The 288,358-nt window shown below is 43.7% G+C and overlaps 1 long non-coding RNA gene across 1 annotated transcript; it reads left to right on the forward strand.

Annotated features, from left to right (window-relative positions):
- The first annotated feature begins 70,022 nt into the window (after nucleotides 1–70,022).
- LOC134340550 (uncharacterized) lies at nucleotides 70,023–221,913 on the forward strand. Its single transcript, XR_010016584.1, has 3 exons — nucleotides 70,023–70,086; nucleotides 199,379–199,430; nucleotides 221,796–221,913. It is a non-coding gene; the product is annotated as an uncharacterized LOC134340550 (long non-coding RNA).
- Nucleotides 221,914–288,358: the final 66,445 nt, after the last annotated feature.

The raw sequence follows: 288,358 nt of genomic DNA on the forward strand, positions 1-288,358 counted from the left end.
ACAGGGCTCTTGGACAGGAGGAGCATGTGACGATGCGGAGGACAGGGCAGAAGATGCAGTCGCTCTGGGACAGCTGGAGTGACTGAGTCTGGGCCACAAGACCAGCAACATTGGCAGAAAGTGACTCCACTGCCCTGAACATGAGTCCAGCTGGTTCTGGAGTCTCACCAGCATCACTCCCTGTTGTTCCAGGGCAGCTCTCAGACAATAGGGGTCTGTTGGATCCATTCTGGCCAGATTGTACTGTCAGGACACTGGAGCAGGGATCCAATCGCAGACTCAGTACTGTGCACAATGATATTAATTGAGTAACAAATCCCAAGGTGCAAACAAAGTCAGCGTCAAAGTTCAGGCAGAGATCAAAACATCCAGAGAAATCCAACAACCAGAATTAGGAAACAAGAAGAGTCAACATTCAGACAGTTGGGGTACAGATACAAATGCTGGAAAGGCTCAGGAAAACTCACTGGCACAATCTGGTAACAAACAGGTGAAAACACAGGACTGAAATACACTGACAATAAACAGAGAGGCAGATGATAGGTGGAGCACAATGAGACACAGGTGGCAGCAATACAGGTAATAATGAGAAACAGGTGAGAGACGGAGTACTCAGTAATACAGTGGCCGGAGTAGAGCAGGAGTGGGGACAGGAGCACATGATAATACAAAACCACAGACTGACAGCTAGGGGGAAACACACAAAACGACAGAGTTCAACTGGAGGTACTGACAGACAGATAAACTTAATGGGTACTTTGCATCTGTCTTAACTGTGGAAGACACTAGCAGTGTGCCAGAGGTCTGTGAGTGTCAGGGAGCAGGAGTGAGTGCCATTGCTAACTCAAACTCAAAGGTCTTAAGGTAGATAAGTCACCTGGGCCAGATGTACTACACCCCAGACTCCTGAGAGAGATTGTTGAAGAGATAAAGGATGCATTGGTCCTGATCTTTCAAGAATCACTTGATTCTGGCATTGTCCTGGAGGACTGGAAAATTGCAAATATCATTCCACTCTTTAAGAAAGGAGGAAGGCAAAAGAAAGAAAATTATCGGCCTGTTAACCTAACCTCAGTGGTTGGGAAATTGTTGAAGTCTATTATTAAAGATGAGGTTTTGAGGTACTTGGAGACTAAAGATAAAATAAGTCAAAGTCAGCATGGTTTTTGTAAATGGAAATCTTGCCTGACAAATCTGTTAGAGTTACTCGAGGAAGTAACAAGCAGGGTGGACAAAGGAGAGGCAGTGGATGTCATTGACTTGGATTTTCAGAAGGCATTTGATTAGATGCCACACATGAGGCTGCTTAACAAGATAAAGTTGTCTTGCATTACAGGAAAGATACTGGCATGGGTAGAGGACTAGGTGACAGGAAGGAGGCAGTGAGTGGGAATAAAAGAGGCCTTATCCCGTTGGCTGCTGGTGACTAGTGGTGTTTCTCAAGGGTCAGTATTGGGACCGTCGCTTTTCACATTGCTTGTCAATGATTTGGATGATGGAATTGATGGGTTTGTGCAAAGTTTGTGGATGATACGAAGACAGATGGATGGGTAGATAGTGCTGAGGAGGCAATGTAATTGCAACAGAACTTAGACAAATTGGAAGAATGGGCAAAAAGGTGGCAGATGGAATACAGTGTTGGGAAATGCATGATAATACATTTTGGTAAAAGGAACAATAGAGCAGACTATTATCTAAATGGGGACAAGGTTCAAACATCAGAGGTGCAGAGGGACTTAGGAGTCCTTGTGCAAGACTCCCAGAAGGATAATTTTACAGGCTGAGTCTGTGTTGAAGAAGGCAAATGCAATGTTGGCATTTATTTCGAGGGGAATAGAATATAAAAGCAAGGAGATAAAAGGACTGGAATTTAGAAGAATGCGGGGAGATCTCATTGGAACCTACCGAATGTTGAAAGGGCTTGTTAGGGTGGATGTGGAGAGGATGTTTCTTTAGGTGGGAGTATCCAGAACTAGAGGGCACAGCCTCAAAATTGAGGAGTGACCCCTTAGAACAGAGGTAAGGAAGAATTTTTTTTAGCCAGGGAGTAGTAAGTCTGTGGAATGCTTGGCCACAGACTGCGGTGGAGGCCGAGCCTGTGCATATATTTAAGGCAGAAGTTGATTGTTTCCTGATTAGATTAGATTATGAGGACACGCAGTCCTCTTTTATTGTCATTCAGTAATGCATGCATTAAGAAATGATACAATATTCCTCCAGTGTGATATCACAAAAACACAGGACAGACCAAGACTGAAAAACTAACAAAAACCACATAATTATAACATATACCATAACTTGATGAAGAACAGGCCATGGCACAGTAAAAAAGTTCAAAGTTTCTTGAAAGTCCCACATCTCATGCGGACGGGAGAAGGAAGAAAACTCTCCCTGCCATGCCCAACCACAGTCTGACTCTAATTCGTCCGAAAACTTCGAGCTCTGATCAGCCCTCCGACACCGAGTACTGAGCGCCATCTCTGCTGAATGCTTCGACCTCAGCCTCGGTCATCAGCAGCAGGCAAAGCCAGGGATTTTGGGGCCTACCCTCTGGAGATTCTCGATCACACAGTAACAACAGCAGCGAACCAAGCATTTCAGAAATTTCTCCAGGTGTTCCACTGCTTCTCATGTCTGTCTTTATCAGATCAGAATTGTCCACAGCCCCTATTTAACAGATACGATATCATTTCACCAGAGAGCTGCGCGCACTGCGTTGCACTGCCATCTTCTCCTTCCGCCTCCATGGTCAGGGCATCAAAGAATATGTCGAGAAGGCAGGTATATGGGGTTGAATGGGGTCCAGGATCAGCCATGTTGGAATGGCAGAGCAGACTCAATGAGTTAAGTGGCTTAATTCTGCTCCTATGTCTTATGCTCTTCTGATCTTTTCCCCCATATTCCTTCATGCCCTGACCAATCAAGAATCTATCAACGTAAATATACATAAAGATTTGGCCTCCACAGCTGCCTGTGGCAAAGAATTCCACAGATTCACCATTCCCTGGCTAAAGAAATTCCTCCTTATCTCCATTCTAAAATGACAACCCTCTACTCTGAGGCTGTGTCCTCTGATCTTAAGCTCTCCCACCATAGGAAACATCCACTCCACATCCACTCTACCAAGGCCTTTCAATATTCAATAGGTTTCACCTGTCATTCTTCTGAATTCCATCGAGTACAGGCCCAGAACCATCAGACACTCTTCATATGACAAGCTGTTCATTCCTGGAATCATTTTCGTGAACCTCCTTTGAACCCTCTCCAGTGTCAGCACATCCTTTCTAAGATAAGGGTTCAAAACTGCTCACAATACTCAAATGAGGCCTCACCACTGCTTTATAAAGTCTCAACATTACATCCTTGATTTTATATTCTAGTCCTCTTCAAATGAATGCTAACATTGCACTTGCCTTCCTCAACCTTCAAATTAACCATTAGGGAATCCTGCAAAAGAAAATAGTCAACCCTTTCATTTCTTCTACCAAAGTGCATCACCATACACTTCCCAATAGTGTATTCCATCTACCACCTCTTTGCCCATTCTCCTAATTTGTCTACTGCTGAGGGGGAGTAGATGAGTGAACACCAAGAGAGGTAAAGGGAGAAAGAAGCCAGTGCAGGGTCCCCCTGTGGCCATTCCCTTGACCAACAGGTATACCCCTTTGGATACTGATGAGGGGGATGACCTATCTGGGCAAGGCAGCAGCAGCCAGACCAATAGCACTGTGGTTGGCTCTGAGCCTCAGAAGGGTAGGGTGAAGTCAGGCAAAGCAATAGTCACAGGGGACTTGATAGTTAGGGGGACAGAAAGGAGATTCTGAGGCAGTAAAAGAGATGCCAGGATAGTGTGTTGCCTCCCAGGTGCTAGGGTCCAGGATGTCTCTGAGCAGTTGCAGAACATTCTTGAAGGGGGGGTGAGCAGCCAGAGGTCGTGGTACATGTTGGTACCAGTGACATAGGCAGGAGAGGGGTAGAGGTTCTGTGCAATAAGTTTAGGGAGTTAGGAAGCAGGCTGAAGAGCAGGACTTCCAAGGTGGTAATCTCTGGATTACTCCTAGTGCCACGAGCTAGGGAAGGTCAGAACAGGAAGATAGTGCAGATGAATGAGTGACTGAGGAGATGGGGCAGAGTTTCAAGTTCCTGGATCATTGAAACCATTTCTGGGAAAGGGCTGACCTGTACAAGTGGGATTGAACTGGAGGGGAACCAATATCCTGGGAGGGAGGTTCACTAATGCTATTGGGGAGGGTTTAAACTACAAAGGTAGATTTTAAGGGGGGTAGGAACCGAAGTGAAGAGTCAGAGGATGTAGGCAGTTGGAGCACAAGTAGAGACAGCTTGTAGGGAGTTTGTGAGGAAGGATAGGCCGATGGTTTGAGATGTATCTATTTTAATGGAAAGGGTATCATAAGCAAGGCAGATGAATTTAGAACGTGAATCAGTACGTGGAACAGTGACATTGTGACCATTACAGAGGGTAAGGATAGCTGCTGAGTGTGCTGGGCTTTAGATGTTTCCAAAAGGACAGAGAGGGATGTAAAAGAGGTGGGGGAGTGGCACTGTTCATTGGGTCACGCCTGCAGAGAAGGAGGAAGTCATGGAGGGATGGTCCACTGAGACATTGTGGGTGGAAGTCAGAAACAGGAAAAGAGCAATAACTCCACTGGGTGTTATTTATAGACCCCCTCAGTAATAACACAGACATTGTTCTGAGATAAAGAATCTCAGGGTTGTATGTGGTAACATGTATGTACTCTGATATTAAATTATACTTTGAACTTTGAACTTGGTCTGCAAAGGGTTCATGTGGATTTTGCCACACCATTCATGGGCACAAGTTTCTTGGTAATAGTGGATGCAGGGACAAAGTGGCCAGGAGTGTTCCCAATAGACTCCACTACAGCCTTGCACATGTCGATGTGTTGAGAAGCCTCTTCTCAGGGATTGGTCTTCCAGATCACTTAGGAAGTGACAATGGACCACAGTTTGTGGCAGAACAGATTCAATCATTCCTGAAAAGGAATGGAATAAGACATATTACATCTGCAACATACTGACAAATGGCTTGGCAGAAAGGTTTGTCCAGTGTCTAAAGAATACACTGTGAACAATGTCAGCAGAACACATGACACAGACACTGAATCTGAAGCTCACCGATTTCTTCCTTGCATATCATAATGCAACACACTCCACAACCAACAAATCACCAGATACGCTGTTGCTGGGCCGTCCCCTGCACTCACGCTTGGATCTCCTCAAAGCCAATCTCAGAAGGAGCATGCTGGACAAACAGTTGAGACAAATTGAAGACTTCTCAAACAAGGAAGTTCGATATTTCACTCCTGGACAAGCAGTCCTGGTGAGGAATTACCGAAATGATCTAAAATGAGTACTCGGAAAGATTAAGGACCACTCTCCTACACAGCGGAGATTGCACCTGATATCATCTGGAGTTGACTCATTGATCAGTTGAGTAGAGCAGAGACAATTGTTAGAGTAGAAGGGTGTCTACTGCTGTCAGAACCACTTCCTGCAGAACTGTGTCAACTCCTATAACCACCACAAAGGAGGCTCAGAACCTTAGATTGTTTCATAGCCACACGTTTCACCTGCTAAACAATGATTGCCCTTGTCGTGAAAGATGTTATCCCACAAGCGTAGGGAATCTTCCAACAGCAATAAAATCTTTCGGCCTGAATGGGACAATTTAAAATTTACTATGCTATGCATGTTTGTATATAGTCATTACATTATATAATGTACTATGTATATCGTTGAGATTCGCCTTCTATTGAGTTTGAGTTTATAGCTAAACACGCGAGCATTTCGCACAGGTCGGGGAGAAGAGATTAAAAAAGGAGCATTTTGCGGGGCTCGGCACATTAGCAGTGGACCAATCATTCGAAGAAAGTGAGCTTTGTACAGGGTGGGGAGAAGAGTTTAAAACAGGAGCATTTCACAGGGATTGGCACAGAAGTGGTGGACCAATCGATTTGTGATTCATTAGCAGGAGCAAATAAAAGTAAAGCAATGTCAAAGCAGAACGACCATTGTGTGAGTGGACCAGTGTCGGAGTGGGACATTGAGGCTTTGGCAAGGAGGAACAGGTAAGCAGCAGGTAAGGCTTTTGTGGTGGTTGAATAAATTACAGCTAATTAAATAAAGTAGGGATGACGCAGGATCAGGTGATGTGCTGTAGCTGCATGATGTGGGAGCTGGTGGACCCCATTGTGGTTCCTGGTGACCACATCTGCAGCAAGTGTTGGCTGCTCGAGGAACTCAGGCTCAGAGTTGATGACCTGGAATCTGAGCTTCAAACAGTGCAGCACGTCAGGGAGGGGGAGAGTTCCCTGGATTCTCTGTTTCAGGAGGTAGTCACACCCATTAGATGAGCTGCCTCAAATTCAGTCTGTGGTGAGGGACAAGAGGGTGTGACTGCCACTGAGACGGGTAGTGGGATCCAAGAGACAGTGCTGGAGGAGCCTCAACCCTTGAGCTTGTCCAGCGGGTCTGAGATTCTTACTCCCTCTGTGGATGAGAGTGGGGGCTGTAGGAAGGATGAGTAACCGAACTGTGGCACCGTAGTTCAGGGAGCCATTCGGGGTGGGGGCGGGTGGAAGAGATGAGAAGTATTGGGGTAATTGAGGGTAGTATAGTCAGGGGAATAGACAGAGTTCTCTGTCACAAGGATAGAGCATCCCGAAGGCTGTGTTGCCTGCCTGGTGCCTGGGTTTGGGACATCTTATCTGACCTGCAGAGGAATTTGCAGTGGGAGGGGAAAGATCCAGTTGTCGTGGTCCATGTGGGTACCAACGACATGGGTAGAACAAGGAAAGAGGTTCTGCTGAGGGAATTTGAGCAGCGAGGGACTAAATTAAAAAGCAGAACCAAAAAGGTGGTAATCTCTGGGTTACTACCTGAGCCACATGGCAATTGGCATAGGGTCAAGAAGATTAGAGAGTAAAGTGGCTCTAGAGTTGGTGTTGGAGAAGTGGGTGTGAATTCATGGGAAATCGGCACCAGTATTGGGGAGGGAGGGAGCTGTACCAGTGGGACGAGCTCCACCTGAACCGTGATGGGACCTGGATCCTAGTGATTCACATAACTAAGGCTGTCAATAGGGCTGTTTCAGAAAGGACAGGGAGGGAGGCAAAAGAGGTGGGGGCGTGGCACAGTTGATCAGAAATAGTGTCACGGCTGCAGAAAAGGAGGAGGTCATGGAGGGATTGTCTACGGAGTCTCTGTGGGTGGAAGTTAGGAATAGGAAGGGGTCAATAACTCTACTGGGTGTTTTTTTAATAGACCACCCAATAGTAACAGGGACATCAAGGAGCAGATAAGGAGACAGATTCTGCAAATAATAACAAGGTTGTGGTGGTTGGAGATTTTAATTTCCCAAATATTGATTGGCATCTCCCTAGAGTGAGAGGTTTAGATGAGGTAGAGTTTGTTAGGTGTGTTCAGGAAGGTTTCTTGACACAATATGTAGATAAACCTACAAGAGGAGAGGCTGTACTTGATCTGGTATTGGGAAATGAACCTGGTCAGGTGTCAGGTCTCTCAGCGGGAGAGCATTTTGGAGATAGTGATCACAATTCTATCTCCTTTACCATAGCATTGGAGAGGGATAGGAACAGACAAGTTAGGGAAACATTTAATTGGAGTAAGGGGAAATATGAGGCTATCAGACAGGAACTTCAAAGCATAAATTGGAAACAGATATTCTCAGGGAAACGTACGGAAGAAATGTGGCAAATGTTCAAGGGATATTTGCGTGGAGTTCTGCATAGGCACATTCCAATGAGACAGGAAAAGGATGGTAGGGTACAGGAACCGTGGTGTACAAAGGCTGTTGAAAATCTAGTCAAGAAGAAAAGAAAAGCTTATGAAAGGTTCAAAAAACTAGGTAATGACAGAGATATAGTAGATTATAAGGTTAACAGGAAGGAGCTTAAGAATGAAATTAGGAAAGCCAGAAGGGGCCATGAGAAGGCTTTGGTGAGCAGGATTAAGGAAAACCCCAAGGCATTCGACAAGAATATGAAGAGCAAGAGGATAAGACGTGAGAGAGTAGGACCAATCAAGTGTGACAGTGGAAAAGTGTGAATGAAACCAGAGGAGATGGCAGAGGTACTTAATCAATATCTTGCTTCAGTATTCACTATGGAAAAGGATCTTGGTGATAGTAGTGATGACTTGCAGCAGACTGAAAAGCTTGAGCATGTAGATATTAAGGAAGAGGATGTGCTGGAGTTTTTGGAAAGCACGAAGTTGGATAAGTCACTAAGATCGGACGGGATGTACCCCAGGCTACTGTAGGAAGTGAGGGAGAAGATTGCTGAGCCTCTGGCAATGTTGTTTGCATGTAAGGATGGGAGAGGTTCCGGAGGATTGGAGGGTTGCGGATGTTGTTCCCTTATTCAAGAAAGGGAGTAGAGATAGCCCAGGAAATTATAGACCAGTGAGTCTTACTTCAGTGGTTGGTAAGTTGATGGAGAAGATCCTGAGAGGCAGGATTTATGAATATTTGGAGAGGCATAATATGATCAGGAATAGTTAGCATGGCTTTGTGAAAGACAGGTTGTGCCTTACAAGCCTGGTAGAATTTTTTGAGGATGTGACTAAACATATTGATGAAGGTAGAGCTGTAGATGTAGTGTATATGGATTTTAGCAAGGTATCCCTTGCAAGGCTTATTGAGAAAGTAAGAAGGCATGGGATCCAAGGGGACATTGCTTTGTGCATCCAGAACTGGCTTGCCCACAGAAGGCAAAGAATGGTTGTAGATGGGTCATATTCTGCATGGAGGTCAGTGACCAGTGGTGTGCCTCAGGGATCTGTTCTTGGACCCCTACTCTCTGTGATTTTTATAAATAACCTGGATGAAGAAGTGGAGGGATGGGTTAGTAAATTTGCTGATGACATGAAGGTTGGAGGTATTGTGGATAGTGTGGAGGGCTGTCAGAGGTTACAGCGGAACATTGATAGGATGCAAAACTGGGTTGAGAAGTGGCAGATGGAGTACAACCCAGATAAGTGTGAGCTGGCTCATTTTGGTAGGTCAAATGTGATGGTAGAATATAGTATTAATGGCAAGACTCTTGACAGTGTGGAGGATCAGAGGGATCTTGGGATCTGAGTCTATAGGACACTCAAAGCTGTGCGCAGGTTGACTCTGTGGTTACGAAGGCATACGGTGTATTGGCTTTCATCAATCGTGGGATTGAGTTTAAGAGCCGAGAGATAATGTTACAGCTATATAGGACCCTGGTCAGACCCCACTTGGAGTACTGTGCTCAGTTCTGGTTGCCTCACAACAGGAAGGATGTGGAAACCATAGAAAGGGTGCAGAGGAGATTTACAAGGATGTTGCCTGGATTGGGGAGCATGCCTTATGAAAACAGGCTGAGTGAACTCAACCTTTTCTCCTTGGAATGACGAAGGATGAGAGGTGACCTGATAGAGGTGTATAAGATAATGAGAGGCATTGATCGTGTGGATAGTCAGAGGCTTTTTCCCAGGACTGAAATGGCTAGCATGAGAGGGCAGAGTTTTAAGGTGCTTGGAAGTAGGTACAGAGGAGCTGTCAGAGGTAAGTATTTTACACAGAGAGTGGTGAGTGCATGGAATCGGCTGCCAACGGTGGTGGTGGAAGTGGAAATGATGGGGTTTTTTTAAGAGAACACTGGATGGATACATGGAGCTTAGAAAAATAAAGAGGAATGGATAAACCAAGGCAGTTCTGAGGTCAGGACGTGTTTGGCACAGCTTTGTGGGCTGAAGGGCCTGTATTGTGCTGTAGGTTTTCTATGTTTCTGTGTTTCTTTGTTTCTAAATTGGAGAAGTATGGATAAAGTAAAAAGGAAAAGTGTTGATAAAGATAAAGAAAAAGCAAAAGATAAAAAAGAGAAGAGTAAGAGTCGAGTGCAGAAAAGTCAGGTGCATAAGAGACAAAGATTGCAAGGTCTTTAAAGCACAATCAGGGTAAAGGCACTTTATCTGCATACCCATGGTATTCGAAATAAAGTCAATGAACATGTGGCACAAATCAGTACAAAGGAGTTTGATTTAGTGACCATTACAGAGATGTGGTTGCAGGGTGGATAGGACTGCAAATTAAATATCCAAGGATATCAGGTAATATGGAAGGATAGGCAGGAGGGTAGGGAAGTTGGGGTAGTGCTCTTAATTAAGGATGAGATCAGGGTGATAGTGAGAGACGATATAAGATCTAAGGAGCAGAATGTAAATCCATCTGGGTAGAGATCAGGAATAGTAAAGGGGAAAAAAATCACTGTTGTGAGTTGTCTATCGGTCACGGAATAATAACATTGTAGTGGCACAGGCAATAAACAGAGAAATATCTGAGGCATGTAAGTATGGAACAGTAGTTATCATGGGGGACTTTAACTTGTACATAGATTGGGTGAATCAAGTTGGTTGAGGCAGTCTTGAGGAGGACTTCATAGAATGCATCCATGATGGCTTTCCTGAACAACATGTTACTGAACCTACAAGGGAACATATTATCTTAGGTCTGGTCCTGTGCAATGAGACAGGTAAAATTAGTGATCTTGTAGTTAGGGATCCTCCTGGAAAGATTGCTCACAGTATGATTGAGGTTCTCATAAAAATGGAGGGGGCAACAGTTCAATCGAAAACCAGTGTATTATGCCTAAACAATTGAGACTACAATGGGATGAGGGTGGATTGGACTCCCTCAAAAGCAAATTGTGTAGAGGATATGGAGAGACTGCAGAGAGATATAGATAGGTTAAATGAGTGGGCAATGGTCTGGCAGATGGAGTACAATGTTGGCAAATGCAAGGTCATCCATCTTGGATGGAGAAATGAAAGAGCAGATTATTATTTAAATGGTAAAAGATTGCAGCATGTTGCTGTGCAGAAGGACTTGGGAGTGCTTGTACATGAATCGCAAAAGGTTAGCTTGTAGGTGCAACAGTCTATCAAGAATGGAATATTGGCCTTCATTGCTAGAGGGATGGAATACAAGAGCAGGGAGGTTATGCTGTAACTGTACAGGGGACTGGTGAGACCGCACCTGGAGTACTGCGTGCAGTTCTGGTCTCCTTACTTGATGAAGGATATACTGGCTTTGGAGATGATGGACTGTAGAGGATGTTCACCAGGTTGATTCCAGAGTTAAAGGGGTTAGACTATGGGGGGAGATTAACACAGAAAACATAGAAAATAGGTGCAGGAGTAGGCCATTCGGCCCTTCGAGCCTGCACCGCCATTCAGTATGATCATGGTTGATCATCCAACTCAGAACCCTGCACCAGCCTTCCCTCCATACCCCCCGATCCCTTTAGCCACAAGGGCCATATCTAACTCCCTCTTAAATATAGCCAATGAACTGGCCTCAACTGTTTCCTGTGGCAGAGAATTCCACAGATTCACCACTCTCTGTGTGAAGAAGTTTTTCCTCATCTCGGTCCTAAAAGGCTTCCCCTTTATCCTCAAACTGTGACCCCTCGTTCTGGACTTCCCCAACATCGGGAACAATCTTCCAGCATCTAGCCTGTCCAATCCCTTTAGGATTTTATACGATTCAATAAGATCCCCCCTCAATCTTCTAAATTCCAACGAGTATAAGCCTAGTTCATCCAATCTTTCATCATATGAAAGTCCTGCCATCCCAGGAATCAATCTGGTGAACCTTCTTTGTACTCCCTCTATGGCAAGGATGTCTTTCCTCAGATTAGGGGACCAAAACTGCACACAATACTCCAGGTGTGGTCTCACCAAAGGCCTTGTACAACTGCAGTAGTACCTCCCTGCTCCTGTACTCGAATCCTCTTGCTATAAATGCCAGCATACCATTCGCCTTTTTCACTGCCTGCTGTACCTGCATGCCCACTTTCATTGACTGGTGTATAATGACACCCGGGTCTCGTTGCACCTCCCCTTTTCCTAATCGGCCACCATTCAGATAATAATCTGTTTTCCTATTTTTGCCACCAAAGTGGATAACTTCACATTTATCCACATTAAGTTGCATCTGCCATGAATTTGCCCACTCACCTAACCTATCCAAGTCACCCTGCATCCTCTTAGCATCCTCCTCACAGCTAACACTGCCACCCAGCTTCGTGTCATCCGCAAACTTGGAGATGCTGCATTTAATTCCCTCATCCAAGTCATTAATATATATTGTAAACAACTGGGGTCCCAGCACTGAGCCTTGCGGTACCCCATTAGTCACCGCCTGCCATTCTGAAAAGGTCCCGTTTATTCCCACTCTTTGCTTCCTGTCTGCCAACCAATTCTCTATCCACATCAATACCTTACCCCCAATACCGTGTGCTTTAAGTTTGCACACTAATCTCCTGTGTGGGACCTTGTCAAAAGCCTTTTGAAAATCCAAATATACCACATCCACTGGTTCTCCCCTATCCACTCTACTAGTTACATCCTCAAAAAATTCTATGAGATTCGTCAGACATGATTTTCCTTTCACAAATCCATGCTGACTTTGTCCGATCATTTCACCGCTTTCCAAATGTGCTGTTATCACATCTTTGATAACTGACTCCAGCAGTTTCCCCACCACCGACGTTAGGCTAACCGGTCTATAATTCCCCGGTTTCTCTCTCCCTCCTTTTTTATAAAGTGGGGTTACATTAGCCACCCTCCAATCCTCAGGAACTAGTCCAGAATCTAACGAGTTTTGAAAAATTATCACTAATGCATCCACTATTTCTTGGGCTACTTCCTTAAGCACTCTGGAATGCAGACCATCTGGCCCTGGGGATTTATCTGCCTTTAATCCCTTCAATTACCTAACACCACTTCTCTACTAACATGTATTTCCCTCAGTTCCTCCATCTCACTGGACCCTCTGTCCCCTACTATTTCCGGAAGATTATTTATGTCCTCCTTAGTGAAGACCGAACCAAAGTAGTTATTCAATTGGTCTGCTATGTCCTTGCTCCCCATAATCAATTCACCTGTTTCTGTCTGTAGGGGACCTACATTTGTCTTAACCAATCTTTTTCTTTTCACATATCTATAAAAGCTTTAACAGTCAGTTTTTATGTTCCCTGCCAGTTTTCTCTCATAATCTTTTTTCCCCTTCCTAATTAAGCCCTTTGTCCTCCTCTGCTGGACTCTGAATTTCTCCCAGTCCTCAGGTGAGCCACTTTTTCTGGCTAATTTGTATGCTTCTTCTTTGGAATTGATACTATCCCTAATTTCTCTTGTCAATCGCGGGTGCACTACCTTCCTTGATTTATTCTTTTGCCAAACTGGGATGAACAATTGTTGTAGTTCATCCATGCAATCTTTAAATGCTTGCCGTTGCATATCCACCATCAACCCTTTCAGTGTCATTTGCCAGTCTATCTTAGCTAATTCACGATTGAGTTACCTGGGATTGTACTTGCTGGAATTTAGAAGAATGAGAGGAGATCTTATAGAAACATATACAATTATGAAAGTGGTAGATAAGATAGAGGCAGGAAAGTTGTTTCCACTGGTAGGTGAGACTAGAACTAGGGGACATAGCCTCAACATTTGGGGGAGTAGATTTAGAATGGAGATGAGGAGGAACTGTTTGTCCTAGAGGGTGGTGAATCTGTGGAATTCTCTGCCCAATGAAGCAGTGGAGGCTACCTCAGTAAATATATTTAAGACAAGGTTGGATAGATTTTTGCATAGTAGGGGAATTAAGGTTTATGGGGAAAAGGCAGTAAGTGGAGATGAGTCCATGGCCAGATCAGCCATGATCTTATTGAATGGTGGAGCAGGATTGACAGCCCAGATGGCCGACTCCTGCTCCTATTTCTTATGTTCTTATGTTCTTAAGCATTCTTGTTTGTTTAAATATTCATTACAAGTTATATGTATAAATACATCATTATGCTACCATGTGCTACGTGGGCACCTCGCTTAAAGTAACCACAATGTTAGACTTACACTTCAGACTTATGTGTCTTCCTTTGAATTTGTTTAATGCTTGAATTTTCCAAAACATAACAAGACTCCTTTGTAGAAGAGTTATGTTCAGTCTGCAAGGATGACCCTGGGCTCCCAGTTCCTTTAATTTTCCACTCTGTTCCCTCAGATTTCCCAGTTCTTACCCCCCTCCCCATACTGTTCCAATGAAGCATAAAACATGGAACATTGAGCAATTTGGCCCATAATGTTAACCTACTCCGAGATGAATATAACCATTCCCTTGCACAGAGTCTCCATTTTCCTTTCATCCATACACCGATTCAAGAATCTCTTAAAAGTCCCTGATGTACCTGCCTTGACCATTATCCTTGGCAGAGAGTTCCATGCGCCCACCAGTCTCTGTGTAAAAAGAAAACTACCTCTGAACTATCCCCTCTAAACTTTCCTTCAGTTACCTGAAAATTATGCCCTTTCATATTAGCCATTTCCATCCTGGGAAACAGTGTCCTGCTGTCCACTCGATCTTATTGTCCTATACACCTCTATCCAGTCACTTCCCATCCTTCCCATCCTAAAGCCCTAGCTCACTCAACCTCGAAGTCTCTTTAATTCTTTAATATGTAAGCTCTTTAATTCAGGCAGCATACTGGTAAATCTCTTTTGTACCCTCTCTGTGTTGTACCGTTTTATGTTCTAACAGGGAAAAGTTACAGAAAAAACAAGTTTTAAGAAGCAGAAAAAGGGAGGGGGAAGAGAGAAAGGATGGAACTGAACTTGGAACTCCAAACTCCAGCACCCCAAGCTGGAATAGAATCACGCTAACCACTCTGTTACTGTGGTGTTCCAACAAATCATTGTATATCATATACAAATGAAGATGCATTGTTGGGCGAGAGAACTTAAGTCTCTGAAAAAGAGAAGTCAGCCAATATTTATTTGACAAGGCTTTATACAGAATGCATGTAGCTTCTGAAAGCTAGATTTCCAGTAGGACTTGACAAGATCACAAATTATAAGCAATGGAGTATGGCAAACTGAGAATAAATCAGCATTAGGTAAAATGGAGCAATGTTTGAGAAGATAAAGTACAGAAATTAAAAAAAAAACATTTATAGATTAAACAAAAGACACTAAGATTGGAGGTGTTGTGGACAGCGAGGAAGGCTTTCAAAGCTTGCAGAAGGATTGGGACCAACTGGAAAAATGGGTCAGAAAATGGCAGATGGAATTTAATGCAGACAAGTGTGAGATGTTGCATTTTGGAAGGACAAATCAAGGTAGGACATACAGAGTAAATGGTAGGGCACTGAGGAGTGCAGAGGAACAAAGAGATCTGGGAGTTCAGACAGATAATTCCCTGAAAGTGGCATCACAGGTAGACAGGGTGGTAAAGAAGGCTTTTGGCATCCTGGCATTCATAAATCAAAGTGTTGGGTATAGGAGTTGGGATAATATGGGGAGGTTGCATAAGACATTGGTGAGGCCAAATTTGGAGTATTGTGTACGGTTCTGGTCACCTAACTATAGGAAGGATATCAGTAAGATTGAAAGAGTGCAGAGAAGATTTACTAGGATGTTGCCGGGTCTTCAGGAGTTGAGTTACAGGGAAAGATTGAACAGGTTAGGACTTTATTCCTTGGAGCGTAGAAGAATGAGGGGAAATTTGATAGAGGTTTACAAAATTATGAGGGGGATAGACAGAGTAAATATGAATAGGCTCTTTCCACTTAGATTAGGAGAGATAAATACGAGAGGACATGGCTTTAGGGTGAAAGGGGAAAGGTTTAGGGGGAAGATTAGGGGGAACAACTTCACTTAGCGAGTAGTGGGAGTGTTGAGTATAGGAGTTGGGATGTAATGTTAAAATTGTACAAGGCATTGGTAAGGCCAAATTTGGAGTATTGTGTACAGTTCTGGTCACTGAATTATAGGAAAGATGTCAACAAAATAGAGAGAGTACAGAGAAGATTTACAAGAATGTTACCTGGGTTTCAGCACCTGAGTTACAGACAAATGTTGAATAAGTTAGGTCTTTATTCTTTGGAGCGTAGAAGGTTGAGGGGGCACTTGATAGAGGTATTTAAAATTATGAGGGGGATAGATAGAGTTGACGTGGATAGGCTTTTTCCATTGAGAGTAGGGGAGATTCAAACAGGAGGACATGAGTTGAGAGTTAGGGGACAAAAGTTTAGGGGTAACATGAGGGGGAACTTCTTTACTCAGAGAGTGGTAGCTGTGTGGAACGAGCTTCTAGTAGAAGTGGCAGAGGCAGGTTCGATATTGTCATTTAAAGAAAAATTGGATAGCTTTATGGACAGGAAGGGAATGGAGGGTTATGGGCTGAGTGCAGGTTGGTGGGACTAGGTGAGAGTAAGCATTCGGCATGGACTAGAAGGGCTGAGATGCCCACTTTCTGTGCTGTAATTGTTATATGGTTATATGGAGTGTGGAATGAGCTGCCATCTGACGTGGTAAATGTGGGCTCACTCTTAAGTTTTAAGAATAAATTGGATAGGTACATGGATGGGAGAGGTCTGAAGGGTTATGGACTGGGTGCGGGTCAATGGGACTAGTGGAATAATGTTTCAGCACAGACTAGAAGGGCCGAATGGCCTGTTTTCTGTGCTGTAGTTTTCTATGGTTCTATCTTTCATCAAAGCTTGTTCTATGAGACATTAGTGTTTATGTATGCAAAAGCTTCTTGGATTAGTATTGCCAGTGTTTTTTAATAAATACTGTTGTGCTGATATTACTAAGTAAAGGTATTATGCAGCAGGAAATTATTGGCTGATTGACAGTCCCCAGCTTTACCTGTCTCCAGTTAATACTGAATACCAGAGATCTGAAATTGAAACAGAAAATACTCGTGACATACAGCAGCTCACTCAATACCTTTTTAAAGTTCTGATGCCAGAATAAAACATCATGCTAATCAACTTAAATGAGGAAAGTTGATGCACTAGTGCCAGTCTCTACTGATCTGAGCTAGAGAGATAGTGTTTATCATTACTTTTGAGAGATTTCATACAAACCTGCTGTGTGATCCAGGTATATTCTGTTTCTACTCCTGAATGTTGCTGTGTTTTGATACTGTAAGTCTCTTGCGTTAAGCATCAGGATAGTTTCTGAGTGGGTACGGGAGGCCTCCCATAGGGAGTGAGTTAAGTCCTTGGGTCAGTAAAGTTTCCTCTGTCCTGTGCCTGTTGCTAACACAGGGTAGGCCAAGGTCTGATCCCCAAGGAATAAAAGAAGGCTATTAGACCACAATGCTAACATTCTTTTCTTTCTGCTGTGTTTGAAACTCACAGGATGACTGAAGACCCATCAGGCTCATGGAAATCATTGTGTTTGCAGAGTTACAATCACAATAAACTAAAATAGCACTCACTGATGAACAAATCAATGGCTTTCAGCCTTGACTGTCTGTTCAGTGAAGTAAACCAGCCACTGGTAACCTTTTCATTTGCAGTCTCTCAAAATCTTGGTCTCGCTGGGAGCAGCTCTTCAGGGGTTCAGCCCTAACGTCCTTGGCAAAGCTTGGAATTGGAATGAATAGGAGCTGTGTGAATGTCTGCACACAGAAAAAGTTCTATAAATGATGGTATGCTAACAGGGCCGTGTGCAGGAATATAAATTTGTTGGCTTTTTTGCATCCTTAACATTATGGTGTGAACATGCTTATTAGCACAGTCTATTTTTTAAACAATTATTATGGTTGAAGGACTGTTCCACTCTGTAAGCCCATCTTCATACTAAATGTCATCTTCATTGTAAACAGTAATTGTTACTTTAGGACGACTTTCTCTGTGAAGATTACCTTCAAAGGCAATCTGTGGTATCGCATGAATAAACTATCTGAGCTTCTCATGTGTTTGGATACAAATCTGTACATTCTGAAATGGATTCCATTAGAGAAGGGGTTCCCATCCTTTTTTATGCCATGGACCCTTACCATTAATCGAGGGGTCCATGGAGCCTAGGTTGGGAACCCCTGCAGCAGGGGTTCTGTAAGTACCCACTGTACCTGTATAATTTACACCCTTCCACCTATAGCAAGTAAAGGGAAGTGGTTGTGATGGGAAAAGCATGAGCACAGGACTGTTCCTGCAGTAGCTTAAGGCTACACTTGTGCATCTGAGCTGCATTTGATTCCTGAGTAAGGGTAAGGAATAAGGGTCTGTACTGCTATCCATAGACTGCAGTGATGCTAATTATGGCCTCTTCAGGTAGTTGAGAAGGAAAGGAATTTATCCTATCTACCAGGCAGAAGCAAACTAGTTGGCACTTAGATTTTCCCAGACTACATCCCTGCTGGAACGTCACTAAAATTCTGCAGTTTCTTCTGGACAATTAGGACCATCCCCCGGGCTACTAATGAAGATTGAGGCCTTAAGGCCTTAACCCTTCCACCACACCCCCCACTACCTCCATCATTGCAGGTGGAAAGTTGACTCTTGGCCCTCAAAGTGAAATATTCAACTTCCACTGGAAACCCCTTTGGTGGTCAAAATTCCCCCATGCACTACTTATCCAGAAACAAAGACCATAGAGGGTTGAACCAACACTTCTACTGGGAGTGCATTGCATGTTGCTTGTGCTTGTGGTGAGGTGGTGAATAGAGGGTGGATTGTGCTAGAGGAAGCAAAATGTCCAGCAAAACTCAAACATGGCAATTAGTTAAGTGATTGGCAAGTCTAAGATTGTAAACAACCAGTGGAAAGCTGAGAACATCGCTTTAACTCGTGTGTGTCCCTCATTAAATGTTCTTCAACCTTTTCCTTAGGTCTGCAATAATAGCAAGCTAATGACAGAGAATGGGATAAATATCTCAGCATTCCCATATTAGGCTGCATTTGCCCACTGGAAACCATGGCAGGAAATTGGGGCTAAGTGAGTGGGATGTTCATAGCAAATCCCCTGCTGCTATTGATTCTATGTTCCTTCTAACTGGGTAGGAAGGAATATGTGGAATATATTTTCAAATCCTTTCAAGTTAAAGCTGCAGTACCTGGAAGCTTTGGAAGTTAGAAATAAAATAGCTGTCCACTGTAAGAAATGACATTGTGCAACCTTTAGATGTTTTGATAGTTAGACTGAGCTGAACTTACGCATGCCCTACTCGAAGCAGGAAGTGTGCTGCCTTCAAGCTGAACTGAGAACTGAATACTGCTGCAGCCAACGTTCAGCAGAGACTCTGATGGATTAGGCCCCATCTTGCGCACTTGCCAAACATTCCTGGGCTGGCTCATACTGAACTTCCACAATGCTTTCCCAAAGAGCAAACAAAAAGTAGCTGATATTGCATTCAGATTATTGTTATTCTTTTCTTTCCTCTTTTCAAATCAAAGGTTGAAGGTAATGGGTCATGGATAATAGTGAGAAGAATACACTATGGTTAGAAGCTATATATGAGTTTACTTGCAGAACTGAGATTTCAGCAAGGAACTTAATAGTATTGAAGTGAATGACTGGAGGTGCAGAGAATAGTAAGTACAAAATAAGAGGCAAGCCCAGAAAAACAGAAACTCCTTTCAATTATTTTGTGCACTGGCTTGAGAGAGAAGATTAAAAGGAAAATGAGTTCAAATGTTATAATATAGAAATTCCAGCAAACACAAAACGGTTGGTGTGTGAGACATCAATGGATTTTTTGGCTGTCTGCCATTGCATGCGTTAGTTCCATGTTTTAGGTTAACATGATTAGGTTGTGAGGAAAGAAGAGGGATTAGAGTTTGTGCTGTGATTGATGGATGGTAGGAATGTTACATTGAGGAAGGAGAAAGATTCACAGCCCTCTTAATAAATGAAACCCTGTCGTTCTCACTGAAAAAAAAAGACCAATGACCAATGCATTGTCTGGAGCATTTAACTCTAGTTCTAAATGTGAAGAAGTAGATCTTTGCATTGGGTTTGTCTCAATAATATTATCTCATTTTTCGAAACTGGACCAGTCTTATTCAAAACCTTCTAATAGAACAAGCCATGGCAGGAATAACATTTTCCAGGCACAAATTTATAAACCATATTCTAAACAATGTCTCAGCAGAGGCCCATCCACCTCAGCAACTCAGTAAACATTTTTTCTTTCCAAAAATGCTGTCAGAACGTAGGGGTGGAACTTAGGAGGACAATGGCGCCTAACGGCGACTGCTTTGCTTGCATCTTCAGAAACAGCTCTATTTCTATCTTTAATATCTCTATTTTTCCCTTTCAGGGTTCTTTTGAAGACCCTGATCTGGAGTTACACGCTGACTGTGGTTCTTTGTAGGAATGTGACCCTCTCTCAGGGTCTCACAACTGGCACCTATTCAGTATGCCAAGGATGGCATCTAGAAGACTAGCACCCCTTCAGGGTGCCGGGATTTCATGGCACAGGAGGCAGGCGGACTTGAGGTCGATGCCTCCATAGGAAATCGGTGTGTCGTGGGAGATGGGAGATCATAAGCAGCAAGCTGGCTGCTGGCTGTGTGCCAGAGACCCGAGTTCTTTGGGCACAGAGCTTGGAAAAAGTGAAGCAACAGACTTTTAATATTGTAAATCAGTGAGCTGTTTGTTATGTTTCTCCTCTTGCTGTGAAATGGAGACATCTCTTTTTTCCCTTATTAGGGAGAGAGAGAGAGAGCCTGTGGTATGCAGAATTACCGGGTGAGCATGTAGTCTTTGGGGTACTGCAGGTCTGTGTTTTTGTTGATGCTGTGCCCACATTTGAGTGCTCAGTGGTGGGGGGCTGATTGCCGATGCTTTTTTTGTTGGTGGTGGGGGGGGGGTCGTTGCTTTGCTGGTGGTGGGGGGGGGCTTTGGGGTTCTAACATTTAACTGTCATTCATTCGTTGGGGCACTCCTCTGTTTTCATGGATGGTTGTGAAGAAAAAGCATTTCAGGATGTATATTGTATACATTTCTCTGACATTAAATTGTACCTTTGAAACCTTTGGGACCTTTGAAACTGCTGAGATTTTCCAGCATTTTCTGAGCAATACTGTCTTACGTCTTACACCAAACCCTTTTCTACGAGTCCAGTGAATCAGTTTCCTTGTTTTACATGTCTTACTTTCTGTGACTTATAAACCAGCACAAAAATCCTGAAATCTCTTCTTTCCTCTCCCTGCTTCATTGCATCCTTTGGAAAAGGATCTTGGCGATTGCCATGATGACTTGCAGCGGACTGAAAAGCTTGAGCATGTAGATATTAAGGAAGAGGATGTGCTGGAGCTTTTGGAAAGCATCAAGTTGGTTAAGTCGCCGGACATGATGAGATGTACCCCAGGCTACTGTGGGAGGCGAGGGAGGAGATTGCTGAGCCTCTGGTGATGATCTTTGCATCATCAATGGGGACGGGAGAGGTTCCGGAGGATTGGAGGGTTGCGGATGTTGTTCCTTTATTCAAGAAAGGGAGTAGAGATAGCCCAGGAAATTACAGACCAGTGAGTCTTACTTCAGTGGTTGGTAAATTGATGAAAAAGATCCTGAGAGGCAGGATTTATGAACATTTGTAGACGTATAATATGATTAGGAATAGTCAGCATGGCTTTGCCAAGTGCAGGTCATGCCTTACAAGCCTGATTGAATTTTTTGAGGATGTGACTAAACACATTGATGAAGGAAGAGCAGTAGATGTAGTGTATATGGATTTCTGCAAGGCATTTGATAAGGTACCCCATGCAAGGCTTATTGAGAAAGTAAGGAGACATGAGATCCATGGTGACATTGCTTTGTGGATCCAGAACTGGCTTGCCCACAGAAGGCAAAGAGTGGTTGTAGACGGGTCATATTCTGCATGGAGGTCGGTAACCAGTGGTGTGCCTCAGGGATCTGTTCTGGGACCCCTACTCTTTGTGATTTTCATAAGTGACCTGGATGAGGAACTGGAGGGATAGGTTAGTAAGTTTTCTGATGACACAAAGGTTGGGGGTGTTGTGGATAGTGTAGAGGGCTGTCAGAGGTTACAGCAGGACATTGATAGGATGCAAAACTGGGCTGAGAAGTGGAAGATAGTTCAACCCAGATAAGTGTGAGGTGGTTCATTTTGGTAGGTCAAATATGATGGCAGAATATAGCATTAATGGTGAGACTCTTGGCAGTGTGAAGGATCAGCGGGGTCTTGGGGTCTAAGTCCATAGGACGCTCAAAGCAGCTGCACAGGTTGACTCTGTGGTTAAGAAGGCATACGGTGTATTGGCCTCCATCAATCGTGGAATTGAATTTAGGAGCCAAGAGGTAATGTTACAGTTTTATAGGACCCTGGAGAGACCCCATTTGGAGCACTGTGCTCAGTTCTGGTCGCCTCACTACAGGAAGGATGTGGAAGCCATAGAAAGGGTGCAGAGGAGATTTATGAGGATGTTGCCTGGATTGGGGAGCATGCCTTATGAGAATAGGTTGAGTGAACTTGGCCTTTTCTCCTTGGAGCGACGGAGGATGAGAGGTGACCTGACAGAGTTGTATAAGATGATGAGAGGCATTGATCATGTGGATAGTCAGAGGCTTTTTCCCAGGGCTGAAATGGTTGCCACAAGAGGACACAGGTTTAAGGTGCTGGGGAGTAGGTACAGAGGAGATGTCAGGTGTAAGTATTTTTACGCAGAGAGTGCTGAGTGCATGGAATAGGCTGCTGGTAATGGTGGTGGAGGTGGATACAATAGGGTCTTTAAGAGACTTTTGGATAGGTGCATGGAGCTTAGATAAATAGAGGGCTATGGGTAAGCTTAGTAATTTCCAAGGTACGGACATGTTCGGCACAACTTTGTGGGCCAAAGGGCCTGTATTGTGCTGTAGGTTTTCTATGTTTCTATGTTTCTAATTTCTGAACTAAGTACATGTTTGGCACAGCATTGTGGGCCGAAGGGCCTGTATTGTGTTGTTGTTTTTCTATGTTTCTTATGCCCTCTCTTTTGCTTTTAAGTTGGCTCTGACTTCACTTGTCAGCCACGGTAGTGTCCTTCCATTCGAAAATTTCTTCTTCTTTGGAATATATCTGTCTTGCAGCTCCCTCATTTTTCCCTCAGAAACTGCAGCCATTGTTACTCTGCTGTCTTCTTGCTAGTGTCTCTTTCCAGTCAACTTTGGCCTGTTCCCCTCTCATGCCATTATAATTTCCTTTATTCCACTGAAATACCGACACATTAGAATTTAGTTTCTCCTTCTCAAATTTCAAAGTGAAGTCGATCATATTGTGATCACTGTTCACAAAGGGTTCCTTAACCTTAAGTTCGCTTTTCACGTTCGGATCATTGTATAACACCCAATCCAGCACAGCCGATCCCCTAGTGGGCTCAACAACAAGCTGTTCTAAAAAGCCATCCCTTGGACATTTTACAAATTTTCTCTCTTGAGGTCCAGTACTGGCCTGGTTTTCCCAATCCACTTTCATGTTAAAATCCCCAACGATTATCATGACATTGCCCTTCTGACACGCCTTTTCTATCCTGCTGTAATTTGTAATCCACATCCCGGCTGCTGTTTGGAGGCCTGTATACAACTGCCATTAGGGTCCTTTTACCCTTAACACAAAATAATCTGCAGATGCTGGGGTCAAAGCAACACTCACAACACGCTGGAGGAACTCAGCAGTTTGGGCAGCATCCGTAGAAAAGATTGGTCGACGTTTTGGGCCGGAACCCTTCGTCAGGACTGTGACGAAGGGTTCCAGCCCGAAATGTTGACCGATCTTTTCCACGGATGCTGCCTGACCTGCTGAGTTCCTGCAGCGTGTTGTGAGTGTTGCTTTTACCCTTGCCATTTCTTAAATCAACCCATAGAGACTCTACACCTTCCAATCCTATGTCATCCCTTTCTAATGATTTAATATTATTTCTTATACACAGGGCCACACCACCCCCTCTGCCTACTAACCTATCTTTCTGAAACACTGGACATTCAGTTCCCAATGGCAGCCATCCTTTAGCCAATTTTCAGAGATGGCCACAACATCACACTTGCCAATCTGTAGCTGAATTTAAAGATCGTTCATTTTATTTCTTATGCCTCGTGCATTCAAATACAACACTCTCAGTCCAGTATGTGTTGCTTTCTGTTTTAACTGCACCACACCTCTATTGCATTGTAAATCATCCCACTGGCTGTGATTATGCCTTATCTCCTGCCTGTCCTTTCTATCATCTCTTTTAAACATAGAAACATAGAAACATAGAAACATTTGTACTCTATCTTTGATTTAGTTCCATTTTTCTCTTTCTCAGCCCTATCACTCCAGTTCCCATCCCCCTGCCAAATAAGTTTAAACCCTCCCTTACAGGTCCATTAAACCTGCCTGCTGGGATATTGGACCAGTTTGAGTTCAGGTGTAACCTGTCCTTTTTGTACAGGTCGTACCTCCCCCAGAAGAGGCCCCAAAGATCCAGGAACCTGAAGTCCTCTCCCCCACACCAGTTCCTCAGCCATGCATTAATATGTCTGATCATGGTATTCTTGCACTCGTTAGCACGTGGCACAGGCAGAAATCCTGAGATTACTACTCTGGAGGTCCTGCCTTTCAGCTTCCTACCCAACTCCCTGAATTCTCTCTTCAGGACCTCCTCCCTTTTTCAAGCTATGTCATTGGTATTAACGTGTACCAAGACTTCTGGCTCTTCACCCTCTCCCTTCAGAATATGCTGCACCCGATTCGAGACATCCTGTACCCTGGCACCTGGGAGGCAACACACCATGCGGGTATCTCTACCAGGCTGACAGAACCTCCTGGCTGTTCCCCTGACTATGGAATCCCCTATAACTACCACATTCCTCATCTTCTTCTCTCTCTTCTGCACCACGGAACCAGGCTCAGTGCCAGAGACCTGATCGCCATGGTTATCCTCTGTCAGGTCACCCCCCTCAACAGCATCCAAAACGAGATAACGATTACTGAGGGGGATGGCTACAGGGTTGCTCTCTACTATCTGAGCTTTTCCCTTCCCTTCCCTGACAGTCACCCACTTATCTAACTCCTGCAGCCTCGGGGTGACTAACTCCCTGTAGCTCCTGTCTATCTCCTGCTCACTTTCCCTAATAAGCAGTAGGTCATCGAGCTGCAGCTCCAGATCCCTAACACACTCTCTCAGGAGCTCCATCTCGGTGCACCTGGCGCAGATGTGGCCATCTGGGAGACTGGAAGATTCCCAGGATTTTCACATCTGATACTGCAGACATGCTCTCTATTCCTCAAAAAAAAAAATGCACAGAAAAACAATATCCACTTATCCAGTTACCTCGCCGAAGCCCGAATGAGCCAAAACCCTACCACTCTGACTCAGACCACTCCGATGATGACCATTCTGCTAGTCAGTGTCTCCCTTTTATGCCTGAACCTTCCCTGCTTTCTAACACACAATTGGTGCGCCGGTTATATCCGAGTTCCCACGAAAGCTTTCCCCTTTTAAACTTCACTCCTGGACCTGTGGGTCGGAAGGTGTTGAATCATTGTGGATAGAGCTAAAGAACTGCAAAGGTAAAAAAGACCCTGATGGGAGTTATATGCTGACCCCAAAACAGCCGTAAGGATGTGGTCTGCAAATTACAATGGAAGATGGAAACTACATGCCAAACGAGCAATGTTACAATAGTCATGGGGGATATGCAGGTAGATTGGGGAAAATCAGGTTGGTGCTGGATCCCAAGAGAGAATTTCTGGAGTGCCTACAAGATGGCTTTTTAGAGCTGCTCATGATTGAGCCCACTGGGGGATCAGCTATTCTGGACTGGGTGCTGTGCAATGAATCAGAATTGATTAGAGAGCTTAAGGTAAAAGAACCCTTGGGAGCAAGTGATCATAATGAATTCAACCTGAAATTTGCGAAGGAGAAGCTGAAGTCAGATATATCAGTTATATCAATGGATTAAAGGGAATTACATGGGCATGAAAGAATACTTAGCCAGAATTGATTGGAAAAGAACACTGGCAGGGATGATGGCAGTGCAGCAATGGTTGTATTTTCTGCAAGCAATTCGGAAGGCACAAGATATATACATCCCAAAGAGGAAGAAGAATTCTAAAAGCAAGATGACACAACTGTGTATTGGAAAACTTTTAAAAATACAGCAGAATCCAACTAAAAAAAGTAAAAATGGCATATAAAAGCCAATAATATTAAAGAGGACACCAACAGTTTCTTCATATACATAAAGTATAAATGGGAGGTGAGAATGGATATTGGACAGCTGGAAAACAATGCTGGAGAGGTAGTAATGGGGGACAAGGAAATGGTGGATGAACTGAATAAGTATTTTGCATCAGTCTTCATTGTGGAAGACACTAACAGTATGGTGGATGTTCCAGGTGACGGGGTCAAGTAGTGTGTAAAGTTACCATAACTAGTGAGAAGGTTCTTGGGAAAGTGAAAGGTCTGAAGGTAGATACGTCACCTGGACCAGATGGTGTACAGGATTCTGAAAGAGGTGGCTGAAGAGATTGTGGAGCCATTAGTAATGATCTTTCAAGAATCACCAGATTCAGGAATGGTTCAGGAAGACTGGAAAATTGCAAATGTCACTCCTCTCTTCAAGAAGGGAAAAGGCAGAAGAAAGGAAATTATAGGCCAGTTAGTCTGACCTCAGTGGTTGGGAAGATGTTGGAGTCGATTATTAATGATGAGGTCTCAGGGTACTTGGAGGCACATGATAAAATAAACTGTAGTCAGCATGTTTCCTCAAGGGAAAATTTTGCCTGACTCATCTTTTAGAATTATTTGAAGGAATAACAAGCAGGATCGACAAAAGAGAATTGGCTAATGTTGTGTACTTGGATTTACAGAAGGCCTTTGACAAGGTATCACACATGAAGCTGCTTAACAAGCTATGAGCCCATGGAGTTACAGGGAAGATTCTAGTATGGTTGAAGTAGTGGCTGACTGGCAGGAAGCAAGGAGTGTGAATAAAGGGAGCCTTTTCTGGTTGGCTGCTAGTGACTAGTGGTGTTCCACAGGGGTCTGTGTTGGGACTGATTCTTTTTATGTTACATATCAAGTGAGCCACAATGTCTAATCCTGTGTGTCACAACCACGGATTCGGCAGCGCAGCAGATTTGGCAATTGCGCTCATGAAAATGCACGTGTCAGCTAATCATTTCATTGTGATAGTACTTAACTCCATTCATTCCATCATAGTATTTGTTGAGACTTGGACACAGCAATGCTTCGCTGCCTGCTTGCATTTGTCCTTGCCTGAAAAATTGGACAGTCGAGTCAACTGACTCTGAAGACGAGTGGTATTCCTTTTATTCTTAGTTGTTCTTTTCAGCTGCAGTGTAGGCTTGGTTTTCCATTTGAATGTTTTAGTCAATGGCCCTGTTTGGCCTAGTGTTTATTGTTTTATTTTTCCCTTTAACACTGTTCGCATTAAGGTCTATGAACTATCGACCTGCTTTAGTGTCTCTCACTCCGCACTTGGGCCAGATCCGAACCAAGTGACATAGAGGGCTTACATTTAAGCTGTGAAGAGAAAAGTTTAAAGGAGATGTGCGAGGCAATTTTTTTTTTACATAGAGTGTGGTGGTGCCTGGACTGAGCTGCCAGGGAAGGTGCTGGAGGCAGATACAATCGAGGCTCTGGTTCATTAGCTTAATCACTTTATCAAACCTGTCAAGTTTACCGATGACGTGATAGTGGTGGGGCTCATCATCAACAAAGAGGAGGTGGAAGAGTTTGAGGCCTGTTGCCATACAAATAATTTCTTTCTCAATGTTAACAAAACAAAGGAGGTAGTTATGGACCTCAGGAGAACTTGTACAATTCACAACCTGCTTTACATCGACAACACAACAATGAAAACTGAGCCGTTTCAAACTCCAGGGACTGCATATCACACACAACCTCTCATTAGACCAGAAGACACAGGAGCAGAATTAGGCCATTTGGCCCATTGAGTCTGCTCTGCCATTCAATCATGGCTGATCCTTTATTTTCTCCTCCTCAACCCCAGTTCCCATCCTTCTCCCTGTAGCCTTTGGTGCCATGTCCAATCAAGAACCTATCAACAATCTCCGCCTTAAATACACCCCACCACTTGGCCTCCACAGCTACATGTAGCAACAAGTCCCGCTGCCTAAAGAAATTTCTCCACATCTCTGTTTTGAAAGGGTGCCCCTCTATCCTGAGGCTGTACCCTCTTGTCCTAGACTCTCCCACCATGGGAAACATCCTTTCCACATCTACTCTGTCTAGGCCTTTCAACATTTGAAAGGTTTCAATGAGATCCCTCCTCATCCTTCTGAATTCCAGTGAGTACAGACCCAGAGCCTCAAATGTTTCTTGTATGATAAACCTTTCATTCCTGGAATCATCCTTGTGAACCTCCTCTGGACCCTCTCCAATGCCAGCACAACTTTTCTAAGATGAGAGGCCCAAAACTGTTCACAATACTCAAAGTGAGGCAACACACATAAAAGTTGCTGGTGAACGCAGCAGGCCAGGCAGCATCTCTAGGAAGAGGTGCAGTTGACGTTTCAGGCTGAGACCCTTCGTCAGGACTAACTGAAGGAAGAGACTCAAGGTGAGGTCTCACCAGTGCCTTATAAAGCCTCAGCATCACATCCCTGCTTTTGAAATGAATGCTAACATTACATTTGCCTTCCTCACCACTGATTCAACCTGCAAGTTAACCTTCAGAGTGTTCTGCACCAGGACTCGAAGTCCCTTTGCATCTCAGATTCCTGGATTTTCTCCCCACTTAGAAAATAGACCACACATTTATTTCTACTACCAAAGTGCATGACCATGCATTTTCCAGCATTGTATTTCACTTTCCACTTGCCCATTCTCCTAATCTGTCTAAATCCTTCTGCATCCTACCTGTTTCCTCAACACTACCTGCCCTTCCACGAATCTTCGTATCATTTACAAACTTGGCAACAAAGCCATCTACTTCATCATCTAAATCATCGATATACATTGTAAAAAGAAGTGGTCCCAACACCGACCCCTGCGAAACACCACCAGTCACCGGCAGGCAACCAGAAAAGGATCCTTCAGCCAATGCTCCAACCATGTCAGTAACTTTCCTGTAATACCATGGGCTCTTAATTTGGTAAGCAGCCTCATGTGTGGCACCTTGTCAAAGGCCTTCTGAAGGTCCAAATATACAACATCCACTGCATCCCCTTTATCTATCCTACTTGTAATATCCTCAAAGAATTCGAACAGGTTTGTGAGGCAAGATGTTCCCTTAAGAAAACCATGTTGACTTTGTCCTATATATAACCATATAACAATTACAGCACGGAAACAGGCCATCTCAGCCCTTCTAGTCCGTGCCGAACTCTTACTCTCGCCTAGTCCCATCGACCTGCACTCAGCCCATAACCCTCCATTCCTTTCCTGTCCATATAGCTGTCCAATTTAACTTTAAACGACAACATCGAACCTGCCTCAACCACTTCTGCTGGAAGTCCGTTCCACACAGCTACCCCTCTCTGAGTAAAGAAGTTCCCCCTCATGTTACTCCTAAACTTTTGCCCTTTAACTCTCAACTCATGTCCTCTTGTTTAAATCTCCCCCACTCTCAATGGAAAAAGCCTATCCACGTCAACTCTATCTAACCCTCTCATAATTTTAAATACCTCTATCAAGTCCCCCCTCAACCTTCTACACTCCAAAGAATAAAGACCCGACTTGTTCAACCTTTCTCTGTAACTTAGGTGCTGAAATCCAGGTAACATTCTAGTAAATCTTCTTTGTACTCTCTCTATTTTGTTGACATCTTTCTTATAATTCAGTGACCAGAACTGTACACAATACTCCAAATTTGGCCTTACCAATGCCTTGTATAATTTCAACATTACATCCCAACTCCTATACTCAATGCTCTGATTTATAAAGGCCAGCATATCAAAAGCTTTCTTCACCACCCTATCCACATGAGATTCCACCTTCAGGGAACTATGTACCATTATTCCTAGATCCCTCTGTTCTACTGCATTCTGCAATGCCCTAACATGTACCCTGTATGCCCTATTTTGATTAGACCTACCAAAATGTAGCACCTCACATTTATCAGCACTAATCTCCATCTGCCATCTTTCAGCCCACTCTTCTAACTGGTCTAAATCTCTCTGCAAACTTTGAAAACCTACTTCATTATCCACAACGCCACCTATTTTAGTATCATCTGCATACTTACTAATCCAATTTACCACCCCATCATCCAGATCATTAATGTATATGACCAACAACACTGGACCCAGTACAGATCCCTGAGGCACACCACTAGTCACCGGCCACCAATCTGACAGACAGTTTTCCACCACCACTCTCTGGTGTCTCCCATCCAGCCACTGCTGAATCCATTTTACTACTTCAATATTAATACCTAACGATTGAACGTTCCTAACCAACCTTCTGTGTGGAACCTTGTCAAAGGCCTTACTAAAGTCCATATAGACAACATCCACTGCTATACCCTCGTCAACTTTTCTAGTAACCTCTTCAAAAAATTCAATAAGATTTGTCAAACATGACCTTCCACGCACAAATCCATGTTTACTGTTCCTAATCAGACCCTGTCTATCTAGATAATTATATATACTATCTCTAAGAGTACTTTCTATCAATTTACCCACCGCTGACGTCAAACTCACAGGCCGATAATTGCTAGGTTTACTCTTAGAACCCTTTTTAAACAATGGAACCACATGAGCAATACGCCAATCCTCTGGCACCATCCCCGTTTCTAATGACATTTGAAATATTTCTGTCAGAGCCCCTGCTATTTCCACACTAACTTTCCTCAATGTCCTAGGGAATATCCTGTCAGGACCCGGAGACTTATCCACTTTTATATTCCTTAAAAGCTCCAGTACTACTTCTTCTTCAATCATCATAGTTTCCACAACTTCCCTATCTGATTCCCTTATTTTACACAATTCAATATCTTTCTCCTTAGTGAATACTGAAGAAAAGAGATTGTTAAGAATCTCCCCCATCTCTTTTGGCTCCACACATAGCCGTCCACTCTTGTCCTGTGTCACCATGTACTGCATCACCTCATCCTTAACAATTGACTCTAGCATCCTCACAACCACTGAAAGGAGGCTAACTGGTCTATAATTTCCTTTCTGCTGTCTTCCTCTTTTCTTAAAGAGTGGAGTGACATTTGCAATTATCCAGTCCTCTGGAACCATGCAAGAGTACAATGATTTTTGAAAGATCATTTCTAATGCCACCACAATCTCTAAAGCTACCTCTTTCAGAACCCTGGGGAGCAGTTTCTCTGGTCTGGGTGACTTATGTACCTTTAGGTCTTTCAGATTTTTGAGCACCTTCTCCCTCGTAATAGTAACTGCACCCACTTCTCTTCCCTCACACCCTTCACAATCTGGCACACTGCTAGCATCTTCCACAGAGAAGACTGTTGCAAAATACTTATTTAGTTCATCTGCCGTCTCCTTGTCACCCGTTATTATTTTTCCTGCCTCATTTTCTAGCGGTCCTATATCCACCCTTATCTCCCTTTATTTTTTACATACTGTAAAAAGCTTTTATTATCCACTGTGATATTATTTGCTAGCTTGCTTTCATATTTCATCTTTTCCCTTCTAATGATTGGCAGACAGCAAGGCTTTATAACAGATAATCAAAATTGCTCAATACGTCACCATCACCAGCCTAACCGCCCACCCACTAACCCACCCCTCTACACTCCCACACCAAGACTTTATTATTTCCTGTCAGTCACCTTATGTAGAGACACTCCTGTGCCTAGTGTCACTTTATGGACATAAAATCAATCTATATACATAAGCTATCATATTTATTTATACTTTTTGTATTTTTTAAATTGTTGTGTTATTTATCATATTGTGGGTAATATTTGCGCTGCATCGGATCCAGAGTAGCAATCAATTTGTTCTCCTTTACACTTGTGTACTTGAAATTATGTTAAACAATCTTAAAATGTTAAATCATGAATTAGTTCAGCCCAACATCATCAGCCAAAGGGCCTGTTCTTGCATTACTGTTCTGTGCTTTTCTACAGTAATCCATTTCAGCATTGGTTCCAATTACAGTCTTGTTCTTGGGAATGCAGGTACAGACTAAACAAGATACCAGTGTATTCCAGGTGTGCATCTGTTAAGCTGTGAATAATCGCAGCAAGACTTGCTGGCACTCTAAGCCTTGTAAAAAGGCCAAAAGCCATTGTTTCTTTTCTGAATGGTTATTGCACATAACGTATATGTTCACTTTCTGTACATCAGATACCTTAAAACCAAGAAATCTGTATACAAGCATTCAAAGAAAGTTTTATCAATGTATTTTTGGAAATTGGAGAATAGAGTTGTGGAGGAAGCATGCTGTTATTGTGGGGATAAGATCACACAGGGTGATGGGGGAAGTAAAAAGAATGTGCGATGCTCACGCTGGGGGGAGATAACTTAAGGAGGAGATTGGGAATTAGGGAGAAGATTGAGCTGGGGAGAAGTGAAGAAGTTCTGGGGGGTGATTGGTGTGAGGACAATGTTTGGGGAGAATACAATGCACACATGGAGAAGTTCAGGGTGATCAGAACAGAAGTTTGGAAAAGAGGGGATATGCAGAGATCAGAAAGAAGCATGGAAAAATTTGGGAGGGGGATCTAAGTAGACATCAAGAAATCAGAAAGAAAGTACCTGGTTAAAGTAATTGGGCTTGAAATTGTATGAGGCTAATATTAAATTAGTCTGTTGTTGTTCAATCGTTAGGTCAAGTCTGACTCTTCGTGACCTCATGGACCATAGGGTCCATAGGGTTTTGATGGCCAGATACGGAAGTAGATTGCCAGGCAGGCCTTTCTTCCGCACAGATACTGCTGCTGCCCAGGTGGGGACCCGGCTGGGTTTGAACTCACGACCAGCTGCCTTGAAGTCCAGTGCTGATGCCACTACACCACCAGCCGGCCCGTGCTACCAAGTCTGTGATACCAAATGTTTTTGCATAGTCCTCTGTTACTACTCATCCAGCTCTTCTTATGAAGTGTAGTGCATTGGTGGGATATTACTGAAGAATGCTGATGCTACTGTCTCATATTTAGTGTCCTTCATGTTTCAAAGTCAGGAAGAGCCAGCAGAGGAACGGGCTGCCGGCGACGGTGGTGGAGGCGGATGTGATAGGGTCTTTAAAGAGACTGCTGGATAGGTACATGGAGCTCAGAAAAATAGAGGGTTATGGGTAACCCTAGGCAATTTCTAAAGTAAGGACATGTTCGGCACAGCATTGTGGGCCAAAGGGCCTGTATTGTGCTGCAGGTTTTCTATGTTTCTATATATTGAGTTGGCACAACGACTGTTCCAGATTTCATTCCTTTCTGTGATGATAAGATAGAGGTATGTACTGACACAGGTCCTGCACCCTAGACGTTGCCTTGGGCAGGGTCTCGTTTACCTTCTCTAGGATCACTGAAGTGAAGCTCATGGCATGTTATCTGGAGCTCCTTGAATTTGACTGCTCAGGCATGGGAACATGGGGGTGTGTGCATGCACCCAACAATGGTTGAGACCCAATTTCCAGGCCAAACATCTGTCTATGTATAAACCACATCTGTTGTCCTCTTGAGGATTGTTTCAAGAAATGTAAAGTAATTAGGGTACTTCTCTAAAGCAGTGTAGTTTTGTTTCTCATTTATGCTAAATGTTAAGAGGCCCAAATATAATTAAACAGTCCATGCACATGGCTTAATGCAGCTTGAAATATGCCTTTGGTTCATTAATTCTTACTTTGGCAACATGTGGTTACTAAAGGTCTTAGAATAGCACAGACAATGCCAAGACACCTCTTACAAGAATATATAAATAACAATAGCACTCAGGGGATAAAAGACTTGCACACGTAACAGGAAATTTCAGAATCTACAAAAGTTGCTATAACACAGTTTAACAAGCATAGGGCTGGCACCTTTCAATCTGTGCAGGTTGCTGGCTTGTTTCAGAAGTTAGGCTCTCTGCTTCACAATGCATAATGAGGCTAGAGCATGTGAAAGAGACAGCATTGTCCTGTGCAATAAGGGCATAGTTATTGACCACTGCTCTACACAAAATTATTAAACTCTGCCTCCTGTACCATGAGGCAAATCTTGAATAACTGCTAACATATAAGATAGCAAGCACAGTAAGGTATCAATAAAATACAGTCACACAAAATAAAATATAGTTCAAGACCCTGAGCCCGTGAATGCTGCAGGAGTCTGTAATTGAACACAATACAGCTTGCCTTCTGTTGTGCAAGCACTGGGGGGCAGCACTGACACAAGTTTGGCACCACACCACACCACCTCTGGTGGAATGCACCAACTTCGACACCTCTCTCCTGGGTGGCTCTGAACAGGTGACACAGTGGCTTAAGGCCTCGTCCCTGCTGTGACTGAGGTCATGCAGCTCCCCCTGCTGGTTGCCCCTGCCATCCATCAATAAATCAGCAAATTGGACTTGAAGCACTCGACATTAACAATGTCCAACGGGGTGTTGTGACCACAATAAAAGCGACTAAGACAATCACTCACTGTTAGACTGCTCACTGACTCCTCCGACACCTCTCTGACACAGACAGCAGCATGATCTGAACCAAGTCCAGCCCCTTCAGTTTCTCCACCAACGAGCAACTCGCTGATGGGCTAGACCTGCAGTACTTTAAGGTTTTAATGTCCAGAAGGGTCTTGTGATCGTAAACAATATGTTTAAAAAGGACAATAACATCTAATAGCAGCCATTGTGATTGAACGCATCACTATCTTACTGGAATGTGACAATCACTTAAATAACCACACATTACAGCAGTGATGTGCAGAAGAGCATCTCTGAATGCACAACACGTCGTAGCTTGAAGTGGATGGGTTATGGCAGCAGAAGACCACAAACATACACTCAGTGGCCACTTTATTAGGTACAGGATGTGCCTTAGAAAGTGTCCACCGTATATAATGTGAAATTTGTTTTACAGCTAGTCTGTGAGCCAGGACCCCAAATTTGGGCCACTGGTACCATCTGGGGGGAATAATTCTTATAGCAATTTTTGGCAAGGTATACACCCCTAGTGCTAGAAAATATGTGATAACATTGCTGCAGTGGTAGCTTTCTGTGCCCCCCAAGGACATTGCCTCTGACCTGACGAAGGCATATGAGATTGGTGAGCAATGCTATGCAACCTTCAAGGATGAGAGACGAGAGGAAGACCCACCAGCAAAGAAATTCCATGGCCCAATGAAAACCAACAAGCTGAAAACATTCAGTGATATGTGCAGGAAGAGAGAAGTGAAATCAAATGGGAGGGCGATCATCTTGAAAGCAGACAGGTCTTTGTTTGGATGCATCATAGTGATGGCACAAGGGTGCAGCCTACGTATGGAGGATATCCTTTCTCATCCTGTGACTAGTGGTGTGCCACAGGGATCAGTGCTGGGTCCATTGTTATTTGTCATCTATATCAATGATCTGGATGCTAATGTGGTAAATTGGATCAGCAAATTTGCTGATGATACAAAGGTTGGAGGTGTAGTAGACAGTGAGGAAGGTTTTCAGAGCCTGCAGAGGGACTTGGACCAGCTGGAAAAATGGGCTGAAAAATGACAGATGGAGTTTAATACAGACAAGTGTGAGGTATTGCACGTTGGAAGGACAAACCAAGGTAGAACATACAGGGTTAATGGTAAGGCACTGAGGAGTGCAGTAGAACAGAGGGATCTGGGAATACAGATACAAACTTCCCTAAAAGTGGCGTTACAGGTAGATAGGGTCATAAAGAGAGCTTTTGGTACATTGGCCTTTATTAATCAAAGTATTGAGTATAAGAGCTGGAATGTTATGATGAGGTTGTATAAGGCATTGGTGAGGCCAGATCTGGAGTATTGTGTTCAGTTTTGGTCACCAAATTACAGGAAGGATATAAATAAGGTTGAAAGAGTGCAGAGAAGGTTTACAAGGATGTTGCCGGGACTTGAGAAACTCAGTTACAGAGAAAGGTTGAATAGGTTAGGACTTTATTCCCTGGAGCGTAGAAGAATGAGGGGAGATTTGATAGAGGTATATAAAATTATGATGGGTATAGTTAGAATGAATGCAAGCAGGCTTTTTCCACTGAGGCAAGGGGAGAAAAAAACCAGAGGACATGGGTTAAGGGTGAGGGGGGAAAAGTTTAAAGGGAACATTAGCGGGGGCTTCTTCACACAGAGAGTGGTGGGAGTATGGAATGAGCTGCCAGACGAGGTGGTAAATGTGGGTTCTTTTTTAACATTTAAGAATAAATTGGACAGATACATGGATGGGAGGTGTATGCAGGGATATGGTCTGTGTGCAGGTCAGTGGGACTAGGCAGAAAATGGTTCGGCACAGCCAAGAAGGGCCAAAAGGCCTGTTTCTGTGCTGTAGTTTTCTATGGTTTCTATCCCCTTGGACCATTGCCCTGGGCCCTGTCCACACCAGAAGGATTGCTGAGAAAGACAAATAAAGCTACTTTAGCCAGAATCTTGCAGAAAAATGTAGCAGTAGAAGAGCAACTCCCAGGAAACTCTGCTACAGTGGTTGATGGAATGAACTTGGTCCAAAGAGTGAAAGGTGATCAAGTTAATTTCAGAGATGTTGCCACAACAATTCTGGGTATGGCTCTGAAGGAAGGCAGTCAGAGTAGCAGAATAGATGTTGTGTTCAACACATACAAGGAGAACTCTATCAAGAATAGTGAAAGACCTCTATGGGGTGAAGAGACTGGTCATGAGTTACAAGGTATCACAGGCACATAGATGGTGAGGCAGTGGAGGAGCTTCCTGACCAAAGTCAGTAACAAAAATAGTCTCATTAGCATCATAGTCCATGAATGGAGGAAGGCGGAGTACAGAGCAAAGCTACAGGAGAAGATTCTGTATGCAACTGTGAATGACAAATGTTACAGAATCACATCTCAAGACAGTGAGGTGGTGTCAGCTCTTCAGTATCAACAAGAAGAAGCAGATGGCCGCCTACTTCTCCATGCTGCCCATGCCACAAGAGAGGGATACCAATCTGTAGTGATCTGCTCAGAAGACACAGATGTCTTTATCAAGTCTTTAGTATTTTGTGACAAGATTGAGGCCCCATTGTTCCAGAAGTGTGGCACTAGAACCCGTACAAGGCTTGTAGACATCAGTAAGGTTGCTGCCACTGTTGGCATAGAGGTTTGTAGGGCTCTCATCGGGTTGCACACATATACAGGATGTGACACTGTAAACGTTTCTGCAGGCAAAGGAAGACAAGTGCCCTGGAACTTCTGACCAGCAACAGGGAAACTCAGGACACATTCTTAGAGTTGGGTCAGGAATGGGACCTCTCCCCAGAACGGATGGACAAACTGGAGGCATTTACATGTCTCCTGTATGCCCCAAAAGCATCGACCACCAAGGTCAATGAGCTCAGGTATCACCTTTTCTGTGCCAAAAAAGGTGAAATCGAAAGTCATCAACTCCCACCATGCAAGGACTGCTTAACAAATCATGCACAGTGAGCCAACTACCAGGCTGGTATATGGAGAAGATGTTTGGAGAAGGACCCACAAATACCAAGCCCTGTTGGCAGAGGATGGAAGATGGAGGGAGAAGAGGAAGCTGAACAGTTGGTGGTGCACTGGATGGAAGGCCAGCCAGCACCCGATGCCATCCTGGATCTACTGGCCTGTAACTGTCCAAAAAAATGTTCACTCCCAAGATGTATGTGTGTTGCAAATGGCCTCAGGTGTACTGACATGTGTAGACTGGCAGACTGTGAAAACCAGGCATCCACCTCAGAGAGTGTGGAAAGTTCAGATGAAGATGTGGAAGACGTGGCAGACTTGGAAAATTATTATGATTACTAATAGGTCCACAAACTTACTCACCCATCCTTCCACCTCTTCATCCAGGTCATTTATAAAAATCAGAAAGAGCAGGGATCCCAGGACAGATCCTTGCGGCACTCCACTAGTCACCGACCTCCAGGCAGAATACTTTCCTTCCACTACTACCCTCTGCTTTCTTCCTGTAAGCCAATTTTTTATCTAAACAGCCAAGGTTCCACTGATCCCATGCCTCATGACTTTCTGGATGAGTCTCTCGTGGGGGATCTTGTCAAATGCCTTGCTAAAATCCATGTAGACCACATCTACCACCCTACCCTCATCAATTTCTTTTGTTACCTCTTCAAAAAACTCAATTAGGCTCGTGAGGCATGACCTTCCCTTCACAAAGCCACGTTGACTATCCTTGAGTAGACTGTACTTCTCCAAATGCTCGTAGATCCTATCCTTAAGAATCCTTTCCAATAGTTTGCAGACCACCGACGTAAGACTCACCGGTCTATAGTTCCCAGGATTCTCCCTATTACCTTTCTTAAACAAGGGAACTACATTTGCCATTCTCTAATCCTCCGGCATCTCCCCTGCAGCCAAAGAGGATTCAAAGATCATAGCTACTGCGCCAGTGATCTCTCACTTCCCACAGCAACTTGGGGTATATCACGTCCGGCCCTGGGAACTTATCAATCTTGATGTTTTTAAGAAGATCCAACACTTCTTCCTTACTCTCCACATTGTCCAGCACACAGGCCTGTTCTATTTCAACCTCACCCTAATCAAGGTCGTTTTCACTTGTGAATACTGAAGCAAAGTATTCATTTAGGACCTCCCCAATCTCCTCCACCTCCAGGCATATGTTGCCTTCTTTATCCTTTAATGGCCCCACCTTCATTCTCGTCATCCTTCTGTTCACATACGCATAGAACGCCTTGGGGTTCTCCTTAATCCTACATGCCAAGGCCTTCTCATGCCCCCTTTGAGCTCTCCTAAGTCCTTTCTTAAGCTCCTTCCTGGCTACCCTACATTTCTCATGAGCCCCTCCTGCTTCCTGCTTCTTATATCTAACATATGCTTCCTTCTTTCTCTTGAAGAGTTGCCTCATGTGTTTTGTCAGCCACGGTTCCCTTTTCCTACCATTTTTTCCTTGTCTCAGTGGGACAAACCTATCCTGAACCCAGCACAAGTGGTCCCTAAACTTCCTCCACATTACTTCTGTGCTTTCACCCTTGAACATCTGTTTCCGATTTACTCACACTAGTTCCTGCCTCATTCCTTCATCGTTAGCCCTTCCCCAGTGAAGCACTTTCCCATTTTATCTGTTTTATCCTTTTCCATAGCTATGCTGAAGCTAAGGGAGTTGTGGTCACTGTCACCAAAATGCTCCCCCACCAAGAGGTCTGCCACCTGACCAGGTTCATTACCCAGAACTAGATCCATTATGGCCTCTCCTCTCGTCGGCCGGTCCACATACTGTATCAGGAATCCTTCTTGAACACACCAGACAAATTCAGCCCCATCTATCCCCCTTGCAGTCAGGAGGTACCAGTCAATATGAGGGAAGTTGAAATCACCTATAACTACAACCCAGTATTTCCTGCACCATTCTAAAATCTGCCTGCTTATCTGCTCCTTGGTGTCCCGAGGGCTATCTGGGGGCCTACAGACTACTCCCAGCACAGTGATTGATCCATTTCCACCCACACCAACTCAGTGGACACTCCCTCTGCAGTGTCCTCCCTTTCTATAGCCATGATACTATCCCTGACCAGTAATGCTACTCCCTCCCTTTTCTACCTCCCATCCTATTCCTTTTAAAACATCTAAACCCCAGTACCTGCATCAATCGATCCTGCCCTTCCTCCAGCCAAGTTTTAGTAACGGCCATAACATCGTAGTTCCACGTACTGATCCACGCTCTAAGTTCATCCCCTTTATTCCTAATACTCCGAGCGTTGAAATAGACACATTTCAACCCCTCAAACTGGCTACATTTATGTTTTGTCCCCTGCCTGTCCTTCCTCACCAACTCAGAACACATAGCATCATGCCCTTGTCCTTCTACCCTAATCTCTGCACTCACATTCTGATTCCCACCCCGCTGCCAAACTAGTTTAAACCCTCCCCAACAGCTCTAGCAAACCTGCCCGCCAGGATATTGGTCCCTTTCCAGTTCAGGTGCAGCCTGTCCTTTTTGTACAGGTCAGACCTTCCCCAGAAGAGATCCCAATGATTCAGAAATCTGAACCCCTGCCCCCTGCACCAACTCTTCGGCCACACATTCATCTGCCATGACTTCCTGTTCCTACCCTCTCTGTCTTGTGGCACAGGCAACAATCCTGAGATTACCACCCTTGAGGTCCTGCTTTTTAACTTCTTTCCTAACTCCCTATATTCCTTCTTCAGGACCTCATCCCCATGTGGACCACGACATCTGGCTGCTCACCCTCTCTCCTGAGAACACCGAGAACTCAATCTGAGATATCACGGACCCTGGCACCAGGGAGACAACAGAGCATCCGGGATTCTCAATCTCTCCCACAGAACCTCTTATCTGTCCCCCTAACTATCAAATCCCCTATCACTACTGCCCTCCTCTTTTCCCTCCTTCCCTTCTGAGCTGAGGGTCTGGTCTCGGTGCCAGAGACGCGACCACTACAACTTGTCCCGGGTAGGTCATCTCCATCAGTAGTATCCAAAATGATATACTTATTATTGGTGGGAACAGCCACAGGGGTACTCTGCTCATTCTGTCTATTCCCCTTCCCTCTCCTGACAGTCGCCCAGCTACCTGTCTCCTGACTTTTAGGGGTGACTATTTCCCTGTAACTCCTGTTTATTTCTGCCTCTGCCTCCCGAATGATCCGAAATTCATCCAGCTCCAGTTCCCTAACTCGTTTTAACAGGAGCTGCAGATGGATGCACCTTTTGCACGTGTAGTCAGAGACAATTGTGCTGTCCCCAACTTCCCACGTTTTACAATCGGAGCACTGGACTGCCCTATCTACTGCCTCCATTACCAACTCCTAAGTTAATTAATTTAATTAAAGAAACTTTCTCATATGGTAACCCTTTCATTCCTGGGATCATTCTAGTGAATCTTCTCTGAACCCTCTCCAATGTCAGAATATTCTTTATAAAATAAGGAGCCCAAAACTGTACACAAATCTCCAGGTGTGGTCTCACGAATGCCTTATAGAGCCTCAAAATCACATCCCTGCTCTTATATTCTATACCTCTAGAAATGAATTGTCAACATTGCATTCACCTTCTTCACAACCGATTCAACCTGGAGGTTAACGAAGACTCCCAAGTCCCTTTGCATCTCTGCATTTTGAATTCTCTTCCCATCCAAATAATTGTCTGCTCATTTATTTCTTCCACCAAAGTGCATGACCATACACTTTCCAACATTGTATGTCATTTGCCACTTCTTTGCCCATTCCCCTAAACTACCTAAGTCTCTCTGCAGGCTCTCTGTTTCCTCAACACTACCCGCTCCTCCACTTGTCTTGGTATCATCAGTAAATTTAGCCACAAATCCATTAATCCCAGAGTCCAAATCATTGACATACGTTGTAAAAAGCAGCGGTCCCAACACCAACCCCTGTGGAACTCCACTGGTAACCAGCAGCCAGACAGAATAGGATCCCCTTATTCGCACTCTGTTTTCTGCTGATCAACCATTGCTTTACCCATGCTAGTGACTTCCCTGTAATTCCATGGGCTCTTATCTTGCTAAGCAGCCTCCTGTGTGGCACCTTGTCAAAGGCTTTCTGAAAATCCAGGTACACCACATCTACTACATCTCCTTTGTCTACCCTGTTTGTAATTTCCTCAAAAAATTGTAGTAGGTTAGTGAGGCAGGATTGTCCTTGCAGGAAACCATGCTGGCTTTGGCCTACCTTGTCATGTGCTTCCAGGTACTCTGTAATCTCATCCCTAGTGACCGATTCCAACAACTTCCCAACCACTGAGGTCAGGCTAACTGGTCTATAATTTCCTTTCTGCTGCCTTCCTCTTTTTTTGTTTTAAAGAGAGTGGAGTGACATTTGCAATTTTCTAGTACTCTGGAACCATGCCAGAGTCCAATGTTTTCTGAAAGATCATTTCTAATGTCTCCACAATCTCTAAAGCTACCTCTTTCAGAACCCTAGGGAGCAGTTCATCTGGTCCGGGTGACTGATGTGCTTTAAGGTCTTTCAGCTTTTTGAGCACCTTCTCTCTTGTCTGAGATGGGTGGGGTCTTTGATTATGCTGGCTACTTTACTGAGGCAGTGAGAAGTGTAGACAGAGTCCACAGAGGGGATGCTGGTTCCTGTGATGTGCTGAGCAGAGTCCAGAGCTCTCTGCAGTTTCTTGTCACCTCATGTAGAGCAGTTGCCACACCAAGCCATTATACATCCAGATAGAATCCTTTCTATGGTACATCGATAACAATTGGTAAGAGTCGATGGAGACATGCCAAATTTATTTCAGCCCCTGAGGAAGAAAAGGCATTGTTGAGCTTGGCTGTGACAAGAATAATCCTGGTGGAGGTGTTGTTGCCTATCCTTACCGATTGTGCTCTGTTGGTCAGCAAGTGGAGGACTTTGCTGCGGAGGGAGTCATTAACCTCAAGGGCCTAGAGTTTGGTGATAAGTTTGCTTGGAATAATAACATTGAAGGCAGAACTGTAGTCAGTCAACAATAGTTTGTCATAGGTGTCCTTTACTGATTTTTAAACTCATGTTACAAGCCATCCTCATAAGTGAAATTAACATTAATCTAAATTCCATCTTGGAGACAAGCATAGTTCCTGTGGTATACCTGAAACAGCAATAAAAGGAGGAACTTTTATTGAAGTTGTACTGCATAACAAGTAGTGAACTGCCTCTTTAGAATGAGCAGCACACTCATATCGAAACACAGAAATGCAAGACTGTAAATGTTGCAATAGATAAGATGCTGGAGGAACTCAGCAGACCAGAGGATACCTATAGAGGAAAGTAGGTAGTCGATAGTTTGTGTTAAGACAGTCCAAATGAAAGATCATGGCCTGAAATGTGTACTGTCCATTTTCTTCCATAGGTACTGCCCAACCTGCTGAGTTCCTCCAGCATATTGGGTGTTGCTGGCACGGCACTGAAACACATCTATATTAAAATTGAAAGAAGGCAAATAAGAAGTAGCTGCCTAATGAAGTGACATTATTTCAATTCTTCCAGTCCTTCCAATACCAAACCTACTTTCTCTTTAATAATACAATTAATATTAATATTAATTTTACTTGAATATTATTAATATCGCTCATTGGCATCCTTTTTGGAAGTGCTTAGGTTGGAAATCAATTTCACACCTCACCTGACTTCATGGTCAACTGGAATTATTCTTACAATAATATTATTATAACTTAAAGGATATTAGTAGGAAACTTAATTTTCATTTTTCAGCAACTACATTGACTTTTAAAAATTTTCTTTCTAATCTTCTGTGAGTTCCAAAGGATTGTTCATGCAAGCACATGTCCGAATTAGACTGTCTGATTATATTTCCAACAGCCATTAATGCAAGTATTTCCATCTGATGCATGGAGCTGACTTGGTTCACCCAAGCTTGGCCAAACATCAGGATTTTAGTCTATCCTTTGAACTGTTCTCTGCAAGGGTCACTGGTTCAGAATGTGTGGTAATTTTGGCTAAAATAACTTGCACATGGCTACAAATCGTGACATTTTGAGAGTCTGGTTAATAAACTCATTCCTTTAACTCTGTGTGACTGCCAATATCCACATTGGGAGTCAAAGAATGTTGGAATAGCCAGCCTTATACAAATTCACAAACAAGTAAGCTTGTATATTTATAGGATGTTCAACTAATATTGACTTTGTATTTTAATATTAGCCTGTGTTAATGCAAGCATTTCAATATTATCCTGCTATAGCACTTTAATTTAATCTTTTCAGATTTCTTTTTCAGCAATTTACAGGTTAACTAATCCTCTCTCTTATTACCACTCCTGGTGGTTTTTGGAGGAAACTATGCTGCAACTCTACTCCCCATGGCGACAGAATGTGCTGAATTTTCTCTACTGTGGTAGACGGGTGTTGGAGAGCACATCATAATTCTCATGCGCATTGTGCTAATCTGATGCCAAGAGAAACAAATGATTCAGACAGACAATCAGGGCTGGAACAAAACTCCAAAGCCTAAAAAATGTGGGAGGATATGAAGTCAGTTTGTCTGAGAATCGTTTCTCTCTCTTTCTCTCATTAAGATCATAAAACGTATACTGTAATATTTTAGGATCCATGTCAATCTTAATTCAAAATGCTGGAGACGATAAGCTAAAGGCAGACAAAGCTGTAAGTACTTACCAGATCAAGTGGCAGCTCTGAAGATAACTGCTGGAGTAGCATTTCACGTTGATAACCCATATCTTCTGGGTTCCCTTATTTTTATCTAAACTGATCATTTTAGAAGGACATACATGTATTATCAAGGGGAGTGGCTCAATTTTACAAGTTAAATTACACTCAGTGCAAAGGTACACTTTAATAACTGGCTTAATATACTTTCAGGACTTTATTGATAGTCTTAGTGGCCGTGTCACAGCTCAAAGATACCAGAATTAAAAATTCATCCCTAGACGTAAACACACAACAGAAATTCAGTGATGCAGGAGCAACAGAACACCACCAAGCCAGCTTCTGGCTTGACCTTCTGTGTGTAATTTGTACATTCCCTTGTCATAGTCATACTTTATTGATCCCGAGGGAAATTGGTTTTCGTTACATTTGCATCATAAATAATTAAATAGTAATAAAACCATAAATAATTAAATAGTAATATGTAAATTATTCCAGGAAATAAGTCCAGGACCAGCCTATTGGCTCAGGGTGTCTGACCCTCCAAGGGAGGAGTTGTAAAGTTTGATGGCCACAGGCAGGAATGACTTCCTACGACGCTCTGTGTTGCATCTCGGTGGAATGAGTCTCTGGCTGAATGTACTCCTGTGCCCACCCAGTACATTATGTAGTGGATGGGAGACATTGTCCAAGATGGCATGCAACTTGGACAGCATCCTCTTTTCAGACACTACCGTGAGAGAGTCCAGTTCTATCCCCACAACATCACTGGCCTTACGAATGAGTTTGTTGATTCTGTTGGTGTCTGCTACCCTCAGCCTGCTGCCCCAGCACACAACAGCAAACATGATAGCACTGGCCACCACAGACTCGTAGAACATCCTCAGCTTCGTCCAACAGATGTTAAAGGACTTCAGTCTCCTCAGGAAATAGAGACGGCTCTGACCCTTCTTGTAGACAGCCTCAGTGTTCTTTGACCAGTCCAGTTTATTGTTAATTCGTATCCCCAGGTATTTGTAATCCTCCACCGTGTCCACACTGACCCCCTGGATGGAAACAGGGGTCACCGGTACCTTAGCCCTCCTCAGGTCTACCACCAGCTCCTTAGTCTTTTTCACATTAAGCTGCAGATAATTCTGCTCACACCATGTGACAAAGTTTCCTACCGTAGCCCTGTACTCAGCCTCATCTCCCTTGCTGATGCATCCAACTATGGCAAAGTTATCTGAAAACTTCTGAAGGTGACAAGACTCTGTGCAGTAGTTGAAGTCCGAGGTGTAAATGGTGAAGAGAAAGGGAGACAAGACAGTCCCCTGTGGAGCCCCAGTGCTGCTGATCACTCTGTCAGACACACAGTATTGCAAGCACACGTGCAGGTGAGTTGGATATTCTGGGCAGAATTGATGTAAGTAAAGGGACAAATAACGGGACGGGTGTAAATTGGTGCTTGATGGTCCGCATGTTTGTGATGTGTTGAAGAGCCTTATTTCCATTGACTTAATAACCTTAAAGTGATCCAGGTTTTAAAATAATGCTGCAATGTTTGCTGCTTGATGCAGAAAAATCCAATTTTCAACATCAATAAAAAAAATCAGGTGTTTTCTTTTCAGGTGGCTAATTTGCAATGCCAAATTGTCTTTTCTCAGTATTGACTGTCCTGTGTTGGTAAGTGGGCATTCTGATGATAATTTCATGTTAATGCCTAAAACTGAGGTTAAATGCTGGCTGCACTGCATAGTGTTAAGCAGTAAAACGCATCACTAGGCCAAAGTAGAAGCTGTCCTTTGGGTGGCCTTCCAATTTTGCAAATATTAGCCCTGCAACTCTACGAACAGAACTGTGCTGATCATAATACAATTAATTTAATCGTGTTCCCTCTTACCCCTGCAGAGATTAACTTACCTTTGCCTATGATTTAGCAAGACCTCACTTTCAAACTTCTCATCAATGTGGTCAGATCTCTGAGGTCTTCCTCCTCATTATCACTGTAGCATTTCCAGCCCTGATAACATTCTCTGCAATTCTCTAATTATCACTGTCTCTACACCTCTGATTTGAAGTTCTCAGTTGGCTAGAGCATCAGCTCCTTAACCCCTAAACTTTAGAAGTCCCTTCCAAATGTTCCCATCTCATGATCATGCATTATCCAATATTGTATTTCATTTGCTACTTTCTTGCCATTTTCCTAATCTGTCTGAATCCTTCGCAGCCTTCCTGTTTCCTCAACACTAACTGCCCCTCCACCAATCTTCGTATCATCTGCAAATTTGACAACAAAGCCATCTATTTCATCACCCAAATCATTTATATACAGCATAAAAAGAAATGGTCCCAACACCGACCCCTGCGGAACACTACTAGTCACTGGCAGTCAAACAGAAAAGGATCCTTTTATTCCCACTCACTGCCTCCTACAGATCAGCCAATGCTCTAACCATGTTCGTAACTTCTTTGTTATACCATGGGCTCTTAACTTGTTGAGCAGCCTAACGTGTGGCACCTTGTCAAAGGCCTTCTGAAAATCTAAATTTACAACATCCACTGCATTCCATTTATCTATCCTACTTGTAATCTCCTTAAAGAATTCCAAAAGGTTCGCTAGGCGGGATCATCCATGAAGGAAACCATGCTGACTTTGTACTATCTGATCCTGTGTGACCAAGTACTCCATCACCTCATCCTTAACGTTGGCTCTAACATCTTCCCAACCACTGAGGTCAGGCTAACTGGTCTATAACTTCCTTTCTGTTGCCTTCCTCCTTTCTTAAAGAGTGGAGTGACATTTGCAATTTTCCTATCCACCAGCACCATGCAAGAGTCCAATAATTTTCAAAAGATCATTTCCAATGCCACCACAATCTCTATCACTACCCCTTCCAGAGCTCTAGGGTGAGTTCATCTGGTCTGGGTGACTTATGTACCTTTAGGTCTTTCAGCTTTTTGAATACCATCTCTCTTGTAACAGTAACTGTACTCGCTTCTCTTCCCTCACAACCTTCAACACCTGGAATACTATTAGTGTCTTCCACAGTGAAGACTGATGCAAAATACTCATTTAGTTCATCTGCCGCCTCCTTGTCCCCCGTTATTATTTCTCTTGCCTCATTTTCTAGCGGTCCTATATCCACTCTCATCTCCCTTTATTTTTTACATACTTGAAAAGGCTTTGACTATCCAATTTGATATTGTTTGCTAGCTTGCTTTCATATCTAATCTTTTCCCTCCTAATAATTCTTTCAATTCCATTCTGTAGGGTAAAAGGTTTCCCAATTCTCGATCTTCCCGCTAATTTTGTTTTGTTGTATGCCCTTTCTTTTGCTTTTACATTAGCTTTGACTTTCCTTGTCAGCCACTTGAGTATTTCTTCATTTTTAGAATACATCTATCCTGCACCTTCCTCATTTTTCCCAGAAACTCACACCATTTCTGCTCTGCTGTCATTCCTGCCAGAATCTCCTTCCAATTTATTTTGACCAGCTCCTCTCTCATAGAACATAGAATAGTACAGCGCAGTGCAGGCCCTTCGGCCCACAATGTTGTGCCAACCCTCAAACCCTGCCTCCCATATAACCCCCCACATTAGATTCCTCCATATACCTGTCTAGTAGTCTCTTAAACTTCACTAGTGTATCTGCCTCCACCACTGACTCAGGCAGTGCATTCCACGCACCAACCACTCTCTGAGTAAAAAACCTTCCTCTAATATCCCCCTTGAACTTCTCACCCCTTACCTTAAAGCCATGTCCTCTTGTATTGAGTAGTGGTGCGCTGGGGAAGAGGCGCTGGCTATCCACTCTATCTATTCCTCTTGTTATCTTGTACACCTCTATCATGTCTCCTCTCATCCTCCTTCTCTCCAAAGAGTAAAGCCCTAGCTCCCTTAATCTCTGATCATAATCCATATTTTCTAAACCAGGCAACATCCTGGTAAATCTCCTCTGTACCCTTTCCAATGCTTCCACATCCTTCCTATAGTGAGGTGACCAGAAATGGACACAGTACTCCAACTGTGGCCTAACCAGAGTTTTATAGAGCATTACCTCGCGACTCTTAATCTCTATCCCTCGACTTATGAAAGCTAACACCCCATAAGCTTTCTTAACTACCCTATCTACCTGTGAGCCAACTTTCAGGGATCTGTGGATATGTACCCCCAGATCCCTCTGCTCCTCCACACTACCAAGTATCCTGCCATTTACTTTGTACTCTGTCTTGCAGTTTGTTCTTCCATAGAAACCATAGAACCCATAGAAAAACTACAGCACAGAAACAGGCCTTTTGGCCCTTCTTGGCTGTGCCGAACCATTTTCTGCCTAGTCCCACTGACCTGCACACGGACCATATCCCTCCATACACCTCCCATCCATGTAGCTGTCCAATTTATTCTTAACTGTTAAAAAAGAACCCGCATTTACCACCTCATCTGGCAGCTCATTCCATACTCCCACCACTCTCTGTGTGAAGAAGCCCCCCCCTAATGTTCCCTTTAAACTTTTCCCCCTCACCCTTAACCCATGTCCTTTGGTTTTTTTCTCCCCTTGCCTCAGTGGAAAAAGCCTGCTTGCATTCACTCTATCTATACCCATCATAATTTTATATACCTCTATCAAATCTCCCCTCATTCTTCTACGCTCCACGGAATAAAGTCCTAACCTATTCAACCTTTCCCTGTAACTGAGTTTCTCAAATCCCGGCAACATCCTTGTAAACCTTCTCTGCACTCTTTCAACCTTATTTATATCCTTCCTGTAATTTGGTGACCAAAACTGAACACAATACTCCAGATCTGGCCTCACCAATGCCTTATACAACCTCATCATAACATTCCAGCTCTTATACTCAATACTTTGATTAATAAAGGCCAATGTACCAAAAGCTCTCCTTATGACCCTATCTACCTGTGACGCCACTTTTAGGGAATTTTGTATCTGTATTCCCAGATCCCTCTGTTCTACTGCACTCCTCAGTGCCTTACCATTAACCCTGTATGTTCTACCTTGGTTTGTCCTTCCAACGTGCAATACCTCACACGTGTCTGTATTAAACTCCATCTGCCATTTTTCAGCCCATTTTTCCAGCTGGTCCAAGTCCCTCTGCAGGCTCTGAAAACCTTCCTCACTGTCTACTACACCTCCAATCTTTGTATCATCAGCAAACTTGCTGATCCAATTTACCACATTATCATCCAGATCATTGATATAGATGACAAATAACAATGGACCCAGCACTGATCCCTGTGGCACACCACTAGTCACAGGCCTCCACTCAGAGAAGCAATTCTCTACTACCACTCTCTGGCTTCTTCCATTGAGCCAATGTCTAATCCAATTTACCACCTCTCCATGTATACCTAGCGACTGAATTTTCCTAACTAACCTCCCATGCGGGACCTTGTCAAAGGCCTTACTGAAGTCCATGTAGACAACATCCACTGCCTTCCCTTCATCCACTTTCCTGGTAACCTCCTTGAAAAACTCCAACAGATTGGTCAAACATGACCTACCATGCACAAAGCCATGTTGACTCTCCCTAATAAGTCCCTGTCTATCCAAATGCTTGTAGATTCTGTCTCTTAGTACTCCCTCCAATAACTTACCTACTACCGACGTTAAACTCACCGGCCTATAATTTCCCGGATTACTTTTCGATCCTTTTTTAAGCAACGGAACAACATGAGCCACTCTCCAATCCTCCGGCACTTCACCCGTAGACAGCGACATTTTAAATATTTCTGCCAGAGCCCCTGCAATTTCAACACTAGTCTCCTTCAAGGTCCGAGGGAACACTCTGTCAGGTCCCGGGGATTTATCCACTTTAATTTTCCTCAAGACAGCAAGCACCTCCTCCTTTTCAAGCTGTACAGTTTCCATGATCTCAGTACTAGATTCCCTCAATTCCATAGACTTCATGCCAGTTTCCTTAGTAAATACAGACGCAAAAAACCTATTTAAGATCTCTCCCATTTCCTTTGGTTTCGCACATAGCTGACCACTCTGACCTTCAAGCGGACCAGTTTTATCCCTTACAATCCTTTTGCTCTTAATATACCTGTAAAAGCTCTTTGGGTTATCCTTCACTTTGACTGCCAAGGCAACCTCATGTCTTCTTTTAGCCCTCCTGATTACTTTCTTAAGTATTTTCTTGCACTTCTTATACTCCTCAAGCACCTGATTTACTCCCTGTTTCCTATACATTTCATACAACTCCCTCTTCTTCTTTATCAGAGTTGCAATATCCCTTGAGAACCAAGGTTCCTTATTCCTATTCAATTTGCCTTTAATCCTGACAGGAACATACAAACTCTGCACTCTCAAAATTTCCCCTTTGAAGGCTTTCCACCTACTAATCACATCTTGTCCCAACCTGTCCCAATCCACGCTTTTTAGATCCTTTCTCATTTCTTCAAATTTGGCCTTCTTCCAGTTCAGAACCTCAACTCTAGGACCAGATCTATCCTTGTCCATGATCAAATTGAAACTAATGGTGTTATGATCACTGGAACCAAAGTGCTCCCCTACACAGACTTCCGTCACTTGTCCTAACTCGTTTCCTAACAGGAGATCCAATATTGCATCCCCTCTAGTTGGTCCCTCTATATATTGATTTAGAAAACTTTCCTGAACACATTTTACAAACTCTAAACCATCTGGACCCCTAACAGTATGTGAGTCCCAATCAATGTATGGAAAATTAAAATCCCCTACCACCACAACTTTATGTTTCCTGCAGTTGCCTGCTATCTCTCTGCAGTTTTACTCTTCCAAGTCTCGTTGACTATTGGGTGGTCTGTAATACAATCCCACTAATGTGGCCATACCTTTCCTGTTTCTCAGCTCCACCCATAAGGACTCAGTAGACAAGCCCTCTAATCTGTCCTGCCTGAGCACTGCTGTAACATTGTCCCTGACAAGCAATGCTACTCCCCCACCTTTCATTCCTCTGCCTCTATCACACCTGAAACATCGGAACCCTGGAATATTAAGCTGCCAGTCCTGCCCCTCCCGTAGCCAAGTTTCACTAATTGCTACAACATCATAATTCCACGTGTCAATCCACGCCCTCAACTCATCCGCCTTCCCCGCAATACTCCTAGCATTGAAATATATACACCTCAGAAGATTTTTACCACCACTCACAACCTTTCTATCAGCAGGTTTGCTTGAACTTTTAACAGCATTTATTTTCACCCCAGCCACACTGTCAGCTCTGGCACTCTGGTTCCCATCCCCCTGCAAATCTAGTTTAAAGCCTCCCCAATAGCACTAACAAACCTCCCTGAGAGGATATTGGTCCCCCTGTGGTTCAAGTGTAACTCGTCTCTCTTGTACAGGTCCCACCTGCCCCAGAAGAGGTCCCAATGATCCTGAAATCTGAAACCCTGTCCCCTTCATCAGTTCCTCAGCCATTTGTTCATCCTCCAGAGCATCCTATTCCTACCCTCACTGGCACCTAGCGCAGGTAGCAATCCTGAGATTACCACCCTTGAGGTTCTGCTTTTCAACTTCCTACCAAGCTCTCTATACTCACTCTCCAGGACCTCCTCACTCTTCCTTGCTATGTCCAAAGTGTACCACCTCACACTTCTCCGGTTTGAACTCCATCTGCCACTTCTCAGCCCACTTCTGCATCCTATCAATGTCTCTCTGCAATCTTCGACAATCCTCTACACTATCCACAACACCACCAACCTTTGTGTCGTCTGTAAACTTGCCAACCCACCCTTCTATCCCAACATCCAGGTCATTGATAAAAATCACAAAAAGTAGAGGTCCTAGAACCAATCCTTGTGGGACACCATTAGTCACAACCCTCCACCCCGAATGTACTCCCTCCACCACAACCCTCTGCTTTCTGAAAGGGAGCCAATTCTGAATCCACCTGCCCAAACCTCCCTGGATCTCATGCCTTCTGACTTTCTGAATAAGCCTACCGTGTGGAACCTTGTCAAATGCCTTACTAACATCCATGTAGCTCACATCCACTGCACTACCCTCATCTATATGCCTTGTCACCCCTCAAGGAACACTATCAGGCTTGTTAGGCACGATCTGCCCTTCACAAAGCAGAGATGTTGAGGATGTTCTACGAGTCTGTGGTGGCCAGTGCGACCATGTTTGCTGTTGTGTGCTGAGGCAGCAGGCTGAGGGTAGCAGACACCAACAGAATCAACAAACTCATTCGTAAGGCCAGTGATATTGTGGGGATGGAACTGGACTCTCTGACGGTGGTGTCTGAAAAGAGGATGCTGTCTAGGTTGCATGCCACCTTGGACAATGTCTCCCATCCACTACATAATGTATTGGTTGGGCACAGGAGTACATTCAGCCAGAGACTCAATCCACCGAGATGCAACATAGAGCGTCATAGGAAGTCATTCCTGCCTGTGGCCATCAAACTTTACAACCCCTCCCTTGGAGGGTCAGACACCCTGAGCCAATAGGCTGGTCCTAGATTTATTTCCTGGCACATACATATTACTAATTAATTATTTATGGTTTTATATTGCTTTATTTATACTCTATTCTTGGTTGGTGCGACTGTAATGAAAACCAATTTCCCGCGGGGTCAATAAAGTATGACTACGACTATGACTATAAAGTCATGCTGACTGTCCCTGATCAGACCATGATTCTCTAATTGCCTATAGATCCTATCTCTAAGAATCTTTTCCAACAGCTTTCCCACCACAGACGTAAGGCTCACTGGTCTATAATTACCCGGACTATCCCTACTACCTTTTTTGAACAAGGGGACAACATTCACCTCCCTCCAATCTTCCGGTACCATTCCCGTGGACAACGAGGACATAAAGATCCCAGTCAGAGGCTCAGCACTCTCTTCCCTCGCCTTGTGGAGCAGCCTGGGGAATATTCTGTCAGGTCCCGGGGACTTATCCGTCCGAACGTATTTTAACAACTCCAACATTTCTTCTCCCTGAATATCAACATGCTCCGGAACATCACTCATATTGTCCTCACCATCATCAAATTCCCTCTCATTGGTGAATACTGAAGAGAAGTATTCATTGAGGACCTCGTTCACTTCCACAGCCTCCAGGCACATCTTCCTACCTTTATCTCTAATCGGTCCTACCTTCACTCCTATCATCCTTTTGTTCTTCACATAATTGAAGAATGCCTTGGGGTTTTCCTTTACCCTACTCACCAAGGCCTTCTCATGCCCCCTTCTTGCCCTTCTCAGCCCCTTATTAAGCTCCTTTCTTGCTTCCCTATATTCTTCAATAGACCCATCTGATCCTTGCCTACTAAACCTTATGTATGCTGCCTTCTTCCACCTGACTAGATTCTCCACCTCACTTGTCACCCATCGTTCCTTCACCCTATCATTCTTTATCTTCCTCACCAGGACAAATTTATCCCTAACATCCTGCAAGAGATCCCTAAACATCGACCACATGTCCATAGTACATTTCCCTGCAAAAACATCATCCCAATTCACACCCGCAAGTTCGAGCTGTATAGCCTCATAATTTGCCCTTCCCCAATTAAAAATGTTGCTGTCCTCTCTGATTCTATCCTTTTCCATGATAATGCTAAAGGCCAGGGAGCGGTGGTCACTGTCCCCCAGATGCTCACCCACTGAGAGATCTGTGACCTGACCCGGTTCATCAACTAGTACTAGATCTAGTATGGCATTCCCCCTAGTCGGCCTGTCAACGTACTGTGACAGGAATCCATCCTGGACACACTTAACAAACTCTGCCCCATCTAAACCCCTGGAACTAATCAGGTGCCAATCAATATTAGGGAAGCTAAAGTCACCCATGATAACAACCCTGTTATTTTCGCACCTTTCCAAAATCTGCCTCCTAATCTGCTCCTCAGTATCTCTGCTGTTACCACGGGGCCTATTGAATACCCCCAATAGAGTAACTGCTCTCTTCCTGTGTCATAATGTGGTGGCTGGGAACGGGCCCAAGTGCAAGACACAGACACTGAAGTACTAGGGACAGGACTAGAATATAGGCTGAGGACAAGGACATGGACACGAAAACCGGGAACCCGGAACAGGACTGGACAAGAGAGCTAGGAGCCCGGGCTTGGACTCCGAGCCAGAGACTGGACAAGGACCCAGAACCTAGGTCTTGCCTCTGGCTTGGACCTCAGAACTAGACAAGGACGTGACTTGGCTGGCAGGCAGGACAAGGCTGGAGTCTTCAGGCTTGAGGCGAGGCTGGAGACCAGAGACTTGAGGCTAGGCTTGAGACTAGAGACTTGAGAATTGGGGTCTTGAAGTTTGGCTTGGGGCGAGGCTCGAGGCTTGGGGCCTTGAAGCTCCTCCTGGGCAGGGTGCGGTACTCCACCCGACGGAGGCAAGGGACAGGAAGGGACAGAACCAACCCTAGGTAACGGCAAGACGGCCTGGCTTACCCGACGGAGGCAAGGGACAGAAAGGGAGCTAGGTACAGGGTGGCTCCAAGACAAGACTGCAGGCGAAGCAAGGCAAGAGTTACCGGCAAGACAAGGCAGGGCTTCCAGCGAGGAAACAGAAGGTAGGGGAAGGGATACAAGGAGTAAAGACAAGAACAATCCAGCAGCCACGCCCTGGTCTCTGGAGGCATTTATGCAGCCAGCCCCAACGAGAATCAGCCGTCTCAATTAGTGCTCAAACAGGAACAGAAACAGGGTAGACAGGAAAACCTGGAGCAAGGGTCAATGGACCGGACCATGAACCGGATTGCGGACTTCACGGACCAGACCACGACATCCTGTTCCTGACTTCCACCCATACTGACTCAAAAGAGGATCCTGCTATGTTACCCACTCTTTCTGTAGCTGTAATAGTATCCCTGACCAGTAATGCTACCCCTCCTCCCCTTTTCCCCCCATATCTATCCCTTTTAAAGCACTGAAATCCAGGAATATTGAGAATCCATTCCTGCCCTGGTGCCAGCCAAGTCTCTGTAATGGCCACTACATCATAATTCCATGTATGTATCTAAGCTCTCAGTTCATCACCTTTATTCCTGATGCTTCTTGCATTGAGGTACACACATTTTAGCTCTTCTACCTTACTGTCTTTACACTGTTTATTCTGCTTCTCTTTCCTCAAAGCCTCTCTATATGTTAGATCTGGCTTTACTCCATGCACTTCTTCCACTGCTCTATTGCTCCAGGTCCCATCTCCCGTGAAAATTAGTTTAAACCCTCCCGAACCATGCTAGCAAACCTACCTGCAAGGATATTGCTCCCCCTCGAGTTCAGGTGCAACCCATCCAATCTGTACAGGTCCCACCTTCCCCAGAAGAGATCCCAATGATCCAGAAGTCTAAAACCCTGCTCCCTGCACCAACTCCTCAGCCACGCATTCAACTGCCATCTCCTCCAATTCTTACCATTGCTATCACGTAGCACTGGCAGCAATCCTGAGAACGCCACCCTTGAGGTCGTGTTCTTCAGCCTTCTGCCTAGTTCCCGAAACTCACACTTCAGGACCTCATCCCTCTTCCTGCCTATGTCGTTGGTCCCAACATGTATCACGACTTCTGGTTGCTTTCCCTCTTGTACCAGGATGTCATGCACCCGGTCAGAGACATCCTGGACCCTGGCACCCGGGAGGAAACAAACCATGTGGGTGTTCTTCTCACGTCCACAAGATCTCCTGTTTGCTCCCCTGACTATAGAGTCCCCAATGATGACAGCTCTCCTCTTCTCCGTCCCACCCTTCTGCACCACAGGGTCAGACTCAGTGCCAGAGGCCCTGCCACCATGGCTCACACCTGGTCGGTCGTCCCTGCCAGCTGTATCCAGGACGGTAAACTTATTATTCTGGGGAATGGCTACAGGGGTGCTCTGCACCACCTGTCTGCTCAACTTCACTTTCCCCCCTCTGACTGTCACCCAACCACCTGCTTCTGACAGCCTAGGTGTGACTACCTCCCTGTAGCTCTCATCTATGACTGCCTCATTCTCCCTTATGAGTTGAAGGTCATCCAGCTGCTGCTCCAGATTCCTTACACGGTCTTCCAGATCGCCCAGCCGTATGCACTTCTGGCAGATGTGACTCTGCGGGAGAGGGGAGTTCCCCCAAGACTGTCACATCTCAGATGAGAGGCACATCACCATCTCAGGAGGCATTGTAAAGTCTAACTGCGAGCAAGCTTGTCCTCCGCCTCTTTTTGTCGAATCTCTCAAGTCAAAGCCTCAAAGCTCCACTCCTTCACTGGCTCACTCACTCACTGGCTGCTTTCCACAGGCCGCTTCGCTTGAGCTATCCCTCTATTTATCTGATTGAGCTTTTCAAAATGCTTGGTCACCTGACCTCGATCGCCCAATCAGCTGCTTTCTACTGAGTCTGATCTATTCAAATCTTGATTATCTAATCAACTGCTTTCTGCTGATCTATTCAAATCTTGATTGACTTGATTTCACAGTCCAGCTGCAAAACCTGCCAGAATCTCTCGAGTCAAAGCTCCACTCCTTCACTGGCCCACTCACTCACTGGCCGCTTCCCATTTTTTGTTGTTCTTTGCTCCATTCCTAGATCCAGAGCTGAATCTTAATCCAGTTTACATCTGCCTGTTAATCGTAACAGAGTGGGATTGTCAGCATAGATGCCCTTTAAGTCAATTAAGTTAAAACCCACATTGCATCCCAGCTTTTGATCCGTTAATTGGAAATATTCTGGTATAGGTTTTCAATGTTGTGGAAGGAAGTCATTGCTGAATCTCTTTTACCATTTCCTCAACTTCATAGATGATTAATTTTCAATAAAACCCCTTATCTACCTTGATTCTAATTTTAATTTTAAGTCTGCCTTAATCATCTCAGCTGGGTACTTTGACAGCAACAAGGATCCAGCTGTTGTATAGAACAACACCAGAGCCAGATTTTGATCCAAGACACTCATGTTCATTGATAAGTACATAATGTCCCAACTCTTAAAATGCTTCACCCAATGATACCAAAGGCCTTTTCAGATATATAAAGAGTAAAGAGATATAAGTTCAGACATCAGACTGCTGGAAAATGATGCTGGAGAGGTAGGAATGGGATAAACTGAGATAGTAGTAAGGTAATAATGGCAAAAAAGTATTTTGTGCTATTCTTTACTGTGGAAGACACCAGCAACATGCCAGAAATTCAAAAGAATCATGGGGCAGATGTGAATGTACTATACTTGTTAGATTCTGGAATGATTCCCAATGTCTGGAAAATGTCACTCCACTCTTTAACAAGGGAGGAAGGCTGAAGACAGGAAATTGTAGGCCAGTTGGCCTGACTTCAGTGGTTGGGAAGATGTTGGAGTCCATTGTTAAGGATGAGGTTTCAGTGTACTTGGAGCCACATGATAAAATCGGCCATAGCCAGCATGGTTTCCTTAAGGGGAAATCTTGCCTGACAAATCTGTTGGAATGCTTTAAGGAAATAACAGGCAGGATAGACAAAGGAGAGTCAGTGGCTGTTGTGTGCTTGAATTTTCAGAAGGCCTTTGACAAGTTGCCACACATGAAACTGCTGAAACAAGTTAAGAGCTCATGGTATATACAGGAATGTTACCAGCAAAGATAGAAGATTGGCTGATTGGCAGGAGGCAAAGAGTTGGAATAAAGGAGGCCTTTTCTGGTTGGCTGCCGGTGACTAGTGGTGTCTTGCAGGGCTCGGTGTTGTGACTGATTCTTTTCACATTAAAGGCATCCGTTAGTCTTGCGAGACCATGGATCTGCACCTGGAAAGTCTTCACTCTCCAGGGTGCAGGCCTGGACAAGGTTGTATGGAAGACCAGCAGTGTCAATGATTTGGGTGCATTGATAGCTTGGTGGCCAAATTTGCAGATGATAAAAGGGCAGGTAGTGTTGAGGAAGCAGGGAGTCTGCAGAAGGACTTAGACAGATTAGGAGAATGGGTCAGTAAATAGCAGATGGAATACATTGTCAGGAAGCGCATGCGCATGAAATTTGATAGAAGGAATAAAAGCATACACTCTGTTCTAAGTGGGAAGCGAATTCAGAATCAGAAATGCAAGGGGACTTGGGAGTTCTCATGCAGAATTCATTTAAGGTTAACTTGCAGGCTGAATCATTGGTGAGGGAGAAAAATGCAATATTAGCATTCATTTTGAGAGGACTAGAATACAAAAGCAAGGATGTAATGCTGAGGCTTTGTAAGGTATTGGTCAGACCATATTTGGAGTATTGTGAGCTGTTTTGGCCCCCATATCCAAGAAAGGATGAGCTGACATTTGAGATAATCCAGAGGAGGTTTACAAGAATCATCCCAGGAACGAAAGGGTTAATATATGAGGAGTGTCTGACGGCTCTGGGCCTGGACTCAGTGGAGGTTAGAAGAATGAAAGAGGCAGCTCATTGAAACCTATCAAACATTGAAAGGCCTAGACAGAGTGGATGTGAAGAGGATGTTTTCTATAGTAGGTGAATCAAGAGCCAGAGCGCACAGCCTCAGAAAGAGGAACGTCCATTCAGAACGGAGATGAGGAGGAATTTCTTTAGCCAGGGGGTGGTGAATCTGTGGAACTCATTGCCACAGATGGCAGTGGAAGGCAGGTCATTGGGTATATTTAAAATGGAGGTTGATAGCTTCTTGATTAGTAAGGGCATCAAAGGTTACATGAGAAGGCAGTAAATTGGGCCATGATGGAAAGGTGGAGAAGACTTGATGGGTCGTCGAGTCTGCTCTTTGTGTTATGGTCTTATGACCTTATACTGTAAGGTAAGCATACTTTCAGAATCAGAATCAGATTTATTATCACTGGCATTTGGCGTGAAATTTGTTAACTTAGCAACAGCAGTTCAATGCAATACATAATCTAGCAGAGAGAGAAAAATAAAAATGATAATAATAATAAATAAAATAAAACATAAATAAACAAGTAAATCAATTACGTATATTGAATAGATTTTAAAAAGTGTAAAAACAGAAATACTGTATATTAAAAAAAAAGTGAGGTAGTGTCCAGAACTTCAATGTCCATTTAGGAATCGGGTGGCAGAGGGGAAGAAGCTGTTCCTGAATCACTGAGTGTGTGCCTTCAGGCTTCTGTACCTCCTACCTGATGGTAACAGTGAGAAAAGGGCATGCCCTGGGTGGTGGAGGTCGTTAATAATGGACGCTGCCTTTCAGAGACACTACTCCCTAAAGATGTCCTGGGTACTTTGTAGGCTAGTGCCCAAGATGGAGCTGATTAGATTTACAGCCTTCTGCAGCTTCTTTTGGTCCTGTGCAGTAGTCCCTCCATACCAGACAGTGATGCAGCCTGTCAGAATGCCCTCCACGGTACAACTATAGAAGTTTTTGAGCGTATTTGTTGACATGCCAAATTGCTTCAAATTCCTAATAAAGTACAGCCGCTGTCTTGCCTTGTTTATGACTACATCAATATGTTGGGACCAGGTTAGATCCTCAGAGATCTTGACACCCAGGAACTTGAAGCTACTCACTCTCTCCACCTCTGATCCCTCTATGAGGATTCGTATGTGTTTCTTTGTCTTACCGTACCTGAAGTCCACAATCAGCTCTTTTGTCATACTGATGTTGAGTGCCAGGTTGTTGCTGTGACACCACTCCACTAGTTGGCATATCTCACTCCTGTATGCCCTCTTGTCACCATTTGAGTTTCTACTAACAATGGTTGCATCATCAGCAAATTTACAGATGGTATTTGAGCTATGCCTAGTCACACAGTCATGTGTATAGAGAGAGTAGAGCAGTGGGCTAAGCACACACCCCTGAGGTGCACCAGTGTTGATCGTCAGTGAGGAGGAGATGTTATCACCAATCTGCACAGACTGTGGTCTTCTGGTTAGGATGTCGAGGATCCAATTACAGAGTGAGGTACAGAGTCCCAGGTTCTGCAACTTCTCAATCAGGATTGTGGAAGTCATGGTATTAAATGCTGAGCTATAGTTGATGAACAGCATCCTGGACAAAGGTGTTTGTGTTGTCCAGGTGGTCTAAAGCCGTGTGAAAAGCCATTGAGATCGCATCTGCCATTGACTTATTGTGACGATAGACAAATTGCAATGGGTCCAGGTCCTTGCTGAGGCAGGAGTTCAGTCTAGTCATGACCAACCTCTCAAAGCATTTAATTACTGTCGATGTGAGTGCTACCGGGCGATAGTCATTAAGGCAGCCCACATTATTCTTCTTAGGCACTGGTATAATTGTTGCCTTTTTGAAGCAAGTGGGAACTTCCACCCGTAGCAGTGAAAGGTTGCCTGTTTCAGCATTCTGCCTACCTGTGTCACCACATTCAGGGTAAGATATATTTGGAGAAAGGTTAAGTTTTTCAATGACATTCCCCAGGGCTTTACCAGGTACCTTTCTTTCTCAAAATTCTGATGGTCCCAGGAGACCCATTATTTCCTGCTCAGAACAATTCCAATCACAGTTGTTTGGCCAACTGCCCTTCCTTAATTCTCTCTCTTCCTTCCCTCTTTCCCTCTGCCTCAAAGGCATCATACTGAACCACATGAAAGGCAGAAAATGTGGCTAAAACCACCTTTTTGTCTTTTTACTGTGGAATTTGTCTGCTCTGCAGAATGAACTACATAATCAGAATATGAGCCCTTCATTGCAAAGTAGTCTATGATGCTTGTGAGAGATATGATAAGATCAAGTCAATTTTAATGAAGTGAATGATACCATTACATTTAAAAATCAAGGACACAAAACAGTCTGGAGTAATTCATGTTTGTTCACCATTGGTTTTGAAATAAAAGATTGGGATACAGTTGTGAGACAGGGAGGCACAACCGTACCCTTCAACTTTCCTCAGGCGTTTATGACAGTATAAACACTTAAATGAGAAAACACAAAGATCTAAATGTGTTCTTGCACTTCAAAGCAGCAATGAGAAAAGTTGTATTAAGCTGTCACAACAATCCCAGTGGAATGACATGTTTGCTTAGCAACATGACGGAGATTGGCACCATGCTTCTGTTGAACAGCACTTTGATTTATTGGTTTATGAAATTGGTCAGACAAATGGACATAAAAGAGAAGAATTTCAACATCATTAATGCCATTGGACAGAATAACCAACACACACAAAATGCTGGAGGAACTCAGCAGGCCAGGCAGCATCTATGGAAAAAAGTACAGTCAACATTTTAGGCCAAGACCCTTCAGCAGGTTTTAAAAGGTGGGGAGGGAGGAGAGAAACACAGGGTGATGGGTGAAACCTGGAGGGGGAGGGATGAAGTAAAGAGCTGGGAAGTTGATCGGTGAAAGAGATACAGGGCTGAAGAAGGGGAAGTCTGATAGGAGAGGATGGAAGACCGGGGAAGAAAGAAAAGGGGGGAGGAGCAGTAGAGGGGAGGGGTAGGGGACATTACCAGAAGTTCGAGAAATTTGACATCCAGGTGGCTTATCTACCTTAAGACCTTTGAGTTTGCCTAGCACTTTTTCCTCTGTAATAGCAATGGCACTCACCCCTGCTCCCTGACACTCACAGACCTCTGGCACACTGCTAGTGTCTTCCACAGTGACGACTGATACAAAGTACTTATTAAGTTCATTCGCCATTTCTTTGTCCGCCATTACTACCTCAACAGCATCATTTTCCGGTGGTCCAATATCATCTCTCAACTCCTTTTTACTCTTCATATAACTGAAAAACTTTTAGGTTCCTGCTTTATATTATTGGCTAGGTTGCCCTCATATTTAATCTTTACCCATCTCGTAGCTTTTTTAGTTCCCTTTTGTTCTGGTTTTAAAAACTTCCCAATCATCCAACTTCCCACTCACTTTTGCTATCTTATATGCCCTTTTCTTGGCTTTTATGCAGTCCTTAACTTTCCTTGTCAGCCATGGTTGCCTAGCCCTGCTATTTGAGAACTTCTTCTTCTGTAGGAGAAATCTATCCTGTGCCTTGTGAACTATTCCCAGAAACTTCAGCCATCTCTGCTCTGCCATCATCCCCGCCAGTATCCTTCTCCAATCCACCTGGGCAAGCTCCCCTCTCATGCCTCTGTAACTCCCTTTATTCCATTGTGATACTGATACATGTGAGTTTTGCTTCTCTCTCTCAAAGTGCAGTAAAATTCAATCATATTATGATCTCTGCCTCCTAAGGGTTCCTTTATATTAAGCTTCCTATAAAGATCTGGGTTATTACACAACACCCAGTCTAAGATAGCCTTTCCCTGAGTAGGCTCAAGTACAAACTAATATAAAAAGCCATTCAACAAATTCCCTCTCTTGCGATTCAACACCAACCTAATTTTTCTAATCCACTTGCATATTGAAGTTCCGCATTACAGTTGAGTCATCACCCTTATTATGTGCCTTTTCCAGCTCCCATTACCATCTCAACCCTATATTATGGCTGCTATTTGGAGGCCTATATATGATTCCCATAATGGTTTTTAACCCTTGCAGTTTCTTAACTCAACCCACAAAGACTCAACATTCTCTGGCCCTATGTCACCTCTTTCTATATATGTAATTCCATCTCTTACCAACAGAGCCACACCACTGCCTGTGCTTTCCTGCCTGTCCTTGTGATACAAGGTATCTCCTTTGATGTTAAGCTCCCAAATATGGCCTTCTTTCAGCAACACGCTGGAGGAACCAGCAGGTCGGACAGCATCCGTGGAAACGAACAGTCAACGTTTCAGGCCGAGACCCTTCATCAAACTGAAGAGGGAGGGGGCAGGGGCCCTATCCCCACCTTCTTTATAGGGCCTCTGCCCCTTCCCTCTTCAGTCCTGACGAAGGGTCTCGGCCCGAAATGTTGACTGTTCGTTTCCACGGAAGCTGCCTGACCTGCTGAGTTCCTCCAGCAAGTTGTGTATGTTGCTTTGACTTCAGCATCTGCAGAGTATTTTGTGTTTACGATTTGGCCTTCTTTCAGCCATGACTCAGTGATGCCCACAAAGTCATACTGACCAATCTCTAATTGCGCCACGAGTTCGTCCACCTTATTCCGAATGCTACACACGTTTAAATTCAGCACCTTCAGTCCTGCATTCTTTGCCCTTTAAATTTTTGCCTCTGTGATACAATTTTACTCTTTACTGTGTCTGTATTAGTACCCAATCACTGGCTTGTCCTTCCTCACATTCATGTTACACCCGTCATCTGCTTGTAAACCTGCTGGCTCATCCTCAGCTGGTCCCCATTCCCCTGTTATATTAGTTTAAGAGAACACTTAAGAAAGAAATCAGGATGGCTAAAAGAAGGCATGAGTTTGCCCTAGCAGTCAAGTTGAAGGAAAATCCCAAGGGATTTTACAGATACATGAAGAGCAAATGCATGGTCCCGTTGCAGGTCGATAGGAGTATGCAGTTTAAGTGGTTCAGCATGGACAAGATGGGCCAAAGGACCTGTTTTGTTGTACTTTTCTATTGTCACGTGATTGGCAACAATGAATATAGAATTGAGTCAGGTTTTATAAAAATAATCAAACATTTATTAAACTCTGCTTACTATAAAAAACAATAAATGAACAAAAATCTTAACCGGAAGTAAACTGCTATGCAGCCATTTAACAAACTGCCACTCAGTACTAGTTCTTAAAGCGATAAATGCAAAAACAGTTCTCTAAGTGGTAAATTCAAACACAGTTCTTAAAATGGTAAATTCGAAAGTCCAAGAGATTTATACAGTCAATTAGGAGAGACCTTCCTGAAGTAAAGGATTCCTCGAAGACACGACAGCACTGCCCATCCCAGCCAGATCCTGCCTTGTCCGCAGGATTCACGACGATGGAAATAAAACGATTTAAAGGCACTGACCTTTCTCTCTGGATACTAGATACTGCACAACCTTTCTGCTTCTTTTAGCAGAGATTATCTCATGCAGATCACTCTTACTTGAACGAATTCAATAATGGTCGATCCTATCCAAAACCACCAAACAACTCCTTCAGGCTCCCGTCTTCACTCTCCAATATTACTGATAAGATACATCAACAAACCTGGCAGCGATTGGTTAAACTGCCGGCCCAACACTTTTGTACCTTACAATAGAATGTAAAACTACATTTTAAATCAAAACTGCGTCATAAGGCAAATACACAGCGGAACGGAGTATCTGACTAATGTTCTAACTGGAAAACTAACTGCGTCACCCCAGGGGTCTCCTTTTATACCCGTGGGGAACATGTCATCACATGACCTCACATCGGCGGGAAAATTACATCAGGTGACCTCCAAAAGACCATTACATCATGCTCATCAGCTACTCAATTACATCATGGTCATAAGACAGTCACAAGATATCCATGAGGTATGTAACGCTATGACCATGACTCTATGTCTGTCATACATGAGTCAAGTTAGTCCTTGCTGGAGTACTGCATGGGAATTATGCCAAGTTTTCAGCTGCTCTCAGAGCAATACTAATTTCAGTGTGCTTTTCCCTGTACAAAAGTAGTAGTTAAAGAGGCCTCCTGAACTAAAGACTGAAAATCCAGCCCATCCTTGATATTTTTAAACTTTCTTTTTGGATCTTCCATCCTTACTCACACCACCTTTATTTCTTCTGTGCATGATTGGACTCACAGTGGAATATGCAGTAAGTCTGGCACTTGGGCTGGACCAGGCCATGTTCAAGGGTCAGTGGAGCAAAAGCTAGCATTCAAGGAACCAATTGATAACAATGAGCAGGGTTCAGATCCCGGAGTTGATGGAGTGTTGGGTGAGGTTTTTAACTGGGAGGGATGGAAGGTCAGGTTGCTGGAGCAGGGATCCAATCGCAGACCCAGTACTGTGCACACAGTGATATTAATTGAGTTACAAATCCCGAGGTGCAAACAAAGTTGGTGTCAAAGTTCAGGCAGAGATCAAGACATCTAGAAAAATCTAAAAGCCAGAATCGGGAAACAGGAAGAGTCAATATTCAGATAGACAGAGTTCAGATGCAAATACTGGAAAGACTCAGGAAAACTCACTGGCACAATCTGGTAACAAACAGGTGAAAACACAGGACTGAAATACACTGACAATAAACAGAGAGGCAGATGATAGGTGGAGCACAATGAGACACAGGTGGCAGCAATACAGGTAATAATGAGAAACAGGTGAGAGACGGAGTACTCAGTAATACAGGGGCCGGAGTAGAGCAGGAGTGGGGACAGGAGCACATGGGGCATGAAAACAAACAAGAGCACATGGCAATACAAAACCACAGACTGATGGCCTGGGGGAAATCACACAAAAAGACAGAGTTCGACTGAGGTGCTGACATGGAAGGATTATTGAGGCTGGAGATTAGGACCGTGGTTAGAAGGGGCAAAGCCTGGGCTTTGAAATTGTGATTGGAGGATTTTCTGAAAGCATCTTTGTTATGAATATGGAGAACTTTCATAGCACCCTCACTGCAAAGTTCAAATCTGTGATCTTTCCTCTATTATTGTTATAAATCTATATTAATTGTACATCATAAAATTGAGATGTGCAGATTATTCAGTCTTCACCTGTTTGCAAAAGAGCTTTTGTGAAAAACAAGGTGGCTTATGATTTAAAGAAAGATGAAAAGTGAGCAAAATCATGTGAAACATAACTACCATGAGGATACCAAAAAATGTGTTTCTAGAACCCATAGAGGCAGAAAGTGAATAAATTCAGTAAGAAGAGGTTACATCATCAGAGGCTGGATACCCTGAAATGCAAAATATTAAAGCAAATTTGACTGACGCTTTTAGGATTTTCAAAGGTGTTGATAGGATGGAGAGATCATCCATAGAAACCATAGAACCATAGAAACTACAGCACAGAAACAGGCCCTTTGGCCCTTCTTGGCTGTGCCAAACCATTTTCTGCCTAGTCCCACTGACCTGCACACGGACCATATCCCTCCATACACTTCCCATCCATGTATCTGTCCAATTTATTCTTAAATGTTAAAAAAGAACCCGCATTTACCACCGCGTCTGGCAGCTCATTCCATACTCCCACCACTCTCTGTGTGAAGAAGCCCCCCCCCACTAATGTTCCCTTTAAACTTTTCTCCCCTCACCCTTAACCCATGTCCTCTGGTTTTTTTCTCCCCTTGCCTCAGTGGTAAAAGCCTGCTTGCATTCACTCTATCTATACCCATCATAATTTTATATACCTCTATCAAATCTCCCCTCATTCTTCTACGCTCCAGGGAATAAAGTCCTAACCTATTCAACCTTTCTCTGTAACTGAGTTTCTCAAGTCCCGGCAACATCCTTGTAAACCTTCTCTGCACTCTTTCAACCTTATTTATATCCTTCCTGTAATTTGGTGACCAAAACTGAACACAATACTCCAGATTCGGCCTCACCAGTGCCTTATACAACCTCATCATAACATTCCAGCTCTTATACTCAATACTTCGATTAATAAAGGCCAATGTACCAAAAGCTCTCTTTACGACCCTATCTACCTGTGATGACACTTTTAGGGAATTTTGTATCTGTATTCCCAGATCCCTCTGTTCTACTGCACTCCTCAGTGCCTTACCATTAACCCTGTATGTTCTACGTTGGTTTGTCCTTCCAACGTGCAATACCTCACACTTGTCTGTATTAAACTCCATCTGCCATTTTTCAGCCCATTTTTCCAGCTGGCCCAAGTCCCTTTGCAGGCTCTGAAAACCTTCCTCACTGTCTACTACACCTCCAATCTTTGTATCATCAGCAAACTTGCTGATCCAATTTACCACATTAGCATCCAGATCATTGATATAGATGACAAATAACAATGGACCCAGCACTGATCCCTGTGGCACACCACTAGTCACAGGCCTCCACTCAGAGTCAGAGAAGCAATTCTCTACCACCACTCTCTGGCTTCTTCCATCGAGCCAATGTCTAATCCAATTTACCACCTCTCCATGTATACCTAGCGACTGAATTTTCCTAACTAACCTCCCATGCGGGACCTTGTCAAAGGCCTTACTGAAGTCCATGTAGACAATATCCACTGCCTTCCCTTCATCCACTTTCCTGGTAACCTCCTCGAAAAACTCCAACAGATTGGTCAAACATGACCTACCACACACAAAGCCATGTTGACTCTCCCTAATAAGCCCCTGTCTATCCAAATGCTTGTAGATTCCGTCTCTTAGTACTCCCTCCAATAACTTACCTACTACTGACATTAAACTCACCGGCCTATAATTTCCCGGATTACTTTTTGATCCTTTTTTAAACAACGAAACAACATGAGCCACTCTCCAATCCTCCGGCACCTCACCCGTAGACAGCGACATTTTAAATATTTCTGCCAGGGCCCCTGCAATTTCAACACTAGTCTCCTTCAAGGTCCGAGGGAACACCCTGTCAGGTCCCGGGGATTTATCCACTTTAATTTTCCTCAAGACAGCAAGCACCTTCTCCTTTTCAATCTGTACAGTTTCCATGATCTCACTACTTGATTCCCTTAATTCCATAGATTTCATGCCAGTTTCCTTAGTAAATACAGACGCAAAAAACCGATTTAAGATCTCCCCCATTTCCTTTGGTTCCGCACGTAACTGACCACTCTGATCTTCAAGAGGACCAATTTTATCCCTTACAATCCTTTTGCTCTTAATATACCTGTAAAAGCTCTTAGGATTATCCTTCACTTTGACTGCCAAGGCAACCTCATGTCTTCTTTTAGCCCTCCTGATTTCTTTCTTAAGTATTTTCTTGCACTTCTTGTACTCCTCAAGCACCTGATTTACTCCCTATTTACTTCCTATACATGTCATACAACTCCCTCTTCTTCTTTATCAGAGTTGCAATATCCCTTAAGAACCAAGGTTCCTTATTCCTATTCAATTTGCCTTTAATCCTGACAGGAACATACAAACTCTGCACTCTCAAAATTTCCCCTTCTACTGATGACATGTCCTAAGGTAGGAACGAAGACCCAATCAAAATATGGCAACAAGACCAGATACTTGATTACACACAGGTGGAAGACTGGATGTTAACTGGTTCCGCTGCAGTGAAGTAGCTGCAGAAGGTGATGTAGCTAGTGTTAGTTATACATCTCTCCCTTAAAATAAAGCAGTTAATCTAACGCTGCAGCATTATGTAGATCTTTGCTGGGCAGATGGAATTTAATCCTGACAAGTGCAGTAGATGTATTTTTGTAAGGGCAAGCAAGGGCAAGACATCCTCAGTCAATGATATGATCTTTGTAAGGGTTAAATAGAAGGACCTTGGGCTACAAAACTATAAATCCCTAAAAGTAGCAGCACAGGTAAATAGGATGGTGAAGGAAGGATATGTTATGCTTGTCTTCATAAAATATAAGAGTTAGAATGTCATGCAACAGGTACATAAAACATTGGAAGCCCATAGTTGAATATTGTGCCAAAAATATAGGAGGTATTGATAATGCCAGAGGAGGTGCAGAGAAGATTCACAGGATGTTGCTTGATTAGAGCATTTCAGGTATAAAGAGAGATTAGATGAACAGGGTTTACTTTCCACGTAGTGAGAAAGGTGAAGGGGTTATCTGATAGGTGTACACAATTAATGAGAAGGTAGATGTTAATAAACTTTTTTTTGAACTTTGTGGTTATCTAAGCCAAGAGGGGCATAAGTCTAAGGTGTGAGGGAAGAGGTAGAGATTAGATCCAAGAGGGAATTTTTTTCATATGGAGAGTAGTTGAAAACTGAAATGTGCTGCCCAAGGAGGGAGTGGAGGCAGAAACTGCTAGACAAGTGATGTAAAAGACTGTATGTGGAGAAATGGGATTAGTTTAGATGGGAAAAAATGTAATGTGAGTGGGGCTGAAGGATTTTTATATATGTTGTATAACTGTATGGCTCTATGAATCAATGTACAGTGTCTATAAAAAGTATTCACCCTCTTGGAAGTTTTCATATTTTATAGTTTTACAACATTGATCCACAGTGGATTTAATTTGGCTTTTTGACACTGATCAACAGAAAAAGACAAAATAATTGATTGCTTAAATATTCATCCCCCTTTAATATGCCACACCAAATTATCACTGGTGCAGCCTATTGGTTTTAGAAGTCACATAATTGATTAAATAGAGATCTGTGTGCAGTCAAGGTGTTTCAATTGATCACAGTAAAAGTACACCTGTATCTGGAAGGTCCATCTCCTGGTGAGTCAGTATCCTGGAAAAAAACTACACCATGAAGACAAAAGAACACTCCAAGCAACTCCGTGAAAAGGTTATTGAAAAACACCAGTCAAGAGATGGATACAAGAAAATTTCCAAGTCACTGAATATCCCTTAGAGAACAGTGAAGTCAATCATCAAGAAATGGAAATAATGTGGCACAACTGTAAATCTGCCTACAGCAGGCCGTCCTCAAAAACTGAGTGACCATCCAAGAAAGGGACTAGCGAAGGAGGGAACCAAGAGACCTAGGACATGGCCTTAGGTTGAAAGGTTTAGGGGGAACATTAGGGGGAACTTCTTCACTCAGAGAGTGGTGGGAGTGTGGAACGAGCTGCCATCTAACATGGTAAATGCAGGCTCACTCTTAAGTGTTAAGAATAAATTGGATAGGTACATGGATGGGAGAGGTCTGGAGGGTTATGGACTGGGTGCGGGTCAATGGGACTAGTGGAATAATGTTTCAGCACAGACTAGAAGGGCTGAATGGCCTGTTTTCTGTGCTGTAGTGTTCTATGGTTCTATGGTTCTAACTCCAGAGGAGTTAAAAGCTTCAGTGGCTGAGATGGGCGAGACTGCGCATACAACAACTGTTGTCCGTGTGCTTCACCAGTTACAGCTTCATGGGAGAGTGGCAAAGAGAAAGTCACTGTTTGAAAAAAACTCACATGAAATCTCAACTAGAATTTGCCAGAAGGCACGTGGGGGACTCCGAAGTCAGCTGGAAGAAGGTTCTATGGTCTGATGAAACCAAAATTGAGCTTTTTGGCCTTCAGACTCAAAACACAGGAATGGCTTAAAAACAACAAAGTTAATGTCCTGGAGTGGCCAAGTCAGAGTCCAGACCTCAATCCAATTAAGAATTTGTGGCTGGACTTGAAAAGGGCTGTTCACTCATGACCCCCATGCAATCTGACAGAGCTTGAACAGTTTTGTAAAGAAGAATGGGGAAAAATTGCAGTGTCCAGATGTGCAAAGCTGATAGAGACCTATCCACACAGACTCAAGGCTGTAATTGCTGCCAAAGGTACATCTACTAAATACTGACTTTTGCAATCAATTATTTTGTGTTTTATATTTGTAATTAATTTAGATCACTTTGTAGGGATCTGTTTTCACTTTGACAGGAAAGAGTCCTTTCCTGTCGTATCCACCGTGATTCAATGTTGTAAAATAATAAAACTTCCTAGAGGGATGAATACTTTTTATAGGCACTGTATGTAAACATAAATCATATAATGAGTTTATCAGAGCCTTTTTATTCTCTTAAACCACAAATTTCTGATTTGCAGTTCAGCTTTATATCATTGAAAATGTTGGCACAGTGCAGAGGGAAGGGAATTTTTGAAAATGTTAAATCTCAGTGCTCAAGGGGATGACAAACATTAAGCTCCTTTTGCAAATGATCCCAGTTAGAAAAGAATGTATCACTTTTGGAAAATAAAATCTTCTACTGATACACATTGTATATACATTTTCCTTTCAAGTCAATGTGACAGACATGTATGATTATATACAACAGGGTTCTATTAACTTCTAAAGTTTAAGAAATGTAACAGGAGATGTTGCTGGAAGGTGCCCAGTGGAGAATTTTTCCTGAAGTGTGAAGCAGATATTTTGAGAAAGCTGAATACTGAGGAACTATCTGAGCTAAATAAAGGCCAGTGCAGTGTGCATTGGGCTTTCTACCCTTTTTAATTCTTTCCGTCCACCTGTGACTACGGATTTTGAATGCACGTTCATACAATGTGAGTCCTCAGCCACCCTCAGAGCAATGTTTGAAATCCTCAGATGTGTAGGAGAATTGGCTTAAATCTATGCCCTATGTTGCAATGTTCAAGTACAGGCAGTAATCAATCTGTTCAGTGAAAATGGCAACTACTTCCAAAATCCTACCTCAAACCCTCAGGATCTGTTCTGTTAGTCAATATGGTGCCTGATACTGCCAGAAACTTCACAGCTCTAATGACCTGGGTTCGATCTTGACCACAGATAACGTGTGGAGTTTGCATGTTCTCCCAACTTTGGTTTCCTTTCACATTCCAAGGTCAGCTGGTGGGTTTCTTAGCCACACTGTAAATGAACCCTGGAGTAACTGGTCAGTAGAAGAATCACAGATGGTTATATGAGAGAGTGTTAGGGTCTAGAGTTTGATTGCTAAATTTAAGACGGAACTAGTAGAGTGTATGGGGCAAGGTAAGAAGATTTGTGTACAGTTATTCATGCTTGGCTGTACTCATCCTGCAACATCTTCTGTAATGATTTTCATGCATAAAAGTGGCTTTTAATGTAAAGGCTGATGTGGCTGATGAAAACTGCTACAAAGCATTTAGTATTCAGCAACACCATCAAGTAGAAAGGATGCAATACACCTGGTAAAATACAGTGTACCATCTGAGTTGGAATACAGTATTAGAGTCATAGAGTCATAGGAAAGCACAGCACAGAAACAGGCCTTTGGCCCATCTAATAGAGGTTTGACCAGCAGCTAATCCAGACATCGAAAGTTTGGAGAGGAGGGGACTTCAATCAGGTCCACTGCCCAAGGATAAAAGGCAGCAGTGGGACACGGTACATAACAGAACTTTGACCAGCAACCAATCTGGACATTGGAAGTTTGGAGAGGAGGGACTTCAGTGACCGAGGTAAAAGGCAGGAGTGGGTGGCAGCAGCATTATAGAGCTTTGATCAATGACCAGTCAGCATTTGGGATTGATTAGTAACAGCAAATTGAAGGAAGGCGGGGCAAGTGTAGCGGCCATCATCTGCATGGACAGAGTCACAGTGGTGATATTAAGGCTTTAGCTCTTCGAGGCTTCAGTGAAGAGAGGCTTCACTCAGAGAAAGCAAAGGAAAGGAAAGCTCAATTTTTTTTTCCTTTTCTTCTTTATATCTGCTCAGTTAGGACAGTAGAGATGCCAGGCTGGATCGTTGAAAGCTCCTCTTGCAGGATGTGTGAAAACAAGGAGACCTCCAGTGTCCCTGATGAGAACAACTGTGAGTGGTACATCCAGCTGCAGCTTCTGACAACCCGTGTTGAGGAGTTAGAGCTGGAGCTGGATGAACTCTGGATCATTTGGGAGGCTGAGGGGGTGCTAGATAGGACATATAGAGAGGTAGTTACACCCGAGGTGATGGACACAGGAAACAGGGTGACAGTCAGGAAGGGGAAAGGCAGAGTATCCCTGTGGCTATCCCCCTCAACAACAGGTAAGTCACTTGGATACTGTCTGGGGGGTGGAGAGGGTTGACCTAACAGAGGAGAGTCACAGTGGTTGGGTCTCTGGTGCTGAGTCTACCTCTGTGACTCAGAAGGGAAGGGGAGAAGAGGCACACTGTGGTGACAGGAGATTCATTAGTTAGGGGAATGGACAAGAGTTTCTGTGGGCGAGAATGAGATTCCTAGATGGTATGTTGCCTCCTGGATGTTAGGTCCAGGATATCTCAGACTGAGTCCTCAGTACCTTTAGGTGAGAGGGTGAACAGCCAGAAGTTGTGGTCCCTGTAGGTACCAATGACATGGGTAGGATGAGTGTCGTGATTCTGCATTGGGGGTTCAGGAGTTAGGTGTAAAGTTAAAGGGTAGGATCACCAGGGTTGTGTTCTCAGGATTGCTACCCATGTCATGTGCTAGTGAGGCCAGAACTAGGAAGATCATGCAGTTTAACATGTGGCTAAGGAGTTAGTGCAGGAGGGAGGGCATGAGATTTTTGGATTATTGGCCCTCTCCTCCCAGTGAAGGTGGGACCTATACAGAAGGGACAGTTTCCACCTGAACTGAAGGGTGACTAACATCATAGCAGGAAGGTTTGTTAATGCTGCACAGTGGGGTGGGAACCAGAGTCCCAGAACAGTTAGTGGAGAAGTTGTGGAGGCAGATATTGGTAGGACCTCAGACAAAGGTTGAGCATGGTGCGACTAGTGTCCTGAGCTGCCTATATTTCAATGCAAGAAAGATCGTAGGAAAGGCAGATGATAGTGTTGAAGATGGGGTTGCTGGTTTGCAAAGAGAGGCAATGTGTTGTGAGGAGAGGCTGTGGACAGGGCACAATTGCAGTCAACAGGATGAGTTGCAATGTAAAAGTGGACAAAATCAAAAAGGGTGAATACAGAACTGAAGGTATTGTATCTGAATGCGTGCAGTATAAAGGATAAGGTAGATGAACTTGTAGCATGGTTGCAGGTTGGCAGGTATGATGCTGTAGGCATCACTGAATCCTGGCTGGAAGATTATAGCTGGGAGCTTAATGTTCAAGGATTTACATTGTATTGAAAGGACAGGCAGTAAGGCGGGGGGTGGCGGCATTACTCGATCGGTAAAAAATGAAATCAAATCATTACAAAGGGGTGACATATGGTCAGAAGATGTTGAACTATTTTAGATAGAGCTAAGGAACTGCAAGGGTAAAAAGACCTTGATGGCAGTTGTACATAGACCTGCAAACAATAGTAAGGATGTGGCCTAAAAATTACACCAGGAGACAGACCATGCATGCCAAAAGAGCAATGTTAAAATATGCAGGTTGCTGCTGGATTACAGGAGAGGGAATTTCTAGAGTGCCTACGAGATGGCTTTTTTGAGCAGTTTGTAGTCGAGCCTACCAGAGGATCAGCTATTCTGGACTGGGTGACATGCAATGAACCAGAATTAATTAGAGAGCCTAAGGTAAAAGACCCCTTACGGGTGAGTGATCAAGAAATGATCGCATTACCCTAAAATTTTATCCACTCTCAATTGCCTCAGGGTAGTAAACACCTCCTCCTCTGCAATCCGTACAGCGTCCATGAGGTTGGTGCTGCTTTTCTTCTCTTCTATAGACCCTGCATCCATCTCCCAAATAAATATAGAAGCACAAAATGCACAAAATCCATCTGTTTTGGCTCCATACATGGATTACCATTCTGGTCTTCCAGAGGGTCAATTTTGTTCGTTGCAATCCTTTTTACTCTTAACATATCTGTATAATCCCTCAGCATTCCCCTTCACGTTGTCTATTAGAGTAACTTCATGCCTTCTTTTAGCCTTCCTGATTTCTTTCTTAAGTGTTCTCTTGCATTCCTTGTACTCCATAAGCACCTCATTTGTTTCTACTTGCTCTACCTGCTACGGACCTCCTTTTTTTCTCTTAACCAGGACATCAATACCTCTTGAAAATCAAGGTTCCTTACACTTGTTACCTTTACCTTTTATTTTGACAGGCACACACAAGCTTTGTATTCTCAAAATTTCATTCTGGAAGGCCTCCCACTTTCCAAGTACACCTTTGCCAGAAAACAGCCTGTCCCAATCCGGACTTGCCAGATCATTTCTGATGCCATCAAAATTGGCCTTTCTCTAATTTCTGGGGTCTGAGCCCTAGGCAAGACCCAGGTTCTGTGTCCTTGTCCAGTCTTGGGCTCAGAGTCCAAGCCTGATCTTCTAGTCCATGATTCCTAGTCCTTGTCCTGCTTTCCCTTGCCCAAGTCTGCATTCTTGTCCCTGCTCCTGGTCTGAATCCTGTCATGTCCTTACTCTAGTCAAGTCCTGTTCCTTGTACTTCAGTGTTTGTTTCTTGCATTTGGGTCTGTTTCCAGCACCCCATGTGACACATTTGCAATAAGTGTCAAGTATCAGAGACCATTGGACACCCCATTTCCAAACACAAGAGTCCATGATGAACAGTACACCTTTCTCGGGTTCTTGATTGGACACGACATCGAAGGTTACGGACAGCAGGCTGGGGTGTGGGGCTGAGGAGGGGGGAAAAAGGATTAGCCATGATTGAATGGTGGAGCAGACTCGACGGGCTTCATCAGAACAGTGTTTTCAGCATCGTTTCTTTTCACCAGCTGTTGGTAAGTGAACACATTTCCAGCTCACAATCTGCCTGGCACTGGAAAACTGATGGGGAAATGTGCAATGGTTTCCCTGATTACCTCAGTTATGTTTAACTTTATTTTCTACTCAAGTGTTCCGTCACCTGGAAATTAGGTTTAGGGATTTTAGGTGTAAGCCTTCTTTAGTTCTTAGTTAGATATTCTAATGGTGGTTGTTTCACATCAACCTGGAGATTGTGAATGCAAGTTCCACTTCAATTCCAATTATGAAACTGATTTACAAATGTTGTTATTTCAGCAGATACCACAAAGTTAAGACCAAGGAAGCTACAAGTTTTGCTTAGCCAGCCATTGGTTCTTTAAATCCATTGGAACAGGAAGTTTGTTGCCCTAATCTGGACTTCATGTACCTCAATCTCACTTTGCATAGCATAGGTCTGGCCACAATTGAAAAGTCTTCAAATTGTGGATTTGGGAGCTTGATATGAACAATCATTGAACAATTGTATGATATTGTAACTTCCAGGACAGCAAGCCACAAGCCAATTCAGCTTTGTTTAGCCATTTTCTTTCTTCTGCATCCCTGTCAAAATCTCTCAAGTTCTGAAATTGACAGTTATTTTCCTTACACAGAGTGCTTGGCATTATGTACTTTACAACATCATCCATTGTCATTGCAGAATTTCAGAATTATTCTTATCCCCTTTAGTTTCTAATAGATTTCTGTTTTTTGACAGACCAATTAAACCTGGCTTCCAATTTTTTTTTTCCACATTGGTTGTTGAGTGCTGTCTTTCACTGATTCTACTATGTTTCTTGTATTTACTGTGTATGCCCACAAGAAAAGAAATTTCAGGGTTGTATATGGTGATGAATACTGTATGTACTTTCTACTTTAAAATTACCTTATCAATAGGTGACTGTCAGTTTTGGAGGCATTAGAAATTGCATTTCCTATGCCTCTGACAGACAGCCCACATGTTTGTTAATTTTATTCTACATGTGGATTTATCTTTGCTGGTTGGTGACTTGACAATTATGAATTGAAATTAATTGAGGTTATTCACTTTGGGAGCAAGAACAGGAAGGCAGATTATTATCTGAACGGTGTGGAGTTAGGTAAGGGTGAAATACAAAGAGATCTAGGAGTACTTGTTCATCAGTCTCTGAAGGTGAATGAGCAAGTGCAGCAGGCAGTGAAGAAGGCTAATGGGATGTTGGCCTTTATTACAAAGGGAATTGAGTACAAGAGTAAGGAAATCCTTTTGCATTTGTACAGGGCCCTGGTGAGACCACACCTGGAGTATTGTGTGCAGTTTTGGTCTCCAGGGTTAAGGAAGGACATCCTGGCTGTGCAGGAGGTGCAGCATAGGTTCACTAGGTTAATTCCTGGGATGTCCGGACTGTCTTGCGCAGAGAGGTTAGAGAGACTGGACTTGTACACGCTGGAATTAAGGAGATTGAGGGGGGATCTGATTGAGACATATAAGATTATTAAGGGATTGGACAAGATAGAGGCAGGAAACATGTTCCAGATGCTGGGAGAGTCCAGTACCAGAGGGCATGGTTTAAGAATAAGGGGTAGGTCATTTAGGACAGAGTTGAGGAGGAACTTGTTCTCCCAGAGAGTTGTGGAGGTGTGGAATGTGCTGCCTCAGAAGGCAGTGGAGGCCAATTCTCTGGATGCTTTCAAGAAGGAGCTAGATAGGTATCTTATGGATAGGGGAATCAAGGGTTATGGGGACAAGGCAGGAACCGGATATTGATAGTAGATGATCAGCTATGATCTCAGAATGGCAGTGCAGGCTCAAAGGGCAGAATGGTCTACTTCTGCACCTATTGTCTATTGTCATCCCGTTAATGCTGTTTGATAGAAATATCTTCAGTTCTACATTTTCCCTTTACTGATAAGATTTTGAACATCCACACCAGAGCAATACAACTGAGCCCTCATGTTTCTAGAGCTGAGGGCATTTATGGGAGGAAGCCTAGTCTGTATCTCAACTGAATGTTTTATTATGGCATTTGTACTGATAAAGCAAAGCACTTTTTCTAAAATCTTCACAGTCAGACTTAATATTTAATTTGCATTGTTACCTGTGCTGTCTTCTCTGGTAGCCAGGTGCATCAGGAGAAATGACAGGTGAGCCACAATCATCAACCTCTGTCCATCCTTGTCAAAAATGATTGATATAAAATGGTCATCACCCAGCCTTTGCTAATGCCATTGTTTTGCAGTGGCTGTATGATATTCAATCATTTCATTAGGTGGAGCTCTGTTCCATTTTCTGTTGATGAATCTGTCTGCATCTCATCAATGGTTCAGTCCCACAATAGACATACAAGCACACAGTTCCATAAGAAAATTTACCATTTTAAGTCAGATTTATCAGCAGAGTTGTTTTATTTTCCATGATATATTTAGAAAGCTAGTAAGTTGAACGTACTTGATATCTGGATTCAGTTTCTGTTTTAAATTACTTTGCTTTGATCAGGAGCTTTAAATTATGGTAATATTTGGAAAGTAGTTTTCAATAGAAATTAATGGGAAATAGTTTAGCACATTGGAATTCCTTGCTAATCTAAATTCTCCTTTGGCCAGGTAAACTTTTGTCTGGAGTTAATTATGTAACTAGTTCCATTATTGCAGGCCTCTTATTTTAGCAGACATTTCCCCTCTTCCACCTTAGGGATTGTTTATAGCTGAAGGAGCAGTCTAGACTTTGATGGGTTCAGCTTCTGATGTAGGGCAGTGTTTTTTCAGTCTACTTGACGGAATAGGAATTTCAATATACATGTCACGAAGGATCATTTTAGTCATTTATTTTCATCATTTGTAAGACACTTAATTTTTGCCTCATCTATACATTTCATTTTCATTCCCTTGTGTTTACGTTTCATTGGTGAAATCCACCCCACCTCTTCAGTTTTATTTGATCTGTTTACTGTTACCTTTGCAAGCAAAGTTAACATTTTCCATGGAAAGTTTGTGCCTTTTGCCGAAAGAAAATGTGCTGTTTAACAGCACTTTGTCCAGTGTTAATTTTGTTGTGTCCACTTTGGACAATGTCACTTTAGTTTGAAGATAATGTATAAAGAACACCTTTTCCTCATTGTGGTAGAATTGTAATTGTACAGTTAAAACAGATGGTGATTATGTACAATCATCTGATCAAATATAGCAAATGGCATATATCAGCAGCTAGAACAGGCCACAGTAACAAGGCTTCTCGCAGGTTGGTGACGCTTGTTTAAAAGAAGAGCTTCAAGGGTGTTTGGGCTCGTTCCAGCAGCCCGGTCAGTGGCAGGAGCAGGTCACCAATGTTTGTGCACATCTCTACTGTTCTGTTGTAGGTGTTTCATTTGGCAGCTCTGTGGGAGCGGCTTGTTCTGCTTTCAGCCTGTTTGGGTTACTGTTGAAGATGAGGGATGATGTGGAATATGTGCCATCCAATTAGCTGGAGGCTTTCCTTGGTGAGGGGCAATAAGTCTGGTCTTGGGTTTGTGTTTGGGGGTGGGGAGATAGAGTAGATGCTGGAGAGAACCAGTGGTAGAATATGATCCGATGGGAGGACATGTTTGTTCGAGATGGTTTGTAAGCGACGTTTGGAAGGTGCTGTGTGCTTTCTTGCAGACCGAGGGCCCAGCTGAAGATGAGCTCCAACCTGTGCATATTTAACTGTTTAATTAAATGGGCCCTGTTCTTTTTATTATTCTTTATAAACCCTTTAGTTAAGTTAAGATTCTTAAATCGGAATCAGAATCAGGTTTATTATCACAGGCATGTGACATGAAATTTGTTAATTTATCAGCAGCAGTTTAATGCAATACATAACATAGAATAGAAAAAAGAATAATAAATACATAAGTAAATCAAATACAGTATACATATATTGAATAGATTAAAATCATGCAAAAAAAAACAGAAATGGTATATATTAAAAGAGGTGGTGTCCAAGGGTTCACTGTCCATTTAGGAATCGGATGGCAGAGGGGAAGAAGCTGTTCCTGAATCACTGAGTGTGTGCCTTCAGGCTTCTGTATCTCCTCCCTGATGGTAAGAATGAGAAAAGAGCATGCCCTGGGTACTGAAGGTCCTTAATAATGGACGCTGCCTTTCTGAGACACCGCTCCCTGAAGATGTCCTGGGTACTTTGTAGTCTAGTGCCCAAGATGGAGCTGACTAGATTTACAACCCTCTACAGCTTCTTTCGGTCCTGTGCAGTAGCCCCTCCATACCAGATAGTGATGCAGTCTGTCAGAATGCTCTCCATGGTACATTCATAGAAGTGTTTGAGTGTATTTGTTGACATGCCAGATATCTTCAAACTCCTAATAAAGTACAGTCGCTGTCTTGCCTTCTTTATAACCTCATCGATATGTTGGGACCAAGTTAGATCCTCAGATCTTGAGACCTAGGAATTTGAAACTGCTCACTCTCTCCACTTCTGGTCCCTCTGTGAGGATTGGTATGCGTTCCTTCATCTTACCCTTCCTGAAGTCCACAATCAGCTCTTTCGTCTTACTGACGTTGAGTGCCAGGTTGTTGCTGTGACACCACTCCACTAGTTGGCATATCTCACTCCTGTACGCCCTTTCATCACCATTTGAGTTTCTACTAACAATGGTTGCATCATCAGCAAATTTATAGATGATATTTGAGCTCTGCCTAGCCACACAGTCATGGGTATATACAGAGTAGAGCAGTGGGCTAAGCACACACCCCTGAGGTGCACCAGTGTTGATCGTCAGTGAGGAGGAGATGTTATCACCAATCTGCACAGACTGTGGTCTTCTGGTTAGGAAGTCGAGGATCCAATTACAGAGTGAGGTACAGAGGCCCAGGTTCTGCAACTTCTCAATCAGGATTGTGGGAATGATGGTATTAAATGCCATCACTGTCCATCTAGGACAGTCAATGAACAGCATCCTAACATAGGTGTTTGTGTTGTCCAGGTGGTCGAAAGCCGTATGGAGAGCCATTGAGATTGCATCTGCCGTTGATCTATTATGGTGATAGGCAAATTGCAATGGGTCCAGGTCCTTGCTGAGGCAGGAGTTCAGTCTAGTCATGACCAACCTCTCAAAGCATTTTATCACTGTAGATGTGAGTGCTACCGGGTGATAGTCATTAAGGCAGCTCACTTTATTTTTCTTAGACTATAATTGTTGCCTTTTTGAAGCAAGTAGGAACTTCCGCCTGTAGCAGTGAGAGGTTGAAAATACCCTTGAATACTCCCGCGAGTTGGTTAGAACAGGTTTTCAGAGCCTTACCAGGTACTCCATCGGGACTTTTCGCTTTGCGAGGGATCACTCTCTTTAAAGACAGTCTAACATCAGCCTCTGAGACAGAGATCACAGGGTCATCAGGTGCAGCAGGGATCTTCACAGCTGTAGTTGTGTTCACCCTTTCAAAGCAGGCATAGAAGGCGTTGAGTTTATCTGGTAGTGAAGCATCGCTGCCATTCATGCTATTGGGTTTCACTTTGTAGGAAGTACTGTCTTGCAGACCCTGTCAGAGTTGTCGTGCATCTGATGTCGCCTTCAACCTCATTCGAAGTTTTCTCTTCACCATTGAAATAACCATCCACAAATCATACCTAGTTTTCTAGTATAGGTGTGGGTCACCAGACTTGAATGCCACTGATCAGCCTTCAGTAGATGACGTACCTCCTGGTTCATCCACAGCTTTTGGTTTGGGAATGTACAGTAAGTTTTTATAGGCACACACACCCACATGGGTTTTAATGAAGTCAATAACAACCGCAGCATACTCATCCAGGTTCGAAGATGAATCCCTGAATACAGTCCAATCCACTGATTCAAAGCAGTCCTGTAGGTGCTCCTGTGCTTCCCTTGTCCATACCTTCTTGGTCCTCACTACTGGTGCCGCAGTCTTCAGTCTCTGCCTATACTCAGGGAGTAGAAGTACAACCAGGTGATCAGACTTCCCGAAGTGAGGGTGTGGAATAGCATAGTAGGCACTCTTGATGGTGGTGTAGCAATGGTCCAGTGTGTTGTTTCCTCTGGTATTGCAAGTAGTCTGATGGCAGTTGTTCAGTGATTTTTTTTTTGTTTTTTTTTCCAGACTGGCCTCATTAAAATACCCCAAAAATGATGGTGAAGGCACTGTTTCGTGCACGTTGATCCCATTGCTCAGAATATCCAAAGCCTGATTGACATTGGCCTGAGGTGGAATGTAAACTGCTACCAAAATGACCCCAGTGAACTCCCGTGGTAGGTAAAAAGGATGGCACTTAACTGCTAGATATTCCAGGTCTGGTGAGCAGAATTGGGACAGCACTGATATATTTCTGCACCAAGAAGTTGATCATAGAAACATAGAAACATAGAAAATAGGTGCAGGAGTAGGCCATTCGGCCCTTCAAGCCTGCACCGCCATTTATTATGATCATGGCTGATCATCCAACTCAGAACCCCGCCCCAGCCCACCCTCCATACCCCCTGATCCCCGTAGCCACAAGGGCCATATCTAACTCCCTCTTAAATATAGCCAATGAACTGGCCTCAACAGTTTGCTGTGGCAGAGAATTCCACAGATTCACCACTCTCTGTGTGAAGAAGTTTTTCTTAATCTCGGTCCTAAAAGGCTTCCCCTCTATCCTCAAACTGTGACCCCCTCGTTCTGGACTTCCCCAACATCGGGAACAATCTTCCTGCATCTAGCCTGTCCAATCCCTTTAGGATCTTGTACGTTTCAATCAGATCCCCCCTCAATCTTCTAAATTCCAACGAGTACAAGCCCAGTTCATCCAGTCTTTCTTCATATGAAAGTCCTGCCATCCCAGGAATCAATCTGGTGAACCTTCTTTGTACTCCCTCTATGGCAAAGATGTCTTTCCTCAGATTAGGGGACCAAAACTGCACACAATACTCCAGGTGTGGTCTCACCAAGGCCTTGTACAACTGCAGTAGTACCTCCCTGCTCCTGTACTCGAATCCTCTCGCTATAAATGCCAGCATACCATTCGCCTTTTTCACCGCCTGCTGTACCTGCATGCCCACTTTCAATGACTGGTGTATAATGACACCCAGGTCTCGTTGCACCTCCCCTTTTCCTAATCGGCCACCATTCAGATAATAATCTATTTTCCTATTTTTGCCACCAAAGTGGATAACTTCACATTTATCCACATTAAATTGCATCTGCCATGAGTTTGCCCACTCACCCAACCTATCCAAGTCACTCTGCATCCTCTTAGCATCCTCCTCACTGCTAACACTGCCACCCAGCTTCGTGTCATCCGCAAACTTGGAGATGCTGCATTTAATTCCCTCATCCAAGTCATTAATATATATTATAAACAACTGGGGTCCCAGCACTGAGCCTTGCGGTACCCCACTAGTCACTGCCTGCCATTCTGAAAAGGTCCCATTTATTCTCACTCTTTGCTTCCTGTCTGCTAACCAATTCTCCACCCACACCAATACCTTGCCCCCAATACCGTGTGCTTTAAGTTTCCACACTAATCTCCTGTGTGGGACCTTGTCAAAAGCCTTTTGAAAATCCAAATATACCACATCCACTGGTTCTCCCCTATCCACTCTACGAGTTACATCCTCAAAAAATTCTATGAGATTCGTCAGACATGATTTTCCTTTCACAAATCCATGCTGACTTTGTCCAATCATTTCACTGCTTTCCAAATGTGCTGTTATCACATCCTTGATAACTGACTCCAGCAGTTTCCCCACCACCGACGTTAGGCCAATCGGTCTATAATTCCCCGGTTTCTCTCTCCCTCCTTTTTAAAAAAGTGGGGTTACATTAGCCACCCTCCAATCCTCAGGAACTAGTCCAGAATCTAACGAGTTTTGAAAAATTAACACTAATGCATCCACTATTTCTTGGGCTACTTCCTTAAGCACTCTAGGATGCAGACCATCTTGCCCTGGGGATTTATCTGCCTTCAATCCCTTCAATTTACCTAACACCACTTCCCTACTAACATGTATTTCGCTCAGTTCCTCCATCTCACTGGACCCTCTGTCCCTTACTATTTCTGGAAGTTTATTTATGTCCTCCTTAGTGAAGACAGAACCAAAGTAATTATTCAATTGGTCTGCCATGTCCTTGCTCCCCATAATCAATTCACCTGTTTCTGTCTGGAGGGGACCTACATTTGTCTTTACCAGTCTTTTCCTTTTTACATATCTATAAAAGCTTTTACAGTCCGTTTTTATGTTCCCCGCCAGTTTTCTCTCATAATCTTTTTTCCCCTTCCTAATTAAGCCCTTTGTCCTCCTCTGCTGAACTCTGAATTTCTCCCAGTCCTCAGGTGAGCCACTTTCTCTGGCTAATTTGTATGCTACTTCTTTGGAATTGATACTATCCCTAATTTCTCTTGTCAGCCACGGGTGCACTACCTTCCTTGATTTATTCTTTTGCCAAACTGGGATGAACAATTGTTGTAGTTCATCCATGCAACCTTTAAATGCTTGCCATTGCATATCTACCGTCAATCCTTTAAGTGTCATTTGCCAGTCTATCTTAGCTAATTCACGTCTCATACCTTCAAAGTTACCCCTCTTTAAGTTCAGAACCTTTGTTTCTGAATTAACTATGTCACTCTCCATCTTAATGAAGAATTCCACCATATTATGGTCACTCTTACCCAAGGGGCCTCTCACGACAAGATTGCTAATTAACCCTTCCTCATTGCTCAAAACCCAGTCCAGAATAGTCTGCTCTCTAGTTGGTTCCTCGACATGTTGGTTCAAAAAACCATCCCGCATACATTCCAAGAAATCCTCTTCCTCAGCACCTTTACCAATTTGGTTCACCCAGTCTACATGTAGATTGAAGTCACCCATTATAACTGCTGTTCCTTTATTGCACACATTTCTAATTTCCTGTTTATTACCATCTCCAACCTCACTACTACTGTTAGGTGGCCTGTACACAACTCCCACCAGCGTTTTCTGCCCCTTAGTGTTATGCAGCTCTACCCATATCGATTCCACATCTTCCCGGCTTATGTCCTTCCTTTCTATTGTGTTAATCTCATCTTTAACCAGCAACGCCACCCCACCTCCTTTTCTTTCATGTCTATCCCTCCTGAATATTGAATATCCCTGAATGTTGAGCTCCCATCCCTGGTCACCCTGGAGCCATGTCTCTGTGATCCCAACTATATCATATTCATTAATAACAATCTGCACTTTCAATTCATCCACCTTGTTACGAATGCTCCTTGCATTGACACACAAAGCCTTCAGACTTGCTTTTACAACACCCTTAACCCTTATACAATTATGTTGAAAAGTGGCCCTTTTTAATGCTTGCCCTGGATTTGTCGGCCTGCCACTTTTACTTTTCTCCTTAGAACTTTTTGCTACTACCCTCACTTTACACCCCTCTGTCTCTCTGCACTGGTTCCCATCCCCCTGTTGTGAACTAACCTCCTCACGCCTAGCCTCTTTAATTTGATTCCCACCCCCCAACCATTCTAGTTTAAAGTCACCTCAGTAGCCCTCACTAATCTCCTTGCCAGGATATTGGTCCCCCTAGGATTCATGAGGCATACTCCTCCACATCTGCTTTTGAGAGACTCTATAGATCTATCCTGACGGTGTATAGTAAACCTGTCGATCTGGATTGCTGCATTCGGTACGGAAGGGGTTAACCAGGATTCCATGAAGCAAAGGACACATGTGGTCCTAATGTCCCTCTGATTCAGCACCCTAGCTCTGAGATCATCGATTTTACTCACCAGAGACTGCATGTTCGCCAGCAAGTAGTTGGTACAGGGAGTTTAAAACCCTGTTTCATTAAACACACTTGTATCCCTGATTTACACCTGCACTTCCTCTGAGGTATCCTCCATGGGCACTTCCGACCACAATCAGTGTTGTTTCCGTCAGTTTTAAGCAGCGATAGTTCGTTTAAATGCATTAAGACATCTTTATTGACTGTACTGACCTTGGAAGCAGTTGTGCTTTTCAGCTGTATCAGGCTGAAACAGGAATATTTAATCCCATCCATTGAGAGTATTGCTGCTACCCGAATCGCGCCCAGGCGTCCCAGAATATAATTCCTTTAATTGTATGCAGCGTACTGTCTGTTAATTTGTGGCACTAATTTGTAACAGGGTAGCAAATTACACAGCATCCACAGGGTTTGGGTTGTGATGAGCTGTCTCAATCTCACGAGTTTGGTGGGACTTGAGAGTGTCTTCCCTAGACTTGTGCTGTCAAGGAAGCCAGGGTATTTCACTTGTTTAAAAGTACAGAAGAGACAAGCAGAGTGTTCATTGTTGGGGGTAGGCCAGTGGTGAGAGTGAAGTGTCAGGCTTTGGATCAAAGGAAGCATTGGCTCGGAAGAGGCATAGAACATAGAATAGTACATCACAGTACAGGCTCTTTGGCCCACAATGTTGTGCTGACCCTCAAACCCTGCCTCCCATATAAGCCCCCACCTTAGATTCCTCCATATACCTGTCTAGTAGTCTCTTAAACTTCACTAGTGTATCTGCCTCCACCACTGACTCAGGCAGTGCATTCCACGCACCAACCACTCTCTGAATAAAAAACCTTCCTCTAATATCCCCCTTGAACTTCCCACCCCTTACCTTAAAGCCATGTCCCCTTGTATTGAGCAGTGGTGCCCTGGGGAAGAGGTGCTGGTTATCCACTCTATCTATTCCTCTTATTATCTTGTACACCTCTATCATGTCTCCTCTCATCCTCCTTCTCTCCAAAGAGTAAAGCCCTAGCTCCCTTCATCTCTGATCATAATCCATATTTTCTAAACCAGGCAACATCCTGGGAAAGGGTACAGAGGAGATTTACAATGCTCCACATCCTTCCTATAGTGAGGCGACCAGAACTAGACACAGTTCTCCAAGTGTGGCCAAACCAGAGTTTTATAGAGCTGCATCATTACATCACAACTCTTAAACTCTATCCCTCGACTTATGAAAGCTAACACCCCATAAGCTTTCTTAACTACCCTATCTACCTGTGAAGCAACTTTCAAGGATCTGTGGACATGTACCTCCAGATCCCTCTGCTCCTCCACACTACCAAGTATCCTGCCTTTTACTTTGTACTCTGCCTTGGAGTTTGTCCTTCCAAAGTGTACCACCTCACACTTCTCTGGGTTGAACTCCATCTGCCACTTCTCAGCCCACTTCTGCATCCTATCAATGTCTCTGCAATCTTTCACAATCCTCTACACTATCTACAACACCACCAACCTTTGTGTTGTCTACAAACTTGCCAACCCACCCTTCTACCCCCACATCCAGGTCATTAATAAAAATCACAAAAAGTAGAGGTCCCAGAACAGATCCTTGTGGGACACCACTAGTCACAATCCTCCAATCTGAATGTACTCCCTCCACCACCACCCTCTGCCTTCTGCAAGCAAGCCAATTCTGAATCCACCTGGCCAAACCTCCCTGGATCCCATGCCTTCTGACTTTCTGAAGAAGCCTACCGTGTGGAACCTTGTCAAATGCCTTACTAAAATCCATATAGATCACATCCACTGCACTACCCTCATCTATATGCCTGGTCACCTCCTCAAAGAACTCTATCAGGATTCTTAGACACGATCTGCCCTTCACAAAGCCATGCTGACTGTCCCTGATCAGACCATGATTCTCTAAATGCCTATAGATCCTATCTCTAAGAATCTTTTCCAACAGCTTTCCCACCACAGACGTAAGGCTCACTGGTCTATAATTACTCGGACTATCCCTACTACCTTTTTTGAACAAGGGGACAACATTCGCCTCCCTCCAATCCTCCGGTACCATTCCCGTGGACAACGAGGACATAAAGATCCTAGCCAGAGGCTCAGCAATCTCTTCCCTCGCCTCGTGGAGCAGCCCGGGGAATATTCCGTCAGGCCCCTGGGACTTATCTATCCTATATGTATTTTAACAACTCCAATACCACCTCTCCCTTAATATCAGCATGCTCCAGAACATTGGCTCTGGCTAAGCTTCGTTAAGGTTTTCTTGCTGTACCTAGTGTAGTAAATGGTGGTTGTGTGTTCTTCATGCCGGATGTTGGAGTCCTGGGAGACCCAGAGTCTCCTAGGGAACTACATCTGCACGAAGTGCATCTGGCTGCAGCTCCTTGAAGACCATGTTCGGGATCTGGAGCCGTAGCTGGATGACCTTTGGCTTGTACAGGAGAGTGAGGAGATAATCGATCAGAGTAACAGGGGGGTAGTCAGCCCTAAGCTGCAGGAGGCAAGTAGCTGGGTGACTGTCAGGAGAAACGGAAATGTGAATCGTCAGTTAGAGCAGAGCACCCTGTGACCATTCTCCTCAATAATAAATATACTGTTTTGGATACTGTTGTGGGGGATAACCTCCCAGGGGAACGCCACAGAGACTGGGTTACTGGCACGGAGCATGGGTTCGTGGTGTAGAAGGGAAAGAGGGAGAAGAGGGGAGTGGTAGTGATAGGGGACTGAATAGTGAGGGGAACAGACAGGAGATTCTGTGGACATGAAAGGACACCCAGATAGTATGTTGCCTCCCAGGCACCAGGGTCAGGGATGTCGCAGATCATGTCCACAACATTTTGGAGAGGGAGGGAGAGCAGTTAGATCTTTTGGGACATCTTATTACCAATGACATAGGAAGAAAAAACAGAGGTCCTGGAAAGAGAATTTAGAGAGCTAGGTAGAAAGCTGAGAAGCAGGACCTCCAGGTAATAATTTCTGGATTGCTGCCTGTGTCACGCACTAGTGAGGGTAGAAACAAGATGATTTTTCAGATTAATGCGTGGCTGAGAGGCTGGTGCAGGGGGCAGGACTTCAGGTTCTTAGACCATAGACATGGGAGTAAAATTAGGCCATTCAGCCTGAGTCTGCTCCGCCATTCCATCATGCCTGACCTCAGATCACACTCAACCCCGTATACCTGACATCTCGCCATATCCTTTGATGCCCTGACCAGTCAGGAAACGATTAACTTCCATATATTCATGGACTTGGACTCCCCTGCAGTCTGTGGCACAGCATTCCACAGATTCACTACTCTCTGAAGAAAAAATTCCTCCCAACCTCCATTCTAAATGGTCGTCTCTCAATTATGAGGCCGTGCTCCCTTGTTCTGGAGCCCTATCTAGTCCTTTCATCATTCAGTAGGTTTCAATGAGATCCTCATGCATTCTTCTAAATTCCAGTGAGTACCGGCCCAAGGTTGCCAAATGCTCCTCATACAGTATGTTAACCCCATTGTTCCCAGAATCATCTTTGTGAACCTCCTCTGGACTCTCTCCAATGACAACACATCTTTTCTAAGATATGGGGTCCAAAACTGTTGATAATACTCAAGTGTGGCCTGACTAGTGTCTTATAAAGGCTCAGCATTATCTCCTTGTTTTTATATTCTATTTCCCTTGAAATAAATGCCAACATCGCATTTGCCTTCTTTACCTCAGACTCAACCTGGAGATAACAATCCTGGTGTCTTGCACAAGGACTCCTAAATCCTCCTGCACCTCTGATGTTTGAACCTTCTCCCCATTTAGATGATAGTCTGCACTATTGTTCCTTTTACCAAAATGCATTATTATACATTTCTCAACACTGTATTCCATCTGCCACTTTTTTCCCATTCTTCCAATTTGTCTAAGTCCTGCTGCAATCACATTGCTTCCTCAACACTACCTACCCCTCCACCTATCTCTGTATCATCCACAAACTTTGCCATAAAACCATCAATTCCATTATTTAAATCATTGACAAACAATGTGAAAATTAGTGGTCTTAATACTGAGCCCTGAAGAATGCCACTTGTCACCAGCAGCCAACCAGAAAAGGCTTGTTTTATTCCTACTTGCTGCCTTCTGCCTGTCAGCCATTCCTCTATCCATGCCAGTATCTTGCGTGAAATGCCACAGGATTTTATCTCATTAAGCAGCCTCATGTCTGGCACACTGCTTGTCTTCTACAGTGAAGACAGATGCAAAGTATCCATTAAGTACATCTGCCATTTCTTTGTCCCCCATTACTACCTCACCAGCATCATTTTCCAGTGATCCAATATCAACTCTCATCTCCCTTTTACTCTTTATATAACTGAAAAAAACTTTTGGTATTCTGCTTTATATTATTGGTTAGTTTGGCCTCACATTTCTTCATTTCCCTTGTAGCTTTTTAGTTGCCTTTTTAGATTTTAAGCTTCCCAATTATCCAACTTTCCACTCTTTTGCTACATTATATGCCCTTTCCTTAGCTTTTATGCAGTCCTTAACTTTCATTGTCAGCCATGGTTGCCTACCCCTGCTACTGGAGAACTTCTTCCTCTGTGGGACATATCTATTCGCAGAAATTTCAGTCATCTCTGCTCTGCCATCATCTCTGCCAGTATCCTTCTTCAATCCACCTGGGCAAACTCCTCTCTCATGCCTCTGTAATTCCCTTTATTCCATTGCGATACTGATACATGTGAGTTTTGCTTCTCCCCCTCAAACTGCAGTATGAATTCAATCATATTATGATCACTGCCTTCAAAGGGTTCCATTATGTTAAGCTCACTAATAAGATCTGGGTTATTACACAACACCCAATCTAAGATAGCCTTTCCTGGAGTAGGCACAAGCAAATGCTGCTGTTAAAAGCCATCTCATAGGCACTCAACAAATTACCCCTCTCACAATCCAATACCAACCTTATTTTCCCCATCCCCTTGTATGTTGAAGTCCCCCATTACAATTATGTCATTACTTTACTGCAAGCCTTTTACAGATCCCTTTGCAATCTCAACCCCACATCTTGGCTACTATTTGGAGGCCTATACATGATTCCCATAATGGTTTTTCACCCTTGCAATTTCTTAACTCCACCCACAAAGATTCAACATTTCCTGACCCTATGTCACCTCTTTCTAAAGATGTAATTCCATCTCTTACCAACAGAGCCACACCACCGCCTGTGCCTTCCTGCCTGTCCTTTCAATACAAAATATATCCTTCATTGTTCAGCTCCCAACTATGGCCTTCTTTCAGCCACGACTCAGCGATGTCCACAACGTCATACCGACCAATCTCTAATTGCGCCACAAGTTCGTCCACCTTATTCTGAATGCTATGTGCATTTCTTGATCTAGTAAAGCATAAGTAACCACTGTCTATAATTACTCTCCTTAGTCTTCGCTTGTACTGGAATTATGGGAAGTTTACAATCATGATCACCAGCCCCTGTGAGGCCATTGGACGCAGGGCACTACTCACTACTGTGTCTGAATCTTTCACAGCTTGTTTTGATTCATTAGAGTGAATATGAAGTGCCTGGGATGCTTGCCTGATACACCTTGCATGAAAGATGCTTCCTGCAGTCCTTGCTGATGTGTCCTGTACACAAACAGCCAAAGCAGACACCATTTCCCTCTAGGAAGGCAATCTTTGCACTATGAACCCTTTTCTCCAGCTGAGGGCACGAAGTCAATGTGTGTTCACCCTTACAGAACAGACACTTCCCCTTTGGCTGATGAGACCGTTTCTCTTCCATTAGTTCCAGGTTCAGTTTTAGCCTTACTTCTCACAGTGGCCACAGTAATGGCAAAGCTGCTTCCTTTAGCCTTAGAATGAAGTCGTATCCTGTATATTCCCAAATACTGGGTCTGTTACAAACTTTACTTGCCTTTCAATAAAGTCAGCATTGTCAGTGAAAGTAGTCTTATGGTTATACCTTTCTTGCAGTTCACAGACCACCATTCTCCATTTATCTCTAAGCATACAGGGCAATTTCTTTATAACAATTGATATATTGGCAGACATGCCCAGCTAATGCATGTATTGTACTTCTTCCATAGCATTGCAACATCCTCGAAGAAAGTAAACTGCAATCTTAGAGAGCTTTTATATAATCAGATTTGATAGGTACCTCAGAAAGAGCCTTTTGCATGTAGGCGGATGTAAATTCCTGTAGTAAAGCCTTAGCATTAACATATCCTTTCTTAGAATCGACATGTTGGCAACTTCTGACAAGTTATCTAGGGCAACCCCTAGTGTACTGTTCAAGGAAATAGAGGCAGTCACTATGCCTATCAATCGTGCTTTCAATGCTCTTCTCAAAGGCCACATGAATACATGATACTGCAATGGATCACCATCAAAGATTTGAATCTCTCTTTTAGGCAAAGATGAGATATGTTGCTGTGCCAATAAGGTTGTTATTTGATTTTGATTCCTTATTATATCAATAATATTATTGAGTAGTCCACATTTGCCCTTTCCCTTGTCCGTAGAAACAGTTCTGCCCCACCTAGTAGCTCTTCTCTCTTCTTCTTTGCCTGTCCATTGATTTCGATGTTGACTGAGGCCTGGGCAAGGTTGTATGGAAAACCAGCAGTTGTCCATGCTGCAAGTCTTCCCTCTCCATGCCACCGATGTTGTCCAAGGGAAGGGCACTAGGGCCGATACAGCTTGGCACCGGTGTTGTCACAGAGCAATGTGTGGTTAAGTACCTTGCTCAAGGACACAACACGCTGCCTCAGCTGAGGCTCGAACTAGTGACCTTCAGATCACTAGACTGACGCCTTAACCACTTGGCCACGCGCCAACCTAGTAGCTAAGCCACACATGAAGACCAAGAGTTGGGCTTGGTTGTCAGAGGCTGTTAGAATTGCATGCCATTTGGAGCACTTTATAGGTAGTGGGAGTGACTGGCTGTGCCAAACTCAGGAACCACAGTAAAGACAGATGCAAAATACCCATTAAGTTCATCCGCCATTTCTTGGCCCCCATTACTACCTCACTTTATCATTTTACAGTGGTCCAATATCAATTCTCACCTTTTTACTCCTTTATATAAATGAGAAAGCTTTTGGTATCCTGCTTTATATTATTGACTCATTTGCCCTCATATTTCATCTTTTCCCTTTTTATAGCTTTTTTAGTTGCCTTTTGTTGGATTTTAAAAGCTTTTCAATCATTCAACTTCCCACTCACTTTTGCTACCTTACATGCTCTTTCCTTGGCTTTTATGCAGTCCTTAACTTCCTTTGTCAGCCACGGTTGCCTACCCATGCCATTTGAGAACATCTTCTTCCTCTGTGAGACATATCTATCCTGTGTATTGGGAACTATTCCCAGGAACTTCAGCCATCTCTGCTCTGCTGTCATCCCCGCTAGCATCCTCCTCCAATCCACCTGGTCAAGCTCCGCTCTCATGCCTCTGTAGTTCCCTTAATTCCATTGCAATACTGATACATGTGAGTTTTGCTTCTCCCTCTCAAATTGCAGTATGAATTCAATCATACTATGATCACTGCCTCCTAAGGGTCCCTTTATATTAAGCTCCCTAATAAGATCTGGATTATTACACAACACCCAATCTAAGATAGCCTTTCCCTGAGTAAGCTCAAGGGCAAGCTGCTCTAAAAAAACCATCTCATAGGCATTCAACAAATTTTCTCTCTTGTGATCTGACACCAACCTGATTTTCCTAATCTCCTTGCATATTGAAGTCCGCCATTACAGTTGTGTCTTTACCCTCATTACATGCTTTTCCCAGCTCCCTTTGCAATCTCAACCCCACATCTTGACTACTATTTGGAGGCCTATACATGATTCCCATAATGGATTTTTTATCCTTGAAGTTTCTTCACTCCACCCACAAAGATTCAATGTTCTCTGACCCTGTGTCACCTCTTTCTAAAGATGTAATTCTATCTCTTATCAACAGAGCCACACCACCGCCTGTGCCTTCCTGCCTGTCCTTTCAATACAAAGTAGATCCTTCATTGTTCAGCTCCCAACTATGGCCTTCTTTCAGCCACGACTCAGTGATGTCCACAACGTCATACCGACCAATCTCTAATTGTGCCACGAGTTCGTCCACCTTATTCTGAATGCCACACACATTTAAATAGAACACCTTCAGTCCTGCATTCTTTGCCCTTTTGAATTTTGCCCCTGTAGTACAATTTAACTCTTTGCTCTGTCTGCATTTGTACCCAATCATTGGCTTGTCCTTCCTTACGTTCATGATACATCCATCATCTACTTGTAAACCTGCTGGCTCATCTTCGGCTCTATCATACTGGTTCCCATCCTCCTGCCATATTAGTTTAAACCACTTCCGACAGCTCTAGTAAACCTGCCCGCAAGAATATTGTCCCTGCGTGGATTCAAGTGCATCCTGTCCCTTTTGTACAGGTCGTACCTGCCCTGGAAAAGTTCCCAATTATCCAGAAACCTGAATCCCTGCCTGCTGCTCCAGTTCTTCAGCCACACATTTATCCTCCACCTCATTCTATTCCTAACCTCACAGTCGCATGGCACAGGCAGCAATCCCGAGATTACTACCCTAAGTGCAATCGTGAGCAATGGCCAGATCAGAAATGCTGATCAAGTCAACTAGTTCCTAAAGAGAACTCTGATAGGCCAATCAGATGGTTCACTGCTGCTCAGTGATAGAACACAAAAAAATGATCTGTCAAATACATAGAACAGGCACAAGGGTCACCAGCCCCTGTACCCCAGAAACACACCTGAGCAGTGTGGCAGAGGTATGTGCTATGCATCACCTGACCTGAAAGCATCACGTTGACTCATAACAGATCGTGTTCACAGTGGAACAGCTTGGTCAAGGGTGGGGTGATCAGCACAGATGGACAAATTATACCTCCGCTACCCTGTTAGGTCCTTGAGGTCCTGCTTCCCAGCCTCCTTCCCAACTCCTGTTATTCTTCTTTCAAGACCTCCTCCCTTTTTCTACCTATAATTGATGGTACCAATATGCATCATCATCTGGCTGCTCATCTCTTTTCAGGATATTGTGGATGCGTCCAGAAACATCACGGATCCTGGCACCTGGGAGGCAAACTACCATCCATGTTTCCTTTTTGCATCCACAGAATTGCCCATCTGACCCCCTAACTATAGAGTCACCTATTACTGCTGCCTTCCTCTTCCTTTCCCTACCCTTCTGAGCCACAGGGCCAGACTCTGTGCCAGAGGCACGGCCACTGTTGCTTCCCCCAGGTAGATTGTCCCCCCCACCAATAATACTCAAAATGGAGCACTTTTGTTGACAGGGACGGACATAGGGGTACTCTCCACTATCTGACGTTCTCCCTTCCCTCTCCTGACAGTCACCCATTAATCTGTCTTCTGTAACCTTGGGGTGACTACCTCCCTGTAGCTCCTGTCTATCACTGCTTCACTTTCCCTAACAAGCTGAAGGTCATCGAGCTCAAATAAGGAATGAACTTTCTTACTTACTGGTTCTCACTGAGCTTTGATGAGCCAAAGCCTTTCTACTCTGCCTCAGAGTACTCCGACAACGACCGCTCTCCCAATGACCACTCCGCTGGGCAGTACTTTTATAGAAACTGGGGTCTTAAAGCTCTTCACCGGACCTGCGCAGTACTCCAATCAACTTCTTGGATCATTGGGATCTCTTCTGGGGGAGGTATGACCTGTACAAAAGTGGCAAGATGCACCTGAACCTGAGGGGAACCAATATTCTTGGCAGGTTTGTTAGAGCTGTTGGGAGGGTTTAAACTAATTTGGTGGGGGGTTGGGAACTGGAGTGAAGGGACACAGGATAGGATGGATGGTAAAAAAGCAAAGATAGCATGTAGTCAGACTGTCAGGAAGGGGAGGCAGATGATAGGACATAATTGCATCCAGCAGGGTGAATATCAGTGTATTGAGAATGCAGAATCAAAAAGGGGAGCAAATACAGTACTCAGTGTTATATCTCAATGCGTGGAGTACAAGAAATAAGGTGGATGATCTTATTGCAATATTGCAGATTATCAGGTATGATGTAGCCATTACTGAATCATGACTGAAGGGTGGTTGTAGTTGGGAGCTGAATAGCAAAGGTTACACATTGTATCGGGCAGGTGGGCTCGTTAGCCTTGGATGGCAGCTCGCCAAGAAGGAAAACTGATTTTAAACCTCCACTGCCTTGCATCCATACCCACCCATGGGAAAGGCTTCGGGAGTAAACCCTGAGGGGAAAATCTGGAACTGGGGTCCCAAAGGCAGTTTGATGTTGTTTACAACTTCACTCTGGCAACCTCTGCGATGAACCCGCTACATGGGCAACAGCTGATTCTTCAAATCTTCCCGCCCAGGCTTGCGCCCTGGAGAGAACACAGTCCATCAGAGGCGCAAACCCATGATCCCCAGGGATCGATGGATGCCTACTACACATTGAATCAGAGGGATAGGAAGGTGGGCAGAGGGGGTGGTGTGGCTCTGCTGGTAAAGAATGGCATCAAATCAGTAGAAAGATGTGACCTAGGTTCAGAGGATGTTGATTCCTTGTGGGTTGAGTTAAACTGCAAGGGTAAAAGGATGTTGGTGGCAGTTATATACAGGCCTCCCAACAGTGGCTGGGATGTGGACCACAGATTACAACAGGAAATAGAAAAGGTGAGTCAAAAGGACAATGTTATTGTAGTCATGGGAGATTTCAACATGCAGGTCGATTGGGGAAAATCAGGTTGGTAATGGATCTTGAGTGAATTTGTTGAATGCCTAAGAGATAGCTTTTTAGAGCAATTTGTTGTTGAGCTTACTAGGAGATCAGCTATACTGGATTGGGTGTTATGTAATGAACCAGAGGCAAATAGGGAGCTTAAGGTAAAACAACCCTTAGGAGACAGTGATCACAATATGATTGAGTTCAACTTGAAACTTGATAGGGAGAAAGTAGTCTGATGTAGCAGTATTTCAGTGGAGTAAAGGAAATTACAGTGGTATGAGAGAGGAGCTGGCCAAAGTAAATTGGAAGGAGATGCTGGCAGGGATGTCAGCAGAGCAGCAATGGTGTGTGTTTCTGGGAAAAATGAGGAAGGTGCAGTATATATGTATTCAAAAAAACATACTCAAATGGCAAAATAGTACAACCATGGGAAGGGAAGGCAAAGCTAATGTAAAAACAAAGAAGAGGGCAGACGACAAAGCAAAAATTAGCAGGAAGATAAAGGATTGGGAAAGCATTTAAAACCTACAGAGCAACTAAAAGATTCATTAGGAGAGAAAAGATGAAATATAAAAACAAGCAGGCAAACAATGTCAAATTGGATAGTAAAAGATTTTTCAAGTATGTAAACAATAAGAGAAATGAGAGTGGATAAAGGACTGCTAGAAAATGAGGCCAGAGAAATAATAATGGGGGCCAAGGAGATGACAGATGAACTAAATAAGTGTTTTGCATTAGTCTTCACTGTGGAAGAAACTAGCAGTGTGCCAGATGTTGTAGTGTGTGAAGGAAGGAAGGGAGGTAGGTGCAATTACTATTACAAGGTGCTATTACTATTTCAGCTCAAAAAGCTGAAATTCCTAAGGGCACATAAGTCACCCAGACCAGATGAATTGCACCCTAGGTTTCTGAAAGAGGTAACAGTAGGTATTATGGAGGGATCAATGATGATCTTTCAAAAATCATTGGACTCTGGCATAGTGCCAGAGGACTGGAAAATTGCAAATGTCACTCCACTCTTTAAGAAAGGAGGAAGGCAGCAGAAAGGAAATTATAGACCATTAATCTTACCTCAGTGGTTGGGAAGATATTGGAGTCAATTGTTAAGGATGAGATTATGGAGTAGTTGGTAACACAGTGCAAGATGGGACAAAGTCAGCATGGTCTCCTTCAGGGAAAATGTTGCCTGACGAACCTGTTGGAATTCTTTGAGGAGATTACAAGTAGGATAGATAAAGGGGATGCTGTGGATGTTGTATATTTGGACTATCAGAAGGCCTTTGACAAGGTGCCACACATGAGGCTGCTTACTGAGTTAAGAACCCATGGTATTACAGGAAAGTTACTAACATGGTTACAGCATTGACTTATTGGTAGGAGGCAGCAAGTGGGAATAAAAGGGTCATTTTCTGGTTGGCTGCCAGTGACTAGTGGTGTTCTGCAGGGATCAGTGTTGGGACCACTTCTTTTTATGCTGTATATAAATGATTTAGATGATGGAATAGATGACTTTTTTGCCAAATTTGCAGATGATACGAAGATTGGTGGAGGGGCAGGTAGTGTTGAGGAAACAGGTAGGCTGCAGAAGGACTTGGACAGATCAGAGAATGGGCAAAAAGTGACAAATGAAATACAATGTTGGAAAATGCATGGTCATGCACTTTTCTAGTAGAAATAAATGTGCAGATGATTTTCTAAATGGGGAGAAAATCCAAAAATCTGAGATGCAAAGGGACTTGGGAGTCCTTGTGCAGAGCAACCTAAATGTTAAACTGGCAAGTTGAGTTGGTGGTGCAATGCCACGTTAGCATTCATTTCAAGAGGTCTAGAATACAGGAGCAGGGATGTGATGCTGAGGCTTTATAAGGCACGGGTGAGGCTTCACCTTGAGTATTGTGAACAATTTTGGGCTCCTCATCTAAGAAAAGACATGCTGGGATTGGGGAGGGTCCAGAGGAGGTTTACAAAGATGATTCTGGAAATAAAAGGGTTATCATAAGACCATAAGACAAAGGAGCAGAAGTCGGCCATTTGGCCCATCGAGTCTGCTCTGCCATTTTATCATGAGCTGATCCATTCTCCCATTTAGTCCCACTCCCCTGCCTTCTCACCATAACCTTTGATGCCCTGGTTACTCGGATACCTATCAAAAAAAAAAAAAAAATTTCTTCGCATTTCTGTTCTGAATGGGTGCCCTTCAATCCTTAAGTCATGCCCTCTTGTACTAGACTTCCCCCATCATGGGAAACAACTTTGCCCCATCCACTCTGTCCATGCCTTTCAACATTCGAAATGTTTCTGAGTTCTTCCCTTATTCTTCAAAACTCCGAGGAATACAGTCCAAGAGCGGACAAACATTCCTCAAATGTTAACCCTCTCATTCATGGAATCATTCTAGTGAATCTTCTCTGTACCGTCTCCAATGTCAGCATATCCTTTCTTAAATAAGGAGACCAAAATTGCCCACAGTACTCCAAGTGGGGTCTCACCAGCACCTTATAGAGCCTCAACATCACATCCCTGCTCCTATACTCTATTCCTCTAGAAATGAATGCCAACATTGCATTTGCCTTCTTCACCACCAACTCAACCTGGAGGTTAACTTTAAGGGTATCCTGCACGAGGACTCCCAAGTCCCGTTGCATCTCAGAACTTTGAATTCTTTCCCCATTTAAATAATATTCTGCTGGTTTATTTCTTCTGCCAAAGTGCATAACCATACACTTTCCAACATTGTATTTCATTTGCAACTTCTTTGCCCATTCTTCCAATCTATCCAAGTCTCTCTGCAGACTCTGTTTCCTCAGCACTACTGGCCCCTCCACCTATCTTTATATCATCAGCAAACTTAGCCACAAAGCCATTTATTCCATGATCCAAATCATTGATGTACAATGTAAAAAGAAGTGGCCCCAACACGGACCCTTGTGGAACACCACTGGTAACCGGCAGCCAACCAGAATAGGATCCCTTTATTCCCACTCTGTTTCTGCCAATCAGCCAATGCTCTATCTACATATGTAACTTTCCCGTAACTCCATGGGCTTTTATCTTGTTAAGTAGCCTCATGTGGCACCTTGTCAAAGGCCATCTGAAAATCCAAATATACAACATCCACTGCATCTCCCTTGTCTAGCCTACTGGTAATTTCCTCAAAAAAATTGTAATAGGTTTGTCAGGCAGGATTTTCCTTTAAGGAATCCATGCTGAGTTCTGCCTATCTTGTCATATGCCTCCAGGTACTCTGTAACCTCATTCTTGACAATTGACTCCAACAACTTCCCAACCACTAATGTCAAGGTAACAGGTCTATAATTTCCTTTTTGCTTCCTTGCCCCCTTCTTAAATAGCGGAGTGACATTTGCAATCTTCCAGCCCTCTGGAACCATGCCAGAATCTATCGAAAGATCATCGCTAATGCCTCCGCAATCTCCACAGCTACTTCCTTCAGAACACATGGATGCATTCCATCTGGTCCGGGAGATTTATCTACCTTTAGACTATTCAGCTTCCTGAGTACTTTCTCTGTTGTAATTGTGACTGTGCCCACTTCTCTTCCCTGCTACCCTTGAGTGTCCAGTATGCTGCTGATGTCTTCCTCAGTGAAGACTGATACAAAATACTCGTTCAGTTCCTCCACCATCTCCTCATCTCCCATTACAATTTCTCCAGCATCATTTTCTATCAGTCCTATATCTACTCTCACCTGTCTTTTACTCTTTATATACTTGAAAAAGCTTTTAGTATCCTCTTTGATATTATTTGCTAGCTTCCTTTCATAATTTCTTTTCCCTCCTAATGACCTTCTTAGTTTCCTTTTGTAAGGTTTTAAAAACTTCCCAATCCTCTGTCTTCCCACTAATTTTTGCTTCCTTGTATGCCCTCTCCTTTGCTTTAACTTTGGCTTTGACTTCTCTTGTCAACCACGGTTGCATCCTTTTTCCACAAGAAAATTTCTTCTCTTTTGGAATATACCTGTCTTGCACCTTCCTCACTTCTTGCATAAACTCCAGCCACTGCTGCTCTACTGTCTTTCCCACCAGTGTCTCTTTCCAGTCAACTTTGGCCAGTTCCTCTCTCATGCCACTGTAATTTCCTTTACTCCACTGAAATACTGACACATCAGATTTCGGCTTCTCTTTTTCAAATTTCACAGTGAACTCAATCATGTTATGATCACTGCCTCCTAAGGGTTCCTTCACCTCAATCCCTCTAATCACCTCCGGTTCATTACACAATACCCAATCCAGTACAGCCGATCCCCTAGTGGGCTCAACGACAAGCTGTTCTTAAAAAGCCATCTCGCAGACATTCTGCAAATTCTCTCGAGATCCAGTGCCGACCTGATTTTCCCAATCCACTTGCATGTTTAAATCCCCCACAATTATCATAACACTGCCCTTCTGACAAGCCTTTTCTATTTCCTGTTGTAATTTGTAGTCCACATCACTGCAACTGTTTGAGGCCTATAAATAACTGCCATCAGGGTCCTTTTACCCCTGCACAGCCTCAGGATAGTTAAAACAGATGCGGTGAAATTTCTTTAGCCAGAGGGTGGTGAATTTGTGGTATTTGTTACCACAGGCAGCTGTGGAGGCCAGGTGGTTGGGTGTATTTAAGGCAGAGCTTGATAGGTTCTTGATTGGACATGGCATCAAAGATAATGGGGAGAATGCTGGGAAGTGGGACAAGAAGGAGCAGAGATGATGGGCCAACTGGCTTATTTCTGCTCCTATGTCTTATGGTCTTATAATTTTTAGCAATTAAATAGTCCCCTGAATTTCCCTTGTAGTTTGTGAGGGGAATAGTTCTGATTACCTTAGGTGTTGTCCAGAGAGTGGTCAAAATGTTTCACTTTGCCAAGTGCAAGAAGCAGTCAATGTTAGAGTATCCAGATTTTCCTTGTTGAACCCTCTCAGCCCCATCCAGGGAAACAAATGAAACACAGTCCATCTGCTGAACAGCTCATCTTTTCAGGTGTGATGCCAACAGTGAGATTATGAAGGCAAGTTGCTGCAGCAGTTAACAAGACTATCTCACAGCTTCAGGGATCTCAGCTCAGACTGAGTGGTCCTTAACCCTTCTCCCTTGACTTGTGGGTTTTTGCTGGATGCTTTGGCTTCCTCCTTCATTCCAACACTGTGCTGTTAGGTTAACTGGCCAATGTAAATTACCCCTTAGTGTGGCAAATGAATCCAAAGGCTGTTGATAGGTACATATGAGATGATGGTTCAGAGGCACAGGGAAATAAGAAGTGGGAGAAATGGACTGATGGAATTGTTGTGCTGGGAAATTGCATCAACTTGGTGGGCTGAATAGATTTCTTCTGTGCTGCAAGTAACAACATTTCTATCTTGGAGTATGCCTTAGTATGAGATGAATGAGCGCAAAATGCAGAATCAAATATTGCTGTGATGATTGTATGTTCTACTATCAATTGTTTGGCAACAATAAAGTATAAAGAAGTATGAAAGTATGATTAGGTTAAATGTGATTCAGATCACCATTGTTCCTGTTGGAGATGCCATAATCTAAATCTCTGGACCATGCACAGAGGACAATAATATTACCACAATTAAATGCTCATGAATGCTTTTCATTAGTCTTGGATTATGTGACACATGGCACTGATGTACCATTTCAGATGGACAGCAATGTTTTGCAGCCCAAGTTATGCCTTAGTCTCTCTTGAAAATCTAGTAGCTTAGTCTTGTTGCTGCACTTGGTAAAGCAGAATTCTCCTGAGGATGGAATCAGAGGCATTCTCTTTTGTAACCTTTCCATTACTTACATTGTGCCTGATCTGTATCTTGGATTCATAATTCTTTAATAGCAGTGGCTAACAAAAGCATGCAGCAAGACAGTGCGCAAGTGCATGGAGTATTTTTTTTTCTGTTCTCCATTGTCAATATTTTGGGTTGAGCTTAACATTATGTCACTGAAATATCCACGCATTTTGTGTTTTGCAAATGAAGCACTGGTTCTGTCAGCTGCATAAGTCTAGGGAAGACTTTTCGGTAGCCTTGCACCTCAATCTCACATGTTTGGCTCTGGCCCCACCAAACATGAGATTGAGGTGCAAGCCACCCCAAACACCCCTGTTTGTATGGATGCTGTGATTCAATACCCTGTACCAAATCATCACCATGAAATAACAGCAGTACACTGCACACAATTAAACGATTTAGCTTTATAATACTTAATTTGACTAAAAGGTTAGTAAAGTGTCACGTGACATGAATATAGAATTGAGTCAGGTTTAAAAAAACAAACATAAACATTTATTAAACTCTGCTCAACAATAGCGAAAAGAATTCAAATGACTAACTTAACCAGAAGTTAATTGCTATTTGGCAACTCTGGAACAGTTCTTAAAATGGTAAATTTGAAAGTCCAAGTGATTTACACAGTCAATAAGGAGAGACTTCTCTGGAAATGGATTTCTTCGAAGACGTGACATTACTGCTGATTCTGTCCAAAGGATTCACGATGAAGGAAATAAAACGGCTTAAAGGAACTGACCTTTTCCAGGTGAATGAACACTGCAAAACACCCTCCTGTTCTTACAGGGGTTATTTCAGATGCAGGTCACTAGTTCCGAACGAAGATTCAATAAGGTTGATCCTTTATGAAACCGTTGAACGACACCAACTTTACTCGATCCTTCTGGTTCCCTTACTTTAGTAAGGTCTAAACTCTCCAATACTAGACTGTAAAGGTAAATCAAAGATACTAAACAAAACTGGCAGTGATTGGTGAAACTGCTGGCATAATGATTTTACCTTACAATAGAAAATAAAAACTCCACTTTAAAATGAAACTGCCTCATGAGATGAATAAGTAGCATAACGGAGTAACTGACGAATTAAGCAACAAACTAAACTGTGTAACAACAGGGGTTTCCCGTTTATATACCCATTGAGAAAATGTCATCACGTGACCTCACACTGGCGGGAAAATTACATCACCCCGCCATCACAAGACCATTACATCAGGCTCACAAGATACTCAATTACATCATGATCATAAGACAGTCACAAGATTCCCACGAGGTATGTAACAAAAGAAAAAGCAAACAAGAGAAAGTGGCCCATTTTAATGAAACAGTCTAATGTGCACAAGTTGGAGCTCATGGTTTCCCCTTTGCCGATCCTCCTTTGATCTCCCCAGGCTTCATCAAATCATGGCCTTGCTCTGGGTCGAGTACTACAACCTCTTCTCTCCAGTATCTTCTCCCTTCATCTCGAACAAAAGCCCCAGCTCACCCCGGTAACACACTTAGTTGCTGGTGAATGCAGCAGGCCAGGCAGCATCTCTAGGAAGAGGTACCCTTCGTCAGGCTCACCCCGGTGTCAGGCACCAAACACGAAAATACACTCCCTTCATTGGATGGCTCACATTCCAACGCACCCATTACCTCTCACCATAACCCGAACACTGCTTCCACAGAAAGACCATTATGTTGGCAATGAAACCTTTCCCAGGGGGCTACACTAATTTAAGACAACTGAACAATAGAAAATTGCATGATTCTGTGTCTACTGTTGGAGCATTTCCTATTGCTTGAGATTCTGAATTTATTTAAATGTGTCTAGATTTTATGATACCAAATTGTTCAAGGGAATATACTTTCCCTTCTAAAGGTTTAATAAATGCCCTTGATTTTTCTTTCCCATGTAGAAACAATTTTCTTTTCTCAGCCATTTGTTAATGTTTTGACCTGACCAATAGACATCTACCACCATGAAAGTATCTCACCTGCCACAGACTAAGACTGAAGGAGACGATAATCAAGAGGGCAACACTGCATACTGCCCACCTGAACAAACTGATATATTTTACTTTACCTCACACAACAGCAGGGAAATGTTATTCATATTCCCAATTTACCACACTGGCCCCTTCTCAAAATGCACTGCTTAATATCCAGAGTTTAGTGTCAAAAGAAGGTTTAATGGAACTATTCCATCAACAATGTTGGAAATGTTTGCAGAGGCAGTAGTTCATTATTAGACTCAAATATGCAGTCATGCCAGCTCTTGACTAAAGGTTAAACGCTCAATAATACAGCATGATATTTAAGTGTCTTACATTGTCAAAAGAGTGGCGTGTCAGAAACCGTTATTAAAATAAATAAATAAATAAATAAATAAATAAAAGTTTTGTCTGAAACAATGCATTTTGTGCAAGTCTGGCAAAGAGCTTTTAAAAAGTACTAAGTGTTTTGACAGGAGTCATTAATTGGAGTATTGCACAGACACAACAGAAGCTTTTCTGTTCAGGTCTGGCAAAGAACTTTAAAAACGCAGTCTCTATAAAAGAGAGGTACTGCCTAGCAGAGCGGCCATCGTCGGAGCAGTCTGAGGCAGAGTAGTAAGGCTGCGGTGAGAAAAGGCAAGGTAAATAGGTAAGTTCATTCCTTATTTCTTATTTAACTCTAGTGGGAATAGGGGGTATGTCTACAAAGCCACTGTTCCGCTCTGGGTGTCAGATGTGGGATTTCCAGGAGACTTCCAGCCTCCCCGATGGCCACATCTGCACCAAGTGCATCAAGAAGCAGCTCCTTAGAGACCGTGTTAGGAACCTGGAGCTGCAGCTCGATGACCTTTGGCTTGTTAGGGAAAGTAAAGCAGTGATAGACAGGAGCTACAGGGAGGTAGTCACCCCAAGGTTACAGAAGACAGATTAATGGGTGACTGTCAGGAGAGGGAAGGGAAAACGTCAGATAGTAGAGAACACCTGTGACCATACCCCTCAACAATCAGGACTCCATTTTAAGTACTGTTGGAGGAGACAACCTACGTGGAGGAAGCAATAATGGCCATGCCTCCTGCACAGAGTCTGGCCCTGTAGTTCAGAATGGAAGGGAACTGAAGAGTTTGGCAGCAGTGATAGGGGACTCTATAGTCAGGGGGACAGATAGACAATTTTGTGGACATGAGAAGGAAACATGGATGGTAGTTTGCCTCCCAGGTGCCAGGGTCCACGATATCCTGAAAAGGGAGGGTGAGCAGCCAGAAGTCGTGGTACAGATTGGTACCAGTGACAGTACCTGAGAAGCTAGATCTCAAGGGTAGTAATCTCGGGATTGCTGCCTGTGCCATGTGACAGTGAGGATAGGATTAGAATGAGGTGGAGGATAAATGAGTGGCTGAAGAATTGGAGCAGGGGGCAGGGATTCAGATTTCTGGATAATTGGGACCTTTTCTGGGGCAGGTGGGACCTGTACAAAAGGGAGAAGTTACACTTGAATCTGAGGGGGACCAATATTTTGGCGGTCAGGTTTACGAGAGCTGTTGGGAGTGGTTTAAACTAATATGTCAGGGGGATGGGAACCAGTATGATAGAGCTGAGGATGAGCCAGCAGATTTACAAGATGATGATGGATGTATCATGAATGTAAGGAAGGACAAGCCAATAAGTGGGTACAAATACAGACAAAGCAGAGAGTTAGATTGTACCACAGAGGCAAAATTCAAAAGGGCAAAGAATGCAGGACCGAAGGTACTGTAATTAAATGTGTGCAGCATTCAGAATAAGGTGGACGAACTCGTGGTGCAATTAGAGATTGGTCGGTATGACGTTGTGGACATCACTGAGTCGTGGCTGAAAGAAGGCCATAGTTGGGAGCTGAACAATGAAGGATCTACTTTGTATCACAAGGACAGGCAGGAAGGCACAGGCGGTGGTGTGACTCTGTTGGTAAGAGATAGAATTACATCTTTAGAAAGAGGTGACATAGGGTCAGGAAATGTTGAATCTTTGTGGGTGGAGTTAAGAAATTGCAAGGGTGAAAAACCATTATGGAATCATATATAGGCCTCCAACTAGTAGCCAAGATGTGGGGTTGAGATTGCAAAGGGAGCTGGAAAAGGCATGTAACAAGGGTAATGGCACAATTGTAATGGGGGACTTCAGTATGCAAGTGGATTGGGAAAATCAGGTTGGTGTTGGAGCACAAAAGAGGGAATTTGTTGAATGCCTACGAGATGGCTTTAGAGCAGCTGGTGCTTAAGCCTACTCAAGGAAAGGCTATCTTAGATTGGGTGTTGTGTAATAACCTAGATCTTTTTAAGGAGCTTAATGTAAAGGAACGCTTAGGAGGCAGTGATCATAATATGATTGAATTCATACTGCAGTTGGAGAGGGATCAACAAAAGTCACATGTATCAGTATCGCAATGGAATAAAGGAAATTACAGAAGCATGAGAGAGGAGCTTGCCCATGTGGATTGCAGAAGGATACTGGTGGGGATGACGACAGAACAGAGATGGCTGAAGTTTCTGCGAATAGTTCACAAGGCACAGGATAGATAAGTCCCACAGAAGTAGTTGTTCTTAAATGCCAGGGCTAGGCAACCGTGGCTGACAAGGGAAGTTAAGGACTGCATAAAAGCCAAGAAAGGGGCATATAAGGTAGTAAAAGTGAGTGGGAAGTTGGATGATTGGGACATTTTTAAAATCCAATAAAAGCCATCAAAAAAGCTATAAGAAGCTTAAGGTCTTAACGTGGATAAGTCACTTGGACCAGATGAACTACATCCCAGAGCCCTGACAGAAGTTGCTGATGGATGCATTGGCCATCATCTTTCAAGAATCCCTTGATTTTGGCATCATATCTGAGACTGGAAGATTGCAAATATCATACCACTTTTTGAGGAAGGAGGAAGGCAAAAGAAAGGAAATTATAGGCTAGTTAGCCTTACCTCAGCATTTGGGAAAGTGTTGTAGTCTATTATTAAGGATGAGGATTTGAGGTATATAACCATATAACAATTACAGCACGAAAACAGGCCATCTTGGCCCTTCTAGTCCATGCCAAATTCTTACTCTCACCTAGTCCCACCGACCTGCACTCAGCCCATAACCGTCCATTCCTTTCCTGTCCATATAGCTGTCCAGTTTAACTTTAAATGACAATATCGAACCTGCCTCAACCACTTCTGCTGGAAGCTCATTCCACACAGCCACCACTCTCTGAGTAAAGAAGTTTCCCCTCATGTTACCCCTAAACTTTTGCCCTTTAACTCTCAACTCATATCCTCTTGTTTGAATCTCCCCCACTCTCAATGGAAAAAGCCTATCCACGTCAACTCTATCTAACCCTCTCATAATTTTAAATAACTCTATCAAGTCCCCCTTCAACCTTCTATGTTCCAAAGAATAAAGACCCAACTTGTTCAACCTTTCTCTGTAACTTAGGTGATGAGACCCAGGTAACATTCTTGTAAATCTTCTCTGTACTCTCTCTGTTTTGTTGACATCTTTCCTATAATTTGGTGACCAAAACTGTACACAATCTTCCAAATTTGGCCTCACCAATGCCTTGTACAATTTCAACATTACATCCCAACTCCTATACTCAATGCTCTGATTTATAAAGGCCAGCATACGAAAAGCTTTCTTCACCACCCTATCCACATGAGATTCCACCTTCAGGGAACTATGCACCATTATTCCTAGATCCCTCTGTTCTACTGCATTCTTCAATGCCCTACTATTTACCATGCATGTCCTATTTTGATTAATCCTACCAAGGTGTAGCACCTCACATTTATCAGCATTAAACTCCATCTGCCATCTTTCAGCCCACTCTTCTAACTGGCCTAAATCTCTCCGCAAGCTTTGAAAATCTCCATTTTCCACAACTCCACCTATCTAAGTATTATCTGCATACTTACTCAACCAATTTACCACCCCATAATCCAGATCATTAATGTATATGACAAATAACATTGGACCCAGTTCAGATCCCTGAGGCACACCACTAGTCACCAGCCACCAATCTGACAAACAGTTTTCCACCACCACTCTCTGGTGTCTCCCATCCAGCCACTGCTGAATCCATTTCACTACCTCAATATTAATACCTAATGATTGAACCTTCCTAACTAACCTTCCATGTGGGACCTTGTCAAAGGCCTTACTGAAGTCCCTATAGACAACATCCACCGCTTTACCCTTGTCAGCATTCCTAGTTACCTCTTCAAAATATTCAATAAGATTTGTCAAACATGACCTTCCACGCACAAATCCATGTTGACTGTTCCTAATCAGACCCTCTCTATCCAGATAATTATATATACCATCTCTAAGAATACTTTCCATCAATTTACCCACCACTGACGTTAAACTCACAGGCCGATAATTGCTAGGTATACTCTTAGAACCCTTTTTTTAAACAATGGAACAACATGAGCAATATGCCAATCCTCTGGCACCATCCCTGTTTCTAATGACATTTGAAATATTTCTGTCAGAGCCCCTGCTATTTCCACACTAACTTCCCTCAGGGTCCTAGGGAATATCCTGTCAGGACCCGGAGACTTATCCACTTTTATATTCCTTAAAAGCTCCAGTACTACTACTACTTTAATCATCATAGTTTCCATAACTTCCCTACCAGTTTCCATAACTTCCCTACCTGTTTCCCTTATCTTACACAATTCAATATCCTTCTCCTTAGTGAATACCGAAGAAAAGAAATTGTTAAGAATCTCCCCCCTCTCTTTTGGCTCCATGCATAGCCGTCCACTCTGATTCTCTAAGGGACCAATTTTATCCCTCACTATCCCTTTGCTGTTTATATAATGGTAGAAACCCTTTGGGATTTATTTTCACCTTACTTGCCAAAGCACCCTCATATCTTCTTTTAGCTTTTCTAATTTCTTTCTTAAGATTCTTTTTACATTCTTTATATTCCTGGAGCACCTCATTTACTCCATGCTGCCTATATTTATTGTAGCGCTCTCTTTTTCCCGAACCAAGTTTCCAATATCCCTTGAAAACCATGGATCTCTCAAACTTTTAACCTTTCCTTTCAACCTAATAGGAACATAAAGATTCTGTACTCTCAAAATTTCACCTTTAAATGACCTCCATTTCTCTAGTACATCCTTCCCATAAAACAAATTGTCCCAATCCACTCCTTTTAAATCCTTTCGCATCTCCTCAAAGTTAACCTTTCTCCAATCAAAAATCTCAATCCTGGGTCCAGTCCTATCCTTCTCCGTAATTATATTGAAACTAATGGTATTGTGATCACTGGACCCAAAGTGCTCCCCAATACATACCTCCATCACCTGCCCTATCTCACTCCCCAACAGGAGATCCAACACTGCCCCTTCTCCAGTTGGTACCTCTATGTATTGCTGCAAAAAACCATCTTGCACACATTTTACAAACGTCAAACCATCCAGCCCTTTTACAGTATGGGCTTCCCAGTCTATGTGTGGAAAATTAAAATCTCCCACAATCACAACCTTGTGCCTACTACTAATATCGGCTATCTCCTTATAAATTTGCTCCTCCAATTCTCGCTCCCCAGTTGGTGGTCTATAATACACCCCCATAAGTGTTACTACACCTTTCCCATTCCTCAATTCCACCCAAATAGCCTCCCTAGACGAGCTGTCTAATCTAGCCTATCAGAGCACCGCTGTAATATTTTCTCTGACAAGCAATGCAACCCCTCCCCCTCTTGTCCCTCTGATTCTATCACACCTGAAGCAATTAAATCCAGGAATATTTAATTGCCGAGCAATGCAACCCCTCCCCCTCTTGTCCCTCCGATTCTATCACACCTGAAGCAATTAAATCCAGGAATATTTAATTGCCAATCACACCCCTCCTGTAACTATGTTTCACTAATAGCTACCACATCATACTTCCAGGTATCAATCCATGCTTTAAGCTCATCCACCTTACTTACAATGCTCCTAGCATTAAAATAAATGCATTTTAGAAATTTTCCACCTCCTGCTCTCTGTTTATCACTAACTATGCAAACAATTTTACTATTTTCTTTTTCTTCCTTCTTCCTTACATCTGTTCCTACACTCTGGTTCCCCTCCCCCCTTGTATCTAGTTTAAATCCACCGGAGCCTCTCTAGCAAACCTACCCACAAGAATATTTGTCCCCCCCCAGTTCAGATGTAGACCATCCTGCCGGAACCAGTCCCACCTTCCCTGGAAAACTGCCCAATTATCTATAAATCTGAAGCCCTCCCTCCTGCACCATGTCTTCAGCCATGTGTTGATCTGCGCTATCTCACTATTTCTAAACCCGCCTGTACGTGGCACTGGTAGCAATCCTGAGATTGCTATCCTGGAGATCCTGTCCTTCAACTTGGCGCCTAACTCCCTAAACTCACCTTTCAGGACTTCCTCACTCTTCCTACCCACGTCATTGGTCCCTACATGGACCACGACATCCAGCTGCTCACCGTCCCTCTTGAGAATACTGAGAACTCGATCCGAGATATCGCGGACCTTGGCACCAGGGAGGCAACAGACCATCCGGGATTCTCGATCTCTTCCACAGAACCTCTTATCTGTCCCCCTAACTATCAAATCCCCTATCACTACTGCTCTTCTCTTTTCCCTCCTTCCCTCCTGAGTTGAGGGTCCCATCTCGGAGCCAGAGACGTGACCACTGCAACTTGTCCCTGGTAGGTGTCCCCATCAACAGTATCCAAAACGATGTACTTATTATTGGTGGGAACAGCCACAGGGATGCTCTGCTCATTCTGTATCTTCCCCTTCCCTCTCCTGTCAGTCACCCAGTTACCTGCCTCCTGACTTTTAGGGGTGACTGTCTCCCTGTAACTCCTGTTTATTTCTGCCTCTGCCTCACAAAGGATCCAAAGTTCATCCAGCTCCAGTTCCAGAGGTACTTGGAGACTAACGTTAAAATAAGTCAAAGTTAGGATGGTTTCTGTGAAGGGAAATCTTGCTTGACAAATCTTTTGGAGTTCTTCGAGGAAGTAACAAGCAGAGTGGACAAAGAAGAGGCAATGGATGTTATTGACTTAGATTGTGATAAGGTGCCACACATGAGGCTGCTTAACAAAATAACAGATACTGGCATGGATAGAGGAATAGCTGACAGGCAGGAAGCAGTGAGTGGGAATAAAAGTGTTTTTTTCTGGTTGGCTGCCCGTGACTAGTGGTGTTCCTCAGGGGTCAGAATTTGGACCGCTGCTTTTCACATTGTTTGTCAATGATTTAGAAACATAGAAAACCTACAGCACAATACAGGCCCTTTGGCCCACAATGCTGTGATGAACATGGGCTTACTTTAGAAATTACCTAGGGTTACCCATAGCCCTCTATTTTTCTAAGCTCCATGTACCTGTCCAGAAGGTTCTTAAAAGATCCTTTTATACCTGCCTCCACCACAGTCACCGGCAGCCCCATTCCATGCACACACCACTCTGTGTAAAAAAACTTACCCCTGACAGTTCCTCTGTACCTACTTCCAAGCACCTGAAAACTATGCCCTCTCGTGTTAGCCATTTCAGCCCTGAGAAAAAGCTTCTGACTACCACACGATCAATGCCTCTCATCACCTTATACACCTCTATCAGGTCACCTCTCATCCTCCGTCACTCCAAGGAGAAAAGGCCAAGTTCACTCCCTATTCTCATAAGGCATGCTCCCCAATCCAGGCAACATCCTTGTAAATCTCCTCTGCACCCTTTCTATATTTTCCACATCCTGTAGTGAAGTGACGAAAAATGAGCACAGTACTCCAAGTGGGGTCTGACCAGGGTCTTATAAAGCTGTAACATTACCTCTCAGCTCTTAATCCCACGATTGATGAAGGCCAATGCACCGTATGCCTTCTTAACCACAGAGTCAACCTGCGCAGCAGTTTTGAGTGTCCTATGGACGCAGACCCCAAGATCCCTCTGATCCTCCACACTGCCAAGAGTCTTACCATTAATACTATATTCTGCCATGATATTTGACCTACCAAAATGAACCATCTCACACTTATCTCTCCATCTGCCACTTCTTAGCCCAGTTTTGCATCCTATCAATGTGCCACTGTAACCTCTGACAGCCCTCCACACTATCCACAATACCCTCACCTTTGTGTCATCAGCAAATTTACTAACCCATCCCTTCACTTCATCATCCAGGTCATTTATAAAAATCACAAAGAGAAGGGGTCCCAGAACAGATCCCTGAGGCACACCACTGGTCACCGACCTCCATGCAGAATATGACTCCTCTACAACCATCTTTTGCCTTCTGTGGGCAAGCCAGTTCTGGATCCACAAAACAATGTCCCTTTGGATCCCATGCCTCCTTACTTTCTCAATAAGCCTTGCATTGGGTACTTTATCAAATGCCTTGCTGAAATCCATATACACTACATCTACTGCTCTTCCTTTATCAATGTGTTTAGTCACATCCTCAAAAAATTCAGTCAGGCTTGTAAGGCACGACCTGCCTTTGACAAAGCCATGCTGACTATTCCTAATCATATTATCTCTCTCCAAATGTTTATAAATCCTGCCTCTCAGGATCTTTTCCATCAACTTACCAACCACTGAAGTAAGGCTCATTGGTCTATAATTTCCTGGGCTATCTCTACTCCCTTTCTTGAATAATGGAACAACATCTGCAACCTACAATCGGCAAGATCCTTTTCCGTAGTGAATACAGAAGAAAAGTATTCATTAAATACCTCTGCTAACTCTTCTGGTTCCATACACACTTTTCCACTGTCACACTTGATTGGTCCTATTCTCTCACGTCTTATCCTCTTGTTCTTCAAATACTTGCAGAATGCCTTGGGGTTTTCCTTAATCCTGCTTGCCAAGGCCTTCTCATGGCCCCTTCTGGCTCTCCTAATTTCCTTCTTAAGTTCCTTCCTGCTAGCCTTATAATCTTCTAGATCTCTATCATTACCTAGTTTTTTGAACCTTTTGTAAGCTTTTGTTTTTTTCTTGACTAGATTTACAACAGCCTTTGTACACAATGGTACCTGTACCCTACCATCCTTTCCCTGTCCCATTGGAACATACCTATGCATAACGCCACGGAAATATCCCCTGAACATTTGCCACATTTCTGCCATACATTTCCCTGAGAACATCTGTCTCCAATGTATGCTTCCAAGTTCCTGCCTGATAGCTTGATATTTCCCCTTACTCCAATTAAATGGAGTAACTTTCCTAACTTGTCTGTTCCTATCCCTCTCTAACGCTATGGTAAAGGAGACAGAATTGTGATCAGAATTTAGATAATGGAATCGATGGCTTTGTAGCCAATTTTGTGGATGATACAAAGATAGGTGGAGGGGTACGTAATGCTGAGGAAGCAATGCAATTGCAGCAGGACTTTGACTAATTGGAAGAATAGGTAAAAAAGTGGCAGATGGAATACAGTGTTGGTAATGTATGATAATGCATTTTGGTAAAAGGAACAATAGTGCAGACTGTTATCTAAATGGGGAGAAGGTTCAAACATCAGAGGTACAGAGGGACTTTGGAATCCTCATGCAAAACTCCCAGAAGTTTAAGTTACAGGTTGAGTCTGCGGTACAGAAGGTAAATGCAAAGTTGGTATTTATTTCAACGGGAATAGAATATAAAAGCAAGGAGGTAATGCAGAAGCTTTATAAGACACTAGTCTGGCCACACTTGGAGTATTGTCAACCATTTTGGGCCCATGTCTCAGAAAGGATGTGCTGTCATTGGAGAGAGTCCAGAGGAGGTTCACGAGGATGATTCTGGGAATGAAGGGGTTAACATATAAGGAGCATTTGGCAGTTTTGGGCCTGTACTCACTGGAATTTAGAAGAATGCAGGGGGGATCTCATTGAAACCTACCGAACGTTGAATGGTCTGGCTGAGGTGGATGTGGAGAGGATGTTTCCTATTGAGGGGGTATCCAGAACTAGAGGGCACAGCCTGAAAATTGAGGGGTGACCTTTTCGAACAGAGGTAAGAAGGAACTTTTTTTAAGCCATAGAACAGTGAGTCTGTGGAATGCTCTTCTCCAGACTGCAGGGGGGCCAAGTCCCTGCGTATATTTAAGGTGGAAGTTGATAGTTTCCTGATCGGTCAGGGCATCATAGGGTATGATGATAAGGCAGGTGTCTGGGGTTGAGTGGGATCTGGGATCAACGATGATGTAATGACGGAGAGGACTCAATGGGCTGAATGGCCTAATTCTGTTATCCTGTCTTATGGTTTTATCATCTTATGGACTTGATCATACTTTTGGAATGTCAGGTTTCATTGTAATTAAAATGAAGGAACTGATATATGTGATGAATACAGCACTTTTCCAGATATGTGAAGCTGAAAGATAAATTTTAACAAGAGAACAAAAGAAAATGTGGGAAGAATTAGCAGCCATCAAATATTTTGCTGTTTGTCTCTTCACAGAGTGGAAATGTTGGTGTAATACCTGCATTTATTGCTCACCCTTTCTTACTCTATAATGGAGTAGCTGTTTCATAAGGCAGCTAACATTCTTCCAGAGATTTATGGACCAGTTGCACAAGTTGCACCCGATAAGATTTCTTTCGTTCCCCAGGTGATCAGGGTGTTTGGAGTTTTCTACCTGGACATCTATAGATGGTTGGTTATTGAGTATATTCAAGATTGATAGCACAATAAGGGAATCTGAGGACAGCATTGAAGATGGAGATGTCATGGAAGATTAGCCTAGTTATTATTGGATAGGGGAGAGTGCTTGATGGGATATGCACTCCTATTTTGTACATTTATGTCTTTAAATTCAGTCTAAGCAGAAAATTCCCTAAACATGCAGTGGTTTCCTTAGTTCTACATGGAGAGATCACAGAAACAAACATGCTGCTCCCTTTATTCCTCCCTTTCCCCTTCAGAAACTGGGCTCAGGCTACATATTGAATGTCAAACATAAACTTTAGTTATTGCGGCATCTCCTACTTATTGTTTAGACTGTATATTTTAGCTACTTCCTTGCCTACAAAGGAAGTAAGAAAATCTTTTGAAAAAACAACAGAAGGTATTTGAGTGTAGCTATAAATGCTTGTGACAACTTGGTCCTCAAGAATTTTCTGTGTAAGCATTTTTGATTTCCTTTTGCAGTTAAAGACCATAAGATATAGGAGCAGAATTCGGCCATTTGGCCCATTGAGTCTGCTCCACCATTTCATCATGGCTGATCCATTTCCCTGTCAGTCCCAATCTCCTGCTTTCTCCCCGTATCCCTTCATGCCCTGACCAATCAATAATCTATCAACTTCTGCCTTAAATATAGATGAAGACTTTGCTTTCACAACCACCTGTGGCAACAAATTCCACAGATTCACCACTCTCTGACTAAAAACAAAATTCCTCCTCATCCCCATTCTAAAATGACGCCCTTCTATTCTGAGGCTGTGACCTCTGATCTTAGACTCTCCCACCATAGGAAACACCATCTCTGCATCCACTCTGTCTAGACCTTTCACCATTTGATAGGTTTCAATGAGATCCTCCCTCATTCTTCTGAATTCCAGTGAGTACAGGCCCAGAGCCATCAAATGCTTCTAATATGACAAGCCTTTCACTCCTGGAATCATTCTTGTGAACCTCCTCTGAACCCTCTCCAATGTCAGCACATCCTTTCTTAGATAAGGACCCCAAAACTGCTCACAATACTCCAAATGAGGCCACTGCAGTGCCTTATAAAGCCTCTATATTACATCCTTGCTTTTACATTCTAGTCCTCTCTAAATGAATGCTAACATCACATTTGCATTCCTCACCAGTGGCTCAACGCACAAATTAAACTTTAGGGAATACTGCACGAGGATTCCCACGTCCCCTAACTAAGGAGCAGTTAACTAAGGAGCAGGACAATGTAAAGGTTAAAATAAAGATTAACCTTATTGGTCACATGTACATTGAATCATTGAAACATACAGTGAAATGCATCATTTGTGTCAAAACCCGGCATTGTCCGAGGATGTGATGCGGGTAGCCCACAGGTCTAACCATGGTTCTGGTGCCAACATAGCATACCCACAACTTACCAACCCTAACCCATACACCTCTGGAATGAGGAAGCCAGAGCGCCCAGAGGAGAATGTACAAACTCTTTACAGGCAAAGTTGGGAATTGAACCGCAATTGCTAATTGTTACACTGTAATAGTGTTACGCTAACTTTTGCACTACCATGCCTGCCTTAGAATAAAATAGAATATTTACTTCTTACGTCCAAAGGAGTAAAAATCTTTCTGTTGCGTCTCTGTCCCTATGTACAAGCAATAAGGAAGGGAAATGTGCCCAGACACTCAGATTGTATACACAGTTGTTTTGTATATGTGTATGTACAGTCAGGTACACAATCAGATCAATGCGTATTGATCAATCTGATGGTCTGGTGAAGGAAGCTGTCCTGGAACCTGTTGGTCCAGGCCTTAATGCTGTGGTACAGTTTGCCAGATGGTAGCAGCTGAAACAGTTTGTGGTTGGGGTGGCTGGAGTCCCTGTTGATCCTCCAGGCCCCTTTTATGCACCTGCTGCTGTAAATGTCCGAAATAGAGGGAGGTTCACAACTACAGATGCACTGGGCTGTCCGCATTACTCTCTGCAGTGCCCTGTGATTGAGGGAAGTACAGTTCCCATACCAGGGAATGACACAGCCAGTCAGGATGCTCTCGATGGTGCCCCTGTAGAAAGTCCTGAGGATTTGGGGACTCTTGCCAAACTTCTTCAGCCATCTGAGGTGAAAGAGGTGCTCTTGTGCTTTTTTTTTACCACATAGTCAGTACATACAGTCCAGGTGAGATCCTCAGTGATGTGTATACCAAGGAAATTGAAACTACTTACCCTTTCCACTACAATCTCATTGATGTCAATAGGGGTTAGTCCGTCTCTAATCCTCCTGTAATCCACAATCAACTCCTTCATTCTTTCAACATTGAGGGAGAAGTTGTTTTCTTGCCACTACTGTGTCAGGATGATGACGTCTTCTCTGTAGGCTGTTTCATCTTTGTTGGAAATAAGGCCTATCAATGTCGTGTTATCTGTTAATTTGATCAGCAGATTGAATCTGTGCATGGCCATACAGTTGTAGATGTACAGGGAGTAGAGGAGGGGGCTCAGACACAGCCCTGTGTTGAGTGTCAGAAGGGCAGAGGTGAGGGAGCCCATCCTTTACCACCTGCCGGTGATCAGTCAGGAAATCCAGGAAGCCGAGGTCTCTGGGCTTCTTGATGAGCCTGGGGGGTATTATGGCATTGAATGCAGAACTGTTTCCAAGAACAACATTCTCACATAAGCATTCTCCACGTGTGTAAGGACGGCGTGTAGTGCTGTGGCTATTGCATCATCTGTCGATCGGTTATGTTGGTAGGCAGATTGCAGGGGTTCCAGTGTTCTGGAAGGTTCCAATGAAGTATAGTTACTGACAAGGTTAATTAAGGAACAGAACAATGTCAATATCAAAAGCATTGCCTCCATTCTGAGTTGTGTCCAGTTGGACTGTCTGTACAGAGGGCTAAGTATAGGGGACAAGGAGGATGTATGTATACAGATTAATAGAAGTAACAGTGGAAAAATCTTTACAAGATTAAAATTCTAATTGTCTCAGTTCATAGTGGCAGCATTCTTAAGACTGAACTGCTTTCTTTAAATTCCCAGCAGAAATACGAGGGGTGGTTGATAAGTTCATGGCCGAAGGTAGAAGGAGTCAATTTTAGAAAACCCAGTACATTTATTTCTCAACATAGTCCCCTCCTACATTTACACACTTAGTCCAGCGGTCGTGGAGCATACGGATCTTGGACCTCCAGAAAGTTCCCACAGCAGGGGTGATTGATAGGTTCGTGGCCCAAGGTAGAAGGAGATGAGTTATACAGCTCTCATTACATGCACATGCAGTTCAACTCTTTGAGTGATTTTGCAGAAAGACCATAAGAACATAAGACAAAGGAGCAGAAGTAGGCCATTCGGCCCATCGAGTCTGCTCTGCCATTTTATCATGAGCTGATCCATTTTCTCCTATTTAGTCCCACTCCCCTGCCTTCTCACCATAACCTTTGATGCCCTGGCTACTCAGATACCTATCAATCTCTGCCTTAAATACACCCAATGACTTGGCCTCCACTGCCACCCGTGGCAACAAATTCCATAGATTCAGCACCCTCTGGCTAAAAAAATTTCTTCGCATTTCTGTTCTGAATGGGCACCTTTCAACCCTCAAGTCATGCCCTCTCGTACTAGACTCCCCCATCATGGGAAACAACTTTGCCACATCCACTCTGTCCATGCCTTTCAACATTCGAAATGTTTCTATGAGGTCCCCCCTCATTCTTCTAAACTCCAAGGAATACAGTCCAAGAGCAGACAAATGTTCCTCATATGTTAACCCTCTCATTCCAGGAATCATTCTAGTGAATCTTCTCTGTACCCTCTCCAACGTCAGCACATTCTTTCTTAAATAAGGAGACCAAAACTGCCCACAGTACTCTAAGTGAGGTCTCACCAGCGCCTTATAGAGCCTCAACATCACATCCCTGCTCCTATACTCTATTCCTCTAGAAATGAATGTCAACATTGCAGTCAAAAGTTTGAAGTTAATAACTCATCAGTTAACAACTCATCAGGGGTGATTGATAAGTTCGTGGCCTAAGGTAGAAGGAGATGAGTTATTAACTTCAAGCTTTCTGCATAGTCACTGAAAGAGTTGAACTGCATGTGCATTTAACGAGAGCTGTACAGCTCATCTCCTTCTACCTTAGGCCACGAACTTATCAATCACCCCTGCTGTGGACACTTTCTGGAGGTCCAAGATCCGTATGCTCCACGACCGCTGGACTAAGTGTGTAAATGTAGGAGGGGACCATGTTGAAAAATAAGTGTGCTAGGTTTTCTAAAATTGACTCCTTCTACCTTAGGCCAATGAACTTATCAATCACCCCTCGTACTTCAGATGCTGGAAACTTAATATAGAAATAAAATGCTGGAGGTACACAACAGGTCAGGAAGCGTCAGTGGAGAGAGAAGCAGACATAACATTTCATATTCTGACACATCTGTGTGGCTCCTCTTTCCAAGATGTTGTTTCAAATGTTCTCTCTCCAAAGGTACAGCTTCACCTGCTTGAAATCTCCTGCATATTTTAATTCCCTCTTTATCAGAGAAATTGTTTTGCTCTTTGATGTGATGAGTGATATTGCAATGGTGAACAGCATCAGAGGGCCCTGGATGGAATGACAAGATTTCTTATCCATAACTATTAAGTTACATAGTAGATCTAAGTTTCTGCAACTTGTGATATAACTTCAAGATGATTAGTGGATAGAAATTGTTATAGTTATAGAGTTATACAGCATGAAAATAGATTTTTCAGTCCATATGCTGTCCATACTGACTAATATGTTTATTGAAGTTAGTCCTGACGAAGGGTCTCGGCCTGAAACATCGACTGTACCTCTTCCAATAGATGCTGCCTGGCCTGCTGCATTCACCAGCATTTTGGGTGTGTTGCCTATATGCCTGCATTTGGCCTATATTACTTTATCTGCTACCTACTCGTGTACTCATTGCCCCTACTGATGAAGGCAAGCCTGACATATATCTGCTTCATCACCCTGTCTGAATGTGTCACCACGTTCAGAGAATGACATTGTTGCACTCGTAGGCCTCTCTCTTCCACACCACTCCTCATTGTATATATGGCATCTGCCACCCCTTTGCCCACTTTCCCTAATGATCTGTTGTTACCTCAGATAACCTTCTTCACTGCCCACCATGCCACCAATTTTCTTATCACTTGAAAATCATGCTACCTACGTCCTCATCCAAATTGTTAATATACAATATATGACCAATAACAGGGTCCCCAACCCCGATCCCTGCAGTGCACCACTGGTCAGAAGCCTTGTTCTAAAAAACAACCCTCCAGCCACCAAGTCAGCTTTGTGTCAAGTTGGCTAGCTCACCCTGAATCCATTCAGATCAGTCTGCCATGTGCAATCCTGTGAAAAGGTCTTGCTAAAATCCATGCAAGCAAAATCTACCAATCTGCCATTATCACTCCTGTTGGTTATCTCTTTAAAAAATTTGTGAGACTTGATTTTCCACACATAAAATCATGCCGCTTATCCCCAACCAGTCGTTGCCTTTTCAATTACATATAGATGCTGCCTTTTCAGAATCTCTTTCAGTAGCTTTTTCACCATTGATGTCTAGCTCACTAGTTTGAACCTGCAGCCTTTAGTGTTACAGCCTGTCATACCAGCCCAAGGCAGTTACTGATTACACACATCAAACTCTCATAGTGCAAGCTGAATAACTGATCAAGCAACCTGCACTTTATCAATAGTACTATGATTGCTTTTCCCTATTACCACAGCATGGCTTATCAAGACAGCCATGCGATTTAGTCATATTGTCATTAATCTGTAATTTCATCCACTTTTCTGCCTGATCTCCAGATCGCTCGTTTCTTAAAAATCTCATTGACCATGGTCAGTGAATGATCATCTGAGATTTCTGAGGCTGAAAATTCCAAAGTTGTATAATTCACTGAGTAAATAAATTTCTCCTCATTTCAATCCTATATGCCTGACTATTGATCCTAAAATGACCTCCTTTTATTCTAGAATATCCAGTTCATGGAAACAGCCAGTCAATATCTACCCCATCAATTCTTCCATCTCCTTTAGATCTCTCTGCACAACAGTGCACAACTCCTCCATAAATCTCTTCCAATTTGGGGCTACTCATCTGACTATCACTTGGCCCCCGATTTCAACCAAGTATCTGTTTCTTCAACACTCTTTGCTGCTCCCAAATTCCAACTTCCCCCAGTGTCAGTTGCTGTACTAGAGACAAACGCCTGTTCCATTAGTAGGCTGAAAAAGTCCGTCCATGTGGACACACAAGTGACTGCAGATGCTGGAATCTGGAGCAAAAAACAATCTGCTGGAGGAACTCAGTGGGTCAACCAGCATGAACCGGATTTGATCAGGGACCTCGAGGTAAAGGAGCCATTAGGAGATAGTGACCATAATATGGTAAGTTTTAATCTACAATTTGAGAGGGAGAAGGGAAACTCGGAAGTGTCAGTATTACAGTTGAACTATGGTGCTATGAGGGAGGAGCTGGCCAAAGTTCAATGGAACAATACTCTAGCAGGGATGACAGTGGAACAGCAATGGCAAGTGTTTCTGGGAATAATGTGGAAGGTGCAGGATCAGTTTGTTCCAAAGAGGAAGAAAGATCCTAAGGGGAGTAAGGGGAGGCCGTGGCTGACAAGGGAAGTAATGGACAGTATAAAAATAAAAGAGAGGAGGTATAACATAGCAAAGACGAGTGGGAAGCCGAAGGATTGGGAAACTTTTAAAGAGCAACAGAAGGTAACTAAAAAGACAATACGCGGAGAAAAAATGAGGTACGAAGGTAAACTAGCCAAGAATGTAAAGAAGGATAGTAAAAGCTTCTTTAGGTATGTGAAAAGGAAAAAAATAGTTAAGACCAAAATTGGGCCCTTGAAGACAGAAACGGGTGTATTTATTATGGGGAACAAAGAAATGGCAGACGAGTTGAACAGGTACTTTGGATCTGTCTTCACTAGGGGAGACACAATCTCCCAGATATAATAGTGGCCAAAGGACCTAGGGTAATGGATGAACTGAAGGAAATTTATATTATGCAGGAAATGGTGTTGGATAGGCTATTGGGTCTGAAGGCTGATAAGTCCCCGGGACCTGATGGTCTGCATCCCAGGGTACTTAAGGAGGTGGCTTTAGAAATCATGGACACATTGATAATAATTTTCCAATGTTCTATAGATTCAGGATCAGTTCCTGTGGATTGGAGGGTGGCTAATGTTGTCCCATTTTTCAAGAAAGGAGGGAGAGAGAAAACAGGGAATTATAGTCATAGCCATAGTCTTACTTTATTGATCCCGAGGGAAATTGGTTTTCGTTACAGTTGCACCATAAATAATAAACAGTAATAGAAATAGTAATATTACTATTAGTAAATAGTGAATAGTAATAGTCATAGAAATAATAAATAGTAATAGAATAGTAATAGAAAATAGTAATAAATAGTTAAATAGTAATATGTAAATTATGCCAGTAAATTATGAAATAAGTCCAGGACCAGCCTATTGGCTCAGGGTGTCTGACCCTCCAAGGGAGGAGTTGTAAAGTTTGATGGCCACAGGCAGGAATGACTTCCTATGACGCTCTGTGTTATATCTCAGTAGAATGAGTCTCTGGCTGAATGTACTCCTGTGCCCAACCAGTACATTATCTAGTGGATGGGAGACATTGTCCAAGATGGCATGCAACTTGGACAGCATCCTCTTTTCAGACACCACCATCAGAGAGTCCAGTTCCATCCCCACAACATCACTGGCCTTACGAATGAGTTTGTTGATTCTGTTGGTGTCTGCTACACTCAGCCTGCTGCCCCAGCACACAACAGCAAACATGATCGCACTGGCCACCACAGACTCGTAGAACATCCTCAGCATCGTCCAGCAGATGTTAAAGGACCTCATTCTCCTCAGGAAATAGAAACAGCTCTGACCCTTCTTGCAGACAGCCTCAGTGTTCTTTGACCAGTCCAGTTTATTGTCAATTCGTATCCCCAGGTATTTGTAATCCTCCACCATGTCCACACTGACCCCCTGGATGGAAACAGGGGTCACCGGTACCTTAGCCCTCCTCAGTCTACCACCAGCTCCTTAGTCTTTTTCACATTAAGCTGCAGATAATTCTGCTCACACCATGTGACAAAGTTTCCTACAGTAGCCCTGTACTCAACCTCATCTCCCTTGCTGATGCATCCAACTATGGCAGAGTCATCAGAAAACTTCTGAAGATGGCAAGACTCTGTGCAGTAGTTGAAGTCCGAGGTGTAAATGGTGAAGAGAAAGGGAGACAAGACAGTCCCCTGTGGAGCCCCAGTGCTGCTGATCACTCTGTCGGACACACAGTGTTGCAAGCACACGTACTGTGGTCTGCCAATCAGGTAATCAATAATCCATGATACCGGGAAAGCATCCACCTGCATCGCTGTCAGCTTCTCCCCCAGCCGAGCAGGGCGGATGGTGTTGAACACACTGGAGAAGTCAAAAAACATGACCCTCACAGTGCTCGCTGGCTTGTCCAGGTGGGCATAGACACGGTTCAGCAGGTAGACGATGGCATCCTCAACTGAGACCGGTTAGACCTATAGACCGATTAGCCTGACGTCAGTGGTGGGGAAGATGCTGGAGTTAATTATAAAAGATGAAATTACGACACATTTGGATAGCAGTAACAGGATAGGTCCGAATCAGCATAGATTTACGAAGGGGAAATTGTGCTTGACTAATCTTCTGGAATTTTTTGAGGATGTAACTATGAAAATGGACAAGGGAGAGCCATTGGACGTAATGTACTTGGACTTTCAGAAAGCCTTTGATAAAGTCCCACGTAGGACATTAGTGGGCAAAATTAGAGCAAATGGTATTGGGGGCAGAGTACTGACACGGATTGAAAATTGGCTGACTGACTGGAAACAATGAGTAGCGATTAACGGGTCCCTTTCGGAATGGCAGGTGGTGACCAGTGGGGTACCGTAGGGTTCAGTGCTGGGACTGCAGCTGTTTACAATATATATTAATGATTTAGATGAAGGGATTAAAAGTAACATTAGCAAATTTGCAGATGACACAAAGCTAGGTGGCAGTGTGAAATGTGAGGAGGATGTTATAAGAATGCAGGCTGACTTGGACAGGTTGGGTGAGTGGGCAGATGCATGGCAGATGCAGTTTAATGTGGATAAATGTGAGGTTATCCACTTTGGTGGTAAGAACAGAAAGGCAGATTATTATCTAAATGGAGTCAAGTTAGGAAAAGGGGAAGTAAAAGGAGATCTAGGTGTTCTTGTACATCAGTCACTGAAAGCAAGCATGCAGGTACAGCAGGCAGTGAAGAAAGCTAATGGCATGCTGGCCTTCATAACAAGGAGAATTGAGTATAGGAGCAAAGAGGTCCTTCTGCAGCTGTACAGGGCCCTGGTGAGACCACATCTGGAGTACTGTGTGCAGTTTTGGTCTCCAAATTTGAGGAAGGACATTCTTGCTATTGAGGGAGTGCAGCGTAGGTTCACAAGGTTAATTCCCGGGATGGCGGGACTGTCATATGTCGAAAGATTGGAGCGACTGGGCTTGAATACACTGGAATTTAGAAGGATGAGAGGGGATCTGATTGAAATATATAAGATTATTAAGGGATTGGACACGCTGGAGGCAGGAAGCATGTTCCCGCTGATGGGTGAGTCCAGAACCAGAGGCCGCAGTTTAAGAATTAGGGGTAGGCCATTTAGAACGGAGTTGAGGAAAAACTTTTTCACCCAGAGAGTGGTGGATATTTGGAATGCTCTGCTCCAGAAGGCAGTGGAGGCCAAGTCTCTGGATGCTTTCAAGAAAGAGATGGATAGAGCTCTTAAAGATAGCGGAACCAAAGGTTATGGGGATAAGGCAGGAACTGGATACTGATTGTGGATGATCAGCCATGATCACAGTGAATGGCGGTGCTGGCTCGAAGGGCTGAATAGCCTACTCCTGCAACTATTGTCTATTGTCATTTGTGTGAGGAAAAGAAATTCCTGGTCCTGATGCAGGGTCTCAAGCTGGATTTCAACCCGGAATGTCATTAATTCCTTTACTACCAGCAATGTGCTCGACCCATTAAGTTCCTCCAGCAGATTGTTTGTAGATTCATCCACAAGTCATGTGTTGGATCTGGCAGCTGAATTTTGTGTTTACACTTAGGTTTAAAATAAACTTCTGTGTGACACCGTGTTTCCTACTTGTCTGAGGGAGGAGCCCATAGTATCTGAGAAGGAATGTATCCAGGTTCCAGGATGGTTATGGCAAACACTTTCTTCCCATGACTGCCTACTTAATATTGCTTTCTTTCAGACTTTTGAAGCCTCTATTTATGACCCATTAATCAGATTTGACCATATGCTGCAATTTATAGTCATATTTAAATTCACATTTAATTCTTATTACAGTGGATCCTTCTGTAGGAACAAAACAACTGAATTACTAATCCAAGTTTGAGATATAAATGGAACCAGACTGGGTTCTTTTTGACCTCTCACCTCACAATCTTTCTCAAACTTTCCCCTCATAAGCACATCAGTGGTGTTGACAATATCAGAACTCTCGATGTTTTTTTTCCACTGCCCATATAACTTCACGTCCATTAGAAAATTAGTTGGACATAGCTTCAGGGAGACCTTCCTTAATGCAGTTTTGTTTTTTATTAATGACAGGCAGCCTTTTTTCTTAGCTCCCGTTATCAGCAGTTCCTGAGAGGCAGCCTGTCATATTTTCATTTGTCAAGGCATTTAACACTTTGAGTGTGAGGACTGAGGGGTCCCAGCCAGATTAGGGTTGACTGTTTGAACAAATGATATATTGCAGGAAGAGATTATACTTGTACTGTAAAGTGAATTTACAACCAAATATATTCTGTGCATTCAGCAGAGCATCATGCTTAAAAAGTAATCATCTCCCAATGGGAACATTATTGAGCAAAGGGCTGAGCCACTGTACAAACATTATTTATGGGGCAATCATTTTTAATTAATGTTCTGAGATCATAACTGCAAAGAATAAATCACTGAGTGGATGTGACAATAACAATAATACTGAATTAGTATTAGTCCTAGAATTGTATTCTTGTGAAATGCATTAGCGAACTGGAATATTTTTCCCTCTAGGTTTATTTCAATGGCTTCCTTCACCAGGCGGTCCTAAAGGCCACTGGTGCGGCACAATAGTTTTGTGCTGAGGTCAATCCTATGTCCGCTATGAATGCAATGTTCTGCTACCGCTGATTTCTCTGAGTAACCCAAATGGATACACTTCCTGTGCTCCTTGATGTGGGTTTTCACCGCACGTTCTGTTTGAGCGATATACACTGCTCTGCATTCACAAGGAATCCTGTAAACGCCAACCGTCCCGAGTCCCAGGTCATCCTTGACCCTCATAAGCTGTGATTTAAGCTCCTTCATGGGTTTGTGGATGGTATTAATCTAGAATTTCTTCAGGATCTTGGCGGTCCTTCCAGTGACTGTGGAAATTCAGGGAAGACAGGCCGTAGCGATGGGTTCCTCCTTGTTGTTAGGTTTCCTGGTTTTTCTGTTGGCCCTTTTAAGGGCCTGATTGATTTCCCCCTTGACGTGGTATAAATACCACTGGACCAGACAGGCATCCCTGATGAAGATGGCAGAGTTTGTCATTGAAACATTGGTTAAAATCAATACTCATAGCCGGCTGGAAGCCCAAGAAGTGTTTATTCAGAATAAGGGCTATTATGAGGCTGGGTTGGCTGCAAAGACACAGTGGGAAGTAGAGATAATGAAGTGTTGGGGTGGGAATGAGTAGTTAAGGATGCTGGTGATTGTTTGGTGGAGTTGTTGTAAGGATGAGAGCTTGAAAAAGAACCATGTACACAACAGGTTAAAGAAGACCTACCTGAGTGAGGTTCCTAGTGTGTAAGTTATTCTCAAAAGGTACATTTAATGTCAGAGAAATGTACACAATATACATCCTGAAATGCTTTTTCTTCACAAACATCCACAAAAACAGAGGAGTGCTCCAAGGAATGAACGACAGTTAAATGTTAGAACCCCAAAGTGCCCCCAAGTCCCCCCTCCCATGCATAAGCGGTAGAAAACCAACAATGACCCTCCACCGAGCACTCAAGCGTGCAGCAAAGCATAATAAAAACACAGACTTGCAGTACCCCAAAGACTACTCGTTCACCCAGTAATTTGACATACCACAGGCTCTCTCTCTCCCTAATAAGGGAAGAAGAGATGTCCCCATTTCACAGTGAGAGGGGAGACATAACAAACAATTCGCTGATTTATGGTGTTAAAAGTCTGTTGTATCACTTTTACCGTACCCTGTGTCTAAAGAACTCAGGTCTCTGGGCACACAGCCAGCAGCCAGCCTGCTGCTTTTGATCTTCTGTGTTCCCCCGCGGTGCAATAGTCAATGGCACTAGCCTTCAATCAGCCCGTCTCCAGAGCCACGAAAACCACTGAAGGCACGCTAATCTTCCAGGCTGCATCCTTGGATGTTGAAAAGTGGCCAGTCGTGAGGCCCTGAGAGCGGGTCCCATTCCTACAAAGAACTGAAGCTGGAGTGTAACTCCAGGTCAGGGTCTTCAAAAGAACCCGGAAAAGGAAAAAAAGAGATATCAAAGGTAGAAATAGAGTTGTTTCTGAAGATGCAAGCAAAGGAGTCGCCGTTAGGCGCCATCATAACAATGCTCTGCCCTCCTGAAGCAAGTTTGACAGGTGTGAAAAGTTTGTTTTGTTTGTGAGCTAACACACCTGCTACGGAAAATCCCAGTGATGGTGTTTCTCTTAAATTTGTGATAGTACCTGTTTCTATCACCATCTCAGACAGCAGATTTACTACATTGGTCCTCAGGACTCATGAGGGCACTCTATTCATTGTGTATTTCCTACCCTTATTAAAGTGCATCACATCACACTGACAGTGTCCATACAAAGTACTCACTCCCTTTGGAAGTTTTCACGCTTTATTGATTTACAACATTGATTCACAATGGATTTAGAACATAGAACATAGAACAGTACAGCACAGTACAGGCCCTTCGGCCCACAATGTTGTGCCAACCCTCAAACCCTGCCTCCCATATAAGCCCCCACCTTAAATTCCTCCATATACCTGTCTAGTAGTCTCTTAAACTTCACTAGTGTATCTGCCTCCACCACTGACTCAGGCAGTGCATTCCACGCACCAACCACTCTCTGAGTAAAAAACCTTCCTCTAATATCCCCCTTAAACTTCCCACCCCTTACCTTAAAGCCATGTCCTCTTGTATTGAGCAGTGGTGCCCTGGGGAAGAGGCACTGGCTATCGATTCTATCTATTCCTCTTATTATCTTGTACACCTCTATCATGTCCCCTCTCATCCTCCTTCTCTCCAAAGAGTAAAGCCCTAGCTCCCTTAATCTCTGATGCATACTTTCTAAACCAGGCAGCATCCTGGTAAATCTCCTCTGTACCCTTTCCAATGCTTCCACATCCTTCCTATAGTGAGGTGACCAGAACTGGACACAGTACTCCAAGTTGTGGCCTAACCAGAGTTTTATAGAGCTGCATCATTACATCGCGACTCTTAAACTCTATCCCTCGACTTATGAAAGCTAACACTCCATAAGCTTTCTTAACTACCTTATCCACCTGTAAGGCAACTCTCAGGGATCTGTGGACGTGTACCCCGAGAACCCTCTGCTCCTCCACACTACCAAGTATCCTGCCATTTACTTTGTACTCTGCCTTGGAGTTTGTCCTTCCAAAGTGTACCACCTCACACTTCTCTGGGTTGAACTCCATCTGCCACTTCTCAGCCCACTTCTGCATTCTATCAATGTCTCTCTGCAATCTTTGACAATCCTCTACACTATCTACAACATCACCTACCTTTGTTTCATCTGCAAACTTGCCAACCCACCCTTCTACCCCTACATCCAGGTCGTTAATAAAAATCACGAAAAGTAGAGGTCCCAGAACAGATCCTTGTGGGACACCACTAGTCACAATCCTCCAATCTGAATGTACTCCCTCCACCACCATCATCTGCCTTCTGCAGGCAAGCCAATTCTGAATCCACCTGGCCAAACTTCCCTGGATCCCATGCCTTCTAACTTTCTGAATAAGCCTACCGTGTGGAACCTTGTCAAATGCCTTACTAAAATCCATATAGATCACATCCACTGCATTACCCTCATCTATATGCCTGGTCACCTCCTCAAAAAACTCTATCAGGCTTGTTAGACACGATCTGCCCTTCACAAAGCCATGATGACTGTCCCTGATCAGACCATGATTCTCTAAATGCCTATAGATCCTATCTCTAAGAATCTTCTCTAACAGCTTTCCCACCACAGACGTAAGGCTCACTGGTCTATAATTACCCGGACTATTCCTACTACCTTTTTTGAACAAGGGGACAACATTCGCCTCCCTCCAATCCTCCGGTACCATTCCCGTGGACAACGAGGACATAAAGATCCTAGCCAGAGGCTCAGCAATCTCTTCTCTCGCCTCGTGGAGCACCCTGGGGAATATTACGTCAGGCCCCGGGGGCTTAACTGTCCTAATGTATTTTAACAACTCCAACACCACCTCTCCCTTAATATCAACATGCTCCAGAACATCAACCTCACTCATATTGTCCTCATCATCATCAAGTTCTCTCTCATTGGTGAATACTGAAGAGAAGTATTCATTGAGGACCTCGCTCACTTCCACAGCCTCCAGGCACATCTTCCCACCTTTATCTCTAATCGGTCCTACCCTCACACCTGTCATCCTTTTTTTCTTCACATAATTGAAGAATGTCTTGGGGTTTTCCTTTACCCTACTTGCCAAGGCCTTCTCATGTCCCCTCCTTGCTCTTCTCAGCCCCTTCTTAAGCTCCTTTCTTGCTTCCCTATATTCCTCAATAGACCCATCTGATCCTTGCTTCCTAAACCTCATGTATGCTGCCTTCTTCCACCTGACTAGATTTTCCACCTCCTTGTCACCCATGGTCCCTTCACCCTACCATTCTTTATCTTCCTCACCGGGACAATTTTATCCCTAACATCCCGCAAGAGATCTCTAAACATCGACCACATGTCCATAGTACATTTTCCTGCAAAAACATCATCCCAATTCACACCTGCAAGTTCTAGCCTTATGGCCTCATAATTTGCCTTTCCCCAATTAAAAATTTTCCTGTCCTCTTTGATTCTATCCTTTTCCATGATAATGCTAAAGGCCAGGGAGTGGTGGTCACTGTCCCCCAGATGCTCACCCACTGAGAGATCTGTGACCTGACCCAGTTCATTACCTAGTACTAGATCTGGTATGGCATTCCCCCTGGTCGGCCTGTCCACATACTGTGACAGTAATCCATCCTGGACACACTTAACAAACTCTGCCCCATCTAAACCCTTGGAACTAATCAGGTGCCAATCAATACTAGGGAAGTTAAAGTCACCCATGATAACAACCCTGTTATTTTTGTACCTTTCCAAAATCTGCTTCCCAATCTGCTCCTCTGTATCTCTGCTGCTACCAGGGGGCCTATAGAATACCCCCAATAGCGTAACTGCTCCCTTCCTGTTCCTGACTTCCACCCATATTGACTCAAAAGAGGATCCTGCTACATTACCCACACTTTCTGTAGCTGTAATAGTATCCCTGGCCAGTAATGCCACCCCTCCTCCTCTTTTTCTGCCCTCTCTATCCCTTTTATAGCACTGAAATCCAGGAATATTGAGAATCCATTCCTGCACTGGTTCCAGCCAAGTCTCTGTAATAGCTACTACATCATAATTCCGGGTATGTATCCAAGCTCTCAGTTCATCACCTTTGTTCCTGATGCTTCTTGCATTGAGGTACACACATTTCAGCCCTTCTACCTTACTGTCTTTAAACCGTTTATTCTGCTTCTCTTTCCTCAAAGCTTCTCTGTATGTTATATCTGGCTTTACTCCATGCACTTCTTTCACTGCTCTATTGCTTTGGGTCCCATCCCCCTTGCAAATTAGTTTAAACCCTCCCGAACCATGCTAGCAAACCTACCTGCAAGGATATTGCTCCCCCTCGAGTTCAGGTGCAACCCATCCAATCTGTACAGGTCCCACTTTCCCCAGAAGAAATCCCAATGATCTAGAAGTCTAAAGTCCTGCTCCCTGCACCAACTCCTCAGCCACGCATTCAACTGCCATCTCCTCCAATTCTTACCATCACTGTCACGTAGCACTGGCAGCAATCCTGAGATCGCCACCCTTGAGGTCCTGTTCTTCAGCCTTCTGCCTAGTTCCCGAAACTCACACTTCAGGACCTTATCCCTCTTCCTGACTATGTCATTGGTACCAACATGTATCAAGGCTTCTGGCTGCTTTCCCTCTTGTACCAGGATGTCGTGCACCCAGTCAGAGACATCCCGGACCCTGGCACCCGGGAGGCAACAAACCATGCGGCTTTTGGCTTTTTTGACACTGATCAATAGAAAAAGACTCTTTCTTGTCAAAGTGAAATACAGATCTCTACAAACTGATCTAAATTAATTATAAATATAAAACACAAAATAATTGATTGCATAAGTATTCACCCCCCTTTAATATGACACACCAAATCATCACTGGTGCAGCCAATTGGTTTTAAAAGTCACATAATTAGTTAAATGGAGATCTGTTTTGGAGACCTGTGTGCAGTCAAGGTGTTCCAATTGATTGCATAAGTATTCACTCCCTTCAAGTCAGTATTTAGTAGATGTACCTTTGGCAGCAATTACAGCCTTGAGTCTGTGTGGATAGGTCTCTATTAGCTTTGCACATCTGGACACTGCAATTTTTCCCCATTCTTCTTTACAAAACTGTTCAAGCTCTGTCAGATTGCATGGGGGTCATGAGTGAACAGCCCTTTTCAAGTCCAGCCACAAATTCTTAATTGGATTGAGGTCTGGACTCTGACTTGGCCACTCCAGGACATTAACTTTGTTGTTTTTAAGCCATTCTGGTGTATCTTTTGGCTTTATGCTTGGGGTCATTGTCTTGCTGGAAAACAAATAGTCTCCCAAATAGCAGTTCTCTTGCAGACTGCATCAGGTTTTCCTCCAGGATTTCCCAGTATCTTACTGCATTCATTTTTCTACCTTCATAAACCTTCCATGGCCTGCTGCAGTGAAGCATCCCCACAGCATGATGCAGCCACCACCATGCGTCACAGTAGGGATGGTGTGTTTTTGATGATATGTGGTGTTTGAGTTATGCCAAACATAGCATTTAGTCTGATGGCCAAAAATCTCAATTGTGGTTTCATCAGACCATAGAACCTTCTTCCAGTTGACTTCAGAGTCTCCCACATGCCTTATGGCAAACTCTAACCAAGATTTCATGTTGTTTTTTTCAACAGTGACATTCTCTTTGCCGCTCTCCCATAAAGCTGTAACTGGTGAAGCACACGGGCAACAGTTGTTGTATGCACAGACTCTCCCATCTCAGCCACTGAAGCTTGTAACTCCTCCGGACTTGTCATAGGCCTCTTGATGGCGTCCCTCACTATTCCCCTTCTTGCACGGTCATTCAGTTTTTGAGGACTGCCTGCTCTAGGAGGATTTACAACTGTGCCACATTCTTTCCATTTCTTGATGATTGACTGAACTATATTCCAAGGGATATTCATTGGCTTGGAAATTTTCTTGTATCCATCTCCTGACGTGCTTTTCAATAACCTTTTTGCAGAGTTGCTTGGAGTGTTCTTTTGTCTTCATGGTGTAGTTTTTGTCAGGATACTGACTCACCAGCAGTTGCACCTTCCAGACACAGGTGTATTTTTACCACAGTCAATTGAAAAATGTAATCAATGTTGTTAAAAATAAAACGTGAAAACTACCAAGGGGTGAATACTTTTTATAGATTTGCAATCAAAATTAGAATCAGGTTTACTATCACTGGCATGTGTCATGAAATTTGTTAACTTAAAAGGCAGCAATTCAATGCAATATATACTGCAATATAGAAGAAATAAATAAGTAAATAATTATGTATAGAAATAATATATATTAAAAAAGTGAGGTAGTGTTCGTAGGTTTAATGTCCATTTAGGAATCGGATGGCAGGGGGGAAGAAGCTGTTCCTGAATCACTGAGTGTGTGCCTTCGGGCTTCTGTACCTCCTACCTGATGGTAACAGTGAGAAAAGGGCATGCCCTGGGTGCTGGAGGTCCTTAATAATGGACGCTACTTTTTTGAGACACCACTCCCTGAAGATGTTCTGGGTACTTTGTAAGCTAGTACCCACGATGGAGCTGACTAGATTTACAACCTTCTGCAGCTTCTTTCGGTCCTGTGCAGTAGCCCCTCCATATCAGACAGTGATGCAGCCTGTCAGAATGCTCTCCATGGTACAACTATAGAAGTGTTTGAGTGTATTTGTTGACATGCCAAATCTCTTCAAACTCCCATTGAAGTAAAGCCGCTGTCTTGCCTTCTTTATAACTACATCGATATGTTGGGACCAGGTTAGATCCTCAGAGATCTTGACACCCAGGAACTTGAAACTGCTCACTCTCTCCCCTTCTGATCCCTCTTTGAGGATTGGTATGTGTTCCGTGGTCTTACCGTTCCCGAAATCCACAATCAGCTCATTCATCTTACTGACGTCGAGTGCCAGGTTGTTGTTGCGACACCATTTCACTAGTTGGCATATCTCACTCCTGTACACCCTCTCGTCACCATCTGAGATTCTACCAACAATGGTTGTATCAGAGTCTCCCACTCTGAAATGAATCTGGCTGCTGCTCCTCGAGCACTGTGTTAGGGATCTGGAGCAACACCTGGATGACCTTAGGCTTGTACATGAGAGTGAGGAGATCATAGATCAGATACAGGGAAGAAGTCACCCCTAAGCTGCAGGAGGTGAGTAGTTGGGTGACTGTCAGGAGAAATGGAAATGCGGATAGGCAGTTAGAGCAGAGCACCCTGTGACCATTCCCCTCAATAATAAATATGCTGTTTTGGATACTGTTGTGGGGGATGACATCCCAGGGGAACGCCACAGAGACTGGGTTACTGGCACTGAGCATGGGTCCGTGGTGTAGAAGGGGAAGAGGGAGAAGAGGGGAGCAGTAGTAATAGGGGATTGAATAGTGAGGGGAACAGACAGGAGATTCTGTGGACGTGAACGGGACACCCGGATAGTATGTTGACTCCCAGGTACCAGGGTCAAGGGCGTCTCGGATTGCGTCCACAACATTTTAGAGAGCCGTCTTGGTACATATTGGTACCAATGACATAGGAAGGAAAAGCAAAGAGGTCCTGAAGAGAGAATTTAGAGAGCTAGGTAGAAAGCTGAGAAGCAGGACCTCCCGGGTAGTAATTTCTGGATTGCTGTCTGTGCCACGCACCAGTGAGGGTAGAAACAGGCTGATATGGCAGATAAATGTGTGGCTGAGAAGCTGGTGTAGGGGGCAGGGCTTCAAGTTCTTGAATCATTGGGATCTCTTCTGGGGGAGGTATGACCTGTTCAGAAGTGATGTGTTGCACCTGAACCCAAGGGCAAGAAATATTCTCATGGACAGTTTTTTACATAGCTGTTGGGAAGGGTGTAAACTAATTTGGATGGGGGTTGGGCACCAGGGACTCAAGATAGGACAGATGTTAAAAAACCAAAGATAGCATGCAGTCAGATTGTCAGGAAAAGCAATCAGATGATAGGACATAACTGCAGCCAGCAGGATTGCAGAATCAAAAAGGGTAACAAATACAGTACTCAAAGTGCTAGATCTCAATGCATGGAGTATAAGAAATAAGGTAGATGATCTTGTTACACGATTTCAGATTGTCAGGTACGATGTTGTGGCCATCACTGAATCGTGGCTGAAGGATGGTTGTGGAAGGTAAACGTCCAAGGTTGCACATTGTATCGGAGAGATAGGAAGACAGGCAGAGGGGGTGACGAGGCTCTGCTGGTAAAGAATGGCATCAAATCAGCAGAACAATGTGGCATAGGATCGGAAGGTGTTGAATCCCTATGGGTTGAGTTAAGAAACTGCAAGGGTAAAAAGGTTTGCTTTTGGATGCAGTGGATGTTGTATATTTGGACTTTCAGAAGGCCTTTCACAAGGTGCCACACATGAGGCTGCTTACCAAGGTAAGAGCCCCTGGTATTACAGGAAAGTTACTGACATGGTTAGAGCATTGGCTGATTGGTAGGAGGCAGCCAGTGGGAATAAAAGGATCCTTTTCTGGTTAGTAGCCAGTGATTAGTGGTGTTCTGCAGGGGTTGGTGTTGGGACCACTTCTTTTTATGCTTTATATAAATGATTTAGATGATGAAAGAGATGGCTTTGTTGCCAAGTTTGCAGATGATACGAGGGGCAAGTAGTGTTGAGGAAACAGGTAGGCCGTAGAATGACGTAGACAGATTAGGAGAATGGGCAAAAAGTGGCAAATGAAATACACTGTTGGAAAATGCATGGTCAGAAATATCCATGTGTAGAAATAAATATGCAGACCATTTTCTAAATGGAGAGAAAGTCCAAACATCTGTAATGCAAAGGAAGTTGGGAGTCCTTATGCAGAACACCCTAATCATTAACTTTCAGGTGGAGTTGGTGGTGAGGAAAGCAAATGCAATGTTCGTAATGTTAGCATTCATTTCAAGAGGTCTTGAATAAAAGAGCAGGGATGTGATGCTGAGGCTTTATGAGGCACTGTTTGATGAGGTTGCTGAGCCTCTGGCAATAATCTTTGCATTATCAATAGGGACAGGAGAAGCACCAGAGGATTGGAACTTTGCAAATGTTGTTCCCTTGTTCAAGAAAGCAATTAGAGATAACCCAGGAAACTATTGATCAGTGAATCTTACTTCAGCGGTGGGCAAGTTGCTGGAGAAGATCCTGAGAGGCAGGATTTATGAGCATTTGGAGAGACATAATCTGATTTGGAATAGTCAACATTGCTTTGTCAAGGGCAGGTCATGTCTTATGAACTTGATTGAATTATTTGAGGATGTAAACAGAACATATCTGATGAAGGTAGAGCGGTGGGTGTAGTGTATATGGATTTCAGCAAGGCATTTGATAAGGTAACCCATGCAAGGCTTATTGAGAAAGTAAGGAGGCATGGGATCCCAGGGGACCTTGCTTTGTAGATCCAGAACTGGCTTGCCCACAGAAGGCAAAGAGTGGTTGTAGATGGGTCATAATCTGCATGGAGGTCGATGACCAGTGGTGTGCCTCAGGGATCTGTTCTGGGACCCCTCCTCTTCGTTATTTTCATAAATGACCTGGATGAGGAAGTGGAGGGATGGATTAGTAAATTTCCTGATGACACAAAAGTTATGGGTGTTGTGGATAGTGCGGAGGGTTGTCAGAGGTTACAGCGGGACATTGATAGGATGCAGAACAGGGCTGAGAAGTGGCAGATGGAGTTCAACCCAGATAAGTGTGAAGTGATTCATTTCGGTAGGTCCAATTTGAAGGCAGAATATAATATAAATGGTAAGACTTTTGGCAGTGTGGAGGATCAATAAGATCTTGGAGTCCATGTTCATAGGACCCTCGAAGCTGCTGTGCAGGTTGACAGTGTTGTTAAGAAGGTGTATGGTGTGTTGGCCTTCATCAACTGTGGGTTTGAAATCAAGAGCCATGAGGTAATGTTACAGCAATATTAGACATTATAATATTTCAGGTGTATGATGTGTAATGTGCTGTAATGTTTCATTGCTAATGTAATGGTTTCTCTGCAGCAGTAATATTTGGGTTATGACTAGAGATAACGGGGCTTTGGAATGTGCGGTGTCCAATGAGAAGTTGTTGTTCTTTCCTATGGGGCTGCAAAAAGGGATTTCACGGTCTTTTATCAGTGAAGATGAAGAGAGAAGACGCGTGGAAAGGATTGGTAGGCCTGCGGACGGAGTGGACTCAAAGTGAGAGACCGATGGTCAGTGACGCTCGGAGGAGGTCAATGGGGGACGAATGGACAGTTCCGTGAGCTCCAATATTTCACTTTAGACTGTTTCATTACAATAGCCCCTTTTCTTTTTTTGTTTCTTTTCTAACCATATAGTCAAATTAAGAATTATAAAGCTCAATCGTTTAATCACATATTGTGTACTGTTTGTTATTTTGTGGTACTATAAGACCACAAGATGTAGGAGCAGAAGTTGGCTATTCAGCCCGCCGAGTCTTCTCTGCCATTCAATCATGGGCTGATCCAATTCTTCCAGTCATCCCCACTCCCCTGACTCCTCCCCAAACCCTTTGATGCCCTGACTAATCAAGAACCTATCTATGTCTGCCTTAAATGCACCCAATGACTTGGCCTCCACAGCCGCTCGTGGCAACAAATTCCATAGATTTACCACCCTCTGACTAAAGTCCCCTGTACTGATTTGTAACAGGGGAACACATCACGCAGCATCCACCCAAACAAGATTTCTTAAGTTTGGCTGGGCTGGGGGCTGTCTTCCTCCTAGATTAAGCCACTAGCTGAACTGAGGGTTGCAGATGTTTCATCAGAGATGGTCAGCTTGGACATAAACTGGAAAGCTTGACTGTCTGCAGTTATTAGATTCAGTGTTGAATCCCAAGGCCATTAATATGTCTACCACCCAACGCTTATTCTTATGACAACGCCAGTAGCATTATACTGTTGTATATTTAACTATGTGTCATGTAAGCACTTTATGTCAACTTGTACATCTACAGAATACTTCTTTATCCATTAATATTACTAACATTAATGGCAATAAATTTGAACTTGAACTTAATTGGCAGTTAGGATGCTATTCTTGGAGCTTAATAGTGGATTTCATTGGAAGAGTGATAGTGTGCAGGGAGAGAAGGATTAGATTTGGAGTGGGATAGAACATAGAACAACGGAGCACAGGAACAGAATGTTCAGCCCACGATGTTTGTGCCAAGTACAACGTCAAATTAAATCCTGCCTCAGTCTGTACTTGAACATATCCCTCCATTCTCTGCATGTTCACGTGCCTGTCTAAAGGGTTCTTGAACACCCCTATCATATTACTATCGTCCCACAGCCCGTACCAGGTCCCCACCACTCTCCATGCTTAAAAATAAACTTGCTTTGCATATCCCCTTTAACCTTCCCCTTTCTCATATTGAAACTATATTCTCTAGTATTTGACAAAGATTCTGACTGTTTAACCTATCTGTGCCGCTCATAATTTTATAAACTTCTATCAATCTCCAATGCTACAGGGAAATTAAATGGGGACATGTGGAATTCAAATAACAGTTACTGGACTTGTAATGGATGTTGGATGGTTTGATTGAAATGCACATAATTCTTATGCAGTATGACCTGGCAGATGTTGAATTGACATTTCCCCTGTAATCCTGTCCAGAAGCAGTACTAATAGTCCTGAATTAACAGATCAGCCAATTCACATATAGAGGGGAAGGGACATCTGTACCCAATGATCAAGTATAACTTTATAATTCACTCCCCAAAAAGGCCATGGGGCACTTAGACTCTGAGTTGCGTAAAGACTGAGGCTCTTCAACACAGAGTTAGATACATTTTCAGGTATTAAGGAAATGAAGTGACATGGGGTGAGAGCAGGAAAATGGCACTCAGGTAAAAGTTCACCCATAATTTTAATGAATGATGGAGCGGTGAACGTCCGACTGGTGAGGTGACATGTGTTATGGCCACAGATTTCACCCATCCAGTTGATGATAGAAAGTGACATGAATGTGATGGGGGAGAAGTTCTGAGAAAGGCTATGTGAAAATGAGATCAAGGTGGAAATTATAAAAGCAAAGATAATAAAATATCCACATTTTTACAACAAAGGAAGTGTTCTGAGTGGACTGAAGCAGTAACTGCTCAATCCTCTGCTGTAGTTTACCTACATGTTTAATTTGGAGCTGGCTAGTGGAGTTAAAGAAGTGGTTCTTTCATACGAGATCCAGGTCAGGCAGGTGAAGTTTGAAAGAGGCTTGATGAGCATCTGTTGAGGGAAGAAGCAAAAGGCTTCAAGGATCCCGCTATGGGATGAAGCTGGAGAGGGAGTGCATATCTGTCATGAAAATGAGGTGACAAACAGGAGAGAATCTGCAGATGCTGGAAATCCAAGAAACACACAGAAAATGCTGGAGGAACTCAGCAAGCCAGACAGCATCTATGGAAAAGAGTGCAGTCGACGTTTCAGGCTGAGACCCTTTGGCAAGACTCACGCTGCTGCTGAGGGGTTTCAGCCCAAACGTCAACTATACGCTTATCCTAAATGCTGCCTGGCCTGCTGAGTACCTCCAGCATTCTGTGTGTGTTGTGTGAAGATGAGGTTATTTAGGCCAGGGAAATGGAAACTATCAAAATAATGGAGGGAGCAGAACTCCTTTAACAAATCCCATGGAAAGTATGGATACCAGAATGAGATATTTGAAATGTTGAAGAGTATAGACTATATCCTTATAAAGACCATAGATTTTTAGAATTTGAATTTAATAATTTCAAATAATAATTAGCTCATTGCGCTCTCTTGTGTGGCAAAGGGACGGGTTGCACTTGTATCCGAAGGGACCAATATTCTTGCAGGCCGGTTTACTAGAGCTATTGGGGTGGTTTAAACTAATATGGTTTAGTTGGGATGGGAACCAGTATGATAGAGCCGAAGATGAGCCAGCAGGTTTACAAGGAGATGATGGATGTATCATGAATGTAAGGAAGGACAAGCCAATGACTGGGTACAAATGCAGACAGAGTAAAGAGTTAAATTGTACCACAGAGGCAAAATTCAAAAGGGCGAAGAATGCGGGACTGAAGAGTAGCATTCAGAATAAGGTGGAGGAACTAATGGCGCAATTAGAGATTGATTGGTATGACATTGTGGGCATCACCGTGTTGTGGATGAAAGGAGGTCATAGTTAGAAGCTTAACATCAAAGGATATACCTTGTATTGAAGGGACAGGCAGGAAGGCACAGGCGGTGGTGTGGCTCTGTTGGTAAGAGATGGAATTACATCTTTAGAAAGAGGTGACATAAGGTCGGAGAATGTTGAATCTTTGTGGGTGGAGTGAAGAAACTGCAAGAGTAAAAAATCCATTATGGGAACCATATATAGGCCTCCAAATAGTAACCTGTGGCCACGCTGATGTGCCACGAGTGAAAGCAACACACCAAGTCGAGCAGGGTCTGGTGGAACTGTTTACTGTTTCAATCCGCGTGCACTTAAGTGCCCGCTCCCAGCATCCCCCGCTCTTTGCAGAGCAGAAGTGACGTCGGCTTCCGGGCCGAGGTCTGCCCTGCACTCAGAGTTCTCTTGGTTGCTGCTGGCTGTGGACTCGCAGGCGACTGCTAGAGCCGGTTCGCTTGCCACGTGGGCGAGCCACCAGATGACCTCCCCCCCAAACTGGCGCTAGGAGGTGCAGAATCCGCAGTCTGCACACTCTCAGTTCTTTTAGGTGGCCGGTCTCGACGTCGTGGGGGTGGCACCACAACCGGGCGTTCAAGGTCCAGATGTGCCGGTTTGAGACGGTCAGTGGTAAAAGTCTCTTCACGATCGCCGATGTCGAGAACGCAGGTCGTCCCATTATGGCGCACCACCTTGTAGGGTCCCTCGTATGGTCGCTGCAGGGGTGGTCTGTGCGCGCCTCGGCGAACGAAAACATACTTGCTCTGTTGTAGTTCCCTGGGCATGAAAGAGGGTGTTGTTCCGTGGTGGGACATCGGGACTGGAGCCAGTGTTCCAAGCCACTCCCGGAGTTTAGATAGGACCCCAGCAGGCGTGTCCTCTGGGCCACAGGGTGCTGACACAAACTCACCGGGAACTGTGAGCGGGGCACCGTAAACAAGTTCGGCCGATGATGCGGCCAGGTCCTCTTTGGGTGCCGTGCGGTTACCAAGCAACACCCAGGGGAGTTCGTCAACCCAGTCTGGCCCTCGGAGGTGTGTCATCAGGGCTGACTTCAAGTGCCTGTGGAAACGTTCCACCAGGCCGTTGGACTGCGAGTGGTAAGCAGTCGTTTGGTGGAGCTGGGTTCCGAGGAGTTGTGTCAGCGCAGACCACAAAGCCGATGTGAACTGCGCACCCCTGTCTGACGTGGGCTGGGCGTCCGAACCGTGCCACCCAGCTGGTAATCAGGGCTCTGGCGCATGTCTCCTTGGCCGTGTCAGCGAGTGGGACAGCTTCCGGCCACCTCGTGAACCTGTCCACCATGGTGAACAGGTATCTCGCTCCTCTCGAAACTGGCACTGGGCCGACGATGTCCATGTGGACATGTTCGAACCTCCTATGTGTCGGCTGGAAGGGTTGCAGTGGGGCCCTCACGTACCTCTGGATTTTGGAGGTTTGACAGTGCGTGCATGTCCTGGCCCAGTGCCCGACCTGCTTGCATAGGCCGTGCCACACAAACCTGTCTGCGATCAGCCGGATGGTCGCCCGGATGGATGGGTGGGTTAAACCGTGCAAGGTGTCAAAAACACGGCCCCTCAAAGCAGTCGGGACAATGGGCCGAGGTTGCCAGGTGGACACATCGCAAAGGAGCTTTGTACCTTCGGGCCCAATGGGTATGTCTTCGAGGCGGAGTCCTGAGACTGCGGTTCGGTACGCCGGCATCTCGCTGTCCCGTTGTTGCACCTTGGCTCACACCACATAATCCACCCCCCGGAGACAGAGAGCACACTAATTGGACGGAGGTTCGTGATAGCGCATCTGGCACTGCGTTGTTCTTCCCGGAGATGTGCTTGATCGTGGTGGTAAACTCCGAGATGTATGACAGATGGCGTTGCTGGCGGCCCAACAACGGGTCCGACACTTTGGCAAACGTGAAAATGAGGGGCTTGTGGTCTGTGAAGACCGTGAACTCCCTCCCTTCCAGGAAATACCTGAAGTGCTGGATGGCAAGGTACAGGGCCAGCAGCTCCCTGTCGAAAGCGCTGTACTTAAGTTCCGGGGGTCGTAGGTGCCGGCTGAAAAAAGCGAGCGGCTTCCACTGGCCTTCAATGAACTGCTCGAGCACGCCGCCAACTGCCGCGTTGGAGGCACCCACAGTGAGGGCAGTGGGGACGTCGACCCGGGGGTGGACCAGGAGTGTGGAGTTTGCGAGTAGGTTCTTGGCTTGTTCGAAAGCCGCCTTCGCCTCCTCTGTCCAGGTGACCTCTTTGACCTTGCCGGACATCAAGCCAAAAAGGGGCCGCATGATCCGGGCCGCTGAGAGCAGGAAACTGTGATAAAAGTTAACCATGCCAATAAATTCCTGCAGGCCTTTAACAGTGCTGGGTCTGGCGAATTGGCGGATGGCTTCAACTTTTGCCGGCAGGGGCACAGCTCCATGGCGGTCGATTCGGTTTCCAAAGAAGTCAATGACAGATAGGCCGAACTGACTGGCACATGACGGGGATGATAACCAGGCCGTAGTCACTTAGTCGGCGGCAGAGCAGGTGTAGATGTGCTAGATGTTCCTGGCGGGAGCGGCTGGCGATAATTATGTCATCCAGGTAGATGAACAGAAAGTCCAGATCTCACCCTACTGCGTCCATCAAGCGCTGGAACGTCTGCGCTGCATTTTTGAACCCGAACGGCATCCTGAGGAACTCGAACAGGCCAAAGGGGGTAATGAGGGCCATCCTGGGTACATCATCCGGGTGGACGGGGATCTGATGATACCCTCGGACCAGGTCAATCTTCAAAAAGATCCGCACCCCGTGCAGGTTGGCCGTAAAGTCCTGGATGTGTGGTACTGGATAGCGATTGGACGTGGTGGCATCGTTCAGCCTCCTATAGTCACCGCATGGTCTCCACCCTCCTGCGGATTTGGGCACCATATGGAGTGGGGAGGCCCACGGGCTGTCGGAACGCCGCACAATCCCCATCTTCTCCATCTTCTTGAATTCCTCTTTCGCGAGGTGGAGCTTGTCGGGCAGTAGCCTGCGGGCCCGGGCGTGAAGGGGAGGTCCCTGTGTGGGGATGTGGTGCATCACGCCGTGCTTGGGGGCTGTTGAGGAACGTCTTCACATCGACCAATTGCTGTCCCTTCAAATCCACGAGCAGGCAGTGTGCGCGGAGGAAGTCCGCACCTAGCAATGGCTGTGACACTGCAGCCAGTGTAAATGTCCATGTAAAGCGGCTGGAACCGAACTGCAAGGGGATGGTTCTTGTACCGTAGGTGCGGATGGTGCTGCTGTTGGTTGCCGTAAGTTCCGATCCTGTTCTTCTAGTTTGGGTATCGTGGCTCGAGGGGGGTAGGACACTGATTTCCGCCCCCGTGTCCACCAGGAATCTTCGCCCGGAGCGCTTGTCCCAAACGTAGAGGAGGCTATCACAGTGACCAGCCGCCGTAGCCATCAGCGACGTCTGGTCCTGGTGTTTCCCTGGAACGAGCATGGTGGTCGGCAGCGGTGGGCCCTGGAACCCCACCTTTGATGATAAAAACACCAAGACTCAGAAGTGGTGCCGTCCCTTGGTGTGTGTGTTACGTGCTCCACTGCTGGGATGTGGGAGGGCTGGGCTTTCGGCCGTGTCGCAGCACTAATTTCGATGGTAGTTCCGCCATTTTGTTTGGTGCACCAAAGCACGTCTGCACGGGCAGCCACCCTGCGCGGGTCTCTGAAGTCTTCATCTGCTAGCAAGAGGTGGATGTCTTCTGGCATTTGCTCCAAGAAGATCTGTTCAAAAAGCAGGCAAGGCTTATGGCCGCCTGCCAGTGCTAACGTGTCGTTCATCAGGGCTGATGGCGCGCGGTCGCCCAGGCCGTCCATATGCAGTAACCACACAGCCTGTTCCCGGTGGGAGAGGCCAAATGTGCGGATTAACAGGGCCTTGAGTGCCTCGTACCTGTCTGTTGCCGGGGGCTGATGCATAAAGTCGATAACGCAGCCCGCTGCCTCCTGGTTGAGGGCGCCCACCACGTAGTAATACCCAGTGGCATCTGAGACAATTTGCCTGACCTGGAACTGGGTCTCTACTTGCTCAAACCAGACCAGAGGTTGGGTGGTCCAGAAGGTTGGCAGTTTAAGGGAAACTGCATTCTGCAGAGCCGAGTCATTCATGTTGGGTCCAAATGCTGCTGGACCGTCGGGGTCACCAATGTAGTCGCGCTGATACGTGACGAGTGAAAGCAACGCACTGAGTCGAGCAGGGTCTGGTTGAAATGTTTCAATCCGCGCGCGCTTAAATGCCTGCTCCCAGCATGCCCTGCTCTTTGCAGGGCGGAAGTGACGTCGGCTGCCGAGGTCTGCCCCGCACTCAGAGCCCCTTCAGTTGCTGCTGGCTGCGGACTCGCCCGCGACTGCTGAGGCCGGTTCGCTTGCCGCGTGGGCGAGCTGCCACAAGCCATAATACAGGGTTGAGATTGCAAAGGGAACTGGAAAAGACATGTAATAAGGGTAATGACACAATTATAAAGGGGGACTGCAATATGCAAAGGGTTTGGGAAAATCAGGTTGGTGTCGGATCACAAGAGAGGGAATTTGTTGAGTGCCTATGAGGTGGCTTTTTAGAGCAGCTTGTGCTCGAGTCTACTAGTGGAAAGACTATCTTAGATTAGGTGTTGTGTAATAACCCAGTTCTTATTTGGGAGCTTAACATAATGGAACCCTTTGAAGGCAGTGATCATAATATGATTGAATCATACTGCAATTTGAGAGGGAGAAGCATAAGTCAGATGTATCAGTATCACAATGGAATAAAGGGAATTACAGAGGCATGAGAGAGGAGCTTGCCCAGGTGGATTGGAGAAGGATACTGGCAGGGATGACGGCAGTGCAGAGATGAGTGAAATTTCTGTGAATATATTTGTCCCACCGAGGAAGAACTTCTTAAATGGCAGGGGTAGGCAACTGTGGCTGACAAAGGAGTTAAGGACGGCGTAAAAGCCAAGGAAAGGGCATATAATGTAGCAAAAGAGAGTGGGTAGTTGGATGATTGGGAAGCTTTTAAAATCCAATAAAAGGCAACTAAAAATCTATAAGAAGTGAAAAGATGAAATATTAGGGTAAACTAGCAGGATGCTAGAAGTTATTTCAGTTGTATTGGACCACTGAAAATGATGCTGGTGAGGTAGTAATGAGGGACAAAGAAATGGCAGATGTACTTAATGGGAACTTTGTATCAGTCGTCACTGTGGAAGACACTAGCAGTGTGCCAGAGGTCCGTGAGTGTCAGGGAGCAGGAGTGAGTGCCATTGCTATTACAAAGGAAAAAGTGCTAGGTAAACTCAAAGGTCTTAAGGTAGATAAGTCACCTGGACCAGATGGACTACATCCCAGACTCCTGAGAGAGATTGCTGAAGAGATAACGGATGCTTTGGTCATGATCTTTCAAGAATCACTTGATTCTGGCATGGTCCTGGAGGACTGGAAAATTGCAAATGTCATTCTACTCTTTAAGAAGGGAGGAAGGCAAAAGAAAGGAATTATAGGCCAGTTAGCCTAACCTCAGTGGTTGGGAAAATGTTGGAGTTTATTATTAATGATGAAGTTTTGGTGTACTTGGAGACTAATGATAAAATAAGTCAAAGTCAGCATGGTTTCTGTAAAGGGAAATCTTACCTGACAAATTTGTTATAAATTTGTGGAAACGATAGGTACAGAGGAGATGTCAAGAGTAAGTTCTTTACTCAGAGAGTGGTGAGTGCATGGAATGGGCTGCTGGTAATGGTGGTTGAGGCAGATATGATAGGGTCTTTTAAGAGACTCCTGGGTAGGTACCTGGAGCTTAAAAAAATAGAGGGCTATGGGTAAGCCTAGGTAGTTCTAAGGTAAGGACATGTTTGGCACAGCTTTGTGGGCCGAAGGGCCTGTATTGTGCTGTAGGTTTTCTATGTTTCCATGTTAGAGTTCTTCAAGGAAGTAACAAGCAGGGTGGACAAAGGAGAGGCAGTGGATGTCATTTACTTGGATTTTCAGAAGGCATTTGATAAGTTGCCACACATGAGTCTGCTTAACATGATTGTTTGTCAATGATTTAGATAACGGAATTGATAGGTTTGTAGCAAAGTTTACGGATGATATGAAGATAGGTGGAGGGGTAGGTAGTGCTGAGGAAGCAATGTGATTGCAGCAGGACTTAGACAAATTGGAAGAATGGGAAAAAACGTGACAGATGGAATACAGTGTTGGGAAATGCATTTTGATAAAAGGAACAATAGTGCGAACTGTTATCTAAGTGGGGAGAAAATTCAAACATCAGAGTATTATCAGCAGTTTTGGGCCCCATATATCAGAAAGAATATGTTGTCATTGGAGAGAGTCCAGAGGAGGTTCATGAGGATGATTCTGGGAATGAAAGGGTTAACATATGAGGAGTATTTGGCAGCTTTGGGCCTGTACTCACTAGAATTTAGAAGAATGCAGGGAGATCTCTTTGAAACCTACTGAATGTTGAAAGGATTCACCAAAGTGGATGTGGAGAGGATGTTTCCTCTGGTGGGGGTATCAAGAACTAAAGGGCACAGCCTCAAAGCTAAGGGGCGACCTGTTAGAACAGGGGTAAGGTGGATTTTTTTCAGTCAGAGAGTAGTGAATCTATAGAAATCTCTTCCACAGACTGAGGTGGAGGCCAAGTCCTTGGGTATATTTAAAGCGGTAGTTGATAGCTTCCTAATTGGTCAGGGTATCAAGTAACTAGTAGAGTGGATAGGGGAGAACCAGTGGATGTGGTATATTTGGATTTTCAAAAGGCTTTTGACAAGGTCCCACACAGGAGATTAGTGTGCAAACTTAAAGCACACGGTATTGGGGGTAAGGTATTGGTGTGGGTGGAGAATTGGTTAGCAGACAGGAAGCAAAGAGTGGGAATAAACGGGACCTTTTCAGAATGGCAGGCGGTGACTAGTGGGGTACCGCAAGGCTCAGTGCTGGGACCCCAGTTGTTTACAATATATATTAATGACTTGGATGAGGGAATTAAATGCAGCATCTCCAAGTTTGCGGATGACACGAAGCTGGGTGGCAGTGTTAGCAGTGAGGAGGATGCTAAGAGGATGCAGGGTGACTTGGATAGGTTGGGTGAGTGGGCAAACTCATGGCAGATGCAATTTAATGTGGATAAATGTGAAGTTATCCACTTTGGTGGCAAAAATAGGAAAACAGATTATTATCTGAATGGTGGCCGATTAGGAAAAGGGGAGGTGCAACGAGACCTGGGTGTCATTATACACCAGTCATTGAAAGTGGGCATGCAGGTACAGCAGGCGGTGAAAAAGGCGAACGGTATGCTGGCATTTATAGCGAGAGGATTCGAGTACAGGAGCAGGGAGGTACTACTGCAGTTGTACAAGGCCTTGGTGAGACCACACCTGGAGTATTGTGTGCAGTTTTGGTCCCCTAATCTGAGGAAAGACATCCTTGCCATAGAGGGAGTACAAAGAAGGTTCACCAGATTGATTCCTGGGATGGCAGGTCTTTCATATGAAGAAAGACTGGATGAACTGGGCTTGTACTCGTTGGAATTTAGAAGATTGAGGGGGGATCTGATTGAAACGTATAAGATCCTAAAGGGATTGGACAGGCTAGATGCGGGAAGATTGTTCCCGATGTTGGGGAGGTCTAGAACGAGGGGTCACAGTTTGAGGATAGAGGGGAAGCCTTTTAGGACCGAGGTTAGGAAAAACTTCTTCACACAGAGAGTGGTGAATCTGTGGAATTCTCTGCCACAGCAAACTGTTGAGGCCAGTTCATTAGCTATGTTTAAAAGGAAGTTAGATATGGCCCTTGTGGCTACAGGGGTCACGGGGTATGGAGGGAAGGCTGGGTTCTGAGTTGGATGATCAGCCATGATCATAATAAATGGCGGTGCAGGCTCGAAGGGCCGAATGGCCTACTCCTGCACCTATTTTCTATGTTTCTATGTTTCTATGATATGGTGAGAAGGTAGATGTGTGGGGTTGAGTGGGATCCGTGATCGGCAATGATGAAATGACAGAGCAGGCTTGATGGGCTGAACACTGTAATTCTGCTCCTATGTCTTATGCTCTTAAGTTAGGGACAATGAAGGCAGCATATGTACAAGGTCCATGAACACAGAACTAAGTTAGACATCAGGAGGTTTACTCTTTCCCAGAGGGTTATTGACATGTGGAATGCTGGTTTGTTTAGTGGTTATGCCCTTGTTGCAGATATTCAGTCGAGAACTGCAGGCTGGGTGGTAAGCTCAATGCATGATCTGAAAATTCCTACTCAGTTTACTGAAGTATGTGTGCTCTAGAGCAACTGGAATAGAACAAGTAGTTTGTGTTGAAAATAGCAGCTGGGTCTCCTTTCATGCTTTATGCTTAGACTAACTATTGCCGCAGGTCTAATTTGAGGTCTTACAGGATGTTTTTGACGAAAGAAGGTATATGTTTGCAAAGGAGGAATCAGGGTGTCAGGCATTCGAAAATCACCAAATTTAAAGACCATAAAGATTCTGTGGTTCTTGATGCAGATCATTTAGCTGAGATTATTGTCATTTTCTCATGTCTCAGAGAAAAGGTGTAAATTCACCATGGTATTTTAACACAATATGGGTTACAATAAGCAAACTATGTGCCTGTTGATGTAATTAATCAATATTAATTGCAACAAATATCTCTGGGTTAGTTAGATCTCGGAATATTTTCCAAAGGCCTCCACAGAGCTGATTCAATCAGCAGAGCAAATGTTCAGGGACTCAAGAATCTATTCAAAAAATATTCATTAAAAGTGAAAGATTGTGTAATAAAAGAAAATGCCTGTAAGGTTGGAAGTAAATCAGTACAATGGATTTTAATTCATGCCATCTTGCTGCTCTGCATTAGTTACCAAATTATAAAAAGTGTTGACTTATAGACCACACAATAGTAACAGGGATATCGAGGAGCAGATAGGAAGAAAGATTCTGGAAAGGTGTAATAATAACTGGGTTGTCGTGATGGGAGATTTTAATTTCCCAAATATTGATTGTCATGTCCCTAGAGACAAGAGTTTAGGTGGGGTGGAGTTTGTTAGGTGTGTTCAGGAAGGTTTCTTCACACAATAGGTAGATAAGCCTACAAGAGGAGAGGCTGTACTTGATCTGGTATTGGGAAATGAACCTGGTCAGGTGTCAGGTCTCTAAGTGGGAGAGCATTTTGGAGATACTGATTACAATTCTATGTTCTTTACCACAGCATTGGAGAGGGATAGGAACAGACAAGTTAAGAAAGCATTTAATTGGAGTAAGAGGAAATATGAGGCTATCAGGCAGGAACTTGGAAGCATAAATTGGAAACAGATGTTCTCAGGAAAACGTACGGAAGAAATGTGACAAATGTTCAGGAGATATTTGCGTGGAGTTCTGCATAGGTACATTCCAATGAGATGGAAAGGATGGTAGGGTACAGGAACTGTGGTGTACAAAGGCTGTTGTACATCTAGTCAAGAAGAAAAGAAGACCTTATGAACAGTTCAAAAAACTAGGTAATGATAGAGATATAGAAGATCATAAGGCTAGCAGAGAGGAGTTTAAGAATGAAATTAGGAGAGCCAGAAGGCCTTGACGGACAGGATTAAGGAAAACCCCAAGGCATTCTACAAGTATGTGAAGAGCAAGAGGATAAGATGTGAGAGAATAGGACCAATCAAGTGTGACAGTGGGAAAGTGTGTATGGAACCGGAGGAGATAGCAGGGGTACTGAATGAATACTTTGCTTTCGTATTCACTACGGAAAAGGATCTTGGTGATTGTAGGGATGATTTACAGGGGACTGAAAAGCTTGAGCATGTAGATATTAAGAAAGAGGATGTGCTGGAGCTTTTGGAAAGCATCAAGTTGGATAAGTCACCGGGACTAGACAAGACTGGACTGGAAAGGGTACAGAGGAAATTTACCAGGATGCTGCCTGGTTTAGAGAGTATGCACTATGATCAGAGATTAAGGGAGCTAGGGCTTTACTCTTTGGAGAGAAGGAGGATGAGAGGAGACATGATAGAGGTGTACAAGATAATAAGAGGAATAGATAGAGTGGATAGCCAGCGCCTCTTCCCCAGGGCACCACTACTCAATACAAGAGGACGTGGCTTGAAGGTAAGGGGTGGGAAGTTCAAGGGGGATATTAGAGGAAGGTTTTTTACTCAGAGAGTGGTTGGTGCGTGGAATGCACTGCCTGAGTCAGCGGTGGAGGCAGATACACGAGTGAAGTTTAAGAGACTACTAGACAGATATATGGAGGAATTTAAGGCGGGGGCTTATATGGGAGGCAGGGTTTGAGGGTCGGCACAACATTGTGGGCCAAAGGGCCTGTACTGTGCTGTACTATTCTATGTTCTATGTTCTAAGATGTAACCCAGGCTACTGTGGGAAGTGAGGGCAGAGATTACTGAGCCTCTGGTGACGATCTTTGCATCATCAATGGGGACGGGAGAGGTTCGGGAGGATTGGAGGGTTGCAGATGTTGTTCCTTTATTCAAGAAAGGGAGTAGAGATAGCTCAGGAAATTATAGACCAGTGAGACTTACTTCAGTGGTTGGTAAGTTGATGGAGAAGATTCTGAGAAGCAGGATTTATGAACATTTGGAGAGGCATAATATGATTAGGAACAGTGTAGGGAAATGATGCTGAGGTAAGACATCAGCTATGATCTTAACAAATGGTGGTGCAAACAATGTGGTCCACCTTACTATTTCTAAAGTGTCTGTTAAGGTACTAAGAAAGGGTCCAGACATTGAAATAGAAACATAGAAAACGTACTGCACAATACAGGCCCTTCGGCCCACAAAGCTGTGCTGAACAAGTCTTTACCTTAGAAATTACTTAGGGTTACCCATAGCCCTCTATTTTTCTAAGCTCCATGTACCTATCCAGGAGTCTCTTAAAAGAGACTACCACCATTGCCGGCAGCCCATTCCACGCACTCATCACTCTGCGTAAAAAAACTCACCACTGACATCTCCTCTGCACCTACTTCCAAGCACCTTAAAACTGTGCCCTCTCATGCTAGCAATTTCAGCCCTGGGAAAAAGCCTCTGACTATCCACACGATCAATGCCTCTCTTCATCTTATACATCTCTATCAGGTCACCTCTCATCCTTCGTCGCTCCAAGGAGAGAAGGCCGAGTTCACTCAACCTATTCTCGTAAGACGTGCACCCTAATCCATGCAATATCCTTGTAAATCTCCTCTGCACCCTTTCTATGGTTTCCACATCCTTCCTGTAGTGAGGCGACCAGAACTGAGCACAGTACTCCAAGTGGGGTCTGACCAGGGTCCTACATAGCTGCAACATTACCTCTCGGCTCCTAAGCTTTGTGTCATCAGCAAATTTACTAACCCATCCCTCCACTTCCTCATCCATGTCATTTATAAAAATCACAAAGAGTAAGGGTCCCAGAACAGATCCCTGAGGCACACTACTGGTCACCGACCCCAATGCAGAACATGACCCGTCTACAACCACTCTTTGCCTTCTGTGGGCAAGCCAGTTCTGGGTCCACAAAGCAATGTCCCCTTGGATCCCATGCCTCCTTACTTTCTCAATAAGCCTTGCATGGGATACCTTGTCAAATGCCTTGCTGAAATCCACATACACTACATATACTGTTCTACCTTCATCAATGTGTTTAGCTACATTCTCAACAAGTTCAATCAGGCTCATAAGGCACGACCTGCTTTTGACAAAGCCATACTGACTATTCCTAATTATATTATGCATCTCCAAATGTTCATAAATCCTGCCTCTCAGGATCTTCTCCATCAACTTGCCAACCACTGAAGTAAGACTCACTGGTCTGTAATTTCCTAGGCTATCTCTACTCCCTTTCTTGAATAAGGGAACAACATCCACAACCCTCCAATCCTCTGGAATCTCTCCCATCCCCATTGATGATGCAAAGATCATTGCCAGAGGCTCAGCAATCTCCTCCCTCGCTTCCCACAGTATCCTGGGGTACATCTTGTCCGGTCCCGGTGACTTACCCAACTTGATGCTTTCCAAAAGCTCCAGCACATCCTCTTTCTTAATATCTACATGCTCAAGTTTCTCAGTCCGCTGCTGTCATCACTACAATTGCCAAGGTCCTTTTCCATAGTGAATACTGAAGCAAAGTATTCATTCAGTACCCCTGCCATCTCTTCCGGTTCCATACACACGTTTCCACTGTCACACTTGATTGGTCCTATTCTCTCACGTCTTATCCTCTTGCTCTTCACATACTTGTAGAATGCCTTGGGTTTTCCTTAATCCTGTCCGCCAAGGCCTTCTCATGGCCTCTTCTAGCTCTCCTAATTTCATTCTTAAACTCCTTCCTGCTAGCCTTATAATCTTCTCGATCTATGTCATTACCTGGTTTTTGAACCTTTCGTAAGCTCTTCTTTTCTTCTTGACTAGATTTACAACAGCCTTTGTACACCATGGTTCCTATACCCTACCATCCTTTCCATGTCTCATTGGAATGTACCTATGCAGAACTCCACGCAAAAATCCCCTGAACATTTGCCACATCTCTTCCGTACTTTCCCTGAGAACATCTGTTCCCAATTTATGCTTCCAAGTTCCTGCCTGATAGCCTCATATTTCCCCTTGCTCCAATTAAATGTTTCCCTAACTTGTCTGTTCCTATCCCTCTCCAATGTTGTGGTAAAGGAGATAGAATTGTGATCACTATCTCCAAAATGCTCTCTTACTGAGAGACCTGACACCTGACCAGGTTCATTTCCCAATACCAAATCAAGTACAAGCCTCTCCTCTTGTAGGCTTATCTGCATATTGTGTCCAGAAACCTTCCTGAACACACCTAACAAACTCCAGCCCATCTAAACTCCTTGCTCTAGGGAGATGCCAATCAATATTGGGGAAATTAAAATCTCCCACCACAACAACCCTGTTATTATTGCATCTTTCCAGAATCTGTCTCCCTATCTGCTCCTCGATGTCCCTGTTACTACTGGGTGGTCTATAAAAAACAACCAGTAGATTTATTGACCCCTTCCTATTCCCAACTTCCGCCCACAGAGACTCAGTAGACAACCCCTCCATGACTTCCTCCTTTTCTGCAGCTGTGACACTATCTCTGATCATCAGTGCCATGCCCCCACCTCTTTTGCCTCCCTCTCTGTCCTTTCTGAAACATCTGAAGCCTGGCACTCGAAGTAACCATTCCTGCCCCTGAGCCATCTAAGTCTCTGTAATGGCCTCAACATCATAGCTCCAAGTATTTATCCACTCTCTAAGCTCATCCGTTTTATTCATAATACTCCTCGCATTAAAATAGACACATCTCAAACCATCAGTCTGAGCGCATCCCTTCTCTATCACCTTCCCATCCTCCCTCTCACACTGTCTCCAAGCTTTCTCTATTTGTGAGACAACCTCCCTTTCCTTCGTCACTTCAGTTCAGTTCCCATCCCCCAGCAATTCTAGTTTAAACTCTCCCCATTAGCCTTTGCAAAGCTCCCCGCCAGGATATTGGTCCTCCTCAGATTCAAGTCCAACCCCTCCTTTTTGTACAGGTCATGTCTGCACCAGAAGAGGTCCCAATGATCCAGAAATCTGAATCCCTGCCCCCTGCTCCAATCCCTCAGCCACGCATTTACCCTCCACCTCATTCTATTCCTATATGCATTGTCTTATGGCACAGACAGTAATCCTGAGATTACTACCTTTGAGGTCCTGGCTTCTTAACTTCCTTCCTAACTCCCTGTAGTCTGCTTTCAGGACCTCCTCCCTTTTCCTGCCTATGTCGTTGGTACCAATATGTACCACGACCTCTGGCTGTTCTCCTTCCCACTTCAAGACGTGATCTGAAACATCCCGGACCCTGGCACCTGGGAGGCAAACTACCAGCCGTGTTTCTTTCCTGCATCCACAGAATCGCCAGTCTGACCCCCCTAACTATAGAGTCCCCTATCACTGCTGCCATCCTCTTCCTTTCCCTCCCCTTCTGAGCCACAGGGCCAGACTCTGTGCCAGAGGCACGGCCACTGTTGCTTCCCCCAGGTAGGTTGTCTCCCCCAACACAACTCAAACAGGAGTACTTATTGTTAAGGGGGACAGCCACTGGGGTACTCTCTACCATCTGACTCTTGCCCTTCCCTCTCCTGACTGTTACCCACTTATGTCTCCCCAGGCCCTGGTGTGACTACTATCTGTTCCAAATTAGGTCTTCAAGTTGCAAAGATCTTTCTAAGACAGTCAGAATTGCAATAAAGATCAGAATAGTATTTAATTTCCTCATGGGAAGTTCTTACCAATTACAAGTTAAATAACTGATTCAACTTTAACATTGATAATGATGGGCAGAGGACTAGGTTATCTCAGCTTTCTCTGTCTGAGAGAACTTTTTCTCAGGTAGTGTGGTGCATCCTTTTTTACCTAGCAAGTGTCAGCATCTTGTTTTTACATCCCATCCAAAGATGGAAACTTTCCCTTTCGTACTACACGCCAAGGGTGTGAAGTAAAAAGTCATTCTAATGGCTTGGTTGAGGGGAAATTCGTACCAATAAATTAAGCTGACATCGAAAGCTCTGGCTGCTTTGTCATATGGCTAGGTAGAAATAGAACTCAGAGAGGGCTAGCCTTCACGAATGCAAGTCGGGGTCTTGTCTTTCTGTAATAGTACAATTTGGCCTACTGAGCATATTCCCAACTCTTTGCTCTTGGGAATACATAACACAGAAAGAAACAGAATGTTTTTCCAACAGACAAGCTGGTTCATTTGGTTTCCCTCTATTGTTCTACCCATTTCCTCCTCTACCTTCTCTGCTCCTGAAAACTAACTTCTCTATTTTGAATTCTGATGGAAGGCACCTGAACTTCCTTTTCCCCAGATGCCTCCTGACCCACTGAGTGTTCCAACCTTTTCTGTTTTTATTATGGATAGTTCATAAGGATCCATGGCTTTGACCTGAATGGCTTTATTCATTACTTGGGACCAAACACTTCAGTGATTTAAGAACAATCTTATTGAAGCCTCTTTCTAACAACATTTTTGGAATATCTGTGTCCAGGCAATCAGTCAGAATAATTAATTGCCCAAATATTGGCATTTTCTAGAAGTGAATCTGGATTTTTAATCCAATATTTACCTTAACCAGCAGTCAACAGCCTACTCCCTCAGAGTCGAAAATACTTCATTTTTGTCCCCCATTAGAGTTAAACATGACAGTGCAAACTGTACCACAATTTAATAGTGATTTACATAAGGTCAGCTCAGTTTCAATAGATATTGTACTACCAATGCTCAAGAATCTGATAAATATACTCATATTGAAAATTTAATCCATGAGTTACAGTACTGAATTTAATCATTTTCCTTTTGCAATATTCACAATGTCATTTTAAACCACAAACCAAACTTTGAAGGATATTTCAAATGTGTGTGGCCTACTTGGAAGAGCATGTGAAAATTTGTGAGGCCAGCCACAACTTATTTGCTTATTTTCACTGAGGGAGACATTTATCTGCCCACTGATGGAACAAAAATATCCATATTGTGTGGTCCTAGAACTTGGAAAAATAGATGGGAGTTCTTAATAATCATGGTGTCATCCCCTGAGTTAATCTCCATTGCCTAAGTTTTAATCAGTGCAAAAATGTTTTATTGAAAGAAACACAACATATATTCTGAATCTCAAGAACAACTGAGGCACTCCAAGTTTTTACTCAGGTGGTAATGATGTTGAAGATGAGGATTCCTCCTCATGCTGCAGGTACAGGATTACCTGGAGAGTTGAAATATGGGTATAACCCATGATAATATAATGCAATGTTTCAATAACCATTTCCTGGTTCCATATTTGCATCAAATAAGAATATCAAGATGTACAGGCTAAGGCTAGTAAATGGATTGAGTAACACACACAAAATGCTGGAGGAACTCAACAGGCCAGGCAGCATCTACGGAAAAAAGTACAGTCGACATTTCGGGCCGAGACCCTTCAGCAGGACTGGAGAAAAAAAAGATGAGGAGTAGAGTTAAAAGGTGGGAGGAGTGGACGGAGAAACACAAGATGAAAGGTGAAACTGGGAAGGGGAGGGATGAAGGAAAAAGCTGGGAAGCTGATCAGTGAAAGAGATACAGGGCTGGAGTACGGAGAATATAATAGGAGAGGATAGAAGACCGTGGAAGAAAGACAAGGGGGAGGAGCACCAGAGGAAGGCGATGGGCAGGCAAGGAGATAAGGTGAGAGGAAGAAGGGGTTGGGGAATGGTGAAGGTGGGGGAGGGCATTACCTGAAGTTCAAGAAATTGATGTTCATGCTATCAAGTTGGAGGCTACACAGAAGGAATATAAGGTGTTGCCCTTACAACCTGAATGTGGCTTCATCGCGGCAGTAGAGGAGGCCATGGATTGGAATGGGAATGGGAGGTAGAATCAAAATGGGTGGCCACCAGAAGATTCTACTTTTTCTGGTGGACGGAGTGTAGGTGCTCGATGAAACGATCTCCTAATTTCCGTTAGGACTCACCGATATACGGGAGGCTACACCAGGAGTACCAGACACAGTATATGACCCCAACAGACTCACAAGTGAAGTGTCGCCTCACCTGGAAGGACTGTTTGGGGCCTGAATGGTGGTGAGGGAGGAGGTGTAGAGACAGGTGCAGCACTTGTTCTGCTTGCAAGGATAAATGGATTGAGGTGGAGATTAGCCTTGATTTAAATGAATGGAAAGGCAGGCTCAAGGGGTTATGAACAGCCATCTTCTCTATCTATGTCCGAACATGTTCTTAGGCATGAGTGCTGAGGTGGGACATCTGCTTGCCTGATGTCCAAGCTCTAACCCTAATAGCAATTACCAGGGTCACAGTAATTTCGGATGAATTCCCTAGGTTGGAAATGCCAATCACGAGAGTTTGATTGCTGTGTGACATAGGGTTGAAACAGCTTTAAAATAACTACAACACAAACCTTTGCTCAGCGTGCTGGTTAAAAATGCCTCATGAAACACTGCTGGGAGCAGAATACAGAGCTGCTTCCTGCCTTCATGCTATGGATGCCACTATTAAATTGTTGATTTAGGATCCTGGTCTTATTCTTTGCAATGTGTGAAAGGCAGGACTAAAGATTTGTAGCAGAAAGTTGAAAGAGGATGTTCGGATTCGTGAGTAATTAATAACATGGATTTAAAATTTTAATAGTGAAATTAATTAAGTTGTAAGTAACACCATGAAGATGGAAGAAGATGTTGGAGACTTTTAATGTAATAAGTTCTTGGAGCATGGGATGTTTTTCAGGGGAACTAATTAAAGCAATGACCATTGCATCTCTGGATGTTAGAGCCAGCATCAAATTAGAAGAATATAAATGCCGCTGGTAAAGATTAGGGCAGCGGGTTAGGAAAGAGTTGTTATATATTTGGCCACATGGTCATATTCCACATGTAAGCTGCTAATAGCCTTTGCTCGCTGTTCTGTTTTCCTCTGTCTACTAATGGGCTAAAGAAAGACATGATCTTGTTTCTCCTGTGATCATTGACATGTAGGTTCTTTTTCCCACAATCCATTTTAATCTTTTTCTATTTCTGTCTAAGGTGTAAAGGCTGATGCATCAGGCGTGGTAGATCTAGTTCGATCAATATTACAGAGTACATTCCATCAATCAATCTTTACACTTTCTAAGTCTTTGTATAGTGGAATTATGAAGTGATTTACACAGGAGACATTGCATAGTGTACAGAACCTGATCCATTTATCTCTTGCCTCTAGAGCTTGATATCTGTATCGCTTTTAAAAAGGGCTTTTACAAGCTTTCATGAATTTACATGTATCAGACACCCACAGTCCAGATACTTCAATTGCGGATCAATTGAGAAAGTAGATCCTTATGCATGATTTTCTCATATTATAAAGTTCATAACAGCACACGACAACTAGTCACATCACTTCACAGTTGGCACTCAGGTAGCACTTGAAGAGGCACTGGATTAAAGTTAATTTTTACACTTTCTTCATAGCTACCAAGAAGAGGCAGAGATGGAAGGAAACACCAGGCACAAACACACAAATCCAGGGTTAGCATTAAAAATCATGCTTGCACCAGTATTGTTTACCTAGCAAGTGTTGTTCTTGGCAAGACTTGGTGGAGGTTTTCATCAGATCGTATGCACAGGAATCATGTGATGATATGTTGGAGGGGGTGGTATATTTGTGGAAGGAAAGGAGAAGAGATGGACAAGGCTCTCAGTGTACTAGCTGGATTTGGAAAGCAAGAAAAGGCTCTTGGGTATGAATATCTCTTTCAGCTGGTTCACCACATCTGCTTCAGCATCTTTATTTGATGCTGTTGTTTTTTTTTGGTTAGGTTGGGATTATGGGGAATGGGTCCCTCCCTTCTTTAAAAAGACCTTTTTCAACAGGCAGTGTTTAACCACGATGGAAGGGACTATCACACAACATCCCTAGACAGATCTAGGCATGTGAACAGCTTTCAATATTCTGACTAGATTTTCAGTGATTGCAAAGATTTCATTATACTGATACTTGGCTGCAGTCCAACAGAATAATAAAAGCCTTATCTCTTTGATTTGAATCTTGCACAAACAACACTGCATATTGCAGTCAGACTTTAAATTGAGTTAATCCATTTCAGACAAAAGCAGCAGTCAGTTCATGCACTGTATACCACACCCAACATTTTCATTCATTGAAGTATCGAGGAAGTTGGCGTAATCCTCCTTTTTTGCTAATTTGATACCTTTGATTTGACTTCACTTTCTGAATTAACTGCCTGATAGTCCCTTCTTTCAAGTGTCATTCTTTAAATGAACTATTATCACAACAAAGTTGATAAGTATGGTGGTTCAGATGGTGCATATTAATAACACACAATATTTCTCTGTGCTTCTACTTTGCTCGTTCTTTCACTATTGTCTATATAATTACCAGAATCATATTTGTTGCTTATTGACTTTTGACTTGCCCTTTCATTTGCAATGAAACTGTTGTCAGAGATTTTAACACGATGTCAGGCTGTATCACTAATAAAAAGGGGGGGAAAAGTGTTAACCATTTGAAAGAAGAGGTAGAAATACATCTGAGATAGAAATAAAAATGAAAAGACTTCAACGAAATTCTGCAAATAGATTAACAGCAATAAAAAACTTCAATACTCTGTTATATATTCAAACATAAAGGGCTTTTCAAATTCTGGTGAGATGGCAACAGCCTCTTGGGTGCCAACCAAAGGAGTTCTTTTCTTTATTAAATGTGTTTTTTATGATCATAAGACTATACTGGACTCTAAGCACTATGAATACAGCAGTGAGCTGCCCGTTGTTCAGAGTAGCCAGCCAGGGTGTTGTAGGAGCTGGCTGGCAGGTTGGTGGAGCTGACCTGGGTGCAGACCATGTAACGGGCTGCTAATTGAAGGCATGGAAATTGCTGGCTGAAGGCAGCGTGCAGTTTAACCATGACTGATTGTCTTGGATGTTTCTCTTGTGATCGCAAGACCCTGTTGGACATTGATAATGTAAGACACCGAAGCATGTTTCCTTTGTTTGGTAGTGAGATGGACGATATGGTAGCTGTGTAACCTCAGTTGTAGCGAGGACTAGGCCTCAAGCTGTGGGCTTTCCTGCTGTTGCAGTCCAGGTGAGGAGATGCTGGAGGCAGTGTAGCATGGTGTCTCTGCTCGGTTAGAGGCCGTTCCTTCTGTCAGTGTTGCCCTCCAGTGTTTGATTGGTGGAATGATAGTTTTGATTGCTGGGAACTGTACCACCAATTTGTGGGATGTGGAATATATATGTAATTCTTGTGCGACTTTTTTTTTTGCTATTTTGAATGTGCTGTGTATGTTTTGCACCTTGGCCCCAGAGGAAGGCTGTCTCGTTTGGCTGAATTCTTGTATGGTTGAATGATAATTAAACTTGATTTGATTTGATATTAACATACCATAAAATGATAAGACATAGGAGCAGAATTAGGCAATTCAGCCCATCGAGTCTGCTGCGCCATTCCATAATGGCTGATTTATTATCTCTCTCAACCCCATTCTCCTGCCTTTTCCCAAAGCCCTGATTAAACAAGAATCTATCAACTTTTGCTTTAAATATACCCAATAACTTCCACAGATTCGCCACCCTCTGGCTAAAGAGATTTCTCTTCATCTCTGCTCTAAATGGATATCCCTCTATTCTAAGGCTGTGCCAAGAATTGAGTATTTAAGGAGTATCTGAACTGAAATTTGGGGAATCGGTCGTAAGCCTACTCATGATTTCGTCTAGTGTTTGTTTGGTGCTCAGATCCTTGATCCAGTTTGAAACCATGTCTCAATCCTCACCTCCAGATACTCCAGCATTTGGGTCCAAGCTATCCTCATCAAGAACTCTTGTCATGGTATGATTGAGCCAACATAGACCCAGCGGGGTATCAGTCTTTTGTCTGCTGTGACCAGCCACAGCGAAGATATTTCCCAACAGAGCTTGGAGATACACGATCTCCAGGTAGCCATTGGCCAACTTCTGCAAGAAGGAGGCCAGAATCACTTGGGAGAATCAGTCTTCTTTATCAATCTTTTTAATAATTAAAAAAAAAAGTACATATATACAAACAAGTGGAGGATTAGCTCAGATATTTATATCGATGATACATATAAAAGGTAAAATAAACAGTATCAAGATCATACATAGTATTAATCTAATAGTATATAATAAAAAATAAGATAATCAAGCAACACACATCAAAGTTGCTGGTGAACGCAGCAGGCCAAGCAGCATCTATAGGAAGAGGCGCAGTCGATGTTTCAGGCCGAGACCCTTCGTAAGATAATCAATTCTCTTATCATTTCATAAAAAGAAAAAAATAAACTTTTATAATTTTTTTATATATATATATATATAAACCCACAATTCTCTATAAACAAAAACAAAAAATAATTTTAAAAAAGAAAAAGAAAAAAAAGGGACTGGGCAGTCCATATTGAGAGTAAAAGCAAGAAAAAAAAAGAACTTTCTGATCAAATCCAAAGTTTCAAGAAAGTAACTGGAAGAGCAATAAATCGAACCATATGAAAATATTGAATAAAAAGTCGCCAGGTTTCTTCAAATTTAAAGGATGTATCAAATGTCTGACTTCTTATTTTCTCTAAACTTAGGCAGGACATAATGGAGGAAAGCCAATAAAAAACAGTAGATGGATTAGAGTCCTTCCATTTAAGCAAAATGGCTCTCCTAGCCAATAAATTTGTAAAAGCTTCATCTGTTGAACGGAAACAGGAACATATCCTGCTTCCGGTGGAACGATCCCAAAAATTGCTGTAAATAAATTCGGTTGTAGGTCCAAATTCAAAACTTTTGATTAAGTTTTAAAGACATCTTTCCAAAAATTATCTATCTTGATACAAGACCAAAACATATGAGTTAAAGTAGTCACCTCAATATTCCATCTGTCACAAATAGGATTAACATTGGGAAAAATACGGGCTAATTTATCATTTGACACATGTGCCCGATGTACTACCTTGAATTGTATCAAGGAATGATGGGCACAAATAGATGAGGTAATTACCAAATGAAAAATTTTATCCCTTTGATTATCTGAAAGTGACTCTCGAAATTCCAATTCCCACGCACCTTTAATTTTATCGTTAGATACCTTTTGCAAATTCAATAACCATTTATAAATTACAGCTATCAGTCCTTTTTGAAATGGTTTAACCTGAAAAAGAGTATCTATCATATTGGGTGGATAAACAGAGGGAAAATTTGGAAGTAAACTATGTAAAAAATTCCTAATTTGTAAATATCTAAAAATGTGTGCATTAGATAAGTCATATTTGTCCACTAACTGAGTGAAAGACATTAAACAATCCCCCAGAAACAAATCTAAAAAAGTTATTATTCCTTTGGTTTTCCAAGTTTAAAAGGTCTGATCGGAAATTGATGGTTTAAAAAAAATAATTAAGATGGATTTTACTAGAAAGAACAAAGTTATTAAACTCAAAAAAATCTATGAAACTGAAACCAAATTCTTAATGTATGTTTAATAATGGGATTGAGGTCTCGACTGCCAATCTTAGGAAGCAAAAAAGGAAGAGGAGCTCCCAGTAAAGAGGCCAAAGAATACCCCTTCACCGAGTTTTTCTCCAAATCCATCCATAAAGGACAGTCATGTATGTCTGAATAATGAATCCAAAATAAAATATATCGAATATTAATTGCCCAGTAATACATTCTAAAATTTGGCAAAGCCATACCAACAAGCTTTTTTAATTTCTGCAATAGAGGTTTACTCAATATAGGATTTTTATTATTCCAAATATAAGATAAAATTTTAGAGTCTATTCTATCAAAAAACCGTTTTGGAACAAAGGAAGGGATTGCGTGAGATGCATATAAGAACTTCGGTAGCACTATCATTTTAATAGCATTAATTCAACCAATTAAAGATAACGTCATAGGAGACCATTTAGAAAGTATTTGCTGCGTGTATTCAATAAATGGAAAAAAGTTATATTTATACAGGTCCTTAAAATTTTTGGTAATTTTAATACCAAGATAAGTAAAGTTATTTTTAGCAATGCTGAAAGGAGTTTGATTGTATTGATCCAAGTAGTTATTAATAGGAAATAACTCACTCTTGTGCAAATTTAATTTATATCCAGAAAAACTACTAAATTCAGAAAATATAGATAACATAGAAGGAATAGATTTCTTAGGATCTGAAATATAAACTGACAAGTCATCTGCATACAACGAAACGTTATGCACTTTATCTCCTCTCGTAATACCTTGAACATTGTTGGAGTCCCAAAGGGCAATAGCAAGGTTCTAAAGCCAGATTGAATAACAGCAGACTAAGAGGACAACACTGCCGGCTACCTCTGCATTGCCTAAAATAAGGAGATTTTTGATTGTTAGTTATAACTGCCGCCATAGGAGCTTGATAGATCAGCTTAATCCAGGAAATAAAACCTGGACCAAAACTAAATCTTTCTAAAACCTCAAATAAATAAGACCACTCAAAGGCTTTCTCTGCATCAAGGGAAACAAAACATTCGGCTTCTTTAGATGGAGAGGAATGAATAATGTTCAATAATCTCTGAATATTAAAATATGAGTATCTATTCTTAATAAATCCAGTTTGATCCTTAGAAATAACCTTCGGTAAAATATTCTCGAGCCTGTTAGCCAAAATCTTAGAAAGAATTTTAGAATCCACATTTAATATGAAATTGGTCTGTAAGAGGCACATTCAGATAAATCTTTTTTCTTTCTTGGGAATTGACGAAATTGATGCCTCATAGAAAGTTTTCGGAAGGGTCCCAGAGGATATAGAATCAGTAAAAATTTGGCATAAATGAGGTGTAAGTATTTCAGTAAAAGTCTTAAAAAAATTCTACTGTAAATCCATCTAGTCCCTGAGCTTTACCTGATTGAAAAGAGGATAGCCCATACTATTTCCTCTCGTTGAATAGGCACATCTAGTGTATTCATATCTTGAATAGAAATTTTGGGTATATTCAATCTTTGCAAGAATCTATTCATAAAAGTAGTATTGTCTGGAAAATCAGATTTATAAAGGTTAGTGTAAGAATCCAGAAATACCTTATTAATTTCCTGACAATCTGACGTTTCAGTTCTATCAGTTCTTCGTATTTTCAAAATCTGCCTTCTAGCCATAGATGCTTTAAGTTGACCGGCCAACAGTTTACCTGACTTATCCCCATGTATATAAAATTGACTTTTAGATTTCAAAAGTTGCTGCTCAATGGGAAAAGTCAGAAGCAGATCAAACTGTGTTTAAAGTTCCACCCTTTCCTTATATAGATCTTCACTAGGTGTTACTGAATAAACTTCATCTATTTCTTTAATCCTGTTAGTAATCACTAAAAGTTCCACTTTAGTTTTCCTTCTCAAAGCTACTGAATATGAGATTATCTGTCCCCTAAGATTTCATCGCATCCCAAATAGCCAAATTTGACATACCCTCAGTTGTATTTAATTCAAAAAAAGAAAAATTTGCTCTCTAATAAAACTTACAAATGCTGAATCATGCAGCAGTGTAGCATTAAATCTCCACTGAGATGCATTCCGTATATTATTAGGGAACTTCAGTATTAGTTTCGTGGGCGCATGATCCGACAACGCAATAGCGTCATACGCACAGTCAGCAACAAAAAGCACCAGTCGCGTATCCAAAAAAAAATAATCAATTCTTGAATATTTATGATGTACCTGTGAAAAAAAAGAAAAATCCTTATCTTTAGGATAGAGAAATCTTCAAATACCGACCAGGCCATATTCTAGTAAAAAAGAATTAATAAAGGTCGCAGCCTTATTAGGAAGCCACGGATTGGTTGATGATCTATCAATCGAAGGATTGAGACAACAGTTAAAGTCATCGCCCATGATCAACTTATATTCATTTAAATTCGGCAATGCAGAAAATAACTTTTTAAAAAATTCAGGGCTATCTATATGATGTGCATACACACACACCAAAGCCATCTTTCGACCACATAACAAACCAATAACAATTAAGTTTCTTCCAAATGAGTCAGTGACAGTATTAAGATGTACAAAAGGGATCTTAAAATTAATAAAAATAGATACCCTTCTAATTTTAGTTACTGTTGAAGAGTGAAACTGAGAGCCCCTCCAAAATTAAAAAAAAATGTTTTTCATCCTCCCTATGGATATGGGTCTCTTGCGCAAAACAACATAGAAACATAGAAAATAGGTGCAGGAGTAGGCCTCTCGGCCCTTCGAGCCTGCACCGCCATTCAGTATGATCATGGCTGATCATCCAACTCAGAATCCTGTACCAGCCTTCCCTCCATACCCCCTGATCCCTTTAGCCACAAGGGCCATATCTAACTCCCTCTTAAATATAGCCAATGAACTGGCCTGAACTGTTTCCTGTGGCAGAGAATTCCACAGAGTCACCACTCTCTGTGTGAAGAAGTTTTTCCTAATCTCAGTCCTAAAAGGCTTCCCCTTTATCCTCAAACTGTGACCCCTCATTCTGGACTTCCCCAACATCGGGAACAATCTTCCAGCATCTAACCTGTCCAATCCCTTTAGGATTTGATACGTTTCAATAAGATCCCCCCTCAATCATCTAAATTCCAACGAGTATAAGCCTAGTCGATCCAATCTTTCATCATATGAAAGTCTTGTCATCCCAGGAATCAATCTGGTGAACCTTCTTTGTACTCCCTCTATGGCAAGGATGTCTTTCCTCAGATTAGGGGACCAAAACTGCACTCAATACTCCAGGCGTGGTCTCACCAAGGCCTTGTACAACTGCAGCAGTACCTCCCTGCTCCTGTACTCGAATCCTCTCGCTATAAATGCCAGCATACCATTTGCCTTTTTCACCGCCTGCTGTACCTGCATGCCCACTTTCAATGACTGGTGTATAATGACATTCAGGTCTCGTTGCACCTCCCCTTTTCCTAATCGGCCACCATTCAGATAATAATCTGTTCTCCTGTTTTTGCCACCAAAGTGGATAACTTCACATTTATCCACATTAAATTGCATCTGCCATGAATTTGCCCACTCACCTAACCTATCCAAGTCACCCTGCATCCTCTTAGCATCCTCCTCACAGCTAACACTGCCGCCCAGCTTCGTGTCATCCGCAAACTTGGAGACGCTGTATTTAATTCCCTCATCCAAGTCATTAATATATATTGTAAACAACTGGGGTCCCAGCACTGAGCCTTGCAGTACCCCACTAGTCACTGCCTGCCATTCTGAAAAGGTCCCGTTTATTCCCACTCTTCGCTTCCTGTCTGCCAACCAATTCTCTATCCACATCAATACCTTACCCCCAATACCGTGTGCTTTAAGTTTGCACACTAATCTCCTGTGTGGGACCTTGTCAAAAGCCTTTTGAAAATCCAAATATACCACATCCACTGGTTCTCCCCTATCCACTCTACTAGTCACATCCTCAAAAAATTCTATGAGATTCGTCAGACATGATTTTCCTTTCGCAAATCCATGCTGACTTTGTCTGATGATTTCACCGCTTTCCAAATGTGCTGTTATCACATCTTTGATAACTGACTCCAGCAGTTTCCCCACCACCGATGTCAGGCTAACCGGTCTATAATTCCCTGGTTTCTCTCTCCCTCCTTTTTTAAAAAGTGGGGTTACATTAGCCACCCTCCAATCCTCAGGAACTAGTCCAGAATCTAAAGAGTTTTGAAAAATTATCACTAATGCATCCACTATTTCTTGGGCTACTTCCTTAAGCACTCTGGGATGCAGACCATCTGGCCCTGGGGATTTATCTGCCTTTAATCCCTTCAATTACCTAACACCACTTCCCTGCTAACATGTATTTCCCTCAGTTCCTCCATCTCACTGGACCCTCTGTCCCCTACTATTTCCGGAAGATTATTTATGTCCTCCTTAGTGAAGACAGAACTAAAGTAGTTATTCAATTGGTCTGCCATGTCCTTGCTCCCCATAATCAATTCACCTGTTTCTGTTTGTAGGGGACCTACATTTGCCTTAGCCAATCTTTTTCTTTTCACATATCTATAAAAGCTTTTACAGTCAGTTTTTATGTTCCCTGCCAGTTTTCTCTCAAATTATTTTTTTCCCCTTCCTAATTAAGCCCTTTGTCCTCCTCGGCTGAACTCTGAATTTCTCCCAGTCCTCAGGTGAGCCACTTTCTCTGGCAAATTTGTATGCTTCTTCTTTGGAATTGATACTATCCCTAATTTCTCTTGTCAGCCACGGGTGCACTACCTTCCTTGATTTATTCTTTTGCCAAACTGGGATGAACAATTGTTGTAGTTCATCCATGCAATCTTTAAATGCTTGCCATTGCATATCCACCGTCAATCCTTTAAGTGTCATTTGCCAGTCTATCTTAGCTAATTCACGTCTCATACCTTCAAAGTTACCCCTCTTTAAGTTCAGAACCTTTGTTTCTGAATTAACTATCTCACTCTCCATCTTAATGAAGAATTCCACCATATTATGGTCACTCTTACCCAAGGGGCCTCTCACGACAAGATATCAGCTTGAAGTGTTTTTAATTTCTTAAAAGATCTCTCTACGCTTAATAGGTTGGTTCAAGCCATGCAGGTTCCAAGAGATTATATTAATTTTATTAACGTCCATAATAAGGCTTTAATTTAAGATTTTATAAAATAAGTTAGTGCGCCGGCACAGACCACACCCGCAGGGAAAACAAATTATAGATTCGAGCAGAGAGAGAAAAAAACAACATGATTGACAGGAAAACCTCTCAGGACTGCCCAGTCAAAAAAACCTAAACTAATAGCTCCACCCCTCCCACCAAAGTCCGAAAATCATCCAATAGGCGGATAGCATGCTAAACTATAATCCCTTAACTCGTCTCCAATAGGCAGACTCTTTTTAAAAAGTTATACACTAACACCACTGACTAAAGACACAACAACACATACATGAAGAAATAAACAAATTCCAAATATTTTGATATTATGTCTAACAGAGGTTAAAATGTAGTTAACAGCGGCCATCTTAAATACATTTAATAAAAAATTGATCATATATTTAAAAAAGATAGATCCAACCAATTAATATGTTATGACTAGTGCTAAACTCTTACAAATCCTAAAAGAAAAAATAAAACAGCCAAAACGATGTCTGGGCAGTCATAAAATGCAAATTGAACTTTCAATGATCCAGCTACAACCGACTCCCAGCCGACGATTAAGTGTTTTAGTTGCTTGCAAGACAGGCCTAAACTCCTTTATAAATTTCCGAGCCTCTTGTGGGGAGTCAGATTGTTTTGGATGAGCATTAGGCGGGGGAATTCTCAAATGAGCTGGATAACGCGAAGAGGGACGACAGTTCTTCTTATAAAGTTCAGCCATCACTTCCCGAAATTTAATTCTTTTTGCATAAACCTCTGGGGCAAAATCTTCAACTATATGAATCTCTACTCCGTTATAAATTAGCTTCCCCCGGTTCCTAACATCTCGAAGGATTGCTTCTTTTGTAGTAAAGTAATGCAAACATAGAATCACCGGGTGAGGTTTCAACTTAACGGAAGGCTTTGGGCGGAGGACTCAGTGAGCTCTATCTATCATCAGAGGAGCTTCAAGTATCTCACTAAAAAGTGAGCATAGCATATTCATGAAAAACTTCAGTGGCTCACCCGTTTCCATGTTTTCAGGCAAACCCAGTATGCGTAAATTCATCCTACGATTTCTGCTTTCCAGATCTGTCGTTTTCTTCTTAATTCTTAATAATTCTGAAGCTCAACAATTTTCTTTTCCATAGTAGATATCTTTAATTCTTATTCATTAATCACTTGATTCACTGTCTCCTGTTCTCTTCCGATTCTATTAGTGTCCTTTTTAAGTGTCTGATATTGAAATTCCAGATTCCTCAAAGATTCCTGGACAGCAGAAATAGATTTTTTTCAAGCTTTTCATTAGCATTTGTCAGTTTATCAATCTTGGTATCCACCATTCCGATCTTGGTGTTAATATCTTGCATCAAAGAAAACATTCTTTCTGAAGTCGAGACTTCCTCTGACTCTTTTGTTTGTTCAGCTTCGGAAACAATTTTGCCACCTCTTAATTTGATTCCAGTTCGGGTTCCAGCCATCGTAATTAATTCGTGAATTATGATTATGATTATGAGGACACGCAGTCCTCTTTTGTTGTCATTTAGTAATGCATGCATTAAGAAATGATACACTAAAAGTAATCCTTCACTAAAAGTAATAAATCTTCAAAGTTTAAACAAAATTAGCAGTGGAAAGGAAGTTGTAAAGGAAGGAGTAGTGCCAACATGCGTCATACTCCATGGGCTGCCGAAAGAAGACTCTGGGAGAATCAGTCAGTACTGCTCCAGAGCCAGTACATCTTCCAACCCTAGAGAGAATCGATGGTGACCTGGGTTCTTGCCATGGCTTGCTCATCCAGTGTTTGTTGGTGTTTGAACTCCAGCTATCCTGGTTCCCTTTGGAGCACGGAAAGGTCACCTTCATTACCTGTCTTCTGACTGGAAGGCTCCTGGCCTGGGCCATCCGTGCATTGGGAATGAAGGTCAGAGTTCTGCACAGAGTCGGAGGAATTGAGAGCAACTGAACCTTGAACAGTCTGATGAAATTTCGACAAGGGGAATGGTCAGAGACCAACTATGCGATTGAATTTTGGACCTTGGCCCAGGAGAGTGATTAGACCGGGGAAGTCTTGGCCATGTTATACAGCCACAGACTCTGAGTTAAACTGAAGGATGCCCTTGCCTTGGGAGAGCCAGTAGAGAACTTGGAGGTTCTCATCAACCAGTCCATCTGTCTTGATAGTCGTCTAGCAGAGCGAGAATGGGACTACATCATGAAGTCGAAGAGAATTAGCCCGAGCCTGGACTCAATGCACTGTTGTTCCACTCCTAAACCTCAGACCATGACAAACCCATCGCCTGCTCAAGATGCAATTGAACCCGTGCACTAGACTCTCCGCCGATGAGAGGTCCCGGCGCCGGAGTCAAGGTTGCTGCTTTGACTGAGGGGAAGCGGGTCACCTGCAGGCAGAATGTCTGAAGCTGCAGCCACCTGGGGAACTGCTCAGACTGTCCATCATCAGGAGGACTGTGATGGTTGCAGATATTACTCCCAATCCCACAGATTCTGGTTTTGTGCTCAAGGCTGAACTCACCTGGGTTAAGAACCTGAGGCAGGTGAAAGCTTTTGTGGACTCTGAGGCAGCGGGTAATTTTCTGGATAGGGGAACTGCCCATCAGTTCGATATACCACTGCGAGACTTGAGTCAGTCCTTGCCTGCAACTGTCTTGGACGGCCGACCACTAGGCTTCGGGCAGATCCAACACAGATGTGTTGCAGATGGGATTAGGGGGCCATGTAGAAGACATTAGTTCCTACAGTATTGACTTACCACTCATACGCCTGATCCTCGGGTACCCTTGGCTGCCCAGCATAACTGATCCATGGGCCGGAGGGAGGGGAGAATCATCGCTTGGTCCAGTCAGTGTAAGAGGATTTTGTTTGTGGCATGGTGTTCCGACAACCAGACTCTCCTGAGACCAGCAGCCAACAAGGGGACAGACTTCTCTCAGGGTAACCTGGAGCCTTCAGGAAACCCAGTACTACTTCCCATAAGACCATAAGACATAGGAGCAGAATTAGGCCATTCAGCCCATTGAGTCTGCTTCACTGTTCCATCATGGCTAATTCCAGATCCCACTCAATCCCATACACCTGCCTTCTCGACATATCCTTTGATGCCCTGACTGATCAGGAAATGTTCAACTTCTGCCTTAAATAGACCCATGGACTTGGCCTCCACTGCAGTCTGTGGCAGAGCATTCCACAGATTCACTAGTCTCTAGCTAAAAAAATTCCTCTTTACCTCTGTTCTAAAAGGTCGCCTGTCAAATTTGAGGCTGTGCCCTCTAGTTCTGGATACTCCCACCATAAGAAACATCCTCTCCACATCCACTTTATCTAGTCCTTTCAACATTTGGTAGACTTCAATGAGACTCCCCTCCCCCACCCCCCACCACCACATTCTACTAAATTCCAGTGAGTACAGGCCCAAAGCTGCCAAATGTTCCTCACATGTTAACCCCTCATTCCCAAAATCATCCTTGTGAACCTCCTCTGGACTCTCCCCAATGACAACACATCCTTTCTGAGATTATGGGGCCCAAAACTGTTGACAATACTCCAAATGCAGCCTGACTAGTGTCTTATAAAGGCTCAGCATTATCTCCTTGTTTTTATATTCTATTCTCCTTGAAATAAATGCCAACATTGTATTTGCCTTCTTTGCCACAGACTCAACCTATAAAATTATCCTTCTGGGAGTCCTGCATGAGGATTCCTAAGTGCCTCTCACCTCTGATGTTTGAGCCTTCTCCCCATTTAGATAATAGTTCACGCTATGTTCCTTTTATCCAAATATATTATCATACATTTCCCAACACCATATTCCATCTGCTATTTTTGCCTATTCTTCCAATTTGTCTAAATCCTGCTGCAATTGCATTATTTCCTCAGCACTACCTACCCCTCCACCTATCTTTGTATCATCTTTTCCTTACTTATAGCTATTTTTAGTTGCCTTTTGTTGGATTTTGAAAGCTTCCCAATCAGTCAACTTTCCACTCACTTTTGCTACCTTATATGCCTTTTCCTTGGCTTTTATGCAGTTGTTAACTTCCCTTGTCAGTCACCGTTGCCTACCCCTGCCATTTGAGAAACATAGAAACATAGAAAACCTGCAGCACAATACAGGCCCTTTGGCCCACAAAGTTGTGCCGAACATGACCCTACGTTAGAAATTACTAGGCTTACCCATAGCCCTCTATTTTTCTAAGCTCCATGTACCTCTCCAAAAGTCTCTTAAAAGAGCCTGTCGTATCCGCCTCCACCACCATTGCCGGCAGCCCATTCCATGCACTCACTACTCTCTGAGTAAAAAACTTACCCTTGACACCTCCTCTGTACCTACTCCCCAGCACGTTAAACCTGTGTCCTCTTGTGGCAACCATTTCAGCCCTGGGAAAAAGCCTCTGACTATCCACAAGATCAATGCCTCTCATCATCTTATACATCTCTATCAGGTCACCTCTCATCCTCCGTCACTCCAAGGAGAAAAGGCCGAGTTCACTCAACCTATTCTCATAAGGCATGCTCCGCAGTCCAGGCAACATCCTCATAAATCTCGTCTGCACCCTTTCTATGGTTTCCACATCCTTCCTGTAGTGAGGCGATCAGAACTGAGCACAGTGCTCCAAGTGGGGTCTGACTAGGGTCCTATATAGCTGTAACATTACCTCTCGGCTCCTGAATTCAATTCCACGATTGATGAAGGCCAATGCACCATACGCCTTCTTAACCACAGAGTCAACCTGCGTAGCAGTTTTGAGTGTCCTATAGACTCGAACCCCAAGATCCCTCTGATCCTCCACACTGCCAAGAGTCTTACCATTAATACTATAATACTATAAACTTCTTCTCTGGGACATATCTATCCTACACATTGTGAACCATTCCCAGAATCTTCAGCCATCTCTGCTTTGACGCCATCCTTGCCAGTATCCCCCACCAATCCACCTGGGTAAGCTCCTCTCTCATGCCTCTATAATTCAGTTTATTCCATTGTGATACTGATGCATTTGACTGCTCTAAAAAGCCATCTTGTAGGCATTCAATAAATTCCTTCTCTTGCGATCCAACACCAACCTGATTTTCCTAATCCCCTTGCATATTGAAGTCTCCCATTACAATTGCATCATAACCCTTATTACATGCCTTTTCCAGCTCCCTTTGCAATCTCAACCCCACATCTTGTCTTCAAAGGCAGACAGGCCGGCTCCAGCCAATAGGCCTGTACGAGCCCTGACCCAGTCCAATCAGGGATGCGCTGGAACGAGATATCAGGAGCAATCCAAGGAGGTGTCCAAACAGTATGGGACTCTAGTAGCAAGGCTAAGAGGATTTAGATATCAGATCCCGTCTAAGGGGAGGGCCCCAAGACAGAGGTCCTTGGAACCTCGTCCCACGAGCACAAAGATCATTTGTCGCACCTCACTGCCAATGTCTGAGGAGATGGACAAGGAGTTGGACTGTGATTTGGCTTCTGTTTTCACTAAAGACTCTTGTGGACTGTGGGGAGACTCTGGGTCTGCCGAAATAGCCCTGCTAGTGATGGAGTCTCAGAAATCATCCTTGGAGGAAGATTCAGGGTAATTTCTACCAAGCCTGTAGAAGTCCCTTCCATTTATAAGGATTTGGAAGAGATCTTCATTTAGGGAAAGGCCTTGACTCCTCCACTGCACTGGCCCTACAACTGTGCAATGGATCTACTACCAGGTTCCTGTCCTCCGCAAGGTCAATTATACATACCCTCAGGTCCAGAGAGAAGCACTATGGAGGAATATGTTAAGGAGGCTCTTGCACTGGGATTCATTTGGCACTCCACTTCTTCAGCCAGCACTAACTTCTCCTTCATACAGAAGAAGGACGGGAGTCTGTGGCCTTGCATTAATCATAGAGGGCTGAATCACATAATGGTCTCGAATCGTTACACTCTTCCACTCGTGAACACTGCCTTCGAGATTCTCCAAGTAGCAAGAGTATTCTTGAAGCTAGACTTGAGGAGTTCATACAGTCTGGTCCGCATGAAGTAGGGTGATGAGTGGAAGACGGTATTCAACACACTGACAGGACACTGAGCATCTGGTCATGCCCCTTCAGCCTTGTGAATGCGCCAGCAGCTTTATAAACGACATGTTCTGGGATGCTCTCTGTAAGAGCGTCTTCATCAACTCGGACAACATCCTAATTTTCTCAAAGTCCATGAAGGAGCACATCACTCACATCAGAGATATTCTGAAGAGGCTTCTAGATCATGGAGTTTATGTCAACCTGGAGAAGTCTAAATTTCACATAACCATTTTTGCGTTTCATCATCTCTAATGGCAATCTCAAGATGGACCCTAGCAAGACGGAGATTGGCCACCACCATCCAATGTTAAACAAGTCCAATAATTCCTGGAATTTGCCAATTTTTACCAAAAATTCATCAGAGACTTCACCGCAGTGGCGGCTGTGCTGACAGCACTAACCAAGATACCTACAGGTCCTTTTGTTTGCACCTAAACCGGACCTTCTCTTCATGGAAGTGGACGCCTTGGACATCGTGGTGTGTGCAGTGTTGTCTCAACAGGCACCTTCCGACAATAAACTGCATCTATGTGCTTCTTTTCCAGGTGACTATCCTCAGCGAGCTGAATTACAACATTGGGAATAGAGAACTGCTTGTGGGGATCAAGAACCCTTTTATTGTATGGACAGACCACAAGAACCTGGCTTATACTCAGGAGGCCAAAAGACTGAATTCCAGCCAGGCCAGGTCGTCTCTTTTCCTTAACCACTTTAATTTCGTCCTGACCTGCGTCAAAGAACCAGAAGCCAGGTGCCTTGTCCTGTCAGTTCGATGAACCCGAATGAGAAAAGCAGCGTTTTGCCACAAGCCAAGATGATAGCGCCAATTCCTCAGAACAGCCCTCCAGGTCAGCTGTTCATTCCCAGTCCCATCCAGCTCAGGTTCTTTAGTGGGGACATACATCGAGATGCTATCTTACACAGGGATTCCCTGGACCCTCGAGTTCATTAAGATACTGGTGGCCTGGAATGGCAAGGGAGGTCTGTCAATATGTTGTGGCATGTGAGGTGTGCGCCTGGAATAAGGAGCCCCACACACAACCTCAAGGGCTCCTTCACCCTCTGGCTGTTGTGGAAAGGCTCACATCTCCATGGATTTTGTCATGAGTCTTCCTCTTTCCAAGGGGAAGACTATTACAGTAATTGTGGATGATTTTTCGAAGGCCTGCGAATGAATTCATTGCCTTGGAAAGACTTCCATCTGTGATGGAGACGACCGAGTTCGTCCTGCAGCAGGTCTTCAGGATCCATGGTTTTTGGTGGACCTTGTGTTGGATCGCGGTCTGCAATTTACATCACGTTTCTGGAGGACATTGTGCAAACTGATTGGGGAAACAGTGAGTCTTTCCTCTGGGTTTCACCTGCAGTCCAATGGCCAGACTGAGCAGGGAGGGAGGGAAAATCGACTCAGATCAAGAGAGGCCTGCATCGGGCATTTTCATGCCTTACAAGGCGCAGATTTGAAGTCTGTGTGGGGCGCCACTCCTCGCACAGACACTAGAGCAATGTGTGGTTAAGTGCCTTGCTCAAGGACCTAAACACGCTGCCACAGCTGAGGCTCGAACTAGCGACCTTCAGGTCACTGGACGAATGCCTTAACCACTTGACCACGTGCCTAACACAAGACTGAGCAGGTGAACCAAAATATGGAATGTACCCTAAGATGCCTGGCCTCTGGAACTCCGAATGAGTGGAGCAACCAGTTGCTGTGGACAGAGATCACCCACACCACTTTACAGCATTCAAAATCTCCTTTCAAGTGCCAATTTGGGTATTCTCCGCTACTCTCCCTGAACATGGGGCAGAGGTTGGGGTTCCTGTGGCTGAATATCTTGTCTGATGCTGCAAGGAGAGATGGACTAGGGCAAGGGAGATTCTGTTAGCTTCTACCAGGAAAGCTGAAGTAAAGGCTAACTGCAAGAGAAGACAGGGATCAGTTTCGTAGCCTGGGCAACAGGTCTGGCTGTCAACTTAGGATTTGCCTCTCCAAGTGGCGCTCAGTCTCACTGGACCCTTCAGAATTCTCAGGAAAATAAACCCGGTGGCCTACACCTTGCAGCTCCCCAAGACGCTCCACTTCCCACGTTTCTAAGTTAAAGCCTATGAACACCAGCCCATCAGCCCCGCTGCCACCCAGTTTTGTTGATGGGAGCAGGTTTTCACCATGAGAAGAATTTTGGACTGCAGACTGCTCAAGATGTTCGGCAATATCTTGTGGACTGGGAAGGACTTGGACTGGAGGAGAGGTGCTGGGTGCCTGAAAGAGACATCTTGGATCCTGCTCTCATCCATGACCATAATTATCGTCTCTCCGGGCAGCCAGGGCCATCAAAAGTTGGCCATAGGGGAGGGAGTCCTGTTTCAATATGCTCCCATCTGCACACCTTCTGATGTTCAGACATTCTAACTCCCTGGAATATGGATAACTGGCGCGGCCTCCTTAAAGATTCAGGATAGACCCGCTAATTGGCAATCATATTTTGGGTGCCAAGAATTGAGCCTTTAAGGAGCACCTGAAATGAGGTTTGGGGCTCAATCGTAAGTTTGATCATGGTTTGGTCTAGTGTTTGTTTTTTGTGCTCAGATTCTCGATCCAGTTTGAAACCACATCTTGATTCTAGCCGCTGGATACTCCAGCATTTGGGTCCAAGGCATTCTTGTTGAGGACTCTTATCACAGATGTTAACATGTGCACATCTAGTGCTTGCTGAAATTGCTTCCTCAGGCAAGTCACTGTGCTGCTCTCTGTAAGCACTGCACGACACCTTCTGTCCTTTAACACTCAGCCAGAAAGCTTTTAGAGGTGTTCACAAGCCTGTCAGACAATGGTCATTGAAGTCTGCCACCCAAAGTTTAGGTAGTGCTCATTACCCTCAGTGTTTCCTCCAAGTGGTAATCAAGAAGGAAGAGTCCTGATTCATCAGCTGAATGAATGGTGGAGAGTAATCAACATGTTTGTTTGCACATGTTTGACTTAATGCCATGAGACTTGATGTCTTGGAGTTAAGGGCTCTCAACACCATGCCTTCAGGCACAGCCTCTAGTGGATCTATCCTATTCTTAAAATAGGATATGCTCAGGGATGGTAATGTAGACATGGACTAGTCTTTGGAATATCCTTCCCAATTAACGCATGTCTCTGGAAGCAGGTGAAGAATCCATTTCTGGGTTCCTGTATGGGGATTACTCTGATGCTGGCTGGTTCATCAACTTTTATTTTTATTGTGCTTCTGTGCAATGGTTTAAGACTTGTTGGTTCAGACTTTATGGGAGTCTCTGTGTTTTAGCAATTCTCTGTAGAACCAATCTAAGAATTCTGATCTGTGGAACTCATGGTCTGTGAGTGTGCCTTGTTCTTTACCCACAAGGCTATACAAATGATACAGAAACTGTACTGGATGATGAAGATGGAATGAGATTGAGTGATTCCTGCAATTTGCTAGATCACAGAAATCCTAGATAAAACTTGGCAAATCCAAAGAGTGAAGTTTAATCCAGGAAAGTGGAAATTCCAATGAAAACAGTGCTCTAAGAAAGATGGCCAACAGTATCAGTCCTGATATATTGAGGACTGGGTAAATACAATTAAACACAGGAAGCACTTAATAAAGACGTGCAGGAAATGGAGATGTTTGTGATAATAAAATAGTGGTGGTAATAGAAGGTGATACAGTTGCACAAAAAATAAGATGCTATAATTTTTATGAGGGGTGTGGAGTGCTTGAAGTGAGTGATCACAGGCTGGTAGCATTACATCATAAGTATTGAAGTTATGCTATGTGAAGAGACCTGAGAAGTGCTAAGTGCTTCAGTGAAACACTCAATGGAACCACATAGCTATTGATTCATACCTTCAGGAGAGGAGGACAGGAATACTGCAAAATTAAAGTTGTTTATTTTACTCCAGACTTTGTGTGGAACAAAGAGTTAAAAAGTGTTTGCTTAACATAAAGGCTGGATTGTTTCTGGTTTACGTTCATCAATTGGTATTGAAGGGAGAATGGATTAAAGCTTCACAAATGCTCATCATTCCGTTTTAAATTGTAAGATTAAGAAAGAACACTAAATATACTTAGTTACATTGAATCTCTTTCTCAATGATATTTCTCTTTGCTGAATGACATTTTTTACTTTTAAGAGCACAGCCATTAACGCTGCCTGTAACTCTATCTGGCTGCTGTTTGTCCCCTTGAGGTCTTTATGAAGGATCAATTCTGACCATAGGGCAGTTCCAATAGCACTCTTGTCTATGATTACTTACTAACCCTTGACTAACTTCCTGCTTCCATATTTACTAAAGATCAAATTTTCTGCATCATCCGTTTTTCTTCTGTTGCCTGGAGCGTGACATCTAGTCAGGCATGTCTGTCAAGTGATCCCTTGTTCATTCAAGCCTTGTGATATAGATCTGGAAGTTGACTGAGCCTGGGAGTTGAGACAGACATCCTGCAAGGGTGATACAATAATATGTTGTGCTTACACTTTGGTTACAGCACTTTTTAAAGCATCTTCAGTTTCTTGATGTCTGAAAGCTAATAGCAAACATTAATATAAGCAGGCCATCACATAACAATTGGACTTATCCCACTCCACAATGAGCATGTTAATCCCATTTAAGTTTAATATCTCAGTCTAATATTGTGCCATACATGGCAGAAGTTCATGAAAGCTCAGGCAAGCCACCAGAATCAAAATAACTATCTTCCATGTTCATTTTTATGCTGCTTCTATGGGGCTTAGAGCAGTAGTTCATTAGGAAGTATTGGAGAGCTCTGCCTTCACCAAGCCCCAGTTCTTCTGAAGAACAAATAAAAAAATATTGATTTGGAAACTAATGTAAATTTGTTCTTCTTTTAAAGTCAGTCACAGGATGTGGCATCACCAACTTGGTTAGTTTTGTTTTTCTCTGAAGTAAATAGCTGTGCCTTTCAGAGGAGAGCTGAGAATTCTGAGTCTGGAGGAGGAAACAGGACAGAACAGGTGAGGATGGCAGGCTAACCACTCTAAAGGAATTGAATGAACCAGAGGGCATTTTACAGGAGTATGATAGTTTTGTAGTCTTCATTACTGCTTCTACAGTAGAACCAAGTGTGTTTACAGAATGGCAGGAACTGGCAGGTGTGCTTACAGACATCTTTAATCTCTCCCTCTCCCAGTGTAGCGTGCTCTCCTGCTTCAAAACATCCACCTGTACCTAAAAAGACTAATGTAACATGTCTGAACAACTGGCGTCCTGTCACACTCACCTCAATAATAAGCAAATGCTTTGAGAGACTGGTCAAGGACTACACCTGCAGCTTGTTGCCACCCACACTGGACCCCTGCAATCCGCCTACTGACATAACCGATCGACAGATGACACAATAGCCACAGCAATACATGCCGTCCTTACACATCTGGAGAAGAGGGATGCTTATGTGAGAATGCTGTTCATGGACTACAGTTCAGCATTCAACACCATAGATCCCATCAGGCTCGACAAGACCTCAGCCTTCACCCTGCCTTGTGCAGCTGGATCCTGGACTTCCTGTCAGATTGCCGACAAGTGGTAAGAGTAGGCTCCCTCAACTCTGCCCCTCTGACCCTCAACACAGGTGACCTCAGGGCTGTATCCTAAGCCCCCTCCTTTACTTTCTGTATACCCATGACTGTGTCGCCACCCACAGCTCTAATCTGCTAATTAAATTTGCCAACGATACTACATTGATTGACCTAATCTTAAATAATAATGAGGCAGCCTTCAGAGAAGTCATCACCCTGACACAGGGGTGTGAAGAAAACAACCTCTCCCTCAATGTCGCAAAAACAAAGGAGCTGGTTGTGGACTACAGGAGGAATGGAGATGGGCTAACCCCTATTGACATCAATGGATCTGGGGTTGAGAGGGTGAACATCTTTAAGTTCCTTAGCATAAACATCAACGAGGATCTCATGTGGCCTGTTCATACTGGCTGTGTGGTGAAAAAGCCACAACAGCGCCTCTTTCACCTCAGATGGTTGAAGAAGTTTGGTATGGGCCTCCAGATCCTAAGACCTTTCTACAGGGGCACAACTGAGAGCATCCTGACTGGCTGCATCACTGCCTGATATGGGAACTGTACTTCCCTCAATCGCAGGACTCTGCAGAGAGTGGTGTGGACAGCCCAGCGCATCTGTAGATGTGAACTTCCCATAATTCAGGACATTTACAAAGACAGGTGTGTAAAAAGGGCCCATAGGATCATTGGGGACCCAAGTCACCCCAACCACAATCCATTCCAGCTGCTTCCATCTGGGAAACGGTACCGCAGCATAAAAGCCAGGACCAACAGGCTCCGGGACAGCTTCTTCCACCAGGCCATCAGACTGATTAATTCACCCTGACACAACTGTATTTTTATGCCATATTAACTGCCCTGCTGTACATACTATTACAAATTACTGTAAATTGAACATTGCTCATTTAAATGGAGACATAGTGTAAAGATTTTTACTTCTCATGTATGTGTAGGATGTAAGTAATAAAGTCAACTCAATTTGGAAGGAATAATAGAAGAGCAGATTATTATTTAAATGGTGAAAGATTGCAGCATGCTGTTGTGCAGAGGGACTTGGGAGTGCTTGTTCATGAATCACAAAAAGTTGGCTTGCAGGTACAACAGGTTATTAAGAAGACAAATGGAATGTTGGCCTTCATTGCTAGAGGGATTGAATTCAAGAGCAGGGAGGTCAGGCTGCAACTATACAGGATACTGGTGAGGCCGCACCTGGAGTACTGTGTGCAGTTCTGGTCTCTATACTTGAGGAAGGATATACTGGCTTTGGAGGCAGTGCAGAGGAGGTTCAACAGGTTGATTCCAGAGATGAAGGGGTTAACCTATGAGGAGAGATTGAGTCGCCTGGGACTATACTCTCTGGTGTTCAGAGGAATGAGAGGGGATCTTACAGAAACATAAAAAATTTTGAAAGGGATAGATAAGATAGAAGTAGGAAAGTTGTTTCCATTGGTAGGTGAGACTAGAACTAGGGGACATTGCCTCAAGAATCAGGAGAGAAGATTTAGGATGGACATGATAATTGTTTTATGTCTTTTGATCAACTCTCTAATAAATATAACTTACCCAGATCTCACTTTTTTAGATATCTACAGATTAGAAACTTTTTAATTACTGTCTCCCCTAATTTTCCACATCCTTATCCAATGGACACTTTGGGAAAAATCTTAGATTTAAATCTCTCTCAGAAAAGTGTAGTAGCAATTATATATAATATAATTATGAATCTATGTCCTGATGCTTCTAATAAAATTAAAGCTGACTGGGAAAGAGAACTTGAGATTAATATACCAGCTGAAAAATGGGAAAAAATTCTTCAGTTGGTGAATTCATCCTCTGTATGTGCTAAACATGTGTTGATACAGTTTAAAGTAGTGCACAGAGCTCATATGTCCAAAGATAAACTATCTCGTTATTATTGTTATATTAATCCAATATGTGACAGATGTCATTGCGAGATAGCTTCTTTAACCCACATGTTTTGGTCATGTCCCTTGTTGGAGAAATATTGGAAAGATATTTTTGATATTATTTCAACCGTCCTAAATATAGACTTACAACCTCATCCAATTACGCTATCTTTGGACTACCAATGATAGACTTAAATAATTTAACCTCTTCGTCACGAAGGATGATTGCATTTCTTACTTTAATAGCTAGGAGGTCCATTTTGTTGAATTGGAAAGAGATTAATCCTCCTACTGTATTTCATTGGTTTTCACAAACTATGTTGTGTTTCAATTTGGAAAAAATTAGAAGTGCAGTTTATGACCCTTCCATTAAGTTTGAAAAAACTTGGAGGCTATTTATTCAGCATTTTCATTTGATGTAATTTGATCATTTCCAAACTTGTTTTATCTCTCTGTACTGTTGTTGGAGGGGAATGGAGTCGTTGACACTAAGGTTTTCTTCTTTTCCATTTTTAAGTTGTTAGTTTTGCCCAAGTCTTTTAGTTTAGTTGATTAATTTTGTTTTTCTTTGGGGATGGGGTTTGCTTTTTTTTGTTTTGTTTTTTTTTTCTTTTTCACGATTTTTTTTCCAGTTTTTTTTGTATTATCCGTGGTTAGTTCTACATGTTTGGGAGCTTTGTTAATTTACACTACTTGGTTTTGCAATTACTTTTTTTAAGTGTAACAATATATCTCCTACTATTTGTATTATTGCTATGTTTTGTTTCTATATTTTGAAATTAATAAAAAGATTGAAAAAGAAAAGGATGGAGATGAGGAGAAACTGTTTTTCCCAGAGAGTGGTGAACCTGTGGAATTCTCTGCCCAGGGAAGTAGTTGAGGCTTCTTCACTAAATATATTTAAGAAATAGTTGGATAGGTTTTTACATAGTAGGGGAATTAAGGGTTATGGGGAAAAGGCAGGTAGATGGAGCTAAGTTTATGGACAGATCAGCCATGATCTTATTGAATGGTGGGGCAGGCTCGATGGGCCGGATGGCCTACTCCTGCTCCTTTTTCTTATGTTCTTATGTAGTAGAACACATTGATGAAGGTAGAGCAGTGGGTGTAGTGTATATGGATTTCACCAAGGAATTTGATAAGGTACCCCATGCATGGCTTATTGAGAAAGTAAGGAGGCATGGGATCCAAGGGGATATTGCTTTGTAAATCCAGAACTGGCTTGCCCACAGAAGGCAAAGAGTAGTTGTAGACGGGTCATATTCTGCATGGAGGTTGGTGACCAGTGGTGTGCCTCAGGGATCTGTTCTGGGACCCCTTCTGTTTGTGATTTTTATAAATGACTTGGATGAGGAAGTGGAGGGATGGGTTAGTAAATTTGCTGAAGACACAAAGGTTGGGGGTGTTGTGGATAATCTGGTGGGTTGTCAGAGGTTACACCGGGACATCAATAGGATGCAGAACTGGACTGAGAAGTGGCAGATGGACTTCAACCCAGATAAGTGTGAAGTGGCTTGTTTTGGTAGGTCCAATTCAAAGACAGAATATAATATAAGTGGTAAGACTCTTGGCAGTGTTGAGGATCTGAGAGATCTTGGGAACCATGTCAACAGGACACTCAAAGCTGCTGCGCACGTTGACAGTGATGTTAAGAAGGCATATGCTGTGTTTGATCTTCATCAACCATGGGATTGAGTTCAAGAGCTGTGATTTAATGTTGCAGCTATACAAGACTTTGGTCAGACTCCACTTGGAGTACTGTGCTCAGTTCTGGTCACCTCACTACAGGAAGGATGTGGAAACTATAGAAAGGGTGCAGAGGAGATTTACAAGGATGTTGCCTGGATTGGAGGGTGTACCTTATGAGAATAGGTTAGGTGTACTTGGCTTTTTTCCCTTGGAGCGACAGAGGATGAGAGGTGACCTGACAGAGGTGTGTAAGATGATGAGGGGCATTGATCGTGTGGATTGCCAGAGGCTTTTTCTCAGGGCTGAAATGGCTAACAGGAGGTGGCACAGTTTTAAGGTGCTTGGAAATAGGTACCGAGCAGATGTCAGGGGTAACTTTTCCCACACAGAGAGTGGTTGGTGCATGGAATGCACTGCTGGCAGCGGTGGTGGAAGGGGATACAATAGGGTCTTTTAAGAGCCTCTTAGGAAGGTGCATGGAGCTTAGAAAAATAGAGGGCTATGAGGTAAGGATATTCCAGGCAGTTTCTAAAGTAGGTTACATGGTCGGCACAACATTGTGGGCCGAAGGGCCTGTAATGTGCTGTAGATTTCTATGTTCTATGTTCTACGTAATTCAATTCAGTAGTTTGTTTATTTCCTGAATTTATTTCATTAAGTACACTTAAGTTCCCGAGCTGCCAGGTTGGTATTTGTACTTGTATCTCTGGATCATCAGTCTTGTCTTCAAGACTTATTTCTGACAGAGAGTAAGGTTGCATAAGGAAAAGTGTAGCCACATTATTTGCGATGGATCATGTTTGAATATAATGGCCAAGACGAATCTCTCTTGTATCTGGTCTGTGCTCCACCTCACTCTACCTACCTGCTTTGCACACCCCAGCCTTGGAAGCCTGTCGGTGTGTACATTCCCCCCAGCGCTAATGCTAAGGAGGCGCTCTGTGAACTGTATGGGGCTATTAGCGAACAGCAGAACACGCACCCTGATGGACTGTTTATTGTCGCCAGAGATTTTAACCACACGAACCTTAAGTCAGTACTCCCCAGATTCCATCAGAACGTGGACTTCGCAATGAGGGAGGAGAACGCATTGGACCTTGTTTACACAAACATTCCCGACACGTACCGGGCGGGGCCCTGTTCCCACCTCGGTTACTCAGACCACATGTCTGTTATACTAATCCCAGCATACAGACCGCTCGTCAGACGCTCCAGACCAGTTCAGAAGCAGGTGAAAACCTGGCCAGCAGGAGTCATCTCTGCTCTTCAAGACTGCTTTGAGCACACTGACTGGCACATGTTCAGGGAGGTTGCAACCGATGGCAACTCTGCCAGATTCGAGAAGTACACGGCAGTGACGAGCTACATCAGCAAGTGCATTGATGACGTCACTGGGCCAAGACCATCACTACACACGCTAATCAGAAGCCATGGATGACCGTGGAGGTGCGTGTGCTGCTGAGAACCCGTGACTCCGCCTTCAGAGCAGGCGACAAGGCAGCCCTAACAACAGCGAGGGCCAAACTGTCCCGGGCCATCAGAGAGGCAAAGCGTGCACACGCCCAGCGAATCCACAGCCACTTCCAGGACAGCGGCAACACGCAGTGCATGTGGAAGGGCATTCAGGACATCACCAACTACAAGACAACACCACCCGCCTGTGCTGGTGATACCTCCACTTGGCCCTAACCCACCTGGACAAAAAAGACACGTACGTTCCAATGCTGTTTATAGACTTCAGTTCAGCATTCAACACAATCATTCCTCAGAAACTGATTGGAAAGCTGAGCCTACTGGGCCTGAACACCTCCCTCTGCAACTGGATCCTAGACTTCCTGACTGGGAGACCTCAGTCAGTCCGGATCGGGAGCAGCATCTCCAACACCATCACACTGAGCACGGGGGTCCCCCAGGGCTGTGTGCTCAGTCCACTGCTGCTCCCTCTGCTGACCCACGACTGTGCTGCAACACACAGCTCAAACCACATCATCAAGTTCACCGATGACACGACTATGGTGGGTCTCATCAGCAAGAACGATGAGTCAGCATACAGAGAGGAGGTGCAGCGGATAACGGACTGGTGCAGAGACAACAACCTGTCTCTGAATGTGAACAAAACAAAAGAGATGGTTGTTGACTTCAGGAGGACACGGAGCGACCACTCTCCACTGAACATCGACGACTCCTCCGTAGAGATAGTTAAGAGCACCAAATTTCTTGGTGTTCACCTGGCGGAGAATCTCACCTGGTCCCTCAACACCAGCTCCAAAGCAAAGAAAGCCCAGCAGCGTCTCTACTTTCTGCGAAGGCTGAGAAAAGTCCATCTCCCACCCCCCATCCTCACCACACTCTACAGAGGTTGTATTGAGAGCATCCTGAGCAGCTGCATCACTGCCTGGTTCGGAAATTACACCATCTCGGATCGCAAGACCCTGCAGCGGATAGTGAGGTCAGCTGAGAAGATCATCGGGATCTCTCTTCCTGCCATTACAGACATTTACCCCACACACTGCACCCGTAAAGCCAACAGCATTGTGAAGGACCCCACGCATCCTCATACAAACTCTTCTCCCTCCTGCCAGCTGGCAAAAGGTACCGAATCATTCGGGCTCTCACGACCAGACTGTGTAACAGTTTCTTCCCCCAAGCCATCAGACTCCTCAATACCCAGAGCCGGGACTGACACCAACCTACTGCTCTCTACTGTGCCTATTGTCTTGTTTATTATTTATTGTAATGTCTGCACTGTTTTGTGCACTTTATGCAGTCCTGTGCAGGTGTGCAGTCCAGTGCAGTTTTTATGTTGTTTTACGTAGTCTAGGGTAGTTTTGTGTTGCCTCACGTAGTCTAGTGTAGTTTTGTGTTGTTTCATGTAGCACCATGGTCCTGGAGGAACGTTGTTTCGTTTTTGCTGTGTACTGTGCCAGCAGCTTATGGTCAAAATGACGATAAAAAGCGACTTGACTTGAAGTGACTGCTTCGCGTGTCCTTGCTCATGCAGAGTTCCACAAGTTCCTTTAATGCCTCCTATCACCATTTCAGAACATCATAAACTCTCTCAGAGCCCAGTCAAACATTCCTTATTGAAGTGTTGACAGTTTATTAGATATTAAGGTAATCGAGGGAAATGGTATCAGTGATGGGAAATGGTGCTGAGGTAAAAAGTCAGACATGAATATCAACCACTTAAAGGGTATCTGAAGGAAAAGTTTTCTTTTACAGTGATTTGCTAGAGAAAGTGGTGAAATTAGGTACAATCACTATGTTTGAGAGAAACATTTAGGCAGGCACTTGAATAGGCAGGGCATTTAAGAATATGGACCAAATGCAGGCAAACGGAATTAGTGTAGATGGACATGTTGAGTTGACAGGCCTGGTTCCATGTTGAGTGATTTTACAACTGCTTGCCTCTGTGATGGTATTGACTGATCGAGAGATTCCGGGGGCTGAATGGTTTGCTGCATTTTTTCTTAGACTCTTACACTTCTAGTCCAATGATCTGACCAGTATGTGGCCATGCAGCATTGTTAGTAAGGAAATAAAGCTAACAGTTTGCAGTACTGTGTGATTTCTAAAACAACCCAAGTTACTGCATTGCTCCATTGTTGGCCTTGAATTTCAGTAATTTATTGTTGACTTCCTTTTAAGTTTAATTTACGGTAATTTTTCTCAACATAAAAAAAATAGAATGGGCTGATTTTTGGTTCTGTTGTTCTTAAAACTTAAAGGATATCCAAGGTGAGTGGAGGAAAGTTTAGGAGAGACTTCAGAGGTAGTTTTATTTTAGGCAGAGTAGTAGGTGTCTGCGTGGACTGCTCGGAAGTCTAGTTGAGAGGGATACAATAAAAGACTTGTAGTTAAGCACATGGATGTATTGAAAATTGAAAATGATGGCTTGAGTTTAATTATGGAGTTGATTTATGCAGGTTGCCTAAAGGGTCCATACAGAGATGTGTGGTTGTGTTCTAGGGATAAAATTACTCCATCGTAATTGTTCTTTTAAATAATTTCAAGGATAATATTACTTAATATTCATTTTTTTTTATTCTTGTGTCTTTTTCTCTCTGCCCTTTCTTAATTTTCTCACTTTCTTTTTTTAATTTGACTTTAACTTATTCTGATTCTTTTCCCCTCACTTCAGCCTGCTTCTTCACACTCCCAGTTCAATGGTTAAGTGGGTAAACTGTTCATTGTAGCCATGGATGTAGAGTTGAACTCGTCACAATTTTATCAATTACATGACCAGAAAGAAGTTCATGATGTTGAGATAATTGAGATCAGGAAAGCAATAAAGATATTGGTGTCTCACTGCATGTGGCTGTCAATTAATGCTGATCCTTCGAAGGAAAAAGACTGAATGCTGGAAATAAAAATTCAAAGTTCAAAATACATTTATTATCAATGTGTTTATACTAAATACAACCTTGAACAAACCGTGCCAATAAAAGTAAGCAAATAATATTCAGAACCCAAAGTTCATGAAAGTGAATCCACAGCCACAAAGCCAGTCATCACTGCAGCCAGTCCAGGAGCCCTAGTTGCAGGCCACAGCCTCAGTTCAGTGCAGAGATGTGTAAACCTTGCTGAGCAGTGAGCTGAATGCAAGCTCAATGCTCTCCTCAGGCTCCGACACACTAACCTTTTCGATATGGCCCAGCGCTTAATTTGGCTAAACTCTTTGCTCTTGGGCCCAGGCCCCCTGCCTTGATTCAGCACGTACTTGACTTCCCAATTTGTCCCTTAAATTGGTCAAATATTGACTCATTCCTCACTCTCAAGCCTGGGCCCTACCACCTCAATTCTGCCTCACCTCAGAAATGAAGAGGATGACAGCAGTGATAGGAGACTCTCTAGTTAGGGGGACAGAGGCAAATCTGTGGATGCAAAAGGAAACACAGATGGTAGTTTGCCTCCCTGGTGCCAGGGTCCGAGATGTTTCTGGCTGTGTCCATAATATCCTGAAAAGAGGGTGAGCTGCCAGGAATTGTAGTAAATATTGGTACCAACGATATAGGTAGAAAAAGAGAGGAGGTCCTGAAAACAGAATACTGGGAGTTAGGAAGGAAGCTGAGAAGCAGGACCTCAAGGGTAGTAATCTCGGGATTGCTGCCTGTGCCACGTGGCAGTGAGGATAGGAAAAAGTGAAGTGGCAGATAAAGGTGTGGCTGAAGAATTGGAGGAGAGGGCAGGGATTCGGATCTCTGGATAATTGGAACTCTACTGGGGCAGGTGGGACCTGTACAAAAGGAAGAGGTTACACTTGAATCTGAGGGGGACCAATATTCCGGTGGGCAGGTTTACTAGAGCTATTGGAAGTGGTTTAAACTAATATGTCAGGGGGATGGGAACCAGTATGACAGAGCTGAGGATGAACCAGCAGGTTTACCAGTAGACGACGGGTGTATCATGAATGTAAGGATGGACAAGCCAATGACCGGGGACAAATGCAGACAGTGCAAAGAGTTAAATTGTGCCACAGAGGCAAAATTCAAAAGGGCTAAGAATACAGGACTGAAGGTACTGTATTTAAAGGTGCGTGGCACTTGGAATAAGGTGGATGAACTCGTGGCACAATTAGAGATTGGTCGGTATGACGTTGTGGGCATCATTGAGTCGTGGCTGAAAGAAGGCCATAGTTGGGAGCTGAACAATGAAGGATATATTTTGTATTGAAAGGACAGGCAGGAAGGCACAGGCAGTGGTGTGGCTCTGTTGGTAAGAGATGGAATTACATCTTTAGGAAGAGGTGACATAGGGTCAGGAAATGTTGAATCTTTGTGGGTGGAGTTAAGGAACTACAAGGGTAAAAAAAATCCATTATGGGAATCATGTATAGGCCTCCAAATAGTAGCCAAGACTTGGGGTTGGGATTGGAAAGGGAACTGGAAAAGGCATGCAATAAGGGTAAGGTCGCAATTGTAATGAGGGATTTCAATATGCAAAGGGATTGGGAGAATCAGGTTGGTGTCAGATTGTGAGAGAGGGAAATTGTTGAATGCCTATGAGATAGCTTTTTAGAGCAGTTTGTGCTTGAACCTATTTGGGGAAATGCCATCTTAGTTTGGGTGTTATATGGTCCCTTTTGGGATCATATCAGAAAGTTTCATGTACATGAACCCGTATGAGGCAGTGATCATAATATGATTGAATTCATACTGCAATTTGAGAGGGAGAAGCAAAACTCACATGTATCAGTATCGCAATGGAATAAAGGGAATTAGAGGTATGAAAGAGGAGCTTGACCAAGTGGATTGGAGAAGGATACTGGTGGGGATGACGACAGAACAGAGATGGCTGAAGTTTCTGGTAATAATTCACAGGGCACAAGATAGATATGTCCCATAGAGGAAGAAGTTCTCAAATGGCAGGAATAGGCAACCATGGCTGACAAGGAAAATTAAGGACTGCATAAAAGCCAAGGAAAGGACATATAATGTAGCAAAAGTGACTGGGAAGTTGAATGATTGGAAAGCTATTAACCTCCAACAAAGGGCAACAAAAAAAGCTATAAGAAGGGAAAAAGATGAAATATGAGGGCAGATGAGGTGATCTGATAGAGGTGTATAAGATGATGAGAGGCATTGATCATTTGGATAGTCAGAGGCTTTTTCCCAGGGCTGGAATGGATAGCATGAGAGGACACACTTTTAAGGTGCTTGGAAGTAGGTACAGAGGAGATGTCAGGGGTAAGTTTTTTACTCAGAGAGTGGTGAGTGTGTGGAATGGGCTGCTGGCGATGGTGGTGGAGGCGGATACGATAGGCTCTTTTAAGAGACTCCTGGATAGATACATGGAGCTTAGAAAAATAGAGGGCTATGTGTAACCCAAGGTAATTTCTAAGGTAAGGACATGTACAGCACAGCATTGTGGGCTGAAGGGCCTGTATTGTGCTGTAGGTTTTCTCTGTTTCTATGTTTCTATGAGTCAATAATATAAAGCAGGATACTGAAAGTTTTTTTTCCAGTTATATGAAGAATAAAAGGGAAGTGAGATTTGATATTGGACCACAGGTAAATGGTGCTGGTGAGGTAGTAACGGGGGGACAAAGAAATGGCAATTGAACTTACTGAGTACTTTGCATCTGTCGTCACTGTGGAAGTCACCGGCAGTGTGCCAAATGTCTGTACATATCAGGGAGCAGGAGTGAGTGCCTTTGTTATTACAAAGGAAAAGGTGCTTGGCAAACTCAAAGATCTTAAGGTGGATAAGTCACCTGGACCAGATGGACTACATCCCAGAGTCCTGAGAGAGGTTGCTGAAGAGATACTGAATACATTGGTCATGAGCCGGGGATGTGACGGGGCCGGGGTCCCGACTCTGAGCCGGGGACGTGACGAGGACCGAGAATCTGGGTCTTGACTCGGGCTCAGACCCCAGAACTAGGTGAAGACATGATGTGGTCTTGGGAGACAGGAACCTCAGAACACAAAGCCAGAAACCTTGACTTGGTCAAGGGAGAGACAGGAACACAGGGACATGGAACACAGAGCCAGGACCCCTCCTTGGGAACAGGACTTAGAGCCAGGAATCATACACAGAATGCTGAACATGACGAGACAGTTCCCAACACTAGGTCGTGGCAAACAGCCAGACCTATCTAGTGAAGGCATGGACACAGAGACAGTTCAAAACAACAATAGACAGTTCCTTATCTTGCTCCAGCAGTTGAACTTGACAGCAGTGCAGGCAAGGGTCAGAGGCAAGGCTTCAAGCAGGGCTCCAGGAGGAAGGTGAAGGGAAGAGAACAGTCCAGCAAATGCAGTTCTGTCTGTCTGTATCTTGTTTTACGGCGGTTGGCATCCAGCTTAATGGTGCATTACCGCCACCCTCTGCTCCAGAATGTGCACTAGACATACAATCTAAATCCCTTCACCCAATCGCACGCGCGCACACACACACACACATATATATACAAACCTACACTTCACCCTCCCATCTTTGACCATCCTAATATCCTATTCCTGTTTATTCGTCATATTCTATAAAAAACCCCTGTACCCCTTAAAAATGCTAAAAATACCCGGACTTGTGCTCTCTCACCCATGCCCAGCAACCCTTTTAATGTGAATTCCTGCATCCCCAACTCCCTTAATTTATTTCTCATCATCTCTCTCTGTATCCCATACTTCCTGCAACACAGAACTACATGTTCTACTGACTCCTCTTTCTGACATTCCTCACACAATCCTGTCTGGTGTTTCCCTAGCATTTTCAATGTTCTGTTTAATGCACAGTGCCCCAGCCTTAACCTAGTCCACACAATTTCCTCTCTTCTGTTTCTATTACCTACCCTAGTAACTGCAACACTCTTTTGTATTTGATATAAATGCCTCCCTTTCCCCTCCCTGTCCCATCTTTCTTGCCACATTCGGTTGACTTTTTCCCAGATTACACACTTAACCTCTGCTTTAATGATACTAATGTGCATTTCCACATTTTCTTTCTTTAACGCCCTCTTTGCCAACTCATCCACCCTCTCATTCCCCTTCACCCCTACATGTGCTGGAACCCATAGAAATTTTACCTGACCTCCCTGATTTGCAATTCTTGTAACTAACTGAAGGACTTCATAAAGTACATCTTGCTGACTGTTTGTGTGAAAAGACCTTAAACTTGCTAGAACTGAGGAAGAATCTGAACATATCAATGCTTTGGCTTGTCTGGCTTTCTGCACCCATTGCAACGCAACCAACACTGCCAGCATCTCCACTGTAAACACCCCTAACTTATTAGATGTTCTTCTGCTGATTCCAATTTCTTTTGCTGGTATTACCACCCCAAACCCTGTCACTCCTGTTTCAGGTTCCTTCGCACCATCCGTATAACTGTGAGTATAATCACTATACTTTTCCATCACATGACAGTTAAATGCATTTACCAAATCTGTTTTATATCTTTCTTTCCTTTTTACCTCTAACAAATGCCCGTCTATGTCAGGCCATACAAGCTTCCATGGAGCTACAACCGGATAAACTACTGAAGGACTTATCCTCAGATCAAACACTCCACATTCTTTTGCAATATCATTCCCTACCCGACTAAAGGTATCCCTTTGAAACCTCCCATTTTCCCAGCACTCCTGCAACACTCCTCTAGTAGGGTGAGAATCATTGTGCCCCTGCAAGTTAGCCCAGTAGTTTGCCATCAGTTGCATCCTTCTTAGTTCCAAAGGCATTATTCCCATTTCTACCTATAGGGCTGCCACTGGTGACGTTTTAAAAGCCCCACTGCACACTCTCAAGGCCTGAGCCTGAATCACATCCAGTTTCCTTATCAGAGACCTAGCTGCTGATCCATATACTATATTTCCATAATCCAATACAGATCTTACTAAAGCCACATACATTCTCTTCAAAGCTGAACAACTTGCTCCCCATTCCCTACCAGTCAAACATCTCATCACATTTATTACTCTTTTACATTTCTCCTCAACTTTCCTGATATGGTCTGCCCATGTTAATCATGAATCAAATATAACTCCCAGAAATTTAAATGATGCAACCCTTTCTAATTCAACCCCATACATTCTTAACTTCTTCCCTACCTCAACCCTTTTCCTGGTAAAAAAAAATACAGTTTGAGTTTTATCTACTGAAAATCTACATCCCCAATCATAACCCCACTCCACCACTTCATCAATTGCTTCTTGTAGTTTCCTGATTATATAGTCCATGTTCCTGCCTCTTTTCCACAAGGCCCCATCATCCGCAAACAGTGACCTACCTATATCCACTGGTACCTTTGTGAAGACATCATTGATCATAATCATGAAAAGTAATGGGCTAATCACACTACCTTGAGGTGTGCCATTTTCCACTATGTACTGTTTTGATAATTCTGATCCAATCCGAACTTGAATTTTTCTACCAAACAAAAAATCTTTAATCCAATTAAAAACTCTCCCACCAACCCCCATCTTGTGCAGTTTAATTAATAATCCTTCCTTCCACATCATATCATAGGCTTTTTCAATGTCAAAGAACATTGCCACTACTGACTCTTTATTTGCCTGGGCCTTCCTTATTTCAGTCTCTAACATAATCACTGAGTCCATGGAATTCCTTCCCTTTCTAAAACCACTCCGATAACTTGCCAGCATTCCCCTTTTCTCAAGCTCATATGATAACCTTTCTGTTACCATCCTTTCCATTATCTTACATATACTTGATGTTAATGCAATTGGTCTGTAGCTAATGGGTTTTGACAGATCCTTGCCAGGCTTCCTTATTGGAATTACTACTGCTTCTTTCCATGCACTTGGTAATCTTCCCTCCTCCCACACTCTGTTATAAAAATGCAGCAACTTCAAGAGCGCTCCTTCTCCTAGATTTTTTAGCATCACAGAGCATATCAGATCTTTCCCTGGGGAAGAAAATGCAGTTGAACTCAGGAGCTATTTATGTAGCAGCCCAAAATCAGAATCATGTGCTTCGATTAAGGCACACAACTGGACAAGGGAAAACCGGAAAACCTGGAATACAGATTGATGGACCAGACCGTGAACCGGAATACGGACTTCACGGACTGGACCATGATACTTAGAGGGTTAATTCACCGGTTGAGTCTGTGATAAAGAAAGCAACTGCAATATTGGCACTTATTTCAAGGGGAATAGAATTTAACAACAAGTAGATGATGCTGAAGCTTAATAATCACTAGTCAGGCCACAGTTGGAGTGTTGTCATTAGTTTTGGACCCCGTTATCTCAGAAAGGATTTGTTGTCATTGGAGAGAGTACAGAGGAAGTTCACAAGGATGATTCCAGGAATGAAGGGGTTAATATATGAAGAGCGTTTGGCAGCTTTGGGCCTGTACTCACTGGAGTTTAGAAGAATGCATGGGGATCTCATTGAAACTTACCAAATGTTGAAAGGACTAGATAGGGTGGATGTGGAGAGGAGGTTTCCTATGGTAGAGGTATCCAGAACTAGAGAGTAGAGCCTCAGAATTGAGGGGCAACCTTTTAGAACAGAGGTAAGGAGGAATTTTCTTAGCCAGGGAGTAGTGAATCTGTGGAATGGTCTGCCACAGACTGCGGTGGAGGTCAAGTCCATGGGTATATTCAAAGCAGAAGTTGATAGTTTCCTGATCGGTTGGGGCATCCAGGGATATAGTGAGAGAGCTAGTGTATGAGGTTGAAAGAGATCTGGGATTAGCCATGATGGAATGGCAGAGAAGACTTGATGGGCCAAATGGCCTAATTCTGCTCCTATGTCTTATGGTCTTAATGTCTTATGATCTACTACTTTGAATCGGTTCCAAGTCTGCTCCAACAATGGCCATTCATTGGCTCATTCCTCACTCTTGGGCCTGTCCGGGCCCCACTACTCAGTTTGGCCTGTACATGCTGTGCCACTACCATTCTACACCTTCGAGACTTCAGTTCACACCGTAAAAATACTGGTCATACAGGCAGTTCCAAAGCTGATCCCTGAAGGAAAAGTTACAGGCTGTTAATTGCATAGATCGTTTTCCAGAAAATGTGTGACTAATAATGTAGTTAGTTCTTTTGTTTGTTACCAGTAAGTCATCAATGTGTTTCAACAGTGCCATCTTAAACTTAAATCTTAGATATAAACAGTAAATGCACAAAATCCTCGACAGATTGGGCATTATCCATGGGATTCAAAGTTATCAGTTGGAATTGGGACTGGTGTTGTCACATGTAGCAGGATACAGTGAAACACTTGTATTGCTAACTGTTCATACAGATCAAATCATTACACAGTGCACTGAAGTAGAACAAGGAAAACAATAATAATCCAGAATAAAGAGCATTTTAGATTGATGATTTTTCATAAAAATATACATTGACTTGGAATGCCAACCTTATTTTTTGTTGCACTGATCCCCTGGGTATTGTCTATTGTATTTGCAAAGAATTCCCATGCAGTCTTGTCCAGGGGGTTGAAATGTGTGCATTTGGCTGTCCCAGATTCCAATTTCCTTTTTCCCTCCTGCACATTGTTTCCTTGCCCATGCCCTGAAGCACTCTGATACATATTTGTCCTGAATGACAGTCAAAGAAGTTCTTGTATAAGTGGTGCTTTAGAAAATGTGAAGTAGGAACTGCTGTGATTTTCCCCAAAGCAATTTGGTTTGAGTGACAAGTAACCCTTGGAATCTTGAACTAAGACATGTTACTTTCTGTTTGACAGTCAAGAGCCTCAATGCCTCTTAGTACTGAGTCACCTTGTAAACGTTTCTTATTCAAGGGGCTTTTGGAATATGAGCTATACTCTTGATTGTAATAGACATTGTACTTTGTACTTTGAACCTCAGAACATCTAAATCATTATATTAACAAAGAGGAACAGGCAAACAATTGAACTAATTTATTTATGATGATCTGAATCTGACCTAATTTCCTTTCTAAAACGTCTCCCCTCAGCCACTGACAAATTTCTTTTCTATTAAAACATGATGCAAATACAATTTTCCAGCATATTATGATGACACAGAAATAATATCCTGTCTACAACTTGTGCCTGGAAGCAAGTTCCACATGAAAGTTGGATTTTCATTATGTTAATTTGGTCTTTTGATTCATCGTAAGCACTTCGCAGCTAATGATTTTCTATGGCTATCCAAACTTTGTTGTATAGCCGTCAGTGAAAGGAGACCAAAGGAATCCAGTTATTTTCAGTGCTAAACAAGACTGCACATTTTGTTTTCACTTGATCATTTGATGTAAGTCATACAGTAACTTAAAATGTAAAGCTTTTCTCAAGTTGACTTGAGGACATTAAGATTCAACTACGTAAGTCACATGACTGGCATGTTGAATGGGTTTCAAGTACAAGTTATTTGGTTTTAATTGTTATGTCATGGCAAGTATGATTTCATGCTTGTCATGATACAACGTAGAACAGCACTGGGCAGTCCAATTGCCCCACAATGTTGTGCCAGTCTTTATGCCAATTGATACTAAATGTTCTCCTGTGTATCATTCATATCCCACCATTCCCTTCACATTCACGTGTTTATCTATAAACCTCGACAACTCTGCCAAACTCCTGACTCCACTACTACATCTGCTAACCCATTTCAGCCACTGACCACGTTATGCATAACATCCTTTCTAAGATAAGAGTTGCTATTGAGTTGATATTGGACCACTGGAAAATGATGCTGTTGAGGTAGTAATGGGGGACAAAGAAATGGAAGATGAACTTAATAAGTATTTTGCTTCAGTCTTCACTGTGGAAAACACTAGTGGTGTGCCAGAGGCCCATGAGTGTCAGGGAGCAGCAGTGAGTGCCATTGCTCGCTAGGAAAAAGTGCTCAGCAAACTGAGAGGTCTTAAGGTGGATAAGTCACCTGGGCCAGATGGACTACATCCCAGAGTCCTGTGAGAGGTTGCTGAAGAGGTAACGGGTGCATTGGTCATGATCTTTCAAGAATCACTTCATTCTGGCATGGTGCCAGAGGACTGGATAATTGCAAATGTCACCTCATTCTTTAAGAAAGGAGGAAAGCAGCAGAAAGGAAATTATAGACCAATTAGTCTAACCGCAGTGATTGGGAAATTGTTGCGGTCCATTATAGATTACAAGGTTTCGGGGTACTTGGAGACTAATGTTAAAGTAAGTCAAAGTCAGTATGGTTTCTGTGAAGGGAAATCTTGCTTGACAAATCTGTTAGAGTTCTTCAGAGAAGTAACAAGCAGGGTGGACAAAGGAGAGGCAGTGGGTGTCATTTACTTGGATTTTCAGAAGGTATTTGATAAGGTGCCACACATGATGCTGCAAAGGGGGCCATTTCTGATTGGTGGTGTTCCTCAGGGGTCAGTATTGGGACTGCTACTTTTCATGTTTTTTGTCAATGATGTAGATAATGAAATTGATGGCTTTGTGGCAAAGTTTAGAAACATAGAAAACATAGAAAATAGGTGCAGGAGTAGGCCATTCGGCCCTTCGAGCCTGCACCGCCATTTATTATGATCATGGCTGATCATCCAACTCAGAACCCCGCCCCAGCCTTCCCTCCATACCCCCTGACCCCCGTAGCCACAAGGGCCATATCTAACTCCCTCTTAAATATAGCCAATGAACTGGCCTCAACAGTTTCCTGTGGCAGAGAATTCCACAGATTCACCACTCTCTGCGTGAAGAAGTTTTTCCTAATCTCGGTCCTAAAAGGCTTCCCCTCTATCCTCAAACTGTGGCCCCTCGTTCTGGACTTCCCCAACATCGGGAACAATCTTCCTGCATCTAGCCTGTCCAATCCCTTTAGGATCTTATACGTTTCAATCAGATCCCCCCTCAATCTTCTAAATTCCAACAAGTACAAGCCCAGTTCATCCAGTCTTTCTTCATATGAAAGTCCTGCCATCCCAGGAATCAATCTGGTGAACCTTCTTTGTACTCCCTCTATGGCAAAGATGTCTTTCCTCAGATTAGGGGACCAAAACTGCACACAATACTCCAGGTGTGGTCTCACCAAGGCCTTGTACAACTGCAGTAGTACCTCCCTGCTCCTGTACTCGAATCCCCTCACTATAAATGCCAGCATACCATTCGCCTTTTTCACCGCCTGCTGTACCTGCATGCCCACTTTCAATGACTGGTGTATAATGACACCCAGGTCTCGTTGCACCTCCCCTTTTCCTAATCGGCCACCATTCAGATAATAATCTGTTTTCCTATTTTTGCCACCAAAGTGGATAACTTCACATTTATCCACATTAAATTGCATCTGCCATGAATTTGCCCACTCACCCAACCTATCCAAGTCACCCTGCATCCTCTTAGCACCCTCCTCACTGCTAACACTGCCACCCAGCTTCGTGTCATCCGCAAACTTGGAGATGCTGCATTTAATTCCCTCATCCAAGTCATTAATATATATTGTAAACAACTGGGGTCCCAGCACTGAGCCTTGCGGTACCCCACTAGTCACCGCCTGCCACTCTGAAAAGGTCCCGTTTATTCCCACTCTTTGCTTCCTGTCTGCTAACCAATTCTCCACCCACACCAATACCTTACCCCCAATACCGTGTGCTTTAAGTTTGCACAGTAATCTCCTGTGTGGGACCTTGTCAAAAGCCTTTTGAAAATCCAAATATACCACATCCACTGGTTCTCCCCTATCCATTCTACTAGTTACATCCTCAAAAAATTCTATGAGATTCGTCAGACATGATTTTCCTTTCACAAATCCATGCTGACTTTGTCCAATCATTTCACCGCTTTCCAAATGTGCTGTTATCACATCCTTGATAACTGACTCCAGCAGTTTCCCCACCACCGACGTTAGGCTAACCGGTCTATAATTCCCCAGTTTTTCTCTCCCTCCTTTTTTAAAAAGTGGGGTTACATTAGCCACCCTCCAATCCTCAGGAACTGGTCCAGAATCTAACGAGTTTTGAAAAATTATCACTAATGCATCCACTATTTCTTGGGCTACTTCCTTAAGCACTCTAGGATGCAGACCATCTGGCTCTGGGGATTTATCTGCCTTCAATCCCTTCAATTTATCTAACACCACTTCCCTACTAACATGTATTTCGCTCAGTTCCTCCATCCCACTGGACCCTCTGTCTCCTACTATTTCTGGAAGATTATTTATGTCCTCCTTAGTGAAGACAGAACCAAAGTAATTATTCAATTGGTCTGCCATGTCCTTGCTCCCCATAATCAATTCACCTGTTTCTGTCTGTAGGGGACCTACATTTGTCTTTACCAGTCTTTTCCTTTTTACATATCTATAAAAGCTTTTACAGTCCGTTTTTATGTTCCCTGCCAGTTTTCTCTCATAATCTTTTTTCCCCTTCCTAATTAAGCCCTTTGTCCTCCTCTGCTGAACTCTGAATTTCTCCCAGTCCTCAGGTGAGCCACTTTCTCTGGCTAATTTGTATGCTTCTTCTTTGGAATTGATACTATCCCTAATTTCTCTTGTCAGCCACGGGTGCACTACCTTCCTTGATTTATTCTTTTGCCAAACTGGTTTGTGGATGATACAAAGATAGGTGGAGGGGTAGGTCATGCTGAGGTAGCAATGTGATGCAGCAGGACTTAGACAAATTGGAAGAACGGGCAAAAAAGTGGCAGATGGAATACAGTGTTGGGAAATGTATTATATACTGCATTTTGGTAAAAGGAACAATAGTGTGGACTATTATCTAAATGAGGAGAAGTTTCAAACATGAGAGGTACAGAGGGACTTAGAAGTCCTTGTGCAAGACTCCCAGAAGGTTAATTTATGGGCTGAGTCTGTGGTAAAGAAGGACAATGCAATGTTGGCTTTTATTTCAAGAGAATATAAAAACAAGGAAATAACGTTGAAGCTTTATAAAATAAGAGTCAGGCCACATTTGGAGTATTGTCAACTGTTTTGGGCCCTTTATCTCAGAAAGGAAGTATTGTCATTGGAGAGAGTCCAGAGGAGATTCATGAGGATGATTCTGGGAATGAAGGGATTAACATATGAGGAGCGTTTGGCAGCTTTGGGCCTGTGCTCACTGAATTTAGAAGAATGCATGGGGATCTCATTGAAACCTACCGAATGTTGAAAGGACTAGATAAGGTAGATGTGGAGAGGATGTTTCCTCTGGAGGGGGTATCCAGAACTAAAGGGCACAGACTCAAAATTGAGAGGCGACCTTTTAGAACAGAAGTAAGGAGGAACCTTTTTAACCAAAGAGTGGTGAATCTGTGGAATGCTCTGTCACAGACTGCAGTGGCCAAGTCCATGGGCATAATTAAGGTGGAAGTTGATAGATTCCTGATTGATTGGGCCATCAAGGAATATGGTGAGAGGACAGGCGTATGGGGTTGAATCCGAGATCCAGGATCAGCCATGATGAAATGGAGGAGCGGACTTGATGGGCTGAATGGCCTAATTCTGCTCCTATGTCTTATGGTCTTATGGATAAGGGGCCCAAAACAGCACAACATACTCTAAGAGAGGCCTCACCAGTGCTTTACAAAGTCTCAATATTACATCCTTGCTTTTATATTCTAGTCCTCTTGAAATAAATGTTAACATTGCATTTGCCTTCCTCACCACAGACTCAACCTGCAAATTAATCTTTAGGCAGTCCTGCACAGTCCTGAATCCTGTGTTGAGAGAGGAAGCAACAGAAACACATCAAATGAACTGAAGAAAATAAAGTGACAGGAGGCACTTGTGGAGTGTAAACACTGGAACCTAGAAAGTGCATCCATTATCATCTATTTTTTCATATCCAAACAGTGCATACAAGTGACTAAACCTGAATTAAATCATGCTGACCATCACTTCCAGATGATATTGTGACTTTAAAGAAAATATCTTGGTAATGACTGTGCACAAATTACCTTCACATGTTTGACGGTTTTCTGACATTTCATTCCTTATTGCTCATATATTGGGTTATTTTGATACAACCACCATTTCTCTTGGAAAGTCACAAAAAGGTACTATTTGAATATTGTGCTGAGTTTGGCAATCAGACCTTAATTAAAGGATCTCACCTGAGTTGGAGATCTTGTATCCAATATCCATCAATGCTGAGGATATTTAAAATCACACAAGTTGTTGCTTCAGCACTGATTGGAATCTTTGTATACTGTGCACAAAGCTTCTTCCTGTGGGCTCTGTCTCACTGACCAACAAGGCTGTGCTCTCTCTCCCTATACATTCCCTATATATGTACATTGTTCCCTATGCATTCATTACTGTGGTCAGATTTTACTATAACTCTGCAGGATTGAAGATGACACCACTGTAGTAGCACACATCAAAGTTGCTGGTGAACACAGCAGACCAGGCAGCATCTCTAGGAAGATGTACAGTCGACGTTTCAGGTCGAGACCCTTTGTCAGGACTAGTCCAGACTCTAGTCCTGACGAAGGGTCTCGGCCTGAAACGTCGACTGTACCTCTTCCTAGAGATGCTGCCTGGCCTGCTGTGTTCACCAGCAACTTTGATGTGTGTTGCTTGAATTTCCAGCATCTGCAGAATTCCTCGTGACCACTGTAGTGGGCAGGATTTCTTATAATAATGAGACTGAGTTCAGAAAAGAGATAGGGAGCCTAATGACATGGTATCAGGATCACCAATAGCTTGCCCTAGTCCAACTACGTAGACACTATGGCCAAGAAAGCACGCCAGTATCTCTATTTCCACAGAAAGCTAAAAAAATTTGGCATGTCCCCATTGATTCTCACCATTTTTTTAACAGATGCACCTTAGATTAATTGGAGGAGACTGGATTCCATGACATATTGGGAAGTAGTCCTGGAAGAGCATATGTAGATAATTTTATGTAGAGATTTCATTCAAAATCTGGTCTCTGCTGGAACCCACTTGTTAAGCAGCTGTAATTCTTATTCAGCTCTTGATCATACAGGTCCGGCTGCTTCACAATTCTAGTTTTAAATCACTTTAACCTTGTTTTGAATACTCTTTTGTTCAAATTCACAACTTTTTGAGGCTTTAATGCTGTATGGAGCATAAGCTCAGTCAGCCTGCCACAAAAGCTTAAAGTTACTTTGCTAGGCAAAGATGAATTCTAATGGAAGGTCATTGACCTAAAATGTTGATTTTGTCTTTCTTTCCAAAGATCCTGACTGGCCTGATGAAGATTGTCAGTGTTTCTTCTTTTCTAACACTGAGTAAGTGTCCTGTAAACATGTAGCATGCAATTCTACGTTTGTACATCAAGAACTGAGAGCTTGGATAAAGGTTTAACAAAAATTTGAAATCTATAAAGTAAATAAGAAGAAAATGTCAAATGAAACTCCATACTGATTAAAATTTAAAAAAAACATATTAGCATGGGATGAATGACACAACACAATGGTAGAGGAAAGTTGGGTCCAAGGCCAATCATTGCAGTTTGGCCCAGACAGAAGCACGGAGCTTTTGCACCAAGCTTTACTTGGTTCTTTGAACTGGCCTGTTTATGACAGAATTTTGTCCTGCCAGCTTAAAAAAATGCACAGAGGTCTCTCAGTAAAAGCTAGAAATGAAATATTTAGAGAGTGGAGACAGGAGATTCCCTACTCTATAAACATCTTAGCCGATGTCAGGCAATTTATTAAATATCCAGGTGTCCAATGATGTATTGCCAGATGTGAACTCTACAAATGAGACATTAAACTTGAGTTCTGTTGGTCCATTTCACTTGAGCAGTTCCCTCAGTGCCTATCGGAAGTAGAGGACAGCATTTTTTCTGGAATCTTAGCCAATTTTTGTCCCTCAGACGTCACCTAAAGAAAATATAATTGATCATTCATCTGGTTGTAATTTGTGAGATCCTACTGTGCACAGCAAGGGAACCCTCTTTTTTGCATAATAACAGTCATTGCAAGTCCCAATAATTTATCTCATGTTGAAGAATGCAATGCCACACATATATAAGCTATTCCTTTTTTATATTGTCTTTACATGCAGCATTTTAGCACACCAAAAACACTCCCATCTCTCAGCAGTTTTGATTTCCAGATGCTTCTGATCTTGTAAAAGAGCACAGAAAGTTCCAGGCTATGAGCTATCAAAAGAAAGCAAATGGATCCTCCCTACCGCACCTCAAAAAAGATTCGAAAAGCAATCAGCAAATTGCTTGTGGTATACAGAGGGGAAGAATCAGCAAATTGGACGTATAAACTAGATGTTTAGTAACTCCTTTATGTAAAAGCTGAGTAAATAGTGCTGCTGGAACTTTGAATGAGGCACTTGGCTGACTCGCATGTGTCTGTCCTCTATTCCAGCCTTCTTTGTTCCTGATCACCAAAACAAAAACATTGCTCAAACCTCTTTTTTGATATTCAAGAAAGCAGCCCAATAGAACCTTTTTTATAAATTACAATAGCAACAGATGTTTATTGCTTCCTTGTGCAAGTGATGATAGAATACTGGACATACAATGGCCCTACAGTACTGGCTAGTCAGAACCAGCTACCAGTACCAATAGGAGCTTTATATGAACTACTCCAGAACACAGGACATACTTCTACGCGAACAACTACACCCATTCACATTTGAACAGTGGCACAAATGCACAACGGCTCAGATGCTGTCTTCACACTTGTCTGATTGAGTTTAGGCTTTAGAGTTTCCAAATACTCAGATCTGGTGGCTGCAAGTGTTTTGATTCTTGTCTGCACTGCACCCTTGGGAACAAACAGGACAGAGCTCTCATGTGATTGTATGGCTAGTGTACCTCCTGTCAAAGGGAATACAGACAGGCATTTGTCAGTGATCCATGCAAAAACCTCCTAGGAGGGCTGCCAACCAGTTTGGGGGCTGCTTTACTGATAGACAAGTTTATTAGAACTGAAGAGCTAAATTCCTCATGACATTGGATAAACATTTACATTCACAACATAAGCTATTCAATCACTCTGAAATGAGCCACTCATTCTGCCAGCAAATTCCGTGTTTCTTCACTGATGTTTTGAAAATATATTTTTCATTATCAAGTGACAGTATGTTTTTGTCTGATGCTGGTGTCTGTCCAACTCCCTCCAGGAGCGACTACATGGAATATTAAAAAAAGTCTCAAGGAGATTGCATCTTTGATTTTCTCCTATATACTGCAGGTTAAGATAAGAAAATGTGGTTCCATCTGGAAAAATTAAAATAAGCTTATTAGAAAATTTATGACTAGCTCAGAATGAAATGGAGAAAACAAGAAAGGTTGGAACAGTTAAGGTCTGGTGATTAAATTGATCTATTTTGGGAAATGTATTTGTTGAATTGAATCTCAGTTCAGGTAGATTTACACTATCAAAATCCACAGAATGGGGCTTTGATACTTGTACAGTGATTCAAGAACTAGAACCTAGATTCCAACACTCCACAGATGTGTGCCTGGGCCAGAATGTGAATGCGAGATATGAATACCTGATGGCCCAAGTTTATCTCTAAGACATAAACTGATAGTTCATTTCATTGCACTATCTGCCCGCTGAAGGTGGCTATAAAAAATCCCAGTAATCAGCAAACTTCATGGTCAACGTGAATCTATCACTCAGTGTTGCCAAGACATATTCTGTTATTACTTCTGTGAACCCCCGGTTGTATGCTTTTCCTTGATTCTAATAATGAATAGTCTTCAGGCACCTCTGCAGGGGTTAATAGAACTTAGGCCAATATATTTTTGGATTATTTTTGCCAAGAGGAAGAGTGCAGATGAAAAATAGGAAGAGACTAAGACTGGATCTTTGAGGAATTTAGGAGTCTACAGCAAGAGATTAGGCCTATTGCAGGTGGTTCCCTGGCTTAAAAGAAAGAAATAGAATCAGACAATGGTACTTCCAGCCCAATACATGAGAAGGATAATGTCACTGGATGGAGGAAGATGAGAAGAGGAAGTTTACCACGCTCAGTTATATAGAATAACACCTGTAACATTGATAATGGCTGTTTGGATGCTGTGGTGAGCTGGAATCAAAATTAGAGTAATTGAAGTATGGAAAGAGACAGATTTGAGAGATAATAGCACATTCAAGGAATTCCATCACTCAATGAGATTGTAAGTCACCATTCACAGTGCCACCAAGTGGAACGGGACTACCAGTATATTTGATTAACATTCAGGCCTCAATATCAATCAGTAGTAAATCAAGCCAACTGGATTTGCTGTGTTGTCTAGAAGATGTTTCGCCACTTGTCCGAGAGGCTTCTTCAGTTCGGGTTCATGGTGGGTAGTTTTCTGGCTTATAAACTCTGAGTTACTTAAAAGGTCTAGCAATCACATGAAGGTTGTTGAGTTGCAGAGGTATTAAGAGGGTCACTAGTCCTATCTTTTCCTGAATGGAGGTGTGAACTATTGTGGAGACGCTGGGGTAGAGATGTTAGGACTGCATTGTAAGTAGCTGATAGGTGGTGTTGTACCCCACCCCCTCTGTTCAGGGATGGGTTTTCCAGTTTGACAAAGATGCCTTCTTTCAAACCACCTGTCCTCCCTGTCCAAAATGTGCACATTGTTATCAACAAAGGAGTGTCCCTTGTCATTTAGGTGTAGATATGCAGCCGAGTCTTGACCTGAGATGTTAGCCCTCCTATGTTGGACCATCGGTTTGTGAAGTGGTTGTTTTGTCTTGGCGTGCCTGAGGGATTGGAGGAGGGGGCAGGGATTCAGGTTTCTGGATCATTTGGACCTCTTTTGGGGCAGGTGTGACCTGTACAAAAAGGATGGGTTGCACTTGAATCCCAGGGGGACCAATATCCTGGCAGGGAGGTTTGCTAAGGCTACTGGAGAGAGTTTAAACTAGAATTGTTGGGGGGTAGAAACCGAACTGAAGAGACTGGGGAAGAGGTGGTTGGCTCACAAATAGACAAAGCTTGGAGACAGTATGTGAGGGAGGATAGGCAGGTGATAGAGAAGGGACACATTCAGACCAAAGGCTTGAGATGTGTCTATTTTAACGCAAGAAGTGTTGTGAACAGAACGGATGAGCTTAGAGCGTGGATCAGTACTTGGAGATAAGATGTGGTGGCCATTACAGAGACTTGGATGGCTCAGGGGCAGGAATGGTTACTTCAAGTGCTGGGTTTTAGATGTTTCAGAAAGGATAGGGAGGGAGGCAAAAGAGGTGGGGGCGTGGCACTGTTGATCAGAGATAGTGTCACGGCTGCAGAAAAGGTGGATGCCATGGAGGGATTGTCTACGGAGTCTCTGTCGGTGGAGGTCGGGTACAAGAAGGGGTTAATAACTTTACTGGGTGTTTTTTATAGGCTGCCAAATAGTAACAGGGATATCGAGGAGCAGGTAGGGAAACAGAACCTGGAAGGGTGTAATAATGACAGAGTTGTCATGATGGGAGATTTTAATTTACCAAATATCGATTGGCATCTCCCTAGAGCAAGGGGTTTAGATGGGGTGGAGTTTGTTAGGTGTGTTTAGGAAGGTTTCCTGACACAATATGTAGATAAGCTTACAAGAGGAGAGGCTGTACTTGATCTGGTATTGGGAAATGAACCTGGTCAGGTGTCAGATCTCTCAATGGGAGAGCATTTTGGAGATAGTAATCATAATTCTATCTTATTTACAATAGCATTGGAGAAAGATAAGAACAGACAAGTTAGAAAAGCATTTAATTGGAGTAAGAGGAATTATGAGGCTATCAGGCAGGAAATTGGAAGCTTAAATTGGAAACAGATGTTTTCAGGAAAAAGTACGGAAGAAATGTGGCAAAAGTTCAGGGGATACTTGTGTGGAGTTCTGCATAGGTACGTTCCAATGAGACAGGGAAGTTATGGTAGGGTATAGGAACCATGGTGTACAAAGGCTGTAATAAATCTAGTCAAGAAGAAAAGAAAAGATTACAAAAGGTTCAGAGAGCTAGGTAATGTTACAGATCTAGAAGATTATACTGTAAGGCTAATAGGAAGGAGCTTAAGAATGAAATTAGGAGAGCCAGAAGGGGCCATGAGAAGGCCTTGACAGGCAGGATTAAGGAAAACCCCAAGGCATTCTACAAGTATGTGAAGAGCAAGAGGATAAGACGTGAAAGAATAGGACCTATCAAGTGTGACAGTGGGAAAGTGTGTATGGAACCGGAGGAAACTGCAGAGGTACTTAATGAATACATTACGCAAACACGAGGAAATCTGCAGATGCTGGAAATTCAAGCAACACACTCGGCCCGAAACGTCGACTGTACCTCTTCCTAGAGATGCTGCCTGGCCTGCTGTGTTCACCAGCAACTTTGATGTGTGCTGTAATGAATACATTACTTCAGTATTCACTGTGGAAAATGACCTTGGCGATTGTAGTGACGACTTGCAGCAGACTGAAAAGCTTGAGCATATGGACATTAAGAAAGAGGATGTGCTGGAGCTTTTGGAAAGCATCAAGTTGGATAAATCACTAGGACTGCATGAGATGTACCCCAGGCTACTGTGGGAGGTGAGGGAGGAGATTGCTGAGCCTCTGGCAATGATCTTTGCAGCATCAATGGGGACAGGAGAGGTTCTGGAGGATTGGAGGGTTGCAGATGTTGTTTCTTTATTCAAGAAAGGGAGTAGAGATAGCCCAGGAAATTATAGACCAGTGAGTCTTACCTCAGTGGTTGGTACGTTGATGGAGAAGATCCTGAGATGCAAGATTAATGAATATTTGGAGAGGCATAATATGATTAGGAGTAGTCAGCATGGCTTTGTCAAAGACAGGTCATGCCTTACGAGCATGATTGAATTTTTTGAGGATGTGACTAAATACATTGATGAAGGAAGAGCAGTAGATGTAGTGTATATGGATTTCAGCAAGGCATTTGATTAGGTACCCCATGCAAGGCTTATTGAGAAAGTAAGGAGGCATGGGATCCAAGGAGACATTGCTTTGTGGATCCAGAACTGGCTTGCCCACAGAAGGCAAAGAGTGGTTGTAGACGGGTCATATTCTGCATGGAGGTCAGTGACCAGTGGTGTGCCTCAGGGATCTGTTCTGGGACACTTACTCGCCGTGATTTTTATAAATGACCTGGATGAGGAAGTGGAGGGATGGGTTAGTAAGTTTGCTGATGAGACAAAGGTTGGCACTGTTGTGGCTAGCGTGGAGGGCTGTCAGAAGTTACAGCGGGACATTGATAGGATGCAAAACTGGGCTGAGAAGTGGCAGATGGAGTTCAACCCAGATAAGTGTGAGGTGGTTCATTTTAGTAGGTCAAATATGATTGCAGAATATATTATTAATGGTAAGACTTTTGGCAGTGTGGAGGATCAGAGGGATCCTGGGGTCTGAGTCCATAGGACGCTCAAAGCAGCTGCGCAGGTTGACTCTGCGGTTAAGGCAGCGTACGGTGTATTGGCCTTCATCAATCGTGGAATTGAATTTAGGAGCCGAGAGGTAATGTTGCAGCTATATAGGACCCTGGTCAGACCCCACTTGGAGTACTGTACTCATTTCTGGTCACCTCACTATAGGAAAGATGCGGAAACCATAGAAAGGGTGCAGAGGAGACTTACAAGAATGTTGCCTGGATTGGGGAGCATGTCTTATGAGAACAAGTTGAGTGAACTCAGCCTTTTCTCCTTGGAGCGATGGAGGATGAGAGGTGACCTGATAGAGTTGTATAAGATGATGAGAGGTATTGATCGTGTGGATAGTCAGAGGCTTTTTCCCAGGGCTGATATGGTTGCCACAAGAGGACACAGTTTTAAGTTGCTGGGGAGTAGGTAAAGAGGAGATTTCAGGGGTAAATTTTTTACACAGAGAGTGGTGAGTGTGTGGACTGGGCTGCTGACAACAGTGATGGAGGCGGATACGATAGGGTCTTTTAAGAGAATTTTTGGATAGGTACATGGAGCTTAGAAAAATAGAGGGCTATAAGTAAGCCTAGCGATTTCTAAGGTAGGGACATGTTCAGCACAACTTTGTGGGCCGAAGGGCCTGTATTGTGCTGTGGGTTTTCTGTGTGTCTATGATATACAGATCAGTGCAGTTCTCATTGCATTGGCTAGCATATACAATATTATGTTTGCGTGTAGGATCCTTGGGGCGGACGGGTTTCTGTCTGAGTGTATTTGTAGCTTTGAAAAACACAGGGATTTGGTGTTGGTTGCAAATCCTCTGAGTTTCTCTGAAACTCCAGCTACACCTGGGATGACTATCGTTTTCTGTTAGCCTTGATCCTTCCCCCTGTCTGTTGGGCTGATGGCCTGCTGTTTTTTGTTGCTGTCTTGATGAAGGCCCAGTCAGGGTAGTCATACGCTTTCAAGACTTCTCTCAAATACTTGCGCTCCTTGTCTTTAATGTTGGTGGCACATTCTCGGCGCGGTGATAACCCCCAACATGTTCTAATGGGTGACGGTCAAACTGTAGATACTGATCTGTGTGGATTAATAAATAAAGGCATCCGTTAGTCTTGTGAGACCATGGATCTGCGCCTGGAAAGTCTTCACTCTCCAGGGCGCAGGCCTGGGCAAGGTTGTATGGAAGACCAGCGATTGCCCATGCTGCAGGTCTCCCCTCTCCACAACACCAATGTTGTCCAAGGGAAGGGCATTAGGGCCCATACAGCTTGGCACCAGTGTCGTCGCAGAGCAATGTGTGACTAAGTACCTTGCTCAAGGACACAACACGTTCCCTCGGCTGGGGCTCGAACTCACGACCTTCAGGTAGCTAATCCAATGGCTTAACCGCATGGCCACGTGCCCACGTGTGTGGATTGGTTTCCTATATACTTCAACATCTAGATGTCCATTTTCTTTGATAAGCACTGCCCAGTCTAAAAAGGCCACTCTATTCTTCTCAATGTCTTCTCATGTAAATTTGATGTTATTACCCACTGGGTTCATGTATTCTGCGAAGGTTGAACGTCATGGATTTTGATCTGGACCCAGGTGTCATCCACATACCCGAACCAATAACCAGGTGATGTTCCATGGAAGGTGTTCAGGACATCACAGCAGGTCCAGTTGCCTTGATTTACTGCTGCTTGATATACAATGACCTGGATGACTGAGAACCTTCTTAGACAGTTTCAGGCCTCAAGTTTTTCATTGCACCTGTGCATACATGTATTATGCATATAACAATAAACTTGACTTAGACTTTGTTGTGAAATTTTACTACTCACAAGGCTCAAGGCGTGACGTGCTACTGACCAACACAGTAGGGAGGTCTAGGGCAATGCCAAGGTGGGGTCTTGGTGGTCACAGAGGAAGGCATCAGATTTGATTGGAGGGCAGTAGACTGGAAAGGATTCAAGCCTGCTTGATAGGTGTTGGGAAAGTATCAGTGGGAGGTACTGAGGTGTGACATGCAGTTGATGATGTGATGGATGGCCTCTGGCGTGGTCAGTAGTAAGGGCTGATGGATGGGCTGGAGTTGAATTGGTGATCACAAGCTTAAAGGGAGGGTTTTGGCACATTGGCCTTCAAAAATCAATGTACCCTATACAGGAGCTGGGATGTTATGTTGAAGATGTATAAGACTTTGGTGAGGACAAATTTGGAGGATTGTGTGCAATTTTGGTCACCTACCTGCAGGAAAGATATCAATAAGATTGAAAGAGTGTAGAGAAAATTTACAAGGATGTTGCCAGGAGTTGAGGACCTGAGTTACAGGGAAAGGTTGAAAGGGTTAAGATTTTATTCCTTGAAAAATTAAGGGGTAGAGATAGGATAATAGAATAAGTATAAGCAAGCCTTTTCTACTGAGGTTGGGTGGGACTACAACTAGATGTTATGGGTTAAAAGTGAAATGTGAAAAGTTCAAGGGGAACATAAGGGGAAACATCTTCACTCAGTGAAGAGTGCGGAACAAGCTGCCAGCAGAAATGTTGGATCTGGATTCGATTTCAACAGTTTAGATACATTTGGATAGGTATGTGGATGGGAGCGATATGGAGGGCTATGGTCCTGCTGCAGGTCGCTGAGACTAGGCAGATTAACATTTTGGCATGGACTAGATGGGTCAGTTTCTGTGCAGTAGTGTTCTATGATTCTAAGCTTGAGAGTACTGGGTGAGATTTGCTTGAGGAGCATGAGGTTGATATGCTGGAACGGTGCTCAGCTTGAAGGAGATCTACCTCAGTCTGTCTTGTAGCAGAGGCTGACCACCTTTCTGTAGCATTGAAACTGGTAAGACCATGAGACCTTCAAATATAGGAGCAGAATTTGGGCATTCTGCCCATTATGTCTGCTCTGCCATTCATAGAAAAACATAGAAACATAGAAAACCGAGAGCACAATACAGGCCCTTTGGCCCACGAAGTTGTGCCGAACATGTCCCTACCTTAGAAATTACTAGGCTTACCTATAGCCCTCTATTTTTCGAAGCTCCATGTACCTATCCAAAAGTCTCTTAAAAAACCCTATCGTATCCGCCTCCACCACCATTACCGGCAGCTCATTCCATGCACTCACCACTCTCTGGGTAAAGCAATTACTCTTGACATCTTCTCTGTACCTACTCCCCAGCACCTTAAACCTGTGTCCTCTTGTGGCAACCATCTCAGTCCAGGGTAAAAGCCTCTGACTATCCACACGATCAATGCCTCTCATCAACTTATACACCTCTATCAAGTCACCTCTCATCCTCCATCGCTCCAAGCAGAAAAGGCTGAGTTCACTCAACCTGTTTTCATAAGGCATGCTCCCCAATACAGGAAACATCCTGTAAATCTCCTCTGCACCCTTTCTGTGGCTTCCACATTCTTTCTGTAGTGAGGCGACCAGAAATGAGCACAGTACTCCAAGTGGGGCCTGACCAGGGTCCTATATAGCTGCAACATTACCTCTTGGCTCCTAGATTCAGTTCCACAATTGATAAAGGCCAATACACCGTATGCCTTCTTAACCACAGATTTAACCAGCGCAGCTGTTTTGAGTGTCCTATGGACTGGGACCCCAAGATCCCTCTGATCCTCCACACTGCCAAGAGTCTTACCATTAATGCTATATTCTGCCGTCATATTTGACCGACCAAAATGAACCACTTCACAGTTATCTGGGTTGAACTCCATCTGCCCCTTCTCAGCCCAGTTTTGCATCCTATCAATGTTCTGCTGTAACCTCTGACAGCCCTCCACACTATCCACAACACCTCCAAACTTTGTGTCATAAGTAAATTTGCTAACCCATCCCTCCACTTCCTCAACCAGGTCATTTATAAAAATCATGAAGAGTAGGGGTCCCAGAACAGATCCCTGAGGCACTCTACAGGTGACCGACCTCCATGCAGAATATGACCCATCTACAACCACTCTTTGCCTTCCGTGGGTAAGCCAGTTCTGGATCCACAAAGCAATGTCCCCTTGGATCCCATGCCTCCTTACTTTCTCAATAAGCCTTGCATGGGGTACCTAATCAAATGCCTTGCTGAAATCCATATACACTATATCTACTGCTCTTCCTTCATCAATGTGTTTAGTCACATCCTCAAAAAATTCAATCAGACTCATAAGGCATGAAATGCCCTTGACAAAGCTATGCTGACTATTCCTAATTATATTATGCCTCTCTAAATGTTCATAAATCCTGCCTCTCAGGATCTTCTCCATCAACTTACCAACCACTGAAGTAAGACTCACTGGTCTGTAATTTCCTGGGCTATCTCTACTCCTTTTCCTGAGTAAACATCCACAACCCTCCAATCCTCCAGAACCTCTCCCGTCCCCATTGATGATGCAAAGATCATCACCAGAGACTCAGCAATTTCCTCCCTCGCCTCCCACAGTAGCCTGGGGTACATCTCATGCGGTCCTGGTGACTTATCCAACTTGATGCTTTCCAAGAGATCCAGCACATCCTCTTTCTTAATAGCTACATGCTCAAGCTTTTCAGTCTGCTGCAAGTCAGCACTACAGTCACCAAGATCCTTTTCCATAGTGAATACTGAAGTAAAGTATTCATTAAGTACCTCTGCTATTTCCTTCGGTTCCATATATACCTTCCCACTGTCACACTTGATAGGTCCTATTCTTTCACGTCTTATCCTCTTGCTCTTCACATACTTGTAGAATGCCTTGGGGTTTTCATTAATCCTGCTCGCCAAGGCCTTCTCATGGCCACTTCTGGCTCTCCTAATTTCCTTCTTAAGCTCCTTCCTATTAGCCATATAATCTTCTGGATCTTGAACATTACCTAGCTCTCTGAACCTTTTGTAAGCTTTTCTTTTCTTCTTGACTAAATTTATTACAGCCTTTGTACACCACGCTTCCTGTACCCTACTATGACTTCCCTGTCTCTTTGGAACGTACCTATGCAGAACACCACACAAGTATCCCTCGAACATTTGCCACATTTCTTCCGTACGTTTCCCTGAGAACATCTGTTTCCAATTTATGCTTCCAATTTCCTGCCTGATAGCCTCATAATTCCTCTTACTCCAATTAAATGCTTTTCTAACTTGTCTGTTCCTATCTGTCTCCAATGCTATTTTAAAGGAGATAGAATTATGATTACTATCTCCAAAATGCTCTCCCACTGAGAGATCTGACACCTGACCAGGTTCAGTTCCCAATACCAAATCAAGTACAGCCTCTCCTCTTGTAGGTTTATCTACATATTGTGTCAAGAAACCTTCCTAAACACACCTAACAAACTCCACCCCATCTAAACCCCTTGCTCTAGGGAGATGCCAATCGATATCCAATGCTATTGTAAAGGTGATAGAATTATGATCACTATCTCCAAAATGCTCTCCCACTGAGAGATCTGACCATTACTGATTTTTTCTCAATCCCATTCATCTGCCTAACTTCTGTAACCCTTAAACCCCTTACCATTCAAGAACCTATTAATCTCTGCCTTAAATACACTTAATGACTTGATCAACACAACCCTCCTTGGCAGCGAATTCTAAAAATTCATCACTCTTTAGCTGAAGAAATTCATCCTCATCTCAGTTCTAAAAAGTCAGCCTTTTATCTGAGGCTGTGCCCCCAGACCCTAGACCCTGTCTTTCTAATGGAAGTATCCTCCCCATGTCACTCCATCCAGGTCTTTCTGTATTCAGTAAGATCCCCCATTATTCTTTTGAAGTATATCGAATACAGTCTCAGAGCCATTAAATGCTCCTCATATGTTAAGTTATTCATACCAGGATCATTCGTGTGAACCTCCTCTGGATCCTCTCCAGGATCAGCACTCCTTTCCTTAGAAATAATATCCAATATTTCAAATATGTAGATATTAAGAAAGAGGATGTGCTGGAGCTTTTGGAAAGCCTCAAGTTGGGTAAGTCACCAGGACCGGATGAGATGAACCCCAGGCTACTGTGGGAGGCGAGGGAGATTGCTGAGCCTCTGGTGATGATCTTTGAATCATCAGTGGGGACAGGAGAGGTTGCTGAGGATCGGAGGGTTATGAATGTTGTTCCTTTATTCAAGAAAGGGAGTAGGGATAGCCCAAGAAATTATAGACCAGTGAGTATTACATCAGTGGTTGGTAAGCTGATGGAGAAGATCCTGAGAGGCAGGATTTATGAATATTTGGAGAGGCATAATATGATTAGGAATAGTCAGCATGGCTTTGTCAAAGGCAGGTCGTGCCTTACGAGCATGATTGAATTTTTTGAGGATGTGACTAAACACATTGATGAAGGTAGAGCAGTAGATGTAGTGTATGTGGATTTCAGCAAGGCATTTGACAAGGTATCCCATGCATGGCTTATTGAGAAAGTAATGAGGCATGGGATCCAAGGGGACATTGCTTTGTGGATCCAGAACTGGCTCACCCACAGAAGGCAAAGAGTGGTTGTAGATGGGTCATATTCTGCATGGAGGTCAGTGACCAGTGGTGTTCCTCAGGGATCTGTTCTGGGACCCCTTCTGTTCGTGATTTTTATAAATGATCTGGATGAGGAAGTGGAGGGATGGGTGAGTAAATTTGCTGATGACACAAAGGTTGGGGGTGTTGTGGATAGTGTGGAGGGCTGTCAGAGGTTACAGTGGGACATCGATAGGATGCAAAACTGGGCTGAGAAGTGGCAGATGGAGTTCAAGCCATATGTGTGAGGTGGTTCATTTTGGTAGGTCAAATATGATGGCAGAATATAGTATTAATGCTAAGACTCTTGGCAGTGTGGAGGATCAGAGGGATCTTCGGGTCCTAGTCCAGAGGACACCCAAAGCTGCTACGCAGGTTGACTCTGTGGTTAAGAAGGCATACGGTGTATTGGCCTTCATCAACCGTAGCACTGAGTTCAGGAGCCAAGAGGTAATGTTACAGCTATATAGGACCCTGGTCAGGCCCCACTTGGAGTACTGTGCTCAGTTCTGGTCGCCTCACTACAGGAAAGTTGTGGAAACCATAGAAAGGGTGCAGAGGAGATCTACAAGGATGTTGCCTGGATTGGGGAGCATGCCTTATGAGAATAGGTTGAGTGAACTCGGCCTTTTTTCCTTGGAGCAACAGAGGATGAGAGGTGACCTGAGAGAGGTGTAATGGCTAACATGGGAGGGCACAGTTTTAAGGTGCTTGGAAGCAGGTACAGAGGAGGTGTCGGAGGTAAGTTTTTTTATGCAGAGATTGGTGAGTGCGTGGAATGGGCTGCTGGCAACTGTGGTGGAGGCAGATACAATAGGGTCTTTTAAGAGACTCCTGGACATGGAGCTCAGAAAAATAGAGGGCTAAGGGTAACCCTTGGTAATTTCTAAAGTAGGTACATGTTCAGCACAACTTTGTGGGCCGAAGGGCCTGTATTGCGCTGTAGGTTTTCTATATTTCTATGTTTCTAAATGTAGGCTTCTGCCTGCTAATAATGGGTCATCTGCAATAACACAGTCCATACATTCAAAGGTGGAAATTATTGAGGTAGAGTTCAGCTGGATATTAGTTATTGCCACACGTAGCAATTTGGAAGGCAAGGATATATATATATTCCAGAGAGAAAGAAGTGTTTTAGAGGCAAGATGACACTATCATGGCTAACAAGGGAAGTCAAAGCCAACAGAAAAGTTAAAGAGAAGGCATATAATAGATCAAAAATTAATAGAAAGTTAGAGGAAGTTTTAAATTCCACCAGAAGATAACTGGAGAAGTCATTAAACATTAAATGCATCCGTTAGTCTTGCGAGACCATGGATCTGCGCCTGGAAAGTCTTCACTCTCCAGGGCTCAGGCCTGGGCAAGGTTGTATGGAAGACCAGCAGTTGCCCATGCTGCAAGTCTCCCCTCTCCGTGACACCGATGTTGTCCAAGGGAAGGGCATTAGGACCCATACAGCTTGGCACCAGTGTCATCGCAGAGCAATGTGCGATTAAGTGCCTTGCTCAAGGACACAACACATTCCCTCAGCTGGGGCTCAAACTCACGACCTTCAGGTCGCTAGTCCAATGCCTTAACCACTTGGCCATGCGCCCACAGTCATGAAACAACACACATAAAATCTGCTGGTGAACACAGCAGGCCAGGCAGCATCTATAGGAAGAGGTACAGTTACTATCTCTTCTTTCAGTTAGTCCTGACGAAGGGTCTCGGCCCGATACGTCGACTGTACCTCTTCCTATAGATGCTGCCTGGCCTGCTGCGTTCATCAGCGTTTTTTGTGTGTGTTGCTTGAATTTCCAGCATCTGCAAATTTCGTCGTGTTTGCATTTTTAAAGAAGTCATTAAGAAGGAAAACATGGAATACGAAAGAGAGCTAGCCAATAATATTAAAGGGGAATCCAAAAGCTTCTTCCAATATGCAGTCGTGATGGGGGACAAGGACATTGCGGAGGAACTGAATAAGTATTTTGCATCAGTCTATACCGTGGAAGACACCGGCAGCCTGGTGAAAATTCCAGGTGTCAGGAGTCAGAAAGTGTGTGAAGTTACCATGACTAGAGAGCAGGTTCTTGGGAAACTGAAAGGTCTGAAGGTAGATAAATCACCAGGAACAGATGGTGTACACCCCAGGGTTCTGAAAGTGGTGGCTGAAGAGATTGTGGGGGCATTAGTAATGTCTTTCAAGAATCACTAGATTCTGAAATGGCTCTGGAAGACTAGAAAATTGGAAATGTCACTTAACTCTTTTAAGAAGGGAGAGAGGCAGAGAAAGGAAATTATAGGTCAGTTAGTCTGACCTCAGTGGTTGGGAAGATGTTGGAATTGATTGTTAAGGATGTGGTCTCAGCATACTTGGAGGCACACAATAAAACAGGCCATAGTCGGCATGGTTTCCTCAAGGAAAAGTCTTATCTGAAAATCTGTTGGAATTCTTTGAAGAAGTAACAAGCAGTACAGGTAAAAGGGAATTAGATGATGTCGTGTACTTGTAATTTGAGAAGTCCTTTGACAGGGTGCCACATATGAGGCTGCTTAACAAGCTATGAGCCCGTGGTATACTACAGGAAAGATTCTCGAATGGATAGAGCAGTAGCTGGTTGGCAGGAGGCAAAGAGTGGGAATAAAGGGAGCCTTTTCTTGTTGGCTGCTGGTGACTAGTGGTGTTCCACAGGGGTTGATGCTGGGACCGCTGTTTTTAAGTTATATGTCAATAACTTGGCTGATGGAATTGGTGGCATTATTGAAGATAGGTGGAGGGGCATATATTTTGAGGAAGTAGAGGGGCTCCAGAAGGACTTAGTTTAGGAGAATGGGCAAAGAAGTTGCAGATGGAATACAGTGTTAGGAAATGTATGGTCATGCACTTTGATAGAAGAAATGAAAAGGTTGAATGTTTCCTAAATGGAGAGAAAATACAAAAATCTGAGGCACAAAAGGACTTGGGAATCTTTATGCAGAATTCCCTTAAGGTTAATTTGCAGGCTGAGTCTGTGGCAAGGAAGGCCAATGTGATGTTAGCATTCATTTCAAGAGGACTAGAATATAAAAGCAAGGATGTGCTGTTGAGATTTTATAAAGCACTGGTGAGACCTCACTTGGAGTATTGTGAGCAGTTTTGGGCCCCTTATCATAGAAATGATGTGCTGAAACTGGAGAGGTACAAAGGAGGTTCACAAAAATGATTCCAGGATTGAATAGCTTGTTGTATGAAGAGTGTTTGATGGCTCTGGCTGTCTATTCACTGGAATTCAGAAGAATGAGGGGTGACCTCATTGAAATCTATCAAATGGTGAAAAATCTTGATAGAGTGGATGTGGAGAGGATGATTCCGATGGTGGGAGAGTCTGCCAGTAAACACAGCCTCAGAATAAAGGGGCATCCTTTTAGAATGGAGATAAGGAGGAATTTCTTTAGCAGAGAATGATGAATCTGTGGAATTATTTGCCAGAGGCAGCTGTGAAGGCCAAGTCTTTATGTATATTTAAGGTAGAGGTTGATAGATTCTTGATTGATCAGGGCATGAAGGGATATGGGGAGAATGCAGGAGACTGGGACTGAGAGGAAAATTGGATCAGCCATGATGAAGTGGAGGAGCAGACTTGATGGGCCAAGTAGCTGAATTCTGCTCCTATATCCTGTGGTCATAGCTTATGTCTGGTGTCGTATATGGTATCTGGAGAATCTGAAATGAAAATCATGCATTCTGAGCAACTTGCATGAATTGCTCGATTTCAGATTACATTTGATTTTTGATTGAATTTACAAACATATGCCCACATAATTGACCGTTCCCAATTAATCTAAAGTTCCAACAATTCAGTATGTCTCCAAACATATATGTTTTTCTTGCAGCCATTTACCTTAATTAAAACTGATACGGAATATCATTTGATTTAATTTATTTGTCATGCTATTAAATATCCAAATTAAAATATTGATTAATATTTTCAAATTGTATAACCCACCCTCCACACCCTCACCACCACTACATGTAGAGACACTCCTGTGCCTATTGTCACTTTATGGACATTCAATCAATCTATGTATATAAGCTATCTTATGTACCCTCATATTTATTGCATTTTTTTACTGTTGTGTTTTTTTATCTTATTGTGTTGTTTGCACTGCTTTGGATGCAGAGTAACAATTATTTCATTCTCCTTTACACTTATGTACTGGAAATGACATTAAACTATCTTGAATCTGAAATATTCAGAGTAGACAATAAAATTATTCTTTGGATGTTTTCAGATATTAATACCGCATGGTTACACTTAGAACGTGCTGTCTCAGGTAATTTTCTTCTGGGGTTAACCTCTCAATGTTGAACAGATCAAGTGGTGTCTTAACAGCTGGTGGAAGCAGAACCTGATTCTCTTGTTTTTGCCCAGCAGCTCTATAGGAGGGTTCAATGCTCTCCTTGTTCCTGTAACTTCCGTTGACACAGAATACCATAACAGCTGTACAAAGTAGTCCTGCGATCCTATCTATCTATCTGTTGGCTACCAACACCTGATACTTTTCTTATCCAGCCAATGAATAAATGGAAAGAGAGCGACTTCAATAGTATTGCTCCATGGATAAGAGGTGCACAGTGGCATGTAATATTCAAGACGAAGTCTCCCTATTTTATCATAAAGTTCAATTCATAGCCTTTAGTTTGTGTAGCAAGGTTAGAATAATATCTGATAAGGTATGCTCAGTCTCTGCAGCATTTAATGAAGTTTTGATTTATGTTTCTATCTTTTTTGAATAAAATTCCTTTATAATCTGTGCATTTCACACCCGACAGAACCTGGCATGTTCACACACACACACACACACACACACCTGGTATAATTATACTCAGACGAATGAAAGAACATAGAAGCATATGTATTTATTTGGAAAAGAAAACTGATGTAGTTCATCTACCATTGTGTGTTTGTGTGTGTGTGTCTCTACATATGTGAAAGAGATAGAAACTGTATGTGTCAGTGTCAGTGTGTTGAGATGTTGGTACAGGTGAAAGGATTTAGGGGTAGGTGTGGGTATGTAGATATAGATGTAGCTTTAAGATTATATATTGTAGGTGTGTCTGTAAGTACGAGGGGTGATTGATAAGTTCATGACCTAATGTAGGAGGAGTCAATTTTACAAAACGTAGCACATTTATTTCTCAACATAGTCCCCTCCTACATTTACACATTTAGTCCAGCGGTCGTGGAGCCTACGGATCTTGGACCTCCAGAAAGTGTCCACAGCAGGGGTGATTGATAAGTTCATGGCCTAAGGTAGAACTTTCTGCACTATCACTGAAAGAGTTGAATGCACATGCATGTAACGAGAGCGTCTTGGACCTCCAGGTGGTCTACAGCAGGGGTTGATTGATAAGTTTGTGACCTAAGGTAGAAGGAGATGAGTTATACAGCTCTTGTTACATGCACGTGCAGTTCAACTCTTTGAGTGAAAATGCAGAATGTTTGAAGTTAATAACTCATCTCCTTCTACCTTAGGCCGCGAATTTATCAATCACCCCTCGTATAGTGGTATAACAGTGGCATGGGTGTGGAGAGTGGTAAGTGCAGGATTGCGTAGGCCTTGGCCTGTTTTACAGGACACTGATCCATAGATCATTCACTTATTGAAGGATATTAGTAGTAGGCAGCCGTCAATCCCTAGGGATCATGGGTTTGCGCCTCTGATGGACTGTGTTCTTTCCAGGGCGCAAGCCTGGGCGGGAAGATTTGAAGAACCAGCTGTTACCCATGCAGTGGATTCCCCGTCTCCACATCACCGATGTAGTCCAAGGGAAGGGCAAGTGCCGATACAGCTTGGCATCAGTGTCGTCACAGAGGCTGCCAGTGTGAAGCTGTGAACAATGTCAAACTGCCTCAGAGACCCCGGCTCCAGATTTCTTCCTTGGGGTTTACTCCTGAAGCCTTTCCCATGGGTGGTTATGACTGCAGGGCAGCACAGGTTTAAAATCAGAGTTTCCCTCCTCTTAGGCGGGCTGCCGTCCGAGGCTGACGAGCCGCACCTGCCTGAAGCAACTGGTTTTAAGGCGCCAGTGGTCTGCCTTTGCCATTTCTCTTGTCAGTATAAACGGTTCTGCCGGGCCTAGTAGTTAAGCCACATGTGAAGGCCGAGTTGGACTTGGTTGTTAGAGGCTGTTAGAGATCCACACCATTTGGGGTACTTTATAGGTAGTGGGAGCTTATCCCCATCCCCATCCCCACTACCACCTTGGCTATGACAACCTTAGGACCCTGAAAGATAACGGGATCTTACAAACAAATCTTAGAAAGGTGCTGGAGGGTGGAGCTTAAGATGATGGTGCTTAATGGCGACTCCTTTGCTTGCATCTTCAGAAAAAGCTCAATTTCTATCTTTAGTATCACTTTTTTTTCCTTTTCAGGGTTCTTTTGAAGAACCTGACCTGGAGTTACACTCTGACTTTGGTTCTTTGCGGGAATGGGACTGGATCTCAGGGCCTCACGACCGGCCGCTTTTTGATATGCCAAGGATGCGACCTGTAAAACTAGCGCGCCTTCAGGGTGCCGGATTTTTGTGGCTCTGGAGGCAGGTGGATTCGAGGTCAACTCCACTGCCTGATGTGTCATGAGAAGGTCGAAAGCAGTGAGCTGGCTGCTGGCTGTGTTCCCCGAGACTCGAGTTCTTTGGGCACAGAGCTCAGAAAAACTGACATAACAGACTTTTAACACCGTAAATCAGCAAATTGTTTTGTTATGTCTCCCCTCTCTCTGTGAAATGGGGACACCTCTTTTCCTCTTATTAGGGAGAGAGAGAGAGAGAGCCTGTGTATGTAGAATTACCGAGTGAACGAGTAGTCTTTGGGGTACTGCAAGTCTATGTCTTTATTGATGCTTTGCTGCACGCTTGAGTGCTCGGTGGGGGGTCGTTGCTTTGCTGCTGCCTGTGCATGGGAGGGGGAGCTGGGGGTGTCTTTGGGGTTCAAACACTTAACTGCCATTCATTCTTTGGGGCACTCCTCTGTTTTTATGGATGTTTGTGAAGAAAAAGAATTTCAAGATGTGTATTGTATACATTTCTCTGACATTAAATGTACCTATAGACCTATTGAAATAATCAAGACTGAAATATGACATTAAGTATAACTAATCAAATTATCAGATTGACTGATGCAAAATGTTCCATGTGTTTTCCTTCAGCAATGTTTATGGTCCACACATAAAAACTCAACAATCTCTTTTTCTTGTAACTGATATCAGTTTTCGCTGTGACTCAGTCTTCTTTTGTAGATCTTGATGTTTGTGAAAAACATATTAAACTGCCACCAGAAACACGCTGTTAATTAGCCAAATATCAAATCAGATGTGTGACTTTGCAATCACCTCATTAAGAATTATAAACCACCTTTCTTTTGTAATCCCCACCTGGTGCGTCTTTGGAGTTCTCTATCTCAGATAATCCACAGAAAAATCTCAGCTACATCCCTGATACCTATTGTCACCTGTACATCACACACAATATTCCAAATGCTCAAAGAAGTGGAGGATTACATAGAAACCCTACAGCACAATACAGGCCCTTCGGCCCACAAAATTGTGCCAAACATGTCCCTACCTTAGAAATTACTGGGCTTACCCATAGCCCTCTAATCAGGAAAAACAGGTTGGGGAAGAGTTAAAAGGGTTCACTGAAATTAGTTGTTCAAACTGAGAGATCTTGACCAGGTGGATGTGGAGGGGATGTTGAAAAGGTTTGGACTGTATTCTTTGGAACGTAGGAGATTGAGAGGAGATTTGATAGAGGTATACAAAATTATGAGGGGTATACAAACATTTGTAGATAGGGTAGATGCAAGCAGGCTTTTTCCATTGAGGTTGGGTAAGACCAGAAATAGAGGTCGTGGATTAAGGGTGAAAGGTGAAATGTTTAAGGGATATCTGAGGGGGAACTTATTCACTTAGAGGGTGGTGTGAAATGAGCTGCTAGCGGAAATGATAGACGTGAGTTCAATTGTAACACTTATAAGAAGTTTGGATAGGTACATGGATGGGAGGGGTTTGGAAAGATATGGGCTGGGTGTAGATCAGTGGGACCAGATGAGCATGGACTAAGTGAAGCAAAGGTCCTTACACTAGTAGATCTGCTGCAGAGACATGACAAAAAACTGCCTTATGTACTCTTGTACAATAACATATGGCTCTCCAGTATCTTTGAAATAGTAATTATACTTCCAAATACCCTAGTGGTCAAGCACAGTTGGAATTCTTGAGGTCAATTTGGGTGCAAATTTGTCTTTCCTTGTCAGGCCTCTATGTAACTCTTTTCCCAGACCACATTCTTATCTGGCTTCTGGTCCAGCCTGTTGTGTCAGAACACTGCAAGTGTGACATGAATGTGGGAGGAAAAAAAAATTGTGTGCCATGGTAACATCATGGTTAGCACGGCAATATTACAGCACAGGGTGTTGGAGTTTAGGGTTCAATTCTGCTGCACTTCTGTAAGGAGTGTCTGTATGTTCTCCCTGTGACTGCATGGGTCTTTCCTGATTGTCCAGTTTCCTCCCACTGTCCAATGACATACCGGGTAGGTTATCCGGTCATTGTAAGTTGTCCCATGATTAGATCAGAGTTAAACTGGGGTTGTGGGGTTGCCTGGTTTCTGTGGCTCGAATGGCCACTGTATCACTAACTAACTAAATAAATGAATAAAAACAAAAAAGGCTGTGACCAGTTAGAATTCTCTTCCTTAAAGAACAATGGAACAAATTCTTTAAAGATTTTTAAGGCAGAGATAGAAAGGATTTTGAGGTGAAAGGTCAGCAGAAATGTGATCCTGAGGTTACAATCAGTTAAGCTGGTTCTTATTGAGTGACAGAGCAGACTCATAAGGCTTACTGGTGTTCCTACTGGGAGTCATAGTCAGAAAGAAGTACAGCACAGAAACAGGCCCTGCAGACCACCTAGTCCGTGCTGAACCATTTAAACTGCCTACTCCCATCGACTTGCACCAGCCCTATATCCCTCCATGTCCCGATCCAAAATTCTTTTAAATGCTGAAATTGAGCTTGCATGCACAACTTATGCTGGCAGCTCACCCCACACTCTCACGAACCTCTGAGTGAAGAAGTTTCCCCTCATGTCCTCCTTAAACTTCTCACCTTTCACCCTTAAGCCATGACCTCTGGTTGTAGTCCCAACTACCCTCAGTGGAAAAAGCCTGCTTGCATGTACCCCGTTTTACCCGACAGGAATGATGGAAACAAGGTTGAATGGGTGCAGAAAAAAATTACAAGCATGTTGCCAGGTCTGGAAGACCTGGGTTATAAGCAAAGATTGAACAAGTTAGGACTGTATCCTTTGGAATGTAGAAGGTTGAGAGGAGATTTGGTAGAGGTATACAAAATTATAGATAGGTAGATGGATATTTTATTGATCCCAAAGGAACTTATATTGCAAGTGCACAGATACACAAATATATAAATATTACAAGAGAAGTAAGAAAGAATAAAAAAATAAGCTACCTCAAATAGTTGAACAGAAGGGGGTCAACTAGAGGCCATGGTAGAACAAAGGACCCTATGGGAAATCCTGGCAATTCTGGACAATGTTTCTCACCCTCTGCATACCACAAAGGAGCATTTTTATTAATAACCTCATATGGTGCCCCAAAGATCACTTTATGAGGTCATTCTTACCTTCCGCCATTAGGCTCTATAATGAGTCAACCTATAGCTGGGAAATTCCCACATGTCTGCATTATGTCGGCGGGTGGAGAAGATGGCAGCGTGACGCAGCTCGCAGCAGCCACTCTGTTGGTGATGTCTATTATTTGTCAAGTAGGGTGCCGTGCACAATCCTGATTTGATGGACACGGACGTGAGAGTACGGAGGAACATCTGGTGAAACTTCTGAAATGCCTGCTTTGCTGCTGCTGCTACTGTGTGGTCCTGAATCTCCGGAGAAGGCCCCAAGTCCTCGGCTTTGCTTGTTGCTCGGTGGCCGGGGCGGGGTCGAAGCGCTCGGCAGAGGATGGTGCTCGGAGAGGCTGTGTCAGAGGGGCTGGTCGGAGGCTCGGAGTTTTCGGATGGACTCAGAGTCCACTGTGGTCGAGTGCTTCCAATGGTGCTGCATCGGCAAGTTTGCAGTGCTTGGAGGTTCATGACAGGGAGGGTTTCTCCCTTCTGCCGCCTGCATGAGATGTTGAGGCTATCGGGACTTTGAAACTTTTTTTTACCGTGCCCATGGTCTGTTCTTTATCAAATTATGGTATTGCTTTGCACTGTTGTAACTATACATTATAATTATGTGGTTTTGCCAGTTTTAGTCTTGGTTTGTCCTGTGTTTTCTTGTGATATCGTTCTGAAAGAATGTTGTATCATATTTTAATGCATGCATTTCTAAATGACAATAAACGAGGACTGAGTGTCCTCATAATCTAATATAATCTAAGTTCCATCTGCCATTTTTCAGCCCATTTTTCCAGCTGATGCAGATCCCTCTGCAAGCCATGATGGCCTTCCTCGCTGTCCACTACACCCCCAATCTTGGTGTCATCTGCAAATTTGCTGATCCATTTAAACACATTATCATCCAGATCACTGATGGATGACAAACAACAAAGGACCCAGCACTGATCCCTGTAGCACACCACTAGTCACAGGCCTCCAGACAGAGAGGCAACTGTCTACTACCACTCTCTGGCTTCCCCCACAAAGCCAATGTCTAATCCAATTTACTGCCTCATCCTGAATGCCGAGTGGCTGAACCCTCTTGACCAGCCTCCCATGCGTGACCTTGTCAAATGCCTTACTAAAATCCATGTAAACAACATACACTGTGCTTCCTTCATCCACTTTCCTGGTAACCTCTTTGAAAAACACCAAAAGATTAGTTAGACATGACCTACCATGCACGAAGCCATGCTGATTCTTCTTAATCAGTCCATGACTACCCAAATACTTATATATCGGGTCCCTTAGAAATACTTTCCAATAACTTTCCCACAAATGATGTCAGATTCACTGGCCTATACTTTCCTGGTTTATGTTTAGAGCCTTTTTTTAAACAGTGGAACAATATTTGTTATCCTCCAATCCTCTGGTACCTCTCCTGTCGCTAAGGATGATTTGCGTATCTCTGCTTGGGCACTGGCAATTTTTTCACTTGCCTACTGTAGGGTTAGAGGGAAGACCTTGTCAAGCTCTGGAGATTTATCCACCTTGATTTGCCCCAAGTCAGCAAACACCTCCTCCTCTATAATCTGTATAGGGTCCTTGAAGTTGATGCTGCTTTGCCTCACTTCTATAGACTCCTGTATCTGTCTCTCGAGTAAATACAGGTGTAAAGAATGCATTTAAGATCTCCCCCATCTGTTTTGGCTCCACACATGGATTACCATTCTGGTCATCTAAAGGACCAATTTTGTCCCTTGCAATCCTTTTGCATACTTGTAGAATCCCTAAGGATTCTCCTTCACATTGTGTGATAGAGCACCTTCATGCCTTCTTTTAGCCTTCCTGATTTCTTTCTTAAGTGTTCTCTCGCAGTTCTTACAAGCACCTTATTTGTTCCTACATGCCATACACTTCAATTTTTATCTTAACCAGGGCCTCAATATCTCTTAAAAACCAAGTGTTCTATACTTGTTCTCTTTACCTTTTATTCTAACAGGCACACACAAGCTTTGTACTCTCAAGATTTCATCTTTGAAGGTCCCCTACCACTTTCCAAATACACCTTTGCCAGAAAACAGCCTTTCCCAATCCGGACTTGCCAGATCATTTCCGGTACCATCAAAATCGACCTTTCTCCAATTTAGAATCTCAACCCATAGACCAGACATATCTTTTTTTGCATATTTACTTTGAAACTAAGGGCATTGTGGTCACTAGATGCAAAATGTTCCCCTACACAAACTTCTGTCACCTGCCGTCTCATACCCTAATAGCAGATCCAGTATCACACACTCTTTCTTTGGGACTTCTATGTACTGATGAAGGAAACTTTCCTGACACATTTGACAAACTCTTTCCTATCTAGTCCTTTTACAGTACGGATTCCCAGTCAATATGTGGAAAGTTAAAATCACCTACCATAACAACCTTATGTTTCTTGCAGCAGTCTGTGATCTCTCTACAAATTTGTTCCTCTAAATCTCTGGGACCATTGGGTGGTCAGTAATATAGCCCCACTGACATGTTCATACCTTTCTTATTTCTCATTTCCAACCATAACATCTCACTAGTCGAGTTCTCCAGTCTGTCCTATGAGAGCACTGCCATAACATTTTCCCTGACTGGGAATGTCACCTTCCTTCTTTAATCTCTCCTGCTCTGTCGTGTCTGAAACAACAGAATCCCAGAATACTGAGCTACCAGTCCTACCCCTCCTGCAACCAGGTCTCACTCATGGCTACAACGTCATAATGCCAGGTGTTGATCCCTGCCCTGAGCTCATCCGCCTTTCCTACGATACCTCTTGCACTGAAATATATGCAGCTCAGGACAATAGTTGCACCATGGTCCCATCTGATTCCGAACTTTGTCTGAGATCTTACCAACATCTGCCTCCACAGAACTACTGTGTTGCAGCAGCAGTACCCACATCAAGACACAAACTTCATTGTCTTCCATTTAAAAAGTCATATTTTCACTGCGTATGAAACTTTGTAAAAATTGAAGTGTAAAATTGAGGTTTCCCTCCTCCATGGACAATAAAGATGAAAGAAGTGTGACAAAAGGCTGATCATGTGCCATGACAGAGAGAAAAGTAATATGCCTATGTACATTGCTCACAAAGACCGACTAATTTATTCTGATCTAACCATGATACCAAAAGGAAAAGAATAGGTTTCAAACATATCCTTATGAGGTTAAGATGGGTTACTGCCTCTGAGAAATAGAACCATTGTTTAAATTCTTTTCAGCACTGGACATTATTTGTCTACAGTTTCTCCTCCTTCTGTCATTATGATTTATGTACCAGTGATTGCTGCAGTGTATACAATTTAGAACCAATTGCTAAAACCAAAGTCTGTTTATAGCTTGATAAACAACTACATTGGGCAGTTATGTAGAATTGAAAGTTCAATGTGCAGAATCCACTGCAGTTTACACCCAGCTGGATAACAAAAGAGACTAAGTAACAAATATTACTGTTGGCTAAGCAGCTAATATTGGAAAACTGTGACTGTCTGTGGAGTATGGATCCAAGCAGATCGATGTGTGTGGCCAAGTTGTTTCTGACCTTGACACTTCTGCAGAAAGTGGAAGAGCCAAAAGAGAAGTTATTGAGTGTGAGAACCAGTTCGGCTAACCGGAGGAGGGTAGTGGTGGTGGGGAACTGGTGAGGTCTATTATCCAGAAAGTAGCAGAGGGCTTTGAGGCCTTCTTGATGGGGAATGAAAGTGTATAGGGATTGGACATCCATAGTGAAAATAAAGCAGTTGGGATCGGGGAACTAGAAGTTATTGAAGAGGTGGAGGGCATGGGATGTATCCCGGATGTAGGTGGGGAGGGACTGAACTATGGGTGACAAAATGGAGTCCAGGTAGGCAGATACAAGTTTGGTGGGACAGGAGCAGGCAGAAACTATGGGTCTACTGGGACAGTCAGGCTTGTGTACCTTGGGAAGGAGGTAAAGCGTCTGTGCTTCAAACCTATTCTGGTACTGCTCCCCAACTTTTTCTTCAGTACACTGACGACTACATTGGTGCTGCTTCCTGTACCCATGCTGAGCTCATTAACTTCATCGACTTTAACCTTCCACCCAGCCCTCAAATTCACTTGGTCTATCTCGGACACTTCTCTCCCCTTTCTCGATCTCTCAGTCTCCTTCTCTGGAGACAGACTGTCTACTGACATCTTCTACAAGCCCACTGACTCTCATAAATACCTCAACTATACCTCTTCCCACACCGCCACATGCAAAAATGCCATTCCCTATTCCCAGTTCTTCCGTCTCCGCCGCATCTGCTCCCAAGATGAGGCTTTCCATTCCAGGACATCTCAAATGTCCTCTTTCTTTAAGGCTCGTGGTTTCCCTTCTACCGTCATCAATGATGCTCTCACCCACATCTCCTCCATTTCCCACACTTTGGCCCTCACCCCATCCTCCCGCCACCACAACAGGGACAGAGTTCCCCTTGTCCTCACCTATCACCCCACCAGCCTCCAGATCCAGCACATTATCCTCTGCAACTTCCGCCAACTTCAACAGGACCCCACCACTAAGCACATCTTTCCCTCTCCACCCCTCTCCGCTTTCTGCAGGGATCGGTCCCTCCGCGACTCCCTGGTCCACACGTCCATCCCCACTGATCTCCCACCCGGCACTTATCCCTGTAAGCATAAGTGCTGCACCTGTCCCTATACCTCCTCTCTTGCCACCATTCAGGGCCCCAAACAGTCCTTCCAGGTGAGGCAACACTTCACTTGTGAGTCTGCTGGGGTCATCTATTGCATCCGGTGCTCCCGGTGCGGCCTTCTCTACATCGGTGAAACCCGATACAGATTGGGGGACCGCTTCGTCGAGCACCTCCGCTCCGTCCGCCACAACAGACAGGATCTCCCAGTGGTCTCCCACTTCAACTCTGCTTCCCACTCCCATTCAGATATGTCCATACATGGCCTCCTCTACTGCCATGACGAGGCTAAACTCAGGTTGGAGGAGCAACACCTCATATACCGTCTAGGTAGTCTCCTTGGTATGAACATAGAATTCTCCAACTTTCGGTAATTTCCTCCCCCTCCCTTCCTCTATCCCTATGTCACTCTGCCCCCTCCCCCAGCTGCCTACTACCTCCCTCATGGTTCCCCCTCCTTCTACTACCCATTGTGTTTTCCCCTATTCTTTCTTCACCTTTCCTGCCTATCACCTCCCTGCTTCCTCTCCCCCACCCCTTTATCTTTCCCCTTACTGGTTTTTCACCTGGAACCTACCAGCCTTCTCCTTCCCACCCTCCCCTCACCTTCTTTATAGGGCCTCTGCCCCTTCCCCCTACAGTCCTGATGAAGGGTTCCGGCCCGAAACGTCGACTCATCGTTTTCACTGATGCTGCTCGACCTGCTGAGTTCCTCCAGCGTGTTGTGAGTTTTGCTTTGATCCCAGCATTTGCAGATTATTTTGTGTTTAGATAGGTTAAGTCAGTGGGCCAAGGTCTGGCAGATGGAATACAACGTTGGTAAATGCGAGATCATCCATTTTGGAAGAATAATAGAAGAGCAGATTATCACTTAAATGGTGAAAGATTTCAGCACACTGTTGTGCAGAGGGAGTTGGGAGTGCTTGTTCATGAATCGCAAAAAGTTGGCTTGCAGGTGCAACAGGTTATTAAGAAGGCAAAGGGAATGTTGGCCTTCATTGCTAGAGGGACTGAATTCAAGAGCAGGGAGGTCATGCTGCAACTATACAGGATACTGGTGAGGCCGCACCTGGACTACTGTGTGCAGTTCTGGTCTCCATACTTGAGGAAGGATATACCGGCTTTGGAGACTGTGCAGAGGAGGTTCACCAGGTTGATTCCAGAGGTGAAGGGGTTAATTTAGGATGAGAGATTGAGTCGCCTGGGACTAAACTCTCTGGAGTTCAGAAGAATGAGAGGGGATCTTAGAGAAACATACAAAATTTTGAAAGGGATAGAGAAGATAGAAGTAGGAAAGTAGGAAAACACACACTGCTCCAGTCCACCCAGCTGAAAATGGGTGCCGGCAAATGCTGGGGATTAACCTTGCGATAGACTGGCGTCCTATCCAGTGGGGAGTCTCGTACTCTCAGTCGCTTCATGCCATGGAAACCGGCATAAGCACCAGCCTGATGGGCTACAAGGCTCGGAACAGATTTTAACTTTAGCTTTTTTTGATAGGTTTTTACATAGTAAGAGAATTAAGGGTTATGGGGAAAAGGCAGGTAAATCGAGTTGAGTTTACGGACAGATCAGCCATGATCTTATTGAATGGCGGGGCAAGCTCGATGGGCTGGATGGTCGACTCCTGCTCCTATTTCTTATGTTCTTATGTAAAGATTACAAGTGTAAGGACCCTTGGTTTTCAAGAGATATTGAGGCCACAGTTAAGAGAAATAAAGAGGTGACTTTTAGACAGAGTCTATAGAAGTGAGGTAAAGCGGGATCAACTTCATGGACCCTGTGGAGATTACAGAGGAAGAGGTGTTTGCTACCATGAGACAAATCAGGGTGGATAAATTCCCGGGGCTTGATAGGGTGTCTGATTGGAACCTACGAGAGGCAAGTGCAGAAATTGTCAGGGCAAGAGCAAAGATATTTAAATCTTTTTGTGGTGAGGGCCAAAGTGTGGGAAATGGAGGAGATGTGGGAGAGGTAGCAGAGGATTGGAGGATAACCAATGTTGTTTTTCTGTTTAAAAAAGGCTCTAAACATAAACCAGGATATTATAGGCCGTTGAGTATGACATCAGTTGTGACACCAGTGATTGGAAGGTACTTTAAGAGACTGGATATATAAGTATTTGGATAGACGTGGACTGATTAAGGATAGTCAGCATGGCTATGAGTGTGGTAGGTCATGTCTAACCAATCTTATAGAGTTTTTCAAGGAAGTTACCACTGAAGTGGATGAAGGCAGGGTGGTTGATGTTGGCTCCATGGACTTTAGCAAGGCATTTGAGAAGATCACGCATGGGAGGCTGGTCAGGAAGATTCAGTCGCTCGGCATGCAGGATGAGGTAGTAAATTGGATTAGACATTGGCTTTGTAGAAGAAGCCAGAGATTGGTAGTAGATAATTACCTCTCTGACTGGAGGCCTGTGACTAGTGGAGTGCTGCAGGGATCGGTGCTAGGTCCTTTGCTGTTTGTCGTCTATATCAATGATCTGGATGGTAATGTGGTTAACTGGATCAGCAAATTTGCAGTTGACACTAAGATTGGGGTGTAGTGGACAATAAGGAAGACTATCATGGCTTGCAGAAGGATCTGCATCAGCTGGGAAAATGGGCTGAAAAATGGCGGATGGAATTTAATGCAGACAAGTGTAAGTTGCTGCACTTTGGTAGGACCAACCAGGGTAGGTCTTACACAGTGAATGGTAGGGCACTGAGGAGTGTGGTGGAACAGAGGGATCTGGGAATACAGGTCCAGAATTCATTGAAAGTGATGTCACACGTGGATAGGGTCGTAAAGAAAGTTTTTGGTACATTGATCTTCATAAATCAAAGTATTGAGTACAGGAGATGGAATGTTATGTTGAGGTTGTATGAGACATTGGTGAGGCCTAATTTGGAGTATTGTGTACAGTTTTGATCATGTACAAGGTTGAAAGAGTGCAGAGAAAATTTACAAGGATGTTTCCGGGTCTGGAGGACCTGAGTTATAAGGAAAGATTGAATAGGTTTGGACTGTTATTCTTTAGAACGTAGAAGATTGAGAGGAGATTTGATAGAGGTATACAATATTATGAGGAGTATAGATAGGGTAAATGCACTGAGGTTGGGTGGGACTACAACGAGAGGTCATGGCTTAAGGGTGAAAGGTGAGAAGTTTAAGGGGAAAATGAGGGGAACTATCTTCACTCAGAGGATGATGAGAGTGTGGAATGAGCTGCCAGCACAAGTGGTCTGTGCAAGCTTGATTTCAATGTTTATGAGAAGTTTAGATAGGTACATGGACAGTCAGGATATGGAAGACTATAGTCCCAGTGCAGGTCGATGGGAGTAGGCAGTTTAAATGGTTTCAGCATGGACTAGATAGGTCAAAGGGCCTGTTTCTGTGCTGTACTTCTCTATGACTCAGTGGCGCAGCCAGGAGAACCATGCCTTTCAACTCCAGAGACGCAGGTTCTATCTTGTTCTCCTTTAAACCACATGGGTTTCTTCACAGATTCCAAAGATATGCATGTTGCTAGGTTACTGAAAATTGCCCCTTGTGTGTGGTTGAGTGGGAGAGTAGGGGGGGATTGAAAGGAATGTGGGAAGAATAAAATAGTGTAAATGAATGCTCGATGGTTGTCTGAAGGACCTGCTACTGTGCTGTATCTCTTTATAGTTCGATGAAAGAGAAAACGAGAATTTGGAAGATGATTCAATATTAACTTTCAAAGAGCTGTCAAGACATTTCCAGGATTTGTTGTCTTTACTCTGAGGTTTACATAAATGGGATTAGGTAATAAATCTAGTGGAAAAAATGTGTGGAGGAAAACTGGCAAGGCCTATAGACTCCGTCAGCACTTTGTGAATAGCATTGACTGGTATGGCTGGCCAATGGATGTCTTACTGCTAGGAAATTAAATTAAGATCAAAACCCCAAATTCTCACACTATTAAATGGGTCTTACATGAAGATTTGTTCCTTTAGGCCTTAAGAAAATCCATGATTCCTGAGACGGCTCCAAATGTCACCAGTGGAGTGAGGGAAAGGTGATGTCAAATTACCTTTAGTAGCTGATGAGGTTAAAGAATGGAGAGTGGCTATAGGAGTGGCTTAAAGATCCATACTGTGTTAGTGATATTCAAAATATACATTGCAGCAATCTGGGAGTCAGTGATTCACGATGATCACTTTACATTTTATCCCTTGGCTAAAAATGCTTGATGGAAAATCAGATTTAAAAAATAATTCTATTAGCTGCAGTAAGCTCATGCTGCTGATTCCAGTGTGGTCACCTGATGATAATGTTTATAATACCCCTACTTCTTGTGGGATGGATGAGAACAATTAAATCAGTACCAAGCCATTTGTCAGCAGTCCTGAGGAATGGCTTATTCCTCTTAATTTAAATGAAGTGATTAATAAATTTTTCTTGTGATAAATTTCAACTTGGGTCGAATTATTGTAAATTTTAATCTCAGTTAAGTTTTCATTTGACAGAATTGTCAGCAAATAATAAAGGATCCCTCTAGTGGCAGTTATAATGTGTGATAGTAAAACACCAACAAAGCAACTGTTCCCCATCCCTGAAAGAAATGAATTTTCCTGCTAAATCTCCTGTGAAGAACATTGGATGCTTAAGGACACAGTATGAATGTTCCATTGTTGCTCCTGTTCTAATACGAACACCCCAACACCCTAATTCTTCAAAATTTCTGAATTATTCATTCCTTTTGCATTCCCAGTAACTCACTAAATCTTTGCTGAGCCATGTTTACTCTTCCCACAGTATGTGGCAACCACAATTCCATGCAATATTCCATCAACTACAGAACTAAGCGTCTCTCTGACCAGTTGTATCCTGAAAAGAGACACCTCTATCAACTTCCAGATACTCTACGAAACAACCTTTAATTCTTCCTTTCTGTCTCCCAGTCAACCACATTGAACTATGACATATTACAACTATGTCACTTGTTAATAGCCATTTGAAACTTCATTATTCGTTATCTAATGTATTTGCTGTTCACTAACTTTATAAACACCTCAAAAACACTAAAAGGGTTTGTCAAGCAGAACACAGGCTTCAATATTGATTTCTCTAACTTCCTTTGCATTCCCTTTTACCTCTGATGAAAATGTGTTTGGTGATGCTCCAAATGCAGAGGAATAGACACAGAGATGGAATGAGCAGTTTACTGAATTTTAATAAGGGTAGCAGAAAATAATAAATGCTAGGCCAACAGGGTTGCGAACTAAAAGCTCTCAAACTAAAAATCCAACAGCGTCACTGTGGCTCAAAAGCAGTAACTTAATACCACCCCTTCCTAGCGTCAACCTGAACTGTAATCTTCTTTCCCGGAATGTGGGCTAAGGTAAGCAGGGAGCATTACTGTCACTGTGCTTCGATCAAGACTCAACAAGACTGAAACGAAAGAAAAGAATTTATATACAATTACGAAGAAAAACTAATTTGCTGGAATGTGCATATTCACCAGCATGATTGCTAACCCCTTTCAGCTTCCCACCTGCGAGGGTGCCCAGATTTTGCTACAGAGTCTGTGGTTATAGTATCTGGCCAGTATACTCCTTCTCTTTGCTCTCCCCCACCCTCATGACACCTGCTCATTTCCCTCACCTTCCTTTGGTTCCCCATCTCCTTCCCTTTATTCCATAGTCTACAGTCTATTGGATTCTTTCTTCTTTAGTCCTCTGTCTCTTCCACCTATCACCTGTCAGATTCTTACATTCCCCTCCGCTCCCCCCTTTCTTCCTTCTCCCTATCACCTGCCAGTTCATGCTTTTCTGCTTACCTCCTCTAATTTTGGCTTCTGCCCTTTTTCTTTCCAGTCCTGAGGAGGGGTCTTGGCCTGAAACATTGGTTATTTGTTTCCCTCCATAGATGCTGCCTGAACCAAAATGTTGTTTGTCATCTATGTCAACAATCTAGATGATAATGTTCTTAACTAGATCAGCAAATTTGTGGATAACACTTGTGGAGGGTTAGGGTGTAGTGGACAGTGAGGAAGACTATCATAAATTGCAGTGGGATCTGGACCGGATGGAAAAATGGGTTGAAAAGTGGCAGATGGAATTTAATGCAGACAAGTGTAGGTGTGACACTTTAGGAGGACTAAACAGGGTAGGTCTTACACAGTGAATAGTAGGGCACTAAGGGATCTGGGAATACAGGTCCATAATTCATTGAAAGTGGTGTCACTGGTAGATAGGGTCATAAAGAAAGCTTTTGGCACATTGGTCTTCATAAATCAATGTATTGAGTACAGGGGATGGGATGTTATGGTGAAGTTGATTACAAACAAATAGTGGGATTAGTTGATTACCAGCAAATCGTGGGAGATGGCCCCAAACAGTCTTTCTAGGTGAGGCGACATCTGTGAGCTTGTTGGGGTCATCTACTGTATCTGGTGCTCCTGGTGTGTCCTCCTGGATATTGGTGAGACCCGACATAAATTGGGAGACTGCTTCACTGAACACCTATGCTACATCTGCCAGAAAAAAGCAGGATCTCCCGGTGGCCACCCATTTCAATTCTCTTCCCATTCCCATTCCAACATGTCAGTCCATGGCCTCCTCTACTGTTGCAATGAGGCCACACTCAGGTTGGAGAAGCAACACCTTATATTCCATCTGGGTAGCCTCCAATCTGATGGCATGAACAATTATTTCTCAAACTCTTGGTAATGCCCCCCACCTTTCTCCTTCATCATTCACCATTCCCGTTTTACTCTCTCACCTTATCTCCTTACCTGCCCATCATCTCCCTCTGGTGCTCCTCCCCCTTCCCCTTCTTCTGGGGTCTTCCATCCTCTCCAATTAGATCCTCCCTTCTCCAAACCTTTATCTCTTTCACCAGTCAGCTTCCCAGCTTTTTACTTCACCCCTCTCCCCTCTTGGTTTCACCTTTCACCTACCTCCTTGTACTTCTTCCTGCCCTCACTACACCTTCTTGCTCTGACCTCACCTTCTTTTCCAGTCCTGAAGGGTCTCAGCCCGAAATGTTGACTGTACTTTTTTCCGTAGATGCTGCCTGACCTGCTGAGTTCCTTCAGCATTTTGTGTGTGTTGCTTGGATTTCCAGCATCTGCAAATTTTCTTGTGTTGAGGACTGAGAGTGACTTGCTTCCACATTGGTCCTATGTGATTCTGATTTGGCTGATGAACCCAGTATGGGAACCACAGGCTTTTCCACAGATGAGACAGGAGGGGCTGATGAAGAGGGCAGGTTCCATCACTGTGTGCTCCTGAGGCTCAGCCGCAACGTCCTCAACACTAATGTCAATGCTCTTCCTGGAATCCAGACTCAAACTACCCCAGCCACAAACATAAATGGCTATTCTTCTAACGTGCCATAATGATCCAATGCATCAAGCAGAATTTTGGAATGTATAAGGTTGATAAGTAGTGTGCGGTGCCTTGGATCTCTTACACTAATCAATTATTTTGTAGTAGGAACTCAAACACAATATGCCTGGCTTATCAAGATTCATCCAAGTTAGCAGCACCTCTAATTCTTTTAAGCTTTGGTTTTTGATCTTTTAGTTGTGAGGAGACTTGCCAAGGATTCGAGGTGCAGCAACAGTGACAAAAATTGAACCTGCATTATAAACCACTCTTCTATTCTAAACTTATTTAAATTCAAGATTTTATTTATGTGAACACCAAGTAGATATGATGGTGCTTTTAAAGATGATGAGGCAATTGGACCATATCCAACTGATATGGTTATCTGTGAAAGACAGAGACATCAGGATTGGCATTTCAAAAATTAAATTCATTGGCATTAAATTGGGCAAGAAGGTTTTTATCTGCTGAAAGGAATCAAACCTGGGACAGGAGTAGTTTTGGATTTGTTGCTGTCACTAAAATAGGAACATAAAAATGCCCTGTACATAAAGAGAGCTTTGTGGACATTCCAGCAGCCCAGTCAGCGGCAGGAGCAGCACAGAGAAGAGTAAAGAAAAGTGGAGAGGGAACAAGCAGAGCAGCTATTGTTGGAAGTGGGCCAGTGGTGAGAGTGAGAGTGAGAGGGTCAGGCTTTGACTCAAAGGTGGCTTTGGCTTGGAAGAGGCATTCACTCTGGGTAAGTTATTTGGGTAAGTTTCTGTTAAATTTCTGTTTTTTCTTACTGTGTCGGGGATATATATGTAGTTTAAATGACCATTGTGTGTACTTGATGCCGCATGGCATAGTATATGGAATAAGCCAGATGAATGTGTATGACAGTTACAGTTTGGCATGTAGGCTGATAATCAGTGGTTGATTGACAGGAGGAACAGAGTGGGAATAAAAGGGGCCTTTTCTGACTGGCTGCCGGTGACTAGTGGTTTTCCACAGGGGTCAGTGTTGGGGCAAGCTCTTTTTACATTATATGTTAATGATCTGAATGATGGAATTGATGGTTTTGTTGCAAAGTTTGCAGATGATTTGAAGATACGTGGAGGGGAAGGTAGTTTTGAAGAAGTATTGAGGCTACAGAAAGACTTCGACAGATTTGGAGAATGAACAAATAAATGGCAGATGGAATACAGTGTCTGGAATTGTATGGTCATGTACAAGAAATGAAAGGGTTAACTATTTTCTAAATGGAGAGAATAAAAAACCTGAGGCACAAAGGGACTTGGGAATCCTTGTGCAAGATTCCCTAAAGGTTAATTCGCAGGTTGAATCTGTGGTGAGGAAAGAAAATGTGATAATAGCATTCATTTCAAGACAACGAGACTATAAAATGTAATGTTGAGACTTTATAAAGCATTGGTAAGGCCTCATTTGGAATAATGTGAGCAGTTTTGCGCCCCTTATCTAGAAAAGGATGTGCTGAAACCGGAGAGTGTTCAAAGGAGGTTCACAAAAATAATTCCAAGATTCAATGGCTTGTCATATGAAGAGCATCTAATGGCTCTGGGCCTGTATTCACTGGAATTCAGAAGAATGAGGGGTGACCTCATTGAAACCTATCGGATAGTGAAAGGCCTTGATAGAGTGGATGTGGAGAGGATGTTTCCTGTGGTGGGAGAGTCTAGGATCAGAGGACTAAGCCTTAGAATAGAGGGGAGTCCTTTTAGAATGGAGAAGAGGAGGAATTTCTTTAGCCAGAGAGTGGTGAATCTGTGGAATTCGTTGCCACAGGCAGCTATGGAGGCCAAGTCTTAATGTATATTTAAGGCAGAGGTTGATAGATTCTTGATTGATCGGGGAATGAAGGCATATGGGAAGAAGGCAGAAGACTGGACCTGAGAGGAAGATTGGATCAGAAATGATGAAATAGCAGAGCAATGGTCAAATGGCCTAATTCTTCTCCTATATCTTATGGTTTTAATGTCTTTAGCCATTACATGAGTTGTTTCAAGCAGAGGTCAGAGGCCAGATTTACAGTGTGAAGAGGCATTTCAGCAATGCAAACACTGAAGAGCAAATGGCCAGCACACTATGGTTCAGAGAAGCAGATATGACTTGTCTATGACTTGGGCACCATGGTAGTGTACCAGTTAGCACAATTCTATTACAGCTTGGGGTGATTCGGAGTTTGGACTTCAGTTCCAATGCTGTTCTGTAAGGAGTCTCTGAACAACCTCCCTGTGGAATGCCTGGGTTTTCCTCGGGTGCTCTGGTTTCCTCCCACAGTCTAAAGACATACTGCGTAGGTAAATTGGTCATTATCGATTGTCCTGTGATTAGGTTAAGGTCAACCGGGTTGGTCAGGGATTGCTGGGGTGGCGTGGCTCAAGGGGCCAGAAGGGCCTACTGTGTGCTGTATCGCTAGATAAATAATAGATCACACACAAACTGCTGGAAAAGAGTACAGTCGATGTTTTGGGATGAAACCCTTTATCTTCCATGGATCACCTTCAGATATTGAACATCCCATCATTCTAGACCTTACCAGTCCACAAAATTGTTCTAATATCAAACATATAACACTAAATGTAATCTTTGTGGTCTGGAAATTTCACACATATTTGTAAGATTAAAAATTCCCTTTCCTGACAGATCACAACCAAGCTTCAAGAATACTGGACTGGGCCTTGACCTTCTCAGCTGATGTGCTGAAAATCAAATACAGACATTCTCAGGATCATGCAAAAGTCAAGGCACAATCTCAGCTGACGTGTCACCCCCTCAATTAGAGTAGCTGTACAGCATTCATGGCTTACTACCACCCTGATATCTGCCATAACTGGCACCTGCAAGGCAATTGTTGGGTCCACTGAGAGCCATCAAGCCTGGTTTGATGAAAATGACCAAACATCAAGGAACTATAATCAAGCACACAAGATATTCCTGGACTGGAAGCTCTAACCTTTTAAGAAAGGAAATTAAACATTCCAGCAAACACTGAAGAAGGAAGCCAGGCAATAAGAAGGGCTTAATAGACAATAATTGGCCAAATAGTAAAGTCCCCACCTCACTGTGAGTGAATAGGAAGGGGATGGCAGGGTATGGAGTGAAATTGTCAGGGACAGAGAGATACAACACCTTCTGAAAAGAACACTTTGACAACCTCCTCAGCTGTGACCCTGTTCTTGAAGTGGACAGTCTTGATTCCACCTGCAACAACCTTGCTAGTTCAGCCTAGCCTCAAAATGTTGAAAAGGCTGAATCCCAACATAAAAAATAGCAAGGCCTCAATAGAAAATGGTGTCCCAGCTGAAGTACTAAAACTTGGCAGTAAATATCTTCCATCAACTAATCCGCAATCTGCCTATCCACATCTGGGAAGAGGGTGATATACCAGGGTCTTTAGGTCAGTAAGGGGAACAGACAGGAGGTTCTGTGGGCTAGAACGAGATTCCCAGATGGTATGTTGCCTCCTGGGTACCAGGATCTGGGATATCTTGCATTGAGTCCTCAGCACTCTTAGGCAGGAAATCGTGGTCCATGTAGGTACCCATGACATGGATAGGCTGAGTGACGAGGTTCTGCATAGGGAGTTCATGGAGTTAGGTGTTAAGTTAAAGGGCAGGACTCCAGGGTTGTGATCTCAGGATTGCTACCCATGCCACGTGTGAGAGAGGCTAGAACTAGGAAGATTATACAGATTAATACATGACTAAGGAGTTGGTGTAGGAGGGAGGGCATAAGATTTTTGGACATTGAGCTCTCTTCCAGGGAATACGGGACCTGTACAGAAGGGATAGTTTGCACCTGAACTGGAGGGGAACTAACATCAGAGTGGGAAGATTTGCTAGAGCTGTACGGTGGGGTTTAAACTACGGTTGCAGGGGGGTGGGAACCAGAGTGGCAGAACAGTTAGTGGAGAGGTTGGGGAGGCAGATGTTGGTAACACCTCAGGCAAATTGCACCATCTCGGATTACAAGACCCTGCAGCAGATAGTGAGGTCAGCTGAGAAGATCATCGGGGTCTCTCTTCCCGCCATTACAGACATTTACACCACACGCTGCATCTGCAAAGCCAACAGCATTGTGAAGGACCCCATGCACCCCTCATACAAACTCTTCTCCCTCCTGCCATCTGGCAAAAGGCACTGAAGTATTTGGGCTCTCATGGCCAGACTATGTAACAGTTTCTTCCCCCAAGCCATCAGAGTCCTCAATACTCAGAGTCTAATCTGACACCAACCTACACACACACACACACACACTCAACTGAACACCACTCCACTCCCTTTGCAATTTTTGCTCATTTCTTTCTCAATTCCTGCTAAAACATTGTTTACCTTGTTTACATTTACATTTACATCATTTATTATTGTATTGTAACTTGTCCTTTACTGTGCCTGTTGTTTATTAATTATTGTACTGTCTTGCACTGTTTTGTGCACTTTATGTAGTCCCGTGTAGGTCTGAAGTCTAATGTAGTTTTGTGTTGTTTCACGTAGTCTAGGGTAGTTTTGTGTTGTTTCATGTCGCACCATGGTCCTGGAGGAACGTTGTTTCGTTTTTACCATGTACTGTACCAACAGCTTATAGTCGAAATGACAATAAAAGGCGACCTGACTTGACTTGACTTGACAAAGTTAAGAATCAGATGGTTAAGCATGATGCGACAAAATCAAAAAGGGTGACAAAGGACTGAAGGTGTTGTATCGGAATGAGCGCAGTATAGGGAATAAAGTATTCATTTCTTATTGTCATTCATTTCTAGAGGTATAGAATATAAGAGCAGGGATGTGATATTGAGGCTGTATAAGGCACTCATGAGACCACACTTGGAGTATTGTGTGCAGATTTGGGCTCCTTATTTTAGAAAGGATATACTGACATTGGAGAGGATTCAGAGAAGATTCACGAGAATGATTCCAGGAATGAAAGGGTTACCGTGTGAGGAACACCTGGCAGCTCTTGGGCTGTATTCCCTGGAGTTCAGGAGAACGAGGGGGAACCTCATAGAAACATTTTGAATATTGAAAGGCCTGAACAGGTTAGATATGGCAAAATTACTTCCCATGGTAGGGGAGTCTAGGACACGAGGGTACAACTTCAGGATTGAAGGACGTCCTTTTAGAACTGAGATGCGGAGAAATTACTTTAGTCAGAGGGTGGTAAATCTGTGGAATTGTTGCCATGAGCAGTTGTGGAGGCAGAGTCATTGGGTACATTCAAAGGCAGAGATAGATAGGCTATTCATTAGCCAGGGTATCAAAGGGTATGGGGTGAAGGCAGGGGAGTGGGGATGACTAGAAGAATTGGATCAGTCCATGATTGAATGGTGAAGACTCGATGGGCCGAATGGCCTACTTCTGCTCCTATATCTTATGGTCTTCTGGTCTTAAGGTCGATGAATTTGCAGCACAGTTGCTGATTGGCAGGTATGAGGTTGTAGACATCACTGAATCAGAGCAAGCAAGTGCATGGTCACATTCAATTACCTTGGTGGAACTTTAAAACACTGAGTGCACTATTTTGAACGAGCAATAAGAAGTCAAAAAAACTTCCAACACAGAGATCAGAAGTCATATACACTTTTCCTTGCTGAGGTGAGCCACTCTGGTAGATCTCATCATGTTTTTCCTGTCCTGGCGTGAAAATTTTTATACCAAAATAACCTATTGACAAGAAAAAACCGTGCAATGCCTTTTTAGTCTTACATTCATAGACAATGTGCTCAGTACTGTTCTATTGCATTTCTTAAAACCAGTCTGACTGTTTCCACTCATGTGGCCGCCTGGGGTGATACACAATTACAGTAATTGAGAAGCTTCCTCACCCAGCCCAGCCCCTCGCTCTCCAGCAGAAGAAGACCCCTATTCTGTGGTCCTTCCCCACTGGGTCCTTGCGGTGGCTGCACCAAGCTTCAGTGCGTCCCTCAGCATGTACTCCTGCAGCCGGGAACGTGCCAATGGGCAGCATTCCTCTACGGACACCTCGATGTGCCGGCAGACCAGCAGATTTCAGGCAGACCGAAGGACATCTGTCACACAACCACTCGGGATGAGCCATGATCATCGATAACTAGGAAGAACCTGGTCATCAAGTCCGGGGTGCACTTAGCACTGCTGTACTTGACACATCCCCTGCCTCTCCAGCCTGAAATCACCCAAGTTGTCTTCAGATTTATCTGGGGATCCAAGATGGAGCAAGTCTGATGGGTCACAATGAACAAGTCCGTGGACAATGGAGGCCCAGTGTCGCCCTTACCCTGATGACCACCTTCGTGTGTGGCTGCATCAGGCTGTGTGTTGAATATACTTACGTGGGCACCAAGTACCATTATGTGTCAAAGCTCTAGCTGTCCCTGGTGTTACAAAGGATGAGTCTGGCTCCGTGGCCATGCAACATCCCAGTCAGCTGGATGGTGCACACTACCCATCTTCTATCAAACAGATCTTCCTGACCAACACCCTTTGGTCTCAAGTGCATCAGGCAGTGGTCAGCATGGAATGTCCTGCAGACACTGCAGGAGAAGGACTTGATATATACAGTGGGATCATTGGCCAAAATGCCTTATCACCAGATCTCACCAGCACCCACCAAGACCTTGTCTGGTTAGTAGTGAAGGGTGCCCTCCTGCATGCTCACACCATCACTCCAAAACACACAAAATGCTGGAGGAACTCAGCAGGCCAGGCAGCACCTAGGAAAAAGTACAGTTGACATTTTGGCCCGAAAAGTCAACTGTACACTTTTCCTAGGTGCTGCCTGGCCTGCTGAGTTCCTCCAGCATTTTGTGTGTGTTTCTCTGATTTCCAGTATCTCTCTTGTTCATCAGTCCAAAAGCCCACTACCCATGGGATGACTAATGGGAACAATACAGCTACTCACCTCTTTGCGGACAGTGAAACCTATTCCTGATAAGAATGATGAATAATTGCCATTAAAACAGAACAGCATGTTCCACATCACTCATTTGGAATATAAACTGGAAACCAATGTCATCAGAACTGTGACAAACTGTGCTGGGATGTGGGCAATGTGAATACTCAGGATGATGCTACCATTCAGAAATAGAGTTCATCCCATCAGAAATGTGTCCACTATTTTGCTAATTAACATTTCATTGTACTCAGGAAAGAGTGTGGTGTAGTAATATGATAATGATTATCTGTTGATTTTGGTGGTTGTGTTCCCAGTTTGAGCTAGACAGTTTTGGTATTATATTTGTTACAGGACCAAAGAGCACTTAGTCCAGAAAGTTAAGTGTGAACAGTCCATAGCTTGATGCTGCCAATCTGGCAATTAGCAAAACTGCCAGAATACAACATTTTCACTTGAAATACAAGATCTAATAAATGCTACCTTATCAGATTGGCAAAGTCTTTAATTGAGGTCAGATAAACATGTAATCTTTCACTTTTGAAGATACAAAAATCGTAGAAAATGTAACCAAAGTCAGGTATGTAAAACATAAGATAGCCTGATAATCAGAGAGCCTGGGAGAGTTGAAACTAAATCCCCAATGCATTCAAGAAAATGTTTAGATTCTTGTCAGGATAAAGCCAGTAAGGAAGGCAAAAAGGAAAGGTGCCAGGCTGGCTGAAGTTACATGCAGCTCTGACTGATAAAAAAGAAGGCCGGCGTTCAAAGCAAGGTAACATGCAGTACAAGTAACATTTTCCTGATTTGATGACAAACAAGCTGTCAAGGATACTGGCTTCTGGCATGAAGCCCCACCTGAAAACTGCACTTGCATCCAAGTCTCAATAGGGTCAAATTTATTGGTTATATACTTAAAGAATGCTCCAAAGGTGATAAATGAAGTGGGCAACTTGTGAAAATGCCATAGATCTCTGCTTTGCCTGGTTATGTTTGTGATCCAGTTCAGTCCTGTGTGGAGCGTTTCAGGTTGGACAGGAGCTTAATTTGTAATATTCAGACAGGATCCAAGTACATTTATGGATCCCTCTGCAAGTTCAAAGTGAAGCATGCAAGTTCAGCCTAAATTTATCAAGCAATAAACATCTTCACCACCACTTAATGAACGTTCAGCTTATTTTCAGTGTTCCTCCAGGTATACCACACCCTGCTTCTAATCCTGCTGACAATGTGGCAGTGTTGCCTCCTGGCTCTCTCTGCTTTCCCAGGACTCTGACTGCATGCCTCTCATGAATTCCCAAAGCATTCTTCAGTCAATTAAGTACATTTTAACGTGTGGTCACTCTTGTAATTTGGGAGGCACCTTGTAACCAGCAACATCCCACAAACAGAACTGTGAGAATGACTAAATCACCATTTTATTGATTTCGCTTGAGGGATAAACAATGTTTTGGTACCAACAGCAGCTCTCTCTATACGTCTATAAATACTTTTACAGGATCTTTTACATTTTCTTGAGAGTTTAACCAAAAAAAAGAATAGGTGGCAATGATGTCGTACACTCTCAATACTGGTTTGGAGATTGAGACTTGAACCCATAACTTTCAGACTTGGAAACCAGAACTCTACTAATAAGTCACTGTTGCATATATAGACAATATCTATTAAACCATGTTGAAATAAAATAATAAAACATATTTATGTTCGATTTGGGCAATTCCCACTTCCATGACATGACACAGTTTGTGTGGATGTGCAGAGGAAGATACATTCACTGACGCAAGTAGTCGAGGATATTGAGTCTCGGTGACTGCTCCAAAGGGGTTAATAAGAGCAACCAGGGCCGAGAATTGGCCGCCAGCCCAGCAGCGCACAGGCAGAGTAATCTGCCATGAATTATGGCTCCTGGCCGCATGTAGATGCAGACAAAACTCAGCAGTGTGTCGAGTTTTAAATCAGCCTTTGACAAGATAATGACTAGTGAAACAGCAGTAATTGTGCTGTTATTCCAGAGCCAGGCACTTTTAGAAAGGCTCCTATAGCCCTTTCTTTCAGATCATAAGGATGAATTATAAACTTGGTAACTTTTTTTGTCTTTAATTGAGTTTATCAAGTGAGAGGATCATCTCTTGAGCTAATAGTTTTGCATCACCATGTTTGTGTTGTAGCATTGTTCATCCTTGCTTGGCACTTTGAGAGATGCTTTTGATTCCAGTCATGTGATTTCAGAAGATTTCATTCAGGCAAATTATATTAACCAGCGTCATCATGCTATCTGATACAACTGATGCTATCTTATGCAAGCAACACACATCAAAGTTGCTGGTGAACGCAGCAGGCCAGGCAGCATCTCTAGGAAGAGATACAGTCGACATTTTGGGCCGAGACTGGGGTCCTGACGAAGGGTCTCGGCCCGAAACGTTGACTGTACCTCTTCCTAGAGATGCTGCCTGGCCTGCTGTGTTCACCAGCAATTTTGATGTGTGTTGCTTGAATTTCCAGCATTCGCAGAATTCCTGTTGTTTGCTATCTTATAGAATTTCAGTTTTTAGCCAAACAGCAACAGACAATTGTATGCACAATTTTTAAAACAGCAAATTAACAATGTGTTAATTGTACTCCAACATACACGATAATGCCATCAATTTCTCTGCATGATAAATATATTTTGAGTTCAAAAAATGGTTTGTCTCCTAACAAAAGTTGGAGCATTGAAACATCAGTTTGATTGGAATATTAAAAGAAGAGAATGGGCAAAGAAATGGCAGATGGAATACACTTTTGGGAGGTTGTATGGTCATGCACTTTGCTAGAAGAAATAAAAGGGTACTTCCCATTCCCATTACAACATATCTATCCACAGCCTCCTCTACTGTCATGTTGAGGCCACACTCAGGTTGAAGGAACAATACCTTATATTCCATCTGGGTAGCCTCCAACCTGATGGTATAAATATCAATTTCTTGAACTTCCGCTAATGCCTTTCCCCCTTCACCACTCCCCATCCTCTTTTCCCTCTCTCACCTTATCTCCTTGCCTGCCCATTGCCTCGCTCTGGTGCTCCTCCCCCTTGTCTTTCTTCCAAGGCCTTCTGTCCTCTCCTATCAGACTTCCCCTTCTGCAGCCCTGTATCTCTTTCACCGATCAGCTTCCCAGCTTTTTCCTTCATGACTCCCCCTCCCAGTTTCACCTTTCATCTTGTGTTTCTCTCCCCCCTCCCCAACTTTTAACTCTACTCCTCATCTTTTTTTTTCTCCAGTCCTGCTGAAGGGCCTCTGCCTGAAACGTCAACTGCACTCTTTTCCATAGATGCTGCCTGGCCTGCTGAGTTCCTCCAGCATTTTGTGTGTGTTACTTGGATTATGAAAGGGATAGATAAGATGGAGGCAGAAAAGTTGTTTCCACTGGTAGGTGAGACTAGAACTAGGGGACATAGCCTCAACATTTGGGGGAGTAGATTTAGGGTGGAGATGAGGAGGAACTGCTTCTCCCAGAGAGTGGTGAATCTGTGGAATTCTCTGCCCAGTGAAGCAGTGGAGGCTACCTCAGTAAATATATTTAAAACAAGGTTGGATAGGTTTTTGCATAGTAAGGGAATTAAGGGTTATGGGGGAAAGGCAGTAAGTGGAGATGAGTCCATGGCCAAATCAGCCATGATCTTATTGATTGGTGGGGCAGGCTCGACAGGCCAGATGGCCGACTCCTGCTCCTATTTCTTATGTTCATATGATTTGTAGCATCTGCAGATTTTCTCTTATTTGTGAAATGAAAGGGTATACTCTTTTCTGAATGGAGAGAAAATTGAAAACTCTGAGGTGCAAAAGGACTTTTGAGTCCTTGTGCAGGATTTCCTAAAAGTTAATTTACAGGTTGAGTCTGTGGTGCGGAAGGCAAATGCAATGTTAGTACTCATTTCAGGAGGAATAGAATATAAAAGCAAGGATGTAATGTTGAGGCTTTATAAAGCACTGGTGAGGCCTCACATGGAGTACTGTGTGCAGGTTTGGGCCCCTTATCTAAGAAGGGATGTGCTGACATTGGAGAGGATTCAAAGGAGGTTCACGAAAATGATTCCGGGATTGAATGGTTTGTCATCTGAGGAACATTTGATGCCTTTGGGTCTCTACACACTGGAATTCAGAAGAATAAGAGGTGACCTCATTGAAACCTATTGAAAGTTGAAATGCGTATTTCCAATGGTGGAGGTGTATAAGACTGGGAGGACAGAGCCTCAGAATAGAGGGGCATCCTTTTAGAACAGAGATAAGGAGGAATTTCTTGAGTGAGAGAGTGGTGAATCTGTGGAATTCTTTGCCACAGGCAGCTGTGGAAGCCAAATCTTTATGAACATTTAAGGCTGAGATTGATAGATTGAAGGAATTAGTTGTTGACTTCAGAAGGAGTAGCGGACTGCACGACCCCATTTACATCGGTGGTGCGCAAGTGGAACAGGTCAAAAGCTTTAAGTTCCTCGGGGTTAGTATCACAAGTGACCTGACTTGGTCCAACCAAGCAGAGTTAACTGCCAAGAAGGCCCACCAGCGCCTTTACTTCCTGAGAAAGCTAAAGAAATTTGGCCTGTCCCCTAAAGCCCTAACTAATTTTTATAGATGCACCGTAGGAAGCATTCTTCTAGGGTGCATCACAACCTGGTATGGAAGTTGTCCTGTCCAAGACCGGAAGAAGCTGCAGAAGATCGTGGACACGGCGCAGCACATCACACAAACCAATCTTCCGTCCTTGGACTCACTTTACACCGCACGCTGTCGGAGCAGTGCTGCCAGGATAATCAAGGACACGATCCACCCAGCCAACGCACTTTTCATCTCTCTTCCCTCCGGGAGAAGGCTCAGGAGCTTGAAGACTCGTACGGCCAGATTTGGGAACAGCTTCTTTCCAACTGTGATAAGACTACTGAACGGATCCTGACCCGGATCTGGGCCGTACCATCCAAATATCAAGACCTGCCTCTCGGTTTTATTGCACTACCGTACTTTCCATTTGTCTATTTTCTATTTAAGATTTATAATTTAAATTTTTAATATTTACTATCGATTTGTAATCCAGGGAGCGGGAAGTGCAGAATCAAATATCGCTGTGTTGATTGTACGTTCTAGTATCAATTGTTTGGCGACAATAAAGTATAAAGTAACAAAGTAATAAAGTATAAAGTAAGGTTCCTGATCAGTCAGGACATAGAAACATAGAAGATAGGTGCAGGAGTAGGCCATTCGGCCCTTCGAGCCTGCACCGCCATTTATGATGATCATGGCTGATCATCCAACTCAGAACCCCGCCCCAGCCTTCCCTCCATACCCCCTGACCCCCGTAGCCACAAGGGCCATATCTAACTCCCTCTTAAATATAGCCAATGAACTGGCCTCAACAGTTTCCTGTGGCAGAGAATTCCACAGATTCACCACTCTCTGTGTGAAGAAGTTTTTCCTAATCTCGGTCCTAAAAGGCTTCCCCTCTATCCTCAAACTGTGACCCCTCATTCTGTACTTCCCCAACATCGGGAACAATCTTCCTGCATCTAGCCTGTCCAATCCCTTTAGGATCTTATACGTTTCAATCAGATCCCCCCTCAATCTTCTAAATTCCAACGAGTACAAGCCCAGTTCATCCAGTCTTTCTTCATATGAAAGTCCTGCCATCCCAGGAATCAATCTGGTGAACCTTCTTTGTACTCCCTCTATGGCAAAGATGTCTTTCCTCAGATTAGGGGACCAAAACTGCACACAATACTCCAGGTGTGGTCTCACCAAGGCCTTGTACAACTGCAGTAGTACCTCCCTGCTCCTGTACTCGAATCCTCTCGCTATAAATGCCAGCATACCATTCGCCTTTTTCACCGCCTGCTGTACCTGCATGCCCACTTTCAATGACTGGTGTATAATGACACCCAGGTCTCGTTGCACCTCCCCTTTTCCTAATCGGCCACCATTCAGATAATAATCTGTTTTCCTATTTTTGCCACCAAAGTGGATAACTTCACATTTATCCACATTAAATTGCATCTGCCATGAATTTGCCCACTCACCCAACCTATCCAAGTCACCCTGCATCCTCTTAGCATCCTCCTCACTGCTAACACTGCCACCCAGCTTCGTGTCATCCGCAAACTTGGAGATGCTACATTTAATTCCCTCATCCAAGTCATTAATATATATTGTAAACAACTGGGGTCCCAGCACTGAGCCTTGCGGTACCCCACTAGTCACCGCCTGCCATTCTGAAAAGGTCCCGTTTATTCCCACTCTTTGCTTCCTGTCTGCTAACGAATTCTCCAGCCACACCAATACCTTACCCCCAATACCGTGTGCTTTAAGTTTGCACACTAATCTCCTGTGTGGGACCTTGTCAAAAGCCCTTTGAAAATCCAAATATACCACATCCACTGGTTCTCCCCTATCCACTCTACTAGTTACATCCTCAAAAAATTCTATGAGATTCGTCAGACATGATTTTCCTTTCACAAATCCATGCTGACTTTGTCCGATCATTTCACCGCTTTCCAAATGTGCTGTTATCACATCCTTGATAACTGACTCCAGCAGTTTCCCCACCACCGACGTTAGGCTAACCGGTCTATAGTTCCCCGGTTTCTCTCTCTCTCCTTTTTTAAAAAGTGGGGTTACATTAGCCACCCTCCAATCCTCAGGAACTAGTCCAGAATCTAACGAGTTTTGAAAAATTATCACTAGTGCATCCACTATTTCTTGGGCTACTTCCTTAAGCACTCTAGGATGCAGACCATCTGGCCCTGGGGATTTATCTGCCTTCAATCCCTTCAATTTACCTAACACCACTTCCCTACTAACATGTATTTCGCTCAGTTCCTCCATCTCACTGGACCCTCTGTCCCTTACTATTTCTGGAAGATTATTTATGTCCTCCTTAGTGAAGACAGAACCAAAGTAATTATTCAATTGGTCTGCCATGTCCTTGCTCCCCATAATCAATTCACCTGTTTCTGTCTGCAGGGGACCTACTTTTGTCTTTACCAGTCTTTTCCTTTTTACATATCTATAAAAGCTTTTACAGTCCGTTTTTATGTTCCCTGCCAGTTTTCTCTCATAATCTTTTTTCCCCTTCCTAATTAAGCCCTTTGTCCTCCTCTGCTGAACTCTGAATTTCTCCCAGTCCTCAGGTGAGCCACTTTCTCTGGCTAATTTGTATGCTTCTTCTTTGGAATTGATACTATCCCTAAATTCCCTTGTCAGCCATGTGTGCACTACCTTCCTTGATTTATTCTTTTGCCAAACTGGGATGAACAATTGTTGTCGTTCATCCATGCAACCTTTAAATGCTTGCCATTGCATATCCACCGTCAATCCTTTAAGTGTCATTTACCAGTCTATCTTAGCTAATTCACGTCTCATACCTTCAAAGTTACCCCTCTTTAAGTTCAGAACCTTTGCTTCTGAATTAACTATGTCACTCTCCATCTTAATGAAGAATTCCACCATATTATGGTCACTCTTACCCAAGGGGCCTCTCACGACAAGATCGCTAATTAACCCTTCCTCATTGCTCAAAACCCAGTCCAGAATAGCCTGCTCTCTAGTTGGTTCCTCGACATGTTGGTTCAAAAAACCATCCCGCATACATTCCAAGAAATCCTCCTCCTCAGCACCTTTACCAATTTGGTTCACCCAGTCTACATGTAGATTGAAGTCACCCATTATAACTGCTGTTCCTTTATTGCACACATTTCTAATTTCCTGAATGAAGGAAAACGGGGAGAAGGCAGGAGATTGGGGTTGGGAGGAAAATTGTAACAGAAATGATGAAGTGGCAGAGAAGACTTGAAGGGCAAAATGGCCTAATTCTGTTTCTATCTCTTATAGTTTATGGTCTTATAAACATTAGGAGGTTTTTGAAACTATAGTCAGTTTCTGCTATAAGCAGAAGCAAGATATGGATTCACAGAATCCCACAGCAGAGGAGAGGCCACTGGGTCCATCTCACCTATACTGTAGAACAGAAAGTACTGCCCTAATTGACTGCTCTTCCCCAGGTCTGTATTCCAGATATTCAGCTCCCTTCTGTTAACGCCAAGTTGGATTCTACCACTTTTTCACGCTGCACATTCCTATCACAACAGTTCACCATATTTAATAAGAAAACAAATTCTACTTTTTTTTGGAAATTATCTTAAATTTACATCTGGTGGTGAAAATAAGAGCAATTAGCGAGCATGTGGCTTTCAGCTTAGTGGTAAAATCATTGCCAGGTTTCTGAGTTCCTTCTGTGGAGAAAGTGGTGGCATTTGGTTCAGCAAGCTTTCCAGTGCAATAATGAGCAGGAGGACGGGAGGACCACCATTCCACCGTGCAGTGCTTGGAAGGCTCCAAAGGCACTGAGGTGAAACAGCTATAAAACTCTTGTGAAGTCAAAGGAAACAACCCCTGTTATATTTACTGCCTGCCATGTCCAATAAAGACAAGGGGAAACAATATGAATCCTGTCCAATGACCGAAATCAGTGGGTGGAAATGGTGCACTGTAGGTGAGAAGTGTGAAGACAGTGGCTAAGTGAAGGATATAGGCATAACTCAGTAATTTCCCAGCCCAGAAAGATATTATTAATACATAGCTATTCTGGGCCCTCCTCAAAAAATGTTCAGAAGAAACACATAATAAATCTGGATTTCTAGAAAAGCTCAAGAATTACAATTGTGCACTCTATAACCTTTACTCATTAGCTGCACACCTATTTAGGGATCTTCTTTAGAAGGCACTGATTTCAAGACAACCATAAGACTTATGGTCATTGAATATATTTAAAGCAGAGATTGATAGGTTCTTGGTTAGACAGGATGTCAAAGGTTACAAGGAGAAGGCAGAGGAATGGGGTTGAGAGGGAAAATAAATCAGCCACAGTGAAGCTGACTTGATTGGTTGAGTGGCCGAATTCTCCCCCCACCCCAGCTCCTAAGTCTTAATCACCAAACTTGTCAGTGAGGCAGTCAACCAATATATTGAAAATTGTCAAGAATAGTGGTGCAGAAAGTAGTCAGAACCAGAATCAGGTTTATTATCACTGGTATGTGTCATGAAAATTGTTAACTTAGCAGAAGTTCAATGCAACAGTAGAAAAAAATAAGTAAGTAAATCAATTACAGTAATTCTCACTCCCCCTCCCCCAATACCAGACAGTGATGCAGCCTGTCAGAACGCTCATTATCACCGGCAAGTGTCATGAAATGTGTTAACTTAGCAGCAGCAGTTCAATACAATACATAACATAGAAGGAAAAAAATAAAATAATAATAATAAATAAATTAATAAGTAAATCAATTATAGTATACGCGTATTGAATAGATTAAAAACCGTGCAATAAACAGAAATAATATATATTTTAAAAGTGAGGCAGTGTCCAAGGGTTCAATGTCCATTTAGGAATCGGATGACAGAGGGGAAGAAGCTGTTCCTGAATCGCTGAGTGTGTGCCTTCAGGCTTCTGTATCTCCTACCTGATGGTAACAGTGAGAAAAGGGCATGCCTGAGTGCTGGAGGTCCTTAATAATGGACGCTGCTTTTCTGAGGCACCACTCCCTGAAGATGTCCTGGGTACTTTGTAGGCTAGTACCCAAGATGGAGCTGACTAGATTTACAACCTTCTGCAGCTTCTTTCGGTCCTGTGCAGTAGCCCCTCCATACCAGACAGTGATGCAGCCTGTCAGAATGCTCTTCACAGTACATCTAAAAAAGTTTTTGAGTGTATTTGTTGACATGCCAAATCTCTTCAAACTCCTAATAAAGTATAGCCACTGTCTTACCTTTCTTATAGCTGCATTGATCTGTTGGGACCAGGTTAGGTCCTCAGAGATCTTGACACCCAGGAACTTGAAGCTGCTCACTCTCTCCACTTCTGACCCCTCTATGAGGATTGGTATGTGTTCCTTCATCTTACTCTTCCTGAAATCCACAATCAGCTCTTTTGTCTTACTGACGTTGAGTGCCAGGTTGTTGCTGTGGCACCACTCCACTAGTTGGCATATCTCACTCCTGTACGCCCTCCCATCACCACCTGAGATTCTACCAACAATGGTTGTATCATCAGCAAATTTATAGATGGTATTTTGAATTACGCCTAGCCACATAGTGTTGCAATGAAACGTGGCGAATGAGACGAACTCAAGTGCAGGACACAGGCACGGAGATTGAGTTATGATGCTTACACGGGCGTAAACGCCAAACAGCAAACAGGGATCTTGACACGTTGCCCTGATACGGAACCTTGACACAGAGAGAGGGAGTCTCATAGGTAAACCTTGAAACTGGAGCCAAACTTAGAACAAACGGTTCTAAGCTGTCGGGAAACGTTAGTTATCACACAGGAAAAATATCAACGATCTGGAAACTAGGGTTTGTAATGCCAGGGTTCTTATACTGTAGCTCCTGATGGAAATCAGATGTGCTGTCATCAAAGAAAATTAGAAGCAATTGGGAAAGTAACGGTCGGAACCATGGCACAATCAAAGGAAATTAGAGGAAACTAGGAAATAAACAATCAGGACTGTGACAATGCACCCCCCCCCACCCCCACAACGGGAGCCTCCAGGCGAACCACCAGGCTTATCCGGATTGCTCAATGGAAATTGAATTCAATTCATGGAGGAGGGAAGGGTCCAAGATGAAGGAGCAGGGAATCCAGGCGTGTTCCTCTGGGCCGTATCCCTCCCAATCGACCAGGTACTGGAGGCCCCTGTCTCGGTGGCGCACATCCAGTATTCACCAGACGGTGTACGCTGGGTGGTCGTCAATGTTCCGGGCGGGTAGAGGGGTTTCGGCAGGAGACACAAAGGGCTGACAGACACAGGTTTCAGTTGGGAGATGTGGAATGTGGAATGAATGTGCATGGATCCGGGCAGTTTGAGTCTGACCACCGAGGGGTTGATGACACTCTCAATCTCGAATGGTCCCAGGTAGTGAGTAGCGAGTTTCCTGGGTTCATTCTTGAAGGGAATGTCTTCAGAAGAGAGCCAAACCTTCCGCCCAGGCCGATAATTTGGTGCAGGAATCCAATGGCGATCGGCAATCCTCTGGTTGCGGTCGGCTGAGCGGAGCAGGGCCATGTGTGTGTCTTCCCAGACGTTGCGGCACTGGCGGAGATGGGCTTGAACAGAAGGCACAACAATGTTATCTTCATGGGCAGGAAACAGAGGGGGTTGGTAACCGAGGGAGCATTCGAAGGGAGACATTCTTGTGGCGATGCTGACCGGGGAGTTGTGGGCGTACTCTACCCAAATGAGATGGGTGCTCCAGGATGACGGGTTGAAATCCCCCAAAACGATGGTGAAGGCGTTTGGGTGCGCTGTTTCGTGCATGTTGATCCCATTGCTCGGGTCATCTAAAGCCTGATTGACATTGACCTGAGGTGGAATGTAAACTGCTACCAAAATGACCCCAGAAATCTCCTGCGGTAGATAAAAAGGACGGCACTAAACTGCTAGATATTCCAGGTCTGATGAGCAGAATTGGGACAGCACTGATATATTTGTGCACCAAGAAGAGTTGATCATGAGGCATACTCCTCCACCTCTGCTTTTGAGAGATCTAGAGATCTATCCTGCCAGTGTACAGTAAACCCGTCCATCTGAATCGCTGCATTTGGTACGGAAGGGGTTAACCGGGATTCCATGAAACAAAGGACACACGTGGTCCTAATGTCCCTCTGATTCAGCACCCTAGCTCTGAGAGCATCGATTTTACTCACCAGAGACTGCATGTTTGCCAGCAATGTGGTTGGTATAGGGAGTTTAAAATCCCGTTTCCTTAAACACACTTGTATCCCTGACCTGCAGCTACATTTCCTGCGTGGAATCCGGTGAGGAGTCCGTCCACTATCAGCATTATTTCCGTCAGTTTTACGCAGTGATAGTTCGTTTAAACACATTAAAACATCTTTGTTGTCTGTGCTGACTTTGAAAGCAGCTGTGTTTTTTAGCTGTTTCAGGCTGAAACAAGAATATTCAATCGTATCCATTGAGAATTCTGCTGCTACACGAGTCGCCTCGAGACACCCCGTAAATCAAGTATCAAATTTCCTATCAAATTTCAAGTTGAACTCAATCATATCTTGGTCACTGCCTCCTCAGAGTTCTTTGACCTTAAGCTCCCTAATCACCTCCGGTTCATTACTAACACACAATCCAGTATAGCTGATCCCCTAATAGGCTGAATGACAAACTGTTCTAAAAATCCATCTCTTAGACATTCAACAAAATCTTTCTCTTGAGATCCATTACCAACCTGATTTTCCCAATCAACCTGCATGTGAAAATCTCCCATGACTATCAACATATTGTCCTTTTGACACGCCTTTTCTATTTCCTGTCCACATCCCAGTCACTGTTGGGAGGCCTGTATATAACTGCCATCAGGGTCCTTTTACCCTTGCAGTTTCTTAACTCAACCCACAAGGATTCAACATCTTCTGATCCTATGTCACATTTTTCTACTGATTTGATGCCATTCTTTACCAACAAAGCCACACCACCCCCTCTGCCTACCTTCCTATCCCTCTGATATAATGTGTAACCTTGGACATTCAGCTCCCAACTACAACCATCCTTCAGCCACGATTCAGTGATGGCAACAACATCATACCTGGCAATCTGTAATATTGCAACAAGATCATCCACCTTATTTCTTATACTCCGTGCATTGAGATGTTACACTTTGAGTACTGTATATGCTATCCTTTCTGATTCTGCATCCCTAATGCACTGATACTCACACTGGGCTGCAATTATGTCCTATCATCTGCCTGCCCTACCTGACAGTCTGACTGCATGTTATCTTTGCTTTTTTACTATCCATCCTATCCTGAGTCTTTTACTTCAGTTCTCACCCCCCTGCCAAATTAGTTTTAACCCTCCCTAGTAGGTCTAACAAACCTGCCCATGAGAATATTGGTTCCCTTTGGGTTTAAGTGCAACCCGTCACTTTTCTGCGGGTTATACCTCCTGCAGAAGAGATCCCAATGATCTAAGAACCAAAAGCCCTGCCCTAGCATCAGCTTCTCAGCCAGGCATCAATCTGCCCAATTATCCTGTTTCTATCTTCATACGCAGGTAGATTGGAAAAATCAGGTTGGTGCTGGTTTCCAGGAGGGAGTATTTTCTAGAGTACCATTGAGATTTTTTTAGAACAGCTGGAGCATCAGCTATTCTGGATTGGGTATTGTGCAAGGAAATGGTGGACAAATGGAATAAGTATTTTGCATCAGTCTTCACTGTGGAAGACACTAGCAGTATGGTGGAAGTTCCAGCTGTCAGGGGTCATGAAGTGTGTGAAGTTATCATTACTATGGAGAAGGTTCTTGGGAAACTGAAAGGTCTGAAAGTAGATAAGTCACCTGGACCAGATGGTGTACATCCCTGAGTTTTGGAGAAGTGGCTGTAGATATTGTGGAAGCATTATTAATGAACTTTCAAGAATCACTAGATTCTGGAATGGTTACTGAAGAATGTAAAATTGCAAAGATCACTCCACTCTTCAAGAAGGGAGATACTCAGAAGAAAGGAAACTACAGGCCAATTAGCCTGATCTCAGTGGTTGGAAAGATGTTAGAGTCGATTATTAAGGGTGAGGTCTCAGGGTACTTGAAGGCACATGATAAACTAGGCCTTAGTAAGTTTCCTGTAGGGAAAATCTTGTCTAAATTGGAATTCTTTGAAGAAGTAGCAAGCAGTATAGACAAAGAAGAATCAGTTGATGTTGTGTACTTGGATTTTCAGAATTCCTTTGACAAGTTGCCACACACGAGGCTGCTTAACAAGCCACGAGCCCGTGGTATTACAGGGAAGATTCTAGCATGGGTAAAGCAGTGGCTGATTGGCAGGAGGCAAAGAGTGGGAATAAAGGGAAACTTTTCTGGTTGGCTGCCAGTGACTAGTGGTGTTCCACAGGGTGCTGGGACCAATTCTTTTTACATTATATGTCAATGATGGAATTGATGGCTTTGTTACAAAGTTTGCAGATGATATGAAGATAGGTAGAGGGCAGTAGTTTTGAGGAAGTAGGAGGGTCCAGAAGAACTTAGACAGATCAGGAGAATAGAAGTGGCTGATGAAATACAGTGTTGGGAAGTGTACGTCACGCACTTTGGTAGAAGAAATGAAAGGTTGGCTATTTTCTAAATGGAGAGAAAATGCAATAAACTGAGGTGCAAAGGGACTTGGGTTTCATTGTGCAGGATTTCCTTAAGGTTAATTTGCAGGTTGAGTCTGTGGTGAGGAAGGCAAATGCAATATTAGCATTCATTTCAAGAGGACTAGGATATAAAAGCAAGGATGTAATGTTGAGACTTTATAAAGCACTGGTGAGGCCTCACTTGGAGTATTGTGAGCAGTATTGGGTCCCTTATCTTGGAAAGGATGTGCTGAAATTGGAGAGGGTTCACAGGAGGGTCACAAAATGATTCTAGGATTGAATGGCTTGTCATACGAAGAACATTTGATGGCTCTGGGCCTGTATTCATTGGAATTCAGAAGAGTGAGTGATGACCTCATTGAAGGCTATCAAATGGTGAAAGGCCCTGACAGAGTGGTTGTGGAGAGGATGTTTCCTATGGTGGGAGAGTCTAAGACCAGAGAACACAGTCTCAGAATAGACTGCGACCTTCTAGAACGGAAATGAGGAGGCATTTCTTTAGCCAGGGGGTGGTGAATCTGTGGAATTCTTTGCCACAGGCAGCCATGGAGGCCAAGTCTTTATGTATATTTAAGACAGAGGCTGATAGATTCTTGATTGGTCAGGGCGTGACGGGATACGAGGAGAAGGCAGGAGACTGGGGCTGAGAGGGAAAATTGGATCAGCCATGATGAAATGGCGGAGCACCCTTGATAGGCCAAATGGCCTAATTCTGCTCTGATATCTTATGGTTTTAGGGTTTTAAATGTTTAATCCACTGGAAATTCTGATGAAGGAAGATACTGAGAGAAAAGGGTTTCCTGTTTTATTAAATGGTCATAAATCACACTTAGCAACATCTTGTAGGTATAAGTAGCAGAATACATCAGTGTCATCATCTTAAAATTTATTGGAAGAACATTTATTGGAATAACATTTATTGAAGCAAGTGAAGGCTCTTTAATTGTTCATACCTGTTCTTCCCAGCAGACCATGAGCAATTCACACTTCATTGTTGCCACTTTAATGTATTCAATCCCCTGAGAGGTGTGACTCTGGTCTGCAAAACACAAATGCCTGTGCTGTTTCCTGCATTCCCTGTGCTAATTCCAACAAATCTAACATTGTGTCCTCCATTATTGCAGCCTGCACAGCCACATTGATAGCTAACATTTCAATAGTTGTGGAAGTATTTAAAGCAGCACCTTCAGCAACATATTTAAATATCAACATTGAGACTGATCTTTATTTTCATTATTCACTCAGTATTCATTGTGTTCTTAAAGGAAGTAATAGATGTGGATGTATTGCATTTATGGCCTTTTGCATATATCCTCTGCTGTGAGGAGACAAAAATATCTCTTTTAATCTCTTGTTTTACTCAAGGCTTGCTAATGTTATAATTCTGCAATCACAATTGAAATTAAATAAGTGCTTACATCAGTGTTATCGGTGCCTTTCAACATTGTAAAGATTTCCAGCATTATCCCATGACTTTGTTCTTCCCGAGAATGAGTTCTAACAGTCTCTTCAATAAAATAAAATATAATCAAGCTTCTTTGAATGCTCTCAAATGCTTCTACATTCTTTTGAACATGGCTGGTTGTAAAACAGTATGTGTGGGCCCAGGTCTGTTTCTGCAGCACATTGTACCAGTGTAGCATGCCTGATCATGTGGGAGCAACAGGAAAGGAAACTTGGCCAGAGGCCCTTGTTATCAGGGCATGGATGATGCTAATCTCAGATGTGCTGTGATCAACAAGTTACCTAACTGGCATCCCTGACAATTTAAAGGAGAGCTGCATTTTGATAACAGGTAACTGGAAACCAAACTTGGGAGGTGGCAGGAGAAGCATCTGCTGCCAAGATGTCCCTGCAAGTCCTTCTATGCCGGTCTGTACGACGAAAAGGCCACAGAATCCACAGCCTCCCGCAACTTCCTGTCGTCTATCACGCAGGTCTTAGACGATGGCAAGCGGGAGAGTCTGGATCAGCCACTGACCCTGGACGAGCTGACAGGCTCCATCCGTTCCTTTGGGTCCGGTAAGACTCCCGGAAGCGACGGCTTACCGGCTGAGTTGTACTCGGCTCTGTGGAACTGGATGGGCCCAGACCTGCTGGAAGTGTACAACGCTATGCTTCTGGCCGGCAGTATGTCTGAGTCCATGAGGAAGGGCATCATCACCCTCATCTACAAGCAGAAGGGGGAAAGGGATGACATTAGAAATTGGAGACCCATCTCTCTCCTGAATGTGGATTACAAGATCCTGTCCAAGGCGATCGCCAACAGGGTCAAGTCTGCTCTGGGACAGGTGATTCACCCAGACCAAACCTGTGCTGTACCAGGCAGGAAGATCTCAGACAGCCTCGCGCTGCTGAGGGACACCATCGCCTACGTGCAGGACAGGGGGGTGGACACCTGCCCGGTCAGCTTGGACCAGGAGAAAGTCTTCGACAGGATATCGCACATGTACATGGCGGACGTGCTCTCCAAAATGGGATTTGGGGAGGGAATCCGGAATTGGATTAGACTGCTCTACACAGACATCCGTAGTGCAGTCCAGGTTAACGGGTGGGAAACAGACAGCTTCCCCATCAGGTCTGGAGTCAGGCAAGGCTGTCCCCTCTCCCCTGTCTTGTTTGTCTGCTGCATAGAACCCTTTGCGGAAGCCATCAGGAGGGATGAGGGCATAAGAGGGGTGACGCTGCCAGGCAGTGGAGGGACCCAAGTGAAAACCTCCCTGTACATGGACGACGTCACCGTCTTCTGATCTGATCCGAGGTCAGTTCGCAGGGTGATTGGGATCTGCGAACAGTTCGAGCTAGCGTCGGGGGCCAGGGTCAACCGCACGAAGAGCGAAGCCATGCTCTTCGGCAACCGGCCCGACCGATCCAGCGTCCCCTTCACCATCAGGTCTGATCACGTGAAGGTGTTGGGGATCTGGTTCGGAGGGGCGGAGGCGTGCAACAAGAACTGGCAGGAGCGGACTGCCAAGGTGAAACAGAAACTGGGACTGTGGGGAGGGTGCTCCCTGTCGATAACGGGCAAGAACCTGGTCATCAGGTGTGAGGTGCTCTCAGGGCTGCTGTACTTGGCACAGGTCTGGCCCGTCCCCTGCTCCTACAGCTCGGAAATCACCCGGGCTGTCTTCAGATTCGTCTGGGGATCCAAGATGGAGCGGGTGAGACGGACCGTCATGCACAAGTCCCTGGACAACGGGGGCAAAAACGTCCCCAATGTCGCCCTCACCCTGATGGCCAGCTTCGTATGTGGCTGCATCAGGTTGTGTGTGGAGCTCAGGTATGTGGGCACCAAGTACCACTATGTGCCCAGGTTCTACTTGTCGCCCTGGCTACGAAGGATGGGTCTGGCCCCACTCCCGCGCAACGCCCCAGTCAGCTGGTCATTGCCGGCATACCTGTCCTACGTAGCAAAGTTCTTCCAGGAGAACGCAGGGTCATCAGGCAGTGGTCGGCACGTAATGTCCTGCAGGCACTGCAGGAGAAGGACGTGATGGACACAGTGGTGTGGTTCCCCGAGCAGACCGTCCAGTTCATATGGCAAAATGCCTCATCGCCAGATCTCACCAACAGGCACCAAGACCTCGCCTGGCTGGCGGTGAGAGGGGCCCTCCCAGTCAGAGCCCTCCTGTAAACCCGGAATGTCGTCTCCGCACCCCACTGCCCACGGGAGGACTGCAGTGAGGAGGAGTCTGTGATCCACCTCTTTGCACACTGTGGGTTCGCAGAGAGGGTGTGAAGGAGGATGGACGGGCTAGTGTCATGTTTCATCCCCAGCAGCTGCGTAACAGAGGACTCTCTGATCTACGGACTGTTCCCGGGGACTCACACGGAGACCAACATCCGGTGCTGCTGGCAGATCATCAACTCGGTGAAAGACGCTCTTTGGTCGGCCTGAAACTTGATGATCTTCCAGCACAGGGAGATGTCCGTGGGAGAATGCTGCCGACTGGCACATCCTCGGCTGCGGGAGTACGTGCTGAGGGACGCACTGAAACTCGGTGCAGCCACCGCAAGGGCCCGGTGGGGAAGGACCACAGTATAGGTTTCTCCACCCATGGGAGTGGGAGGGGTCGGGGGGCGGGGAGTATACCCCTCAACAATGATGTGGTAAGGTGAACAACTGGAGCGCCACAAAGGTGGTCATAAGTACGGATATGTACTGACTATAATGGAAACGTATGTAAAGGATGAAAAGTTATTGAATGGTTTATTGTATATATTTATTTTTGAATAAAGTATATTTTGAAATAAAAAAAAAGAATCATATAATGAAACAGCCCACCTTTGGTCCGCATCATTCCAAACCTTTCATACCTGTGCATTTATCCAAATGTATTTTAAATGTTGCCACTTATGAAGATCCTGTGTTTTTATAAAAATCACTTGTAAGGCCATGGCCAACTTCTGCAGCTTAGAAATTCCTTTATTTTATGAACTGCAAATTTATAGCTTCACATTCAGAATTTTATCTGAAAATTACAATGTGAGCATGATGAAGTCACAAGAGTTAAGTGCTGTGAAATAAAGTAGTTGTACCTGGAATCATTTGATATCAACATTAGTATGTATAATAAGTTATCAGTTTATCAGATGAGGTGACTTTAGCCAGTGATTTTTTTCAGTAGGCTTGAGTGGAGTCTCATCAATGAATCAGAGACACCCCTAGAATGCTTTTGATTTCCTCCTCCCCATTCTGTTCCACTGCACCACATTCTTCCAGTCATGTGTTAGCTCCTGAGACACAGGACCAGAGATAGCCCATTTGGCTCAGCAAGTCTGCTCCACCATTCCATCATATCTGATTTATTATCACTCTCAACCCCAATCTCCTGCCAAATCCTTTGATGCCCTGACTGATCAAGAACCTATCAATAGTCTCCACAGCCGTCTGTGGCAACGAGTTTCACAGCTCCACACCCCTTTGGCTAAAGAAATTCCTTCTCACCTCTGTTCAAAAACAATGTTCTTCTATTCTGGCCCTGTGCCTGCTGGTTCTCAACTGCTCCACTATAGGAAATATCCTCTCCACATCCACTCTATCTATGATAGGGTTCAATGAGATTTCCCCTCATTCTTCTAAACTCCAGTGAGTACAGGCTCAAAGCCATGAAACGCTCCTCATACATTAACCCTTTCATTTCCAGAATCATTCTCATGAACCTCCACTGGACCATCTCCAATGCATTGTTGGTGAGGACAAGAATGGAAAGAGATCACATCAAGGGGAATACAGCTGAGAGCTGGAGGGAGGTAGGTATTGTCTGCGGGCCAGTGGTACCTGGCCTCTGAATTTAGTTCTCTTGTGCCCCTTGTAATTGTCATGTATGGGCCGGTCTATTCATATGGTAGGATGTCACGTTCTCCCTGTATGTGTTTTTTGCATCAATGAAAGGAACATTTAACAGCCACAAAGTGTAAATACACCTTCCACCATACACACTGGAAGAATAAAAGTCTTACCATTATTTTTCAAACAAATTTGTCCAACTAACCTCTTAAGCAAGAAAAATGCAGTAGGATATTAGGGAGATATTTTATTTGCTTTATGTTTCAGAGTCTGGCATATCCTGGATGGGCCTATAAACAGAAGGGGTTGAAACTACCTGACTTCAAAGTTCAAAGCCAACATTATTAAAGTACATATATATCACCATATACTACCCTGAGATTCGTTTTCTTGTGGATATTCACAGTAAATACTTAGAATCAATGATAAAAACGTACTCAACAAAGGTGGACAAAAAGCCAGTGTGCATAAGACAACAAACAGTGAAAATAAAAAAGATAAAAAGCAAAATAATAATAAATAAATGAGTAATAAATATTGAGAAATTAAGTTATAGAACATAGGTTGTGGAACCAGTTCAGTGTTGAGGCGAGTGAAGTTATCTTCTCTGGTTCAAGAGCTGGATGATTGTGGGGAAATACTTTTTCCTGAGTCCTGAGCATTCTGTACCTCCTTCTTGATGGCAGCAGCAAGAAGAGAGTATGTTCTGTGTGGCGGGAGTCCTTGATGATAGATGTTGTTTTTCTGCAACAGTTATCCATTTGGATGTGCTCAATGCAGAGGAGGGCTTTACCTGTGATGGACTGGCCGTACCCACTACTTTTTGAAGGATTTTCCATTCAAGGGCATCGGTGTTTCCATGATGCAACCAGTCAGTATACTCACCATCATACATCTATGAGACATTTGTCAATGTTTTAATTGTCATGCCGTATCTTTGCAAACTTCGAAGAAAGTAGAGGCACTTCACAGTCATAAGTGTGAAGCGATTAGAGCAGGGGGCTAAGCACACAGCCTTGTGGTGCACCTGTGCTGATGGAGATTGTGGAGGAGATGTTGTTGCCAATCTGAACTGACTGGCGCCTGCAAGTGAAGAAATCAAGAATCCAATTGCACATTGAAGCCCAGATGTTGGAGCTTATTGATTAGTTTTGAGGGGATGATAACATTGAATGTATGCATCTTCACTATCTAGATGTTCTAAGGTTAAGTGAAGAGCCAATGAAATGGCATCTGCCGTGGACTTTTTGTGCCATTAGGCAAATTGGAGTGGATCCAGGTTAGGTCTCAGGAAGGAGTTGATATGCTCCATCACTGTGGATATAAGTGCTACTGGATGATAGCCATTGAGACAGGTTACCACATTCTGTTTGGGCACTGATATAATTGAAGCCTGCTTGAAGCAGGTGGGCACCACAGAATGCCAAAGTGAGAGGATAAAGGTATCAGTGAACAATCCAGCCAGTTTATTTGCACAAATCTTCAGTATTTGCCCAGGTACACTGCCTGGGCTCGATGCTTTCTGTGGGTTTACCCATCAGAAGGATGCTTTCACGTCAGCCTCAGAGATTGAAATCACAGGGTCATTGAGGGCTGTGAAAGATTGTGAGGTACCTCAATGTTCTGATGGTCAAAGTGAGCATTAAAGACAATGAGCTCATCTGGTACCAAAGCCTTATTGTCACCTACTGTATGTAGCTTGGTTATACTTTGTAAGAGGTGATAGCATTCAAGCCCTGCCACAGTTGTCAAGCATCCTTCAGTGAATCAAGATTGGTCTGCAATTGCCACATCACATGTGAGATGGTTTTCCAGAGATTGTACCTGAATCTCTTGTATTTTACTTGGTCACCAGACCTGAATGCCATTGATCTGGCTCTCAGCAGATTGTGGATCTCTTGGTTCATCCAGGGCTTCTGGTTGATGAAAACTTTGACTAATTTTATGGGGACACACTTATCCACAACTGACCTCTTCTACTGAAGAGGGACTGCATTCACTCTTAAAGGTTTTCTGTTACTTTTATTCCTTCCCTCCCTCCCCACAAAGCTGTTAGAATGCATCAGTGATGTAGATATACCCTCAAACACTCATTCCCCATCCTCTGTCACCTCTCTCTAAGGTTTGATGTTACTATGAGCTGTGGCAAAGGATACACCTCAATGGATTAGTTCATTAAACCATTATCATTGCCTGCTCAATATTCTTAATCAATAGAGGACTAAACTTTGTGTGTTGATCTATTCATGAAACACATGAAGTAGAGAAGTGTCACACATCAAAGTCGCTGGTGAACGCAGCAGGCCAGGCAGCATCTCTCGGAAGAGGTACAGTCAACGTTTTGGGCTGAGACCCTTCGTCAGGACTAACTGAAGGAAGAGTTAATAAGAGATTTGAAAGTGGGAGGGGAAGGGGGAGATCCAAAATGATAGGAGAAGACAGGAGGGGGAGGGATGGAGCCAAGAGCTGGAAAGGTGATTGGCAAAAGGGATATGAGAGGATCATGGGACAGGAGGCCCAGGGAGAAGGAAAAGGGGGAGGGGGGGAAACCCAGAGGATGGGCAAGGGGTATAGTCAGAGGGACAGAGGGAGAAAAAAGAGAGTGAGAAAAAGAATGTGTGTATATATAAATAAATAACGGATGGGGTACAAGGGGGAGGTGGGGCATTAGCAGAAGTTAGAGAAGTCGATATTCATGCCATCAGGTTGGAGGCTACCCAGACGGAATATAAGGTGTTGTTCCTCCAACCTGAGTGTGGCTACATCTTTACAGTAGAGGAGGCCGTGGATCAACACTCAGAATGGGAATGGGACGTGGAATTAAAATATGTGGCCACTGGGAGATCCTGCTTTCTCATTGTTGAAGCTATTGCAATAGATGTGGAGATCAAATATCAGAATGGTGATAGTTTTTAGAGTAAATTTGACACCTCAATTTGTTGAGTATTACCGATCTGTTCCAATATTGATTATTCTATTATTAATTATTAATTTATGTACCTTTTAGTTCTGTGTTTGCTACCCAATTTAAATTGAGACATATGGCTGCATGAAAAATGTACATAAACTTTTAAATAAAATACTTTTGAGTCATTAGCTGGATCCTCTGGGAGTGAGGAATTTTAACCAATGTGGCTAATAATTTCACTGATGATAAATTGTTCAATGGTTGAAGTCGCAATACTAATGATTGTCAATAACCACCCCAGAAATCATTAGTATTGCCACAGGACACTGTTAAAAGAAATCTCAAATAGACTTAAAGTTAAAACTCACTCACCACATCCCTAAATGGTTTTAGCTCTGAAATTCCAGAATAAACCCTATTAAAAGAGAAGTGGTTCCATATTTATCAGATAAAGGCAGTTGACAGACATCTGCCTAAAGAGCTAGCACCAGAAATGGTCTCCAACCAGGCTGCCTGTCACCGATACTCTTTTTGTCCTTTCCACTTTCTTCCAGTTCTGCAACCTGTCCCATTCAACGTTTCCTCTCCTTGATGTTGCCTGGTCTATGGCGTATTCTCAGTATTTCCTGTTTTAATTCCTTCACTGAGTGGCAGTGCAGCCTGGATCCCAGAAGGAACAGTGCCTGTGTAGAGTATCCTTATGCCAAGTAGTCCTCACACACACCTAGCCACAAGAGCTACTATATGTTTGTAGCAAGCATCTTGGAACATGAGGAATTGGCATTATTTTCTTCAAGCCTCTTCCACCACTGAAATAAATCATGTTTGAGCTACATCTCGACTGCACTTTCCTGTCTTTGCTTCATATCCCATGATACCCTTGGCTAACAGGAATCTATCAGTCATAGTCTTGAAAGCCGTATTTGTCTCAGTATCCAAGGCAATTTGAGGGAGACATTTCCAAGCTTAAACTACTTGGTATGAAAAAAATGTGTTCCCTAATTTTGCTTCTGAAGGGATTAACTCTCATTTCTCTCACTTTCCCTATTGTGCCTGTGGAATACTTACAGGATTTCCTGTTTATCTTTGAGATTATTGATTAATGTCCTTGATTCTTGCACAAGAAGAAATAGTTCAAACATACTGTCCTGACGAAGGGTCTGGGCCTGAAACATCGACTGCACTTCTTCCTAGAGATGCTGCCTGGCCTGCTGCGTTCACCAGCAACTTTGATGTGTGTTGCTTGAATTTCCAGCATCTGCAGAATTCCTGTTGTTCAAACATACTGTATCTACTTCATCAAAATCCTTTCAATTTTCATTGTACTTGATCACACCATAAGGCAAGAGATGTTTACTAGCTTCTAGGTAAATGGAATCATCCATTTGATTTTGCAATTTAATTGTAGATGTGCTTTAATGCTCAGTGAAATTCACCCAAATCTTCTCTAGATCTGCAACTAAATTAACATTGAAAGTAAGACAAACTAGTGATTAATTTTACCGAGCAAGGATCCTGAATGTCTTATCCTCTCTACGTTGCCTTCCCTTTAAAACTCCCATCAAGCCCCAGTTGATTGTAAGAAGCCTTCATGGTCCTGATTTATTCATTTAGGTGCTAACTTAAAACAGATGCATGTCCAGGATCACCATATTACACTTTGCAAAAGAATTTTTTAATCTGATAATATTCACACTGGTTACAGCACAAATGTTAAACAGTAATATGGCGAGCACTGAGCTACATGAACTTAGACAAACAGTTCAGAAACAATGAACTAACTTCTCAGGCTACACCGAGGGAGCGTTGCATGAGAAATTCTGTCATTCCTTATGTTCCAGACACAAGCAGACATGTCTGTTTGTGAGTCAAAGTCAAAATTTTTGGATAGACACGGTTCAACCTACAAATCACCACAATTGCATTCCATTCCAGAATAAACAATCTGCATGGGCACAACCTTGAAAGACTCAGCACTGTGTGGTGCAAGGATTTCTATGCCATTATCGTTCAACCATCGCATAGAAATGTTGCTGTTGTTCTGATATACAGTACAAGGCTACTTAATTCTCCATTATCTAACATCTAAATTCACACTAAACTTCATGGGATCATTTTAACCTTTCACTTTCAGCAGAAAGAGGAAAAGGTTCACTTTACACCCCATTACACTGAAAATCAATGGAAAGTAAAATTGTGAAGGAAGTTACACATGCAGCTAAATTGGCTCATTCTGTTTCAGAGAGAGATTTGGGATAAACTTACTCCCTTGTGTAGTTGGGGGCTGGGCATCCAGTTCAAAGTGATTTTTTAAACTGTTCCTGAAATACATTTTATTTCCAAACCCAACTTGGGAGTGCTCACATTAAGTTCAAATAAACAATTGCATGTTCTTATGTTTTAAGACCAATAAAAATATCCCTCCCTTATTTGCAGAGGAAGCAATCAAGTCCAAAACTTGAAGCATAAGAGATTCTGCAGATGCTCGAAATCTTGGGTTAGTAGGTTAATTGGTCATTGTAAATGATCCAGTGATTAGCCTGGGGTTAAATCGGTGGGTTGCTGAGCAGTGTGCAGCTCGAAGGGCCTGTTCCATGCTGTATCTCTAAATAAACCCAGTACTGTGCAAATGTCTTAGGCACAGATATATAGCTAGGGTGCCTAAAACCTTTGCACAGTACTATATTTGTCAATGTGGAATGGCGAGCAAGTTTGTAAATCTGGCGGGATCAAAAGATGTTGGGAATGGAGAGGGTGGAGCATCGTGGGAGGGGTGTGGGACAGGTGGCAGAGAAGGAGTGCTGGGGTGGGGGGTGTAGGTACAGACACACCCAGCAATTAACACCAGGCAAGGTCATTCGATTCCAAACAATTGGTTTATTGATCATTACAGAATGTCTCTCTGTGTTTCCTGCTCCTTCCCCTCTCCCTTCCCCTTTTCCCAACCATGATTCCCTCTCCCTGCCCCCTTCCCACTCTCAGACCACAATACAGACCCATATCAGAATCAGGTTTATCATCACACACATACGTCATGAAATTTGTTTTTTTTTGTGGCAGCAGCACAGTGCAATACATCAAATTACAGTACTACAGTAGTGTACAAAAGTCTTAAACTCCCTAGCTATAGATATGTGCCTAAGACTTTTGCACAGTACTGCAAATAAATAAATTCATAAGGTGCTGGAAGAACTGGGAAATCAGGCAACATCTATGGAGAGAAATAAACAATTGATGCCTTAGGCCAAGACCTTTCATCAGGATTGGAAAGGAAGGAGGAAGTCAATTGCTGGGAGTGTTGGGGGAAGAGTGGAAAGTAGAGGGATGGGGAGGAGGGAAAGACAGAACATAGAACAGGAACAAGCCGAACTACCTAAGAAGGAAATCAAAAACACGCAAACACTAATCCCTCCTACCTACACCATCTCAATATCCCTCCATCCATGTGCCTATCCAAACGTCTCTCAAAAGCCTATAACGTATTTGCCTCTACCACCATAACAGGCAGTATATTCTAGGCATCCACAACTCTCTGAATAAAGAACTTGCCCTTTATATCTCCCTTGAAGCTACTCCCTCTCACCTTCAATGCATGCCCTCTGGTACTCGGCATTTCAATCCTGCGAACAGATAGCCTCTGTCTGTAATCTCGGGATTGCTGCCTGTGCCACGAGACAGGGAGGGTAGGAACAGGAAGTTGTGGCAGATGAGTCTGTGGCTGAAGAGTTGGTGCACGGGGCAGGGGTTCAGATTTCTGGATCATGGAACTACGATGTTGTGACCATTGCCGAAACTTGGCTGGAGGAAGGGCAGGATCGGCTGATGCAGGTACTGGGATTTAGGTGTTTTAAAAGGAATAGGATGGGAGGTAGAAAGTGGGGGGAAGTAGCATTACTGGTCAGGGATAGTATCACGGCTATAGAAAGGGAGGAAGCTGCAGAGGGAGTGTCCACTGAGTCGGTGTGGGTGGAATTGGATCAATCACTGTGCTGGGAGTAGTCTATAGGCCCCCAAATAGCCCTCAGGACACAGATAAGCAGGCAGATTTTAGCATGGTGCAGGAAATAGAGGGTTGTAGTTATGGGTGATTTCAACTTGCAGTTATGGGCTGGATTGTTCTTGTCCTTACCCCTTGTATCCCTTCCCCTGCCTTCTGTTTCCTCGCCTGAAGCCTTGCCTTGTCTTGCCGGTAACTCTCGCCTCGCCTTGAAGTTCTTGCCTCGTGTTGCATTACTTGAAGCCTTGCCTTGTCTTGCCGGTAACTCTTGCCTCGTCTTGCCTGAAGTCTTGTCTTGGAGCCACCCTATACTGAGCTCCCTTCCTGTCCCTTGCCTCTGTCAGGTAAGCCAGGCCAGATTGCCGCTACCCTGCGGTGGGTCCTGTCCCTTGCCTCCATCGGGTAAGCCAGGCCAGATCTGGACCCTGCCCAGGAGTACTGCGTCCTGCCCAGGAGAAGCTTCAAGCCCTCAAGTCTCTAGCCAAACCTCACCTCAAGTCTCTAGCCGAGCCTTGCCCCAAGCCAAGCTTCAAGACCCCAAGCCTCAAGTCTCGCCACAAGCTTCTGGTCTCCCAGCCTCACCTCAAGTCTCCGGTCTCCAGCCTCGCCTCAAGTCTCCGGTCTCAAGCCTTGCCTCAAGTCTCCGGTCTCCAGCCTCGCCTCAAGTCTCCGGTCTCAAGCCTCGCCTCGTCTCCGGTCTCAAGCCTCGCCTCAAGTCTCCGGTCTCCAGCCTCGCCTCAAGTCTCCGGTCTCCAGCCTCGCCTCAAGTCTCCGGTCTCAAGCCTCGCCTCGTCTCCGGTCTCAAGCCTCGCCTCAAGTCTCCGGTCTCCAGCCTCGCCTCAAGTCTCCGGTCTCCAGCCTCGCCTCAAGTCTCCGGTCTCCAGCCTCGCCTCAAGTCTCCGGTCTCAAGCCTCGCCTCAAGTCTCCGGTCTCCAGCCTCGCCTCAAGTCTCCGGTCTCAAGCCTCGCCTCAAGTCTCCGGTCTCCAGCCTCGCCTCAAGTCTCCGGTCTCAAGCCGCGCCTCATCTCCGGTCTCCAGCCTTGCCTCAAGTCTCAAGTCTCCAGCCTCGCCTCAAGTCTCCGGTCTCAAGCCTCGCCTCAAGTCTCCAGTCTCAAGCCTCGCCTCAAGTCTCCGGTCTCCAGCCTCGCCTCAAGTCTGAAGACTTCAGCCTCGTCCTGCTTGCCAGCCAAGTCACGTCCTTGTCTAGTTCTGGGGTCCAAGCCAGAGGCAAGACCCAGGTTCTGGGTCTTTGTCCAGTCTCTGGCTCGGAGGACAAACCCGGGCTCCTAGCTCTCTTGTCCAGTCCTGTTCCGGGTTCCGGGTTTTTGTGTCCATGTCCTTGCCCTCAGCCTATATCCTAGTCCTGTCCCTAGTACTTCAGTGTCTATGTCTTGCATTTGGGTCCGTTCCCAGCCACCCCCTTATGACAATAGATGGGGCTGAATTTGTCAGGTGTGTTCAAGAAGGATTCCTGACACAGTATGTGGACCGGCCAACGAGAGGAGAGGCCATACTGGATCTAGTCCTGGGTAATGAACCTGGTCAGGTGGCAGACCTCTTGGTGGGGGAGCATTTTGGTGACAGTGACCACAACTCCCTAGCTTCAGCATAGCTATGGAAAAGGATAAAACAGATAAAATGGGAAAGTGCTTCACTGGGGAAGGGCTAACTATGAAGGAATGAGGCAGGAACTAGTGTGAGTAAATCGGAAACAGATGTTCAAGGGTGAAAACACAGAAGTAATGTGGCGGAAGTTTAGGGACCACTTGTGCTGGGTTCAGGATAGGTTTGTCCCACTGAGACAAGGAAAAAATGGTAGGAAAAGGGAACCGTGGCTGACGAAACACATGAGGCAACTCTTCAAGAGAAAGAAGGAAGCATATGTTAGATATAAGAAGCAGGAAGGGCTCATGAGAAATATAGGGTAGCCAGGAAGGAGCTTAAGAAAGGACTTAGGAGAGCTCGAAGGGGGCATGAGAAGGCCTTGGCATGTAGGATTAAGGAGAACCCCAAGGCGTTCTATGCGTATGTGAAGAACAGAAATATGACAAGAATGAAGGTGGGGCTGCTAAAGGATAAAGAAGGCAACGTGCCTGGAGGCGGAGGAGATTGGTGAGGTCCTAAATGAATACTTTGCTTCAGTATTCACAAGTGAAAACGACCTTGATTAGGGTGAGGTTGAAATAGAACAGGCCTGTGTGCTGGACAATGTGGAGAGTAAGGAAGAAGTGTTGGACCTTCTTAAAAATATCAAGATTGATAAGTCCCCAGGGCCGGATGTGATATACCCCAGGTTGCTGTGGTCTGCAAACTATTGGAAAGGATTCTTAAGGATAGGATCTATGAGCACTTGGAGAAATACAATCTACTCAAGGATAGTCAACATGGCTTTGTGGAGGGAAGGTCGTGCCTCACGAGCCTAATTGAGTTTTTTGAAGAGGTAACAAAAGAAATTGATGAGGGTAGGGCAGTAGATGTGGTGTACATGGATTTTAGCAAGGCATTTGACAAGGTCCCCCACGAGAGACTCATCCAGAAAGTCATGAGGCATGGGATCAGTGGAACCTTGGCTGTTTGGATAAAAAAAATTGGCTTACAGGAAGAAAGCAGAGGGTAGTAGTGGAAGGAGAGTATTCTGCCTGGAGGTCGGTGACTAGTGGAGTGCCACAAGGATCTGTCCTGGGACCCCTGCTCTTTGTGATTTTTGTAAATGACCTGGATGAAGAGGTGGAAGGATGGGTGAGTAAGTTTGCGGATGACACAAAGATTGGAGGAGTTGTAGGTTGTCGAAGGTTACAAGAGGATATAGACAGGATGCAGAGTTGGGCAGAAAAAGTGGCAGATGGAGTTCAATCCAGATAAGTGTGAGGTGATGCATTTTGGATGGACAAACCAGAAGGCTGAGTACAGGGTTAATGGTCGGTTACTTAAGAGTGTGGATGAACAGAGGGACCTTGGGGTTCAAATCCATACATCCCCCAAGGTTGCTGCACAGGTTGATAGGATAGTTAAGAAGGCCTATGGGATGCTAGGTTTCATTAATAGGGGGATTGAGTTCAAGAGTAGAGAGATCATGTTGCAACTCTATAAATCTCTGGTGAGACCACACTTAGAGTATTGTGTTCAGTTCTGGTCAGCTCATTACAGGAAGGATGTGGAAGCTATGGAGAGGGTGCAGAGGCGATTTACCAGGATGTTGCCTGGATTGGAAAACAAGTCTTATGATGCATGCCCTCTAGTATTAGACATTTCAAACCAGGGATACAGATTGTCCACCATTTATCTATGCCTCTCATAATCTTGTAACCCTCTATCAGATATCTCCTTAGCCTCTGGTGCTCCAGAGGAAACAGCCCAAGTTTATCTAGCCTCATGTGATAGCACATGCCCTCTAAACCAGACAGCATCCTGGTAAGCCTCTTCTGCTCCCTCTCCAAAGCCTCAACGTCCTTCCGATAGTGGAGTGACCAGAACTGTATGCAATATTCCAAATGCGGCCTAACAGAGTTTTATATATTTGCATCAAAACCTCTTGACGTTTCAACTCAATGTCTCGACTAATAAGAGCAAACATTCCATATGCCTGCTTAACCTGTGTCGCTCCACTTTCAACATCTCTCTGCTCAGCAACGCTGTTAAAGATCTTGCCCTAAACAGTATACTGTCTTCTTGCATTTGCCCTACCGAGGTGTGACACCTCACTTTAAGCTCCATCTGCCATTTCTCAGCCCATATCTGCAACTGATCTACATTGAGCTGCATTCTTTGCCAGTTTTCTACATTATCCACAACTCCACCAATTTTGGTACCATCTGCAAACTTACAAACCCACCCATCTACATTTTAATCCATGTCAGTTATATACATCACAAACAGCAGAGGTCCCAGTACAGATCCCTGTGGAACTCCACTAGTCACAGACCTCCAACTCGAATAAGTCCCTTCCAATACTACCATCTGATCTCTTTATGCAAGCCAGTTCTGAATCCAAATAGCCAATCTGCTGTGGGTCCCATGCATCTTAATCTTCTGGATTAGCCTACCCTGAGGGACGTCGTCAAATGCCTTACTAAAATCCATGTAGACAACATCCACTGACTTACCCACATCAATCTCTCTTGTCACCTTATCAAAAAACTTAGTCAAGTTGGTAAGACATGACCTGCCCCACACAAAGCCAAGCTGGCTCTCCCTAAGTAAGCCATGGGATTCCAAATGCTCACACATCCAATCCCTCAGAATTTTCTCCAGCAATTTCCCCACAATTGGTGCAAGACTCTCCCGTCTATAGTTCACAGGAGTTTCCCTTGTTCCCTTCTTAAATAGAGGTACAACATTTGCCACTCAGTCTTTCGGGACCTCGTTTGTATTGAGAGAGGACACAAAGATACTGGTCAAGGCCCCAGCAATCTCATCTCTTGCCTCCTTCAATAACCTGGGGTAAATTCCACCCTAATACTCATTAGAAGATCCAACACTTCCTCCTCCTGAATGCCCTGACATACTTGTATACTTAACACTGATCTCCTGGTCTTCCATATCCTTTTCCTTGGTAAATACTGAAGCAAGGTACTCAGTAAGCACCTCACTCATTCACAGTAGCTGGGTGACCACCAGGAGAGGACTAGGAAGTCAGTGCAGGGTTCCGCTGTGGCCATTCCCCTCAGCAACAAGTATACCTCTTTGGACACTGCTGGCAGGTGTCTGACCCATCAGACTATGACAGCAGCAGGCAGGCTGGTGCACTGTGGCCAGCTCTGAGGCTCAAAGGGGAAGGAGTAGTAAAGTCAAGTAGTGCAGTAGTTATAGGGGACTCAGTCGTTCAGGAGACGGAAAGGGGACTCTGTTACCACAAAAGAGACACCAGGATGGTGTATTGCCCACTGGGTGCTAGGGTCTGTGATATATCAGAGCAACTGCAGGATATCCTCAAAGGTCAGGGTGACCAGCCAGAGGTCGTGGTGCATATTGGCACTGATGACATTGGCAGAAGAGGGGAAGAGGTCCTACGCAGTGAGTATATAGAGTTAGGGAAGAGGCTGGAGAGAAGGTCCTCCAAGGTTGTAATCTCCAGATTACTCCCTGTGCTACGGTCTAGTGCAGGAAGGAACGGGGTGATAGCAGAGGTTAATGAGTGGCTGTGGAGGTGGTGCAGGGGGCAGAGTTTCAAGTTTTTGGATCATTGGATCCTTTTCTGGGGAAGGGATGACCCGTACAAGAAGGACGGGTTGCACCTGAACTGGAAGGCAGCCAATATCCTGGCCAGGCGGTTTGCCGATGCCACTCAGGAGAGATTAAAATAATTTTGCAGGGGGCTGGGAACCAGAGCCTGAGATCAGTAAGGGAGGATCAGACTGGAAGATAGATGTCAGGGAAAGTATTGAAAGGCAAAATTGAAATAACAGGTGTAACCCTCAGGTTCGACCGTCGGCATTAGTCTAGGGAAGACAGTCTCCAGCCCTGCCAAACGTGTGAAATCTGATGTGCAGAACCTCCTGTTTGTGTGGATGCTGTGTGATCTGTTCCTCCGTTACAAATCAGTACCACAAAATAACAGAGACTACATCATATGCAATTAAACGATTTAGCTTTATAATTCTTAATTTGTCTAAAGGGTTAGTAAAGAAAAACAAAAAGAAAAGGGCCCATGTTAACGAAACAGTCTAAGTGCTCGTTGGAGCTCACGGTTTCCATTCCATTGGTCCTCCACCGATTTCCCCGCGCTTTGTCGACTTCCGGCCCCATTCCAAATCCACTCCATCCTCCGGTCTACAATCTCTCCTTTCTGGCATCTGCTCTCTTCATCCCTCGCCGAACAAAAGACCCAGATCACCCGGTTCTCAGGCACACAACAAGGAAAAAACACTCCCTTCATTGGATGGTGCACATTCCAAAGCCCCTGGTATCTGTCTTCTAGTCTGTGCTGAAACATTATTCTGCTAGTCCCATTGACCTGCACCCAGTCCATAACCCTCCAGACCTCTCCCATCCATGTACCTATCCAATTTATTGTTAAAACTTAAGAGTGAGCCCGCATTTACCACGTCAGATGGCAGCTCGTTCCACACTCCCACCACTCTCTGAGTGAAGAAGTTCCCCCTAAACCTTTCCCCTTTCACGCATGGATCAGTGCGTAGAACTAAAATGTTGTGGACATTACTGAAACTCGGTTGAGAGAGGAACAGGAATGGGTGATTAATGTACCAGGTTTTGAAGTTTCAGAAGAGATAGAGGAGGAGGTAAATGGGGGTGTAGTTGCATTACTAATCAGGGACAATATTACAGCTGCACTCGGGGGAGACGTAATGGAGGGGTCAGACACTGAGACCATTTGTTGGAACTCAGGGATAGGAAGAGTGCAAACACACTGATTGGATTGTACTACAGACCCCCGAATAGCCACCGGGACATTGAGGAACAGATATGTCATCAGATTGAGGAAATGTGTAAAAATAATTCGGTTGTTGTCATGGGGGATTTTAACTTCCCTAATATAAACTGGGACCTTCTTGGTGTAAGGGGTTTAGATTGGGCAGAATTTAAGTGTATCCAGGAAGGTTTCTTGAATCAGTATGTGGACGGTCCAATGAGAGGAGGGGCCGTACTGGGCCTGGTGTTGGGTAATGAACCTGGCCAGGTGACTGACCTTTCAGTGGGTGAACAGTTATGGAACAGTGACCATAACACCTTACCTTTCAGGATAGCTATAGATAAGGACAGGTATGGTCCTCGTGGGAGAGTTTTAAATTGGAGAAGGGCAAATTACGAGGGTATTAGGCAGGAACTAAGAAGTGTTAATTGGGAACACCTTTTCTCTGGCAAGTCTGCATCAGCCATGTGGAGGGTGTTTAAAGATCAATAGCACAGAGTACAGGAAAGCCATGTTCCTGATGGCAGGGATGGAGAGATAAGAGAACCTTGATTGTCCAGAGAGGTGATGAATCTAGTGAAGAAGAAAAAAGAAAAGTATGTGAAGCTTCAGAAATCAGGATCAAGCGAAGCACATGAGGAGCATAAAGAAGCCAGAAACGAACTAAGGAAGGGAATGAGGAAAGCCAAGAGGGGCCATGAAAAGTCCTTGACCAGTAGGATTTAGGTGACTCCCAAGGCATTCTATACATACATCAAAAGTAAGAGGATAACTTGGGAGAGGGTGGGATAAAGGTGGAGAGGGGGGAAATCATTTGCTTGGATACATGTGCTGAGTGGTAGGATACTGTTGGATATGGCAGAGGTTACAGAGAATAATGTGCTGGATACAGAGACTCATTGGGTGGTTGCCAGAGATCCGTGAGTGTCAGGGAGCAAGAATGAGTGCCATTGCTATTACAAAGGAAAATGTGCTGGGCAAACTCAAAGGTCTGAAGGTGGATAATTCAACTGGACCAGATGTACTAAATCCCAGAGTCCTGAGAGAGGTTGCCGAAGAGATAACAGATGCATTGGTCATAATCACTTGATTCTGACATGGTCCCGGCAGACTGGAAGGAAGGAACTGTCACTCCACTCTTTAAGAAGGGAAGAAGGCAGAAGGAAGGAAATTATAGGCCAGTTCGTCTAACCTCAGTGGTTGGAAAAGTGTTGGAGTCCATCATTAATGATGAGGTTTCAGGGTACTTGGAAAATAATGATAAAATAAGTTAAAGTCAGCATGGATTCTGTAAAGGGAAATCTTGCCTGACAAATCTCTTAGAGTTCTTTGAGGAAGTAACAAGCAGGGTGGACAAAGGAGAGGCAGTGGATGTCTTTTACTTGGATTTTCAGAAGGCACTTGATCGGATGCCACACACGAGGCTGCTTAACAAGATAAAATCCTGTGGCGTTACAGGAAAGATACTGGCATGGATAGAGGAATGGCTGACAGGTAGGAGGCAATGAGTGGGAATAAAAGGGGCCTTTTCTGGTTGGCTGCCAGGGACTAGTGGTGTTCCTCAGGGGTCAGTATTGGGACCACTACTTTTCACATTGTTTATCAGTGATTTGGAAACATAGAAAACCTACAGCACAATACAGGCCCTTTGGCCCACAATGCTGTGCCAAACATGAACTTACTTTAAACATTACATAGGATTACCCATAGCCCTCTATTTTTCGAAGCTCCATGTACCTATCAAGAGTCATTTAAAAGACACTATCATATCCGCCTCCACCACTGTCACCGGCAGCCCATTCCATGTACTCACTACTCTCTGCATAAAAAACTTACCCCTGACATCTCGTCTGTACCTACTTCCAGGCACCTTAAATCTGTGTCCTCTTGTGGGAACCATTTCAGCCCTGGGAAAAAGCCTGACTATCCACACGATCAATGCCTCTCATCATCTTATACACCTCTATCAGGTCACCGCTCATCCTCCGTCACTCCAAGGAGAAAAAGTCAAGTTCACTCAACCTATTCTCATAAGGCATGCTCCCCAATCCAGGCAACATCCTTGTAAATCTCCTTGCATCCTTTCTATGGTTTCCTTTCTATTGTTTTTCAATGATTGGGCTAATGGAATTGATGGCTTTGTGGCAAAGTTTGCGGATGATACAAAGATAGGTGGAGGGGTAGGTAGTGTTGAGGAAGCAATGTGATTGCAGCAGGGCTTAGACAAATTGGAAGAATGGGCAAAGTAGTGGCAGATGGAATACAGTGTTGGGGCATTTGCCCCTTCTTTGCCCATTCCCCTAAACTATCGTCAGGGACACATCCTGCAAGAGAAGGATTTCACTCTCCTCGCTGAGCAGATATAAAGAAGGGAAGGGAAAAGACTTAACCGTGAGCCGCACTTGGAGTATTGTCAACTGTTTTGGGCCCTTTATCTCAAAAAGGATGTGTTGTCATTGGAGAGAGTCCAGAGGAGGTTTATGAGGATGATTCTGGGAATGAAGGTGTTAACATATGAGGAGTGTTTGGCAGCTTTAGGCCAGTACTCATTGGAATTTAGAAGAATGCATGGGGATTTCATTGAAACCTACCGAATGTTGAAAGGACACGAGAAGGTGGATGTGGAGAGGACGTTTCCTCTGTTGGGGGTATCCAGAACTAGAGGGCACAGCCTCAAAATTGAGGGGTGACCTTTTAGAACAGAGGTAAGGATGAATTTGTTTTACCAAAGAGTGGTCAATCTGTGGAATTTTCTGCCACTGAATGTGGTAGAGGTCAAGTATACTTAAAGCAGAGGTGATAAGAACAGGAGGAACTCTGTCCCTATTTTGACATTGGGAGGATGGCATAAGGCGAAGTTAGCAGGAAATGGAAAAGATGCATGTGAGCACAGCATCAATGATGGCGAAAGTGTAATACTTTATTTGAAGAAGGGGGATATTTCAGTTGTTCTAGTATGGAAAGCCTCATCCTGTGATACAATGAGGTAGAGATAGAGGAGTTAAGAAAAGGAAATAACATTTTTTCATGTGATAGGGTGGGAAGAAGTATAGTCAAGAAATCCAAAACTTGACTTTTCGATTGAAAATAATCTATTCCTGTACTGCCCTAGATATTGGCACCATCAGTACAGTAGGGACTCCGGAGGTCAGGAATATAGTGTTATGTTTTTATTTATTGGTTGAGTTAGTCAATGAAGGCTTCAACAGTGCCAACATTGGTCGGGCTACTGAGGCAGGAGGAGGCAGCCACGCTGATGGGGGAGAATGTCAGGAGTCAGAAGCTGAGTTTGATCTTGAGTTGACAGAAGGATGAAGAATCAATAGTGATACTGCAGTTGTTGTCTTCGGCGGGAAGAGAGAGAAGCAGCGCGCCGCGCGTGCGCAGCCCTCCGGTGAAAAATGATATAGTACCCATTAAATAGGGGCCGTGGACAATTCTGATTTGATGGAGATGGACGCGAAAGCACAGAGGAACATCTGGAGAAATTTCTCAAACACTCGTTCGCTGTCGTCGTTACTGCGCAGTCAGGAATCTTTCAGAGGGAAGGCCTCAAATCCCCGGCTTTGCCTGCTGTTGGCGACCGAGATGGAGGTCGAATCGTTCGGATAGAGATGGCGCTCAGTACTCGGTGTTGGAGAGCTGATCAGAGCTCGAAGTTTTCGGATGACTCAGAGTTGGATTGTGGTCGGCATAGCAGGGAGAGTCTTTCTTCCTTCTCTCATCTATGTGAGATGTGGGACATTTGAGAGACTTTGAACTTTTACTGTGCTCATGGACTTCTTCATCAAGTTATGGTATTGTTGCACTGTTGTAACTATATGTTATAATTATGTGGTTTTGTCAGTTTTTTTAGTCTTGGTCTGTCCTGTGTTTTGTGATACCACATCGGAGGAAATATTGTATCATTTCTTAATGCATGCATTACTAAATGACAATAAAAGAGGACTGCGTGTCCTCATAATCTAATCTACTCTAATAATCTAGTGGAATCTGAGTCAATAACTGGCCCAATATTTCTATGGAAGGACAGTTATTGGATGTGCAATCTACAGCACAGAGACCTTGGGCAGGACATTAATGATGGTAGAGACATCAATTTTCATGTCAGAATAGAAGTTGTATCCAACTCTGGTCTGATGATGTCAGCAGAAGATTGGGAAAAAAGTGGCCAAGCATACAGTTGGTCACCTGGGGGTTTCTGAAGAAGGTTTAGCAAGTTGGGTAATTGGGAAGAATGATGAAACAGACATTTTGATCATGCAGACAGTGAGGATGTTCTTTCAGAGCTGAGGAGCCAGATGTAGTGATGTTGATAATGTTGTATTCTTGAATTGAGCATGTGGGAACTGGAAATAGAATGGGATGAAAAGAGGAAGTGGCTGTTTAGACACATGAAGTGGCTGTTTAGACACATAAAGTGATTGGTCTATGGCAAGCTAACAAGAATTTTGTTAGAATGTTTTCGGGGAATTCAGCAGTGCAGAAGATCAGAGGTAATTTATGTTATCAAACAGGCCTTGTATACTCGAGGCCTTTCCATTGTAAAGATCAGGTAAGCCCTGTGTTGGTTTGTATAGAAGTGAAGGTTAGAGAGGAGTTGTTTACTAAGCAATTCTTGTGGTTGATGTTTGAGTGGCTGGTGACTCAAAATTGGCAGATAGATGCGTCAGGACCAGGAGTGGGTGTAAGTAGAGGGGTCGGTGTGGGTACTTCGCATTGATAGTGGGGAGCTAGTATCATTCACCAATGGCGATATGTGAAAGAGGATGTTGTTAGGGTAGGCAGCAGTAGGTAGGGGGCTTTGCATCAGGATCAATGGGAAGGGTATATATGTCCATTGGCAGTGGGGGATGCTTGAGAGCCAGATCCATGCTTGTGGATACAGGAATTGGTACTGAATGACCAATGGAGCAGTTACGGTCCATATCAATGGGAAAGGGACTCAGTACCATTGACCAGGGCAGAAGTTTGCTAGTGGAATCATGCTAGTGGAATCATGCGAGGTCTGTCATGATATTCATCCCACGAGGCTTTGATGGAGGTGTTTGATAGGTGGGCAGTGGGGAGGAGTGGGTGGCTATTGGGTTATTGGTCATAATGAAAGTTGTTGTTACCAGTGGTAGAGGGAGGGACGGCTGAGGTCTGGAGCTATGGGTGATCGGTGGTTAATGGGATTTGGCACACAAGTGAGATGCAGCTGACCTTATGGAGAGTCAGATCAGTACACCAGTTAAGGGAACCTCCTCTGAAACTCATAGAACAACACCCTGGAAAATATTCTTGAGCTCTTGAATGGCCTTCAGATAGATCAAGCAGGTGTGGATGTAAATCCCAAAAGGAAGATTCATACCTACATTAACAGTGGATGCCACTCTATGTATCCTGGTTCAACTGTACATTGCTCTGATGCTCTGATTCCACAATACCTACCCTTATTCCATTACAATTGCCCGAGTTTCACTGAATGTTCTGTATAAGCTGGTAAGCAGGCTAGCTCTATGGTTAGTAAACTGGTTCTATTGCATAATTCTGCACTCAAACCTCAAGGAACTAAGCAAGAAGGGCACTGATTTTATCCAACTTATAAGTCCCTGAAATTGCACAGGATTTTGTTTTTCTTTGAAATTGACACATATCTTGCACTTGAATGCATGTTCTGACCCTGATAGTGTTTTCCTGATTACAAGAACATAAAATTATAAAGGTATTCAGCACAGAAACAGGCCCTCTGGTCTTGTCCATGCTGACTAAGTTGTTTCTCTGAGCTCGTCTCACTTGCCTGTATTTGACTGATATCCCTCGAAATTGTATCTATCTGAATGTAGTCATTATACCTGCCTCTACCACTTCCTCTGGCAGCTCATTCCATTTACACAGGTCCCTCTGTGTAGAAAAGGGTGTTCCTCCCATTAAATCTTCCACATCTCACTTTAAACGTAGACTCTCTAGTTTTAAGCTCCCCTACCCTAAGAGAAAGACTGTGAGCATTAACATTATCTGAGCCCTTCTGATTTTATATACCTTTATGAGGTCAGCCCCTCAGACTTTGACACTGCAGGGCAAAGAGATCCAGTCTATCAAGTCTCTCCTTACAGCTCAAACCATCCAGCAAAATCCTTGTAAATCTTCTCCGTACCCTTTTCAGTTTAATGACATACTTCCTGTAGCTAGGTGACCAGAAGTACACTAATAGTCCAAGAGCTGTCTCACCAATGTCATGTACAGCTGTAACATGATGCTCCAACTCTGTACTCCCTGCTCTGACTGATGGATGGAATTCGTTTGGAAACATAGGGGCCAAACACAGGGAAATGGGATTAGCTCAAGTCAACAGTTTGCTCAGAATAGACAAGTTGGGCTGGAGGGCAGATTCTGTGTTGCATAAATCTATGACTTTATGGATCTCTGAGTGCAGATGGGTCAAACACTTTCTTGCTATGTCAAGGGTGAAATTAAGGGAGAGGTCGAACTGACCAGCCCCTGCAGAAGAATCCTGAGAGGAAAACCATAGGTGAATAATAGTCACTTGAAGAGTGTAATGATGGTGAGTTTGGAGTCCTTTCCACACAACCAAGGGGTTCGTCCCCATGAGTTGTAGTGATTTTATTTTAAGCCGTGTGTTTGACAAGTTCACACTGCAGGGAACTGAAGAAATAAAAACATAGCGTGCTTATTCAAAAGAACTGAGACAAGGAAAAGCAAGCTTTGTGCCAAATACTATCTGTATTGTATCTGGAATTCCACCAAAAAATACATCCTCCACTAAATTCCTGCCATGAATATATGGTTCAAGTTTTAACTGCCAATCACCCAACCTTTCACGTCCCACGATGAGATATTTACTATTTTTTTAGAACTGAAATGCAATGGACATGTGTCTGTCAACACTATCTTTGGTCTGTTCACACCTGCTGGCTTAGAGCAGCACATGGCAAGACACACAAGGCTAACCTGCTTGTTTTTGGAGAGGGGAATAGAGCACAGAAAAGGCCACACTCTCCCACAATGAATTCACTCGAAAGGACTGTGATAGCTCTGTGCCCCGACCTGCTAATGAATTCTGCAGATTCTTGCGGTACATGTAAAATGATTATGAAATTAGTGGCTGGTGCCATTGCCTCACAATTCCGGAGACCTGGATTCAACCCTGACCTCTGGTGCTCTCTATATTTTCCCGGTGGCCTCATGAATTTCCCTGGATAGTCCATTTTCTTTTCATATCCCAAAGATGTTGTTTGGTTACCGTAAATTACCTTCAATATGGGAGGCTGACAGCAAAATAGGGAGTTGGGGACAAGTTGATAGGAATGTGAGAGGAAAAATGGGATTAGTGTGAATGTGTATTTGATGATTGCCAATGGACGTGGTGACCTAAAGGACCCATTTCTATCCTTTATAACTCTTCAAGTGATTTGCTAATCCTTTACTCTTGTCATCGAAGTGGCCGAAAAAAGGTCTATCATCTATGTCTTTGAATCTTATTTGCTCCAGATAAATACAGGAACATAACAGTACTGTCATTCACTGTTGGGCTGGTTTTCGGATTGGATTCACATCGAACAGAAACGCTCAGCAGTTCAGGCACGCCTGTGGAAAGCGAAACAGTCAATGTTTAGTGCCAGGTTTCCAGTATCTGTAGGCTTTCCTATTTCTGTATGGAACGATTCTGAGTTTTCTGTTTACTTCTGCACTAATATCATTGGGAATAAAGTGGCTTTCAGTGCTAGAGAGATCACTGAGCTAAGGCTCAGAGACAACCCCACAACTGACATCTCTCTCCCCCTCCCCCTCACCTCACAGCAGTAGTGAAGTTGTTGTTTCCATGCTCTACACTAATTCACACTACACTTACTGGTTAGGGTTGGTAAACAGTGGCCATGCTATGTAGGTGCCCAAAGCATGGCCAGACTTATAGGCTGCTCCCAGCACGCGTTTGTACTGCGTTGGTCATTCACACAAATTACACGTTTCACCATATGTTTCGATCTTTCGAGGTACATGTGAAAAATAAAGCTAATCTTTAATCTGTGTAAAAGAAAGTCCATTATCAGCTCTCCCATAATTCTCTTTGTTCCTTTACTTGTTGTTTAAAGAAATAACTATTAGTTACTTTTAATTAGGCTTATTATCACTATCAAGTACAATCATATGCACCACTTTCTAATAATTTAAGATATGATTTTATAAGCGTGATCAGAGGAACTGGTTTGAAGCCGAAACGTGTTTCACTTCATGCTGTTAACCACAGATCAGTGATACCAGATTTATGAAAATACTGGTATTAAAGGGGAGGGTGGTAGCGGCACATGGGGTAATAGTTAACGGGAGTGCTTGCTTCATGTATGTTGCAACACTCAGCTGAACCTCGTCCATCATTGAGCCACATAGCCAGGATGATTTTTAAGTTAATTTGGTGTTAATGCTGGTCTTGACAATGGTAGCATTGTGGTTAGCCTCAGTCATGCTAATCTAGGAGAGAGAATCAAATGGGGTTATACATCTAAGTTCCATTCCATTGCCCTGATGTAAAATGTGTGCAAATGTAGGTTGAAGGAAGCGTTGAACCTCACTGTGATTATTCCATCAAGAAATGGATTGGAGAAAGCAGTCAACGTTTTGGGTCGAGAACCTTCTTCAGGAAGTTAACAGTCCTGATGAAGGGTCTTGGCCTGAAATGTCGACTGTTTACTCTTCTCCATAGATGCAGCTTGGCCTGCTGAGTTAGACCACAAGAGCATAAGATATGGGAGCAGAATTAGGCCATTTGGCCCAACGCATATGCTCCACCATTTCGTCATGTTTGATCCAATTTTCCTCAGTCCCAATATCCTGCCTTCTCGCCATATTGGAGAGGGTTCAGAAGAACTCCACAAAGATGATTCTGGGAATGAAAGGGTTATCGTATGAGGAATGTTTGATAGCTTTGGGCCTGTACTCACTGGAATTTAGAAGGATGAAGGGGGATCTCATTGAAACCTTTTGAATGTTGAAAGGCCTAGACAGAGTAGACGTGGAAAAGATGTTTCCTGTGGTTGGAGAGTCTAGGACAAGAGGGCACAGCCTCAGGATAGAGGGGCATCCATTTAAAACAGAGATGAGGAGAAATTTCTTTAGCCAGAAGGTGTTGAATTTGTGGAATTTGTTACCACAGGCAGCTGTGGAGGCCAGGTTGTTAGCCGTATTTAAGGCAGAGCTTGATAGGTTTTTGATTGGACATGGCATCAAAGGTTATGGGGAGAAGGTCGGGAGTGGGGCTGAAGAGAGGATTAAAAGGATCAGCCATGATGGAATGCCAGAGCAGACTCGGTGGGCCAAATGGCCTAATTCTGCTCCTGTGTCTTATGGTCTTATTATGATCTTATATCCCTTCATGCCCTGACCAATCAAGAATCTATCAACCTCTGCCTTAAAGTGAGGTGTTGCACCTCAGCAGGGCAAATGTAAGGAGGCAGTGCACTGTTGCACAGAGCAAGGTCCTTAACAGTGTTGCTGAGCAGAGAGATCTTGGGATCCAAGTTCATATCTCCTTTAAAGTGGCTACACAGGTTGATAAGGTAGTTAAGAAGGCTTATGGATTATGGAATGCTTGCTTTTATTAGTTAAGGCATTGAGTTCAACTGTCTGCAGGTAATGTTGCAACTTTATAAAACTCTGTTAGGCCACATCTGGAGTATTGCATACAGTTCTGGTCACTCCACTATAGGAAGGATGTTGAGGCTTTGGAGACGGTGCAGAAGAGGCTTATCGGGGTGCTGCCTGGTTTAGAGGGCATGGACTATAATGAGAGGCCGGGTAAACTTGAGTGGTTTTCTCTGGAGTGTCAGAGGCTGAGGGGAGATCTGATAGAGGATAACAAGATTATGAGAGGCATACATAAATGATGGACAATCTGTATCCCTAGACTGAAATGTCTAATACCAGAGGGTATGCATTGAGGTGAGAGAGGGTCGGTTCAAGGGGCATGTGAGGGATAGGCTTTTTACTCAGAGAGTCATAGATGCCTGGAATGTGCTGCCTGGTATGGTGGTAGAGCTAATGCTTTAGAATACTTTAAGAGATATTTAGATAGGCACACGGATGAGAGAAAGGTGGAGGGATATAAGAAGATAACAACATAGATAACACAGGAGATAACACAGGAGCAGAATTAGGCCACTCAGCCCATTGAGTCTGCTCCGCTATTCCATCATGGCTGATCTCGGATCCCACTCAAGCCCATATACCTGTCTTCTCGTCATATCCTTTGATGCCCTGACCAGTCAGGAAACTATCAACTTCCTCCTTAAATACACACACGAACTTGACCTCCCCCACAGTCTGTGGCAGAGCAACCACAGATTTACTACTCTCTGGCTAAAAAAAATTCCTCCTTACCTCTGTTCTAAAAGGTCGCTCCTCAATTTTGAGGCTGTACCTTCTACAAAGTGGTCTGGATACCCCCTCCATAGGAAACATCCTCTCCACATCCACCTTATTTAGTCCTTTCAACATTCAGGAGGTTTCAATGAGATCCCCCTGCATTCTTCTAAATTCCAGTGAGTACAAGCCCAAAACTGCTAAATGCTCCTATGTTAACCCCTTCATTCCCGGAATCATCCTCGTGAACCTCCTCTGGACTCTCTCCAATGACAACACATTTTTTCTGTGGTATGGGGCCCAAAACTGTTGGCAATACTCCAAGTGTGGCCTGACTAGTGTCTTATAAAGGCTCAGCATTATCCTCTTGTTTTTATATTCTATTCCCCTTGAAATAAATGTCAACATTGCATTTGCCTTCTTTACCACAGACTCAACCTGTAAATTAACCTTCTGGGAATCTTGCATGAGGAATCCAAAGTGGGTTGGAACCTCTGATGTTTGAACCATCTCTCCATTTAGATAATAATCCGCACTATTGTTCCTTTTACCAAAATGCATTATCATACATTTCCCAACACTGTATTCCATCTGTCATGTTTTTGCCCATTCTTCCAACTTGTCTAAGTCCTGCTGCAATCACATTGCTTCCTCAGCACTACCTACCCCTCCAGATATCGTCGTATCGTGCACAAACATCAGAGGTGTTTGATAAGTTCATGGCCTAAGGTAGTAGGAGATGAGTTATTGACTTCAAACTTTCTGCATAAGCACTCAGAGAGTTGAACTGCATGTGTATGTAATGAGAGCTGTATAACTCATCGCCTTCTACCTTAGGCCACGAACCTATCAATCACCCCTGCTGTGGACACTTTCTGGAGGTCCAAGATCCATATGCTCCACAACCGCTGGACTAAATGTGTAAATGTAGGAGGGGACTATGTTGAAAAATAAATGTGCTAGATTTTCTAAAATTGACTCCTTCTACATTAGGCCACAAACTTATCAATCACTCCTCATACTTCCCAGTGTTCTAAATAATGAGCAGGGTCTCAACCAGTTCAATCCCTCCTCATGAGACAACTTTCCTTCCAAAGAATCTACCCATTCAGCTGTTCTATATCACACCTTAAGTAAGGAGACTGAAACAGTATACAGCACTTCAGGTAAAGGCTCATCAAACCCTGTTCATTTGTAACAAAACATCTGTGTATTTGCTCTCTGCGCCCTTGCAATGAAGATCAGCATTTTATTTGTTTTGATGACAAGAGACTGCAGATGTTGGAGGAACTCAGCACGTCGAGCAGCATATGTGGAATGAAATTGTCAATTGACTTTTTGGGTCAAGAACCTTCACCTGGACTGAAAGGTAAAGATAAAGCCAGTATGAAAAAGTGGAGCCAGTCCTGTCCAGTCATAGGTGGATTCAAATGAAGAGGGGTGATAGGCAGATGGAAGAGCGAGAAATATAAAATAGCAGTAGAAGCTCGGAGGTGAGAGGTGGAGGCAACAAAGAACACTCTGTGGGGTGGGGGGAGGGGGGCTGCAGAAATGAGGTAAGAATGGAAATCTGAGAAATAGAAGAACTGCAGGTGAGAGCTCCATAGTGGTGGGGGGAGGAAGAGGAGAGGCCGAGGAGACTACTTTATGAAGAAGGAGACATCTTTGATATGCTAGAGTGGAAGGCTTCATCTCAAGAACAGATGTGGCAGAGACAGGGAGAAAATTGAGAAAAAGGGACCGCATCCTTACAAGTGACAGGGTGGGAAGTGGAGTCTAGGTACCTATAGGAGTCAGTGGGTTTGCAGTGAATGCTGCACACTGGACTTCTTGTATTGCATGTAATTCTCTCTGCTCTGAAGCATTTTGTAGTCTGTCTCCATTTAATTAATAAACTCACCACTGTTTTTGGTAGAATCTCAGATGGCGACAAGGGGTCAAACAAGAGAATCAGAATCAAGTTCATTACTGACATCATGAAGTTTGTTGTTTGTAGCAGCAGTACAGTGTAAGACAGTGTAAGAAAAAATATGATAAATAAATAAAGAGAAATTTAGGAATAGTGAGGCAATGTTCATGGACCACCCAGAAATCTGATGGCAGAGGGAAAGAAGCTATTCCTGAATCATTGAGTGTGAGTCTTCAGGCTTCTGTATCTTCTCTTCAATGGCAATAACAAGAGGAGACATGTCTTGAATGCCCTTGGTGATGGATACTTCCTTTTGAAGATGTCTTCAATGATGAGGGCTGTGATAGTGATGGAGATGGTTAAGTCTATAATCCTTTGCAGCCACTTGCAATGCCATGCACGGAAGCCTCTATACCAAGCTGTGATGCAGCCAGTCAGAATGCACCGTGCATCTATAGGAATTTGAAAGAGTCTTTGACATATCAAATTTCCTCAAATCCCTAATGAAGTAGAGCTGCTGGCATACATTCTTCATGATTTCGTCAGTGTTGGGCCCAGGATAGATCCTCCAAGATGCTAAAGGAAAGGAACTTGAAGCAATTTACACTTCTCAATGTTAACCCCTCGATGAGGACTAGTGTTGTGTTCTTCCTGAAGACCCTAATCAATTCCTTTGTCTTGCTGACATTGAGTGTGAGGTGGTGCTTGCAACACCACTCAACGAACTGATCTATCTCATTCCATTTTGAGGAGAATTTGAGATTTAGTAGGTCACCAAAGACTCTAGCAAATTTCTACAGAGGTACCATGGAGAGGATTCTGACTGGCTGCATCACCGTCAATGCACAGGATCAAAAGAGGCTGCAGAGGATTGTAGTTCCAGCTGGATCCATTACAGGTACAACCATCCTCACCATCAAGGACATCTTCAAAAGACAATGCCTCAAGAAAGTGCCATCATTAAGGACCTTCACCACCTAGTACATTTCCTCTTCTCAATACCACCAGGAGCCTAAAGCCCTACACTCAACATTTTAGGAACAGCTTCTTCACCTCTGCCATCTAATTTGTGAATGGTCCATAAACCCATGAACATGATTATGTTATTCTTTCCTCCAACTTCCACTCTGCCTTCAAATTTACCTGGTCCATTTCCAACACCTCCCTCTCCTTTCTCGACCTCTCTGTCTCTATCTCTGGAGACAGCTCATCGACTGATGTCTATTATAAACCCACTGACTCTCACAGCTACCTGGACTATACCTCTTCCCACTGTTACTTGTAAAAATGGCATCCCCTTCTCTCAATTCCTCCATCTTCACCACATCTGTTCTCAGGATAAGCCTTTTCATTCCAAAACAAAGGAGATGTTCTCCTTTTTCATAGAAAGGAGCTTCCCTTCCTCCACCATCAACACTGCCCTCAACCACATCTCTTCCATTTCATGCACATCTATCCTCACCCCATCCTCCCGCCACCCTACCAGGGATAGGGTTCTTCTTGTCCTCACCTACCACCCCACCAGCCTCCGTGTCCAGCACATACTGTAACTCTTTAGAACTTCTGCCATCTCCAATAGGATCCCACCACCAAGTACATCTATTCCCTCCCCCGCCAACTTTCTGCTTTCCACAAGGATCACTCCCTACTTGACTCCCTTGTCCATTCATCCCTCCCCACCGATCTCCCTCTTGACTCTTATCCTTGCAAGTGGAACAAGTGCTACACCTGCCCCTACACCTCCTCACTCACCACCACTCAGGGCCCCAAACAATCCTTCCAGGTGAGGCGACTCTTTGCCTGTGAGACTGTGGAGTTGTATACTGTGTCTGGTGTTACCCGTGTGGCCTCCTGTATAACAGTGAGACCCAACGTAGATTGGGAAACCATTTAGTTGGCACCTAACCTCCGTCTGCCAGAAGAATTGGGATCTCCCAGGTGCACCCCAGGAGTATGTGCTTAGCCCACTGCTCTACTCTCTACATACACGTGACTGTGTGGCTAGGCGTAATTCAAATACCATCTCTAAATTTGCTGATGATACAACCATTGTTGGTAGAATCTCAGGTGGTGACGAGAGGGCGGACAGGGGTGAGATATGCCAACTAGTGGAGTGGTGTCACAGCAACAACTCAACGTCAGTAAGACAAAAGAACTGACTGTGGCCTTCAGGAAGGGTAAGATGAAGGAACACATACCAATCCTCATAGAGGGATCAGAAGTGGAGAGAGTGAGCAGCTTCAAGTTCCTGGGTGTCAAGATCTCTGAGGATCTAACCTGGTTCCAACATATTGTTGTAGTTATAAAGAAGGCAAGACAACGGCTATACTTTATTAGGAGTTTGAAGAGATTTGGCATGTCAACAAATACACTCAAAAACTCCTATAGTTGTACCATGGAGAGCATTCTGACAGGCTGCATCACTGTCTGATATGGGGGTGGAGGGCTACTGCACAAGACCGAAAGAAGCTGCAGAGGGTTGTAAATCTAGTCAGCTCCATCTTGGGTACTAGCCTACAAAGTACCCAGGACATCTTCAGGGATCGGTGTCTCAGAAAGGCAGCGTCCATTATTAAGGACCTCCAGCACCCAGGGCATGCCCTTTTCTCACTGTTACCATCAGGTAGGAGATACAGAAGCCTGAAGGCACACACTCAGTGATTCAGGAACAGCTTCTTCCCCTCTGCCATCCGATTCCTAAATGGACATTGAATCTTTGGACACTACCTCACTTTTTTAATATACAGTATTTGTTTTTACACTTTTAAAAATCTATTCAATATACGTAATTGATTTACTTGTTCATTTATTATTATATTTATTTACTTAT

This window comes from Mobula hypostoma, chromosome X1, assembly GCF_963921235.1.
Source record: "Mobula hypostoma chromosome X1, sMobHyp1.1, whole genome shotgun sequence".
Lineage (NCBI taxonomy): Eukaryota > Metazoa > Chordata > Chondrichthyes > Myliobatiformes > Myliobatidae > Mobula > Mobula hypostoma.